The sequence below is a fragment of the Danio rerio genome, chromosome 10, assembly GCF_049306965.1.
Source record: "Danio rerio strain Tuebingen ecotype United States chromosome 10, GRCz12tu, whole genome shotgun sequence".
Lineage (NCBI taxonomy): Eukaryota > Metazoa > Chordata > Actinopteri > Cypriniformes > Danionidae > Danio > Danio rerio.
The window spans coordinates 18,287,351-18,550,000 of record NC_133185.1 but is presented as its reverse complement, the minus strand read 5'-3'; the positions used below and the strand labels follow the sequence as shown (position 1 = coordinate 18,550,000).

At 36.1% G+C, this 262,650-nt stretch overlaps 8 protein-coding genes across 19 annotated transcripts in view; 2 read left to right on the top strand and 6 right to left on the bottom strand.

Annotated features, from left to right (window-relative positions):
* slc12a2 (solute carrier family 12 member 2) overlaps positions 1 to 42,729 on the bottom strand; it is an 86,121-nt gene extending 43,392 nt beyond the window's left edge. For 2 of the 4 annotated variants that reach the window (XM_021479152.2, XM_073913742.1), the window contains exons 1-4: positions 41,862 to 42,729; positions 5,356 to 5,475; positions 4,076 to 4,151; positions 3,681 to 3,776 (exon numbers count right to left, since the gene is read on the bottom strand). In XM_021479152.2, the coding sequence (XP_021334827.1) occupies positions 3,681 to 3,776; positions 4,076 to 4,151; positions 5,356 to 5,475; positions 41,862 to 42,383 (814 nt within the window). In that variant the 5' untranslated portion in view covers positions 42,384 to 42,729. 4 annotated transcript variants of the gene reach the window in all.
* Positions 42,730 to 69,879: 27,150 nt separating this feature from the next.
* On the bottom strand, positions 69,880 to 79,514 carry ctxn3 (cortexin 3). 5 transcript variants are annotated; one of them, XM_073914538.1, is made up of 3 exons: positions 79,277 to 79,514; positions 74,011 to 76,035; positions 69,880 to 70,532 (listed from the first exon to the last, which is right to left on the bottom strand). In XM_073914538.1, exons 1-2 carry the CDS (start codon positions 79,308 to 79,310, stop codon positions 75,692 to 75,694), a joined length of 378 nt encoding a protein of 125 aa, XP_073770639.1. In that variant the 5' UTR covers positions 79,311 to 79,514; the 3' UTR covers positions 69,880 to 70,532; positions 74,011 to 75,691. The 5 variants fall into 5 exon arrangements, with proteins under 5 accessions (XP_073770639.1, XP_002663549.1, XP_073770640.1 ...); XM_002663503.7 differs by having other exon boundaries at positions 69,880 to 70,661; positions 73,928 to 76,020; XM_073914539.1 differs by having other exon boundaries at positions 69,880 to 70,646; positions 73,942 to 76,020.
* Positions 79,515 to 81,613: 2,099 nt separating this feature from the next.
* Positions 81,614 to 102,773, bottom strand: prrc1 (proline-rich coiled-coil 1). Of its 2 annotated transcripts, none has more exons than NM_001007060.2 (9): positions 102,696 to 102,772; positions 99,689 to 99,791; positions 94,710 to 95,099; positions 91,555 to 91,697; positions 91,374 to 91,476; positions 89,723 to 89,886; positions 89,207 to 89,310; positions 86,341 to 86,443; positions 81,614 to 82,846 (listed from the first exon to the last, which is right to left on the bottom strand). In NM_001007060.2, exons 2-9 carry the CDS (start codon positions 99,777 to 99,779, stop codon positions 82,637 to 82,639), a joined length of 1,308 nt encoding a protein of 435 aa, NP_001007061.2. In that variant the 5' UTR covers positions 99,780 to 99,791; positions 102,696 to 102,772; the 3' UTR covers positions 81,614 to 82,636. The 2 variants fall into 2 exon arrangements, with proteins under 2 accessions (NP_001007061.2, XP_005155630.1); XM_005155573.5 differs by having other exon boundaries at positions 81,699 to 82,846; positions 99,689 to 99,786; positions 102,696 to 102,773.
* A 3,167-nt stretch (positions 102,774 to 105,940) lies between these two features.
* megf10 (multiple EGF-like-domains 10) lies at positions 105,941 to 198,407 on the bottom strand. The gene is made up of 25 exons (NM_001423788.1): positions 198,275 to 198,407; positions 175,583 to 175,701; positions 173,393 to 173,494; positions 172,627 to 172,727; positions 167,814 to 167,906; positions 159,100 to 159,346; positions 158,845 to 158,965; positions 158,534 to 158,670; positions 150,080 to 150,292; positions 141,517 to 141,691; positions 141,302 to 141,422; positions 139,569 to 139,732; positions 138,170 to 138,272; positions 126,860 to 127,006; positions 126,614 to 126,748; positions 125,846 to 125,974; positions 121,519 to 121,647; positions 121,279 to 121,407; positions 121,041 to 121,169; positions 118,385 to 118,612; positions 118,099 to 118,214; positions 116,575 to 116,698; positions 115,518 to 115,562; positions 112,378 to 112,584; positions 105,941 to 107,464 (listed from the first exon to the last, which is right to left on the bottom strand). The coding sequence occupies exons 2-25, from the start codon at positions 175,687 to 175,689 to the stop codon at positions 107,304 to 107,306; spliced, it is 3,363 nt and encodes a 1,120-aa protein (NP_001410717.1). The 5' UTR covers positions 175,690 to 175,701; positions 198,275 to 198,407; the 3' UTR covers positions 105,941 to 107,303.
* A 2,763-nt stretch (positions 198,408 to 201,170) lies between these two features.
* Positions 201,171 to 206,312, top strand: si:dkey-184a18.5. The gene is made up of 4 exons (NM_001386319.1): positions 201,171 to 201,215; positions 203,193 to 203,287; positions 205,989 to 206,045; positions 206,129 to 206,312. Exons 2-4 carry the CDS (start codon positions 203,195 to 203,197, stop codon positions 206,291 to 206,293), a joined length of 315 nt encoding a protein of 104 aa, NP_001373248.1. The 5' UTR covers positions 201,171 to 201,215; positions 203,193 to 203,194; the 3' UTR covers positions 206,294 to 206,312.
* A 5,216-nt stretch (positions 206,313 to 211,528) lies between these two features.
* lmnb1 (lamin B1) lies at positions 211,529 to 232,188 on the bottom strand. Of its 3 annotated transcripts, none has more exons than XM_005155556.5 (12): positions 232,149 to 232,188; positions 231,503 to 231,871; positions 228,840 to 228,996; positions 227,735 to 227,860; positions 224,971 to 225,141; positions 224,689 to 224,814; positions 220,633 to 220,853; positions 218,768 to 218,993; positions 217,423 to 217,527; positions 217,158 to 217,277; positions 215,847 to 215,957; positions 211,529 to 212,639 (listed from the first exon to the last, which is right to left on the bottom strand). In XM_005155556.5, the coding sequence occupies exons 2-12, from the start codon at positions 231,862 to 231,864 to the stop codon at positions 212,598 to 212,600; spliced, it is 1,767 nt and encodes a 588-aa protein (XP_005155613.1). In that variant the 5' UTR covers positions 231,865 to 231,871; positions 232,149 to 232,188; the 3' UTR covers positions 211,529 to 212,597.
* A 1,050-nt stretch (positions 232,189 to 233,238) lies between these two features.
* On the bottom strand, positions 233,239 to 239,118 carry phax (phosphorylated adaptor for RNA export). Its single transcript, NM_001003995.1, is given in 5 exon segments — positions 233,239 to 233,861; positions 234,847 to 234,930; positions 235,582 to 235,702; positions 236,703 to 237,289; positions 239,022 to 239,118. Coding segments are annotated over 5 exon segments (1,140 nt in total). The 5' UTR covers positions 239,100 to 239,118; the 3' UTR covers positions 233,239 to 233,591.
* Positions 239,119 to 240,408: 1,290 nt separating this feature from the next.
* Positions 240,409 to 261,597, top strand: aldh7a1 (aldehyde dehydrogenase 7 family, member A1). Of its 2 annotated transcripts, none has more exons than NM_212724.2 (18): positions 240,409 to 240,644; positions 244,030 to 244,083; positions 244,184 to 244,249; positions 248,329 to 248,409; positions 248,488 to 248,611; positions 248,704 to 248,836; positions 248,934 to 248,978; positions 250,746 to 250,823; positions 250,987 to 251,084; positions 252,333 to 252,374; positions 252,894 to 252,988; positions 253,091 to 253,175; positions 256,237 to 256,343; positions 258,098 to 258,214; positions 258,301 to 258,398; positions 258,512 to 258,585; positions 261,171 to 261,246; positions 261,361 to 261,597. In NM_212724.2, the coding sequence occupies exons 1-18, from the start codon at positions 240,450 to 240,452 to the stop codon at positions 261,413 to 261,415; spliced, it is 1,623 nt and encodes a 540-aa protein (NP_997889.2). In that variant the 5' UTR covers positions 240,409 to 240,449; the 3' UTR covers positions 261,416 to 261,597. The 2 variants fall into 2 exon arrangements, with proteins under 2 accessions (NP_997889.2, XP_073769628.1); XM_073913527.1 differs by having other exon boundaries at positions 240,428 to 240,644; positions 248,934 to 249,564; positions 250,362 to 250,823; positions 261,361 to 261,596.
* The last annotated feature ends 1,053 nt before the right edge of the window (positions 261,598 to 262,650 follow it).

Here is a 262,650-nt window from a genome sequence, read left to right as displayed (position 1 = left end):
ATATATGTATATATATATGTATATATATATATATATATATATATATATATATGTATATATATATATATATATATATATATGTATATATATATGTATGTATATATATATATATGTATATATATATATATATATATATATATATATATATATATATATGTATATATATATATATATATATATATATATATATATATATATATATATATATATATATATGTATATATATGTATATATATGTATATATATGTATATATATATGTATATGTGTATATATATATATATATATATATATATATATATATATATATATATATATATATGTATATGTATGTGTATATATATATATATATATATATATATATATATGTATATGTATGTGTATATATATATATATATATATATATATATATATATATATATATATATATATATATATATATATATATATATATATATATATATATATATATATATTTCTCTAGCACTTGACAAAGGACAGCTTCCAGAATCTCTCCCAGTTCAATGCTGGATTTGACTAAAAACTCCTCAAAGTTCCAATCATAATAGAAGAAGCTGTGGAATGTGAGCCACAACCTGAAAGTTAAGTTTGTTAAAATTGATTTATTACATGCATAGTTTCTAGCATTAACAGTATGTTGTAGCAAGGATGTAAACAAGGATATAAACAATGGGAAATGCTGTTTGGCACCGTTAACAATTTATCTACAAAACACCAAACACTCACAATCTTCTTCTATATGAAAGACACTTGTCAAATTATAATTTAGAGAGCAGACATGAGGCTCAGCTGAGTTTTCTGTCTGATTCAGGCTCGGATCCTGCTCACAGCTACTCTGACTGACAGCATTTACACAATGACAAATCGCATGCTAGTAGAGGTGGAGCGCTTCCTGAGACGTGGAATGGATCTGCAAATTACAGCACATTATGTTAGCTGACAAATCAGAGTGTCTTGAGGGCGGGCCTTTGGAGGAACTAGGAAATATGATTTTGTATTTTTCATGTTAGCCGAGTAGCTGTATATAATTAAAGTAAGATATAGGAAAAAATAACAGGATTTTTTTAAACAAAGGAAGCATGAGAACACATTGCTTTGCATACCATAAACGCAACCAAGCTTTAAAAACAGTCTGGACCACCCCTTTAATGTTACCAAGTATGTATAACTCCATACATTTGTATGTCGTTTTATCCATGGAACTTTATTCAAGGGCTTTATCGTACAGGATATAAACTGCCATAGCAGTGTTTTACCTTCCATTGCTCTACGAAAGCATTATTTCAATGGAAAGTTCACCTAAATACTAAAATTCTGTCATCATTTACTCAGCCTTCACTTGTTCCAAGACTGTTTTGAGTTTCTTCCTTTTGTTGAAGAAAGCTGGAAACCAGTAACAATAAGGCCAGGACACAGCAAGCCAATGCCAAACAACTAGTGAAATACAAAACTGTGTGTTGTCACCAGATTCAACACGCTAAATTGAGTCAACAAGCTCCTACGTTACTCTAAGAAGTGCCGATGTATGTAACACAGCAAACCAAGTATCCTGGGTTGCCTTTCCCAAACAACAATATAACTTGTGGCTAAAATATCATAGTATGATGCATCATTTGGCAAAAGAACAATGTAGCGATGACCATAGTTTCTCTGTAGCAGATCCATCGCTAGAACCACGTTAGTTATAATGTAAAACATAATGGTGTCTCAACGGGATGGAGTAACAACTTCTTTAGAGAAAATCCCCTTAACTCTTTTGTGCAAAATGTTTTACATGCACACACATTTTTTTAAAATCTGATATTAGTTTTAGTAAAAGCGTGCACTCATTTTTTCATATTAATTGAAATTTATGCAAACAGCACATATATATGTTTCCTTTATAAATATTATTGGGAATATTCTATATTCTACTCTAAAACATAAAACCACTTACGGAAGGCTAACAAGTCTTCTAATCTCATATATAAATAATCAAATTAATGGTTTTAAAATGTAGTAGGCTATTTATTAAGAAATAAAAAAGCAATTTCTTACTTAAAAATAAATATATAATTTCTTTAATTTTCAAGTAGTCTAATGTTTTTTTATGGCAACTTGTACAACTTTGACCCTTTCAAACCACTGCAGAAATGTTCAAGCATGCCCAATGGAGTACATACAATACATTTCTTTATAAACAGCCTAGGCTACTATAAATTAAAATCATGGAGATTCCGCTTTCCATAGGCCACGTAACTCTTTTGTCATGAGTCACAGCTGCGTTCACAATGGCATAAATTATTTCAAAGTGCATTACGAAGGGGGCGCAATTGTCAATATGAAGATTGCTCAAAATTAACTGTAAAAAATTTGAAGAGCAAATTACACATAAAAAGTAGACATTGATTATTTTTTTGGAACGTTGTAAATGAATAGGGCTTAGGGAGGCTAACTAGTAATAAAACACAGCCAGGAACTATGCTTCAACCTACAGCTCTAGTCGCTTAGTTGCAAGTGTACAAGGTTGCAATGCAGTTTGCAAATATTCGCTGGAATGATCAACGAACTATGTTTGCAACGACGAAACTTGCGACTTTGTTGGCTAACGATGGTTTTCAGAAAAGCACCCCTGACCAATGAAGCCCAATGGCTCACCGTCGGTTTGGTGTGTCCCTGCCCATAGACTTCCATTGCATTTCATGCTACTATAAAAAAACAGCCAGTGGTCAGAAACTTTCTTCAAAATATCTTTATATAAGTTTTAGTAAAAACTTACACTCATTTTCCATAATAATTTAAATATATGTAAACGGCACACATTTTTGTTTACTTTACACATATTTTTAAGAATAATCCATGTTCTATTCTTAAATAAAAAACAATACCTTACTTAATAATAAAAAATATTATATTGTTATTACATTATACACATGTAAAAAGATTAAGCAGTCTATTGTTTTTTGTCAACTTTGACACATTTAAACCACTGCAGAAATGTTCTAGCGTACAGACCCAATATACATAAACCTTTCTACTATAGGCTGCTATAAATGAAAACTATTGGAGACGTAACTTAAATTCCGCTTTCCATAGACCACCTATAGCTTTCGTTATGAGGTACAGCTGTGTTCAAAATAGCATAAATGATTTCAAAATGCACTACAAAGTTTGCAATGACGAAACTTGCAACCTCGTTGGCTAACAATGTTTTTTGCAAACGCACCCCTGACTAATAAAGCCCAACAGCTCACTGTTGGTTTGGTGTGTCCCGGCCACTTTATTTATGTTTAATGAAATAAAGAAACTCAAACTGGTTTCGTAGAGGTGAAGGGGGAGTACATTTTTTATTTTTTGGGTGAACTATTCCTTTAAGCCAGAGGTCACCAAACTTGTTCCTGGAGGGCCAGTGTCCTGCAGATTTTAGCTCTAACCCTAATCCAAACACACCTGAACAAGCTAATCAAGGTTTTGGGTATACTTGAAACATCCAGGCAGGTGTGTTGGAGGCAAGTTGGAGCTAAACCCTGCAGGGACACCGGCCCTCCAGGACTGAGATTGGTGATCCCTGCTTTAAGCCATTTGGCTTTAAGGCATTTGGAATGCAGTGAAATTTTAAATAGAAGCAAGTACATATACAAAACAAAACCACCCCCCCAAAATGTGATAATTATTTTTTTACCTCCTCGTACAAAGCCATTAGTTGCAATCGCAGAAGTCGAGCAGCCTGTGATGGTTGTCACAACAGTTGCCATAATAACAATGATACAGGAATATGCTGTGGAAATAAAAATGTGAGATGACAAAATGTGAGAAGTTAACATCAACCGACATCATGAAGGACAGCACTAAACTCTAGCCATTCGCGGATGGCAAAAATCCAATATACATTTCCAGTGTTATTCTACAGTATTGAAGCGGTCACTGAGGTCCTGCTAAATGACAGTTGACTGCTTATAGCGCCTCACAGCAACATTCAGCATGTGCATGACAAATGACTGCAGCTCGATGGAAAACACAAGAGTTTGCTTGTGAATTGAAGTGCTAATTCACACGGCCGACCAAGGTCAAACCTACCAATTCCAGCCTGGCCCACGATCCATGTCATTCGAATGAAGAGCATCACACCCCATATGTTTAACATGCAGCGCACCTGCACAGAGGAAGGATGCAGTTTAGACTCATGCTGACAAAAACATCAAGGACCAAAGCCGTTTCTCAAACCTAGCCACTGCTCAATGCCGACATCACCGGCACCAATGACCACTGGACAGGAACCAATCAGTGTTTGAAGAAATGCAGCGAATTAAAATGGCATCATGTCCATTACAACAGAAAAGAATTACCATTGTTAATGTAACACCCTTATAAGAGAAATAAACCAGCTCAGAGTTCCAGAGGCTTTAAATAAGAAAAAAAATATTTTTGTTTAACTTTTTTGAGCTGTAAAAAAATCTAAACACTTTCTTTGACAAAGCTACAACCTCTGGGTGAACTTGTGTTTTTTATTACTGCTGTAATTCCTGTGGGTGAGCTGCCAAAAGTTGATTGGTTTACCAGCTTTAGGTGGTAGTAACTTTACACAGAACTTTACACAATAAGTACTTCTTAACCAAGTAATTTTTCACACTGTTCTCATTTGAACAACATACATTGCCTTCTTGCAATATTAAACAGTGTGTATTGTAAGCTTTATTAACCAGCCTAAAATCTGATTTAGTTTTTTTTTTTAACAGAGAACAGTTTAAAAAAAATTCTGAAAGTAATGGACATGGCTGGAATTGGCTGCTGACTTGAAACACATTTGAACACATAATGGTTTCAAACTTTGATTGAATTCCTGTCATGGTTTGAAAGACACTTTGTATGAAAATGAATTTTCACTTCGACACTATGAGAAGCTGTTTGGTGTCAAATGTTAAGACTGGGAAGGTGAAAATGAGGACAATTTTAAGGACGAGGAAGGCCTGTCAAAATATTGACCAAGAGACAAGAAGCAGAGCTGATCTGCGAACCGTAAAGCTTTTACAGGATTCAAATAACAAAGGGCGGAGGAGTCAGTACTGACCAAAGCCACAGCTTGTTGAGAGCATTAGCATATTAAACATTACAACGGCACAACAATTTAACATTCAGCCTCTAATACGAGTCTCAACAGGCAGCAGACATAGCAAACTAATACGAAGATCAATTATCACCCGTAGCAGAAAAGTATCACTCATTGTCCACATTATATTCATTCCCATGTTTGAATTGGTGTAGCAGCCACACAAATGACACTCCATTCAGAGTTTCAAACAGAACTTCGACTGCACCATGGTTTGGCTTGGTTAACACATTTTATGGCAAGTTCTTACCAGCACGCCCTTGATCCATCCGAACTTCACCACTCCTTTAGACTCTGATACATCTTTAGCTGCAGACTCCTCGGCAGGGGTCAACTCCTCGCCGTTAGCAAACCCATCCTCAAATGGCTCCTGCAAATCAGATAAATACATATTAATTAAGGGTGTGATAATACACAGAAGTCATGGTTTGATAATGGTTTAGATAAGTACAACAGAAACAAGCAACATCCCCGGTGCTTGATTTTGTTTATTTTAAAACTTGCAAAAGTGTTATCACAATCAGATACAGAATTTAAAAATATATTATTAGGAGACTAAATGGTAAACTTTCAAAGATTAAGCCCAGAAACTGAAATCTCTTTTAATGAAAATGCTACCACAGGAGGTCTATCCATCTGTTGTTTGTAACAGCGGGTGCAGTGGACAACTCGTGTTCAATCACTGCTTATGTGCGTGAGATTGTTTTCTATGAAAACATGCGCTTGACAGATATTCGTTACCATTATACAGTCACATCTTTTGAAGAGCATCGCACATGAGTGCCATGTTTTGTTGACATCATCTTAAAAAGAATCAACTTAAAAGAACTGTAACTTTTACATGGAGTGCCACTCATAAATATGAGTTCCAAAGCAGTGGACCAATCAGAACAACTTTGAGGCAGGGCAAGCATTTCAAGCCATTTTTTATAAGCATTTCCTCGCAAAGATGCTTTCTGTGTGAATGGCTCTGAAGTTGTTGTGGTCTTTTTCTTCCTAACTCCAGTGACTGGCATTTATAGGCTGATTGCATGGTTTCCGCTACATTAATTCTTTCATGGTGGGGGACCACACCAAAATTCACCCTACCACAGCTATACAGGTTCTCATTTACAGGTTCTTGTTTTTTTAATAGCGGGTTATAAATCGCACCAAAACGTATTAAAAGGTAAGTGAATTATAACAGCGCAAACCTTTCAGTAACCGTAGTAGTTCTGTGTGTTATTTGTTTAACCCTTTAAGGTGACATGTTGACTGACAGGTGCATGATGCATGAGGCAAATGCATTAAATAGCTTACACACTGCTTAATACACTCAAAATGTAGAGCAATACACAAATATCTTTACAAATGAAAAATAATTAAAATATTAAGGATATATATATATATATAGGATATAAATATAAAGGATAAAAATATTACAAAACATACTATTTTCTAGCCTACATAAATTTAAAAACCACTGCCTTCATGCCTTCTTCACTTCGAGAGGCTTTTTCAGTTTATTCATAACAATTTGCTTTTTTTGTAATGTTATTATTATTAGCGGTATTATTTAGTATATCCATATTTATATTTGTTTTATTAAAAACAAACTTAGACTTGCCCACCTGTCACGTTTCAGACCACATGGGGCACAGCATGTGTATTTGGATAGAACTCATTTATTCGTTTGCTGGAGATTAGAACTGAATTTAGAAATAGTTTTGAAACAAATCTTTGCTCTTAATAAACGAAATTAATTATTTATAGGCTAATTGATGTCTGTGCGTACAAGGTTTCCCTATCCACAAGAGCGAAAGTGAAAGTAGATTATGAGATGCCTTATCTCTCATTCTCACGCTGCAGATGTTCTGTTTTAATGTTTTCTTGCTAGCGAAACACTCAGTTTGTCCACTTACAAAGTCGTCATGTAAATAGCAAATGCGCTATGGCGCGACGCAACTGGCTCTTTAAGAGGATGGGAGATGAGACTGATTGTTTTATTCTCAAAACACACCTACAACTTATTTAAAAAAATAAGCTCAACCCTTTTAGATTATGCGCCACACGCAAAACAGATTTTTCCGTCCTTAAATTAGCAAAAGGGAATTCTGACACGCCCTGAAAGCGTTTGCGCCCTGCGCTTTGCACTTTGTGCATGGACCGTCAAAATAGAGCCCCTAATGTTTCATGCAATATCTACATATGTGTGGTAAAAAACATGTAAAAACTTATTATTAAACACGCAACAATCGATTTAGTTTCAGCTTATATTTATATCTATGTAAAATTGATTTAGATAATGCTTACACCGCACTAATAATTTGAGACTATGTGACTGGCCAAGGACAAAAAGTAGTAAAGACAACAAATCTATACAAATCTACTTGTTTTCCATGACTTTTGCAAAACTTTTTGGGTTTTTCTGATTTTCCAAAACTTTTCCAGGCCTAGAAAACGCCATGTTAAAATTCCATGACTTTTCAGGTTTTCCATGACCGTATGAACCCTGCTTGTTACATATACGCACTAAATCGCACTTCAGCAGTGTATATTTTATTATTTATATATTTTATATTTTATCTATTTATTATTATTTATTAAAAGCGCACAAGAAGATCTGCGCTTGAGCAGCGTATATTTGAGGGCATGCAAAAAGTTTTGTGCAAGAACAGAGGAAATTGGCTAGCAAGCAAATGCTTGTATTACATAAATGCGATCGATCTCGACTTGTAATTTTGCGCTAATGGCATTTGTCATTGAAATAATACCACAGGTAGTTGGTACATCTATATACAAGGCCTGCCGCCACAGCTGGAAAGAATCCTAGAAAAAACACTGGACTGTATTTATTTGAGTACATGAACTGAACTGTGATGGCCGTACCATGACTGTTCTAGATGAATACACCCATAACAGTGATACATTTGCTTGTGAAGACCAAGGTCATCAACAATTTGTTTCAAATTGTAAAAGTGAGATTAAAAGGTTTTAAAGTACTGTAACATTTTAGTACCAGAATCAGAAGGGCTAATGCTGTAGATACGATGAGAGATTTGACACCAACATGATGCAAAGGCAGAACTAATGCAACTTGAAGACTTCATAAACCTTTAAAATGCATTTTAAACCACACAGTTAGTTTAGTGTTTTTTAAAGGTCGAACACAGGAAGTGCCCCTCCTTCATAGAAACAATGCCATGACGAAGGCAGCAGCCCCATTACAGCTCCTGGGATATAAATGACCCTGCCTGGACATCCACACAGAGGGGAAGAGACATTACAATGACAATGTGTCAAGTTTATAACATCCTGTCCTAGTACACAGAGCTAACAAATATAAAGCTTTGGTTTTGACTGCGGAAAAAAAATACTGTGGTTCGATGCAAATGCAGATGCCGGGGGCCGTATTGATGGTGGTTACAAGCGGTTCAATATGAGTGTAACATGTTGAGGACAAAAGTACAAGGAGAATCTCTTATATCCTCAGCAATGACCTCTGAAAAATGATCAGATGTGGCAGTCAGGCCTCTCTTCACTCCACACCCACATATTTCTTGAGGGTATTTATTCCCGCTAAACTGGCACGTGAAGCTTACGTCCTCTTATGTGTCCTTGACCAAATGAGTGAGTGTTGACGGGATTCATATTGGTGACATTGAGTGGCGTTTATTGATGGCCCATAGCTTTAGGACATACTGTATTGCACGTTTAATGAACTTGCAGGACTTTACTAATATTCTGAAAGTCCACATGTAGTGGCCACAACATTTGCGATGAAAGATAACAATATCAATTAGAAATGATTAGCTATCACTTATACACACATTTTATTTGAGTTTATTAAAACTTTTCCTAAGCACAGTATTAGTGAGACGAAGAGGAAGAATGTCTGTCAAAAATCATTTAATAATGACATGATCAAACAAACTTTGTTTCTAGTTTGCTAAACAAGTTTTAGTGTTTTCTGCTCCTATTATCATTTGTTATTGCATAATAAAAGCTAAAAAAAAAAGTAAAAATATATTTGCTACTTTTTTTTTTTTTTTTACATCTTCTCTCTTTCTTAACATAGCACAATATAAGACAAAGCAAAGTTTATTTTCAACTACTTATCTATAAATGCAGGTACAAACTAAGCTGAGTAAACCATTTAATAAAGGTTTAATGAACATAAAATTGATCACAGACTCAGAACCATCCATGAATATCCATTAATATCTATTTGAATAATGGCTCTATTTTTAACTAATTTTCTCCTAGATAAGAAATTCTTTTCTGTAATAGTTTTTTCCAAAACTGTACAGCAAAAACAGAATCAGTGATGCAAGTTTAGCTATATTAGGGTATATGCAGGAATCCTAAAAGGTCATTTCAATAGCTTTTTAAAGATCTTCTTCTATTTGAAGACCTCATTGCCACTTCCAAGTTCTAATCAGTATTAAACCTTTAACTTAATAAACAGTTGTTAATAAAAATATGTAGTTAAATAAATCAATGGGGCGCAACCATGCAAAACAACTCAGATAAGCTCAGAAGAAACAAAGCTTGAAAAAATTATATGGTTGTTTTCAGTGACAGGCTTCCGCCACTGTTTAAACTCATCTTTCCCCAACCAGCAGTACGCAAACTTACATTTTATCATTTGTCTGTTTTGCTCTATGGTTGCTACATTTAGAGACCGTGACATCACCTGGATGGAGGAGCTTGGCCGGACGCGACCCGGTCCAAACCAAACGCATGGATAAAGCACACCATTGTTAATATAAGGAGGAAAATTGATGCTTTATTGGAGTCAAACACTTTGGAAAATGCTTGAACTAAATTTAAGACTTCATAAAAAGCATTTAAGACTTTTTTTAAATAACTTTTAAGGGCCTTAATTTTCTCATAATATAACTTTTAATACTTTTTGAGACCCCGCAGACACCCTGTATATGTACCATTTAAACAACATCATCAAACAGTGGGGTTGTTTAGGTCAGTTCAATTAGTTTAGAAGTTCATTTGACAGAATCAAGTTAAATTAAAACACAATACACACAATGTGAATAATAACTTAAGCTGCATCTCAAATGGCACACTATACACTATGCACTCATACACCATGTACTTAGGTAATTACACACTCAACTGCATAGTATATGTATATAGTGTCGTCCCAAATGTAACACGTTTTTTTTTTTTTACCAAGCGGAAATGCAAACCGTTTCCCTGATGACATCTGACGGTTGCCAAATCAGTGAAATAAAGGATCAAACTATCAAATAATACCTGCCATGAATATAGCCGCATTCACCATCGGGAGGCACTATAATCACTCTTGTAGGAAGATTTTGCTTTCACCATTCAAAATAAATAAAGTTTTCCAACATGTGTACCCGATAGCTCCGCCCCTTCTGCTACATGAGCAAACCTGCGGTCGTTGAGTGCGTGAAGTGTCCATCATTACACGCTTTTTTTTACTGGCTAAATGAGTGCATCATCCGGGTAACGGAAGTGCACTTATTACTGAGTTTTCAGTGTGAACACACTACTTACACTATTTATACTACAAAACGGCATAGAATAGTGCATAGGTATGCGATTTGGGATGCAGCTTTAGTCTTTGGAAAGAATTCATAGTTTTATACTGATTGTGATGCATTTGTAGGCCAGTGAATTCACGTAGATTATAATAAACATTAATATAATAAATATACAAACAAAATAAAAAATAGACACGAATTAAGGAAAAAAAACTGTGCTTTACGGTTTTCTGGAGTGTCTAACAAGTATTGAGGATCAGAAATTAAAAGATCAAATGTAAAATAACACTAAAACCTTTCATCAAAGTTGTACTTTTTAACAACATCCATTCATGTCTAAGGACAATTTAGAAAAAATTTGTTATCCACTTTAAATGTTTACTACTATGGTCTTCTTTATAGAAATAATGTAATGTAATTATTTTTTTTGTTAAAAGCTACACATTTGACCATTTCTAGTGCCCAAATAGTTTAAATTTGCTTGAAGTCTTACATAGTGACATGCAGTGTTTTCTGGTTCCAGAATTTAACTCAGCATTGCAAATCCGGTGATGCGACTACTGCAAATTCGCACATTGCAATATAGATGTTGAAACAAAATATTGTGCAGCCCTAATCAAGACTACTCTGAAAAATGAACTTAAACTCTACAGAATCTGAATTAATCCTTATTATTTTAGAAAATTTTGAAAGTTTTTTTTTTTTTTTAATGATTTGTATAATTTCCTGATGAAGGGCAAGGAGGAAGTCAAAGCACTCATTAGTTGATTATTATATCTGACTCTGAACAGAAGGTATGCATCAATTATACAGAAGCATGGTACTCGTGGCATGTGGCAAGGGCACGGTGACACTTTAGCCATCCATCAACAAGCGCGTTGTGTCCAGCAGCAGCGACATAGGGTTTTATATGGTGATACGGGCAGGAAATTAAACGGCTGCTTTGTTTGAGCTTTAGAGCTTTTCAACAGCTCGTCATGAATCAGCAAGGCTCAGTAAGGGGGTGCATGAAAGCCTAGACAGCAAGCACACACACACAAGCCATGCCCTCTAAGAAAACATACCCACTCAATTAGCTTTTAAACATCTCAATATAGAATGATTTATCCATGTGCTGAACTCTACAGATTATTCTTTTTATTTACATTTATGCTGTTAAGATCAACCTGTGCAACAATAATAATAATAATAATAATAATAATAATAATAATATCAGTTGGCGTTTCTGTGTGGAATTTGCATGTTCTCCCTGCGTTCGCGTGGGTTTCCTCCGGGTGTTCCGGTTTCCCCCACAGTCCAAAGACATGCGGTACAGGTGAATTGGGTAGGCTAAATTGTCCGTAGTGTATGAGTGTGTGTGTGTGAATGTGTGTGTGGATGTTTCACAGATATGGGTTGCGGCTGGAAGGGCATCTGCTGCGTTAAAAACTTGCTGGATAAATTGGCGGTTCATTCCACTGTGGCGACCCCAGATTAATAAAAGGACTAAGCTGAAAAAAATGAATTAATGAATAATAATAATAAAAAATAATAATAATTTATTCTATAAAGCATGTAGGGCTAAAAAATTACATCACAATGAAAATAAAAACCGCAATTCAGCAAAAGCTGCAGTTCTCATACACATCTCATCAGGGAAACACAAGGAAATCTCCTCCAAAAAGGTCAGAGGGCACCTCTCATGCAGAAACTAAAAATACACTACAAAGAAGAGACACAGGAAGAGGATTTAACTGCTTTTATTCATCAACGTGACTAATAAACGCATGACACTGGAATCATTTCACAGATTGATTTCAAACTCTTGACTGAAGTTATGAGGTGACTTGTTATTAAGTGTGGCATATTCCCATGTTTTCAGATTGATCTGCAACATACTGCCCAAGTTCATTAATGGCTGGAACCAGATGCGCATCAATGTGAGGCGACAACACGATTGAGTACAGTCGGTGCTATAGTTGTTTGAGGTTGGCTTGGTTTGTTTGTATCTGCTTTAAGAAGCAAGTAAACAGCTGTCAAATATGAGAATGCTTATCTTTGATTTTAGGATTGTGATTAATAAATGATTTATCATTGAGTAACTTGCCAGTGAACTATGACTGTGTGTAGTAAACTCGGGAGTAAACTTCAGAACCTGCATTCCGATGGAGCCGAATACACATCCAGCTTTCCTGACACATCGCGAATAAAATAAAAAAAAGACCTTTGAATAATCATGCAGCCTTAGAAGTATGTTTTTAAAAAAAATAGTGCAGTCTTTTGATGAAATTCTCAATGATTATTTATTTGGCTGACACAGAGTTTGCTGACATCACTATGTATTGGCTCCATTGTGGCTGTGGTGTCTGCACACTGGCACAAAACTAAAACAACAGGGAACACATACACCGCTCATTACTACAGCTCACAGTCACACATTATACCACCACACAAACATCTCTTCCTTCTGCCTGTGCAATGTGATAAAAAGCCAAAAGCAACCCCAGATCTACTTAAACACAGAAGCCCAAATCAGTCTTAGGGCCAATCCCAATTCCACCCCTTAGCCCTTCCCCTTTCCCTCTTTTTGCGCGTTCCCGTTAAGGGGTAGGGGTGTCCCAATTCTCTTTAGCTTGAGGGCGTAGGGCTAAGGGCAAGGGGCAGATACCCCTTCGAACAAAGATTTTTCAGGACCACACTCAAAACCAACGGTAAGAAAATTTCTCAAAATAAACCACAACAACGGCACTGGGAAGTAAGGAGTATTAGTATTAATATTTTTTGTCATTATGACAAATTTGCAGCAAACAAATATATGTTTTAACATATTCATAACCGTGTTTGTGTTTTACCTTCATGCTTAAAAAAAAAAAATTCTAAAATAAAAAAATGCTACATTTTTCGATCTATAATGCATAATTATAACTCCTGTATAGCAGTCCCGCAAAATTTTGACACCCAATGACGCTCGAATCCCCTGTCAGAAAAGTCTAGGTGGCTGGGAATGGGCTTTTTACTGTGTCTGCTATAATGTTAATGTTGTTTTGGTGTGATAACATAGATGAATATGGCCACGGTGTAAATGCGCAGTATAGTTACGATCTTGATGCCACATTAGATCATTATGATAACAAAATATATGCCTGCAGTGATTTCCTGAGGAAAAGTACCAAAAAATAACACAACTGGAATAAAACAGCAGTCGCGATCGTCTGATCTTATATGAAGCAAGATATCATTATGACATGTGATGATGTATGCAGGTGCTGTAGTGCTGTCCCAATTCTTAGTTTTGAAGTCCTTCCTCTTAACACTCGGTTGGGCCAAGGTGAAGGGGTAGGGGTACAAAATTTGAATTGGGATTGGGCCTTAGGAAAAGGGTAGATGGCATTTATATTTATATTATATTATTCAGTCTTATGCAGAGTTCAGACTGTACGATTTTCAAAGTAGTCACAGATGTTTTCACACTGCATGACTTTACAGTAGAAAGAATCACTGACAACGGTCTTGGTCCAAAAACTACGTTGCTCACAACCAAATACATGCGAGAATTGACATGGAAACAACAAGAAGTAACGTAGTATATCTTTCGTTATAAACTACATAATGAGAAAGAAGCCTTTAGTGGGGTAGAAAATGTACTTATTTTGCTCACCTGAGTTTTAAAGAATTAGCCATTTCTCCTTAACTTTCTTTTTCAACCCCGGTTTTTATGATATGTCAAACAGACACAGGTGCTCCTGCCAAATTTACTCCAGTTTTAACTCCATTTCTTGGGTCCAAATAGACTTTTAACTTCTCCCCCAAGCTCCCGCTGGCCTGCAGGTACCCATAGTAGATGCTGCTTGCTTATTGGATGTATGTCACCGACTCGGTCCCAGTCATTCCCCTCGCTGGCCAGCAGAGGCCGCCATCCCCGGACTTCATTAGCATTACATCATCCACCTAGACTGATTGTGCACACACCTGATCTGAATCCAGTTAACGACCTACGCTCCCTATATAAGCCACACTCAAACACAAGTTCATTGCGAAGTCTTGTTCAGCCACGGCCAAAATTTCTGAGGGTTATTCCCTGCATGATCTTCTGTGCATTACCCCTGATCTTCTGTGCATTACCCCGGACTACATTAACTGACTCTGAGTTGCCTTCTGCCTGCCCTCGACCCACGTTTGTTATACGAACTCTGAACCATGCTGCCTGCCATCGACCCACGCTTGTTATACGGACTCTGAACCATGCAGCCTGCCTCTGATCCATGCCTGGTAAATCACTCTGTGTCTGTCAGCCGCCAGCCCCCGATCTATATTGAATGTTGTTGATGTGAGTTCGCACTTTAGTGCGTGTTGTATGTTTGTGTTTGAACTGTCTATTAAATACTGCAAAATGGATCCCTCCGTGTCAGTCTCCTCGTTACACTGTAAGTGATCGCTGATGTTATTTTCAGTCAAAATGTTGATGTTATTTTCACACGGCATGATTTGAATCATCAGTGAATCTCTACAGATCGTATCTTTGATAGTTCACACTGTGTGATTGATCTCTTTAAAAGAACAACTCAAAGTGAAATTTAATTACTTTGGATTGTCACCTAATAAGATTTAGTTGGAAAAATGCTTTTTCGTAACAAATTTCACTTGTTATAATTTGTATCTTTATCTTGATGTGTTTTTGTTGGTCAATTATCTACAAAATAAACAAAAAGAATGAATAAACTTTAGGTGAAGTGGGGTGCAAATAATACTTTTTAGCCTTAAGGGAATTATGAATTACATTCAAGCAGACCTACTATAACATAAAATATAGTATTTCTGACTATTTTCTTTTATAATTTGAGTTATGAATTACAGTATCGCAATACAACTTGGTACTCGTGATACTTCAGCTGTTATAGTATCATAAGTATTAATGGTATCGTGACAACCATATACTTTACATTTCTAGACCAATTAACACTGGTCACACTTTACAATAAGGTTCATTAGTTAATGTTAATTAATGCATTTACTAACATGAACTATGAACAATACATTTACTACAATATTTGTTCATGTTAGTTAACGTTAGTTAATGAAAATACAGTTGTTCATTGTTAGTTCATGTTAACTCAGTGCATTACTAATGTTAACAAGCATGGACTTGGATGTTAATAATGCATTAGTAAATGTTCAATTATGATTAATAAATGCTTTACAAGTGTTGTTTATGTTAGTAAATGCATTAACTAATAAACATCATTGTAAAGTGTTACCTTAACACTTATGACAGTGATTTTCTCACTCAAATAAAACTACTACTTTAACAAAGGCACATCTTTGTACGCCAAACCTACAGCTCTTGATAAGTCACTCCAGCTTGCCTATTCACACTGAGCATTGGAGTATACTGATTTCTGCAGTCTCTGGTCTCTACGGCACCAAGCTCTTATGGGGCCAGATAAGCTCTGATGAAACTGTTACAAGCTGTTCTTCCAAAAACTCATGCCATGGACATGAACAGCATATTGCAATCAAATTTGCTCAAAAGCTCCAGAGATTTCAGTAATGTCTCTATAATATATATATAATATATAGTATTTATAATTCTTCAATAAGGAGCCTTACTTTCAAGGTCACTACCTTCTATATCAACCTTATACTAATATTTGATTTGATATTATTTTACTTGTTTATTTTTCTTCAAGCTTTTTCTTCTTTCTTTTTGTATGTTTTTGTTAACCATCAAGGTAACTTAAAGAACTAACATAAAGATTTGTAACAGTGTACTGTATTGTATGCAATGTGTTCTAAAGTAAAACTAAAGTAAAAAAAAGTGTTGTTTGGAGGAATACTAATCTGTAAAAAGTAAATAACATAATTAACATGGGTAAACAGAAGCCAAATTTGACCCATGCGACTCCTAATGCATCATGGAAAACAATCCCACCACAGATTCAATTAGAACATGGTGAATGGGCCACTTTGTTGCCCATTTGTTCACAGCACAAAAATTGCACATTTAGTTTTGGCGTGACATGGAAATGAGCAAGAACCCACTCTAAACAGGAAGTGAGCACTTTGGTCACCCCCCGAAGGAGCGAAGCTGCCGTTAGGGATCTGGCAAACAGAAGAGTTCAGGTTCTACAGAGGAACAGAGCAAGAATTGTGCTCAGACAGAAACCTTGTTAGCAGCCTCTGCGAATACACAAATACGTCACACAAGCGTACAACACCTGCAGTAAATGTTCAGAATCAAGTTAAAGTCACATGAAAAGGACAACAGCAGCAGCACACTCTTAGATCTGCCACATCTGTAAGCGTTGAGAAACATGTCGACTTCCTGTGCATGTTTATTTACCAAGCAACTACCACATATTTTCTTGGAGGCGGTAAAACATAGGCCTTGATGCTTGTGTGACATTACTGTAGTAGTTCACAGCAGAACATCTGGTTGTTCGGTTCTTGAGCGTCTCTTAATTGTTATCAGCTGACATTTTCACTGACTGTAAATCATTGAAGATGACTTCAGTTTAACATCAATTTACTCTCACGCCACACACAAAAAAAAACCTTGAAGCACCAGTCTGTACAGTATTTAATATGGTTAAAATTTTTACAGTTAAGATAAACTAGTATATGCTCTGATGAAATTCTTCAGCTACTGACGGAACTAATCAGCCAAACAAAGTGCTCCTTAAGTTCCTTATTTGTACGCTGCATTAGATAAATGCATCGGCTAAAAATACGTGAAATGGTTTTAGTGGCCACAGCTTCCATCTAAACCAATAACTTGAGTTTAATGGAGAACTTCAGGGCTTTAAAACCATTGCTATTGACAGGAGAAAAGACATCACAGCACATTCCATCACATATTGTGTCCTTCCAGTGTCGTCCTCCAGTTTTTGCACAGGTTTCGTCTTTGTCCTTAGTGGTCCTGAACAAATTCTCTGGTTTCCATTGACACAGCTGTATTGATGTTGCAGCTGAAAATTTATGTAATTAGGCCTTGGAACGTGACTTCATCACAGTGTTTGCAGAGCTTCGCTTTGGGTGCTCTTTTTCGAGACTTGAGCGAACAGTTCATGTGGCACCGCATATTATTTGAGTTAATTATGAATCACTTTAAGGATATTGTCTGAAACAGGTTTTCCTGTACAGACATCTTTATGATCCGTCCATGCCTGATGACCAATAATTTGACTAGAAATTGCAACAGCTATGGGAAAGAAAGAAAGTACAAAAAAAAACATTTAGAAAAACTTGAGGGATAAGTTGGTAAAACCGAAAAGAGAGGCCATGGCAAAAGTAGAGACCCAGAATTGTTTTTCCACCATTTAGAGGTTTTATACTAATGTATATTAAAATTTTTGATTTAAAACAATTTAATAATTACAAAACTAAAATGAAATGACAAATTATTTAATAAGAAAGTACACACTTGCTAGATTGTAATGTGTGAGCTGTGGAGTGTGCTAAATCTGAAAAAAAAAAAACAGTATTTTTTTTTTGCTTATTCTTGCAATAATAAAAAGTATATAGAACAATCCATTTTCTGATATCATTAATATTTTAATAAATTTAATAGGTAGAACTGTCCAATATATGAACAAAAGCAAGTGAAGCATCAATGTTTGATTGAAAAAAACATTTTGAACTGTTATAAAAATCTTTATTAAAATAATTTATAAAATATTATTAGTTTCAAAAATTAGGAAGTTTTCAGAACTGTCTATATTGTGATGCGTTTCTTTTGACTGCCCTCTGTCATTTAAAAAAATCTCATCAGTGAACGCATCAAGTATAAAAGCCTCGTTCGTCAGTCAGCAGAGGTCCGCAATGCAGCATCAGGCAAAAGTATAAATCAGCCTTTAAGAAACGACAAAAATGGGATAGGAAAATTTAGAGTTTACTGTTGATTTGAAATGCTTATTTCATTTAGATTGAAATATGAGCAGATTTCAGAATTTAGATGAAGCTTTTGTCTTGCAAATAAAATAACAGATTTGGTGTCTTTTCTCAAAATTTGCAGCAATATTTGCTAAACATCTGTCTCTATAGACAGATAATTGGGAGATTTAGAGCAATACATTATATGCATTCTAGTCTGTACTAGTCATTTATACTATTACAAAAATAGAATTCCTTTGCATACAAATTTCAATATGGTGTAGTATATAGTGTACTGTATAAAATGAAGTAAAACAGAGCTACTTTTTGTTTTGTATTCTCACTAAAAATCAGATGGGCCATTAAAAATCTGATGTACATGGTAAAAAAAATCTGAGCAGACTTTAAACAAAATATATAACTATATTATAACTATATAATGGCAAGGAAATAATATAAAAACTAGTAATATAAAATATCAACAAAAAAAAATGTAAAATATCAATAGTATTGTCAAAACCTGCTTAAATAAATTTAGTGTTTGAATGTATAACCTGCTTTTTGTATTTGTTTTGTATTTGTTATCTATCCAGTTTATTCCCTTTAATTTCCATTAAGTCCCATATATTCCAATCAACTTCCATTGAAAGTTTCCAGCTTTGAAAGTTTCCAGCTTTGAAAATTTCCAGAATTTGGCAACCCTAGTAAAAACATACTAAAAAATAAAAAATTCAAAAGCCTAATTTCATGAAATGCAAACACTGAAAAAAATGATTATTCATAGCACAGAGAGTGATGGTTAAAGTCTTTCCACCTTTACAGTGGCTGGATGTATAAATGTGAATGGAAGAGTTCAGTGCTATGAGAGGTGAGCTCATCTCATTCAACAAAGCAGCTCATTGTTGCTGGATCTACTCAGGCCCGATCACAACTGTAACTGAAAACGATTGAAAAGCCCCCTGCAAACCCACAGCGCACATTTCAGCTCATTCAGCACGCCGCATTAAGCACCAGGGCCATCTCTCCTAGTATTCATTCATGAGAGACGGGGAAAAAAAAGCATTATATTTCAGTAAGAGATATCTTAAAAGCCAGATGGAATCATAGGTTCAAAGAGAATGTTGCATATTTAGGAGGGCTGGGAAGAAGCTTTACAATGACAAAAATGACTTTAAAAAAATGTAACACACTAACTGTAAAGTTATTAAAAGCATTGTTATGACAATGAACTTTTGTATAGTCACTTAATTTGTGAATATGTGTATTAGCCAAAGTATAGCAACATATTGAGTGATAAGTGTGAAATGTTCAGTACACCTTCCAGACAAATCCAATGTTCACAAAGAAAAAAATGACTCAATATAAAAGCCTCATCAATCTCAGATTTGATTTTTTTTAAACATTTAGCCGATCTCCAGAATTACAATCCTTACAAAAGATCCATGTATAAAGGATCTACCGTTTCGACTCAAACAAATATAATGAAAAAAAAAATTAATGTGCCATCTTAGTTTGGAGAATGCATTCTGCTTTTTTATAAATTATAAATCTAAAACATTCAAGTAATGTAGAGTCAGAGTAATGCAATAGTATATTTAAATAGGGCTGCATGATATTGGAAAAATTACACATTGTGATATTTTTTTCTGCAATATATATATATATATATATATATATATATATATATATATATATATATATATATATATATATATATATATATATATATATATATATATATATACATACATACATACCTATATATACCTTGCTGAACAAGATAAAAAAAAAAAATATATATATATATATATATATATATATATATATATATATATATATATATATATATATATATATATATATATATATATATATATATATATATATATATATATATATATATTTATCTTGTTTAGCAAGGAATTAATCTTGCTGCTCTTATAACCTAAATGCAGTGAACATCTACTGTTTTGGTTTGGTACAAATTTACGTCTAGCTTGCATAATTTCACAAAGCTAAAGTTAGATCATTATGTTATTACTAAGGATCATTTCAAAATGTAATCCAAATTTAAATCACTACCAACCCAAGTTAATGTTTACATTTTTGTGTGAATTGTTATTACGGCGCATTGGTTGTTAGTGGTTATCAATCACTGCAGTTTCAGCCTGCGATAAAGCAAATAAACAACTAGTTCATATAGTCATTATTTTTAAAATAGCCAATCTGTCTTGAAAAAAAAAATCTACAATTAAAATCGGCCATGAAAAACTTAAATTAGTGCGTGACTATAAAATAAAAGAGCAGTCAGGGGCTTGGATATGCAGTTTGAGAAATGTGTGCTTTGCTTGACAAATGTACATTTCACATTCCAGTCGTTGAGTGCTTTACCTTCTTAATGCTCTACAAAGGCATCATTTATGCCGTTTGGAATGCAGAACATCAATGAAGCTCCGTTGTTGACAGACAGCTGCTTTCAAACGCTCACATGCAGTTCATGTGTTCGTTCTGAAGGACATTTCTGGCATGCGACGGTGCAGAACTCCATGTTATCAGTCAAATGATCTTGCCTGTCAAAATATTTGAACGCTGTGAACGTTTTTAAATTAATGTATGCAGCCATTTAAACCTTGATAGGACAAAACATCTCATATGTTAACATCCGAGCATTAGTATGAATGCAAAGTATTAGGCCTGCCACTGTGCATGGAACAGCTAAAATGTGTGCAGCAAAAACAAAAAGAAAAAAACAACACATGCATTTGTCTGGAAACTTTCAGACAGTTAAAGCGCTCTTAGATGCAAGATGCACTTTTTGTTTATTGCTTTTAACGCATCTTGCTGATCCCCTCGACTTAGATTTGCTTCAGTATTTTTGAAGTGCCTCTTATTCATACAATTTAAATATGGGAAGATTTTAAAAATGTACTTTTGCAAATAATTTTATGAAATGAACAAATAATAAAATTCAATCAAGCATTTCAAGGTGCCTAAAAATGCTCTCCAGGACATAGACTATATCTAGGAGCTAAGCAGAAAAAATGCCAAACGAAAGTACCCATTTAATTAACAAAAATGAATGCTCTTAGGAAAACTTTAGTCCAATTCAACCATAAGGATGCATTCATTCACAAAATAAGCAGGTATTCGTCTTCCACAAGCCTATAATTTCAGCAAAATCCCTCATTTACATATTTCTGTTCAAAATAATATATTGATAATTTGTTTAATGACAAGGTTATTATTCTAACCTTGTTGATAACCTTATTATTCAAGCTTATTAGTAACAAAAACTAACGAAAAAAAAAAACGAAAACTAGAATTGAAAAACATTTTTGTTAACTAAAACAAATATGTTTTTTTTTTTTTTTTTTTTTTACAGAACTAACTGAAATGAACTAAATTATTATAATTATAGGAAAAACATACCTTGTTTTCATCAATGTGATTGTATTAAATACAGGCTTGTAGAAGTAAATCCTTATATCCGAATCCGAATAAAGCGCGGGAGTGGCCGGTAACTCTGGTGTAATTTTAACAGGAGTGGGCGGTCCCACAATATCACTCCCGAGCAAGCAAGCGCATATGGCGTGTGTGTGTGTGTGTGTGTGTGTGTGTGTGTGTGTGTGTGCATGCGAGCATGTGTATGTGTTTGTTTAGTGCTGTCTATGTTTGTTTATGTGTGTGAATAAGAGACAGTGTGTCCGTTTGTGTTTATACAGACAGCTTGTTATAGCCACCCGAAAGCATCGTCAATATACCGTGATGCACCGAGATGTCGAATTGAACTGAACCGTTGGCATGATAATCTTAACCGAACCGAACCGTGAGACTAGTTTAGGTTCACACATCTACCAAGTACTCTGTATCATTACTGTGATATTAAATGACTGCACTGTGCACAGGAACAGAAGCATTTTATGCGCAAGTGTGCATTATGATAAAGGAATGATGGTGCATGTGGATGCTGCCGCAGAGACGCATGCACGGGGTAGGTGTGATGGGACGGCTGCAGTGCATTTGGAGCAGTCAGATGAAGACATTGAGTTGACAGACGTGTGACCTCACTGATGATGTCGCCTACAGAAACTCTATGACAGCCGTTAGACAGCCACCAGCAGCACACATGACAGCCACCATACTGCAGCGCTCAGAGCCACAGCAAACATACTCAAGTGCTCACAGGCCATGCTAAACTCACACGCTCATCTAGCATCTAGGGACATCCTACAAGTGTAGGTTTTACTGATGCACTGATATTGACAGTATATAATATTATCACCACCAGCTTGGTGTGGGTGGATGCGAGTGAGCTATCTGCCCATAACTGCTCCTGATTTCTGTTGTCGATGATGTAATATATAGCCTAAGTACGGCTGGGCGATTTGGCAAAAAAAAAAAAATCTAGGTTTTTTTTATAAAGTTTGACCGATTCACGATTTCGATTTTTTTTTATTGTGTCACTAGTCTTCTCAAAACATTACAACAACATGACTGAAGTAACATTCTCATTAAAATTAACTTAAACCAACTGGTTAAGGAACATTGTAGTTTTAATGGCCATATCATACAAAAATCGGTCAAGGTGTAAATAAATGTAAAACAAATTCACGAGTTAAATAGCGTTGCTGAAGATTTGAATAAGAAATATTTGTGTAAATATTGCAGTTGCAGGAATACAGAGGTATTTTTTGCATGTTTTGCTGAGCCTAGGAAAGATTGGCTGTCAGCTCGGCTTTGGTTTTGTCTTCTTCTGATTGAGTGACAGGTTGTATTGTTGCTGCCTTTTCTTAAAAAGATACAGTGGAACCAAAGGACTGAACATGGAAACTGTAAAGCCTAATTTAACCCAATGTGTGAAGTTGTGGACGTATAGCAGGAGCAAATACAAGCACCAGATGTGTGTCTAATATAAAATAATATATTTAATCTATTTTTCTTTTTCCCCCTTTTAAATACCGATCATTTGATGCGCTTTGCTCAACTCTCTGTATTATGCTGCCTGATCTGTCTGGTTTTCAACCAGGTCCGCTAAATGACGTCATGGGGGCGGGTACTTTCATTTTCACTGCTACAGTCCCTCACCTCTGCTCATGTTCAAACCAAAAGATCGTCACGGTTTTTCACATGGCAGGCTTTTACGTCCTTCAAGCATGTTGAGATCGAGTTTATCGACTTGATGAGGGAATATGTCTTGACAATCCACACAGACGTGCAACAAGTAAAATCCTACATGACTTCACGCTTTAACAAGCAGTCAAGCAGGTCGCACACTAGAAGTGCCGCAACACGGCGCGCAAATGACAGTTTAAACTATCACACACCAAACGAGCACATTCACATGATATTTAACATGAAACTAATCAGATGGCGCTCTGTGGCGCGGCTGAAATATGACCTGCGTCCTGAATTGTGGTGCTGCGCAGCGCATCGCAGAGAGGCACTTCTGGTGTGCTTCCTGCTTCATACAGAGTGGACCAAAGCGCATTGGTTCCATTATAATGTATTATATATATATATATATATATTTATTTAAAAATCGCGATTTCTTGATTTGATTCAAAATGAAATCGTCTGGAAACGTAAAATCGAATTAATTGAAAAAAAAAAAAAAAAAAAAAAAAAAATCGGAAAAATCGCCCAGCCCTAAGCCTAAGTAATAAAAAAAAAAAAAAAAAATATATATATATATATATATATATATATATATATATATATATATATATATATATATATATATATATATATAAATAATTATTATTATTAATACTGGACAAACTGGCACACAGAGATTCCTTTAGAGTTATTTTGTGAGACTAATGTATATGAAAACACAGATCATCTTATTGGTGAAAAGGAGACCTTGGGCATTAAGAGGCTATGATGGACAGAGTCCAGTAGGGAACTTTGGCCCGGAAACCGAGGTTACACTCCTACACTTTTCAAAGGATATCCTGTTTTTTTTTTAATGACCACAGAGAGAGAGATAGAACCTTGGTTTATAGTCTCATACAAAAGATGGAGCTCATAGCATCCCCTTCACTATAATGGGGCATTGGGACCCACACAGACCACAGGGTGAGTGCCCAGTGCTGGCCTCACTAACACTTCTTACAGCAGCAACCTCGTTTTCCCATGTGGTCTTCTATTCTGGAACTAACCATGAGAAGCCCTGCTTAGCTTCAGCGGGTGGCCATGTGAGAGCTGCAGTGAGCAAAGTAGTTCATCACTAATTAAAGTTAGTGATAATTATTAAAAGTTTATCGCTGTCCTTTCAAGAAAAGTTACAAAAAGAGCTGTGTGATATGACATGATGTATTAACGTACAATACCACTTACTGAACAGTGTACATGCATTTAGTGACTTATAACTAGTCTCAGATGTTATGCAAAGCACTGTCCACAGATCTGTGGATATACATCATGCATTTGGCACAATTTTCTGGACTGTCCTCTGATTGGTTTAAACATACAGGACTTCCGGCAGTTGAATGTTCAGCAGTGTAAGCCAACCTGCCTGCAAACAAGTCTGTTTTAATCTAAAAGCCGTCATGTTTACATCAGTAACAATGCTCATTAACAGATGTTTATTAAACACATGAATCTTAAAACTATGCAAAAAAATCATGTCTAACATTTTTAAAAGATGTTCAAGAGTTTAGCTTGAGAAAGTACAATGGAATCTATAAGAAATAGCTTAGCTAGTATTTCAACTGGATATAGACCTTTGTCATAATTTTGAAGATTTTCCTAAAGAATTTAGATTATTTGTGCATTCAAAGCAGCATCAGTCTGAGGTCGGGCTACACGAGACTACCTCATTACAAGCATACACATGTCCACTGTAGCATTATAAACAAACATCGAAGATGTCACAATGTTACACTAACAAACTAATCTTTTAAATAGACTTTGTGCTTTTTCAGGGTAGCACGGAATAAACTTGTAATTAGTCTTTCCCTAATTTTGTATTCTGACAAACAAATTCCGACTTACCATAAAGGTAAGGACTGTCTCGATTCAAAATAGGAGTACTACATACACAGGTAAATAATGAATGGTGCTAAACTAAGATAAATAAGGGGGGGGGGGGGGGGGTCCAATTATTGTACTCTCACTAGGAAACATGGCTAATCAAATGTTCCATGAGGTGTGCATGCTAATGATCCTATGATCATATCTATAATCCTGGACCAGGCCATATCCTAAGCTGATGCTACAACAGTCATGGAGGAGTGGAGAGCATGAGATTGATTCCTGAAAGACCAGAGTTGCAGACGAGTCTTCACATTGATCCCAGAGCCCAGCTTGAACACCCACCGGTAGACTACTCAAACCTGCAGTTTTTCACAATGGATGTCCAATGTTCTCCAGCCTCCGGCACCTAGACTGCAGCCACAAGAAGTTTGGCCAGGGGAAAACAGGTAGTGCCCAAGTTTTTTTTTCCTTCACTTTTATCGATAGGGTAAAGTTTGGTCTTCGCCACTGGCTTGCTTGGTTTGGGACTTGTGGAGCTGCGCATCGATGGATTTTCTTTTTAGTGTTCGCACGTCCAGCAGTGAATATTAAACCACACTGAACTGAACTGAACTAAACTTTAACTCTAAAAACTGGACTGACACAGTTTCAGTTTACTTGAACTTAAACGTTAGTCTGCTTGGACACAATCTTCATTGTATTGTGCTTTATAAATAAACATGAATTGAATACGGAGTAACATTAGAGCCTGTGCTTTGTTTAGATTTGGTCTATTTTTAGCAAGAATAAAATGGCCTTGGTCAATTTAAGCTAGCTTTTCATGCATGTCAAAGACTTTATGAGCACTACACTTGTTCAGAACTTCAGAGTTCCACCTTTTGCCTTTCATTATCAAGTAATAATCAAAAACTAATTTATTAATTTTGTTTTTGGCTTAGTCCCTTTTTTAACCAGGGGTCACCACAGCGGAATGAATCACCAACTTATCCAGCATGTTTTACGCAGTGGATGCCCTTCCAGCTACAACTAAACACTGGAAAACTCCCAAACACTCTTGCATTCACACACATACACTACAGCCAGTTTAGCTTATTCAATTCTTCTACACCACATGCTCTGGACTGTGGGGAAAACCGAAGCACCCGAATAAAACCCGAAGGAACATGCTTCCCTTTAAAATATAATGACTGAAAAAGTCACGGTGGCACCAATATGCTTTAATAGGCAATTAAACACTAATGTTCATGTTAAAGATTAAAATCCCCATTTAATGTAAGTTGATGCTCAAAATGAAAGTTGTTGTAATTACATTGATTAACCAAAATTGTCAAATCAAAAATGCGTCAAACTAATGCTTCAAAAATTATATCTAGTAATAAAACATTTTATGAGCACGTTATTAATCATTAATAAAGTGTTAATAGAAAATGGCTAAATAAATAAATAAATAAATAAATAAATAAATAAATAAAATATGATGTGTTATTATTATACAAGATTAGGTTAGACATACATTTAGCTTATCCAATTCACCTAGCACATGTCTTTGGATAGTGGGGGAAACCGGAGCACCCAGAGGAAATGCACGTGAACACAGGGAGAACATGCAAACTCCACACAGAAATGCCAACTGACCCAGCCAGGGCTCGAACCAGCAACCTTCTTGCTGCAAGTCGATAGTGCTACCCACTGCACCACCGTGAGGCATATTCAAAAATGCAAAATCAATTTTTATCTGTATCCCAATGCATCTAAGAATGCATAAGAATAATTTATTTGTTACTTTTTATTAGGGCTGTGCAATTAATTGAAAATCCGGTTTCGATTTCGATTACGGCCTCTAACGATTATGAAAAACCATTAATCGAGATAAATGATTATTTCATCATATACTGCCTCCTTTCCAGTTGACCGTGAAAGTGACTGAAAGCATGTGCTGTAATGTAACTTTCGCAGCACGGGATGCGCATCATTCATATTTATAAAAGTGCAAAAGTGCATGTGCTGTTGTGTGTGAGCACTGCGCTTAACCTCGGACAGGTAGTGTGTGTGTATGTGCGCACGCCCCTTGCTTAGCCTCGGACAGCAGAGCACACGCACATCTAACGCCATCTTAATGCGAGCACTTTAATGGTCAAAGACATGCGCGCACGGTGTTTAGTGATTATTCATATTAATCCTCATTTGTGTAATAAACAAACAAGTTGAGAATGAAGACATATGAAAGTAAAACCATATCGGAGCCGCACTATTCTTAAAGTGACAGAGTGCGATATACCTGCTGCTGTTTATATTATTAATCAAACAACAAGAATCCCCTCACTGCTCTTGACTGAAGGACTTTTGTAGTTAAAGTTTTTTCTTACAGTGAAGATGCTTAAAGCACAGTTTAAACATAACAGTTTTAATAGCTCATTTCTAATAACTGATTTCTTTTTGTCTTTGCTATGATGACAGCACATAATATTTTACTAGATATTTTTCTAGATACTAGTATTCAGCTTAAAGTGACATTTAAAGGCTTAATTAGAGTAAATAGGCAAGCCATTATGTAACAGTAGCTTATTCTGCAGACAATCAAAAATATATATTGCTTAAGGGGCTAATAATATTGAGCTATTACAATAGGTTTCAAAATATTTAAACCTGATTTTTTTCTAGCTAAAATAAAACAAATAAGCCTTTCTCCAGAAGAAAAAATATTATAGGAAATACTGTAAAAAATTCCTCTGTTAAGTGTAATTTGGGAAATATTTGTATATAAAAATCAATTCACAGAAGGGCGAATAATTTTGACTAATAATCGTTTTGAATAATCGTGATTACAATTATGACCAAAATAATCGTGATTATGATTTTTCCCTTAATCGAGCAGTCCTACTTTTTATTGTACTCATTTAATCTACTGCTACCTGTACTTGCTCACCTAAATATTGAACTTAGGTGTGATAAAGGTAATGCGTGTGTCCACCGAGACACTGCCTTCATTACGCATCATCGCTCAGGAGATGAGAATCACTATGGAGACGCTACAGGAGGTATCTGGGGACGAGTGCTCTTGCATCTGTTGTTCCTGGCCTGTCCCAGTATGCTCATCTCATCTAGTGCCATGCACTACTGACACCAGGACAACTAGTACGTCACATGTGCTGAGATCACATCACAATCACTAAATAAATCAAGCTGATATTCATTAAGTACCACTTATGTTCTTTGGGCTTGTTGTTTTGGCATGGCTCGCAAACGATGTCACTTCGTGGAATTAGTATAGAAGCCAGGACACTCTGATCTTATTGCCCTAAATACAGCATTTTGACATGTTTGGACTTATTTTGCCTTTGTTCTTGTTTGCTCCTCTTCCAGAGAAGATCACAACAGAGATAGACCCAAGTGGATGAGTCAAAACTTGCTTCAATCAAATTTTATCACACCACACATACAGAAGATAGATGCAGCTCTCATACAAATTTAAATGTCACCAATATGCTCAGTGTGTTTGCCTTTATATAACTGCATCTTCGAATTCTGAGGGTGTGGATCTCAGAACTGAGGCCGATACCATATGAATCGATGTATAGCTAAAAGATTCAAAATACACACGAAGAAGATGCTGATATGATTCAGTGCATCATGATGCAGGGTTATCTTAATTCAATTCAACACAATGTGATTTGGAATACAATGTAAAGAAAATATTTTTGGCTTATTTTTTTCAGACAGTAAAATCATAAATCAACAATGTCTCTATTGAAAGCTGTCTGTTTAGTGTGCATGCATCAATCAGTGCTTGTTCACTTGCCCACTGCTTACAGCAAATTGGTATGTTTGGATGACTTCATAACATTTACAACTGAAAAATATACCTGTGCCATGTCAGTTATTCATGGTGAAAAACACAACATCTTAAATACCTTATAAACACAAATATTTACACTATTTGCAATGCTGGATTGACTGATCAAAGATTGACATTAAGGTCTTTAATCCCCACTTTCCCCTTAGGTCTTCATAAAGTTGAGACGTTGTATGTGATGACAGGTTTGAAAACCCAAGAAGAGGAAAAATCTATTTACATATAAAATATTGATCACAGATAACCAATCATGATCTAAACAATATATACAAGTAAAAATGTAAAAATGCTACAGCAGCTTTCTGTTAACCTGGTTAACAGTAAGTTTCCTTAATACAGCGCTCATTAAACTTTAAAATCTCTGGTAGCCCTTCAGGCAGGGAGTCTTTAGTTTTTGTTATTAACAATTTCCCAGGCAAATTTCAGAATGGAAAACAAAATACAACGATGCAAAGAATTAACATTTTACCCTATCAACAAACCCAACCCAAACTAATCTCTAACTACGAATTTAAGGTCCCGATATTGTGTGTGTGTGTGTATATATATATATATATATATATATATATATATATATATATATATATATATATATATATATATATATATATATATATATATATATATATATATATATATATATATATACACATATACATATACATACATGCATATACACACACACACACACAATAAAAACAAAACTTTGATATTTGCTGTAGGCTTTCTATCTATTTCTTTAATAACCAATACTTTGATTTTATTTAATTTAGTGCATTTTTATTTTTGGGTAAGTAATCCCTTTAAATGTAAGTGAAAAAAATAAAGAGGACATTTCCTTTTTAAAGCTGACTGACAGTTGTTTATTGATCCTGTTGAATAACAGCGAAAAGTAGACTGATAACATTAACTTGTGTATTCTAACTTTAACCACGTGTGTCTGATCTGCACGCTCTCCAGCACACGCTTTCCACAGAGACTCGCACACTTACATAATTTTGAAATGAACATTTTTTGTTACGCTTGTTAGTCATTCAGACTGTATCTTGATCTTAATATTGAATAATTGCATGAAGATATAATTTTAATTTTTAATAGCTTAGACAGGCCTAACTTGATGTGAATCTGTTGAACCCAAACCTAAAGACAGACATGTCCTTTTAAACTGTACAATTCTGAGGTAAGATAATAATGTCCTAAAAATACCTAATTTTAATGTTTATCCATTTTTAATTGTCCCTAAACAAATGTCTACTTTTTTTTAATACTTTGTTGAAGTCCTTATTTGGAGCTGGCATGCAATAGCTAACGGAACAAATCAGGATGTTCTGCTTATGCTGCTGTTATAGACACGTTAAAGGGATTTTAAATATAAGCATTAGCATTAACATTTGAGAACTTAGCTTAGGCTATTTCTGAATCTTTGTGCGTGAAATCTCTGAGTGAGTGACGAGTGATTGTGTGCTTCAGTGCCACGTATTTCAGTACAGAATGAGCGATTAAACTGACAGAAACACTTGTGGTTTATGTTTAGTTATGTCCATTATGATTAACACTAAATGTTACTGAAATATGGTAGTTTACCGTAAAAATTCAAAATTACCTTTAGGAGTATTTACTATATATTTAACGGTGAAACATTGGCAACTACAATAGTGGTTTTGCATACCATCATTTTAATGGATTTTTTTTTTTACAGAGTATCAAAGCCCAATTCCTGGAGGGCTGCAGATCTGCACAGTTTTGCTCCAATTCTAATAAAACAATCAAAATGTTTGAGTTTAAATGCATTATCTTTCAAATCCATTTCTTTTTGACTCTTATTTTAATATATTCAACTCTTTAATAAATGTTTTTTAAAATGCATCAAAAATCATTGGCTAAGTATTAGGGTGTATCGGATCACAGTTCAAATTCCGTATTGCTTAGAATAATCGTAAATTAGTAACAAATCGCAGAAAGATCACCTCTTGCATTATTCAAATCACTTGTATGAAAGCATCTTGGCTTCCCTTTAAAATATAATGACTGAAAAAGTCACGGTGGCACCAATATGCTTTAATAGGCAATTAAACACTAATGTTCATGTTAAAGATTAAAATCCCCATTTAATGTAAGTTGATGCTCAAAATGAAAGTTGTTGTAATTACATTGATTAACCAAAATTGTCAAATCAAAAATGCGTCAAACTAATGCTTCAAAAATTATATCTAGTAATAAAACATTTTATGAGCACGTTATTAATCATTAATAAAGTGTTAATAGAAAATGGCTAAATAAATAAATAAATAAATAAATAAATAAATAAAATATGATGTGTTATTATTATACAAGATTAGGTTAGACATACATTTAGCTTATCCAATTCACCTAGCACATGTCTTTGGATAGTGGGGGAAACCGGAGCACCCAGAGGAAATGCACGTGAACACAGGGAGAACATGCAAACTCCAAACAGAAATGCCAACTGACCCAGCTAGGGCTCGAACCAGCAACATTCTTGTTGTGACGCAACATCGCTACCCACTGTGGCACCGTGCAGCCCTCTCTAAAGATGTTAGGTGACCATGGATTGCATTTAACATAACAGTTTAATTCATTAGGGCTGCCACAATTCATATACGAGTCAGTGCTTATAATTAGTTAACATCGATATTACTACTTAATGTATCACTTTATATTTTTTTTATCTTCTAAACTTTATTTTCACCCTTTGAATAAAACACCAACGGTTTCCTCCACATCACTAGCATGAGCAATGTGCATAGCATCATTCAAACTATCCTCAGTCACCTAACTGGCATCAGAAATACTCACAATATCACAGCAGCAAAAGCATGATGCATGGGCTATTATGGATTATGGATCACCAGAGAAAGCAAATCAACTGCAGGTGTTTTTGTCTAGTAAATTCTCAAACATTTCATGTCATTTAAATTTCAAAATACTTTAAAGATAAGTTAAGTTGATGGTGTGCTGTCTTTTCAAGTGAATGAGTGTTTGAATAAGAAAACACTAACTTAGGCAATCCACAGCTCTGCACATTTTATATTATTCTTCTATCACTACAGACATTTGTTCTAATTCGACATCAAGTGCCCTACTGGACTCATGCGTTTCAATCAAACTGCATTTTGGGGTGCGCCACACCAAGCCAATAGTCAGCAATTGGGCTCTGTCAGTCCACTGGTTAGTGTTGATCCAGCTGGTTAGGGCGTTTACAGCAAACGCGAGCGTTTTGTGCACTTCTTATGTGCTCTGCGCACTTTGCGTTCTAACCGCCTGCTACCCCTCACATTTTTGCCGTTGCCCGATGTGGCTCGCAGTTAAAAAATAAAAATAAAAGGTCAACAGAGTGGAAGATGCACATTACATCAGTGTTGTCTGTTTCATTCTCCAATAAGCAGAGGCGGGGTTTCCGTTGAGGTGTCTACAGTGTTTGTGTTGTCAAGACAACTACAGAGACTTTTGAAGATGGAGGAAACTTGTGGTTCCCGTTTTGAGTTATCCGGAGCTGTATGACTTCACAAACATTGAATTTCACATTCATTCATTAGGCTTAGTCCCTTTATTAATTCGGGTCGACACAGCGGAATGAACCACCAACTTATCCAGCAAGTTTTTACGCAGCAGATGGCCTTCCAGCCCCAACCCATCTCTGGGAAACATCCACACAAACATTCACACACACACACTCATACACTATGGACAATTTAGCCTACCCAATTCAAGGAAACCCACGCTAAGGCAGGGAGAACATTCAAACTCCACACAGAAACGCCAACTGAGCCGAGGCTCGAACCAGCGACCTTCTTGCTGTGAAGTGACAGCACTACCTACTGCGCCACTGCCCTTGAATTTCACAATATTATTAAAGATTAAAATTAATATCAACAGTAACACATGCTCACAATGCGTAGCTGATTCAGTCGTTGCCTAGCAACATAAAAAGCACACCTCACTTCTTTTTTCTTGTCAACAAAAAAGGCAGTGTTGTGCGCCTCACGTTTTTGGACGGAAAAATCGCGTTCTGTGTGATCGGCTCCTTAGTTTGGCATGTTCCACACTTTGCTTCTCATCGGGTTAACCTTGGAGGTCATTTGCCCGATTCAGAGTGTAGATTCAAAACTGGATTAGGTCTGACTGGTTGCTCAGCAAGTTGAGTTGAGTGTGGCATAGTTAGGTTTCAGTTTTGATCCAGAATTTATTCATTCATTTATAAAAATGTGCAATTCTTAGTGGTTAGGGATAACACTAAATCACCTGATTCAGAGAAAGGCTTCATTGCAGGAGCAGACATGTTTAGCTCCTCTGGCTGCAGTTGACTTTGTAACTTGAGATCCTGTGAGTCCTTCCACATGTGGCTACTTTCACCTTTCAGCCGAATCGGTGGCAGTTTAAAAGATATTTCACCTACATTTTACCTTTTTGTTGAAAAAAAAAATAAATTAAGATTTTTTATTAAAATATCCTAAAACAGACAAATTATCTTAAAAAATGTGCAGACTTGTGTAAATAAATTCCAATTCAAATCTAGAGAAATAAGCAGTTTTAAATATTGACATACACCATGTCCTATGTGGCCAATAGTATTGATCTCACACATGCTCCATTTCTGGTTTGGTTTTACTGAAATCAGGGAAACAGCAAAAAGCTTTAATTTGTGTTATTAATCATGTATTCCTTAGTTTATATATTTCATATGTTTTAAACAGCACTGCTGCCTTCCCACATGATCACACGTGGACGAACCAGAAGTGGTAGGCTTGGTCATAATGAAAGCTCAGTTGCTTTTCGTGCCACATCTTTCACTTCAATGTCTTCCAGTATTATATACACTGCCTCATACTACTATGATCATAAGCTTTGAATGCTTTAGCTCTTAAGAATACTTTTCTGCAGGAGTCCTGAAGGACGTAAAGAAGAAAGACCATGACTCCCATGATTCCATGCTCATGGTGTCATCAATCTAAGCCTTTGTTTGTTGTGAATACTCAACCTCAAGTATAAAATTTGCATATGGTGTCTTTCAAGTGAAAACTGCAGAAAGCAGGTTGTTGTTGACTATTTTGTCTCAACACTGAGGGAGACCTGAGGGAAAGGAGATTAAAGTTCTTAAATGTCAATCATGGAGAGATGCTTTCTAATAAAAAAATATCAGAATTTAATTTGAAGGGATGCATCCGTCCAAAATGTTAAAGTTGCTATGACTAAATTTGTACCAGCCATACAACATTGGTCGTTTTGCGTGATGGCTTGTTACGTAATTCCAGTTTATGCCAAATCTCACATGAATCTTTTTCCCCTGGCTACACTGGACTGGTTTAGTTCAGATTTACTTATGCATTTCTGCTTGAACAATCTGTAAATAAATCAGAGCTGACAGAACTTCTTTCTTACAGATCAATATTATCCACTATGCCCATCAGGCTTCAGTCACACTATGCAGGCACTTTCACGGTTTCTCTCTACAGAGCCAAAATACAGGAATAATTTAGTGTACGTGACATAACGTATTGCTCCAATTAAAGACTGAAACTGTTAAAGCAACTGGAAAACCAAATGTTGAGTGTCAAAGTGTCTGTTTGACAGCCATAAAAGTCTCACTGGCCCAAACATCAATATCTGTTTAAATTCACTGCCAGCAGCCAGTAAAAGACTTTCCATTCAGTCATGGATTTGTTGTACAGTACCGTGCTGTGTGTGACTCCAATAGAAAAAAAAAGCTTTGATCTGAAAGACTTTTACATGACTTTAATAGTGTTAGTCTTATGTAACATCAGAACAGTCCTTATTTTCATATAGAATCTGATCAATCGTGTTGGTTTGACAAGTAAAGCAATACCATCATCCACTTTATATGAGCCCAGCTCTGATTGTCTCGACTGGATTAGGGACAATTAATTGACAACCAATAATGTACAACCAGAGGAAAACAGCTTACCAAAATTCCACAGCTTAACTCTATTCCCAACAATACAAACAGCTGAACAGATTTATTTATAGCAGCGGAAAACACTAGACTATAGCAGTGTTGACTTACTGACAGCCGCCACACACACACACACACACACACACACACGCACGCACACACGCACGCACACACGCACACACTGCAATTAAAAGCGCTTCAAAAGTGATGGCCAAATTCTGCTTACAAGGTCATGCCAAAGTACAACACGTTCTTTTCCCACTCCTTTTACCTAACAGTGAATGAAAAACACAATGAATGTAATGAGTTCAAAAATTTGATCATTCAAAGCACTTCCAGACACATTTTAAGACACATTCCAGACATGACATGGCCAAGTGTTAATTGATAGGGTTGTTCAAGCCACTTGTTAATTTGACTCCTCCCAAAAATGTTTAAAGAAAAAAGGTGTGAAGGCAACGGCTGCAATCAGATATCAAAGTGATAATGCACCACAGAGCTTCAGTTCACAGAAGCACTTCTGCACACATGCATTGCAAACTGCTGCTAATGAAATTGATGGGTCGTCACACAGTCATCGTCATTAAGAATGGTGAGCATTACATTCTAGCAGCATTGCTGACTGAAATTTGCATAATCAAATAGCAATTCATTTCAGAAGTACAGCACACCTCTCTATATAACTCATGATATGAGAGATAACTTGTGAAGGGACACTCAAAATTTTGTATTCAGTGCTTGAGACTTCTTCAGATAACCAAGAGCATTAGTGCGAAGAATGCAGAGTTCACAAACAGAACTTATTAAATCAGTTATTTCAGTGCTCTCGAAAACATCTGTGATTTGCTTTAGAAGGCATCTCACTTACTTTGTTCTGTCTCATGATTACAATTACTACTGCAAAGAAAAACAAGCGCAGGTTTCAGATCTCAAATCCAATCAAACTCAACATATCTTTTCCTCCAGACTGTTGCACATCCACTACATTTCATATACACAACAGTCTAGTACATGGGTTTTCAAACTTTTTAATCTTAGGGACCCCCAGATCATTCCTTGCAGGGGACCCCTTTGCCTAAAGTTTAAAGGCACTTGAGTATTTAATGCATAAGTTTGTTAACTACAATTCTGTATAACGTAAAGGAATTAAAATTTCATATTTCACAGGCATGCAAAATGGTATTGTTTTTAAAACTATTTATTTTATTAATTGGCAACTCACTATAGCCAAAAATGATTCTTAAAATTTTTTTATTCTGTAAAAAAACAAAAAAAACAACAACGAAATATTTACATTAACTGAACAAGATAGCTTTTCTAAATAAGGTACTAGTAGATGAAAAAGTTAAACCTGGACATTTGTAACATTTGTAGTTTCTGTAGTTTTTTTTCCCTGTCTTGCATTTATAGAAAACTGCAAAATATTTGCATTGCACTTATGCCCACTCTTGTTCTGTTAACTCCAGACACTGTCTCATTCAGTTTAAAAATATACACCGGCTTCATTATACCAAGACAAAATTGCATAAACTTTTTTTCTGATACCTCTCCCTTTTGTGATAAATGCAAGACGGACTTACCCACTCCCTTACATAGTTATGCTCTGTGTACTAAATTGCTCGCATTTTAGGCTGAAATATTTAAAACTCTATCTAAAATTTTACATTGTGAATTAGTTTTCGACCCACTTTTGATCATATTCGGAATTTCAGACAAAACTAGATCACTCCAGGATTCTCAAACAACTGTTGTCTTTCAGCCTTATTGTGGCAAAGAAGCTGGTGCTAAATTTGCACATTTGGAAGGATCAGATTTCTTATGGCAAAGAAATTGAAAATATTTTACAAGATTTGGTCTCTTCTCCTCTATCTTGAAAGCATAGGAAAAAAACCCAGATGGTGAAGGTCACACCAACAGTACTGCATAAGCTTTAGTCCCAGGGTGGGGTGGGTTTGAGGGCTTAGATTTTTTTTTTTGTTTTGTTTTGTTTTTTGTTTTGTTTTTTGAAAAGTGCATTCTGGGTTTATCCGAATTACTTTATTATTCCATTTTATTATTATGATTGTTTTTTATTTTTTATGTGTGTGATATTTAATTAGTTTATTTCTTTTTTGTAAAAAAAAAAAGTTAAGGTGTTGTAATATTTGCTGTAATGCTGTGCAATGCAATGCGATGAATATCTCAATAAAACTTTTAAAACATACATTGCACTTATGCGTATGTTTACTGTGTAGTCTGACAAAGGCACACAATCTACCTTTCATGCCGCTTCCTCTCCAAATAACTCTTTGACGAGGACTTTGTTAGCTGGTAATAACAATTCTTTGCAAACTGTGTGTGGCTTCTTAAGGCTGGCTTATACTTCTGTGTCAAATGCACGCGTATGCTACGCCGTTGACGCATAGCCCTACGCCGTGGCCATCGCTGACGTGCACCTCTCAAAAAATGTAACTACACGTCGCAACGACGCGTAGCGCAAGCTCTGTGATTGGTCGGCTTGGTAGCGCTGACCAGTCTGGGTGGGACTGAGAGCCGCGCGAATGGAGCGATTGTTAACAAGTGTGGAGTCCTGTGAAGGAGCTCCGGAGGGAAAGTTTTGTTTTGTGTTTACCTCATAGTTAAAGTTGTTGCATGTACGCCAATTCCTGCCTCAAAATGAGAGAGTTTGAGCCACTTGTACATTCAGGAAGTGTTCAAGAAAAGCAAAACACCATCTAAGAAACTCGACACAGAGGAACATTTACACCTCACTGCCAACTAGCGTTTCGGAAGTGTTAATGCAGAGCAACAGAGACAGCGCGCAGAAGTATAAATGCACAGCTACGCGCATTGCATGCGCCGTGGGTTACGCCGGTCCCTTGACGCAGAAGTATAAACCAGGCTTTAGCACGTGCAATGCGGAGTAATGCCAAATATGATGCTTTTTAACACCTCTCAGGGACTAATGCTTGCTGCCAAAAAAATTCTAGCCTGCGCGGCCAAACACAAGTCCTTATGTTTGAAATAGTCAGTAGATTGTTCTGCCTCATTGGGATGTTGCTGCTGTAGATGACGCTTGAGCTTGGATGGTTTAATGCATTTGTTTGAGAGAATCTCCTAACAAAGAACACACTGGGGTCTTTATAGACTCCCTGCTTTAACATGTAGGTAAAACCAATCGCAATGCAAGATTTGTCATACTTTCTGGTTTTTGCCTTAACGCTCGCCAAGTTTGCATGAACTGCTTGCAGGAGCGGGATTCTTTTAAAATCTCTCCATCATCTGTACTGCACTTACAGCTGCTAATTGCTCCATTCAGCTGAATGCAAATCCTTAAAGAGCGCAATGGATTTTGGGATAAACACATTACAATGAAGTATCCACTTATACAAATCATAAAACTATACATATATTAATAATTTATAGTCATTAATAATTTTAGGATTGGAAAAAAATATCTTGTAAATCATTTTATGTTTCTGCCAAGTTTTCCCCGGACCCCCCTAGCGCTCTCTTGCTCCCACCAGGGGTCCGCAGACCTTTGAAAACCCCTGGTCTAGTACTTACCACCTATCTGCTTCTCATCTGCTTACATAACTAAGAAAATCATTCAGTGGCTCTAAATGAGTCCTTAACTCAGAGAAGCTCAGTTTGGCACAGGTATGAAGCTCAAATGAGTGGAAACTACTGTTAAAACATTTGTGCGTCATATACTTTGACTCAAAGATGCTTTTCTAAAACTTGGCATCAGAGTTTGTAACAAATACACCTAACTTCAGAATCTGCCAAGTCATAATCGCCAGTGTCGTCAAAGACCCTAGTCCCTAGAGAGTATGTTTTAGAAATGTGTGAGCACAGTGAACGACGCAACATCTGCTGCTCACTACAGCCTGTTTTTATACAGTCTTAACCCTGTTATGGCAAACTAATCGCTGCACAAACAAAGCAGTTTATCTGTATTATCAGCAGGCCTTTTCTTTGCATAAGAGAAACTAAGACTAGCAGCAACAGATATGCACACTCTTAGCGCATCTGACTTGAGTGTAAGAATGTAAACAGCTTGGCCTTGTGTTTTCTCAACAGTGAACTACATGTACAACGATACAATGAAGAGTTTGATCTTCAGATAACAATTCCCATCGTCGCTGTACTCCCATGCACAACAGTCACTGCGTGCACAGGTCAAAGGTCACAATGGTCTATGTTGACTCTGTAAAGTGTAATAAAGCATCACCAGCAAATCAAACATTTAATATGAAACCAATGTTTACTACTTGGCTCATCGGATAACCTGACGGTATGAGTCTTACCGCCTGACCCTCATTCCTGACGTGATTCAATATCTAAAATCAACAAATTTAATGTGTCTTTTGTACTAAACCACTAAATTAGCATTAACTAGCATGTGTCACTAACCCATTCAATTGGTGTTCTCTTCAGAATACATGTACATTGTATGCTTGTTCAGTACATAACTCAAATTACAGTGACTCTTGTAATTTTTTCCCTAAATTACTGTTCATTTTCTTGTCGGCTTAGTCCCTTTATTAATCCGGGGTCGCCACAGCGGAATGAACCGCCAACTTATCCAGCAAGTTTTTACGCAGCAGATGCCCTTCCAGCCGCAACCTATCTCTGGGAAACATCCACACACACACACACTTATACACTATGGACAATTTAGCTTACCCAATTCACCTGTACCGTATGTCTTTGGACTGGGGGGGAAACCAGCGACCCAGCGACCTTCTTGCTGTGAGGCGACAGCACTACCTACTGCGCCACTGCCTCACCACTGTTCACCCACTTAACTTTAATGTATGTTCAGTACCAACTCATTAGTCCATCTCTTGAATGCATTTTCAGCACTAACCCACTAAATTGGCATCCTTTGATTGTGTCTACTAGGAATGGGATGATAACTGTTTTCAAGGTATACCGCGGTTTGAAAAAGTCAAGGTTTTAAAAGGTTTTAGGTTTTTTCCTAAGGTTTGTGTTAGATTTTTTTTATTACTTTTTTTTGTGTTTTTAGGACAACAGTATCTCCAGCAAAAAAGATATCCAAAGATGCCATTTTAAATTCTAAAATAAAATCTGTTTTTGACAAATGAAAACAGCAGAAGTGAATAATTCATTTGAATTATTTAGCCTGACATGTTTACTGTCTGTTTCAAACTATTTTAAATGTTTCTTAAAATAAAATATATTGTGTGTAAAAGAGAAAAAAATTGAGTTTTTACCCAGACATTGAAAAAGAATATATTTTATTCAAAATTACTAAATGTATTCAATAATAACTTACTAGTGTCCAGCATGTATGGTTTGTACAAACCCACTCAACAAGTGTCTAGCATGCTTGTTTATTATTAGAGCATTAAAACAGCACTTGGAGTGTAAGGCTAGGCTATTTGAGCTCAAAAAATCAAATGAAAGCACATCTCTGTATTTTGGTCTGAATTGCAGTATGCAGAATATATCTCTGAATTTTCCGTGCTTGAATAAAGAAAATCAATATTTCTTTTACATTTTTACATCCTCTAAAAGGCTGTCAAATCTAACATAGTGAAATCTAAAAACAAACAAAAAAGCTTTTTGAAGCTAGAATTAAATGAATAAAATAGTTTTGATTACCCCATTACAACAATCTCTTCATATTTACTTATCGGTCATGACTTTACCGATGACTTTTTTTGTTGTTGACCTTTTCAGAACTTTTAAAAATTGTGAAAACACCTGTGATGTTTAAGTTACACATCAATTCTCAAACACATGAAACCAAGTAGTCTGTCAAAGCATTTGATGCTTCAAACTATACTTCTTAACTATTATTATTTAGTAGTATATAGTTTGAATCATGTTCAGGATGATTAACAGGCTGAATAATGCACTTTCCTAGCAGCAGCTACTCTGTATCTTCCTCTATTTTTCAGAATTACTTGTATAATTCTATCTTCTTTTTTTACATTAATGGTATTGGCCCATACCATATTATTCTTTAGAAAAAGATATCAATAAGCTTTACAACTTCAATATACTGCCAAGCCCTACTGAAGTGTTTGACTAGTAATAACCAAAAGATCCAGGGTTTGATGCGTGTTGAGTACAACTACCCACTAAACCAGCATCTGGCATGCATGTTCAGTTGGAACTAGTGTTTGATGTGTGTTCAGCATGAACCCAATAAACCAGTCTCAGGGATCCATGTTCAATACTAACCTAGCTTGGCCTTTTAATTATGAACCACTAAACTTGTCTCTAGCATGTGGGTTTAATTCCAACACACCAAACCAGTGCCACGCTAGTTTAGTATGTTGCTACTGAACACAAATCCTTAAAGTGTGTCTAGTACTAACTTACTAAACCAGTGACTGGCATATGTGTTCATTACTGACTCATTAAAATAACTTATGTCTGTGTGTTAAGTAGTAACTTAAACAACTGTTTAATTATGTGTTCAAGTTCAATACAAACGCACTGCACTAGATTCCAGCATGCATGTTCAGAATTAACTCACTAATGTATATCATCTCTGTACATCAGTGTTATTGTTCTTCTGCATAAGGTTAAGTGTTCAGTATTAACTTTCTAAACTCCAATGTCGGTCTAAGGGGTTATAACCCATTAAACTAGTGAGTGGTTCGTGTGCGGGGCTGTACCTTGTCCAGCTCGTCGTGCAGTTCTGAGAGGGTGGGTCTAATGAGTTTCTCGCCCAGCGGAGCGGCGGTCTGCCGGTAGAAGTCGATCTTGGGCACGGCGTCGATGGTGTTGTGTCCGAACGTACGGAGGTAGTAGGTGTTGGTGTGTGTATCGTAGTGATGGTGCTGCTGGCCGCCGGTGGAGGAGTGCAAACTGCCCTCGCTCATCACCGTGTCCCCGTTCTGCGCGGTTTCCGCCGGCGCGGCGTCCGGACTTGAGGCCGCAAAGTTCACAACCCGAAACCGGCCCTTGGCTTCCTCGCCGCCAGATACTGAATCCCGGAGCCCATCGGGCGGCGGCTCGGCAACGTACTCGGGTGGGGATGAGTCGAAGCCGACAGTGGTTTCACCGTCCCCTGCGGACTCTGTCACCAGATCCACCTGGAAGCGGCTCTGGCTCGGAGTCGGACCGGCGGGTTTAAGCGCATCAGGTTCGGGCGCAGAGAGATAATCGCCCGCGGAGATTGGAGGTGACGCCGACATGGTGAGTCAAAAAACCCTTCCCAAAGCTGATACTGTCCGATAAAAGTGCAAACGAGCCAATGGATGTGACCCAGCGTAGTCACTGATGCTGCAGGAAGACTAAAACAACGCGCCGCGCTTCCCTCTGAACCCGCAGCGCGACGCGCACATGCGGATGCAAATGGAGAACAGCAGCACGTCCAGTCAACAACTCCTGACAAGTTACACACGCTCAGTGAAACATCCAACGCACAGCCCGGTGTGTGCTCTCGCAAGGACTCTACAGACCCAGATAGTCTCTATGAATCGAGCTTTCCTTGGCTAAATTGCGCCGTGATGCTGCGCGACCTTGCCGCAACTCCTCCTCTCGTGCCCGCCAGTCTTGCTGCTTTATACGCGCACTGCAGCAGGACAGCGATGCTGGGTGACATCGCGAGAGGAAAGGCACTCGCGAGATTTGATCGCCCCATCTCTCGAGTTCAGGGGCGGAGGCTACAGCAGCCCGATCACACAGAGGCAAATGAGAAGTTGAGTCACGAACAGATTGTCATTGTTATGTGACATTATAATAAATACATCTATATTAAATGAATGTGTGCTAGTTGTCACAGTCTTTAATTGTACAAATAAGGCAATACAATAACTAATATCAAAGGTTGCTTCTGTCTGTGATCTAAAAAAAAAACCAAAAAAAAAAAAAAAAAAAATATATATATATATATATATATATATATATATATATATATATATATATATATATATATATATATATATATATACATCCACCGATTTTTCTTTCCAAATTCAAATAAATTATAACATTAAATGGAAATAAATAAAAAATATATTTTTTATTTAACGGCATTTTGTAAAGTCATTATTTCAAAAGACATAGCAAACATATTGAAGTTTGCTGAGTGATTAAATTCCAAGCAATCTCCCAAAAGAACGATTGTTTGGTGCAACGAAGTCTTTTATCCACAGGTGTCTATAAAAAAATGCCTGTTTTGTTTTCTATTGGCGCAAACATCAAGACATCCTTTTCCCTAACCTTGTTGTCAAACTGAACAGAGCGCCCCCAGTGTCCCAATAGACGAAATAGGGATCAGTAGCCCTACTTACCCTAATAATACATTTTATATATAATAAAATTATATAAAACTTTTTACATTTAACAAATGTATAAAACTATATTAATTTTTTACTCAAGCGATTCAATAGTGTTTATATGCTTAATTATCTAATAACTATTTAATTAATTATATATATATTTAATTTAATAAATATAATTTATATATATTATACTGTGTATATATAAAACAGCTTTGACAGTTTAGTAAAAGATAATAGTTTATGATCAGATAATCAGTTAAGATAATCAGTTTAAACCTATATATATTGTTTAAATGATTTACTAGGCTAATTTATTTTAATGTGACACATTATTGTTTGCTTTTCATAGTTTACAACAAATTGATTTTAACTAAGTATGATAAGATTAAGATCCTGAATTTGTTTATTACACTTATTCCTACAATTAGACAGTCTGTTGTTTTCTTTGTTTATGTGGAGACACGAATAAAGTCATAAGTGTCTTTAATCCATAATTTTTTATTTACATAGTTCAGAAACTACAGAGATGTTAAAATGATATATTAATAATGACCATATTTATAATAATATTAATTAAAATAACCATATTTTTGAAATTCAATAGGTGGCCATAATTCTAAAGTGAGTTAGTTATCATAAATGGTTTGGCCAATATGGTTTGCCCTGCTAGATTGTGTGTGCCTTAAACGTGTGTGGTTCTGTGGTTCTGCAGCTGGATATATCTACTACCTACTGATCCGTAAACTTTATTGGAACAAACAACATATCTCATTGAACTAATAATTAACTCTTAAACTCTTCATGAATCTTAATGTCTGAAGTCGGTATCATCAAATCTGTAAACTGTAGCCTATGCTCAGGAGAGCTATTTTAATATTTTGTTTATTGGCATTTATAACTACAAATTTATTTTAAAGAAGTTAAACATGGACATAGCAGACAGTAGACACATGTGCGAAAGGCCGCCACCAGTTTAGTGGATACAAATGGTATACAAACAGATGCAAATGTTATACAAACAGGAAAAATGCACACAAAATTTCAGAACAAACAGAACAAATGTCTGTGTTTATTCTCACTTTCCTTTTCACCTAGCACGACTTGAAATGTTTTATGGAAATTGTTTGAAAAATTTTCTGAAATAATGTGCAAATATCAGGCCTCTTTCTTTCTTCACTTCACAAAGTTCATTCATTCATTTTCTTTTCTGCTTAGTCCCTTTATACTCAGGGGTCGTCACAGCGGAATGAACCACCACCTTATGTGCATGTTTTTAATGAAGCGGATGCCCTTCCAGCCACAACCCCCCCCACACACACACACACACAAACACACACTACAGCCTTACACTATTTACACTATTTACCTTACCCAATTCACCTATATTGCTTGTCTTTGGAGTTGTGGGGGAAACCAATCATGCAAACTTTACACAGAAATGGCAACTGACTTGAACCAGCGACATTCTTGCTGTGAGGCGACAGCACAACCCACTGCGCCACCACGCTGCCCACACAACAAAGTTTTCTCTATATTTAAGCTGTCATATCTTTTCTTTTCTGTCCAGGTGATTCCCCGCTGCCTTTGTAATATTCAGGTCTGGACTATGTCAAGACCATTTCATGACTGTTTCTGTTTTATCAGCTGTAAAAAAAAATGTATGATGGCCTAAAATATTTTCTAATTTCCCCAATAGTCCAAATACACATGTTAAATGAGAACTAGACAAACTAAAATTAGGAATGAGTTTTTTCTAACATTGTCGGTTCATGTGTTAGTACATTCTCATGTCTGGGTTGTTGCAGGAAGGCCTCCACCGGTAAAACATTTAGAGTAATTGACGGTTCATTGTGCTGTGGTGACCCCTGATTAAGCAGGGAATAGGCAGAAGTAAGTTAAGTGAGTATAGATGCAAATATTTGAATGCATATAATGACCCCGTTGCCCTGGTTTCCAAATTACCCAGATATCAATCTAGTAGAGCATACAATACATCTGGAAAGTATTCATAGCGCTTCACTTTTTTCCACATTTCTTAATGTCATAGCCTTATTCCAACATTTACTTGCTCAAAATTCTACACAAAGTACCCCATAATGATATTGTAATTATTTTTTTTAAATCGCATGTACATATGCAACTTTGGCAGCAATTACAGCCTCAAGTCTTTTTGAATATGAGGCCACAAGCTTGGCACCCGTCTTTGGGAATTTTTGCTCATTCCTCTTAGCAGTACCTCCCAAACTCTATCAGGTTGGATGGGAAGTGACGGTGTACAGTCATTTTCAGATCTCTCCAGAGATGTTCAATAGGATTTAGTTCTGGGCTCCGGCTGGGCCACTCAAGGACATTCACAGAGTTGTTGTGAAGCCACTCCATTGCTATTTTGGTGGATGTGTTTTGGGTCATTGTTCTGCTGAAAGATGAACCGTCGACCCAGTCTGAGGTCAAGAGCACGCTGAAGCAGGTTTTCATTCAGGATGTCTCTGTACATTGCTGCATTCATCTTTCCCTCTATCCTGACTAGTCTTCCAGTTCCTGCTGCTGAAAAACATCCCCACAGCATGATGCTGCCACCAAAATGCTTCACTGTAGGGATGGTATTAACATGGTGATGAGTGATGCCTGGTTTTCTCTAAACATAATGCCTGGCATTCACTCCGAAGAGTTCAATTTTAGTGTCATCAGACCAGAGAATATTGTTTCTTATGGTCTGAGAGTCCTTCAGATGCCTTTTGGCAAATTCCAGGTGGGGAGTGGCTTCTGACGAAGGAAAGGACGAGAAACAGAGAGTTTTGGCAACAGAGAGAGAGAGAGAGAGAAGGATGCTTCTCTTAGCATACATTTCAGTTATTTGAGTTATCTGAGAAGACATAGGAAGGATGTTCAGAAAAAAATAAGTAAATAAAATCCCATAGTATTTTTGTCTTGTTTTCCAGTAGAGTCCTAACTTTCCTAAATTACATGAATGTGATATTTAGTCTTGTACCTGAAACATTGGTTTTGGTTTCGATAACTGCATGTGCCAGTTGCATGAACTGCAGCAGTCTGAAAAGTGTGTTCTTCCCCATCTATAACTTCTTTCTGGTTACTGTTTTTTAATTGTTTTTCCTTAGTAGCAAAAAACAGATGTAGTCTTGTTTTTTGGTTGTTCTTTTGGGACTCCTGCCAAATGTTAGTGGATTGTCTGGGCATATTATAGATGTTTTTGCTGCATCCTTAGCCAGCATATTCTCCTGCAGTGGAAATAAAATGACTGCTTTTAAGATGTAACAGACTTTTTATATTTGGAAAATATTATACATCAAGATCTGAGATTGGAAACCCATCATAACTTTTCTAAATATGTCTGTTCTTAATCATCAAGTTGTCATTATGATTGTAGTTAGAATTTCAACACATCTGTGAGGGCACCAAAGTACTTTTGTTTTTATGGTTTTATTTGTTGAATTATTACATTCTCATTATATTATTATTATTATATTATTATTAATAATGGTTTAATTACTTGATATATGACTCGATTTCTAAACTTTGTTGATCATGGATGCATTATTTGATTCACATATTCTGTCTTAATGTATTTATCTATGTATTTAATCAATTTAGGTAATTGCTGATTAATTATTTGTTTAGTTTTTCCTAATTATTACTTTTATTTTTTCTAATCTGTTTTTAGATGTTTTGTAACCAAATTTTTTCCCCACTGTTCTGTACTTTTTTTTAATAGTGTAAACAGTTTTAGCAAAAACTTTAAAAAGACCACAACTGACCAAGTTGTGTGTTTCATTTAGAATATCTTAAAGAAAGATTAATGAATGAATGAATGAATGAATGAATGAATGAATGAATGAATGAATGAATGAATGAATGAATGAATGAGAAAAAGAAGACTGATGACCTTTTGGCTTTCTTCTAGTTAGTCAAAGTGGGTCTACGGTCTAGTTTTCTGTCAATGAAACAGCAGAACTGTTATACATTTTTTTCTGAGCAATACAAAGCAGTGTTTCTGTCACTGAATCAGCTGCTTTAAATTAATGGGTTAGCACTCACACACACACAAACACACACTAGTCTTAGTTCTTATGTAGTCTCGGTTTAAGTTGCTCTAACCACTAGCTCTCTCATCTAATGATGACTGTTTACTGCTGCTATATGAGTTTCTGTGCACTGTAAACCCTGATAAATTCAGATTTCTCAAAACAAATGACTACTCAAACCTTTTTTTTAAGTTAAAAGAACTTTTTTTATTTTGTTCTACAAAAACATGTTTGTGACGAGTGGGGCGGCACACAGGTGTCTATCATTAAGGGAAGTTCACCCTAAACAGAAAATTACCCCATAATTTACTCGCCCTTAAGCCATCCTCAGTGTAAATGACTTTCTTCTGTCAGATGAAAACAGTCAGAATCATTATCTCTTATCCTGGCTCTCCCATGCTGTATAATGGTGTTGGTTAGTGACCCTATTTAAAGCTTCCAAAACCCCATAGGCTGCAAGGAAGTAAGTCTTATGAAGCAGATCACTGTGTTTTTGTAATACAAATATAGATTTAATAAAAATAATTTAAATTGGGGTGACGCAGTGGCGCAGTAGGTAGTGTTGTCGCATCACAGCAAGAAGGTCGCTGGGTCCCTGCTTCTATTCTCGGCTCAGTTACCATTTCTGTGTGGAGTTTGCATGTTCTCTTTGCGTTCGCGTGGGTTTAATCCAGAAATAGAGGCTCATAGGAACCATCTACCACACAGTTTGTTTACCACAGAAGATGCTGGTGAACAAGAAAACCAGTTGACTTGTCGTTAGTTTATAATAATAAACAAAAAATTACACTTACTCTTCTAGTTTGAACATGTCTAACATCAAGCATCTTAAGTCGAGTAAGAGGTTTGCAACCACCAGATGTTAGTGATATAGTGAGTTTATAATTTAAATATTTTTGTTGCAAAAACACATTGATACAATTCATAAGACATGCGTTAACCTCCTCGCGGCGTATATGCTAGTTTTACATACATTTTTTTGGAAGCTTTAAAAAAAGGGCCACTACCCAACAACATTACACTAAAAGAAATATGTTTGCTGTTTGTAAATCTACTTATTTAAAATAAAATAAAAACATTAAAAGTTTAACTTAATTCCTTCATGTTTTCCCAACAGAAATTGATTGTGTGTAACACAGCCTCTTTTACAGTCTATGCTGCATGGTAAAGCGAGGCTAGAAATGAAAACTACTCCAACTGTGTTAGTCTGACAGAAGTCATATACACAGAGGATGGTTTGGGGTTTGGGGACTAAATTATGGTGCAATTTTCCTTTTTGGGTGAACTAATGTCCCTTTATTAATCTGGGGTCGCCACAGCGGAATGAACCACCAACTTCCAGCTGCAACCCATCTCTGGGAAACATCCACACACACTCATTCACACTCATACACTACAGACAATTTAGCCTACCCAATTCACCTGAACCGCATGTCTTTGGACTGTGGGGGAAACCAAAGCACCCGGAGGAAACCCACGCGAACGCAGGGAGAACATGCAAACTCCACACAGAAACGCCAACTGACCCAGCCGAGGCTCTAACCAGCAACCCAGCGACCTTCTTGCTGTGAGGCGACAGCGCAACCTACTGGTCCCACAATGTTGACTAAAATTTATCTTACATTGATTAAACAAATTTTTGCAATTTATTAGCATAAACATCACATAAACTACTACCTTTATGATTAAATTCAGTAGCAACTTTAAGCCTATTCTCAACCCAACCACAGCTCTTCTTTTCACCACAATGGAACACCCAAAAAATTACATAAAACATAACAGAAACTTCAGTAAATGCCAAAATTACAAACACATTTATGTCTCTCTATATGCCAATCTTGCAAAAGCAAACACAGTCACTTTTATTTTGAATTCTTTGATATCATAGTCAGGAACAAAGCATTTCAATCTGAATCATGGTAAATCACAAAGAGCAATAAATCTGCTTCTAGTCTGTCAGTTTAAGTTCATTCAATTATTAATCTGGGGTCCTCCTAGCAGAGTGAACCGCCAACTTATCCAGCCTATGTTTTAAGCAGCGGCTGCTCTTCCAGCTGCAACCCATCACTGAGAAACATACATACACATTCACACTCATACATCACAGACAATTTTAGCTTACCGAATTCACCTATGCCACATGTTTTTGGACTTGTTGGAGGAAACCCACTTGAACACGGGGAGAACATGCAAACTCCACATAGAAATGCCAACTGACCCAGCTGAGGCTCGAACCAGCGATCTTTTTGCTGTAAGGCGATTATGCTACCCACTGCGCCAATGTGCAGCCCGGTTTTATTTCACCTTACTAAAATAAAAGTTTAAGTTTACACTAGAGTGAAATTAACTCAATTAATTGAATTTAATGATTACACTGTTCAGTTTTACAGTGTGTTTATGTAGGATATCATTCATTCATTCATTCATTTTCTTCTAGACTTAGTCCCTTTATTAATCCGGGGTAACCACAGGGGAATGAACCACCAACTTATTCAGACCTTCTTTCTGTGAGGCGACAGCACTACCTACACCGCGCCACCTTAAGATGTCGTTCATTTTTTTTTTTATGTCACATCTTTTTTTCAACTGTCACGTGTTTGATATATAAATACTCTATTGTGCAGGATTTGCCTTGTCTTGTGATTTTGTTTATTAAAACCTCCCATTGAGCTTCTCTGACAGTTAAAGTATCTGCTTTGGATGAAGCAGTCAGGATCGCCCTCGGGCCTTCAACACTTCCTGTTAGACTTTTTCCCCCTTGTGTTGATGTCTCCTCAGACTTCTGTTTGGATGTGTTGTAGATCAACCCCTGTCTCGTGGCACAGAGTGTCATGTTTGTTGATGCAGGTTATCTGTGCGCAGCTTAATTTTGTGCATGCCGTGAAATGCAAAAAGATCCACTTTGTCTCCGGTAGTTGATTACGGCAGCAGTTTTCATCCCTGAGATTTGTGTGTCTCTATTATCCAGCCCACCTGAATCGACTCATCTGCTCCATTAGCCGAGTGTGTCAGATAACACAGACATTCAGAATGTGCAGAGCTGTGGGTCCTGCATCGACAGCCACTCGTCTGCAGGACCGATGTGTTCTGCAAATGCAAGCACTTAAAAGGGTTTTCACTTATCATTCAGGAACTCATGTTAACAGTGAGCGGTTATAGAAAACTTTCCAGTGTAAGTTATTGAAGATGACATCATTTTGCGATAAAATATAATGTGTTGAACATGTTTCACAAAGAGATCAGAATGTATTTTGTGCATTTTTTTTAATCAGTTATCGTGATTAAGGATCATAATTATTCAATTGTGTTATTTACAATATTATAAAGGGACTACTGTAGTTAATTTTAATGGGAAGTTCATTTTAAATTTGTCCCTTTATTAATCTGGGGTCGCCACAGCGGAGTGAACTGCCAACTTCCAGGTGCAATCCATCTCTGGGAAACATCCAAACACACTCATACACTACTGACAATTTACCTGTACCTCATGTCTTTGCACTGCAGGGAAAATCGGAGCACCCGTAGGAAACCCACACGAACGGAAGGAGAACATGCAAACTCCACACAGAAATGCCAAATGGAGTTTTGTTCTCCCTGCTTTCGCTTGGGTTTCCTCCAGATGCTGGGTGGGTTGCAGATGGAAGAGCATCCACTGTGTAAAAACATGTGCTGGATAAGTTGCCGGTTCATTCCGCTATGGTGACTCTGAATGAATGAATGAAGTTGGCGGTTCATTCCGCTGTGGCGACCCCTGATAATTAAAGAGAGTACGCTGAAGGAAAATGAATAAATAAATATATGTTTTGTACAAATACTAAATAATAAAAAATACATAAACATGCCATAAATCCAACATTTTAAATTAAAGTTCTGTGCTTGCAGTCTTCATATTTATATTATATTTAAAATAAAAGCCTGAAACAACCGAGCCTCCATCCCCCAAATCCCAGTTTAACCCCTAATTACGAACGATTACACAACAGCAAAAAAATGAACAGGATGCTTTTTTTTTACTAAAGTTTTCAGAAGGCTCCTCACAAGCACCCGCTTTCATACCCATTATTATAACTATTGGTTGCAATGACTGCTAATTAACAATTATAGTTCCAATTACATACAGTAAGTAGCGTATCTAAAGTGGACTAAACATAGTTACCAAAGCGTTTTGTGTGTGTGTGTGTGTGTGTGTGTGTGTGTGTGTGTGTGTGTGTGTGTGTGTGTGTGTGTGTGTGTGTGTGTGTGTGTGTGTGTGTGTGTGTGTGTGTGTGTGTGTGTGTGTGTAAATTTGCATTTGCAAAAATTAACATCTGCTTCATTTAAATCCAAATGTATACCCAGTGATTGGAAGCAGCTAGTTAAAAGTAGCTAGCTTAGCTAGATTTTTCAGTAACTTGACAGAAGCTCAGCTACTTATGATACAATGTAACTTTTCCAGTAGCTAGCAATTTTGTGTGCTTAATCTAAGTTAATTATTTTAGTGTTTCAATGCTACATTTGTTGTAGATTTGTACTTTTCCTCTTGACAGTCTAAAAACAATATTGAAATTTGAAAACAAGAATGAAACTTGTTGACAATTGAATTGCGTTGCAATCTTTCAAGTATCAAATATTTTGCTTAAAATTAAAGTTTATTTGTGTTTTTCTGACTAGCAACTTTTAGTAAGTAACTTGTAGTTAGCCACGTTTTTACAAGTGCAGTTAGACAGTAGCTAAGCTACTTTTTCAAAACAATAGGCAATCAAGCTACCTCAACAATGTGTTTTTTTTTTTTCTGTATTCATTTTTGGATAGACTCAAAGACTCGGGTTGCTCATATGACATAGACACTTTCATGAGTATTGTCAATAGTATGTCATTCAAATAAATTAATTACTAAATCTTTGCATAATTCCTTGAATAAAATTTATATTTAATATGTTGAGTTATGACCAGTCTTGGGGTAATATATTAATATTACTTTTCTAAAAGTAACAAGTAAAATAAGGAACTACCTTTTAAAAAATTAAGCAATCCTATTTGAGTTTTTTTGTTTGTTTTTTTTTTAATGTAAATCAAGTTACTTTTTAGATTAATTAATTTGCTTTTTAAAAAGAATTAGCTGTATTAAAATTACTGAAATCACGTTGTGGCTTCCCAGGGGACTAAGTCCAAAAGAAAATGAATGAATGAAATCATGTTGATCAAACTTAATGAGAGAATGAGATCCCCATTGTAACATACAGAAACCAAGATGGCAAAGCCTTACATTTCTGTGATAGAAGTATTCTCATTATTTTGAACACTTGGAAGAAAAGAAGATTGTCTATATGGACAGTGATTTTACATAAGACAAAAATAAAAAAGTTGCAAACTCATTGCTTTCAACTTTCATTAATCTGTATATACAGTATGTATAGCATTAGAAAGTTCTCAGAAGGTAACATAATGTAAGGTAACATTTTTTTATGTTATAAATGTTATCAAAAAAGTGAAGGTGAAGGTTATACAGTGTGCCATTAAATGCAAAGCTGCTCTATTTAAAAAACACCCTGCAAGTTCTTAAAAAGATCAAGCCAATGAAAAAGTAACTTAAAAATAACTCAAAAGTAACGTAACACATTACTGTCTATAAAAAGTAACTTCTTTCAAAAGTAACTGTCATAAGTTTTTTTCAGTTTAATAGAAAAACTGGAGTAAAAGTTGTTCTAAATCCATTCCTATTCCTTGTGATGTCTTCTTTCATGTTGACAAACCCAAGTCATCAAGACATCAAAAACATTTGTTTTAATGGAGCTCCCTGCTGTTCGTTTTTTCTCTCTGTGTGTGGCAACGCATTTCAAATTGTTACAGTAAATACAAGTTTAGCAAGGCAGGATGGATACACGGTCTGACCTAAAGTGCTCTATGAAGCACAACAGCAGTGGGCTGGAATTTACAAGGTCTCTCGTTGATGGCCTGCTGTTAAAGTTAACATTCAAATGCAAATGCTGGCAGGGGTTTAAATGTAATCAATAAAACTGTTGGACTGTGGTGATTTGGAAAAGGTTACCCTTGGCATGAACTTTTCTATACTGTAAGATAAACTGAAGACTTTGCCAATTTGGACAATTCTTACATTAAATACTTCACAAAAAACATTTGTTTTTGAAGAGTTGTATTTGTTTATTTGTTGTTTTAGTGTTTTATCAGGAAATATCAGATTGTAAAAAATGCAGGGTTCCACACAATTCCTTTATGTTGTCCCAACACAAATCGATTAGGATAACAGAAGTGTTTTTACAAACTTAAGTGGATAAGTGAATAAGTGGTTTGAACAAGCAACAAAAGTCATTGTTTTGAGAGCAGTTTTAATTATTTCCACTCCTTTTGTATTGTTTTACTCTAAAACTGTAAAAGTTCTTCCAGTCTTCTGTCACTGTCCAAAGTCCATGTTTCTTTCAATTATGATGTACTAAAACTGACATGTTGTCATATGAACCATATTGTCATATCACGTCAGTTATATTGCTTCGCTGCAATTTACACATCCTCTCCTGTGACCTCATGATTGTTATGTCTAATTAAGTGTCCATAAGATTTAGCACTACCTAATCTGCTGTTGTGGTTCAACAGAGCAGATGAGTGCTGGATAATGAGAAAAACAGGGGATGATGGCAATAAAAGACAAAACCCCTTCTAAATTGTTTCTCATAGGGCAACATTAACAGGGGTTAAAGTCTATGATTTGTATTATCGCCTGAATCCAGAATGTCTTTGTTTTTGCTCACCACCGCATAAAAATTTCTGGGTCAGATTATCTACTGTTTTTGAAAAACACAGAGGTCATATGACAGTTGCTAAATCTACATCACTGCATCAATAAAAAGGGATCAGTCTTAAAGTTAACCAAATCCTGTTTGACCACTGTCACGTGCAGGCCATGTGCAGAGTTCAAAGTTATATATATATAGTGCTCCAGTGCTCCAGTTTCCTCCCTGTCCGATAGGTGAAGTGGATGCACCAAATGTTCCATTGTGTATGAGTGTGTATGGGTGTTTCCCAGTACTGGGTTGCAGCTGGAAGGGCATGAAGCCTAAAACATATGTTGAAGTCATTGGCCGTTCATTCCATTGTGGCATCCCCTGATAAATAAGGGACTAAGCCAAAGGAAAATGAATAAATGAATGTACAATTCGGCACAATTTATATACACTACCTGACAAAAGTCTTGTCACCTATCCAAGTTGTAGGAACAATAAATAATAACTTGACTTCTAGTTGATCATTCGGAATCAGAAGTGACTTATATGAAAGGTAAAGCCCTCTAGATTACACTTATTTTACCAAAATGAAATGGTATCATGTCTTGATTATTATTTAATTAGGACAGTAAGGTCTGACTTTGCTTAGACAAAAGTCCTGTCATTTAACAGAAATAATGTACATCAGTGGTTCTCAACTGGTTTGGCCATGGGACCCACATTTTGGTCATCAAGCCACAACCCAAATTTTTAGGAAGTATAATATAATTGTCGGAATTATAATTCATTTGTATTCATTTGTTAACATACACAAGTAGTTACAGATAAACCATAAGAAAATCACCAAGACTTACAAATAAACATTTTACTGCTGTCATTTAACAAAATTTATCAAATTATAAAAATGTTAGAGTAAAAACTTCAAATACTGTAAACAGTGGTTAGGGTAAGGAAAAGTTAAGTTACCATTAACTAAACTGAACTGTTAATAAAACAATACACTGATCCGGTTGAACAGAACAAACCAGTTAATTAAAGTAAAATAATTAAAATAATCATAACCATTTTTATAATAATCACCTGTTATTTGCTCTTCTGCTTTTGTGTGGGCTTTCTTGGACTTTGCTACACGGTGAGCACAGTAAGATGTCTGTACTTGTTTTGAACATGAAGATGTTCGGCACTTTTGTGATGCCCTCAGCAATTGAAGTCGTCTTTGAAAATAGCCCACAGGTTTGTCCTTGCAACTGGGATGTTTGGTTTCTAAATGTTGTTTAAATTTAGAAGGTTTCATGCTTTCTTGTGATAGCACCTCACTACATATTACACATTGAGGCTTTAAGCCTTTTTTTTTCGTCAATATATGTAAATCCACACTTTACATATTCGGAGTCGTACTTGCGCTGAAATTTCACGTGGTTGCATGGGCATTTCCGATATAAGCAAAATAAGTTAAACTTTTGTTGTTGTTTTTTATCACACACTCCGCGACCCACTGAAAATGTTTGCGACCCACCAGTTGAAAAATACTGATGTACATTACAGATAATAAAGTAATGGTGTAGTGAGGAAAGAATTAATATAGTGTATGACATAGTGTAATTTGGCAATATAAGCACAGCAAGAGCAAGGCTACAGCATCATTTTTCGCTTCATAGCCTTCATAGCCTTCTGAGAGAGTTGATGAGGCTTCCTCCTGATCTACAGCGATTTCGAGTGAACGAGAGCGGTCTCACCGGTCAAGAGTGTGGTACACGCGGCGGCAGACGGTCGAGATTGATTATCCGGCACCTCCACCTGTTGGGCCCTTAGATCAACTGGGAAAAGAGCAAACTTGCCCCCGTGCAGAGGATCTCTTTTCTCAGGCTGGAGCTAGACTCGGTCACCATGACACCGCGCCTCTCTGTAGAGCGCGCTCAACTAATGCTGAACTGTCTAAGAGAGTTCAACAGCAAAGTTGTGTTCCCACTGAAATTTTTTCAGAGGCTCCTGGGGCATATGGCATCTGGAGCCGCTGTCACGCCGCTCGGATTACTCCATATAAGACCATTTCAGCACTGGCTTTATGATCGAGTCCCCAGATGCGTATGGCACACAGGCACACATTGAGTCACTGTTACTGCGATGTGTCGCCGCACTCTCAGCCCTTGGAACGACCCCTCATTCCTACAGGCCGGATTACCTCTAGCACAGGCATCCAGTTATGTTGTCGCTTTGACAGATACTTCCGAAACGGGCTGGGGGGCCGTGTGATGCGAACATGCAGCTGTGGAAAGTAACCCTGTTGCATTGGCATATCAATCGCCTAGAGCTGTTGGCAGTGTTTTTACGGGTGTTCGAGTGACAGCATATGCTGGTCAGGACGGACAGCACTGCAGCAGTGACGTATATCAACCGCATGGGGGGTATCCGCTCTCGCCGCATGTCTCAGCTTGCCCGCCATGTGCTCCTCTGGAGTCATACGCGGCTGAATTCGCTTCGAGCCATTCATATTCTAGGCAAGCTCAATCGTGCAGCCGACTCGCTCTCACGGCAGCCTTACGTTCAGGAGAATGGAGACTCCACCCTGAGTCTGTTCAGCTGATAGGGGCGCGATTCGCTGAAGCCCGGATCGATCTGTTTGCTTTCTCCGGAATGCACATTGTCAGTTATTTTTTTCTCTGACTGAGGGCTCTCTCTGCACGGATGCACTGGCCCACAGCAGGCCTCGGGGCATGCACAAATATGCGTTTTTCCCAGTGAGCCTGCTTGTGCAGTTAGTGTGCAAGGTCAGGGAGGACGAGAAGCAGATCTTGTTAGTTGCGCCCCTCTGGCCCAACCGGACCTGGATGTCAGAACTCTCCCTCCTCGAAACGGCCCTCCCCTAGTAGATCTCTTTGAGAGAGGACCCACTGTCTCAGGGACAGGGCATCATCTGGCACCCTCGCCCAGATCTTTGGAACCTCCACATGTGGTCCTTAGACATGAGGAAGACTTAGGTAACCTACCGACTGCGATGGTTAGTACCATCACTCAGGCTAAAGCCCCCTTGACGAGGTGCGCCTACACCCTGAAGTGGAGTCTATTCACTGAATGGTGCGTCTCTCGCAGAGAATTCGGGCCGGCCTACTCTAACATTTGTCTGAGACCCCACCCTAGATATGTGCCCAAGGTTCCTACCACACCGTTTATATACCAGGTTGTGAGCCTGCATGCTCTGCCCCTGGAGGAGGCAGACCCAGCTCTTTTATTACTTTGTCCAGTTCGTGCTTTGCGAATTTATCTGGACTGCACTCAGAGCTTTAGATCATCTGGGCAGCTCTTCGTTTGTTATGGTGGTCGGCAGAAGGGAAGTGCCGTATCTAAACAGAGGTTGGCCCACTGGATAGTGGATGCCATCTCCCTTGCTAACCAAAGCAAGGGCAAGCCGTATCTTCCAGGCATTTGTGCACATTCCACTCGGAGCATGGCATCCTCTTGGGCACTTAATACAATTCCAAAGTTTTACAATCTGCGAGTAGAGCTGGTTTCCTCAAGGGTATTAGGTAACCCTTGGTTATTGAGGAAACAATCAGAGTTTATTCACTCTGTCAGTAAAGTTCCTCGCTTAAATAAACCCTCCAGAGATTCCTGCAAGGCCCCCAGCACTGACTCAGCTGAGGAGTCACTTGCTGGCCCGTTACGTTGTAGGTCTGCCCGCTGGTCAGCCCGCATTTTGAGCATAGGTGCCTGCTATGGGCGACCCCCACTAGGCGATCCCATATGCCTATTCAGCCACGGTGCAGTCCCCTTCACAGGCAAACCCATGTTTTTTCTCACCTTTAACCATCTTACATACACATGTCTACTCCCCCTTCTCGGGGCTAGTCCATGTGCTCTTTTGCCACCATATCTTCCCACTTGGGCAACAGGTGGCCGCCGCAGCATCCTCCCTGTCAGGACTTCATGCTTTCCCAACATTCTGTCGTATTTAAATTCATAGAAATTATCTAGACGCTTTGCGGCTGCCGAAAAAAGTAAGGGCCAGAAAATACATTGGAAGACTGCGCCTCTAGGTGATGCAGGTGCGCTCACACTTGCCTGGCAACTCTCTCATCAGGGAAGAGGTAAGGTAAGGTTCAATCATTATGGCGTTTTTCAGACATTTCCCCATAGGGGATTCTGCACAATACCATTGAAGTTCCCTATACAAAGGGGAACGCTCTTGAGTACCCGCGCGACAACACAGCTGATCAGAACGCGCGTGACAAGACCACTCTTCAGTACGCGCGCAACAACAACAACGCCCCCACCCCCTAACCCCACCCCCGCTCTTCAAAAAATTTATCCTGCACATGCCCTTTGGACAGTCTCTGCACGGGCCTGGTTGGGTTTAGGGTTGGAGTAGAGGTAGGCGTTTATAAAATACAATAAATGGGAAATTTAATAAATAATATAAATAATTCTCGTAAACTTCCGACTGCAACTGTGTGCAATCTACCGACAACCGTCTTAAGTTTTGTAGCTGAACTTCAGCAGTTAATAATGACGTTACATACAGTAAGAACACAGGGGAGCAGGAACGTTTGAGAATGCATCTTGAGAAACAGCTTTGGTCTTCAGGCTGTTAATGATCGGCACTTTGGTCTGTGGTTGAATCTTTGGCATGCTGTCAGTTCAGGATACATTTCATACGAAGGTTGGGTGTGCTGGGGTTTTTCTTCTACACCTGGGAATTTGTTAATTATATGTCACAGGTGACACTCTAATTTTTGTGATTGAGTGAATTCTTTAAAGATGCGACTTTTGTCCAAGCAAAGTCTGACCTGTCTGTCCTAATGAAATAATTACAATTTCATGTTGGTCAAGTGAAAGTAATCTAGAGGGCTTTGCCTTTTAGATAGCCACTTCTGATTCCATATGATCAACTTGAAGTCCTTTTGTTCATACAACTTGGATAGGTGACAAGACTTTTGTCAGGTAGTGTAGTTAAAGCACCCTATATATTTATAAACCAAGACGAATGGGAGAACAGGGATAGTTGTAGCATTGTTCAGTTGTAACATTTCTGTTAGTTAGTTAGTACTTGTTATTACCTGATTGACTTCATTCTCAGTTCAGTCTTTGCTCCAGGTGAAAACATCCTGTGGGAGACAGCAAATGTTACAAGGGTAAAACTAATCTTGATCTTTTTTTTTTGTGATGACACTGCAAAAAGTTAAAACTGTGAACATTAAACTGTGTTAATTGTGTGTCTGTGTAGATCTTTATAATGGAAATGGTTTATGTTTTAGCTATTAGCTGTGAAGAGAACCAATTCATGTCGTCATGTTGGTTGTAACTTCAGTACTCTGGATTAGTTATAACATCATAAAACATGTTACATCCAACCACAAGCAAATTTAGCTATATGCTTTAATTCTATAATGCCTATGTCTTGGAAGAGAAAGACCTTAAAACCACTAAAAGAAAGCAGGGTTAAGTGTTTGACTTTGGGCCCACAAAGCCTGTAATCCACAACTGCAGTATGTGTCACTGCTGCACATGCACACAGGCGCACACACATGTTAAATGTAAGATTAGCTCTGTCCCAATAGTCAATATATTGTCTCATAATTTTATTGGACATGATCTTTTGGTGGTGAAATATATATTGGCCATAAATAAAAACCAATGTCAGCAACATTTTAGCTGATTATGCAGCCTGTTTATCCCTATACTATAAATTGTTATAGCATATTTTCATGTGGATGACTAAAAAATGAGAAAATAGATCCAGTAAAGGATGCGGCCTGTTGAGGCATCTGTGCATTTGTGTGACACTTTAAAATCTTAAATGACTTTGTTTAACATTCATTCAGTTTTTTTCGGCTTAGTCCCTCTCTTTGTTAAACATGTTCATTTTTCAAGTTCTTTTTACCTTGCACTTTTTTTGCATTTACATTTTATCATTTAACAGACACATTTAACCAAAAAGACTTGCAATTTAATAAAGAGAGGCAGTGTCCACATGAAGTGCTAATTATGCAAAGAAACTGCATTAGATAAATTTATTTTATTTATTTTGATATATTCTATTTCTATTCTTTTAATATATGTATACAATTAAAGAAACTCAAAGTTATTGTAATAAATGTATGTGCTTCTTGATATAATTACATGCTCAACTGCAGTTTTCAATCAGTTGAATGGTTGGAATGCAACAAAGAGTTGAGTATATGATCAATAGGATTGTACCAAACAAACTCTTTAGACCAATGATTAAAGACAACGCTTCATCATCTGTTTGTTTGGTTGTATATAAGCTGCTCTTGAAGCACTGGCCTTTAAGCAACCAGAGTGGAACCTCTTGTTTCTTTTGGACTGTTTCCTTGCTGCAAGAACATTCATCTTTGAAAATGAATCTTGCTGGGTGTTTGTTAAGCCCACTTACCTGTGTGAAGCACCCTTCATAAATGCATTGTGTATTATTATGATTTTTTTTTTGTAAGAACGTGTCTGGAGCAAAACTGGTGCAAGTATCATAATCCTGACCTGACAGTCTTGTCAGTCCTGTCAGTGTTTGATGTTTCCCTGTTTGTCCTGTGCTTGTTTACATGGCTTACCGTAATTCGTGTTGGCCACGTGCTCCTCTTCTGTTGTCTCATTGTTTTCAGTTACCACACCCTCTTATTAAGGCTACGGTCACACTTGACTTTTCTCCCCGTAGACTTCCATTCATGCGCACGCGAATGCGTCAGATTGAATCCAGGGTCATGCGTTAAGTTTTGCAGGTTGCTGCGGTGCAAAGTTCAAGCTTGGTGAACTCTGACCAGCAAAATCGCATCACTCGAATGCGTGAGACCAATCGGGGATCAAAACATGACCTCTCTGGACAGAAATTTAAAACATGGAGCAATCGCTCGCTTTTTTATGCCTAATAATCTTGTTTAATCCCGCCCCTTTTCGCAGCTTCGCATGACAGAATTTCACATTATCAAACTCTAGTGTGACCGCAGCTTTAGACCTGGTTATCCTGATTGTTTTCACCGGTCTCTCGTGTGCTTTGTTCGATATATTGAGCTGTGTGTTCTCATTTCTTTGTTAGTTTATTCCATGTGAGTTTGGTCTTGGCTTATCTTGTATTCTTACCTTGTGTTTTGTCTTGCCTTTTATTCCAGTGTGTTTGTTTGCTATTACTTTATTTTGTAATGTAATGTGTATTTAGCACATTTATTGTGTATGGCCATACACCCAAAGCACTTCACAATCATGAGGGGAGTCCACACCACCACCAGTGTGCAGCATTCACTTGGATGATGCCACAGGACAATGGTGCCAGTGCGCTCACCACACACACCATTGGTGAAGTGAAGAGACGATTTGTTTGTTCATAGTGTTTACTTTTGTGTTCTAATCTTTTGCTTTTATCTTTATCATTTTTGTTCAGCATTTTTCAGTCCCAGTCCTGTTTTAGTAGTCGGTTTATTAGCAGTCTTTTTTGATTGCTTAACTTCTCTTTTTTTTCTTTCGTTTTTTAATCCTCTCTAAGATTCTACAAGTCTTTTTCAGTTTTTATTATTTTATTGCATAATTATTGCCATTGTCATACTTTTCCAATCCTATCTGGTGTCCTGACTGCCCTGGCCTGCCAGTCTGTAGTTTACACTGCTTTCTCAGTATCTAGCTGTGGTTTTGTCCACTGTTGCTCTTACAATTGGCTAGCTGTCGATTCTAAAGCCATCCTGTCCCTACCACTGGTTTCCCTGTGTTATTGCCAATACCGTTTGGATTGTCATCCCCTTGTGCATGATTCTGTCAATAAACACCTTTGTTTATTGCTGCAACTGGGTCCGCTTTCTTGCAAACCATCTGTGACCGCAAGTCTCTGATAAAGTGTCAGAGATGAAAGAGTGTGTTTTTACAGGTGGTTTGTCGAGCTCATTCAGCTGTGTGAGGCACAGGGGTTGTCGTGTGGTGAGGTAGGGGAGAGAAAAGGGGGTCTTATTTGTTCATAGGGCTTCAGGTGATTACAAGAGTTTGGTTTGTAGTTGTCATTTTGAATGATACTATTCATTTCCCTCATTTGCCTTAGCAGAATGAATTGCCAACTGCCTTACAGCTGCAACCCAGCACTGAGAAATGCCCGTATACTTATACACTATGGCCAATTTTAGTTAATCCAATTTGCCTGTCCTGCATGTCTCCCCCACTTGACTGTGGGGGAAGCCAGAGAACCCATAGGAAACCCACATATGCAAAGGAAGAAAATTCAAACTTCACACAAAAATGTCAACAGGCTCGATTTCGACTTAAACCAGTGACCTTTTTGCTGTAAGGTGACAGTGCTAACCACTGAGCCATCATACCGCCTCTGAATGATGCAATTGGTAATCAGTGTGGGAATGGGTAGTTCGACTACCGTCGTGAAACTTGCAATGAAAAGGTTTTGGAAAGTGACTTGTAGCCTAACTGTTTTGTAGGTGATGGATTTTCATCCAAGCTGAGATACTCTGATATCTTCGAGATCCTTGCAACTGCCATTGTGTCATCTGGATGAAATGAAAGATAGGGCTGTGTGTCATCAACATAAGTGAAACCATTTGATTAGATGACATTTCCCAGGGATGTGGTGTAAACAGAAAGGAGACCAAGATCTCTGAGGAACCTCTGAACAGCTCATGAGCTTTGAAGTGGGGTTCCAGTAAGGCCCATTCATGAGGGAATGTAGAATTTGTGAGAAACATTTATTATTAATGATTTGTTTGTTTAATAACTAATAACGAATACAATAATTACATTAAATATTCTTGAGTATAAAATATTATGTGTTTTTTGATAGTGTACTTGTTTGATGTTGTCATTCTGGCATTATTCATTCATTCATTTTCATTCATTCATCTTGTCAGCTTAATCCCTTAATTAATCTGGGGTCACCACAGCTGAATGAACCGCCAACTTATCCAGCACGTTTTTTTATGCAGCGCATGCCCTTCCAGCCGCTACTCATCTCTGAAAAACATCCACAAACACTCATAAACTACAGACAGTTTAGCCTACCCAATTCACCTGTACCACAGGTCTTTGGACCACCCGTAGGAAACCCATGTGAACACAGGGAGAACATGCAAACTCCACACAGAAACGCCAAATGAGCCGAAGATCGAACCAGCGACCTTCTTGCTGTGAGGCAACAGCACTATCTACTGCGCCACTGCTTCGCCCCATTCTGGCATTATATAATAGTAAAATGGTCTTGACCATATTATCAATAATGATATTGCGACATGGTGGCTCAGTGGTTAGCACTGTCGCCTCACAGCAAGAAGTTGGCATTTATGTGTGGAATTTGCATGTTATCCCCGTGCTGGCGTGGGTTTCCTCCGGTTGCTTCATTTTGCCCCATAAGTCCAATGTGGTATATAGGTGAATTGGGTAGGCTAAACTGTCCATATGTATGTGTGTGAGTTAGTGTGTATGGGTGTTTCCCATTGATGGGTTGCAGCTGGAAGGGCATTTGCTGCGTAAAACATATGTTTCACATACATAATATATGTTTAACATATGTTTTACATACATATCGCCGTGTTGCGAAGTTTTTTACTCATCATAGCAAACATGCTGCTGATAATGTGACAATAAAAGTGATTTAATTTGATATGCTGGATAAGTTGGTAATTCATTCTACTGTGGCAACATTAGATTAATAAAGGGACTAAGCCGAAAATAAATGAATGAATGAATGAACTAAAATTGGCCATAGTGTATGTGTGTAAATGAGCATGTATAGAGGTTTCCCTGTACTGGGTTGCAGCTGGAAGGCATCTGCTGTGGTGACCCTTGATGAATAATGAGACTAAGCAGAAGGAACATTTATGGAAATAAGTTTTATTTATTTTTTTTTTAGAAATGGTTTGACGTGATCATAACTGTTGATTTTGCTTTGTCATTTTAGATAATAACTTGGTGCTTATTGGAGATGAAGTCAGTGTTGTCATGGAGGGCTGGTGCTGCCCTCTTGTGGTTTGTAGATGCCATGCACAGTTGAATACAGACAACCAGAAACCATTTCATTAAAATAATAACAATAATAATCTAATGCAGACAAGCACTATACAGGTCATGCCTGCCCAGCATGGCAAGTTGACAAATATTAGCGAATGGCAGTGCAATGGACCCTTTTATCATTTCAAAGAAGTTGAGTAACTAAAGCTCTACAGGGAAAAATACAAATCTACGGTAGGTATATGTAGTATATTAGATTTATATAGTTGCTTTTCACACACACGCAATAACAAAACAGAAAACGATAATGAAACAGATTATGAATAGGATCACATAACAGACCAGATAGCATACGAATGTGGGCCACTTTAGGCAGTTATGTGGCACTGGTGGTATTCCTTCAGCCCAAACAAAATGAATGTGAGCCTGAAGTGGCCCACCTGTGTAGTGGCAAAGAGGGGCTAAAGATTGAAATTCATATATGGGCCATTTAAGTCAAAGATTTGGCACTTATGTAAAAATGTAATCTGAATGTGAGCCTAATGTGGCCCATGTGGAAAATGATCAACTTGGCCCAAATGATAGACAAATGTGGGCCACAGTTGGTAAAAATGTGGCATAGTCATTTAAGGGTAATCTGGGTCTAAACCTAACGTGGCTCACACGTTAAATGATAGACATTTAACACACGTTAACACACATTTAACACACGTTAAATGATAGACATAGTCAAATGATAGACAAATGTGGGCCACAGTTGGTAAAAATGTGGCATAGTCATTTAAGGGTAATCTGGGTCTAAACCTAACGTGGCTCACACGTCTAGGTGCAAATGTGGCCCAGTAATTCTAAGACATATGTGGGCAACTTTTGGCAAATATTTGGCACAGTTAGCTCTGGCGAATGTGGCTGTGAGGCTAAAGCGGCCCAGAGAACATATGGCAAATGTGGCCTAGTTATTTTTAAAACATATGTGGGCAACTTTTGGCAAATATTTGGCACAATTAGCTCTGGCGAATGTGGCTGTGAGGCTAAAGCGGCCCAGAGAACATATGGCAAATGTGGCCCAGTTATTTCAAAACATATGTGGGCCACTTTTGGCAAATATTCGGCAAAGTAAACTCTGGCTAATGCAGCCTATAGTGGTCCAGATATGATTTGGCAAATGTAGCCCCGTTATCCTAAAACAAATGTGGGCCAGTTTTGGCAAATATTTGGCAAAATTAGCTCTGGCTAATGTGGCTGTTTTTCCAGAGATGGGTTGCAGCTGGAAGGTCATCCGCTGCGTAAAAACTTGCTGGATAAGTTGGCGGTTCATTCCGCTGTGGTGACCTAGGATTTATAAAGGGACAAAGCTGACAAGAAAATGAATGAATGAATAATGTGGCTGTGAACCTAAAGCGGCCCAGAGAAAGATTTGGCAAATGTGGTCCAGTTATCTTAAAACATATGTGGGCCACATAGGCTAAAGTCACCATCATGGAGAAAAATCTTTGCTTTAGTTGGGCTCATAGCCTTGAACCTCTTAAAATAAATGTATTTGGACTGCTTTTAAGAACTTTGCTTGAAAAGTTTATTCATTACAGCAAACAAGCCAAGTAAATAAAAATAAATGAATAAAGTGAGGCACAACCTGTGATGAAATAATATAATTCACTGATGTTAACCAATGTTTAATCCATTATTAAATGTGATGTAATAACATGCTTGTACATGCCACAGAATTATGAATGTTTATAAGCTAAAACATTTCTATGGTCCAACTTCTGCTCACAGAGACATCAGAAATCAACGTATGAACCTCAACAACAGTGACAATTAACAAAATGAACAAAACTCACAAACAGGAGACTAAAAGTGACAAAATCAACAACGTCAACATAAACAGCAGAATCAAAAACAGATAATAAAAACTGGAGCATCAATAAGCAATATAATATATTTAAACTGGAATGCATGCTGGGATTTTTGTACTTTGCCACACCCGGCAAGTGTAAGGTGTAGGCCAGATCTGGGCCAGAATAGGGTCAGTTCGGGTTCATTTGGTTGAATTCTGGCTGACATGTGGTTTTGCTTTGGCTGAATTGTGGCCAAAATCTGGCAAACAGGAGTGGACCGCCCAAGTGGCATTATTCCATGCGGTATGTGGGCAGGATGTAAGTGTCTTGTGTGGGCCGGATTTGAGCCACAAGAATTTTGCAGCTGGGGGTAATGTTAATAACTGTGGAAATATTTTATAATAGTGTTTAAGATTTGTTCTGGCCCCGCAGTGCCATTGTCCTTTAGTAGTACCTAAAAGGTGCATATTATTACCTAAATGCACCTAAAAAGTACCTTTAATGTATCATTATGAACCCTTCAGGTACAAATATGCACCATTTGAAAAGGTACTGCCCCAGTGACAGCTCCTGTACCTTTATTTCTGAGAATGTGATATTTCTACATAGCATTAAAAGTAACCAACATAGTAGAACAAATTGGTTTTTCACAAAACTAAGCTTGCAAAAATACAAGCAGGAACCAGAGGTTGCATTTCATTAACTGCACTCTGGATTTTGCACGAGTAAACAAGTTCAATCGTTTTAATCAGCGTCCTGTTATCACTCTATTCATTACAAAAAGAAATCATGGGAATTTTGTATCATTTTTGATAAATACATTTACATCCTTTTGGAGCTTGAAGCATTTAGACTCCTACTCTTACAGTAATGCAAGGATAAAGACAGCTGAATGATTTTCAAATTATCTGCTTGTGGCTGAATGTGTTCAAACTGCCTCAAAAGTTCACCTTTCACATGTTAAAATGTTCATCAGAAATGCCCAACCAAGGCCCCTGGGCCAAAGTTGTCCCATGGTATAACTTTGATTTGGCCCGCAATCCCAGTTGAGAAGAAGAGGAGAATGATGGGAATGGTTTTGAGGGTCACCTCAAATTTAATGTAACCCTTTGTTTGTTTGGTATATTGTTAAAAGCAAAGTGAAATGTTTGAATTAAATGGTGTAAATTAATCAGATTTTGTTTAAATGTACATACTGTCATCTGACAATGCAGAGAATTTGGTAAACAAATCAAGTCAAAGGCAGATTCTGCTAGACTAGTGTATTCAGCGTTGAACTCCACTGTTTTATGAATGTGATTGTTTATGTTTTATTGCCATAAGTTATTATTTAAAAAAATTATACTGCATTAGATAAAAATATTACAAAATAAAATATGAAATTACCCATGGCTACTTGAATGCAATACAGTTTGGTATATTTACCTTCAGTCCACGGCACTCAATGATATTTTGTTTTTGGCCCTTCATACGAAAAATGTGGCCACCCTTGATGTTAATTAATAATGTACAAATTCATTAAATGCAGCTTAAATGACCTTAAATGTTGTATTCATAAAGAAAGTTTGTTTCACAGAATTAGACTGCAAAAGGTGAGGTGGATTAAAATACCAGCAGTAAAAAGAAATGCAAGTCTACTTTTAATCTGATTGAGCAAAATGTAAATACCAAATAAAAACAAAGCCAGTAAGCAGGTTTGTGTGTCATTATTTTAATGGACTGGGCCCCACAAGCCTACAGAGGATAAAAGATTTGGAGAATGGATAAATGTTTTGTTTCTTGTGTGAGTATGTAGGCCTAGTAATTTATGTGGTGTACAAGAAAATTTGCATAATGACATGGTTATGACAATGTTAAGTTGGTTTATAAGGACATGCCTTGTGTTCTCGTAAATCAAAACACTTAAAAAATCAAATCTCTTACCATTCAAATTTTAGGTTTCGATGTTTATGGTATGGTGAGGCAATGTAATAAGCTTTTTGCCTATATGGAGAAATTTATTATTTGCCATAAACCGAATATACAAATGCGTGCTTGTGCAGATTTTGCCGCTTTCAGGAGCTACTCTTCCATACTCTTTAATAGGTCTTCATGCAACTTAATTTTTATTGAGTAATTAAATAATTTTTTGACAATTAAATTACCCAATAAACGCACATACATAAACACAGAGAGAGAGAGCGCGTATATATAATATATTATAAAATATTATTTATATTTTTGTTTAACCCCTTTACTGCATGGCGTAACCATATGGCTACATGATATTTATGTTAATTTCCCTGCCACTGTTTCTTTAAGACCAACATATATTTTCTTTTATTGGAAAGAGAAGACCTTGGAGTAGCCAATGATGTGCTTTGGTTAAGTCACATGACATCCAGTGTTTTTCTGTAGCACGTTTTCTGACAGACCCATGTTTATTGTGAGTAGTTGCTGAATGCAAATGTAAATGTCAATAAAAACAAAGGATCAAATTATGTCAGATGCACAAAAAATTCTGAAACATCTCCTCCAGTAAGGTGTGATGACATTCACAACTCAATTTTATTTAGATCAAATTAGTTTTGAATCTATCAAATGTGTGTTACCAAATGGTGGTGGAATAGAGAAACATGCAATATTGCAATGGGTTAGCTAGCTACCAAAGTCAGCTGTAAACTTTTAAGTTGTAACAATAACAACATAAAAGCCAGTAATATAATGTTGATTAGTCATATGGTAATGGCATTTGCATTATGGATACAATCTAGTTTTATTGGCAATACTACTTTTGATTAGATATCGATACAGAGAACACTGTATTAGCGAGCACCACCATGTTCTAGGGTAAGTGCAACAAGAAAAGAATAGGACTGGCTCTTCCTGCAGATGAAAATGAGGATGAAATGGGTTTTAGTGACCATGAGAATGATGTAAACTGGACATTTGATAGAGACAGTTCAGGTAAGTTAGCTCAGATGCAGATAAGACAGGCGTTGTAAAGTATATAGTATAATATAAACATTAGCTAGTAGCTACATTATTCTGATGCATCTGGATATACTAGACTTGTAATTTATTTGTAATAATATTTACTGGAGGAAGAAAAAATTACATTTATTGTATGTTGTATAAATGATAATACAATATTGTGATTGTTCTCAATAATTTTCAGCAAAAAAGAATAGAATTAATGAAAGCTGTTGGAGTTGTGGTATAAGGTGTTATTTATAAGTTCTGTGTTAAAGCTCATAATGCTCCAACACCAATTAAATTATTTCAAACAAAACAATTATTAATTACGGACAGTTTTACATTTGAAATTTCAAAGTTAGATCCACTGTTGGACGTTGTTGCCATATGGCATAATATCATAAAGTACCTTAAAAAAATTTTTTTCCTATTTTTTTTAACAGCACTTCAAGTTAAGCCATTTTAAGAAAAGAAAAACAGTCAAAAAAAATTTTTTTTATAGATTTATTATTATGCGTACGGTATAGGGTTAACTATTATATGAATATATCTTTTTTTATCACCACTACTACTATTTACTGTGTTTAATGTGTTTTTTATTTTATATGTATGTTCTTTTATTTTATGTAAACTTTATTAATGCTTTGGCAATACATTTGTAACATTTGTCATGCCAATAAAGCAATTATTGAAATAATAATGAGAGAGAGAGAGAGAGAGAGAGAGAGAGAGAGAGAGAGAGAGAGAGAGAGAGAGATGGGTAGTAACAGATCATATCTGGAATACATAATAGGATTCCAAAAGTCAAGTACTTGTAAATAAACTACTACAGTAACTGATCAGCAACTGATTGATAATCTACCCAGCTTTTAATGTACAGATGATGACACAAGAAAGCAGAAAAATGACATTTATACTGCTTTAGAAATGTTTTATTATTCATCTCTCTAACATAAATGAGGCTGTGACACCATGAAAACAAAGCCTCATAATTCTATCATTTGTGTTCTACCTTTGTGTTTCAAAGATGTAGCTCTACAGCACAGACATGAATTTCGTATAACAGTATGAAGGTCTAAATACAAATTGTCATTGAATTGAGGCTCCACATACTGCAATGCTCAACACATTAAACACACAGAGAGGGCTGTTTAGTGCTTTGTTTCATCTAAAGAGCAGCAGCACCTAATGGTTAATCAATAAAAACCGTCTGTTCGCTCCAACCCCAATATTTAGTGTTTCTTCAGAGCACATACACAAGTGAGCATGTGAATAATCTTTAAATCTTTGTCGTGGCACATACAATAAAACATCTTTACTAAGTCCTCCTTACTAAGTAAGCTTGCTGGCTCTTTCACAGTGACAGCAGGTACAGATGAATTAGTGCAACGAAAATCATCAGAATCGTCAATGAGATAAAACTCGACAGAGCAAGGAAGCATTTGCATCACACCACCAAAAACACTTTCATCCTGATCATCTCTTAAGACCATGGATTTTCAAGGTAAGCGTTTGACTCAAAGGGTCAGATGAGTTGGTCAGCTTCACATTATGACGGTTCTCCTGATGGCAGCTTATGAAGGTAAATCAGTTGCGTAACTCGAGAGCTTGCAAATGTAAATGTGAGCACTTGTGATAATAATATTTGTATGTGTAGGTTGAAATGTACACTTACAGCTCTGATGTGAACAGCTGCATCCCTCGATTTGCACACACACACAACAATCCACACACTTGTGTTTTAAATTGGAAGTTGCAGATTAATAGTTGTGTATTTGTAAAATGTCATTTACAAATACAAAATGACAGACACACGTGTGCACGGCAAATTTGATTGCATCTTATCTCTACAACCACAGGTCGGCACTCACAACCTCTCAGTTTCGTCAGTACAACTACAAATCTCCCGCGCTCTGACTTTTGCTACACATCTCCCGCGATCTCTGTAGCAGAACTCATCTGTGCACTTGCAATTGCAGAGGCGTGAGCAGCGCGGGGCGGGGGAGGGGCGGGGCAGGTGTAAAGCTGTTTGATTGGCTGATGCCTGACCAATGAACAATGCCAGCAGCCAACAGGACTGAGGTGCAAAAGAATCATTTCCCACGATTATTTCATTAGTTAGGGTTTATTTAAACTCTTTTCTGAAGAGATTCTTGTTAAAAATCATAAATTCTGTGGAAATGTACATACCAGTAAAAGAGCAGCAAAGCCAGTTTATTGGCTAGAGCCAGCCAATGAGATGGGGCGTTTCTGTTTGTCAGGACACAGGGCAGCTCACGTTGTTGGAGGCCTCGAGCAATCAGAGGGTAAGTTATGATTTTTAATAGTTATCTATATGTTCAATACTGTTAGCTAAGCTAAGGACTGTGCTAGGTGCTTCTCTAGTTTGTTTTTTTTATATAACAATTATGAGTTATGTAGGAATTGCTTTCTATCATGTTATATCGTTCTAAAGATACGATTCAACCCACGTGAAATAAGTTGTAATAGTATTTATAGTAAATAATATTACGTTTTTGAACCATACTAACTATAATAAACTGTATTATACTGTATATACTGCAGTATCTACAACTTTGTTAATGAATGCAACAGCACACTGTAGTATTAACTAGCATGAACTTTAATAAATGAAAGTATATTTACACACACATTAATAGCAATTAAAAATAACACTAGGCGTTTCAGTTTCTCACTGATTATACTGGTTTTTGTTATAATAACCTGCATCATGGCTATCTATCTATCTATTTACATGTTTGTGTACAGTGTGTCCTTTATATCACTTTTTTAATTATGAAAGTTACTAACTATAGGTTATTTCTCAGTTTCCTGTAAGGATGGAGTGACAGGAGAGATCAGGATGTTTCAAGTCGATGAGGAACTCAGAGAAGCTGCATAGCTTGAATAGGATGTTATTTATGCTAAAGATGACATGATGATCCAGCTCATCTACAAACACTTCCAAATGATTCAGATCATTCAAGAGGAAGCCGACTTTATTTTCTCTTTTTTCTTGCCAAGATGACTACAGATTTGAACAAAACACACACTCACCCACAAACACAACTTTTATTTTGATAATTGTTTAATGTAGTATTTTTACACTTTACTGTAAAGTAGGGCTGTCAAACTTAGTTCCTGGAGGGCCGTAACCCTGCACGTTTTTAGTTTCAACCCTGCTTCAACACACTTAAGTGAAAGTTTCAAACAAACCTGAAGGACTCAGTTAGTTTGATCAGGTGTGTTTAATTAGGGTTAGAACTAAACTTTGCAAAGCTGCAGCCCTCCAGGAACTGAGTTTGACACCTGTGCTGTAAGGGAAATGTTTAACATTAATTTGTGAAATAAAATTTACAGTGCAAATAAGTGCAGTGCAAATGTCTAGTTACTTGTATTGAAATATTTCAGGGTTTTTCCTTGTTCATAATGAGATGGAGGTGGTAAATCCAACTTCATCATTACCCATCAAATGTTATCTCCTCTTTAATCCTTTGCTCAAACCTTTACTAATGGTCAGAAAGCAAGCCATTGTGTAAAGCTGGTTGATGCTCGCTGTAATAGAGAGAGATGATGACTGTTCAGCTTATGTTGCTTAACCCTGCAGATGAGATGCTCAAAGTGGACCCTCAGCCGAGCGATGAACACTGTCTCCCTCACCTAGTTGCTCTTCCTTTAAACACACATATCATGTTGAAGGATGCAAGTTGTGGACCTAAATCAGATGTAATGGATGTAGATGTATAAATCAGAAAGAAATGAAACTGCTTTAAAATGTATTAGGTTTTACATATAAATATGTGTTCTTAACAGATTTGTTTCAACTTGATATTTGCATAATAAATGACATTAGAATGTTTAGTTTTAAACAGATAGCTATATTTCAATCTTATCAAATTTAAGCTATATATATATATATATATATATATATATATATATATATATATATATATATATATATATATATATATATATATATATACTTCAATTTATTAAAGTTCATGCTAGTTAATATTACAGTGTGCTGTTGCATTCATTAACAAAGTTGTAGATACTGCAGTATATACAGTATAATACAGTTTACTATAGTTAGTATGGTTCAAAAACGTAATATTATTTACTATAAATACTATTACAACTTATTTCATGTGGGTTGAATTGTATCTTTAGAACGATATAACATGATAGAAAGCAACTCCTACATAACTCATAACTGTTTTCTTATATAAAAAAACAAACTAGAGAAGCACCTAGCACAGTCCTTAGCTTAGCTAACAGTATTGAACATATAGATAATTATTAAAAATCATAACTTACCCTCTGATTGCTCGAGGCCTCCAACAACGTGAGCTGCCCTGTGTCCTGACAAACAGAAACGCCCCATCTCATTGGCTGGCTCTAGCCAATAAACTGGCTTTGCTGCTCTTTTACTGGTATGTACATTTCCACAGAATTTATGATTTTTAACAAGAATCTCTTCAGAAAAGAGTTTAAATAAACCCTAAATAATAAAATAATCGTGGGAAATGATTCTTTTGCACCTCAGTCCTGTTGGCTGCTGGCATTGTTCATTGGTCAGGCATCAGCCAATCAAACAGCTTTACACCTGCCCCGCCCCTCCCCCGCCCCGCGCTGCTCACGCCTCTGCAATTGCAAGTGCACAGATGAGTTCTGCTACAGAGATCGCGGGAGATGTGTAGCAAAAGTCAGAGCGCGGGAGATTTGTAGTTGTACTGACGAAACTGAGAGGTTGTGAGTGCCGACCTGTGGTTGTAGAGATAAGATGCAATCAAATTTGCCGTGCACACGTGTGTCTGTCATTTTGTATTTGTAAATGACATTTTACAAATACACAACTATTAATCTGCAACTTCCAATTTAAAACACAAGTGTGTGGATTGTTGTGTGTGTGTGCAAATCGAGGGATGCAGCTGTTCACATCAGAGCTGTAAGTGTACATTTCAACCTACACATACAAATATTATTATCACAAGTGCTCACATTTACATTTGCAAGCTCTCGAGTTACGCAACAGATTTACCTTCATAGCAGCTTCACATGTTAAGGCTTACGAAACTACAGCCTATGAAAATACAGGTAGAGATGTGGTCAAAGACCATAGTATTTATTGTGCTAAGGCTAACAAATCCTGCAATCCCTACTATGAATAATAGTTCAAATGTACAGAATCTGTGAAGTGCACACAATGATTTAACAACTTATCTAATAGCCTATCCTAACTCTCTATTAACATCACCCAAAGATTTCTAAAAAGGCCCAGAATGTGACCAGAAGCACTGCAGTAGGTTGCAATGAAACATGTAAACTTTGACAGTGGCCGATTACAGTGCACATTTTAAGGCTACTTCGACAAAAGCGTCATAAGTGTTTATGAAGTGCTTATAAATTTCGAAAAGAGAGATTTGTACTTGGCAGTTAACGACAGCACGGATATGAGAAGACAAGGGTTGTATTTAGAGAATATAAAGAGGGCTACCCTGTGTCCCAGCGCCAATAGGAGCTTGAGATTCATTTGATCTGTAATAAAGCACTGCGCAATCATTTTCTGAATCACTCATTTGTATATGTGAATGGCAGTGATCGCAGTGTGTGTGCATGTAAATGATCATTATTACACAGCTGTAATACTTGACTCTAATTGGTCAGTCGTGACATTCCAAGCGATGTTATTCTAAGATAACAACCGATGAACCAAAAAACACAGGCTCATCCGGTTACTAGGAATCATCTTGGCCAGGGCTGGAGTGGGACTCCTTTTCAGGCCTGGAGTTTCAAGCCTCAGACCGGCCCACCTCAGTTCACGACTGACTATATTAAAATAAGGTCATTTCCTATTATATAACAGCTTCTTTAGAACTTCAAATGTTCAACAAACTTAACAGTATTATATGTCTTATCAATAAAAATAACATAGTAAGACAAGGATCAATCTCGGGCTGGCAGCATCATAATCTAACGTGCTAACCACTGGACCACAGCAGTTGTATAATGAGAAGTGACTCATCTGAGTTATGTCATCATAAACCTGCTGGCTGGTTATATATAAAAAGAGCAGAGCTGCGATAAAATTATGAATAAGAAGACTGTGGTCAAGTAAATAAATAAATGAATTTAAAAAGTGTGACTGCTGAGAGCAACAGATTCTGGAGCTAGGGACACCGGCCCTCATGCCCAAAAAATGGACCGGCCCACCAGGAATTCTCCCGGTCCTCCCGATTAGCCAATCCGGGCCTGATCTTGGCTGTCAGTGAATGCATTCACATAAATATGTATGACTGTCTGTCAGTGTGGCACCATCTTGTGGCTGAATAATATGTAGATTAGTGTATGCTCCATTCAGCCGTTTTCATTCCTGTCAGCTTTGCCTTTCATTAAGATTTAATAAACTATTATGGCTCAAAACAATGTTTTGTTTCCAAGGTTTACATTTTGTGACAAGTAGCCATGTACTTAGCCAGATAAAGTACATCCGGACTTTTATTTCACAGACTAAAACCTGTCATGCTTTATTCTGTGATAAAAACCGCCTGGATGTTCTTTATCCCTTACTTAAAAGTCTGTGTTCGTACAAAAAATGGCTGTTCTGTTTGTATGTAATCTACAGTGTTATGTGTTTGCGGATCACTTTGGGATGTTTGGCAATCAACTGAAATGATTGTTTGCCTTCATTACAGCATGTAAATGCATGAGTTGTCTGTCCTCTATGCCAGGGTGTTATCAAACTGGCCCTTCTCAAGGCCATCCAGACCATCTGCCCACGTGGAGGTGGGCATGCTGCGGTAGGGGTCCAGCAGAATGCGGAAGCAGCGCACGATCAGCATGCAGAGGAAGACAAAGAGGAAGATGACGAAGGCAAAAGTGGTCTTCTGCTCCAGAGTCATGTTGGCGCCCGCCACAGGACCCCCCGTCTGAAGGGAGGAGGTGAACGGCTCTGCCTCCATTAGCCAGGAGATCTGCAGCGGCTCGTCCCACAGCAGACGCTCACGCATCCTCATGCGCAGGGGCCCCACATCCTCCACATGGACCTCATCTACACAAACACAGACTAAATCATCAAATATTTGAGGTAAGTTTCTTTTTTACATCCCAAAGAGTATCAGTGGGGTTGAGATCAAGTGAAATCTTTGCTTATTTGAGGCTGATGATTATATATTAAATGATAGACCCTTACTGTAAGTATATCTTTTTTTGGCAGTAAATTAGAGATTAACACATGACAAAACTACATACACAGGCAGTGCCTGCATCTTCAGCATTGACTGAGAGAGTTTTTTTTTTATTTCAGATTAGGTATACTATAAAAACTTAAGAACCATATTGCTTATAAACATGTTTTCTGTCATGCCCATTGTTTAATGATTGTAAATTCAAATCAAATACCCCCAAACTTCACATACTAATTTGATGTCTACTTTAAACGGTTTCTGCAGGTTTCAGCAAGTTAAATTCAAGACTTTTTAAGACCATTATGAATGAAATTTTAGACTCATACAGGGCTAAACGCTGAGTTTTTCGAATGGTCCAGTTGGAAAACATTTCTATTTGCCCTATCAAACTTTTTTTAGAATTTAATAAACATAATAATACAGTAATAATATTTTAATAATTAATATATATATATATATTTTAGATAATTCTGAGCAAAATATTTGAAATGTTGTCAAAACAAGGAAGCTCTAGTTGTATACATACACGTTTTAAAAAAATGTTTCAATAGTTTTCAAAACATTTTATTTGCCCTATCAAACTTTTTTTTTAATTTAATAAATAAAATAATACAATAAAAATAATTTAATAATATATATATATAACTTAATTCTGAGCAAAATATTTGAAATGTTGTCAAAACAAGGAAGCTCTAGTTGTATACATACACGTTTAAAAAAATGTTTTAATGGTTTTAAAAAATTTAATAAACTAAATGTATGCAGCAATCTGTCCAGATCAGCTTCCTCCGCAATAAATGCATAGAAAACTTTTAAACAAACGTCATTGTAAAGAAAGAAATTAAATCATTATATTGAAGTTAGAATGTGGTAGAGTTAAAAGTACATACTTGAATAAAAAGTTAAAAGTTATTTTTTTTATTTATTGGATGGGTTTTGGCCAGATTGCGTAGCTATACATGTACAAAGGAAAATTAAGACCTGTTAAAAAAAGATTTAGGACCTACAATACAATATTTCAGTAAATTTAAGACTTTTTAGGGCCTAAAATTTAGCTTTTGAGATTTAAGACTTTTTAAGACCCAGCGGACATCCGGTAAAAAAAAAAAAACATAACATGGGGCCATCTGGTGGTAATGTTTGGCACTGCGCAGCTTTTTTTTTGAGAATATTCATCTAAATTGAACTATAATTTGTTTCAATTATTAGCTTTGACTTTCTTTCTATCAATTCTAAGATTTTTCATTTGTAAAATACATGTTTAATGTAATATAATGAAATATGCATTCATTGTTTTATTTTTACATACACTAAAAGGCACATAACTTTTGCTTTATTAAACATGTTGAGCTTTTCACTTCATGAGCTACAATCTGACATCTGCCTGTTCAAATAAGGCCAAGCTTACATATTTGCCCCAAAGCATTGAAGATTGACAATCATTGAATTTCAATGTCATTTTCACATCTAAGTTCAAAATCAAAAGGTTGGGGCAAAGGTGATAATGAGCTTTAAATAAAGCTCTGTATACTGTTATTAATCTAGTTTTATGTTTTACATCTCGTGTTGAAAACAGCAGGACACACAGAAAAGGAAAGAAATGCATGACACTCAACAAAACAGCCAAAGATAAGCCACTGGAAATGTGATGCTGTAACAAGGAAGCATTTAATCATGAAAACACCAAAGTTTTTAATGTATAAGAGAATGTTTCACAGTACAATCCATAGGATCTTAAAATAATAGTTCACCTAAAAAATGAAAATTCTGTCATTATTTACTCAACCTTTACTTGTTTTAAACCGTTAAGTGTTTCTTCTTATAAACACACAATAATACCATGGATGTCAATGGTTACAGGTCTTCAGCTCTCTTTAAAAATCTTCTCCAACGGAAGAAAAAAAAACTCATAATGGTTTGAAATCACCCAAAGGTGAGTAAATAGTGAGTAAATTTTCCCTTTTGGATGAACTATCCCTTTTAGCACACGGGAATCAGTATGTACTGCAGTTATCCATCACATACAACACTAACCATGTGCAGAAGCTTCTGACATTCATTTCATCCAGCTGCTGAAAATTCAGCGGCTGAACTCTCGATTAACACAATTTTTAGTAGCCTATAAGTGAAATGAAGAATGTTATGATTGTGTGATGATGTTTAAGCAATGGATTGATGCTTCCATTAGGAAGGGGTGAATGAATGCAGATCTTGCTGCAGTATAGAGAGGCAGGGGTGAGAAAGAGAGATGTAGTGTTTCACATAGGAGTAACTGCACTAATAATGACACATGAATAGTTCATTTCACATGAATGTCTTCTATACACATTATAAATCAATTCATATAAGTCAGCATAGGCAAACTGAACACACAAACTTATGTTCACCTTTTGAGATTTTGTGCAGTTTTTATTATGATTTCAGTCGCTGTCAAGTTTGTGACAACTTTTGATGGCTATTTAATGGTTAATTATTGTTTTTTTTTTATTATGCAAAATTTCTAGAATGGATTTTGGTTATTTTATTTCCCAATTAACCACAGCAAAACGAATAAGCTTTAGTCTTAATAGCCTACACCAATGGCATCACTGTAAAAGCTGCTGCATGAGGACGACAATGCCTAAACTCATGCAAAGAAAATCTAATTACCTTACGAAATATCCATTAGCCTCAATTATTTGTTCTACCTATATATCACCCACGTTTAATTTTAAGAGCATATCTGATGAACGGTGATTCTTTGAGAATTGGAATCTGGAAAGACACCAACAAAATTAGGTATATACAGGAGACATGAACTTAAGAGTGTGGGTGAGGCGACACCCTTTTTACTGCAGTCAGATGGTGTAAACGTGAACTACTGTGCTTTCCAGCAGTACACACGCTGTCATATAGAAAAGACAGTGTTTATGAAAATACGAGCGTAATTGATAGTCAAGACTCAACGAATCAGTGAATCTTGGCAATGCGGCATCTGTTCGTGTCATATTGTTCAACAAGTGAAATGACAAGAGTCAATGACAAGAAACAGTGGCTAATCGGATGGAATTAAAAGAAAAAAAATCATGAAATAACCGTGATCGGATTGTGAATGTATTCTATGATGTATATGACTCGCACCTTTGTTACCCAGCTGTGAGAATGTGGGATCCATTGCCACAGTTACGGTTAAATCCAGCGGAATTCTCCCATTCTAGCGTCACATCCACATCAGTCCACAGACCGCGGACAGGCAGCTGACACCGACAGACACACTGTTATCAGTTTAAAATAATGTTAGAAGAAAAACGCTTCCGCTTTATTGCAGAAGCGTGAACGCGACGCTGCGGCGCACACGGTCGCGCCTCAGCTCTGCTCTGCTGTGAGTGCGTGCGCGAGTGAAGCTTTGGCACAGTGATGATTCTGAATTGATTCATTTGAATCATTTGTGTTAAAATGTAGCCTTTCTGTAGGCTTTTATACTATTTAACTCATTTCCCATTTCATTTTATCCAACCTTTTTGCGACACCACCAAACGTGAGGGAGGAATTGAATCAGCTATTTAATAAATCATATTGATGTACGAAACTGCTCAAAAGCAGCGATTCTATGACAGTTACAAACATTTCAAAATTGCTTATAGAGCAAGTCATTTAAATTAAATTAATTAGCTCACAGTGCTATTTTATTAGATTCGGTATATATAATACTATGTTTACAAAGAGCTGCAATGAGGATTTAGTGAACTTATCATACAGAAGGCTATGTGTTCTATCAACATTAAAATGGACTTTTATCATATTAGAAGGGTCAATCAATCAATCTTTATTTCAAGTGTTCCCACTTAGATTTTGGCAGTTATAGCAGGTTTGGCATGCTGTCCTGGTAGAGAACCCTGAGCTCGGAGATATTTGAGCCCAGTCCGCCCTGTCTAGAAGCATATCAGGGGATCCGAGATCAGGTAGGTCTTGATCACTCCCCCTTTAAAAGGGGAGAAAAAGGAGGAGATGGGGTGGAAGGGGGGATTCTTCCAAAAAGAAGATAAAGCAATAAGGAGAAAGTGATCCATTTATATTAAGCTAGGATCATTCTGATTGGATTAATACTGATTATGGATATATATATATATATATATATATATATATATATATATATATATATATATATATATATAGAGATATATAGATATATAGATATAGATATATATATAGGCTATATATATAACAAGTACTATGGAAGTCAATGATTACAGATTTCCAGCTTTCTTCAAAAAGGCAAACCGATTTGGAACAAGTAAACGAGTAAGTAATGACAAGTTTCATTTTTAAAAAAAAAGGTGAACTATGCCAAAAATATTTAAACAAATTTGTTCATTTTAAAGAGAGATGCTTATAGTCTAATCCTAATCAATGATTTCTGCTTAACGTGTTTGATAAGAGTCCTGACCTGAACATGTTTACATGCCAATATCCAGATACAGTTATAGCGCCACCTGCTGGCAACAGAAAATTATTTATAACTCAGCCAAACAAAGTCCGATCTACCTGAAGATTCACAGGTTAGATGAGATGTCTCTCCTGAAGACATCTATATGCCAACATTGAGTCAGTCATAGCGCCACCTGCTGACAGAAGGTAGTTTGGCTTACAACTCAACCACACAACGTCCGATCTGCCTGAAAATTCACATGGTTGATAATATTTCTTTACTGAAGGCATCTACATGGCAATCTTGAGTCACAGTTATAGCGCCACCTGCTGACAGGAGGAAATTTGGCATAAATCTGTGATTTACTCAAGTTCGTTATATATATATCGGCTTTAATTATTGTTGTTCGCTCTTCTGTCATTCTGAGGCCACAGGGCGGCAGTGAGCCCGGGTGCGAGGTCCCTATCATCGCTGCTTGTAGCTTTAATTGTTTTATATGTTTCTGTAATGTGACAATATGTGTTGACTCTAAACAATAGGGATTTTCGATTCTTTTAGGCTATATCAATGCAGTTTTCAGTGGGATCTATTGCTTAAAGATATTATTAACTAATTGTGATTTATAAACATGAATAAAGGACAAAATAGGGCTCAAACTTTATTCAACACACCTCTGAAAGTTTTTAGTATATCTAGAAAGAGCTTGATTTGATGGTTCAGGTGTGTTTAATTGGAGTTGGAACTAAAATGTGCAGGACACCGGCCCTCTAGAACAGAGTTTGGACACCCCTGGAACAGGGCAACACAGTAACTCAGTGGTTAGCACTGTCGCCTCACAACAAGAAGTTTGCTGGTTCGAGTCCTGGCTGGGTCAGTTGGCATTTCTGTGTGGAGTTTGCATGTTCTCCCAGTGTTTGCATGGGTTTCCTCCGGGTGCTCTGGTTTCCCCTAAAGACGATGTTTCCCAGTAATGGGTTGCATCCACTGTGTAAAACATTTGCTGGATAAGTTGGCGGTTCATTCCGCCGTGGCGAATAAAAGGACTAAGCTAAAGTAAAATTTTAATGCATGAAATGACAAAATAAGCATACACCAATAAAAAAGGAAATTTAAAAAAAGGAAAATAGAACATGATGCTTTACAAAATGTTTTACTCATCTGCTGGTCAAAGGCACATCTGTAAAATGCCATGAAATAAAATCATCCACAGTTGTTCTAGAAATATAAACATATAAACAGTTTAAAGGCAGTTTACACTTTTCAATAACTCCTTCAGTCCATGACAGCTTTGGCTTTGACAGCAATCATTTAGTATATATGTTCATGTGCTACACAACAGCTGTCAACTCAGAGGTCATGCTCAGGTGTGCCCTGCGTCACTCTGAGTGAATCATCGGAAACACCTATCCATAGAACATATATAGTCAGGTTTTTTTAACGTAACAACATTTAAAGAAGTTGGTTTGTTTACATATGCAGCAAAGCTGGTGATTCTCTTAATCTGAAAGCAGTAAACATTAGCTAACATAGACCTGCTGTAGGTATAAAAGAAACAAACGTGCAGACACACTTCTGTAACGGCAGTTCAGCTAAAGAGAAATGCTACAAAATGAACTCCAAACCGTAACATCAAAACAATATATTCACAATGTTAAGAATTTTAGCTATCCTTAAAATCCTCCATGTATTTGATTGTAAACTTAAACGAAAGTGTTATACATTGGCATACAGAAAGTCATCATTTCCTTGGTGAGATATGAATATTCTAAAGGATGTCACTCTGTATGAAATTAGATCATGACGCACAACACGCGTTTCATATTCAACTATTTACATCAGATTGGGATATTGTGGTCAATTTTTAATACCAATCCAACTCGAATGCAATCAATGGAAAAAATATTCAATCAATAATTTAAAAGTTAGATTACAGTTATACTGCCCTGTAACTGGTTTATTTCAGACCTGAAGCCAAAACTCATGATGACACATGAAAAAAAGACACAGAACACCTCGAGCTGGAAGTGTGACGTTGTAAGAATCTGTGGTCTGTAATTAATGGCATTCGTCATTCACACTGTCCTGGAGGGCAAACGTAGTTTGTACATGCCAGCCAGAGCTTTGGCGGCTGAGTAGATCATCTGTCGGCGAGACATTCCCGTGAAGGCCTGATGCCAATCTGTGCGGCTGACATTGGGCACATTTCTCTCCAGAACTTCCCCAACAGTCACTAGAAGACCAGACCAGCGGAGGTTGTAATCTGGAGGAGTCAGTGACTGCGCCTGCAGGAAAACAACAAAAGAAAGTTTAAAGCGTGCTTCACAAGCCAATCTACTACACATATTTCACTTCCATGTTATATACTGCTTAAGAACTAAATTATGAAACATTATGCAGTTTGATAGGTAGTAATAGCAACCCGTGCCCTGGAATGTAAGTGGGGAGAAAAAAGAAAAATAAATAAATTAGAGGTCTTTAGAATTACAAAGACGGTATGTCCAGCTATAGGAGGGCTCCTAAATCTGCCAGGGCTGATCACCTCCGTAAACTGATAAAAAAATAATCATAACAATTCTAGATTTTTATTTAACACCATGGCTAAATTAACAAATAATCGGTCATCTTTGGAACTAAGTGTCCCACCGCAACTTGGTAGTGATGACTTTCTGAAATTTTCAGTGATAAAATAGAAGGCTTCAGACAGAAAATAGAAGATGTTAAACTTTCTGCACCGGCTTATCCTTCAGATCCAGTAAATATTCCACTGAATCAAAATAACCTACAGTACTTCAAACTCATAGAACAGGAAGAGCTAGATAAAATTATAAATAGCCCTAAATCAGCTACATGTATGTTAGACCCAATTCCAACAAAATTACTGAAAGAACTGCCACCTGTATTAGGAGAAACCTTAAGCCTAATATTAAGAAACCACAACTGGACCCCAGCAACCTAGCTAATTATAGGCCTATTTTAATTGTCCACTCATTTCTAAAATATTAGAAAAAGTCGCTTCTGCGCAATTATGCTCCTTTCTGCAAACGAACAATGTTTTTAAACTGTTTCAGTAAAGTTTCATTTCTCATCACAGCACATAAACCGCACTAGTGAAAATAGCCAATGATTTACTCTTAGCTGCTAACCGAGGGTGCATCTCGTTATTAGTTTTACTGGATATTTGTGCTACATTTGACAACGTTGACCACAATATCCTTACAGACCGCTTAAATTTTGCAGGTGTCCTGGGACAAGCTATACAATAGTTTAAGTCATACTCAGCTGACCGTTAGCAGTTTGTAAATATTAATGTAAAGCAGCCTTCACAAGTCAGCCCAGTAAAGTATGGAGTGCCTCAAGGATCAGTCTTAGGCTCTTTGCTGTTTACAATACACAGAAGACATGGGATCAGATTTCACGGCTATGCAGATGATACTCAATTATTTATTTAAACTAAACCTGATGAGATGTCTGAACTGTCTAAGCTAACCGAGTGTATTAGAGATGTTAAAGACTGGATGACCAACAATTTTCTTCTCTTAAACTCAAGAAAAGACAGAATTATTACTCATTGGGCCTAAATCCTGTACACAGCAGATCTCACAACTCGACCTGCAATTATCGAGTTGTGAGAAATATTATTAGTATTATTAGGGATACAAAGTTAACGTTAGCTCTACAATAAATAATATATATAATTCTTTCATCTAAGAAATATTGCCAAGTTATGAAGTATGCTATCCATCTCAGATGCAGAAAAGCTAGTTCATGGCAACTGAGCCGAGGTTCGAACCAGCGACCCAGCGACCTTCTTGCTATAAGGCGACAGCACTACCTACTGAGCCACTGCCCCGCCTCTAAAAAATATAATTACTGTAAAATAAAAATATTGCTGAATAACAGGAGTGTCACAATTTATCATAAAATAGGATAAAACCGCAACAATATGATAATTTAACAATATATTATGATCAAATATTTCAATGTTATTAAGCGATGCTACAATAGTTGTATATGAGATAAGCCTGCGAATATAACTTTTTATTTGATAAAGCTTCATTTGTGTATCTTGAAATTAATAAAGTTATTTTTTCCCTCTTTAGAACATGATCGAGCCTTTAATTGTCATTTATAAGGCATTTGCGAAGCATTGAAAGTCCTCACTTTAGATCAGGTAGAAGCAATTGCTGATGAGAGATCACCAGCACGAAACCAGGAGCTTTTATTAATTATCACAGTTGACCACTTCCAGTTCTTCAGGTCATCTATCATGCTAAATACATTTTAGGGTTCTTCTATAATGTTGCTCTGAGCAATCTGATAAAACGCATGACATATTAAAGCATCTTTGGTGTTTGGTGACACTACTGGCATGGGTCATGATGAAGTACGTCAAAGTTTTATTCATACCACTCACATACATTCTATAAAAACATACTTTACTTATTGTCATGAAGCACATTAAAACTTAATTTTGCTAACTACTCAAGTATTGAGTAGGTATTGAGTTGGGAATTTCAGATGCAGCCAATGACCAGTAGTTAGTATTGGTTATTTATTTATTTATTTGGTTAACATTCCTTGTAATATTTGGCAAAATGCAAGAACACACATCAGCAAAATATATAACACTGACTGTTCTTGTGGTTTTTGGATATCGGGACTTTAACAGTAGCTGTTAACATCCCTACTTATTTTGCAAAGCCAATGAGAATGCTTGCTTAACATTTAAGTACTCTAGTTTAATGTAAGCTCGTTCACATTTAAGTTTAGTCTGTATCCATGTATGAATTTTTTTATAACTCCATTTCATAAATATTGAGCTATATCAAGTCTGCATAATTAAGAGCGTGGCCAATTGAGTGACAGCTAGGTCTCGCTGGTCGCAGTCGCTTCACCTCAGCTGATTCCGGCTGATTAGCTGCTGAACTCGGCATATTCATCGTATTTTTGCGTTGTTTTATGTGGCTTTACAGAGTCAGTTGCTTTTTGAGCATGCTATGGCATGCTGTGTGCACTTATTTGTGCCCACAAACCATTCATGTGGCCTTCGTTTCCCAGGTTAGTAAAATTTTATGCCTATATACCATATCTACAAATGTATTTGTTTTATTTGAGATCATTTATCATTTACATTTTTCTTTAGAATTTGAATGCACTCCAGAATCTGATATATTGATTAGCTGTAGGCTCTAGAACAGTCGTCTGAAATGTTGTCATACAGTGTTATGCTTAGATTTCATAAATAGCCTTGCATTTACTAACACAGACTATATTTTAAGTGTTTGGAAGTTTTCCTATTGAAAAACATCATAAGAACAATGTTTAGTGGCTCAATGTACTACGACAGTGTTTTTAAAAGACTAAACACTTTATTGATATAGTGTACAACCAATTACATGGGATCAGAAAACAAGTTTCTACCAAAGAAAAGTAAAATGCTAGCAGGCATCTGTTACTACACTCACGCTCCGCCTCTTTGCCTATGTTTGGTTTCCCCTGGTCGGTTTGCGTGTGCAAACAAAATGGCGATGGTTGGCCACGCCTACTTGTAGCTTCTTTTGCATTCTTTAGAAACCTATATGGGTAAGTCACGGATACTACGTCCATTTCTATTACAGTCTATGCTTCTTGCACAATCACGTTATGTGCACTTTGGGGAAATGCACATGGAGTGTTTGTAACAATTTTAAGAGCCAAGGTGCATCATTATCGGGAAACCCAGCCTGAACAGTATTCATAAGAAAATGAGTGTGTTGCAGCAGATATGATGTTTTACCTGCTGTACATGCTCAAGGGCCACAGGTGTAGCCTGGGTGAATGTCTCAATGTGAATCCCATATCCAGGATCATCCAAGATCAGACAACCTATATCAAACCACCTGGTGGAAAACATGCATGGTTATTTTCTATACTTTGAAAGCACTATGATATGATATTCCTCAACATGAAGCACAGCTGTCATCTGCGTGTCTTTGCCTACTTTCTACATATACCCTTTTTCAGTTTTATTTACCATTAAGTTTTTTTCATAAGATGATCAATGTGAATGCTTCATTATGTATTGCGTAACAAACTAAGCTATAGATGATCTGTGCTTCTTTTGTTTAAGTAGCAAAAAATATGACATTCATTTTAACACCACAAGTTTCTATTACAAAAGTTACATAAAAGACAAACCAAATATATTTAACATTTAGTTAAGCATAAGTGTCTCGATAAAGGTCAAATGCAGGAATCAAATATTGCCCATTAAGGCAGACATACACACAGAAAATTCTGATGGTGGGAAAATGTTCATGCAGACATCATGAGTGAAAATTTTAAGACCTAGCAAATTCCGAAGCAGTAGAGATGAAATTCCATGCAAACATGGACAGAGGAAACATTGTTTTCTTTGCTCTCATTTGCTTTCATTGATTATGACGGTATTGTGATTACTACTCTAAAATATGTTATTTTTTTCAGTGGACACATTACATTTTATTTTAAGAAGCATATGAAATATTTTGGAACAGTAAACTTATCAGGCTATTTAATTAAAATAAATCATAGACCTATCATTCATTAAAAAAACACAGATTTGATAGATCAGAACTTGAAAAAACGTCTTTGAATATTACTCTTTTCTTTGAATATACAGTAAGCCACTGCACTGTTCAGGTCTATAGTGTGTTTGGATGTTTAGAAATGGAATAACAGAAATTTTTTGTGGTTTTAAATCCTACACTTTTCCAAACTGCAGTCAAAGCTTGAAACTGTTTATCGTCCCATGCCTACACCTGATCTTCAAGTCAGTGTGAATTATTAAGCAAAGTGTGTTGTAAACTATCATCTCGGACACCTCATACAGGGCTTGCTGTTTGGTGACTTTATCCTCCTGATAGGCGAACACACACCTTTTGACTTCAAGCGGACTGATCACATAGTTTAAAATGTAAAAAACATGAACAAGAGCTCACAAGCTACTTGGCTGTGCTTGTAAATTCCTCTATCAAAGTACGAGCCATGACCATGATCGATGGTTTAAGTGCAACTTCTTCCGATAGACAAAAATAAAAACAATTGCGTACAAGCTTGTACGGCAGCAAAAAATAAAAATAATAAACATCGCACCATGATTACGAATGGGTAAGGTTTTAACGGTAGAACTACTTTTATCGATACCACTTATCGGTTCGGGACTTTAACAGTTATCTGTACTTTATGTAGCATTTATGTACAAAACTAAAAACTAATTGAACAGAATTAACAATCCTTTTTTTAATTATTATGTTTTTAATGTAAAACAAAACCAATAACTGTAAATTAACCAATAACTGTAATTTTTTTTTTCCTGTAAAAGAATGTACAATGGTTTGAGGGACAATGACTCTCAGTTGTTCATAATTTCTTAATATGCATAGTTTATTATTAGGCTATTCATAGGCTATATTTGTAAATACAGCTGATGTAAAAACATTTCTAATGTTTAAGATTTATTTAGGCTACTGCAGAAAAAATGCTGTTTTCATTGTAACCGAATGTGTGTGTTTATTTAACTGTTAACGTGATTGACTGCTGGGATAATGATGTGGATGATGTAACGGTGTAACGTTACGGTTACTAGCTAGGCAGTCAAAAACTTTTGTTACTTTTCATTGCAGTCAATGCACTTTAAAAAGATATTTTCACTTAGCCAGCTTCCACTTATACAAGAAAAACAACTTGCTGCAGTATTGTTGCAACGTGCATTGTCGTTGTCCATTCAGGAAATGCAGCCCGTTTGGTTCACTCTGCAAGCTAGGTGTGTGCGTTTGGCACAAGTCTCCACTAAGTGCGTGCGCACAGCTTAGAACTCTAAAGGCTTTTATACTTGACGCGCTTGTCAGAAAACACAAGCATTTCTCATGCGAGATGGCAATTGAGCAAATGAATTTCAAATATTGCAAATTAGAAAAGGTCGGTCAGTTATATCACGCTACTGTAAGTAATGTTTATTCAGCAATAATTCTCCAGTACTGATAGCAAAACTGTTAACGTCAGATCTTTTCGATACCTCTGCCTTTTATGATGTAGCACCGATACCGATAAAGTACCAAGTTTCGGTACCCATCCCTAACCATGATCCAGCTTTCATATTCCCATGCTTCTTGAAAATACTTCAGGCATTTGGATTTAAGGCCTGGAAAGTGCTTAAAAACAAACACAGGTCCTTGAAAGTTCTTGAATTTGAAATCAAATTAGTTTATGGTGTTATTTCTATGATTGTACTCAATTGTCAAAAACAGAACAAAAAAAAACTGACAAACTCTTAAATTAAAAATCTTAAATTTAAATCTTGTACAAAAACACTGACAGTTAATGCACATATTATCAATATTTCAGAAACCACATTTAAATATTACCAGTATTGAATATTTAACATATTTTATTAAAGTTCTTTGAACATTTTTGAAAATGACATTTGTAACAAATATAATGTGTAAGTGAAACAGTCAGTACCTTAAGGAAATACACATGCTGGGTGCGAATTACAAAAGTGCTTGATTTAAAGCTAATGGTGCTTTAAGAATGTCTGTTCAAGAAAGTTTGGGAACCGTGGTTTAAAGTGATGTTTTTACATTTGTGCATTTCAAGTTTTGTCTCAAATTGACTTTTCTTACTTGTCTGGAAAGAGTTCAGCGATGAAGTTTTCCACAGAGACCACAGGCTGCTTCTCATGAATAACAGCAGCACGGCGAAGACTGTCAATGCGCTCCTGAGCTCCCTAAGACACCCATGCAAACTTCAGATTAATATATGTGCTTATATATCATTAGTTGCATGACTAAGTTTCCTACAGTTGTAAACATTTAGACGTTGATAGACACTTTAAGAGGAGAATCTTCCCAAAACTGAAAATTCAGTTATCACTTTGTCACAAACCTGTTTGATTTTCTTTCTTTGGCTGAAAGCAAAAGAAGACATTTCCAAGAAAGCTGGAAACATGAAACCATTGACTTCTATAGTATTTTTTTTCCTACTATGGAGATAAGCGGTTACAGGATTTTGGCTTTCTTCAAAATAACTTTTTTTCATGTTTAACAGGATAAAGAAACCTATAAAGGTTTGGGACCACTTTAGGGTGAGTACATTTTAAGATTTGGGTGAATTATCCTTTAAAAAAGAAGAATATTTACCTTGACCCCTGCAGCATATCCCACTGGCTGTGGGGCAATGTTGGACTGACCGGCTTCTCCTGTCACCATGGCCAAACCAAACACCTCCTGAAATGCATCCCGTACCGCTGCCACCTTCACTTCCTTATCTGACGTCACAACAATGTCCACATCTCCTCCAGATTCTTACAAACACAAACCATTAAATAATGACATATAAACAAGAAGTGCATTTTCAACATCCTGTTCCTACAGCATTTCTCAACTTAGCGATGTAAACATACTCCGAACAGAAGAACCATAGAAATGAAATGCTTTAAGTTTTGTTTTGTTTTTTGCAAATATAGCGGTGGACAGATTTTTGAGATCAAATAAAAAAAAGTGGGGAGCCATTATCGGCATTAACATGCTGCGTTAACGTGAGACTCTTATTGCACGATTGAAAAAATATATATCGCCGTTAATCTATTCTCAAAGTTGGGTTGAGCGCTGGATCTATTCTATGCAAGGTATGATGACTTTCACCTTGATATTTTAGCGCGGATGTATACGTAACCAGTGAGCCATCTGACAAAAAAAAAGTGCACTTCTGAATCAAATCAGCAAGATGCCCTTCTGGATCTTACTTCGAAGACACTACTTACTACATTTACATAGACATCAGTAATGTAGTCTTTTGCCCTAATAGCCAATAATATAATTAAGGGTTTTACATGAAGTGCTTTCATGTAAAAGTTTCCTGTAATTTTGGGTGACTTTAACTGCAGTTTGGCAGTTTCACCTTCACTCACGAACATTTCATTCATGCCCCCGTGACAAACTGGGGTATTAGACGCAAATAAGGAGTAAGGACTGGTGAGAGACTTATGGAAATTAATAACACATGGCGAATGGAAAGAAAAAAAACTTCCGCATTTTGCTTTGTGTGTGTGTGTGTGTGTGTGTGTGTGTGTGTGTGTGTGTGTGTGTGTGTGTGTGTGTGTGTGTGTGTGTGTGTGTGGTCCTTTACTGACAGCCATGTGTGTGGATCTTGTCGGAAAATTTGGCTAAAAGTCCAACATGACGGTAATCGTTTGATCGTGGTGTTTACTTCAATAATGCCACTAATATATGCATACTCCACATCTTAGTTCCATTTCTGTTTGGTTCAGTTATGACTTTAGTCGGATTTAGGTAATCAAAAATAACGGTTTCGAGCTTATGTAGACCTACAGTTCAAAATTGATGTTTAACCGAATAAACAGTTTGTAAACACAAGTACATCTTATTGAACATCATTTATTTTCATCACCAATTATCATAGTAGAACAGTCTCTCAAGCAGTTTGTGATGCATTTTGGAAACAGGAGATGAGCCCCTGGTCTAATGCGCCACCTGGCTTGAGAAACCCATTCTCAAAGACTTACTTTTAGTCAATATTTGGGTAGCACACATAATCTGAATGCCTTCGTCAGAATTCAAATGAACAATTTTAATCTGGATTAATTCCTAGATTACAGTGCGATTAATCTAGATTAAAAAATACATCTATGCCCACATATAATAAAAACTTAAGTAAAATTCACATAAAATCAAACTGAATTTGTCATTAAACCATCTTCGTAAATAAAATAAAATAAAATTCTCTTTTTATCAACAATATAAATCTAAACACCAACATATCATTACTCACTGATATAAGGTGCCATCCCAGGATCCAACGTGGTGATCATGGACTCCACAGAGTGTTTGGTTTTATCCAAGACGGTCTTGACCATTGGGTTTCCAGCAACACCCTGTGATTAAAACACATCTGGATCAGGACATGTTAAGCACACGTATACCTAGCCTTAAGTATACACGTGTGCAGTTACCTTGATGAAGCCCCATAATCCACCAGGTGCGTTGCTGTCCGGAGTGACTCTGGGATCTTCAACATCCTCAGGAAATGTAATGGGTGAGCTGACATCTAACCCTCCAGACACTGGCTGCTGCATCATGGGATTAGTAACAATCCCTGTAAAAACATTTTCTCATCAGCATTGATAATATGGGGAGAAGCAGTGGCGCAGTAGGTAGTGCTGTCGCCTCACAGCAAGAAGGTCGCTGGTTCGAGCCTCGGCTCAGTTACCATTTCTGTGTGGAGTTTGCATGTTCTGCCTGTGTTCGCCTGGGTTTCCTCCGGGTGCTCCGGTTTCCCCCACAGTGCAAAGACATGCGGTACAGGTGAATTGGGTAGGCTGAATTGTCCGTAGTGTACGAGTGTGTGTGAGAACGTGTGAGTGGATGTTTCCCAGAGATGGGTTGTGGCCGGAAGGGCATCCGCTGTGTAAAAACTTGCTGGATAAGTTGGCGGTTCATTCCGCTGTGGTGACCCCGAATTAATAAAGGGATTAATCTGACAAGAAAATGAATTAATGAATGAATGATTGATAATATGATATTTAATTCCTATAATGAAGCTAAGGGGTTAGATCTGGGCCCGAAATCATCCGTCATGTCCTTATGTAGTGTAATATTTTAAAATAATTTAGAAGTGGCAGTCTTTAGTGATTATCTAGTATATCCGTTTAACCTCAAAATGTTCAATTATGTATCAACAAGTTTACATCCCGTGTTCACTCAACAGCTAAAAAATAATGCAGGTTAGCTTACTCATTTCTGCTTTCTTCCCACTTAATAACTGAAAGTCTGTTGTAGTCTATAAAGGATGAGGAAGGTCTCAGATTTCATCAAAAATAACTTAACCTATTTAAGCGCACCGGCACTATAGTTGCCGAAGTTCATAGTTGCCCTTTTCCTTTTATAAGTAATTATCTACAAGTTGTATGTTTAATTTCTCAATGTCAAGCAAGAAAACAACCAAATAAAAGATTTTAAGAAAAAAAAAATAATTGATTTAATTTCTGTCACATAACTTCCTACAACTTCCTACCCCTTATTCCAGGAGGCAAAATGGATGCAAGCCCTCCCAAATAAAGCCAATTTTCATCATACTAAAATGTTTTTTTGTTCACAAATGTACAGTTGAAGTCAGAATTATTAGCCCCCCTGAATTATTGGCACCCCTGTTTATTTTTTCCCCAATTTCTGTTTAATGAAGGGAAGATTTTTTCAGCACATTTCTAAGCATAATAGTTTTAAAAACTTATTTCTAATAACTGATTTATTTTATCTCTGCCATGATGACAGTAAATAATATTTTACTTAATATTTTTCAAGACACTTCTATACAGCTTAAAGTGACATTTAAAGGTTTAACTAGCTTAAAGGGGCTAATAATTTTGTCTCAAAAATTGTTTTAAAAAAATTCAAAACTGCTTTTATTCTAGCCGAAATAAAACAAATAAGACGTTCTCCAGAAGAAAAAATATTATCAGACATATTGTAAAAATTTCCTTGCTCTGTCAAACATCATTTGGGAAATATTAAAAAGAAAAAAAAAATCAAAAGGGGGGTAATATTTCTGACTTTAACTGTGTATCAATATAATCATAAAGGTCTCTAGAGTTGTCCAAATAAAGAAAATCCTTCAAGAGATCTAAAGTTTTTGTATACTTTGTCAAATGTTTAATTGGCAACTACAGCTGCCGGTGGGGAAATACCTTGGTCGCGCTTGATCAAATCTATTCTTAAAATGTCTTAAAATTATGTGTGGGAATTCAGGTTGGATTTTGTGTAATTTATTATTTTCTAATGCATCCCACTCGTTTAAAATGTAAATGTTGATAAAAGGTCTCATCTCTGAAAGAGGAATTTGGCATTTGTTCACTACTTGCTTCAAAGCATCTTTAGCAGCTGCATCAGCTCGCTCATTTCCTGAAAGCCAGACAAACCCAGCAAAAACTGATGCGATTTGTAATTGAAAATTAGAGATTTCTTTTGTTGGGCATTTTCTATATACTCTAATGATAAAAGTAAAGCGCGGGCTTCAACCCGCCACATCTGAAATCTACCCGCATTTGAATTATTAGACCGCTTGTTTATTTTTTTCCCCGATTTCTGTTTAACCACGAGAAGATTTTTTTCAACATTTCTAAACATAATAGTTTTAATAACTAATTTCTAATTTCTGATTTATTTTATCTTTGCCATGATGACAGTACATAATATTTGATTAGATATTTTTTAAGACACTTCTATACAGCTTAAAGTGACATTTAAAGGCTTAACTAGGTTAATTAGGTTAACTAGGCAGGTTAAAGTAATTAGGAAAGTTATTGTATGATAATGGTTTGTGCTGTTGACAGTCGGGAAAAAATATAGCTTAAAGGGGCTTATAATTTTGTCCCTAAAATGGTGTTTAAAGAATGAAAAACTGCTTTTATTCTAGCCGAAATATAACAAATAAAACTTTTTGTCAGAAAAAAAAAAAAAAAATTTTTTTTTTGAAAAAATATTGTCAGACATATTGTGAAACTTTCCTTGCTCTGTTAAATATCATTTGGAAAATATTTTAAATTAATAAAATATTTAAAATTTAAATTAAATAAAAAAAATCAAAGGGGGCAAATAATTCTGACTTCAGCTGTATATGTAACTCTTTAATTGATCTTTTTGACACACTTTAAGACAAATAGATGAATTCTTTGTGATAGATCATTTTCAGGGGGTTCATATCAAATGGTTGTCTAATTTTAATAATAATAAATGTGTTTATGAACATAAATTGATCTGTTGAAAGCAGATGTTTTGAGTTAGAATGCTAAATGTTCTCCTCCTATTCAAATTTTACACTGAAGGGTTCTTGCCACATAATTGCTCCCCATTCAAATACAATTTTCTTGAAAAAAAAAATCAAAAACCTGGAGAAAATATAAGCAAAACATGCTCATGTAGGACGCTACTAACAAGGCTACATGCATGAAAACATTTTTAAAAACTTGAGCACAAATGGATTAATCTGTGTTTTGAATATAAATGATCGTCTCAGCGTTTAGAACAACATGAGTGTGATTAATTAATAACATCATTTTCACTTTTGGGTGAACTAACACCAAGCGAGCATTTTTTAAACGTTGAGTGTTACCTGGCATAGGTGAGGCACTGGAGAAACTGGGCATCAATGGCGTCTGAGGTGTGCGCCCTGCATGGCCACGGGTGATGTCATATCCTCCGCTAACAGAGAAGCCAGTGGTGGGAGGGCCCATTGGAGGGGCAGAGAGAACCGGGCCCAGAGGGGGACCGGTGCTGAGTGGAGGACCGGCAGCTGGAGAGGCAAATGAAGCACTAGGGATGCCATATGGACCACTCAGACCCAGCGGAGATGATATTGAGCTGAGAGGGAGAGGAGGAACAGAAGACTGCATGGGTGGCAGCGTGGAAGTTAAAGCCACTGAGGGAACAGGGCTGGAAAAATCTCCTGGGGTAAAAGCAGAGATGCCAGAAGGACTAGGGACAGTTTGAGGACGAGTGGCACCTAAAAACAAGAAAAGTGAGATGCATGTGTAAGAGGCCATATTATCATATGCATTTGTTTATATGACAAAACTGACTCAAGAAGGTCCATACTGACTCCAAAGGCAGATACTGATAAGATCGGGGCCTGATATGTGGACTTTGGGGGTTTTATGATGTGGTCACATGTTGATTGGTCAGTTTGAATGTCTCAGCATTTGGCCTTTAGTCACATGGTCAAGAAAGATACAAAATAGGTGTAAAACTATGCTCTTTTCCCTTTTCCTGGCCTGCTTCTCTCCTGCTCTGCTCCTCTCCTCCTCTGGAGTCTATCTTCTCTGACTCTACTGCAGTCAGGCTAACTTCTGGGCCTGCTCTCTTTGTCTCTCTCTCCCTCCCCCTGCGTCTCTTCGTCTACCTCTGGTAACTCTAATTTTACATTTAAGCTGGGTACTATTAATATCATATGTTTTATCGCTTCATATTTTATCATTTTATGCAGTTATTTTAAACTTAATTCAGTTGTAACCATCCAGAATTATTGACATTAAATCATCTCATTTTCAAGTATTTGTGAAATACTTTTGATTTAACATCAACATTTAATTGTTCCATATTGCAATACAATACAATCACATAATATCAACGCTCTCCCACATTTTAAGCTATTAATACTGCCCTTCATTATTTCCATTTATGGTCTAAAATTGCAGAAAAATGGTTTGACCAGAAATGTAGTTTTTTACCATGCTGATAACTTTGTCGCCCGGCAGAACTACATTTTGAACCGCTGTGGTTAAAACCAATTCTTAAACATGCATGAGACAGGGATGTGACAAAAAGCAGTGTGATCCCATGGGAATAATAAGACACTTGTGCTGTATATTAATGAAACAGTTAATAGCCTAATATTGCATCTTAGGCCCTGTTTACACTAATGCGTTTTAGTTTTAAAATGCATAAGTTTCACTAAGGCCCTGTTTACACTAATGCGTTTTCGTTTTAAAACGCATAAGTTTTGCTACGGTTACGCCATCCGTCCACACTACGCTGGAGTTTTCAGGCGCCGAAAACGAAGCGTTTTGGAAACCCTGGAGAGCCCGTTTTCATTCTGAAACGCTGCTGCTCCGTCTCAGTGTGGATGGGGAAAAACGGAGACATCTGAAAACAGAGGCGGGGCTGCCGAGATTCGCTAACTGATTGGGGCTTTTGTGTCATTGCGTATCCTTCTCTTATTTGTCAAGCTCCTATCACATGACTATAACACATGGCTTTAATGCTACCGGAAGACTTCAGACCAGCCTTCACTGTAAACAACAACATGGATTGGACACAGAAATGGGAGCACTGTTTGCACTGTTGTCTGTTTTAGGCGCCATTGTACACTTATTTATTTGTTACATTTAGTAACAACTCGACCTCATCGTCTGTCCACAAAAATACCTCTCTTGCTTTTTTTCCATTGCGTTTATTGTTTAACCGGTGTTTGTTGACTAACAATAACCAAATGCCAAGCGAGACACATGCTTCCTGTTTATACTAGAATGCGCATGTCCAGAGTGCGCGAATGGTCATGTGATACATGTTTTTGGTGGTGTGGTGTGGACGGAGATATGTTCAGAAACACTAGGTGAAACGATAGTGTGGACGCGGATCGTTCTTATCTAAAACGCCGTTTTAAAACTAAAACACACTAGTGTAAACGGGGCCTTAGTCTTGGTAGATGGCACATAAATATGTTGCAAAAAAAATAAAACTATGTATTCTTGGGTTGTATCTTCTTGACAAATCTAAAGTTATACATAGTTTTCCAAAAACCTAAAATAACTTTTTTTTAAATCTATATTATGTAAAGACACATTTCCAAGTTTGCTTGAGGTTTTTGGGGTGAACGCCATGCCAGCTTCTATAGATGATTTAATGGCAATAAAAAGTATAGTGGAGGTTTATTCCGGATAATTTATTTTTGCTGAAAACTGTACAACTGTATTTGGATTAACATTGTTAAAAATGGTTTCAAAAGAATAAACTAAATTAAATAAATTTCTCATAGAATTAAAAACAACACAATCCAACTGAACTTTCTTCATAAGTGCTTTAACAAATATAAGATGTAAGAGGATATTTGATAAGAGGATAATCGATCTAATTTTTTCAGGACACTTTTTCAGTTACGTTCCCAATGTGTCACATGACCCCGCTCTCTTAACTTAGCAGCCACATCTGATCTCTGGTCAACGAGGACGATGGAGTCATTCTTGAGCCTTACTTTGCACTACATTGACGATGATCGAAAGCTGCACCAGAGATGCCTGTAGATGGCATATAAAACTTGTCCTTGAACTACAGGAGCAAAAAAAAAGTTTAAATAAATAAAATAATCATTCATTAATTAAAAGTAATTAAAAGTATTAAAAATTAAGTAAAAATGTTCAATCAATCAAGATTTAGATTTTAGACCCTATGAGAGGATCTTCTCCATGTATTAAAAATATGTATGTCATCCTGCAGTGACAGATTCTACAAGGGGTAAAAACAATCTGATCCTACCTGTTGGAAAACGTGTAGAAGTTTCTTTTACCAACATTAGGGCTAATTTCATGAAGTTTGTTTTGGGGTTTTTTCAATGCAGATCTCATTCTCTTTACTTATTTTTTATTAATCTATCAACAAATTGTTGGTTTCAGATGCGAAGGAGGTTTTTTAGATGCGAAGGAGGAAATAAACTGTGATTTCCAAGACAGTTTATTTCCCGAATTGTAATTCCCATCAGGGCAATAATGCAATTTGACTTCCAGTAAGTTCTGCTTAGGAGGGCGCCATGGTGGCGCAGTGGGTAGCACGATTGCTTCAAAGCAAAAAGGCCAACGGTTTGAGTCCAAGCTGGGTCAGTTGGCATTTCTGTGTGGAGTTTGCATGTTCTTCCTGTGTTCTGGTGGTTTTCCTCTGGGTGCTCTGGTTTTCCCCACAGTCCAAAGACATGCGGTATAGATGAACTGAACGAGCTCAATTGGCCATAGTGTATGGGTGTTTCCCAGTGTTGGGTTGCGGCTGGAAGGGCACCCGCTGCGTAAAACATCTATGCTGAATAAGTTTGCGGTTCATTCCGTTGTGGCGACCCCTGATTAATAAAGGGACTAAGCTGAAATGAAAATGAATAAATGAATGAAGTTCTGCTTCGGGGTGGGGTGGTGGCACAGTGGGTAGCACTGTCGCCTCACAGCGAGAATATCACTGGTTCAAGCTTTGGCTGGGTCAGTTGTCATTTCTGTGCGGAGTTTGCATGTTCTCCCCGTATTCATGTGGGTTTCCTTCGGGTGCTCCGGTTTTCACCACAAGTCCAAAGACATGCTATAGGTGAATTGAGTAAGCTAAACTGTCCATAGTGTATATGTGAATGAGAGTGTATGGGTGTTTCCCAGTGATGGGTTGCAGTTGGAAGGGCATCTGCTGCAAAAAACATATGCTGGAAAAGTTGGCGGTTCATTCCGCTGATGCGACCCCTGATTAATAAAAGAACTAAGCTAAAAGAAAATAATTGAATGAATGTTCTGCTTATCTTAAAACATTATATTAAATCTCTAAATATTGCAAACATTTTTACATGTTCAAATCTAACCTTACCCCATCATCACATGTAGATTGATAATGTCACTGCAGCAGGAATAAATTTTTTGCAATTATAATAGATTTAAAAAGAAGATGCACTAAAATACGTTTTAGCAAATATTTAAGTCTTCTCCACTGAGAGGTTTGAAAGTGTTAGGTGCACAGAAATATACACACGTTTGTCAGATGTAAACAAATACATCAAAGAATATCAAGTTATTTTTGAATATGATTGTGTTGGTTTTCCTTTTAATCAGATTATTTCAGGTATATACCCATTCCATGCTGACTGAAACTTCATCTACCCAAGCCAAATGAGACTGATCTAGGAAGAAGTTTCAGTCCGAGTCAATCATTTGATTACCAATAAATTACTAAGAAGTAAACAACATAATTTTCAACATAATTTTCTGTAAATATTACATATTGTTTATCTACGATTGCACTTTAGAACTTATACCTATATCCTGCACTTGCTGCTATTGCATTGCTGGTTAGACCTCAACTATATTTAGTTGCCTTGTACTTGCAAGCTGAAGTTGTTTTGAATAATGTATTGAACATATTGAATAGACTGTACCAAGATTTGTATTAAGTTTATTTATCTGTTACTACTATTGTATTTTAATGTATTTTGTAATATTGTATAACCTTTGTTTTAACCTCTTTGACAATGTTTAAAATTAAAATTGTTAAAAAATGAATAAATAAAAAATAAATAATAACCTGAGTCCCTGACCAAAAAATATCTTATGGCTATATGAAGTGCACGTCTCTCTTAACTAGGTCAGAATTTTCCTAGATGTCTGCTTACATTGATAATTGAGTATGACTCCCACGTTTGAATCAAACTACATTTGTGCAACCATGTCATGATGTCCATGTTTAAACGTTATACATTCAAAGCTTCCATTAAGTGAGTTTGTGTGCATAATCAAAGATGAGCCACTGCCTTCACTGACAGTAAATACACAGAAAACAGCATAGCGCATTGGGCATTACCGCTGGTGAGTGGTGGAGGACTGGCAACCACTGTAGATGGAGGTGGAGGGGTAGCGGGTGGTGTGCTCTCTATACCACTCTCTTCCATCATCTTCACTCTGTTCTGCGGGTAATGAAGATGTTAAAACATCAAGAAGCTGCACAGTTTAAATAAGATGCTATAAGAGTGCTGCAATCTATTCATAAACTTAACAGTGTTAATAAATATGACAAGTAAAAATACAGCATAATGAACATACAAATCATCATTTGATTAAACTGAATAATCCAAATGATATTGTTTCTTAGTACTTCAATCTATTCACTCAGTAAAACAGCTAAACATTTCTAAATTAATATAAATTTACTTGGGAAGACGTTTTCAAAATAAAGTATGCACAAGTTGTGCACAATTAAAGTAAATGCATGTAGAAGCATTGTCATAGTCCCTCAAGCGTGTCCTGGGTCTTCCCCGAGGCCTCCTCCCGGTGGGACATGCCTGGAACACCTCCCTAGGTAGGCGTCCATGAGGCATCCGAAACAGATGCTTGAGCCACCTCAGCTGACTTCTCTCTATGTCTCCCGGGTGTCAGAGCTCCTTACCCTATCCATAAGGGTGCGCCCTGCCACCCTGCGAAGGAAACTCATTTATATCTGAGATCTTGTCCTTTCGGTCATGACCCAAAGCTTATGACCCTAGGTGAGAGTAGGAATGTAGATTGACTGGTAAATCAAGAGCTTTGCCTTTTGGCTAAACTCCTTCTTTAGCACAAACGACCGGTACATCGACCGAATTACTGCTGCCACTGTACTGATCCGCCTGTCAATTTCACGCTCCATCCTTCCCGAACAAAACCCCAAAATACTTGAACTCCTCCACCTGGGCTACCGTTCCACCTCCCGCACAAGCTCTGGCTCCTTCCCTTCCAGAGAGCTGACATTCTATGTCCCAAGAGCCAGTTTCTGTGCCTGACGATCGTGTTGTCGTGGTCCTAACCTTCGACCATCACCTGTTCCACAATGCACCGGCCCCTTACGGCTCCCCCTGCAGGTGGTGAGCCTGCAAAAGGATGGTCCAATGTTGCACCTTCGGGCTAAGCCTAGCTGGGTTCCGTAGGAAAAAAAGCAGCCACTAGTCGCTCTCATATGAGCCCCAACCTCAAGCCTGGCTCCAAGGTGGGGCGCTGGCTGCGCCACACTGGGCGACGTCACTGTCAATGATGTTTTTGTACTCATAAGGTGTTTTTGAACCAAACTTAGACTGACCTGTCACCTAAAACCTTTTTGCATTGGGTAACCCTACCAGGGGGGCGAAGCAATGGTGCAGTAGGAAGTGAGGTCGCCTCAATTCAATTCAATTCAATTCAGCTTTATTTGTATAGCGCTTTTACAATGTAGATTGTGTCAAAGCAGCTTCACATAAATGGTCATAGTAACTGGAACAGTGTGGTTCAGTAACTGGAACAGTGTGGTTCAGGTTTTAGTGTTTAAGTTCAGTTCAGTTCAGTTTAGCTCAGTTCAGTGTGATTTAATCATTACTGAGAGTTCAAACACTGAAGAGCCAATTCATCGATGCGTAGCTCTACCAATCCTGAACCTTGCGAGGCAGTGGCGACAGCGGAGAGGGAAAAAAAACTTCACCTGATGGGAGTGAAGAAAAAAAACCTTGAGAGAACCAGACTCAGTTGGGCATGACCATTTTAATTTCTCCGCTGGCCAAAAGTCTTGTGCAGAACTTCATTCGCCGTGGTTTAGGCTGGAAGATGGCAAGAAGGTCTCTGGTTCGAGCCTTGACTCAGTTGGCGTTTCTGTGTGGAGTTTGCATGTTCTCCCTGCGTTCGCGTGGGTTTCCTCCGGGTGCTCCGGTTTCCACTACAGTCCAAAGACATGTGGTACAGGTGAAGTGGGTAAGCTAAATTGTCCGTAGTGTATAAGTGTGTGTGGATGTTTCCCAGAGATGGGTTGCAGGCTGGAAGGGCATCCGCTGCGTACAAACTTGCTGGAAAAGGTGGCGGTTCATTCTGTTGTGGCGATCCCGGATTAATAAAGGGATTAAGCCGACAAGAATATGAATGAATGAATGAATGAATGAATGAATGAAACCCTACCAGGGGCATTTAGCCCCGACAACATAGCTCTTAGGATCACTCAGGCACTCCACCACGATATGCTGTTCATGGCACATATTGTTATTGTTAAAATAAATCTGTTAATTTTGATGCATTTTCCAGAAAACAATATGCATTGTTACTTTGTTTCTCAAGTAAAGTTATCTTAACTTGATTGAAACTCAATTGTTTTGTTTTTACGTTTTCACAGGAAAACAATTAGGCGAGGAACACAGCCACATGAAACCTTTCCCTGAGATATGTACTAAAACATAACCACATCACAGTTAAAGTGTAAACCAGCAGTAGTCAAACACTGCACAGAAACTCATCCCTGCCATTAGCAGTTTCCTGTCTAATGAGGACATCCGGAACTGTACGTTCATAACAAATATCAAGACATTTGCTCCCTAAGGTATTTAAATGAATTTGTTATGATTGACGATGTCATTTAATTAAATTCATTATATAAATATGACTACTAATAAATTATTGAAAGGACTAAAAGCGTTGTAGTTTTCATAATGTTAGTATTAATGTCTAAAAATCTTCTTAAAATATAAATCATCAATTATTAAGCTGGTAATGCACCAAATTGTATTATGGAAGTAACGTTCAAACTCAAGAGTACGCGTTGAGACGACATCATAAACTCAGTTGATCACTCACTGATTTATAAGAAAATGATTACTGTACAGACATATTCAGTGGTTCACATTAGGAGCGCAAATTACTCCACGTCACATTTAACTTGTATTACTTACAATCTTTAATTCACTGGTTTCTCATTCAAGATCTAATGTATTGAAGTAGTAGTGATCAGCTCAGATATCTAATGTCTTTGTTATTCTAGCTTTTAGCAGCAACATTTCATGCAGACAACACAATTTAATCTATTATTGAAGAAGAATCATAGTTACCTGATGCGATCAAAACCGAGTATAATGTTGAAACGGGAGCAGCTGAAGTGCGAAATACAGTGGACACGGCGGCGCTCTGATGACGTCACGCAGTGCCACGTCTGAAGCTGAGACGTGCGATTCAACAAAACAGTTTAGAGTTTTTATAATGTAGCAGCAAATAATTTAGAAGCTGTTAAGAAGTTGTAGAAACACCACACAAAACGGTTAAACAAAAAAAAAGCAAAACAAAATGGTAACATCGGAAGTCACAAAGACTGACTCGTTTTAGCGAATCGGCTCTTTTGAATCATTCATTTTGACTGAATTTTTTTCCAAACTGTTCTTCTCACACTAGAGCAGTGGTAGGGAACCTATGGCTCTGGAGCCACATGTGGCCCTTTGACCTCAAATGGCTCTGCAGCGAGCACCACTTGAAAGTATGTGGCTCTCCAGCTGTTTTCCTTCAATAATATTTTATCGTTTAAAAAATTATAATCATCACTAGAAATCAGTTTCCCATCGAAAATACAATTACAATTCCCTCTTTATTGTATTTTTACAGCAAAATAATAAGAACTCTGTTAACAATAAAAGGACGGGCTTCATTCATGGACTTGCTCAACATGTGATGCTTCACATTTGTTTATTTTTGAGTTGTGCATGGACATACACGACTTTGTTTGGACAAAAAGATTTTGTTTAAACCTGTGTTATTTATAGTAGTAACCAGTGGTGTAAAGTAAGTAATTACAAATACTTAAATTGCTGTAATTAATTACTTTTCTCAGGAATTGTAATTTACAGAGTAGTTTTAAAAATGTGTACTTTTTTCCTCTTACTTGACTACATTTTTAGTGCTGTATCAGTACTTTTACTTCACTACTTTCCTTCAACCTGCAGTCACTACTTTATTTCTTCTTTGTCTATGAGGATTAGAAAAATCAGTCCTGTAATTCCTGTCCAATCAAATCACACATAAAAGGTAAATCGCCTCATGATGAACTACCTCAAGACATGGGCGATTTATAAATGCAGCAAACTGTTTGGAAGCATTAAAATTGGCCAAGAAGATTTTCAAAATCAATATCAGTATTTGACGTCAATAGGATGTTGGTTTAAGATGTTGGCTCGACATTGGTTTTTGGTCACTTTCTAACACGACCTAAAATCAACCAAATATCAACGACATTTAATGTTAGACATCAAAATAACGTTTTCCTTAGATGCTGGCTAGACATTGAATTTTGGTCACTTGATCTTACAACCTAAATTTAACCTAATATTAACGTCCTATGATGTTGTGTGCCTGCTGGGCAATAACTAAATGCACTACAGAATGTTACGTTTACACATACACACATCCACAAGTTACATGTAAATGCATCAGCTTTTCACAGCATAATACTCACTACTCTTGAGTAAAAGTTCTACTTTTTACTCATACTTTGAGTAAAATTTACAACAAATACTTTTACTCCACTTGCACTACATTTTTAGGCAAGTAATGGTACTTTTACTTGAGTAAGATTTTTCAGTACTCTTTCCACCACTGGTAGTAACACAGTAGCAAATGCATTTTTAAAGAGGTATTTTGAGATAAACATACATCCAAATGGCTCTTTATTAAAAAAAGGTTCCTGACCCCTGCAGTAAAGAAATAGCGTGTAAAGTTGACGTTTTACCATGCACACAAGCAATTTTCTGTTTCATTGTGTTATGACAGAAATGAACGAATATATTTACTACATTGTCCTTAAAGGCATAGTTCACCCAAAACTAGAAATTTACTTAGTATTACTCAACCAACCTCAAGTCCAAACATGAGTTTCTTGTTTTTATTATGAGGTACTAATGCATCAAATAAACTCTTTAAAGAAAACTTTTCAGATGGTCATGGTGGAAAAGCTCTTCTTGTTTATTGAACTCTCTATAAATAGGAAACTATGGCATCCTAAAATAATTTCTTAAATTCTTGGGAGGAATGGTTCTATGACAGGGGTGGGCAAACTCGGTCCTGGAGGGCCGGTGTCCTGCGTAGTTTAGCTGCAACACTAATCAAACACACCTGAACATGCTAATCAGAGTCTTCAAGATCTCTAGAAATCTATAAGCAGGTGTGTGTGATTAGAGTAGGAGCTAAACTGTGCAGGACACCGGCCCTCCAGGACCGAGTTTGCCCACCCCTGTTCTATGAAGAAACTTTACCGTTCAATACTTTTGCATTTAAAATAGATTCCATTTTTAAAGGTAGTTTAGATTTTTAATATAGTAAACTCAAGGGGGAAAAATATATTTAAACTTTTAACTGAAATGTTCTTTGAATAACAAGGTCTATATTGAAAGTTTTTTTTTTACCTTGTTTGATGCATTAGAACAATGGTGTCCAAACTCAGTTCCGGAGGGCTGGTGTCCTGCATATTTTCCCACATAGCAAAATTTCTCTAGCCCAGTTCTGGCCCACACAATCAGGTTTTGCTTGGCCCACATGCCACAGTGAATTACGGTACATGATTGGACCAAATCTGGCTTCCAGACAAGGGCCAAACACAGACCATATCTGGGCCAAGTCTCAGCCAAGTTAATAACTCATAACCAGGCCTGAACTGGGCCAGATAGGTTGGTGTGTCGTGATTGCAATGAAATTGATAAATCCATGAAGCGTTGCGCTTTAGGCACACTATGGGCATTCTTTTTCTCAAAGTGACCTGATTGGTAGAATTTTTTTTTACTCAAAAAGTATTTTAATGTATTTTAAATGTGGGTCAAGACTGGCCAAACTCACGTTGCCCACATAACAATTTTTAAAATCTGGGCCAAATACTACGTTTTACATCTGGCCCAAATCTTGTGTGCCGCCTTAAAGACGGTGCCACCTCTGCCAAACCCGGGCTATGTTTGGCCCACATGCTGTATGCCAGTGCCGGATGAATGCCTGCTGTCCCAGCTCTATGCCAAATCTGAGCCAGAATTCTTTGCTACTATTTCCAACCCTAATTAAACACACCTGAACCAGCGAACCAAGCTCTGTCTAGGTATACCAGACTTCCAGGCAGGTGTTTTGGAGAAAGTTAGAGCTAACCTGCATGACACCGCACCTCCCAGAACCGAGTTTGAACACCGCTGCATTAGAACCTTCATTTATTATTTTTTTTTAATCGAAATAATTGTGTGAATAACAGCATTAAAAGTTCTTAGGGTAAAGGGTAGACAGAGAAGAAATGCATTTTTCATCCTTTATTTAAAGAGATGACACTTTGCACAACTTTTTAGATTTTTTTTTTACATTTATTAAAAAAAATCATAAGAAAAGCAAAACAAAGATACAGTTTTAAGATATATACATAAAACACTCATACACACTTGGCTGCTTTTGGATCAGCATTATTAATTACTTCATTGTGTGGAATTCATTCATTCATTTATTTTCTTTTTGGCTTATTCCCTTTATTACTCTGGGGTCGCCACAGTGAAATGAACCGCAAACTTATCCAGCATTTGTTTTATGCAGCAAATGCTCTTCCAGCTGCAACCCATCACTGGGAAACATCCATACACACTCATACACTACGGACGATTTAGCTTACCCAATTCACCTGTACCACATGTCTTTGGACTTGTGGGGGAAACCGGAGCACCCGGAGGAAACCCACGCAAACACAGGGAGAACAAGCAAACTCCACAGAGAAACGCCAACTGAGCCAGCCACCTTCTTGCTGTGAGGGGATTGTGCTACCCACTGCGCTACCCACATGCTGCCCCATTGTGTGGAATATTTAGAGTAAAATAATAATAGTAATAATAATAATAATAATAAAAATAAAAAATCTATGGAAAACATATTATAGGTCCAGTCAGTTGGACGGGATGACTCTTCGCTGTATGTCCTGCTTTAAACAATACTAGTCAAGTTACAAAGGAATTTATGAGAATGTAAATTTGAAAGAATTGGTACTATGTACAGTTTTATACAATTAAAGTTCAGGCTCAGAGTGCTTTAAGACATATGAATGTATGTCGTAAATACTCCAGATTTATTTATATCAAACTGACCCATCTCGTCGTCATCTTAAAGATGTTTTTCTTTGCAAAAGTCCAGCTTTAGCTTACTAAAAACTAGAAAGTACTACACATTATAAAGTATCTGCCCTTCGTTTCAATGTAAAAATGATGTTAATGTTGACATACGTGACTGTAAACTATATTTATGGGTGACTGTCAATATAAATACAACACTAATGATGCTTTATAAGGGCATGTCAACCTTTGGTAAACCTGAAATGTTTTCGGACAATCTGATTGCAATAAACAGTACTAATATTCGAAATATTATAAGGAAGAAAAAACAACAGAAATTGAAATCTGACATACTTGATCAGAAACACGGAGGATTGTCTGGGATTTGTGTGATGTGTTATTATAAAAGAATGGAATGATATGCTTGAATGAATTACAATTATTAGCGTCCTCCTCTAAAACAATCGTTCTCTTGTTCCTCACAGAATACTGGGTAAGACTATGGCATTTTGAATATGTAAGCCAGACGTGATTAAGAACTTTTATAATGTTGAATGACATTCAAGACAGCAATAAACACAGTAATGGTCCATTAATGAAGTTTGCGAGTGTTTATTTGCTGTCCTCTGTGGGTGATGGGCTGCTGTCTCTTGTAGGCAGTAGGTCATAATGACATGGAATGTGACTATTCTTTGGTAAGTCATATGGATCTTGACAGAATGGCCCGTTGCAGTTGTTGTTTGTAAGTGCCTGGACAGAACTGATGGTTGGCTCTAGAAAGAGAAAGAATACAAAAATGTCATCATTTTTAATAACAATAAAAGGCTCATGTGCATTATATATATATATATATATATATATATATATATATATATATATATATATATATATATATATATATATATAGCAATATCACACGAGTAGCAGAGCGATATAGGTGTATATCGGCACTGGTGGGAGGCGTGCATTGGCACAAGACCGCATGCCAAGTGCCTTAGTGCCCCCACCAGTGCCGATAAACAGCCATATCGCACTGCTACGAGTGTGATATTGAATTTATACAACAGTTGAAAGGTATAATCGTGGATATAAAAACAAAATTAAACATGGAGAGTCTCAAAAAAGCCTTTTGTATAAGGAACTACTTTCTTCCGCGTTGGATTCAAATCATGAGCTGACAGTTAAACAGCTGAGCTTTTTGCTTGCTGTATATGGGCGGAGTAATACACAAAGGGTAAAGAGGCTGTACGGGTGCTGATATTACTCAAATATATCACGGCTAGCAGCCAATCAGATTCGAGAACCAAACAAAACTGTTGTATAAATAAATAGCCACAATTCAGAATTGGGCTTACACACTCATACACCACAGACAATTTCGTTTATTCAGTTCACCTATCTACTGCATGTTTTTGGACTGTGGGGGAAACCAGAGCACATGAAGGAAACCCACACAAACAAGGGGGGAACATGCAGGACATGAACCAGCGAATTTAATAACTCCTATAGTATAGAAACAAGTAAAGTGTGAGTAAATAGTGAGTACATTTTAATTTTTAAGTTAACTGTCCTTTTAAGGCCTGTGACTGTATGAACATTTCAATATTTCAAATTTTAAAACCTCCGGTCACATTTTTTGTGTGACTTTAATAAAGGTTAAATAAAATACAATGAAGACTATGCAGTGTTGATTATTCAATATCTGGACCGGAATAGTGAATATCTGAAAACTATAATTTATTTTTATCTTTATTAAATTTTGTTATGGGCAAGGCAGTGGCGCAGTAGGTAGTGCTGTCGCCTCACAGCAAAAAGGTCGCTGGGTTGCTTGTTCGAACTTCGGTTCAGTCGGCATTTCTGTGTGGAGTTTGCATGTTTTTCCTGCTTTCGCGTGGGTTTCCTCCGGGTGCTCCGGTTTCCCCCACAGTCCAAAGACATGCGGTACAGGTGAATTGGGTAGGCTAAATTGTCCATAGTGTATGAGTGTGTGTGTGAATGTGTGTGTGGATGTTTCCCAGAGATGGGTTGCGGCTGGAAGGGCATCCGCTGCGTAAAAACTTGCTGGATAAGTTGGTGGTTCATTCCGCTGTGGCGACCCCGGATTAATAAAGGGACTAAGCTGACAAGAAAATGAATGAATGAATATATTTTGTTATCTATCTATGGTTGTAATTTATTTGTTTTATATATATATATATATATATATATATATATATATATATATATATATATATATATATATATATATATATATATATATATATAAAATACCCCCAATCAATCTAAATAAACCTGTTAAATCATCTGGTGAAATTGTATTCACATTGTAATATATGTCACAGAAACACAAAATATCATAGTGTTAGATTTTTCCAATATTGTGCAGCTCTAGTTTAAGTATACAGATAATTTTTAAACTAACCTCCATCACTTTTCCAAAACCTTGGGAGTTTTTCTGTTTTTCCAAAACTTTTCCAGGCCTGGAAAATGCTATGTCTAAATTCCATGACTATTCCAGGTTTTCCATGACCGTATGAACCCTGACTGCAATTCCCCTACAATGCAATGCCAAAAATAGATGAGGGCATTTAAAAAACTACTAAATTACTGACAAGTTTATGGACTTTACTGCAAATAATGGTGCAAATTCCATTTGAATTCTCATTTAAATACTCTCCTCCAGGCATGTAGCCAACAATGATGCACACAGTTATCGCACAGTAAAAGTTTGTTCTTTCATCGATTTTAAAATAATAAATAAAATAAATTCTAAAATAAATAAATTGTGATGTAATTTTTATAATATGTCTGATTTACAGTTGCAGTCAGAATTATTTATCCTGCTGAATTATTAGCCCCCCTGTTTATTTTTCCCCAATTTCTCTTTTCAACACATTTCTACGCCTAATAGTTTTAATTACCCATCTCTAATGACTGATTTATTTTATCTTTGACGTGATGGCAGTAAATAATATTTGACTAGATATTTTTCAAGACACTTTTATACAGCTTAAAGTGACATTTAAAGGCTTAACTAGGTTAATTGGGTTAACTAGGCAGGTTAGGGGAATTAGGCAAGTTATTGTATAGCTGGTTTGTTCTGTAGACTCGAAAAAAAATGCCTAAAGGGGCCAATAATTTTGTCCTTAAATGGTGTTATAAAATTAAAAACTGCTTTTATTCTAGCTGAAATAAAACAAATCAGACTTTATCCATAAGAAAAAATATTATCAGACATACTGTGAGAATTTCCTTACTCTGTTAAACATCATTTGGGAAATATTTAAAAAAGAAAAAAATTTAAAGGGGAGGCTAATAATTCTAACTTCAACTGTACATGTGTGTTCTAGTCTGTACTTGTGCAGCTCTGTGTTAGAAAATCTTTGGAGCAGCAATGATTTTAAGTAAAACTCTACAACATCTTACAAAACTCTTCATATTTACCAAAAAGAGGCTTTTAAATTCTGAGCCCTGGCATCTCTGGCTAATTCTGTAACTACGGATCAAAGCAGGTAAGAAAATTTCTTATGCTTGCCAAGGCAAATATATATTTTACTTTCTAAAAAATAAATACAAAATTATTTTATGCTTTCATTGTTATATTGAAATAAACAACAGACAGCACTTAAATTCTGCAGATGCCAACTCTGTTTGCACCTATACAGTTCCTTATTTATCAGGGGTTGATGAACCAAAAACTATTCCGGCATATGTTTTACACAGCGGATGCCCGTCCAGCCTAAACCCAGTATTGGGAAACACCCAAACACTCACACACATCCATACACTATGGCCAGTTTAGTTAATTTAATTCACTTAAACCACAGGTTTTTGGATTGTGGGGGAAACCAGAGCACCCGGAGGAAACCCACACAAACATGGAAAGAACATGCAATCTCCACACAGAAATGCCAACTGACCCGGGCGCACTCGAATCAGAGACCATCTTGTTGTGAGGCAACAGTACTAACCATTGAGCCACTGTTCGCCCCTGTTGGTGATTAATAAAAAGGTAACTGATGTCAAATAGTTCACTTAAAAATTTAAATTCTGTCATCATTTACTACTCTTTTACTCGTTTCAAAACTAAACCAAAAAAATAAATATATATATTTTGAACATTTTCAGTATTTATATTCGTTAACTTCCATAGAATTAGTTTTTCCTATCATTGAAATCAAGGGTTGCAGGTTTTCATCTTTCTTTAAAATATCTTATTTTGTGTTTAACTGAAGACAGAAATGCATAAAGATTTAGAAGTACTCGAGGGTGAGAAAATTAGACATTTTTCATTTTGGGGTGAACTATCCCTTGCTAAAGCTAAAGGAAATTAATTGTCTGTTAGAGGGTTGTGGTTTGAATCGGAGAAAGAAATGTCAACGAAGAGGGGTTTTGTTGGATTAAATGCTAAAAGAGCACAAAAAATGCACATCAATAAAAATTAACATTAAAAATATATACTGTATATTGCATAAAAAAATACAATCAATTTTGATTGCATGGTGACTTTAATGTAAAGCCTGTGGCAAATGGACCAAAGTGCGGGTTGATAGAAAAGACAGCTGCAGCAGCAATGATTATAATGTACATGAATATTCCCAAGCCAACATGACATAAACACAACAGCTGCTCTCAAGAGAAACAGGCTTCACTTATCACAGCTCATAAAGCAAAAGCACTTAGTCATGATAACTAACTAGTTCCCTGATGGCCAAAACATATGATGTGATGCCTTCAGATTTGTAGGGACACACCACACCTGTTACTGTTCTTTTAGAGTCAATGTCCCATAATCCCATTAAGAAAATGTTATTAGTCTATCCAGCAGCATGGGAGGATGGAACAATATTTGGTCAAGATAACTATTTAAAAATATGGAATCTGGATTAAAAAAAGTAAATACTAGGAAAAGTTTTTTTTTTAGCCTCATATATTACTAATCAAAAATTGAGGTTTGATATACAGTTGAAGTCCCCCTGAATTATAAGCCCCTCTGTTTATTTTTTCCCCCAATTTCTCTTTAATGGAGAGCAGATTTTTTCAAGACATTTCTAAACATAATAGTTTTAATAACTCATTTCTAATAACTGATTTATTTATTTTATCTCATGATGACAGTAAATAATATTAGACTACATTTTTTTCAAGACACTTCTATACAGCTTAAAGTGAGTCTAATATTTTTTTCTTCCGAAGAAAGACTTATTTGTTTTATTTTAGCTAAAATGAAATCAGTTTTTAATAAAAAAAAAAAAGTCAAAATTATTAGCCCATTTAAGCAAATTTTTTCGATAGTCTACAAAACAAACCATAGTTCTACAATTACTTGCCTAATTACCCTAACCTGCCTAGTTCACCTAATTAACCCAGTTAAGCCTTTAAATGTCACTTTAAGCCGTATAGAAGTGTCTTGAAAAACATCTTGTCAAATATTATTTACTGACATCATGGTAACGATAAAATAATTCAGTTATTAGAAATAAGTTATTCAAACTATTATTTTTAGAAATTTGTTAAAAAAACTTCTTTCTATTAAACAGAAATTAGGGGAAAAGATTATACCCATGCAACATAACTTGTTTTGTGCATCAGGATCGCAAAAGAACAACTTTAAATAGTTATGAGAAAATTATAGCAGTTTAAACCATTATAATTACCAATAAACCAATAAATCTTGTCAGCTTACCAACTTCATAGACATTTTTGTTGGCAGGGCTGGAGGAATGTATCTCAGCATATGGTGAATCTCTGTGAGCAGGAGACTTCATTTCCACATAACCACATTCAGTGCTCTTGGTCAACAGCAGGGGAGGGTCTTTGATGGTGGCGTATGGGTTCTCTGAACTATTCAGAGAGCAGGAACTGGCATGATAGGGCAAACTCTTCACAAGATCTACAGAGATAAAAACAAAACCATTCATGAAACTTTTTAAAGGAGACAGTCCACTCAAAATCAACACTGTCCTCATTTACTCAACCTATATTCAAGAAATATATTACTTCCTTTCTTTTGTACCTTTTCCAAAGGTACACATTTGTCCTTGAAGGGTTGATATTGGTACCTCAAAAGTATATGTTAGTACCTACAAATTTTAAAAGGAACACTTTGGTACTTTTTAAGGACTGATATGTACCCTTGAGGTATTAATATGGACCTTTTAGGTACAAATTTGTACCTTTTGAAAAGGTACCACCCCAGTGACAGCTTGCGTACCTTTATTTCTAAGAGTGTATTTACAACAGTATGTCAATGAATGCAACAGCATACTGTAGTAATACTGTACTGTTGGATACTTTAGTTATTACTACAGTAAACTGTGATGTGTTACAGTTTAATATACCCACTGATCTATATAGAATTCTTATTATTGAACAGTGACGCCCCATTCACACATGAAGTTGGGACTGACGCGATCATCATAGCAGCGTTAGCCAATGAAATTAGTCGGCAATAGGCCACAGTCTGAGCTGGTGTATTTGCATAAAGCGATCTGATTGGCTGATGCTTCCGTCGCTGCTTGAAAAGTGGAGCAAGTCCCATCTTTTGCAGCGAACAACGCCTCTGAAGCGGCACCAAAGGATCCACAATGCAGTTTGGCAACGCCTGACTTCACTTTTTCAAAGTGAATGGGAAGCATTGACGCCCTGTGTGAATGGAGCGTGAATATACCGTACAGTTGAAGTCAGAATATAACAATGGTTTGCTCTGTAGACTTGAAAAAATATGCTTTAAGGGGCTAATAATTTTGACCTTAAAAGGGCTTTTCCAATATTTAAAACTGTTTTTATTCTAGCCAAAATATGGCAAATAAGACTTTCTCCAGAAGAAAATATATGATCAAAAACAAGTACAAGTAAAACAAGTGTTATAGTATTCTTTTATGTTGGTAATATGTTACAATAACAGTTCATACCAAATGATGTTTAACATTTTAACTAAATGTTTTTTATTATAAACGAATGGTGAATTAGGGCTTTGTAATAATCAAAAACTATCCTTAATTAATTACAACATGAGTCATATTGTCACAAGTTTGTTGTGTCTGTGATGTGTTTGTGTAGTTGTTGATGTGCCATGTGCTTCTGTTTAGGTCATGTGTTTCCTTTGTTCTGTTTTCCCACCGTTTTTTAATGTTTAATAGTTACATCTATTAGTAGTGTTAGTTATATATTTAATAGTCACACCCCTGTATGCATTCAGTTTATTCATGTCTTGAGTATTTATACCCCTAAGTTCAGTTTATTCTTTGTTCTGGTGTTGTATTGTCACCAACTCCTTGTCCTGACTGTTTTGATGTTCTAGTGCCTTTTGTGAGTGCTTTTGTAAATAAATACATGTTTTTGATAATTCCTGAGATCTCTGCGTTTGTGAGTGAGCCCATCGTAATATACGAGCCCATCTATATACTTGTTTTCCCCATATTGTGTGTAATGGACATAATGTTTTTTTCAACACATTTCTAAACATAATGGTTTTAATAATTAATGATTTTTATGATTGATTTATTTTCTTTGCCATGATACACATAATTGCTTACTAGATATTTTTCAAGATACTAGTATGCAGTGCAATTTAAAGGCTTATCTAGATTAATTAGGTTAAGTGGGCAAATTAGAGTAATTGGGCAAGTTACTGTATAACGATGATTTGTTCTGTAGACTTAAAAAAAATATAATGCTTAAGAGGGCTAATAATATTGATCTTAAATCGTTTTTTTGTTAATTAAAAACTGCTTTTACTCTAGCTAAAAAAAAAAAAACCAAACGATTTTCTCTAGAAGAAAAAATATAATAGAAAATATTGTGAATGAATTTCACAGTCCTGAGTTGCAGCAAGAAGGTGCATCTGCTGCATAAAACATACAGTATGCTGGAGAAATTGGTGGTTCATTCTGCTGTGGCGACCCCTTATAAATAAGGGACTAAGGGCCTATTCACACTATGCCATCCATACCGTACTCAGGCCCATTTCCCAGATCGTTTGAGAAGTGTTAGTGCGCTGAATCGGGCTCAAGCACGGTTCACTTGGCCGGCCCTGGCCCGGTTGGAAGAGGTGGGCCTGAGCGCGGTTCACTTAGGCTTTGGCGCTTCTCACTGAACAGCACAGCAGCGATGATGTAAGCGTGCCGAGGCCCGATTGTGGTGTGAGTGCGGGCCGTCGGGGGAGACAGGAGGGGGACAAGCGTGCTTTGGCCCGGTTCGAGGCAACTTTACCTAGTGTTAGTACAGCCTAAGTCGAATGAAAATTAATGAATACAGTGAAATATTCCTTGCTCTGTTTAACATCATCTGGCAAATATTTGAAAAAAGCGCTAATAATTTGACCAGCTGTATATAAACTTGCTCTATGAAGAATATAGGCACCAAGGTACAATAATAAACACCTGTTTTGCATCATTTAAATATTTCTCTTCAAATCTATCCAGTGGTTTCTGTGGCCTGGGCTTCAAGGCACTGTTTCATTGTATTCAAAATTGAAGTATCACATTAACGTATTCATAAAGCAGACATAAATAAATAAATACTTTCCAAATTAAAAAAAATACTATTCTGTGGTTTAGTGTGTCAGTTCATAATGAAGTAACATTTAGTTTAAACATCAGTACATCATTATTTATGTCCTGACATTGTAACGTGTTACCAAAAAATGACATTTGAAATGTAAAAAAGCATCAGACCCCATTAACCCTATTGAAAACAATCTTTCAAATCACATTTTCCATGGTAAAAAATGCATTCATGTTTGGATCAAGACAAAAGAGATTAAATGATGACATAATTCCTTCCATCTGCTAAAGACTCTTTCCTTGCTAAATGATCTTTTACCTCGAAGCGACTTTCCCATGTAGCGCCTGTCAACTCCATAAGCTCCTAATGAGAAAAATCAAGACAGAAGAAGTCAAAGGCTTGTTACTCAACTCAAAGTTGTAAATGGAACAAATAAAGGAAAACATTTATCTGTTTAAACATGCTGGTGCTGTGTGTGAAATGTTACAGTAAAGATTCTAATGTGTGTAGACTGAGGTTAGGAACAATGTTGATTAATTACTAATTACTTAAACTTGTATTTAAATTACTTTTCTAATTACTTGGTCTTAAAAGTCATTTAATAACACAATAAGTACTTAATACTTCTTAAAATCACTATCGATTTCAACTAACATACAACAGAAAGTCGTTTAACTACATTTAAAATAATATAATTGTTATATGTATCAAAACATGAAATGGTCCAAAGCAATATCTTATTTTATACGTGCCATGTTGTCATCAACTTCATACTCAGTTCATTGTTTGAATTCATTCATTCATTCATTCATTCATTCATTCATTCATTCATTCATTCATTCATTCATTCATTCATTCATTCATTCATTTATTAATTCATTCACTTATTCACTCATTCATTCATGCATTCATTCATTCATTCATTCAATCACGCATTTATTCACGCATTAATTCATTCATTCATTCTTTCATTCACTTATTAATTAATTAATTCATTCATTCATTCATTCACTTATTAATCCATTCACTCATTCATTCATTCATTTATTTATTAATACATTCATTCATTCATCCATTCATCCATTCACTTATTAATTGATTGATTCATTCATTCACTTATTCATTCATTCATTCAGCCGCAACCAATTACCGGGAAAGAATTAATTAACTTGATAAATGTAACTCTCCTTAGCTAAAAATATAATTGTTCTGAAATATATATTTGTCAAACAAAATAATACAATTAATCTGCTTCTAGATCTAAACTGTTGAATTTATGTACAGTATTCTTTCTGCAAACATTGTTCTGTTAAGCATTATCATGTGAAATGTTTCACTGTAGTATTGGTTGTGATTAGGTTGCTGGAGGTCACACCGAGTTCACTAAAGGATCCGCCTTGCTTCCAGTCAGCTGGTAGAGTTCCTGTGTGATCCAGCAGGGAAAGCCGCTTCCTCGGCTCAGTGTTCTTCAGGTTCACAAACAACTGGTTGTTGTTCATCTGTCAGGCAGAAGAAAATTATAATTATAGCAAGTGCCTTTCTACGACATTCCACATAGCTCCTCAACTCCAGAAATCTACAGAGAAGGTAATTTGGATTAATTTAGGAATTTGCAATTGGTTTCTTAAAAATGGCAGGTTTTAAGGCAGAAACAGTTCATTCATTCATTTTCTTTTCGGTTTAGTCCATTTATTAATCCAGGGTTGCCACAGCGAAATAAACTGCCAATTTATCCAGCATGTTTTTATGCAGCCGATGCCCTTCCAGCCGCAACCCATCTCTGGAGGAAACCCATGCAAACGCAGGGAGAACATGCAAACTCCACACAGAAACACCAACTGATCCAGCCAAGGCTCGAACCAGCGACCTACTTGCTGTGAGGCGGCAGCACTACCTACTGCGCCACTGCGTCGCAGAAACAGTTTAGTTTCACTAAACTAAAATCTGTTTCTAACAACACACAGGCAGGGTAATCCAAGTAAATGCTTTATTCTAAAGCAGTATTTAGTAAAATATAAATCCCCCTCCATATTTATTAGTCCTGTGTTCCCAGAACTATTCAACAATTAGCGGTCTACAATTCAGATATTTTTGATCATCTTTTTTGCCCTGTTTTAGCCTTCCAGTTTTTAGGTACTGATATGTACCATTGAGGTATTAATATGGACCTTTTAGGTACAAATTTGTTTCTTTTGAAAAGGTATACCCCCAGCGACAGCTCATGTGCCTTTATTTCTAAGAGTGTTGTGTTATACTAGAGCAGGGGTGTCCAAACATTTTGGGCTGAGGGCCAGATGCAAAAAAAAACAAACAAAAAAAAACGTTGTCCCGGGCCAAATTTTACATACTTCACAGACACGCATATATATATATACACTTCATAACTAGCCAGTGTAGAATTGTTGTTGAGCTGATAGGGCAGCTGCTAATTGTTTTACTTATTGATTTCGTTCGGCACCAGTGTAAGAGCTGAAGGCCTGATGTTTTGTTTCATAATGTCTTTTAATATCAAATTCCTTCATTACTGCAACTGATTCCCGGCAAATTAAACAGATACATTTCCCGCTGACCTCTGTGAAGAAATATTCTTTTCCCCAACGTGACTGAAACTTCCTTCACTTACTGTTGATTTTTCTTTCTCTTGTTTTTGCCATGGCTTGCCAAAATGTGAATCAAAATGTTATCAATTGTGTTTCCTTCAGTTTCGTCGGTTCGTTCATACCAAGATCTGCTGCTTAATTGAAGGCATGTGATAGGGACACTCGGTGGTTATTTATTGAATTATGTTCATTTTTGTATAGCGGGCCAGATTCTGTTAATATTTATAAAAAGCCTTGCGGGCCGCCACAAAACTGATTGCGGGCCGTAGTTTGGACACCCCTGTACTAGAGTTACCCACCTTTCCATAGGGTATGTTATTGATGTGAGGTGGGCTGCTGCATTGGGTCAGCGTGTGGTAGCTGGGGTTGGAGAAATAGTTACTGTTGGGAAGGACCTCTGTTTGTGGGAGTGACTCTAGGAAATAAAATGAAAAAAAAAAATCACAAACAGACACAGTTACTTCTGAAACTACCCTGTTCTGCCATAGGAGTCACCCTGACTTACACAGTTAATTATGAAAATAATGAGACATGTATAGCTATTGTAATGAATAGAGGTATTATCACAACAATTTGGACACTGACCTGCAATGGCGTAATCAGTGTTGGCCCTCATAGTAGGTGTATACGTGACCGAAGGCATCGAGGATTCTTTGCCTTTCTGTTTTTTGCGGTAAATGATGAACAGAAGGAGGAGGATGAGCACAAGAAGTACAAGGATGATGATTCCTGTGATTGCGCCAATTTGATATGAATCCATAGGCAGAGCTGCGCTTGTCAAACTATTGGGACTTTCTGCAATATTCCCTCCAGCTGAGAAACACATAAAACAGCAGCATCACAGTCAAAGATAAGAAACAATTTCTTGCATTTACAAAACACCTCATTGTGCGTGACTGATGCAGATGGCTCCTATTGTAATCAGTGTAGCTACATTGGAAGCATCTTGTATCAGTCCCATTTTATTTTAAGGTACAATTCTCGCAATTATTGCCATCAACTATGACTTTCTCATCAAAAAACTCATCAAAAAATTTGGTGCTTATTAATAGTAAATGTAGTATATGGGTTTACCCTACACTCTCAGAAATAAAGGTACAAGAGCTGTCACATCTCTAGGGTACATATTAATACCTAGAAAGTACACATCTTAAAATGTTTAGGTACAAATACAATTTTTTTAGTTATACTGTAAAAAAATGTATGTTATTTTACAGGTAATTGTCTGTATTTTTTTTTTACAGAATTTTGCTGTTTTTTCATTATACAGTGAAATAACTGTTGTTTTACAGAGACTGTATGTTCTATAATAAAATATTCTAATATTAAATTAACAATTATTGCATGTAATTTGGTATTACGTTATTTTTTCAGCTTTTTAAAGGAAATTTAATGTATTTTTAGAGTGTAACACGTAATTTTACGTTAATATTTACAGATTATTTCTGTAAAAATAAAGAAACAAAAATTCAATCAAATTTGTTTTTAGTGAATATAGTAAACATATGAAGTTTAACACGAGGTTAATTAAGTCAAATAATAGTCTATTGTTTGTAGGCGGCATATAATGCATGTACTGTAAACTAGGAAATGTTTATAATCTAATATTGTTGCTATGCAAACGGATGATTGTGAACCAGTGATTTAGCAGCTGCAGATCACTGGAAAACTACACACGCTACTTTAACAAACTATAACTCTCAGCATGCACCTCGCACACCCGGCTTCCTAATTCTGACTGATTACACACACATTGAGAAGATTGTTATGGCTTGATTTCAATGACTATAAACTCAGCAGACACAGACACATCGTTTCTGGGTCTTAAACTGTTTAGTAAGCATTACGATGTGGTTTCCCTACCCTTGCCGTGTTTGACCCCTTTTCTTTGTTATTTTGTTTGCCGCCTTTATGATTGGAATTATCTGAGCACCTGTTTGTTCCTGTTTCAGCCTTTAATTGCAAGATGATTCTGTTAATAAACTGCTATTTGATCCTCAACTTTGTTGTGCAGGCGTCCTCACATGACCAAATGTGTTATTTGAAAAAAGAAATAAAACATTAGGTAGATAACAGTTTTGTACTTTTTAAAGAAAATTGTTTTGGAGTTTAACCAACATATCTTTAAAATATTTGATAAACCATATTATACTCAATCGTTATATTTGCATATATATGTGTTTTATGACAACAGCAATTAATTGTACCTAAACTTTTTTCAATCATTCTTTAAAAGTTTTTTTTTTCCAGTTTTAAAGGTATGTTAAAAGTGCAACATTTTATGGAATATTTAAAGATTTCATGCATAATTACATTAAAGTAATAACCTGTATAATTGCAATAAAAATCCTTATAATCACATTAATTATCTGTATAATTACATTAATAAATTATATATTTAAAGTAACTATTTGTAAAATAACAGTAATAATCTGTGTAATTGCAGTAATAATTAGTTAAATGGCAGTAATAACTTGTAATAATGGAACAAGAAATTACAGTTTTTTTGCAGATTATCAAAATTTTTTTATTCTGACAGTTTTTACGGTAATTTTAAAATTACTTTTTTTACAGTTTATCTAAAAATTTTTATTCTGACAGTTTTTTACGGTAATTTTAAAATTACTTTTTTACAGTTTATCTAAAATTTTTTATTCTGAAAGTTTTTTACGGTAATTTTAAAAATACTGTTTTTTTTACAGATTATCAACATTTTTTTTATTCTGTCAGTTTTTTACGGTAATTTTAAAATTACTGTTTTTTTTACAGATTATCTATTTTTTTATTCTGACAGTTTTTTTTAAATTACTGTTTTTTACAGATTATCTACATTTTTTATTCTGAGTTTTTTTATGGTAACTTAAAATTTTCAGTTTTTTTTACAGATTATTGACATTTTTTATTCTGAGTTTTTTTCACGGTAATTTTAAAATAACTGTTTTTCATGAGTTTTTTTTACAGTGTACCAATATGGACCCTTCAATTACAAATGTGTATCTTTTAAAAAGGTACCACCCCAGTGACAGCTTTTGTACCTTTATCACTGTAAAAAGTGATTAGTTACTTTAAAAAAGTGAGTTAACCCCTCGCTTTAAAAGCAACTAGTTGAATTTTCTTTTAAAAAAACTTAAACTTAAATTAACTTTTACAATTATGCAGGTAGTTTGTTTAAATACTAATTATAAAGCAACAACTTCTTTCTTCTAAAGTTGATTGATTGTAAATGCTCTGTTAACATTACCCTGATCACATCGTGTGCCTTTCCAGCCCGGGTTGCAGTAACATGTGCCAGTCATGTGATCACAGGTGGAGTTATTGAGACAATCACAAACTTGCCGGCAGCCATATCCATATGAACCCGCAGGACATTCTGAAAGCGAGTAGAAATTATGCTGGATCAGATACAGACACTTACAGTACATACCTAGTAAATTATCAAATAATAGAACTACTGTTTAAAAGCTCTTTTCCATACTGACTCGTTTCACAGTGACGTCCCATGAAGCCTGTACGGCATGTGCACTGACCCGAGATGTGATTGCAGTCTGCACCATTCTCACATTGACATGCCTGCACACAATCCTTACCATAGAAACCCAATGGACATCCTGCAGGACAAGAAGACAGGAAATGCCATGACCAAATGTTATCGACCTTCCTAACCAATTACAGCTGCTAGTAATTGAAAGGGAATCATTGCAAAAGAACTTGGTACTTACTTTGTGTGCAGTAGAGACCTGTCCAGCCGGCCGTACATTTACACTCGCCGTCATAAGCACTGCAGAATGCTCCATTGTGACAGTTGCAAGTGTGAATGCAGTTGGGACCCCACTGACCCGGAGGACATGCTATGGGTAAGCACAAATAATAAACTTGGCATTACTGGTAAAAAGCCTGGCATGTTTAAGATGTTCAAATCCCAAAGTGTTTTGGTTAAAGATACAGTAAAAAAAGTTGTCAATAAAATAATACAAATATCGTGATATAATATTACAATTTGTGACCCTGGATAATAAAAGTCATAAGTGTTCATTTTTGGAAACTGGGATTTATACAACATCCAAAAGCTGTATAAATAAAGATAAATTTCTGAAACAGAAGGAGACAAATTTGTCCTAATTTTTCCATAAACAAATGGTTTTTGCTTCAGCTTATTACAGACATTTTGAACATGGCCGCATTAAGTAAGGTGAGAGTCTAGACTGATTCACAAATATCGATACAGTATGTAGATACAATGAAAAGTGTTTTATTTGAGAAAGGGATGGCATTGGATATGGATAATTTTCACCTAGATGAGTAATAGTACATACAATCTGTTTTCTTAACGTTAATAGTCAAATCATTGTCTTGCAGCCATTGATGTAAGATCTGTATTTAATTTATTATTAATTGAGTCTGTACTTGATCCAGACACAAAAAGCACAGTATCATCAGCGCTCAATAAAGAATCTGAATCTGATTACCTGAGGGAGGTCATTGATATGCATCAGGAAAGGTAAACGTCCCAAAATACTACCCTGTGAACACCCTTAGAACAACCTAGTGCCTGTGATGTTGTTGTACCAATTTTAACAACCTGGGATCTATTGGATAAATATGATAAAAACATATCTATTGCAGGAGAAGAGAGGTTAAAAGAAATACATTTGTTTAAAAGAATAGTATGATTAACTGTATCAAAGGCTTTTCTATAGTCTATGTAAACAGCTCAGGTGACATGACCTTTATTTAGAGATTATTTTGCTTCATTAATTATTGAATAATTTTTTATCATCAATAAATATTTCTTGTTATTTTTAATAATAGGGAATAAAATGATTAATTAATTAAGGAATCCTGTGGCGCAGTGGCGCAGTAGGTAGTGCTGTCGCCTCACAGCAAGAAGGTCGCTGGTTCGAGCCTCGGCTCAGTTGGCGTTTCTGTGTGGAGTTTGCATGAACTCCCTGCCTTTGGGTGGGTTTCCTCCGGGTGCTCTGATTTCCCCCACAGTCCAAAGACATGCGGTACAGGTGAATTGGGTAGGCTAAATTGTCTGTAGTGTATGAGTGTGTGTGTGAATGTGTGTGTGGATGTTTCCCAGAGATGGGTTGTGGCTGGAAGGGCATCCGCTGCATAAAACTTGCTGGATAAGTTGGCGGTTCATTCCGCTGTGGCGACCCCGGATAAATAAAGGTACTAAGCTGACAAGAAAATGAATGAATGAATGAATGTATCACATTTGTTGATCAAGCTTATTTTTTATTGATTGATAGATATTGTTTATTAAGGGCATCTGCTGCGTAAAGCATGTGCTGGATAAGTTGGCAGTTCATTCCACTGTGGCGACCCTAGATTAATAAAGGAACTAAGCCGAAAAGAAATGAACGAATGAATAAATGAGATATTGTTTGGATTCTAAGAGTGACGGGCTGTTTTAACAAAAAAAAAATGACCAAAGATACCCTGTTTTTAACATAAAATATACAGTGAATTTTTAAAAACATATAAAGAGTTCAGATGCAAAAACCTCTAAATGCCATCTGAATTTTTCTCCAAGCTACTATGTATAAGTTGAGTAATTTCCCTTTTATGTCAATTAATATGCTATTTTCAATGCCTTTAATGTGAAATTAGTGAACATAAATATAGGAGTCTCGGAAAAAAATGCTAATTTTAGAAGAAAATTTCAGATGGCACTAAGAGGTTTTTGCATCTGAACTCTTTATATGTAGTTACAAACACCTAATTTACAAGAAAAAGTGTCAAGCCACCCAATTCGCAAGCTGATTATAACATTAGCAGTGCATCTGCGTTTTATTAACATTACTTACGATCATTTATTTATTAACATTACTTACATACGATCGACAGGGGGCGCTAGAGACCATGGATACTAATGAAATTAAAATCACACGAAGGGGATGAAGAGCGCTTAGCAATAGACAGCAAACGTTCAAAAACTGAGTGACTTCCATAAGTTGAATAAATGAAAGAAAATCTCCTAATGGGACAAAGAAAATTGTCTCTAATTTACAAAGCACTAGTTATAGTGCATGTCTTCAGTAAGATAATACTCGCATATCAAATTAATTATTTGAAAAGTGCTCACTCGACTGCTTTATTAAACACCTCAGCTATCATTTGTGAACATCTGTGTTCAAATCACAAAAGCAGATCAGATCAGATCAGACTAGTGAACAGCTGCAACGAATTCGCTTTGAAAAGATCTGAGGACATGCCACAACCACAGCCCATGTCCTTCCAAACCAACCTGACCCAGCGATTCAACACTGACAGCTGCAGAGCTGTGGTTGATATGAGAGAAAGTGTCTAGACAGCCACAATCTCTTAAATAGTAAGTAAGGCCAACAAGTAAATCCCCTGATAGCCATAAACCTAGAGAAACAATTTAGTTTAGTGTCAATTTAGATTGAACCATGAAACTACAAAACATGCAAATCAAACATTAATATTTGTTTAAAGCGGAATCTGACAGAGCAAGAGTATAAAGAATTTGAAATAAATAAAAAAAGGAAATAAGTTTTGATGCCAGTATTTGTTCAGAATCCAGAAATTACTCAGGTGCAACCACAAATGTGCACTGTAAAAAAAAAATCTGTTTTCAGTATTTTGTAATTTTTTTTTTAATGTTACCATTTATTTACGCATTTTAATAGCACTATGAGACCTTGATCTTTCTTCCAACATTTTTTAGTGTGGAAAAGTTTATTAACAGTTTTAATAGTTTAAAGCGATATATGTAGTCTCGGTTGATGTTGTATATTATAAGACAAAAACCTTGTAATAAACTGCTATTACATTTTCTGTTATATCACAGATATTTCTCTATATGGTATTTCTTATAAACTATATTATTTCAAACAAATAAAATGTCAATAAAAGATGTAAATTGTTAATTAACCAATATTTTTTTCAGTATATGGATAAATCACTTACATGGGATCATTTATATTAACTCGGTCTGTGAAAACCCCCCAAAGGCTTTATGTTTTTGCATTTGATAGCAAAATTATGTATTTTTTATCAGTCCATATTTAAGAGTGTCATCAAGTATGGTTTACCCACATGGTACAGTAACCTGTAAATTTTAAATCTAAACATTTTTATTTTGTTCAAACCAACAGGAACTTATAGGTCTAAAAGAATAAACCAACACTCTATACCATACCAGACACTGGTACAGTTCATTTACAGTGCAGTTTTAAATATTTCAGTATTACTGACAACCAAAATTGCCAGGAATACTGTACATTTTACAGCATTTTTTTGCAGTGCATGTTATGATCTCTAACCCTCTGACAGAAAACATAGAGTCCAATCCCAATCAGACTGTTAAACATTAATCAGGCATGTCTATATACAGTTGAAGTCAGTTACTTTCCCCCCTGTTAATTTTTTTCTACAATTTCTGTTTAACAGAGAAGATTTCTTCAACAAATTTATAAACATAATAATTTTAATAACTAATTTATAATAACTGATTTATTTTATCTTTGCCATGATGACAGTGAATACTATTTTAATAGATATTTTTAAAGACACTTCTATACAGCTTAAAGTGGCATTTAAAGGCTTAACTAGGTTAATTAGGTTAACTAGGCAGGTTAGGGTAATTAGGCAAGTAATTGTATTACGAAGGTTTATTCTGTAGACTATCGAAAAAAGGGGCTAATATTTTAGACCCTAAATTGTTTTTTTTTTTATTTAAAACTGCTTTTATTCTAGCCGAAATAAAACAGATATTATCAGACATACGGTGATAATTTGCTTGCTCTGTTAAACATCATTTGGGAAACATTTATAATAAAAAACAAAATTCAAAGGGGGGCTAATAATTCTGGCTTCAACTGTATTTGTTTTCTTTTTTTTTTCTCTTTGTTTTTTTTATTATTATTTATTATATATGACTATGCAGAAAAGCTACTGTATGCACCCACTAAAATTCCTCCTTAGAGGACAATAAAGTATCCAACAAAACAAAAACTGATCACTTGGTTGAAAGGGTAGTGTGGTATACGGTATGGTAAGGTATATGATACTAACGCTGTGAGCAGTCACTGCCAATCCAGCCGGGATAGCACTGACATGAGCCGTCCATGGGGCTACAAGTGCCATTATTAGTGCAGGTGCAGCTCCCTCCACAGTTCTTGCCAAACTTGCCACTGGGACACACTGAAGATAAACAGACAAACAAAGAGTATGAAAACTACAGTCCAGTGACATAATCAGGACTACTACAAGGTACTGGAAAAATAAAAATGAAAAATGTCCAAAAAATGAGAAAATAAACGCCATGCAAAAGACAAACTTCACAGTTATTCTTTTCACTGCGACAGAAGGCCCTGATATACATCAGAAAGAACTGGCGCTATGTCACTTGAAACAACATTAGAGTTTCAGGGGTTTGAGTCAGCATGCCAGAAGAGTTCACTTTGTCTGGTAAACACCTTTAATAATTAGACAAAAGTTGGTAAAACAATCTTATTTATCTCCTATGTTCAAGCCAATGAAGTCAAACATCCACAAGCAAAATATATTCTGCAAAGGCTAAATTGCTGCTTAACAGTCAGATTGAAAGTGTACTTTATTTTTAATTAAAAGCAACACAGTCATTTTATTTTAAAACTGCTTGCATTACAGCAATTTAAAGAGCTAAACATATCAACATCATGTGCTATTTTAACTGCTGTTTTCTCATCGCTGAAATTTTTGTTGTTCTTGTTCTAAACAAAAACTTTGCTGTGAGTATATGAGGGCTTGAATATTGTATGCAAGTACACTGAGGTAATGAATATGAGGGACTTTTCTTGCCTTCGTTGCAGAGTGCCCCTTTAAAACCAGGTAGACATTCACACTGGCCGGTCACATGGTGACAGGGGCCATTGCTGTGGACACAGTGTGGACATGCCTGGCTACAGCGGTGGCCAAAGACACCCGGAGAACAGACTGGGAAGACATCAAGAGAACACCAGGAGTAAAGGAGAAATGAGAAAACAGACATGTCGTCAAAAGAGACAGACATATGAACACAAACACACAATCTGTTTGACTACTCACTGTGTTGGCAGGTGGTTCCTCTGAATCCAGGTGCACACTCGCATGCACCTTCATCAGGTGAGCAAGACGCACTGTTTTTACAGTTACAGGACAGAGAGCAGTTTGGCCCCCAGCGGCCCTCAGCACACACACTGTCACAATGAATGCCTGAGAAGTACAAAAATGCAAAGGAAATTCTCATGAAAAACCTTTTATTGACATCAATCACTGCTTTAGAAAACGCTTAAACTAAATGTTTTAACAGTCAAGACATGTTAATGGAATAGCTCACCTAAAAATGTAAATTCTATCATCATTTACTCATTTCGTAACGTTGAACACAAAATAAGGTAACTATTGACTTCTATAGTATTTGATTTTTTTCTCCTGTGGAGGTCAATTCCTCAATATGTGTTATTTATCTGTAAGACATTTAAAATTAAATCGATTCTTTTCTGTTTCAACTTGACTCTTTCATCATAAATCAGTTCAGGGCACACTTATTTACACACACAAATAACAAGCACCACTGATTTAAATTGGAATACATTTAAAACATCTTTCAAGAGTTCACACTTAGCTGATGATTGATTGTAAAGCTTGCTGTCCCGGGAGAGAGCCCTGAGCTCATAAGATCCTCGAGCCTGGGGCTCCCTCCCGTTTGCAAGGCGAGAGGGGAGTTTGAGCTCAGGTAGATCTCGAGAACTCCCCTGCTGTAGTGGCTAATGAACAGATAGTGATTGCTCTTAAGAGATAACTACTTACTAGGAGCATGTCCATGGTGCCGATTTAGTTTAGTCAATTAACTTAAGTTTCATGTTTTTGGATGGTGGTAGGAAACCGGGGGAAACTTACGTGAGCCCAGGGAGAATGTGTAAACTCGGCACAGAAACGTCTTCTGGCTTGGTAAGGACTAGAACCAGTGATGTTCTTGCTGTGAGGCAACAGTGCTAACCACTGGGCCACCGTGCCACCCATCACCCATTTGAGCTGATTATTTATTGCAAAAAGTAGACCAAAGTATGCAAATCCAATAGGGTATATGCAGAAGGACTTTTCATTTTCAGTAACCCAGGTCAAGCACTTCCAGTGAACTGTATGGCGTTAATAAATCACAACGTTTAGGCTCTGTTTTCTTTAAAAACCAATCATCTTTACTGCTTGATTGCTGTAAAATATCTAGTGGCTCTCAGATTGTAAGAAGCACTGCATTAAATTACAATGTTCCATGCCATGTCTTTAAAATATAAACATTTATTTTACTCCAGTATTTTCTACTGCTGCTCCTGACGGCGCCTGGGTTTAAACGGCTTTTCATCTCATTTTACGCTTCAACAACTGAATGCTTAACCTCTTAAGGTCCAAGCTGTTTTTTTTTTACATGCATTTTTTATTTCTCTATGCTATTTGGGCTTTTTGGAACCTAATTAGAATAAAACCTAAGTATCATCCTTTGATATGATGTACTTTTAGAGAAAAATTATTTCCGTATATGTGGACTCGTGTACCGGATGTCCATAAAACACAATAAAGTCACCTTTCTGTAATAGAATGAAAAGCTATATTATTATTATTATTATTATTATTTCCTTTTTTTAGCCAGGAAATCACATTGAGACAGTACTGTCTCTTCTTCCAGTGAGACCTGGCCAAGATGGCAGGCAGCACATGAAGTTTTACATAAAAATCACAAAAACAATACCACAAAATTACAAAATCACCATTCATAAAAACATCAGATCTTAAAAAACAATTACTAGTATCTTCTGAGATGTTGTACGGAAGATGTTTAAAAGTACTCAGAGTCAGAAGTGTTTTAAGATTGAGCTGATTTTGCAGATCATTCTAAGCCCTGGGAGCATAAAAGGAAAAAGCACGTTTGCCAAGTTCTAACAATACCCTTTGGACTGTTAAACGAACACAAGAACCAGATCTAGTGTGTTGGTTATTTATGTGAAATATTAACAAATTAGAAAGATAGGATGGTCACTTACCTAAGAGAGCCTTTAAAATAAAATAAATAAGTACAGATGTAATTTTCTCCTTTGATATAAAGATATTTTATTTCTGATTTAAACACAGCAGTTTTTTTCCTGACTGTTTTTAATGCAATAATAACGCATACACATATTTTTTGACATGTTCTGACTATCAGTACAAACAACATTTTTTGCCCATTTTAGACAGTTAAAATAGTGTTTGGGACATTTCATATGCTGCAAAACAGTTGCAGGATGTCTGTAACAAAATATAAAACATAAGACATAAAAGCTAAAATATGCTCTCTATATAATTGATTTTATTTTAATTACATTGCAACATCCATGCTGTAAAAGCAGTGGTGGGAAGCGTACTGAAAAAGCATACTTAAGTAAAAGTACCATTACTTGCCTTAAAAATGTAGTGTGAGTAGAGTAAAAGTACCTGTTGTAAATATTACTCAAAGTAGGAGAAAAAAGTAGCCCTTTTTAAAGTACTCATGAGTAGTGAGTAGTGAGTATTAGGCTGTTAAAAGTTAAAGCATTGTAATTTGTGGATGTGTGTGTGTAAACGTAACATTCTGTAGTGCATTTAGTTATTGCCCAGCAGGCACACAATGTCATAAAACGTTAATATTAGGTTAGATTTAGGTTGTGATGTCAGGTGACCAAAATTCAATGTCTAGTCAGCGTCTAAGGACAACATTATTTTGATGTCCGATAATGATGTCTAATGACTTTGATATTTGGTTGATTTGAGGTTGTTAGAAAGAGACCAAAATCCAACGTCGAGCCAACATCTTAAATCAACATCATATATGTCAAATATATATGACGTCAAATACTGACATTTATTCATCAGGTATGGCAACCAAAATTCAACATCTGATAGATGTCATAGTGGTAACGCCGACACAACGTCAAGCTGTAACATCATTAGACGTTGATTTTGGATTGGTTTTAGGTTGGACATTGCACATTGACATCAGGCTGACGTTGAGTTCTGATGTAAACCCGATTTTCATTTCCAAACAAAATGCAGCGTCTCCACAACATTAGGGTACAATTTCAATCTGACGGCATGTTGACGTCTTGTGTCTGCTGGGTGTTAAAGGCCATTTCGGTCATCATACAGTAAATATCCATCATCTTCTCATCAGTGACAAGCATTTAAACCAGGGGTGCCCATACTCGGTCCTGGAGGGCCGGTGTCCTGCAAAGTTTAGTTCCAATCCTAATTAGACACACATCGACTAGCTAATCAATCTCATACCAGGCTTTCTAGAAACATCCGTGCAGGTGTGTTGAGGCAAGGCAGAGCTAAAATCTGCAGGACATCGGCCCTCCAGGACTGTGTTTGGGCATCCCTGATCTAAACAGTCTCTGGGTCAATGCGTGTAAAGATTTTGAACATCTTCTTGGACACTTTTAATGCTTCCAAACAGTTTGCTGCAATGTAAAGTGCACATGTCTTGAGGTAGTTCATTATGATGCAGTTTACCTTCCATGTGTGAGTTGATTGGACAGAAATTACAGGATTGATTTTTCTAATCCCCATAAACAAGAAAAAAATAAAGTAGTGACTGCAGGTTGAAGGAAAGTAGTGGAGTAAAAGTACAGATACAGCACTAAAAATGTACTCAAAGGAAAGTAAAAGTACACATTTTTAAAACTACTCAGTAAATTACAATTTCTGAGAAAAACTACTCAATTACAGTAACCTGAGTATTTGTAATTAATTACGTTAAACCACTGTGTAAAAGGAACCATATAAAATTGAAAATCATCACATTTATCTTGCCCAAAACACTAGCTGTGCATATACCCTATCAGATTCCCTTCTGCATTAAAGAGCTTGAACAACAATGCCAGACTGCAATGCATTTTTATAATAGAATTGATTACAATAAACATGATTTTGATGTAGAAGCTAATGTAGTTTTCTTAGTGTGAATAGGCTTTAACCTACTGACCAGCAGTGACAATTTAACAAATTCTGCTGTCGAAAACAAATTATTAAACACATCTCTTCCTGTGTGTCTGTAGCTCAGTCAATGTGCTGCACAGTGGGTGAAGTAGCTCCATGGGAGAGCGCTGAGCAAAAGCAAGCACAAAAGCTCTTTTGAGAGCGAGTGCGCGTTGCTAAGTGATGAGAGAACGCTGGAGATTATTCTAGTGCAGCAGCCCTGAGGAAAGGCTGCTGATAGCATCAGTATGCTGCCGGTGTCGAGCACAACCCAGAGGAATGTGTGGGAGAGCATATACTAGCGTGCACCCAATTCTGCTTGCTCCTCATGAGGATTCAGGCATCACTGAATTCTTACTAATTAAATCATTCAAAACTTGTATGGAAGATCGAAATATAGTAGTTCCAACTCTAGAAATCCTGAATCAATGTGTGTCTCCATGGACCAACTGCTGATACATTTAATAATATTTCACTTCAATATTTCCTAGTACTTTTGAGAGATTTTATGTGTATACTCTGGGCCCAGAATTAACACATACAAGCACCAAATGCGAGAAAACTCACTGGTGATTGTATAAATAGTGTTAGGTGTCAGTTGAAGATGACTTTTTTGCTCTTACAATGCCTAAGAACACAATATAATTTAGTGTGATTGTGATATCACAGACTCCATTTTATTTATATGAATATGTATTATTGTGTATCTGTTATAATTGACTTAGGGCAACTTTGATTGTAGTACGTTGCTATATAAATGAAGAATGATATAAAAATATTTGTGATTGATTGATTTAAATATGTCAACTGATTCAGACTACTGTGATTTTTTTATATAATCGATCACTAATAACCCATCACAATCAATACTAAGAAATTGGACTTTTTACCCACTATTATTCTTCAATAAATTCTGTAGACTATGATTATCTATATTTAAGGTTTTAAAATAGGGATTTGGTACCCAAACTAACATCTTGGCAAGCTTCCTGTAAATAGAGCGGGGGAACTATGACTTAAATTTGTATGCAAAAACCCAGAAGTGAGTTAGCATTTTAGCAGTTCAGATTCTCTCGTCCCAAACTCAATGGGTTTTTCAATGGGATTTTGTTTAAATCACTTAAATAAGGTTTGTGGCTAATACAAACTCAAACTCAAGATACTTTCATGTCTTACTCTACAACATAAAACACATCAGTTAAATTACACTCCTGATATTTTAGATCGGTTGTGCCTCTTTAAAAAGACGGTTGCTATCAAGTTAGCTATGGGATAGCTAAGGCAGTGTCGGAGACATTGGCTGTTTCTCAATATGCGTTCTTCAGCAGTCTCGTGTTCTCGTGAAACATCATCATCAGCTGCCTAAGTTCAGTTCCAATACTCAAGACCGCAAGTACGGAGAATGCGTGAAACTTCCCGCATGTGTTCTTGATATCGAGGACGCAACGATGCAAACTTGAGCACCGAACTCGCTCTGGAAGTCCCAGAAGTCATTGCAACTGGAGGTGGGAAGCGCAGCATTTTATTTAGATTTATTATTAAAGTTCAGAGATATCACTTATTTACCTCAGGAGTTTCCCTGAATGAAACGGTGAATATAAACATTACCATGGACACCTTAATAAAGGAATAAACATATTAAGGGTGTTTGTTTGCTGAATTTCTTATTAAAATCTGTTTTATTTATATTGTGCAGAGTATATTTATAATGTTTTTATGCAAAGTATATATTTTGAAAAGGGGAAAAACAATAAATTGTTGTATGAATGCTGTAATGTTTAAATAATTTACCATTTAAAACGCGTGAAGGTCATGTGACCATCAGGAAGAACGCAGCATCTCCTGAGTTCGTTCTTCCGAGGACACCTGGTGAGACCGGTCTCCACAAGAACGCAAGTCTGTTCTCTACGTTCTTGGAATTGAGAAACAGCCAATATGTCAGGGGTGTCCAAACTCAGTCCTGGAGAGCCGGTGTCCTGTTGAGTTTAGCTCCAACTTGCTTCAACACACCTGCCAGGAAGTTTCTAGTATATTTAGTAGAGCTTGATTAGCTGGTTCAGGTGTCTTTGATTAGGGTTGGAGCTAAACTCTCCAGGACCGAGTTTGGACACCCTTGTTATATGGCATTGAGCAGATCTGGTCTGGAATGCAGCCCGCGTGGGCATTTAAGTATTTTTAAAAATAGTATTTTTTAGTTTGTTGTATTTTCCTATTAGGGAATTCATATTGAGTTTAGATAATGCTTTCACTTGTAAAAATTGTAAAGACAAATTGATTTGTTGATCATTTATTTAATTAAACGATATTATGAAGATAATGCTTACCAGTGCAGCCTGTCTCTTTCCTGCGCTCAGTAATGTTAACGTGTGAATAAATGTGCAAAAAAAAAAATACAGACATATTAACTGTCATTTTAACATCATCAATTGATTTTTCATCATTTTTTTCTTCACATTTAACTCTGTCATAACTGCAATATTTACTCTCCTTAAAATGTATAGCAAATGTGACTATGGCCTGCTTTTGGCTGACAAAAAAATAATATTGAATGTTGTTCTCTATCTATGATGGGATTTGCAGACATCTGATAAATCTGCCCTTCACGACTCATTTCTGTTGTTTGTTAACTTACTAAGGTAAGCAGGCTGTGTGCATGCAAGCGATACACTTATTGAAATATGTCTTATCATAATAGTAAATAGGCACATTTATACATACAGTTTTAAACTTTTACAACAAGCGTAAAGCAAAACAAAATGTATTTCCCATGCACATAAAAAGCATGTAAGTCTATCTGTTTTTGCGCATTTATTGGTTTATATATAGCGTGGATTATAATATAATAAACCGAGAGAGTAAAACTTTGTCACGGACCATATTTCTAAAAATAAGTTTGAAGAGTTGTCTGTAGCAGGGTAGTGCTGACATCACAGGCGAGCGCCCTGAAGGCACTGTAGTCCGTTTATAGCATTAACTAGTTACAGTTTATATGGAGGAGTTCCCAAACTTTTAACCCGCGACCCCCAAAATAATAATGCCAGTGATTCATGACCCCCCCTGTTTCATGGAGGTGGTTATAATCATGCAAATCTTGCATAGGCCTATATAAACACCAGCATATTGACAACACAAAAAAGTGCAACTGTCTAACAACCATATCATTTTCATAGTCATTTATCAATTTGTCTAATATTAACCTCACCTAATGAGACTGGTTGACACAATATTTTCAGCACAAGTCTATTCTTGGTTTAATTTTGTAGACTGACGCTTCTTTGGAGATCATCCTCAATGTTCAGTTGTGACCTGTATTTATTTTTTTTATGGATTTAATTACCATAAAGATGTCAGAAAGTTTAAGCTTGTGGTATAAAATCAATCTGCTGCAGCTAACGCTATTGCTGTGTTATTAATCCAAAAATAATTAAAAGACTGATGGCTTTTCATTTGCATGGTGTTGTTTTTTTCATGAAACTATTAACTACTATTTTTGTCTTTAATGGTTAAAATGGTTAAAATGTGGTAATTCTTATTGTTTAATAAAATTTATTAGACTTTTGGAAATCACCAAGGGACCCCTTGTCAATGTCTAGCGATCCCCACTTTGGGAACCACTGACCTAATGTTAGCTTTTCAGTTCTTGCAATTTAAGATCTAAAAATGTTAAAAGTTATGTTTTCATGTGAGGATAATCCGATTGGACTAAACGTGTAAGTGTAATGAACAGTGTTTGAACACAGAGCTTATTATTTGCAATCTTTGAAAAGCCTATGGGAAAATCTTATGGGGATTTTATCCAGGGAACTAATTTTATGCTAGCAGCTGATTAGCCTACAAAGTGTTGTCACAGTTCCTGCACTCTATAATCTTAGGGGTAAAAAACAAAGGTTGTTTTATGTCAGTTTTCATGTTGTATTCAAAATGAATACATATTTGATGATATTAAATATGATTTGAAGTATCTCTTAAAGTTATACCGAACATATACCGAAGTTTGTAACTAGAATTAAAAAAAAAATTTGCAAAACATTTCTGCCACAATAAAACCAATCATTTTTACAGTAACACTTTACAATAAGGGTGTAATACTTAATGTTAGCTAATCATTAGTTAACATAAGGTAACAGTGAACAACACATCGGTTAAGTATTACTTAATCTTTTGTAATGAGTCAATCATAAATCAATGTGTTATATACTACATTAATTAAGCCTAATTAGTTCATGTTTACTTACACAATCACTAATTTATTCATGGGTTACATAACATGACCTAAAAATGAACAACATGTTTATTCAGCAACACTATAATTAAACTAAACATATATTAATGTGCTATTTAATGCATTAGTTATCTTTGTTATCACTTTACTAACATTACCAAAGCATTAGTTAAGGCAGGGGTGTCCTGGAGGGCCAGTGTCCTGGAGAGTTTAGCTCCAACCCTAATCAAACACACCTGAACAAGCTAATCAAGCTCTTACTAGGTATACTAGAAATCTCCAGGCAGGTGTGTTGAAGCAAGTTGGAGCTAAAGTCAGCAGGACACCGGCCCTCCAGGTCCGACTTTGGACAACCCTGAGTTAAGGGAATTAGAAACCTTGTGAAGTGTACAATGTATTGCAACATTATCTAATGTGTTACTAATATTTGTTCATGTTAAAAAATGCACTAACTAATAAAATATAAGTTAACATTAATATATGTTTAGTTTAAGTGAAGTTTAGTTTTAAACTAATTTCGAGAGGAGCATGTGCTCATGATTTACCCAGCTGGTCCACATTAACTAATTATGATCCTCCAATCAAAGGATCCCAAACCACTATATATATCCTCATTTCCTTTCTACAACTATCTTCGTCTGGAAGAAACCCCCCCCCCCCTCCTCCCCTTCTTCCTCCTTTATCCAGAATGGGCGGCACGGTGGCCCAGTGACTAGCACTGTTGCCTCACAGCAAGAATACCAATGGTGTTGGGTCCTCGCTGAGCCATCTGGTATTTCTGTGTGGAGTTTGCATGTTCTCCCCGTGTCCGCGTGGGTTTCCCCCGGGTTCCCCGGTTTCCTCCCACCATCCAAATGTGCTCTATATTATAGATAAAACAAGCCTAAACCTTTTTCATAATGTCCTACTCTCAGGAAGTTCGCCTTGGCCTCAGCAGCGGGGGAGTTTGAGATAGACCTGAGCTCAATCTCCACTCGCCCTGCAAAAGGGGGGGAGCCCTGGGCTCGAGGATCCCTTGAGCTCAGGGCTCTCTCCCGGGACAGCATGCCAAACAAGCTATGTATAAATCATGAGCTAAGTGTGAACTCTTGAAATGCTGTTAATGTAAAAGGTGCATTAAAATATGAGTAGGTTAACATTAATAAAGATCATGTAGTGTTTAATAAAGTCATTGTTCACCATTAAATCATGTTAACTTACATATTACATAACACGTTAATATACTGTATGTGTAGTTACCATTAACAAAGATTAAGTAATGCTTAATAGATGTGTTGTTAACTGTGAAGACAAAACAAATTAATTTTTTGATACACCAAAACAGTGTAAGAATGTGACAATGATAGTGAAAAATGCTGCAACTTGTCCATGACTAAAAATTGCTGTAATAAAAAATATTAGATGCTTTAATGCTGGTTTGTTTACAAAATGCCACAGGAGTTTTATTAAAAATTGAAGTTTTTTTCATATACATTTTTTTCTTTTTTAATTAGTTTTAGGTATGTCAACACCATATATTCCTAGCCATTCATATTTTTTATGTAGCGTTATTTTTTTTTAAACTACCACAAAATAATGTCCATGTCATAAAAATATTATACATCCATTTTTTTCACCAGCATCAGTTCTAACCATGATTACAAAACCTTCATTAATTTACAGAACTGTAAACCTTAAATGCTGATTTGTTTACAAAATGTCAGTGGCTGCAACTACAGCTCAAAAACGTCCATTGTTATGAAATGTCTTCCAAGCAATGAAATGACTTAAGCATCATATATTTATAAGCCAAATTGTGCGAAAACATGTGCTAACTCAAACTTTGTCTGTAACCTTCCAGACAAAATAAAATCAGCGTTTTCCTGAAGTGAAAACAAAAGTAAGTTGTCCAGAGGCGTCTAAACTACTACATCAAAATCAAGCTCAAGAAATCAAGCATTATAAAGCAGAAAAAGATACATTATCATCAGGGCTTTCATTAACTTTTTTGATCACCAGCCACTGTGGCTTGTAGATTTCCAACATTACTAGCCACTTTCCATTTTCACTAGCAACAATTTTGTTGTTTGGAAAATATATTTTATATAAATAAATGTAACTTTGACATGCTAAAATGACTTTATTTAGATGTTGTGTTGTCCACATGCCTCCTCATTTATTTCACAGTTTGTGTGTGTTGTGTATGAGCTTGCTCACTGTGCATGAGCAAATGGGTTGTCGCATTGCAATTGGTTTTTATTTCACATGACTTTTTAGGACTCAGAATAAAGGTTTTACCAAATTCATCTCCATCCACATTAAAAAGAAATAATTATTTCTTAGCCACATATTTAAATTTTTCAAAACAAGCAAATATATAGCTGTATACATGCACTTTTTATTCAACAAAACTTTTTTATTATTTTTTTTAATTAACATTTAAAAAGATCTATTGTCAAGCATCTAAAATATGCACAGTAATCTGTCCTGGCTAAAGGTCTCAGATCAGTAGTTACTACACACAAATGGGGAGTTAATCTCATATTAAAGAAATGTTATCGTAAAGGATGATAATTAAACTATATTAACAAAAATAACTGTAAGCAAAAGAAAGCAGGTAAAAACAAATCACGAGTAATAATGAAAGGATGATCACGTGCCTGAGAATAATTAAAATGAAAGCAGTGACTGCTGCTGTTGCTTACAAATTTATATATTTTTCAATCTTGAGCTCTTAAAAGCAGCAGGACTGTGGGTACACGAGCATCGTTTTTATCAAGTCTTTTTCAAAGAGAACCAATCGCAAGTGAACGGAAAAAATCGCAAGTAAACAGTAGTGTGCGCGCTTTTTAACAGTCGCGTGCATCACATCACCTGTGTGCGCGCGAGTAATCATCCTCTCGCCTGCTTTGTATCGCGCGAACAGTTACTGTTTTCAGTCGTGCTGCTTCTCTAGTCTAAGATCACATTTGCATGCATATTGGGCCATCCTTATTGTTGAACTGCTTTAAGAAAACTACAATGTAAAAATTATTTCCAATCTGCCAAAGTGGCTAGTGGAGGCGTCTGTCTAACCCGCCAAAGCTGAAATCAACCCGCATTTGGCGGGTGTTAATGTAAAGCCCTGATTATCATGAAACAATCCAGCTCAAATAGCAAACACATCCAGATTTGTTTGTGTTTACCTGTCCAGCCTGCTAGACAGCGGCAGTGTCCAGTTGAGGGGTGACACCCATCTGCATGACTGCAGTCACAACGCTCACGGCAATCCAATCCATATGTCCCGTCCTGCACCCAACAAAGTAGGGATTTTCACAAGATTTGAACAATAAACATTCAAATTAATTGCATATTAAAAGAAACTTTAATTCATTTGAAACTGGTTAGGCAAACTATTATTATTATCAATATGTTCATTAGGCTGAAGTAATGAGATGATCATAAAATGAGGAGTGAATGTCAAAAACACAGAAAATAATTGGGATATAATACACTACCACATTGCAAAAATTAATTGACAGTCGTAATTTGTGATTCACAGGCGTTTTCCTTTCAAGAGTTTACACTTAGCTGATGATTTATAAAAGCATTTTTGGCATGCTGTCCCGGGAGAGAGCCCCGAGCTCAAGGGATCCTCGAGCCCGGGCTTCCTCCCGTTGGCAGAGCAAGAGGGGAGACTGAGCTCGGTGGATCTCAGAACTCCCCGACTGCGGTAGCTAAGGGAACAGAGGGGTTAGACAAATGCTTGATTGTTATACATGTTGAATGTCTTTGGATGGTGGGAGGAAACCGAAGAACCCGGGGGAAACCCACGTGAACATGGGGAGAACATACAAACTCCTCACAGAAACACCCACCGGCCCTAAGGGACCAGGGCCGGCAGTGTTCTTGCTGTGGGGCTCGCAGTGCTAACCACTGGGCCGCCGTGCCGCCCAATCAGAGGTAAAGGAGGAGAATAGGGGAGGAGGGGGGTTTCTTCCAAACGAAGATAAAATGAGCTGATACTGTGGTTATTTATAGTAGCTTAGGGCTCATATGATTGGAAGATAGTGATTAGCAAATACGGGACCGGCCGTGATAAATCATAAGCACGTGATCCTCTCGAAATTAGCTTATGAATAAACTTCACTTAACTTTAAAACTACATTATGGCACTATGATCTCTGCTCTTCCAGTTACAATGTAAAGATTTAGACTTAAATTCAATTCAATTGAGTGCAATTCAGGTTTATTTGTATATCACCTTTTCACAATAACCATTGTTCCAAATCAGGTTTACAAAGTGTGTACATTATGACATTTCAATCAAAATAAGAAAATGTTAAGCTGGACAGTACAGCTGGCAAGTGTATACAGTATATACAGAGCTAATCTGCAAATACAATATAATGAACTTATGTAACACACCCATGAATCACAGAGTCTTCAGTCAATTAACTGATATTTTACAGTGATTTCTAAATTATTAAGTCCAAATATTGTGCAGTCTTTTGAAATGATTTGAACTTATTTTCGCATTCTAAGGTTTTCTATTTCTCAATGAGGGTCAGATTGAAAAATGTATGATGTTACAGATGATCTGACCTGACAATGTTGATCACATCTGTCTCCTCTCCAGCCTGGAGTACATGTGCATTTGCCATCAAGAGCATTGCATGCGCCTCCATTACCACACACACATGACAGGTTACAGCCCAAACCCCACGTTCCACTGGGGCAGTTAATTGAGCAGTCCACCCCATGCCACCCTGACAGAGTTGCAATGACGACAAGGAGAAAGTATAGAGTTAAGAAATGACATAGACTATTAATAAATATTTCTAACAATAATTAACAGTAAAACTCTATTCTTGACTTACAAACATATTTAAAATGTGCTTAATATTTATACTTTCATACTTAGTTAATGATTTATTTTTCATTACTAAATTAAGTATCGCATTATTTACAAACCATTTGTATATAAGAGTAGTTGAGTGTTTTTAGGATCATTCAGAATTAGTTAGTAAATGATTAATAAACTATTAAAATCAACATTTATATTTCTTATTATTCAAGCATATATTAATGGTTACTATATATGTTAATAAATGTTTTATTACCTCAACTTCATCTAGTTTTGTGACCTAATCTAAAGTGAGGACTATTCATGCTTTATAAATCCTTTATAAATGACAAATAAAGGCTCAGTTAAATTCTAAACAGGAAGAATGACTTTATTCGTTCCTATACACAAATGAAACTGGTTATGGAAAATAAATCTTTGCAACCTCATCTAAAATAAAATCACTGTAGAGTTTTAACAATGCATCTTATTATATTGTTAAATTATTATATTATTGTTGTTGTTTTATCCAGTTTTATGTTGTATTTTGACACTCCTGTTATTTGGCAATGTTTAAACTTTACAGTAATTTTACATTTTAGAAAAGATAGCACAGATTATTGTTCATTTGATTCAGAGCCTTTAATTGTCATTTATAATGGATTTATAAAGCATAAATAGTCCTCACTTTAGATAAAGTCACAAAACTGCATGAAGTTGAGTTAATAAAGCATTTATTAACATATTTGTTAACTATTTGTATATGCCTGCATAATAAGATAAATAAATGTTGATTTTAATAGTTTAGTAATCATTTACTAACTCATTCTGAATGATCCTAAAAACCCTCAACTACTCTTAAATACAAATGGTTTGTAAATAATGCAATATTTAATTTAGTAATAAAAAATAAATCATTTACTAAGTATGAAAATACAATTAATAAACACATTATATAGGTGCTTATAAGTCAAGAATGCAGCATTTGTAGCTGCAGTTATAAACTGCTTACTAACGTTTATAAATGTAGAGTTAATGCTTAACAAATAATGAATTCACTAGATGCCAATGCTTGGTAAATGATACATAGTGTGTAGATATTATAAAGTGTTACCATGAAACCTTACACTTTAAGCTGAATACTAGTATCTTGAAAAATATCTAGTAAAATATTATGTAATGTCATTATAGCAAAGATAAAAAAAAATCAGTCATAAAAAAATGTATTATTAAAACTATTATGTTTAGTAATGAAATATTTCCTTTAAACCAAAATTGGAGGACAATATATAGGGAGGCTATTATATCATTAAAGTTAATATTTCTGACTTCAACTGTAGGAGATCCCCTGTCCACTGAAACCATTTTTGCAGTGATTTTGCTCCAATCCAGTAAAACTTGAACTGAATTAGAAAGTTACATGTGGGGATCAGGGCTGGAGCTAAACTCTGCAGGAACGTGGATCCTAAAGATGAGAACTGAAGAGCATTACCTGCTTGACAAGAACATGATCCATCGATGGGTGAACAAATGGCTCCATTTTTACAAGAACACAGAGAAGTACAGTTGATGCCATATGTACCCGGAGGGCAGGCTATGGCACAGTCTGAGCCCTGTGATCAAAATCACACATCAGTGTTTGAATCCGACGCACACACACACATACACTTACACATAGAAAAGACATCCTCTTTTATGATGATGTACCTTATATCCCGGTGCACAGATACATTCCCCGCTCACACTGTGGCAGTCGGCTCCATTCTGGCAGCGACAGACCTCCTGACAGGCCTCCCCATAGAAACCAGGAGCACATGTCTCATTACAGTACAACCCCGACCAGCCCGACTGGCAGGAACACTCACCTGACATTGGGTGACAACTGAGAGAAAAAGAGAGACTTCACATTATTTAGGTAAAGAACATGTAAACAACAATCTACCATCTAAATCACACTGTGTAGGGCTGGCTGGTTCACATTTTTTATTAATTTGGATGTGCATTTTATTATTTATATTTTTCTTGAAACGGGAAATCCTGATTTTAAATTAAAAATATTAGACACATTATTATTGCAACAGACAGCAACTGTTTGAAAATGTTTTTGGAGAGGTTGGATGTTAAAGAAAATTTTCTCAAATGCAAAAATCCATTGTAAAACATGTGAGTTAACTACATGTTGTGTGTTTGCGTGATGGTCTGCATTAATTATTGTTGTTATTACTGTTAATAATTCTGCTGGTGGTGAATTTGCTTGACCTTTTGAATTGACTGATGCAATGTTAAAATTGGTTGTTTTCTTTATTCATTCGGCAGTGTTTAATGTTTAATTCAAATGGCAGAATATTAACTTTTTTTCTTTGAAATTTTCTGCAAAGATATTAAAATAGAGCATTTTTTACATTTATTTACAACATTTATGTTTGACATGCAAACCAGGAGGCGAAGCAGTGGCGCAGTAGGTAGTGCTGTCGCCTCACAGCAAGATGGTCGCTGGGTCGCTGTTTCAAGCCTCGGCTCAGTTGGCGTTTCTGTGTGGAGTTTGCATGTTCTCCCTGCGTTCGCGTGGGTTTCCTCTAGGTGCTCCGGTTTCCCCCACAGTACAAAGACATGCGGTACAGGTGAATTGGGTAGGCTAAATTGTCCGTAGTGTATGAGTGTGTGTGTGTGAATGTGTGTGTTGAATCGCAGAGATTGGTTGCGGCTGGAAGGGCATTCGCTGCGTAAAAAATGTGCTGGATAAGTTGCCGGTTCATTCCGCTGTGGCGAATAATAAAGATACTAAGCCGATAAGAAAATGAATGAATGAATGAATGAATGAATGAATGCAAACCAAGAATACAACGATCCTTAACCAGGGATGAGTTTCCCAAATAACAATGTAACTCGTGGCTGAACTATCACAGTATGATGCATCATTTGGGAAATAACGATGTAGTGATGAGTGTTTCCCCAAAATCATAGTTTTTCTGTCACAAATCCATCGTTTGAATCGTTAGATCCATGTTAGTTATAACGTAAAACAATCACAAAGATGCTCTGAACAGGGTGGTAACAACTTCTTTAGAGAAGAACCCCATCATTTCTTTGTGCAAATTATATTGTTTACACGCACACACTTTTAAAAGAACATCCAATATTTGTTTTGGTAAAAACATTTTCCATATTAATTGAAATAAATGTAAATGGCACATATAGAGCCCGTGTTCCTCTACAAATATTATTGAGAACATTCCACATTCTAATCTAACATAAAATCACTTACAAAAGCACATATTACATACAATACATATTCTAATCTCATGTAAAAATCGTATAAATAAACAAATAACAAGGCTATTTATTAAGAAATAAAATGTAACATTTATTATTTATTAATAAATGAAAAAAAATCCTACTTTGATGATGAAAATATTAATAATGATATTATTATTATTATTATTTTATCTTCGCCATGATGACAGTAAATAATATTTGACTAGATATTTTTCAAGACACTTCTATACAGCTTAAAGTGACATTTAAAGGCTTAACTAGGGTAATTAAGTTACCTTGGCAGGTTAGGGGAATTAAGCAAGTTTGTATAACGATGGTTTGTTCTGTATATCGGAAAAAATATAGCTTAAAGGGGCTAATAATTTTGATTTTAAAATGTTTATTAAAAAATTCAAAACTGCTTTTATTTTAGCTCAAATAAAACAAATAAGACTTTCTCCAAAAGAATAAATATTATCAGACACACTGTCAAAATTTCCTTGCTCTGTTAAACATCATTTGGGAAAAAATTTAAAAAGAAAAAGAAATTCAAAGGGGGACTAATAATTCTGACTTCAACTGTATATTATATATCATTTTATACTGATTTTCTTTATGTTTAGGAAAAAAAGCTCTTAATAAAAAACTTGTAAGCTCTTAATAAAACCACTTGACAGGGGTTGGTGTTAATAACTATTAAATGTCAGACATAATGAGACAATAAAGTCCATTACCTGTGGACAGAGCAGCTGTAAAGAGCCTTTTTGAGTTACTACCGCAGCTGCCATCACATGTGACACATGGGGTTTGTCAGCTGTGCACGTCTGTCTGAACTAAACAATGAGCAACTGTGTGTGTGTGTGTGTGTGTGTGTGTGTGTGTTCCCCTGTCTAAACACACAGCCCCTTAAAAAACAACAACAAGATGCACACATTAACCCCCAGTGGTCTACATTAGGAAACCAGATTCGGTGGCAAACCAGGTATAAGTCTGAGGTTAGCTTGACTGAGCACACCTTTTTTGTGTTTTATCAACATTCATTGTTAGCATGCTACACAGCTGACATGTTTCAGAGCAGGTATTTTAGAGTGCAAAACAGAACTGTACCAAATTAACAGTGTCATATGTCTAACCAAATACTTCAAACCCTGTATCTCTTGCTCCAAATTAAATCAGTTCATTTAACAAAAGATATCAGAGCTTACATTTGTATTTATGCAACATATTTGGAAAATATTTGAAAAAGAATAAACTATTTCACAGAAGGGATAATAATTTTGCCTTTAACTGTATGTAATATGTAATGCATATACAGTGCTCGGCATAATTAAGTACACCCCATTTTGAAAATGATTAATTTTTTGTATTTAATATTGTATTTTATATGTAATTTGCATTTAATATTTTTCAATAACATATACATTTGGGTGTACTAGTTTTTGGACCAATATCAAAAGTTATTTTGTTAGATAAGCTCCAGATTTGGCTTCAGTACTGACTAATCTAAAGCATATGCACAAATATAATATTGCATAGCTTCCTATTATAAATATGAATTTAAATGATAGATTTGTGAGGGGTGTTCTTATATGTGCTAAGCGCTGTATGTATTTGTGATGCATAACAAACAAGCAATAAAATACAAAATAATTTATTTGATTAATTAAATAATTTAATGTTAAAACAAAGTGTATGATGTTAAATATTTCAAACAGCTTAGAGAAATGTCCAAATATGTATAATGTTCAATGGACATTAATAAAATGAAACAACATACTTCTTAGACTGGTAGTTGTTAAAATGTGTAACTAAATATTTGATCATACCAAACTGTGTTGTATTTTTAAACAATTTTCATTTTCTTCTAAAACACTTTTGCTAGGTAAAACATGTGCTTAAAGGGAATGTGGAAATTACTTAATTAGTGTTTGGACTTGCGCAGTTACTGTTGAAAAATTTATTAAGATTTTTTTTAAATATAAAATATTGTTACAACAACTGCCTTTTTTGGGGGGTGTTTTTTCTAAATAATGCTAACATAAGTTCCATGACACTCAATCCTTTTTTAAGACTGAAGTTGTTTTTTTAATTGCTTAAAACCCATTTTACAGCCATATATATTTACAGTTGTGGACAAAAGTATTAGAACACTAGGATTTTTTCATTCATTCATTCAAATTCTATCGCTTTTACAGGGCCGGGTCTTAGGAGAAAACCCCAGACTTCCCTCTCCTCAGACACTTCCTTCAGCTTATCCAGGGGGGGATCCCGAGGCGTTTCAAGGCCAGCTGAGAGATAAAGTTCCTCCAGTGTGTCCTGGGTTTCCTGGCCTCCTCCCGGTGGATAAGGCTTGGAACACCTCCCTAGGTAGGTGTCCAGGAGGCATCTCAAACAGATGCCCGAGCCACCTCAACTGGCTTTTCTCGATGTGAAGGACCAGCGGCTCTACTTCGAGCTCCTCCCGGGTGACAGAGCTGCTCACTCTATCCATTAGGGTGCGCCCTGCCACCTTGCCACTTTGCGAAGGAATCTTATTTCAACCGCTTGTATCTGAGATCTTGTCCTTTCGGTCATGAGCTTTGGGTGAGAGTAGGAATGTAGATTGACCGTTAAATTGAGAGCTTTGCTTTTCGGCTCAGCTACTTCTTCACTACAACGGATCGGTACATCAACCGCATTACTGCTGCAGGTGCACCAATCCGCCTGTCAATCTTACGTTCCATCCCTCCCTCACTCGTGAACAAAACCCCAAGATACTTGAACTCCTCTACCTGGGGTAAGGAAGTTTCTCCAATATGGAGATGGCAAACCACCTTTTTCTGGTGGAGCACCATGACCTTGGACTTGGTTCCCATCCCAACCGCATCACACTAGGCAGAAAACTGCCCAAGTGTTTGCTTAAGTTCCATGTTCGATGAAGCCAAAAGAACAATATCGTCTGCGAATAACAGAGATTAAATCCTGTTGTCCTCGAACCGGCTGTGCATTTAAATTCTTTCCATAAAACTTATGAACAGAATTGGTGACAAAGGGCAGCCCTGCTGGAGTCTAACATGCACTTGAAACAAGTCATTGCCGGCAATGCGAACCAGATTCCTACTCTGTTCATACAGCGATGAGACAGCCCTTAACATAGCGCCTCTTACCCCATACTCCCAGAGCACCCTCCGCAGAATGCCACGAGGGACACGGTCGAATGCCTTCTCCAAGTCCACAAAACACACGTGGACAGGTTGTGCATCCATGAACCCTCAAGCACCCTGGTGAGGGTATATAGCTGGTCTAATGTACCACAGCCTGGACGAAAACCGCATTGTTCCTCCTGGATCCTAGGTTCATCCTAAGACTTTCAACAGCTAAAAATGGTTTCAAGTCAGCTATTTCTGTCTTTTGCTTAGCCGTAATAATTAAGTGGGATTTTTTATGCAAAAGGTAGGTTTCTTTGAGTATTAAAAAATATTAAAAAAAAACTAAATACTGTAGGTTACTGTATATAGTATTATTAGCTCTCCTGCTAATTTTTTGATCAAATATTTCCCTCACACAGTCTCCATTTTATCAGTTTGGCTGGAATTAACGCAGTTTTTGGCTACGATTGGCTACAGAACAAACCATTGTTGTCAAATAAATCTAATGAACCTAACTTGCCTACAAAAGTAAACCAGCCAAGCCTCTAAATTGCACTATAAGCTGAATATCTTGCAAAATAAGCAGTCAAATATTATGTACTGTTATCATGGCAAAGACAAATAATATTAGTTATTACAAATTAATTATTAAAACCATTGTTTAAAAACGTGTTCTTTTCTTTTTCCAACTTCAATTTGTTGTAAATTCATGATTTCTTTTATTAGATTCATGTTTTTCTTTTATTCTTCTGCAGATACGTACATGAATTATGTTCACAAAGTAAATCTAATCTTTGTTTGATTCACTGTTTGCTGCAGAAAGCCTTGTCAAAAGCCTGTCACAGTTTAAAGAAAAGATTTATCATTTTGTGTCATTTCAGTTGCCTTTTTTGAAGAATCTATCCAGAGTTCTTTAACATCATTTGCACCATTTGATGAAAAATATTTAGTAGACAGTGAGCACAGAGCTTATCTAATTTCTTTATGTAATGCAAACAACAAAAAATAAATCATTATATGTTGTACAGTTTTAGAATAATCACTCAATTCTAATCTGCCCATATTGCACTAGACGAGATGGTTGTCACTGACTATTAGGCCCAATCCCAATTCCACCCCTTAGCTCTTTCCCTTACCCCTACCCCTCGTTTTGCGCGTACTGGTGAGGGGGTAGTGGTGTCCCAATTCTCTTTAGCTTGAAGGCATAGGGCTAAGGGCAAGGGGTATACACCCCTTCAAACGAAGACTTTTTAGGACCACACTTGAAACCAAGGGGTAGAAAAAATTCCCAGAATACTCAAGCAACAGCTGCACCCGGAAGTAAGGAGATCCACAAATTCGTATTTTTTGTCATTACAATGAATTTTTACAATAAACAAACACATGTTTTAATATATTCATAACAGCGTTCATGTTTTACCGTCATGCTTTTTAAAAAAAACTAAAATAAAAAACGCTAAATTTCGCGATCTATAATCCCTAATCATAACTCCTGTACAGGTGTCCCACAACTTTCTGACACTCGATGACACTGGAATAACCTATCAGAAAAGTTTAGTGGCTGTCAATGAGCTTTTTTTACACTGTGTGCTATAATGTTAATGCTGTTTTTGTGTGTTTACATTGATGAGTATGGCCACTGTGTAAATGCACAGTACAGTTACGATCTTATTGCCACATTAGATCGCTATGATAACATTATATATGCCTTCAGTGATTTTCTGAAGATAAATACCAAAAAATTACACAACTGGAATAACTACAGCAGTCGCCATCATCTGATCTCATATGAAGCAATAGATCCCAAGGACATATGATGACGTGTGCAGGCACTCTAGTGTTGTCCCAATTCTTAGGGGTACATTTTGAAGCCCTTCCCCTTAACCCTCGGTTGTAAGGCCCAAGGGGAAGGGCAAGGAGTAGGGGTACAAAAAAAGAATTGGAATTGGGCCTAAGACTAGATTAGATTTAACTTTATTGTCTTTAAACATGTCAAAGGCAACAAAATGTAGTTTAGTTTTGTTCTGCTGCTTTCTCCAGCCTCCAGCGCCTAGACTGCAGCTCTGCACAAGAAGCTTGGTAAGAGGTGAAATGGTCATGCCCAACTGAGCCTGGTTTCTCTCTTGGTACTAAACTTGGTACTAAACTTGGTAAAGTGGCACAGTAGGTAGTGCTGTCGCCTCACAACCAGAAGGTCGATGGGTCGCTGGTTTGAACCTCGGCTCAGTTGGCATTTCTGTGTGGAGTTGCCTTTGTCTCCTTGCCTTCGCGTGGGTTTCCTCCGGGTGCTCCGGTTTCCCCCACAGTCCAAAGACATGTGGTACAGGTGAATTGGGTAGACTAAATTGTCCGTAGTGTATGAGTGTGTGTGTGTGTGTGAATGTGTGTGTTAATGTTTCCCAGAGATGGGTTGCGGCTGGAAGGGCATCCGCTTTGTAAAAACTTGCTGGATAAGTTGGCGGTTCATTCCGCTGTGGCGACCCCGGATTAATAAAGGGACTAAGCCGACAAGAAAATAAATGAATGAATGAAAGTTTAGTTTCCTGCCACTGTTGCCACTGGCTTGCTTGGTTTGGAACTTGTGGAGCTGCACATCAATAAATTTGTTCTTCTGTTTTTGGACTTTCAGCAGTGAAATTTAAACTAAACTGAACTTCAACTGTGAAAACTGGACTGACAATTTCAATATACTAGAACTTCTATGTTACGCTGCTTTGACACAATCTACATTGTAAAAGCGCTATACAAATATAGATTATTGCATTAAACTAAGTTTCATTCTTATGCCACAAGCCTCATAGACGGCAGCCTTCAAATTGAAAGCAACCAATAAACTCTGAATCAAACTCTGGATTTCACAGGCATTGGTTTGTTTTATTTTGCTAACCCTTAAAGACTGAAACAGCCGCTCGTGGCTAAAAAGTGTGCAAAGTGCTGGTCTTGCTGTTTTCAAAGGACGCAAATGACGGTGCGGCTTTTTGTCTGCAACGCAAAAGTTGAGAAGCAGCAGGGTCAACACCATATACTGGCACATAAAACCTAAGGATGGAATCTAGTTTAGTTATGTAACTATTTATAGTATAGTAAATATTTATATCTAAGTTTTTACTGAGGATTTGCACCATTTTTATTTGGACTTTGACGCATTATTTATTATTTATTATTTTTTATTTGTTTATTATGTGTGTTGGTGTTGTTTATGGTAACTGAAAATATATTATTTGGAAAAAGTCAAACTTGCTTCAGTGTTCTGTTATTTTGTAACAATCTTTCTGTTTAGTTCATTCCCAGAACTTTTGGGCAAATACATTTTCAGTAAATAAATGCACTAGTTTTTTCCCACTGAAAAACGCCTTAGAATAACATTGAAATAAATTGCTATAACTTGCTCAGGGAAAGGTGGATGTAGACAAAATGTATTTTGAAAGTATAAAACATCATAGCATGTATTTCTAAACAAAAAAAAAAACCTTCATGAGGTTTTGTTTGTAATAACTAGAAAATGCCAGTTTTTTTAAAAAAATGTTTTTTTTATTTTCTGTCTGTTCATATGTTTTTGGAATAAAAATATTTTAGACTGGACCTTTAAATGATACAGATTGAAGCTTGTCTAGGTTGTCCTGTTTAAAATAATTTATGACACTTGAGGCTGACTGCTAAAATAACAATAAAACCGGTTTAAAAAATAATAATAATATAGGCCCATTAGGTGCCCACAAAATACTTTTAGGTCTTTAAGGGTTCATTCCAAACTTGCCCTACAATCAAATTCACTAAATAGAGCACAAACTTAAAGATTCCTGTCATTAAACAAAAAAATTTTGACCTGTGTCATGCGCCATGTAAGTACTGAAAAGATGAAAACATATTTGCAGTGTTTGTCTCACCTGCGTGTGTTGTTGGTGTTACATGGGCACTTCCTGTCACACTTAAGGCCATATTGACCATCCGGACAAATGCGCTCCTCACAGCTTTCTCCGGTGTATCCCTGCTCGCACAAACATGCTCCACTCACATGATAGCACTGAGCGCCATTTACACAGCGACATGCCTGGCTGCAGCCGATACCATATGTGCCAACCTGGCACTGATCTTGGCACCTGTCAACATATGTCAATCACAACATGTTAATTATCCAAGTCTCTGATTTTAATAAGGTGTTTGCTCTCTGTTAACATGACTGAAATTGAAACTAATGAAACGAAGGATTGTTTTTAATTTAAATTAATCTAGTATAACTTCTAAATTTATGTTAGTTGATGATAAGAATATGTGTTATATCCCTCTACAGGATTTGTCATTCTGATGATGATTGCATGTTTATTTGACACAGAAATGTAGTTTTGAAAGATGAACTAAGGATTTTGAGCAAGAGACAAGTAATCCTGTTTTGCAGGTAATCCATGGTGTTTTGCGATTTGTACACAATGTTTTGAGAAATTGAGTTCTGTTTTGCACATTTTGAGAAATGTACCGACCGAGAAAAACTGCAATGCATAAGAGTAAATGAAGAATTCAGATTTTAAAAACTGTTATTTCAGTTTTGCAGGCAATTAAAAGAACCTAACCTACAGTATAGCTTAGTCATAAAAGTGAAATTACTTAAAGGGGTGGTCCAGAAAGTAATAAAAAAAAAAAAAAAAAACGGAAATCACATTATTTTTTCATAAATCTTACTTAGACGCATGTAACACAAGAAGCGCATGTGCACGGGACTGATGTTTCTTTTTCTTTGATGCTCGAATTAAGTTATTTTCTTAATATACAGTGACACTGTTGACAGAAGAATGAAGCATAAGATGTGGACTGCGACCTGTGTGAGCCTTGACTGATTTTTCTGCAGCTACAAGAGTTAGGCAAGCTCTTCTCTATTTTTTTTATCTCAATGCGTTACACAACGTCTTTTACACATATCTGGAATATGCCTGTGTAAGTAATATGAATCGTTTACATATCTTTTGCGACTTCATTATCTGAGATGTAGAACACAGGAAAAGCCACCTATAGAGAGACATGCACAGTCGCACACGCATAGAGAGACATGCTGGTGAAGAGTGTGTGTGTGTGTGTGTGTTTACAGCGGATTGACTGATAAATATGAATTTGTAGCTAAATAGTTAGCAGTGCCAAACAGCATTTCCCATTGTTTACATCTTTGCAACAGCATACCATTAACGCTAGTCACTGTACATGTCATGTTCAATTTTAACAAATAAAAACACAGGTTGTGGCTTAGAGTTCACAGCTTCTTCTTGTTGTAGCTGCTCCTTTCTTCGAGGAGATTTTAACCAAATCCAGCAGTGAACTGGGAGAGATTTTGAAAGCTGTGTTTTGTCAAATCATGCTTGCTATGTGTTTTATAATTCTCTGGAACATAATTAATATTGAACTGTGAGCACTTCTGTCTTTGTGTCGTGTCATTTGGAAGCCTAAATACAGAAACAGAAGAAGCTCTGTGGAAACAGCAGCGTTTGGACGCCATTTTAGCTCTCTCTGCTGTAACATTACAACGCCTCTTTCCACACCCCTTAGCTGCACAGTGTGTGCGCGCGGTAAAAGTACCTTTGTGATCTCACTGGCTCGGAAGTATTTTTTGTAGTTCTTAAAGTTCGTTCATTGTAGGCTTTGCTAAGCGAACTTTGTAAAAACCAAGGTCTGGATGTTGTTTATGTTTACACAGCTACATTACACATCAACTAAAGTTTAAAATATGAAATCATAGGTGGACCACCCCTTTAACCTAAACACAGTAATCTCTCATGAAATGGTAATTTTAGACGCAAATTTTAGATGGCACTTTTTGCATCTGAACCCTGAAATTTAATGCAATTTTTGACTGTGTTTTTGTAGTTGAATCATTTCTTATTGCTACTTTAATTGTCTCAATGCATCAAGTTCAGTATTTTTCTGTAAGTAGCAAGCAATGGGAGCACCAAATGATAGCTGAAAGAAACGCTACGGCACATGCACACATGAAAGAGTGTAAGATAACTGATTGTATTGCACGCTGTGATATTTCAGAGAAACCTCACTCAACACCACTAATGTCACATATCTCCATTCAGTGATTACAAATCTTACAAACCATTTATCACAAACCTCTGAGTTACTCCCAGAGTCCTCCCAGATGCAGAGTAAACTGAATATGTCAACTGGAAAGTTTCAAAAAACAATTTTGGTAACACTTTAGAATAATTATCCGTTATAACTAGTTAATACATAATTAATAAGCTGTTAGTTAATGGGTTATAAAAGACTTGTTAAATAATAGGTTATAGTTCATTTATAACTGTGCCTTATAGATAACCAATAGACAACTGGTATTATTAGATAGTAAACAAACTATGAACAACTGATCTGTAAAGTGTGAGTTGATAAATTAGTCAAGTGCTTATGTATGTTATTGGGACAATATTCTAAAGCTGCAACTATTCCTCATTTACTAACAGTTAATAAATGAAGAGTAGTTGCAACTTTAGAATAACGTCCCAATAACATATATAAAGTACTAACTGATACTTAACAAGTCTTTATTAAGCAATTCACTAAAAGCTTGTTCATAATTGTAACGAGGAGTCTGACACAGAGGGATCCATTTGCAGTATATTTATTAAGCACAGTTTAATAACAAGCACACAGTATGCACTAGTGTGTGAACTCACATCAAATGCAGTAATACAAGGGCGATAGGCTGGTGGCTGGCAATCAAGGATCGTAATGGCAGGCATGGGTCAGAGGCAGGCGGCGTGGATCTAAGTCGATATGCAAGGCAGAGTTCAAGGCAGGCGGCAGGCAAGGCAAGGTCAAGGGACAGTCCGGGTTATAATGAGGAGATCAGGCAAGGATATGGAACGCTCAGAAATGTCAGCAAGGCAGAACAAGACTTCGCACTGGAGTGAGTGTTTGGGCTGCTTATATGTGTGTGTGTGGGTGATCAGTGTGATGTGCATCAGGTGTGTTGCAATCAGTGTCTGAGGATGATGTAATGCTAATAGTCCGGCAATGACAACCTCTGCTGGCCAGCAAGGGGAATGACTGGGACCGAGTCGGTGACAATGATCTATTACTAATTTATTACGTACAGTTATAAATCATTAAAATACAGTTAACAAGTCGTTTATAACTTGTTAATTAACAGCTTGTGAGTTATATATTGGCTACCTATAAGGCACAGTTATAAATAATTAACAACTATAAGAAACCTTTTGATGTCTTTGACAATTCAAACATGAGCCGAAAACAGAGACAATTGACTTCACAACTCAGCAGGTAGGAATGCGGGAAAGAACCAGCTCCCCCTACATTTACATTTGAATCCCCTGAAACTCAACTTCAACCACCCCAGCTCACACAGAAGGGTCATTTTAAAGTCTGAATGTTCAAAATTAACCCAAGTGACTTTCTTTATCATGTTATATATCATTTGAAATGTCTTGGTCCAATGGTACAATGGTCTCATTCCCTCAGAAATAGACATAATCAAAACAATGAATATATAACTTCAGGTATCTTTTGAACCACTGTGAAGGGTGTGCCTTTTCTATAGGCAGAAACTCTTCCACTAAATGCAAATGCCCTTTGTTATTTACACACCCCTTTCCTTGGGGGGATTCTTTGATTACTTAAGGGAGGTTTGAAAAATGTTCGGCGCGATTCTGCTTACCCAGATCAGCCCTTAACATGGAGCCTACACTCCATGTTATGTAGATGTTTAAGTCAGGTATGCATCTTTTAATCTTGGATTTATCTTTGAGAATTTCATGTCTTATATTAATCGTTTATAAATTAACTAAATGAATTGGCACAATACACATTTACCTGATAAATAAATTGTTATGTTTTGAATTATTCAAACAGAGTTTGTGTTATTACCCGTAGTAGATTACAGTAATTCCATAACACCACAAGCTCCTGTACAGGTTAGTAACGGACTACAACACGGTAAACGGAGCAGCGTGGCACGCTATACGATGTCTTTAGCGATCCGACTAACACATTTGCATTAATTCATGATACTTAGACTGTAAAAGGTTATCTAAGGGGATAGATCTTCATCTGTTAAACTTATAATACTACTTAGATAGTATAGTGATTACTCAAAGTTACAAATATTTTAAGTACGACTGGTCTGCTTAATTCTATAGTAATGATCATTATATGACTAAATAGCTCTGTTTGATTTAGGAGATAGCAGCTCTATGGGGACCGCATAAAAAATATCCTAATCTGAGTAAGTAGGGTTCTGCCTTTTTAGGATAGCGGTCAATTGCCACTGTTTAGTGACCAAGATTGACACGCTTGTGCTTAAGAAATTGTATACTCGGCCGGTAGAAGATTCAGGATGTTGTAGGAATCCGAATGAACGGGAATAACATAAAATGATGAACCGAAGAGAATATTCAATCATAATCTAAAATGATGTTGAAGGAAACAAAATAATCTTATCAATGTTTTATAATTGGAGTCAGATAAAACGAGGATAAATATATTAATATTCTAAACCACCTCATACTAAAATTGAAGTCAGAAATGAGTTAAGTTTAAAGTAAATCAACATTGTGCACTGGAAAGACCGAACAGGTATTGAACCTTCATCCACCAGTGGACACCGTCATTGGACCAACTGTCTGGACCTTACACAACCTATTAACTTTTGTTTAACAAGTCATTTATAACCCATTAATTAACAGTTTATTAATGGACTATTAACTAGTTATAACGGATAGTTATTTTAAAGTGTTACCCCCTTGCAATTGCTTTTGAGTTTCTCTTTTAAAATGTGATTAAAGGGGTTATTCATTACATAAGCAGCAGCAAAAGAATCTAAAGAATGTAACATCTGCTTTGTGTTGTGTTGTCTGCGCTCATAATGAAGCTTCTATCAGTCCCTGAGGAGCAGAGTTTAGTAATAGAACAATTTCAACATGTCGCAAGGTCATGCTTATCTACACTTGTAGCTGATGTGTTCAACAATCAGAAAACATCCTGAATCCAAATCTGTGCATGAGAGAGATGCTAATCAGAGACTGATTTTCTGTTCAGTATCCCACTAATAACCTCTCGCATGCAGAGCCTGGCACTCTCTTTGAATCTCAACCACTTAAACACACACACACACATGCACACACACATAAGCGGGCTCCTCCCTGCGGCTGTTAAGCGATCATTCTGCAGCCGCTAGGGTGTGGTGAAATCAGGGTAAACCGGAGGTAACAGTGACGTCTGGTGAAACCAAAGCACTTATTAAGTCATAAAAATGCACTTGCGTTTCTATTTCTGCAGTTTAAATACATGCTGCATGCTCACTCATACTGTAATTACACATTCTGCTGCTGCTGGATGAGAAACAACTGCTGCATTGATTTATCTGCATGCATATGATTAAATGCCATTCTGACAATGTCAGTGACACTGACTATAGAGCATAAGGGGAATCAGCACACTCAGCTGTATTTCTAATGTTTTTAAGGTATCCTGTGTGATGTTTGTTCACTGTGATAAATAGTCTGATGAATAATGGCATTATAATGTAATCTTACAGCATAAACAAACTCTCCCACCCCACAATTTCAATACCATAGCAAACCTAATCCAGTGGAAACTTTAGACATTCTGTATTACAATCATAAACTACAAAAGACTACAAAACTTTAGGTCGACTTATTGTTTATGTCTGTTTGACATTTTTCAGGTAGATGAATTCAAGTAAGAAATGTCACAGATATACATACTATATTTGTATATACTACAGATATATATCTTAAGCAAATTTACTACGGAAGAGAATGTTGTTCACAGGTTTAACATCTGCAGAAATTACAGCAATACAGAACTGGTTTACACTGCACGAGTCTAAGTGTAAAAAAACAAGGATTGCAAGGATTGTATAATGTTTATCTTTTCTATATATTTTTTTAATGCTTTATTAATTATTTATTATTGCCTCACAGCAAGAAGGTCGCTGGTTTGAGTTCCTGCTGGTTCTCCATGTGTTCGCGTAGGTTTTCTCCGGGTGCTCTGGTTTCCAAAGTCCAAAGACATGCAGTATAGGTGAATTGAATGACCTAAACTGGCCGTAGTGTATAAGTTTGTGTGAATGTGTGTTTATGGGTGTTTCCCAGTACTGGGTTGAAGCTGGTAGGGCATCCGCTGCGTAAAACATATTTTTCACAGACTTTTCTCGGGGGATCGGTAAGTGAAGAGCGGGTGCTCCCTATGGCCATTAGACTGGGGATAAAGGGGTGGACTCACCCGTCACCTTAGCTGAGGTCACTGAGGTAGTTTGCAAGCTCTGGATGGATGAGATTCAACCTGTGTATCTTAGGTCTCTGAATGTTGTAGGGCTGTCTTGGCTGTCACGTCTCTGCAATATTGCATGGAGGTTGGGGACAGTAGCTCTGGACTGGGCAACTGGGGTGATGGTTCCCATTTTTAAGAAGGGGGACCGGAGGGTGTGCTCCGACTATAGAGGGATCACACTCCTCAGCTTCCCAGGGAATGTCTATGCCTGGTTACTGGAGAAGAGGATCCGGCCAGTGGTTGAACCTAGTATCCAGGAGGAACAACGCAGTTTTTGTCCAAGCTGTGGTACAGTGGACCAGCTTTATACCCTCACCAGAGTGCTCGAGGGATCATAGGAGTATGCCCAACCTGTTTACATGTGTTTTGTGTCCCTCATGGCATTCTGTGGGGGGTGCTTTGGGAGTACGGGGTTAGAGGCCATCTCGTCCCTGTATGAACAGAGTAGGAGTCTGGTTTGCATTGCTGGCAATTAGTCAGACTTGTTTTCTGTGAATGTTGGACACCAGCAGGGCTGCCCTTTGTCACCAATTCTGTTCATAATCTTTATGGACAGAATTTTAAGGCGTAGTCTTGGGCTGGAGGAAATCTGGTTCGGAGACCTCAGGAATTTATCTCTGTTATTCGCAGATGATGTTGTTCTGTTGGCTTCATCGAACATGGACCTTCAGCATGCACTGGGGCAGTTTGCTGCCGAGTGTGATATGGTTGAGATGAGAATCAGCACCTCCAAGTCTGGGGCCATGATGCTCCACCGGAAAAAGGTGGTTTGCCATCTCCAGGTTGGAGAAATGTCCTTACCCCAGGTGGAGAAGTTCAAGTATCTTGGAGTTTTGTTTATGAGTGAGGGAAGGACGGAACGTGAGATTGACGGACGGATTTGTTGCAGCGGCAGCAGTAATGGGGTCAATGTACCAGTCTGTTGTGGTGAAGAAGAAGCTGAGCCGAAAGGCAAAGCTCTTGATTTAACGGTCAATCTACATTCCTATTCTCACCTATGGTCATAAGCTTTGGGACAAGATCTCGGATACAAGTGGCCGAAATGAGTTTCCTTTGCAGGGTGGCAGGATCCTTATGGACAGGGTGAGGAGCTCTGTCACCCAGGAGGAGTTTGGAGAAGAGCCACTGCTCTTCCACAATGAGAGAAGTCAGCTGAGGTGGCTCGGGCATTTGTTTCGGATATCTCTGGACGCCTACCTAAAGAGGTATTCCAGGCATGTCCCACCGGGAGGAACCATTGGGCAAGACCCAGGACAGGTTGAAAGGACTATGTCACTCTGGCTGGCCTTGGAACACCTCGGGATTCCCCCGAAGGAGCTGGAGGAACCGTCTGGGGTAAGGGAAGTCTGGCGTTCTCTCATAAGACTGCTGCTCCTGCGACCCGGCCCCGGAAAAGCGGTAGAAATTGAATGCAAGAATGAATGAATGAATGATTAATTGTAATGTTGTTCCAGGACCAACATACTGTAGATGTAAATCCAGGATTATGTCCTACTAGGTGAAATCCGGTTGGTGGTTTAACTATATGATGGCTGAAATGGCCTTAAATAATAACTAAATGCACTACAGAATGTTGTGTTTATACAATCATCCACAAATCACATCAAAAGGAATCAGCTTTTTACAATATGGTACTGACTACTCATACTCATACTTTAAATAATATTTAAAACAGATACTTTTACACCACTTGCACTACATTTTAGAACAAGTAAGGGTACTTTTTTCCTTGTATGATTTTTCAGTACTTTTTCCACCACTGGCTATACTGCATGTCTTTGAACTGTGGGGGAAACCAGAGCACCCAGAGGAAACCGACACAAACACAGGGAAAACATGCAAACTCCACATGGAACTGCCACCTGGCCAAGCCTTGACTCGTACCAGCAACCTTTGTGCTGTGAGGTGACACTGAGCCACAATACTGCTCAGCAAAAAATAAAAAATAAATGTATTTCTTTTTTTAACTATTAAAGCAGCTTATTTTTGTAGCTTATTTCATTCTGTTCAACAGTTGCATTAGGGCTACATCTTGTACTGACCTCTCTCCTGTGTATCCTGAACTGCACACACACTGTCCTGTGGATGGCGAACAGATTCCTCCATTATGACACTGACACTCCTGTGAGCAGTTCTTACCAAAGCGTCCCGTCGGACAGGGTTGTCCACACACCATTCCCTGAAAGTAACATCAATACACTGACATAATGGATAATGGAATGTTTCCTCCAATGCAAAGACATTTCATAATGACTGCAATAATAGTGCCAAACATGATGAAACTATATAACTTATAAATTTCAGTTTTAATATTTACGAGAGCCACATTCAGAACTGTAACAGCCAGGCGTACCATCCAACCAGCAGGACAGGAACATTCTCCAGTCACATGATGACACACACCACCGTTCTGACAGGGACAACGCTCCTCACATTGCTGTCCATGTTTTCCCGGAGGGCACAAGTCCTCACAGCTGCACAGAGACACCAAAACATTTATGCATTTACCAGTCTAACTTAAATTAAAGGTATCGGTTTAGTTCCCATGGCCACGGTATTTCCAACACCATCTTCTATTGTTTGCAAAAAAAAATGCAGGTAAACTTACAATGCTCCTGTGTATCCTGGACTGCACACGCATTCGCCTGTGATGTGGTGGCATGTAGCATTATTCTGGCACAGACATTTCTGTTGGCAATTGTTGCCATAAGTGGAATGGTCACAGAGGTCTTCACATCGCCAGCCATGGTACCCGGGTGCACATATGCACGCTCCAGTGATGGGGTTACACAGCGCCTCGTTCTTACACTGACACCGGCTACTGCAGTGTGGGCCCCAGTGATCACGGTCACACGCTGCACAAAGACACAAAGCTGATTTTCACTTCTATGACAAAAGTCTGTACGCCATAGTGATTAGTCAGTGCTTTACCATGATTTTCCAATTGTAATAATACACACAGCACGATGAGCACAGTTTTCATGCCTGAAGCAGGTTGTAAGACATGAGATATCACAAATATTTGATGTCTTCGACAATTCAAACATGACCCAAAAACAGAGACAATCGACTCCACAACCCAGCAGGTGGGAATGGGGGAAAAACCAGCTCCCCTCCATTCCTCCTTTTACATTTGAAAAATTTCTGAACTTACACAGAATGGTCATTTCAAAGTCTGTCTGTTCCAAATCAACCCAAGTGACTTTATCAATCATGTTTGATATCATTTGAAATGTCTCAGTGCGACTGGTACAATGGTCTCATTCCCTCAGAAATAGACATAATCAAAACAATAAATATATAACTTCAGGTATCTTTTCTTCAGGCAGAAACTCTTTCACTAAATGCAAATGCCTTTTTGTTATTCACACACCCCTTTCCTTGGAGGGAATTATTGGATTTGTTACTTGAGGGAAGGTTTCTAAAATGTTCGGCGCAATTCTGTTATCCAGATCAGCCCGTAACATGGAACTTCATGTTCTACGCTATGTATATGTTGAAGTCAGGTATGCATCTTTTAATCTTGGATTTATCTTTGAGAATTTGATTTCTTATATTAATCGTTTATGAATTGACTGAATGAATTGGCATAATACACATTTACCCGGCTAATAAATTATGTTTTGAATTATTCAAACAGAGTTTGTGTTATTATCTCTAGTACATTGCATTAAGTCCATAACACCACAAGCCTCTGTACAGGTTAGTAACGGACTTAAAGACGGTAGACGGAGCATCGTGGCATGCTATACGATGTTCTTAGAGCTCCGACTAACACATTGGCATTAATTCATGTACTGTATACTTAGACTGTAAAAGATTATCTAAGGGGATAGATCTTCATCTGTTAAACTGTTAAACTTATAATACTATTTGGATAGTATAAAGATTACTAGGGAATCTGCGAACGTTTTTGCTATTTTTGCGGAGTGTTTGGGTAAAAGTCTGCAGATTTCTGCGGAATTATTTTGGGAGTATCATAACCAAAACTTTAATATATGAAATAAAAAAGAATATTTTTGAACTTTTATTTAATGTTTAAAATGCAAATCCAATTAGATTCACTTTATTTGGTAAAGCAAGTCTCTAATATAACATATCTACTAAAAGAGTATTATCGACTAAAAGATAATACTGTACAAACAGCATTGTACATAAATCAGATGAACATTTTCACATTAAGTACGACTGGTCTGCTTAATTCTACAGTAATGATCATTATATGACTAAATAGCTCTGTTTGATTTAGGAGATAGCAGCTCTATGGGGACCGCATAAAAAATATGCTAATCTGAGTAAGTAGGGTTCTGCATTTTTAGGATATCGGTCAATCGCCACTGTTTAGTGACCAAGACTGACACGCTTGTGCTTAAGAAATTGTATAGTCGGCCGGTAGAAGATTCAGGATGTTATAGGAATCCGAATGAACGGGAATAACATAAAATACTGAACTGAAGAGAATATTCAATCATAATCTAAAATAATGTTAAAGGAAACAAAATAATCTTATCAATGTTTATAATTGGAGTCAGATAAAACGAGGATAAATATATTAATATTCTAAACCACCTCATACTAAAATTGGAGTCAGATATGAGTTAAGTTTAAAGTAAATCAACATTGTGCACTGGAAAGACCTGGACACTGGACACCTACATTGGACTAACTGGCTTGACCATAAAAGGTTTTGACCTTTTATATACAGAGCGTATAATCAAGCTGGAAAGGTAATTGGTGTTTCATTCACATCTGAGGTGGCCCTGAACAAGGCAAGTGTATGCTCACAAGTGTGTGCACTTGTATGGGCTAATTGAAAAAGACTAATTTTGAGTATGGGTAAAACCATACTTGATCCACCAATTACTATGGCATCTGTTTTATGCAGCGAATGCCCTTCCAGCCGCAACCCAGCACTGGGAAACCCTCTCATTCACACACACACACACACACACACACACTCATTCATTCATTCATTCATTTTCTTGTCGGCTTAATCCCTTTTTTAATCTGGGGTCGCCACAGTGGATTGAACCGCCAACTTATCCAGCACTTTTTAAGCAGCCCTTCCAGCCACTACTTTTATTTCTTTCTATAGCTGGTAGTCTCAGACACCTCAAATGTGTCAAATTTGTATATTTTATATATTTATATATAGCCTTTATATACAGTTGAAGTCAGAATTATTAGCCCCGTTTATTTTTTTTTCCCAATTTCTGTTAAACGGATAGCATATTTTTTCAACACATTTTTAATCTCAATAGTTTTAATAGCTCATTTCTAATAACTGATTTATTTTATCTTTGCCATGATGAGAGTAAATAATATTTGACTCTATATATTTTAAAGACTCTTCTATACAGCTTAAAGTGACATTTAAAGGCTTAACTTAGGTTAACTAGGCAGGTTGGGGTAATTAGACAAGTTTTTGTATAACGATGGTTTGTTCTGTAGACTATCAAAATAAAATATAGCTTAAAAGGGGCTAATCATTTTAACCTTAAAATGGTTTATAAAATTTAAATAAACTGCTTTCATTCTAGCTGAAATGAAACAAATAAGACTTTTTTCCAGAAGAAAAAAATATTATCAAACATACTGTGAAAATTTCCTTGCTCTGTTAAACATAATTTAGGAAATATTTAAAAAAAGAATAAAAGAAAAAAATTCAGTTGGGGGCCAATAATTAGACATAATAATAAGACAGACAGTGTGACCAACAGTATTTATTAATAATCTGTTAGTTGATCAATCGGTCTTGTGCATATTTTACAAGCCTGCTTGCAACACTAAATATGAATTATGTAACACTGAAGAAAAAAAACTAAAAAGACCATTCGGTTTTGCAAAAAAAAAACAGAAGCAAGCAAATCTCATCCTGAATGTAGCCAATTATAAACAGCTCAAATCAAATCTTACACTTTCAGTTCCATTTAATCACTAAAATATGACAGCCTTTACATCTCACTTTCACACTGTCGTCAATGAGGCACTTTCGTCTGTAGTTCAGTGACCCTCTTGCTCCACCAACAGCATTAGGAAAATATGAAGCATGGAAGTTCATAATCCCACAGCTGTGTATTAGTGCTCAGAGAAATGGCTGAACAACTGTTTTCAAAGAATAACTTTTCCACAACTGGCTTTTGCAAATCTCACTATACTCTACACACTAGACTTTTCCGATCATTCTAAAGCTTGAGATTAAACATGACTGTGATTCTAATAAAAAAAATACTTACATCTGTTGTCTCTAAATGACTTTTCAGCCTTAACACATTGTTGAAGCTGCAGTATAAACATTTACAGCTACAAATACGTTTTCCACTTTTAGAATGACACACTGAAACATTTAAAAGATAAACATTATTATATTTTTATAGTTTAAAAAGCAAAATATTTACAAATATTTGAAATCATGACAATTCTTTTGTAGATAAACTTTTTTACTTTTCATTCATTAATTTTCCTTCAACTTAGTCCCTTATTTATCAGGTGTAGATACGGTGGAATCAACCACCTTTATAATACTATAAAAAATGTATTTATGTTTAAGATGTTTTAACATTGCCCAGAAACTTAAACATAACCGTTTTGCAATTAAAATACTTGGAACTTAGTACAGAAGGAAGTGTAATTGTTTCATATTAACCCTCGATCCTGCCATGTTCCTTAAACATCTTAAAACATTTTCTTAAACATTTTCTCTGTGATTCTGTACCGTTGTTGCACAACTTTGACCTGAGGCAATGAAAAAAATTGGGGATGGTAACTGTCCAAAAAAAAATCTATATACTAAAAATCAATCCCAAATGAACCTGAAAATAATGTATTTTTTTATCATTCATCATCAAAACGTGTACTGTAAACAGAGACAGTAAGTAAATAAATAAACTGCATTAAACAATTGTTATTGTAAACATAATTCCACTGATATTACAACAACGATGTCAGAAATGCAGTTTCAGTTTTCATAAGGATTAATTAGTAAAGTCTGTAAAGTTGCTCATAAATTATTATTATCGATACGGTGTGTTTAGATGCTGTTAATACATCAATGTTGTACGCAAAATGTAAGTGTATACGCATTGTAAATCATTATTTACAGTGCTTAGCATAACTGAGTACACCCCATTTTAAAAATGAATATTTTTATCCATTTCTAGAGTTCACACTTAGCTGATGATTGATAATAAAGCTAGTTTGGCGTGCTGTCCCGGGAGAGAGCCCTGAGCTTATAAGATCCTCGAGCCCTGGGCTCCCTCCCGGTGAAAGCCAAGAGGGGAGTTTGAGCTCAGGTAGATCTCGATGACTCCCCTCTTGCTTGTTGTAGCTAAGTGTCAGATATGGATGCTGAAAGGTGTACTCAGAGTTTGGCTAAAGTATTTGGATTAATTGTTTAGAGTGCTTGTTTTTGAACTGTGGGAGGAAACCGGAGTACCCGGGGAAAACCCACGCGACCACGGGGAGAACAAGCAAACTCCGCACAGAAATGCCGTCTGATTTGAAAAGGAATTAAACCAGGGGCATTCTTGCTGTGAGGCAACAGCGCTAATCGCTGGCCACCGTGACACACGTTTGAAAGGAGGGAAAGTAGGGTTGGGTGGGGGGGTTTCTTCAAGACGAAGATATTGAGATGAGAAAAGTCTGGTTATTTATAGTGAGTTAAGGATCGTCATTAGCTAAAGTTGGAACAGCTGTGAACAATCATAAGCACGTGATCCTTTCGAAAAATTTGTTTATAAACTTTACTTCTCAGTGAATCTAGGCAATAAAATTTGGTGCATTTAAATAAAACAAATTTATTAAACATATTTATTTATTCACATAATATTTAAGTCACCAAACATATTTAAAAATGGAAAGATAATACAGTTAAATGCAAACAAAAAATTGCAAAAAAAATTACAACCTAGTGGCACAGTAGGTAGTGCTGTCGCCTCACAGCAAGAAAGTCGCTGGATTGCAGGTTCGAGCCTGTATATCGGCACTTGTTGTACAGTACACAGCAGATCTCGCAACTCAATCTACAATTAGAGGTATACAAAGTTAGCTTTAGCTCTACTATAAAAGATCTGGGTGTCATATTAGACAGCAATCTAACTTTTGAAAACCATATATCCCATGTCAAAAAACTGCCTTCTTTCATCTGAGAAATATCGCTAAATTACCAAATATGCTATCCATCTCAGATGCAGAAAAGCTAGTCCATGCTTTTATGACTTCGAGGCTGGATTACTGTAATGCTCTATTTGCTGGCTGCCCAGCATCCTCTATTAACAAACTTCAATTAGTACAAAATGCAGCAGCCAGAGTTCTGACCAGGTCTAGTAAATATGATCATATAACTTCAATTTTATCCTCCTTACACTGGCTGCCTGTTAAGTTTCGTATTGAATTTAAAATATTACTTCTCACCTATAAAGCTCTAAATAATCTAGCTCCTGTTTATCTAACCAACCTTCTGTCTCGCTACAAACCAACTCGCTCTTTAAGATCTCAAAATTAAGGGCTTCTGGTAGTACCTAGAATAGCAAATTGAGTAAAGGAGGTCGAGCCTTCTCTTTCATGGCTCCTACACTCTGGAATAGCCTTCCTGATAACGTCCGAGGCTCAGACACACTCTCGCAGTACAAAACTAGATTAAAGACCTATCTGTTTAGTAAAGCATACACTCAATGCATCACCTAGCGGGTTCCACACAGGCTTCTGCATCTTGCTTATATACACTATGAACAGCAGCTACGCTAATTATTCTCTTTATCCTCTATTTTCACCTGGGGATACTCATCCCTAGGTCCTCAGATTATGCAGAGTCACTGATTGGATCCAAGACCAGCGACGAGATGATCCCAAGGTTTCCATATCCAGGACCAGGCCATATCCTGAGCTGCTGCTACGCTGATGGTCATGGGGAGTGGAGAACATGAGTCTGATTCCAGTGATGCTCCAGGGACAGACGAGTCTTCACTGAGCCCATCTTCCAGCCTCCACCGCGGTGACTGAAGCTCTGCACATGACTTTTGGCCAGCGGAGAAATTAAAATGGTCGTGCCCAGCTGAGTCTGGTTCTCTCAAGGTTTTATTCTTCTTCACTCTCCTATCAGGTGAAGTTTTTTTTTCCCTCTCCGCTGTCGCCACTGGCTTGTATGGTTCAGGATTGGTAGAGCTACGCATCGATGAATTTGAATTTGAACTCTCTGTAATGTGATTTTAAAATCACACTGAACTGAGCTAACCTGAACTGAACTGTACTTAAACACTAAAAACTGAACTACACTGTTCCAGTTACTATGACCATTTATGTGAAGCTGCTTTGACACAATCTACATTGTAAAAGCGCTATACAAATAAAGCTGAATTGAATTGAATTGAATTGAATTGAATTGAATTGAATTGAATTGGTTGGGGAACTAACCACCAGTGCTGATATACAGCCATATCGCACTGCTACTCGTGTGATATTGCTTATATATATATATGTATATATATATATATATATATATATATATATATATATATATATATATATATATATATATATATATATATATATATATATATATATATATATATATATATACACACTTACAGTATATCAATGCTTTACATGACCCAGTTGAACAAGCAGACCTAAAGGATTTTGATTATGTATGGCTTTTTTATTTACTCAAAGTAAAAAAATGTAATAAATGTGTAAACTAAACATGCCACAGCAGTCAGTATATAGCAAATACTGTTGGATTAAAGCTTCACTTACCAAAAGTGTAAGGTTTTTTTATTTATCGGTTGACAATATCAAGCATATCAGGGGCAATTTTGTACAGCTAAAAATAATAGGAAGCAAATGGGTCGTTTACGATTAAAAAAAAGATTGATAAAGAAGGCTTAAAAAGTTAAAAACAAAAAGCACTTTTTACTTGTGAATAAAGGATTTGTGGCCAGTAACATTTGAGAATGTTGTGATATTGTGCTGCCCTGGCCTAGATCTGACATCACATGAGCTGAGCCCTGAGGTCATTTCCTGTCTTTCTGGCCAATCATTCCTTTCACTTTGTTTTGCTCTTTGCGGTTTAAGAAAGGCCTTTATTCTCTCAGCCTCAATTCATTGCAGGGTGTTTTGTTGGCATCTTGTGGCCCGGAAAGGCCAGATACAATGAGTCTTCAGAGGGAATTAAAGTCATATCACAGCTGACTGAAACCATACTGCCAATCCTTGTTAATGTACCACTGTAATAAAACCAGAACTAAGATTTGCTATGGTCAACTAATCACGACCAGCCAAGCGTGTTTAGGGCCTGAGGCATGCAAAGACCCGGACCAAACAATAAGAGTTGAAACTCAAGACTCCTGATAGTCTGTCTGCCCATATCGTTCTCCTTTTTTGAAGCTAATTTTGAACTGTGTGTCATGTCTATTTTTCTCATTTCTCTATGACCCTATTATTCAGATACACATCATTTTTGATCTTTCTGATACATTCAGTTAAAGCCAGAATTATTAGTCTCTCTTTGAAATTTTTTTTCTTTTTTAAATATTTGCCAAATTATGTTTAAGAGAGCAAGGAGATTGTCACAGTATGTCTGATAATATTTTTTTTTTCTGGAGAACGTCTTATTTGTTTTATTTCAGCTTGATTAAAAGCAGTTTTAAATTTTTTTTAAAACATTTTAAAGTAAAAATTTTTAGCCCCTTTAAGCTCTATTTTTTCCGATTGTCTACAGAACAAACTATCGTTATACAATGACTTGCCTAATTAACCTAATTAACCTAGTTAAAAGCAGCTTTTAATTTTTTTAAACAGCATTTTGAGGACAAAATTATTAGCCCCTTTAAGCTATTTTTTTCGACTGTCTGCAGAACAAACCATCGTTATACAATAACTTGCCTAATTACCCTAACCTTCCTGGTTAACCTAATTAACCTAGTTAAGCCTTTAAATGTCACTTTAAGCTGTATAGAAGAATGTCTTGAAAAATATCTAGTTTCCCCCACAGTCCAAAGACACTTGGTATAGGTGAATTGAGTAAACCTAATTGGCTGTGAAATTATCTATTACTTAGTTTATTCTATTTGCTATGAGACCAAAAAATGTGTGAAAATGCTGATTATTGAGATTGTGATTACACTTGCTGATTTTGATGAAGTAACAGAGTATCTATATCTGATTTTTTTTCAAAGTTCACATAAAATTTTGAATGGCTTTTGTCACTCGATTAGATTCATGTTTAAAGACTCTAAAAATGGAGTTCAGATTAATTATACAAGAGACAAAAAGAGAGTGTATGTGAGAGAGAAAGAGATAGGCAGGCACAGCTGCAGAACTTACCGCTGGAGCAGTCAGCCCCTCCCCAGCCCGGCTCACACTGACAGGTGTTGGGGGCCACGCAGCGGCCATGCACACATTTCTCAGCACAGTGGGCTACAGCGAAAACAAGAGAGAGTAAGGTCAGGTTTCAGTCCTTCAATGAGGAGACAAGCAAACAAACACAAGCAGAAACCACATAAAACCCATGAGATACAGTACAAAGAGACGATGAGTCTAGGAAACCCTGTCTCTTCTGGAAACTCACTGGCCACAAATCCTGTGCTCTATAAGTGTACCTCAAACATCAGATAATCTTATAACTGGTTGTGATTGTCACATATACAGTTAAAGTCAGAATTATTAGCCCCCTGTTTATTTTTTTCCCCAATTTCTGTTTAACAGAGATTATTTCAACACATTTCTAAACATCAGAGTTTTAATAACTCATTTCTAATAACTGATTTATTTTATCTTTGATATGATGGCAGTAAATAACATTTTACTAGATATTTTTCAAGACATTTCTATACAGCTTAAAGTGACATTTAAAGGCTTGACTAGGTTAATAAGGTTAACTAGGCAGGTTAGGGTAATTAGGCAAATTATTGTATAACGATTATAAATAAAATAAAAATTAGCTTAAAGGGGCTAAAATTTTGACCTTAAAAGGCCTTTTAAAAAAATTAAAACTGCTTTTATTCTAGCCGAAATAAAACAAATAAGACTTTCACCAGAAGAAAAAATATTATCAGACATACTGTGAAAATTTCCCTGCTCTGTTATAAACATTGTTTGGGAAATATTTAAAAAAGAGAATAAAAATCAAAGGGAGGCTAATAATTCTGGCTTCAACTGTGTGTCTTTTGTGTGGTGAGATTAATCAGACATTATCACATTATAAGCCTCAGTGCAAAGAACTTTCAAGAGAATGTTAACATTATTCACCAGATACACTCATATCAGTGTGCCAGAATTATCGTGATGGTGAAGTTATCTATCATGGTAGAAAGTTAATGTATCCTCGAGTTTAGGAGCATGTGATTACAGTCACATTACTGCAAACATACAAAAGAGTCTTTCAGGCTCAAAAATGTCTTTTTGAGTTGTTATCTATCTATCTATCTATCTATCTATCTATCTATCTATCTATCTATCTATCTATCTATCCATCCATCCATCCATCCATCCATCCATCCATCTATCATCTATCTATCTATCTATCTATCTATCTATCTATCTATCTATCTATCTATCTATCTATCTATCTATCTATCTATCCATCCATCCTTCCATCCATCCATCCATCCATCCATGTCTTCAAAATTGATTCATATATGAACAATGAATGAACATTTCTCCCAACACTATTTACATTTGCACAACAGTAAATGCATTTCTCAAAACAATTAGCACAAACTGCAAAACCTAGTTGATAACCTGCAAAAGCGTGTCACTTGCTCAAAATGGATAGCTCATTCCTCAAAATGCAAGTATTCATGTCAATCAAGTGTCAGTGTCATCAAGATGAAAAGTCCTGACACCATTGTTTATGAACAGGATAGTCAAATGGCTGTCAAGTTTTCATTATGACAGTTTACTCTGTATGTTTGTTCCAATGCGAAATAAGTCCGATTTTGGTGACACTTTTTGAAAATTCTCAAGACAGCACTCAATACTATTTGCTCAGCCTTTTGAAAACTAAAGTAAAGTTAGACATCACTGCATTTATTGAGTTATCTGAGTAAAATACACTGAATATGTATGTTTCACATTTTACTGCATTTGCTCTTTACAATCGTAATTTATTCACAGCAATGTGCAAAAGAATAAACACACCCTTATTTACAACAAACATAAACTTCCATTGAGTAGAACTGTGCACAACTGTAAACAATATTGCAGTACATATTGGAACTGAACCTACAACATACAGAGGTCTGTAAATCATTGATGAAATTGTTCAATTCAAACAAGAAATTTAGGAAAATAATATTTAAATTTTTTATAAAATTAGCTAGACAGTTTTTGACAACTAGTTCAACATTTTTGTATGTAATGACTCAAGTAATGAAATGAAGACTAATAGTTTTATATGGAATGACTATTCAGCATTCACAAGTTTAGTTAATTTTGACGTGACATAAGCAAATGATAATGTTATAAAACAACAGGGAGATATATGAAAGCAATTGATGCATGTCCAAAAGCATTTGCAATTTGTTGGAAGGAATGAGAAACTGCTACTACTCTGTAAAAAATAATTCCGTAAAATTTAAGGTAAAAAAACGACAGCTGTGGTTGCCAGTACTTTACCGTTAAAAATACGGTACAAACCGTAAAAGTAATTTTTCATTTTTACGGTAAATTACCGTATTTTATTCATTTATAGAAGTAAAATGCCTGTATTTTGAACGATCAACATTTACACATCTTTTGTTAAACAGTTAGACACGTTAGCACACCCACATGCAGGTGGTGATGAGGAAGTTACATATTGAGCCAATGCTCATTACAATCAACTTTTCCCACAAGCAGAAAAGAGTATCAGCATATAGAAGGTGCTCAGTGTCATTCACACAGCTACTAAACACCAGTATGGTAACACGCATAAAATAAAATTCAAGAAATAAACATTGTTTACCAACATTAGATGTACCATAAATCTCTAATGTTCATAACTGATGCGGAAACAACTAAAAAGATCCATAATAATGTCAACCAAATGCATAAAAAGTGATGTGCCATGCAGGGAAATCTGGGAAAGTCAATTTACGGTTATTCGCCGTATATATAAAGGAAAGATACCGTTAACCAGGTTAGGGATTTGTACTGTAGCATTTTTACAGTTTTTTACAGTTGAAATCACAGCCATTTTTTACAATGTATGATGTGCACAAATGACTAACTGTTGTGCAAATGTAAATAGTGTTGTGAGAAATGCACCAAAGCGACTGAGAAAAACTGTAATTCTGGACATTTTATTATTCCCTGAATATCAAAATCAACTGTAGGTGCTAGATCTTACTCATATCTGGCACCTAAACTCTGAAACAGCCTTCCTAGCACAGTTCGGGAAGCAGACACACTCTGTCAGTTTAAAACTAGATTACAGTTTTTTTTGTTTGCTTTGACCTGGTTAAAGAAACTAGGTTCCACTTCATTTTCATCATCACTATCCCATCAGAGCAGAAGACAGGTCTTGCAAATTTGTAAACCCTTTCTTATTGGGTTGACACATTTCCCCACCATTTTTCAAAACAGTTAACACGGATGTCATTCAAGCAGTCCAAACTCCATTGTTTTAGCTATGGTAACCAAACAGAAACCATCAATTCCTAACCATTTGAAACTACCAAGATCATTAGGAATTCATTGAAGCACTGGTTTGGCACTCCTTCACAGAAATCTTTAATTAGTAATCAGTCTGCAAACATTAAAAACGGTGGAAGGTCTGTGTTGTTCTGTGCCAGCATGGATGGAGGAGGTTAACAGTGGCTATGTCCTATACTCCCAATAGATTTGACTGTATACTGGTGTACATGTGTTTTCTCTAATTTCCAGTATTGTATTACTTTTGTCTGTTTTGTTTTTTTAGAGTATTTCTGTTTTCAGCCAGAGTTTGAATTCAATATAAATTTAATCAAAGCATTTGTTTTTCTGGATCCAATTCTTTGCAAAAAGGCAAATCTGACAGCCCAAATAGAAAGACAACAAATTTCATTGGCAATAGGCTACAATGGCAAGCAATGGTGTACTGATTCACACTGAGCTCTGTATTTTGTGTTTTTGTTGTCCATTGGGTAGTGATTAATCGAAAGAGCTCATATACTTGTTTGCAAGTTGTGTTGTTTGACGGTAAAACTGGCTTTCGTTGCATATTTTAAATGTTTTGACACTGTTTGTGCAAGCAAAATGTGTCATTTTGACCATGAGTGCTGCTGTTTAGGCCTGTGTGTTAACTGTTTTGAAAATGTGGAGTTTGAGTTGACGGCTGCATCAAAGCAATCAAGAAAAACTGTAAGAACACATCTCTTTGCATTAGCATACACATAAAACACAAATGCTTTTGAAATCCAAATCCTCCAAAGAATTTTTAATCTGCATCATTTAGGGCAACCGGAGCTAGGAACACTTCCCAAAAGACATTGTATTTTGAAAAGCATCTGCACTTATGTTAGTTTGTTTTTATTATTCCTGGGGTTTCCATAATCCTGGACCAGGCCGTATCCTGAGCAGCTGCTGTGGTGGTCATGGATTAGTGGAGAGCATGAGATTGATTCCGGTAAGGCCCCAGTGACAGGCGAGTCTTAGCATTGATCCAGAAAAGCCAGCTTGTAAACCAGCCGGTGACCTCTCCTCCTGCAGCTTCTCCACGATAGATGTCCAGGTTTCTCCAGCCTCCGGCACCTAGACTGAAGCTCTGCAAGTTTGGCCATAGAAGAAATGGTTGTGCCCAGCTGAGCCTGGTTTCTCTCAAGTTTTTTTTTTCCCTTCACTTTCATCAATTGGTGAAGTTTTTTCCTCGCCGCTGTCATCACTGGCTTGCATAGTACGGGACTTGTGGAGTGTCGCATCGATGGATTTGCTCTTCAGTGTTTGGACTTTCAACAGTGAAAATTAAACCACACTGAATTAAACTAAACTAAACTTCAACTCTGAAAACTGGACTGACACTTCTATGTGAAGCTGCTTTGACACAATCTACATTGTAAAAGCGCTACAGAAACAAAAATGAATTGAATTAAATTGAAATAATTGGAAAAAGGGACAATGGGTAGAGCTGGCCCAAAAAAAGATTAAGAAGAGTCTGTACAGGTAACAGAGTTATACTCACGAACGCATATATCTCCACTCTCATAGAAACCTGGGCAGCACTGAGACTTGCGTCGATGCATTGTCTTCTCACCCCTGCGATAGGCCGTTCTGTAGCTTACTCTAAAATAAAGGAAAACATCATTACTGATTTAAAAACAGCATTTATCCACAGGACATTCTATTATACAGGTGTTCTATTATACTGATATATACAGCTGAATTATTAGCCCTCCTTTGATTTGTTTTCGGTTTTTTAAATATTTCCCAAATGATGTTTAACAGAGCAAGGAAATTTTCACAGTATGTCTGATAATGTTTTTTTCTTCTGGAGAAAGTCTTAGTTGTTTTATTTCAGCTAGAATGAAAGCAGTTATTAATTTTTTTAACACCCTTTTAAGGTCAAAATTATTAGCCCCTTTCAGCTAATTTTTTTTTCTTCGATAGTCTACAGAACAAACCATCGTTATACAATAACTTGCCTAATTACCCTAACCTGCCTAGTTAACCTAATTAACCTAGTAAAGCCTTTTAAAGTCACTTTAAGCTGTATAGAAGTGTCTTGAAAAAAATCTAGTCAAATATTATTTACAGTCATCATGGCAAAGATAAAATACATTAGTTATTAGAGATGAGTTATTAAAACTATTATGTTTAGAAATGTGTTGGAAAAAAAACTTCTCTCTGTTAAACAGAAATTGGGGGGGGAAATAAACAGGGGGGCTAATAATTCTGACTTTAACTGTATATAAACAACATCTACAGCAAGTGTTGTAAACCCCACACACCTGTGCTGAGTGCATTTGAACCAGTTGAGGATGTCCGTGCAGCTGGTGTAGTAGATTTGATCAAACGGATGAGCGTACGTCTCCTGCACGGTCACTGAGTAACTGAAGAAGACACACATACACACACATACACACACACACACACATGAAAGCTGCATCTCTAATATGTCTGTGTGGTCTCATTACTTAGCCAACACTAATAGCTAATGAGAACAGCAGTTCTGTGCAGTTATCTGTGTATAAAAAAAGGATGCTGCTGACAAACTACAGACATAGTGTCACATGGTCGTCGTGTGTGGGCTACCACTGCTATGAAATGCATGGGGAAAATAAATCAATAGAGTAAACTGTTTACTCTCAACCAGCTCTAATGTAGATCTTAAGACACCTGTCCGTGGATTTTTGTGTGCTGTATTTTAGATATTCAGATACGCATCGACTCCACAAATTCCTGCTCCTACAATAAAACAGTAAAGAGCATCAAAAAGCTCTTTGTTTGTTTGGGAACAGTTGTGCCTGTTGGCTGTTTTTATTGCCATTTAGGCGACATTCAATAGTAAAAAGAACTTTACTCTTCTATAAATAAGAAATATCAGTAAAAATAACTGTCACACTGTACAATAAGGTTTATTAGTTAATGTTAATTAATGCATTTACTAACATGAACAAACAATGAATAATACATTTAGTACTGTATTTGTTCATGTTAGTTAACGTTAGTTAATGAAAATACAGTACTTTATTGTTAGTTCATGTTAACTCATGGTGCATTAACTAATGTTAACAAGCACGGACTTGGATGTTATTAGTGCATTAGTAAATGTTCAATTATGATTAATAAATGCTGTACATGTGTTGTTCATGATCAGTTCATGTTAGTAAATGCATTAACTAATGAATCTTATTGTAAAGTGTTAACAAAATAACAACAGTTGGATCCAATATTTTTTTCAGTAGTGCTTTGACGTAAAGACAGGCTTTTCAAGCAAGTTTTTCTCATGGTGTTCATCTATCTGAGTGCTATTAAGAAATTTTAAAAATGTTCATATATTTTTTTTCCATGGCAGTTTAAGTACAGCAAATAACCCAGGATGCTGTGAACGTTCCTGAGAAATCTTGGACAAATACATTAGACTCATTTGGCCGTACGGTCACACATTCTCTGGTTTAGGAAACTCTTCCACAGCACACAGCTGTTCCCACACATTACGAGTGAAAGTGAATCTAGCTGGGAAGAAAACTCCATCTTTGTTCTTTTCAATCGCCTTTAATGGATTTCCGAGCTTTTCCCTAATTTGGCCACAGACATCTACTGCCTGTTAACACTGAGTGCGCAAGTGAATGCGAGCCTGTAGATGTATTTGGTCCTCTAAGCTGAAGGAAATCACCTTCTTGAGCAGGTGATTTTCATTGCAATGGTCTTTATAAATATTTTTGTGATAACATTACACCATAGTGAAACCTAACCTAGTTTTTATATGTTTTTTTCAAAGACATGTTAACAGACTGCCTAAAAAAATGGGTGTTCAGTTCTTTTACTCATGCATTGTCATAATGCAAACAAGTGTGTTATAGTGATTTGAAAATCAGTGTGTGTAATGTTTTGCAAAGAATGTGAAGCTGACAATGTGCTTACAGTCATGCAGATCTAGCCATGTGTTTGGTTCAAGTAATGTAATGTAGAGTAATGTTTTGCTAGTTGTGGGAAAAGTTTAATTTTAGTGTGTAAGCAATCATAAAAAAAAACTGCAAGTAGTCACAATATAATTATACATTAACATATTATGAGTTCATGATGGTTAAATTAAGCATAAACTAATGTGGTAATTAAAACATTAATTAACAAACAATCATGTACTAGCAAGTAATTAGGGTAGCCATTATTTACACATGAACTCATGTGACTCATAAAGCTAGTTTATGATTAGCGCATGCATAAACTCATGCTTCATAGTAAAGTAATGTTTAGTTGACATATTAACACATCATTATTCATGTACTGTTTTTGTATAGTTGTGTAAATTGCTTCCTTGTCCTCATTTGTAAGTTGCTTTGGATAAAAGCGTCTGCTAAATGACTAAATGTAAATGTAAAGTGTTACAATTAATTGTAACGACAAAAACTTCTAGGTAACTGCAAAAAAGACAGTGTTTGTGTTTGTGTGTGTGTGCGTGCGTGTGTGTTTCTTACCTTTCCCAGTGACTGCAGACATTAGGGTCATCCAGGTTGAGTGATGATGTCAGAGCAACCAAACAGCATGACACAGCCAATAGAAGAGGACCACAGGATGACATCATTTCAGGAAACACCTTCACACAAACCCAAAAATACATACAATATAACTTTTTTAATGTAGTCTGTGGCCAGTCTGTGGATACTATTGTCCTGCACAAGAATATTATGGTTATTATCCATAATATCATATCATATATCCATACTATTAATGATCTTCATTATTGACATTCTGTGTAGCATCTATCAAAACGCTACATCAAGTCATTCAGCAGTACTTCAAAATTCGATAATTGTGATAGGTGGGATGTTCCAATATTGCTTTTTTTTTTAAGTATAATATTGGAAACTCTTTAAACTGGTCTAGTTAATGTATAAATAAGCTGATCAATGCTACTAAAATGAGTACACTCTAAAAACGTTGACTTATTCATTTACTGCAATGATTGAGTTAAAAATATTTGGTGCTTTATTGGGCTATTTTTAACCTTTATTGGGTTATTTATAAGGCTGCAACTAACGATTATTTTAATAATCGATTTATCTGTCAATAATTTTTTCTATTAATCGGATTTTAAAAAAAGCTAGGAAAAGCATTTATTTTCAACCCTTTATTCAAAAAAGCTCATCCCTGAGCTGTAAGAAAAGTTTTCTGCAGTGCAGCTATACATGACAACAGATGAAAAATGAAAGATCCAAAGAAGGTGAGTGAATAAAAATGTGTCTTTAGTCTTGCAATGCAAAGTAACTCTACTACCACTGCTTTACTGCTGTTATTAACCCTTTCACTGTTGAGTTTAAAAGATTCTATCTAGCCTGGGAGTCAGTTTTTTAGAACATTCACACTTAATGTTTCCGTGGTGACGCATCACGTTTGTCCCGTGATACACCGCAGCCACAACAGTGATGTATGACAGATGTATCCCTTTAATTTAGTTTTTTTCTGTTTTAATTAAACATATTCACATGCTTGCTCATCATGTCATCAACAACCTGATATTCCAATTCACTAAATGTGTAAGTGATCGTGATCTATAACGTGAGATAGACGTCTCCATGTTTACTTGCGGCCACTGCCTCATTCATAAAAAGCAAAACATGCAGGATTCAGCAGGTACATTCATAAGTTACTCCCAAAATACATGCAAGTAAGTGGCTGGTGAACTTAGAGAAGCGTATATTCAACTTTATAGTTACTTTACTATGCGTAATGTGTATCTGATATGAATAAAACACATCAGCAAATTATATTTGAATGGATTGTTAGACTTCCATGTGTGTTTTACAACTTTAAATGTATTGTTTTACTAGTACTTGTGTGTATTTACATATCTAAAACATAAATTGAGTATTAGGTGGTTAAAACGCTGCATAATTGTGACACGTCAGTTGAGTTGGTTTTGTTTTCGGAAAAAAAAAAACGAAAAAAAGAAGCACTTTTCCGATGGTCCCTTACTGAGAGCTTGGTTCAGCGTGACCCCTCTCTGCCTCAGCGCAAATTGCGACTGCTTAAGTGGAGCAGGGCTTGTAATATCGAGCGAAAAAAAAGAAAAAGGCAGCGGTGGAACATAACCTGCTTTGTCTTTTTAAAGGAAACACAGTTTAGCTCTTTTTAGGGAAGAGGTTTTTTGAATGAATGTCGTCTGCCACTGAGTGTGTCAGGAATACCGAAAACAAACCAACTTAACCCCGCTGTCTTTTTCTGACTTAGTGCCAGACACAACCAGCACCAGGGACTTTACGGTTCTCACTTCAAAACGAAACAAAAGTAGGATTCTCAAGTGATTCTTCCGCATCATCCCTGTCACAACAAATCGATAATGAAATTCGTTGCCAACGCTTTTAGTAATCGATTTTCATCGATTAAATCGATTTAAAAATAAAATATGGCATGAAATAAAAATAAAATATTTATGATATATTTATGTAAACGTCAATAAAAACACAAAAAGAAAATATTTATAATATGGCAACATATCATAAAGTACCTTAAAAAAATAACATTTTCCATTTTCTTACAGCACTTCAAGATAAGTTATTTCAAGAAAAGAAAAACAGTCAAATATTATTTTTTATAGATTAATCATAATGCGTGCAGTAGAGGATTAGTTCAATATCTTGTCCTTGTGTCTTTATTGTATTGTTAAAGCACATAACAAATTTTTCAACGCAATCTTGTGGCAATTCGTAAGTTATTGATTTAGTGGCTTATTTGTATGAATTCATACGATCGAATTCATACAATTTAGTACAATTAGCTCATTACCCAATGACGGTTGGGGTTAGGGGTCGGGTGCCACGGCTTCTTTTTAAAAACCGTACATTTTCGTACGACTGAACTCGAATTCATACGAATTAGCCACTAAACTGACAAAACGTAAAATACTTACGTTTACTCATGAGATCAGGCTGCATTTTTCATTGTTTTAGTTTGTATTGTTTGTTTTGTGTTTGATAAATGTAATGTCTTCATCTCCTTTAGAAATATATAATATATTTATTAGGAAAAATAAATACTTTTTTACTGTCTGTTTGTATATTGAACTAACTAATTATTGTTAGTTCATATTGTATATTGAACTAATTTTGCTATTTAAACCTGTTAAAAGAGAACTTCTTCAACTCACTCAAATCACTTTGATTGTCACATCATCAGCAGTATGTGTGCTATGATAAGTAAAAAGCTTAGGTTATTGCTCCAGACAGTGCAAAAACAATGACATACTCCAAAACAATATACTATTAACAGTAAATGCCAAGTTCTTGTACTTGTAAAATCATTTACTAAGTAAAGTTTGTTTATAAACTAATTTCGAGAGGATCACGTGCTTATGATTTATCACGGCCGGTCTCGTATTAGCTAATCATTATCTTCCAATCATATGAGCCCTAAGCTACTATAAAGAACCACAGTTTTCAGTCCACATTATCTTCGTTTGGAAGAAACCCCCCTTCCTCCCCAATTCTCCTCCTTGACATTGATTGGGCGGCACGGTGGCCCAGTGGTTAGCACTGAGAGCCTCACAGCAAGAACACCACCGGCCTAATTTCGCCTAGCTGGTGGGAGTTTCTGTGAGGAGTTCGTATGTTCTCCCCATGTTCGCATGGGTTTTTCCCCGGGCTCTCCGGTTTCCTCCCACCATCTAAAGACATACATCCTGCTTAAGAACCAAGCACGCTTTAGCCCCCTTCTAAGATTTTCCCTTAGCTATCGCAGTCGGGGAGTTCTGAGATCCACCAAGCTCAGGCTCCCCTCTAGCTCTGCGAACGGGGGAGAGCCCCGGGCTCGAGGATCCCTTGAGCTTGGGGCCCTCTCCCAGGACAGCATGCCAAACAAGCTTTGATAGATCATTTGCTAAGTGTGAATTCTTGAACTATTTTAATCTTTTTCATATACTGTAACTACAGCTACACTTTTTAGAAGGCTGTTTAAGAGTTAGAATGATACTGCAAAACACTGCTAGCAACATATAATACCTTAGCTTCCCTCCATTTTTAAAAATGTGCATAAAACAAAGCAAATCATTTGGTTTAAAACGTATGTGCAATGGACAGTCTCCTATAGTTTAGAGTGTCGTGCTGAACTCTTCAAAATATCCTGCTGACTGCTTTATAGACATCAATGTCTTGGTGTCACTCTGACTGACGAAGATTGAATCATGTATCTTGTTGTGTGTGATCAACAGTTGCATCACAATATAGATACTTTAGAAATTAGAAAGGAATAAAACCGATTTTACACATCAGAGGTACTTTTTAGCTTTAGCATTTAACAATGTGTGTCAAAGCAAAGCAAATGTTTTCACATTTGGGGGATTTGATGATTTAACAACAAGCTTCCTGAAGATACAATATAAGTACAAATCACACACTCCTTTACAACTCAGTTATTGTGTGCATATATAATCCACAAATACCATCCAGATGGGCATACTCTGCATTTCACAACAAATTTGTGGACCGTGAGAGATTTGGGAGAGTTCTGTTATCACCCTGCAGAGATGCAAAGCTGTGAGAAATCACATGTGCACACAAACACATCATTTCCCATGGTAGCCCTGAAAGAAAGCTCAGTAATGGACATCCTGGTCTTGTAGTAGCTGCTTTTAGGAGGATCGGCTGCCAGCAGTGACATTTGTAGCTATTAAACAGATCTGAACTAAACTGAATTGAACTTCTATAGTGATATTTATACTAAACTAAACTGAAGTTTAAATAGATTTATATTGAAATGTTTTCTAAAATATAAATATTTACACCAGGATTCCACCACTACTCTCCTACCTGTCTGACTTGTTGGAATGCTCCACAATCTGAAATATTGTCATGGCTTTTTATTGATGGCTGTGTCTAATCTTTGGCACAAGTTTTATTGTAAAAAAAAAAAAAAAAAAAGTGCAATAGAAATAATAATTTAATTACATTGAATTGAATTGAACTGAATTGGTTAAAGACTAGTTTGATCATTAAGTTGTTACTGTGGTGTTTAAAATAGTGTTGGTGTGTTGATTATTTAGTGCAGGGGTCAACAATCTGGGTCCTGAAGGGCCGGTGTCCCTGCAGGGTTTAGCTCCAACCTTCTCTATACACCTGCCTGGATGTTTCAATTATAGACTGACTTCATGCGGCTGCCATTTTCTAAAGCGAAATCGAGGCTGCGGTGGAAAGAAACCAGGAAGTATGATTGGGAGTTACATTGGAATGTTCTGTAACTGGCTATATATCCTATCAGCGAAGATAAAGTGACACAAACTTATCATTTCTCTGCCTTCCGGGTGACCCGAAGGTCCGTTCTGAATGAATGGTGAAAATAAAAAGGGATATTAGAGCTCATTTTCAGCTAAGTTAAGGGAAATGGCACTAGTTAGCTAACGTTTTCCTTTCCAAACACACGTTTTAGATGCCATTCATCAAACTGGAGTTAATGAACTGATTCTTTCACTATATTAGACTTGTCACGATACTGAATTAAAAGAAAAACGGCAATTTCGCTCTAAGATTTAAGGCAATGTTGATGGCTTTCTTAAAACAGCGCTGATTTGCCATTGTGTTCACGTGTTCAAGAGAAATGATTGTGATTGGCCGAGAAGGTCATCAGTTCACCCACCACTGTATACTGACACAAACACAGACGAGCCGAGCGATCTGAAGTAAATATTTCAACCCAGGCTCATTCTGAAAACGTAGTCCAGCGGACGTTTCTGGAGAACGCAAAATACATCCCGGAAGGTACGTATTTGTGCAGTTTTTGCGAATCCGTGAGAGGCCGCTGTGTGTGCTTTTTCGTACCTCGAACGTCTCTCGCGAGTTCCGTTCGCGCCCGCGCTCTTCTCGCGTCAACCCACCAGAGGCCGCTGTCTGACTGACCGAATGATTGACTGCGCGACCAGCCAATCGGCTGACCCACTCTCCTCCTTCCCATTAACCCAACCAGTTTTACCGATTGACCCTCCCACCCGCTCACTTCCCTAAACCCGAGCAACAATTTAGAAAAGCTGTCTAGAAAAAGAAAAACCCTCGTCTGTTTTTCGGATTTTACAGCGTTCTCACCCTGTTATGAACTCGTTCACTTTATTTTTTGGATTCTGTTTTTGTCTTAGCTGGTTTTTGGAACTGCTCTTCCCTGGACTTGAACTCGGACGCCTTTGTCAACTCCTCCTCTCTGCATATGAAGTCCACCGCCGCACACAATGAGCTGACCGGACAAACTGACTGCAGCGGGAAAGCACACGGAGGTAAGCGGTCAGCCAGCAAGTGAGAAAGGGAACGGCGTCACACTGCATGGTAGCGTTCGCTTTAAAAAATAGAATGCAGCCATACGTACCTCCCTGGACGTATTTCGCGGTCTCCAGAAACGTCCGCTGGACTACGTTTTCAGAATGAGCCTGGGTTGCAATATTTATATTATTTATCCATATTTAAGTAATGTTTACACCATTTCTGCATTTTGAAATCTTGAAATGAAATGTTTACAGTGCTGGTCCTATACTTCCGGGTTTCTTCCCACCGCAGCCTCGCTTTGGTTCTTTAAAATGGCGGCCACATGAAATAAGCATATACCTTGTAAGACCTTGATTAACTTGTTCAGGTGTGTTTGATTAGGGTTGGAGCTAAAATATGCAGGACACCGGCCCTCCAGGAACAAGTTTGTTGACCAGTGATTTAGTGTTTCACTAAAAGAGGATTCAAATAATGTGGTGTGTTTGCTGACAGCAGCACATTCATGAGAAACCTCCACAGAGTCGATTTTGGGGTTTAAAAAATATAATACATCTGAGACCAACAGTTTATACCAGGCACTAAATGTTGGCTATTAATGGAGTTTGCTCAAGACAGTTGAAGAACAGCACAGAAACGAGACACCTGTCTGTTAGAGAGCCTGTGACTGCATTTGAAACAGCAGGGGAGAACATTAGGCCATCCCTGGAGTTTTACAGTAGTTTATACCACCTACTGGCTACACATCAATCTCTCTAAGATTACCAGTGAAGAAAGCGATGAATGGGGGACACAGTTTCAAGTAGCTCACCCACAGAGATCATAATGTTTGTATACCACTTTTAAACAAAGCAGTGTATCAGTAATAGAAGATTCATATTTGTGAGCATTCAAATGACAAAAGTTTTGTTGTCTTGGTGTCTGTAATAACATTCCAGCAGCATAGTGTACTGTACTGTAACTGTAAGGAGGGTGTACATTGACCTAAAAGCGGTGCTCTCTGAAAGCATGGCTCATTAATGGTGTTTGCAGGAGGCTAATGGAAGTACCAGTGCTGTCAAACATCAGTTTCACTGGGCTAATGCAACACAGCTGCACTCACAAAACTCTCAACAACTGTTGAAGTACACAAACAAGAGCGTTGCTGTGGTTTGAGACGGCCATATGCAACAGGCGCCTGAGGGGGGATTCCGAAAGCTTTGAAAGCTGCTTAACTAAAATTCTGTCCATTTAGGTGAACACTTCATAGTCATTTCACCATAAAAGCCATCAAGAATGAAATTACTAAACAATATACCGTAACATTTTATAGATACATGATATTTGTAGGGGCGAAGCAGTGGCGCAGTAGGTAGTGCTGTCGCCTCACAGCAAGAAGGTCGCTGGTTCAAGCCTCGGCACAGTTGGTGTTTCGGTGTGGAGTTTGCATGTTCTCCCTGTGTTCGCATGTGTTTCCTCCGGGTGCTCCAGTTTCCCCCACAGTCCAAAGACATGTGGTACAGGTGAATTGGGTAGGCTAAATTGTCCGTAGTGTATGAGTGTGAATGTGTGTGTGGATGTTTCCCAGAGATTGGTTGTGGCTGGAAAGGCATCTGCTAAGCCGACAAGAAAATTAATGAATAATATTTGTATTTTTTTCAACATTTAAAAAAAAAATTCATTTAAATCTTTAATTAAAAAATACACACAGAGAACACTTCAAATATCAGGTTGAAGCACTTAATTTATGATATGAAAAATCAGCTAGCACAACTTCCCTGTTGAAACTGAGGGGGAAAGATTATTTAGAAAAAAAAAGATTATTATAAATAAATCCCTCTCTGCCATGTACTCAGAGGAAACCAGAATTTTAAATATGAATATCATCATGATGCTCATTTCTGATCTGAGCTCAATTATAGCTTGCAAACTCAGGAAGCAACATGTGGAAGTTTCAACCAACCAAAGTCTAATCAGACATAGGCTCATCATACACAGTGTTTGTCAGTGGTATTGGTTGGTACTTGCAATTTCAGAAAACTGGGTAACTTTTCAAAGTGACTCAGTTAGGCTTTTTTGTTAGAAAGTAAAAATTAAGAAGAATTAAGCTTATTTTAAATGTTTTTAAAAAATGTAATACCTTTTTTGGTAACACTTTATAATATCTACACACTATGAATCATTTATTAAGCATTAGCAAATAGTGAATTCATTATATGTTAAGCATTAACTCTACACAATAGTAGTAAAGCAGTTTATAAATATAGCTACAAATGCTGTACTCTTGACTTACAAGCACATATATAATGTGCTTAATAATTGTATTTTCATACTTTGTTAATGATTATTTTTTCATTAACTAAAGTATTGTAGTTATTTAAGCCTAGTTGGTGCTATTTAAAGATAATTAAAAATGCATAAGTAAATGATTATGATCTAATAAAATAAACATTTACATATCTTTTATTCAGGTATATACTGATAGTTAATTTGTTTGTTAATAAATGCTTTATTAACTCAACTTCATCCAGTTTTGTGACCTAATCTAAAGTGAGGATTATTTATAGTTAATAAATCCCTTATAAATGACAATTAACTTCTAAATATTATATTCTAAAAAGGAAAAAAAAGAAGAAATTAAATGACTTTAATTGTTTCTATTCATTGTAAGATACACAAATAAAACTGTATCAAATTAAAAATAAATCTTTGCAATCTTAACTAAAATAAAATTGGTTGCAGCAAGAACAAGTGAAACAGCCAATCGGAGAAGGGAGTAGGCGGAGCAAGCACAGAAGTGGACTATAGGTGAGAGGAAGAAACACATGACGAGACACAAAAATAAACAATAAAATAACCAAATAAGTGCTGGCATGTGTTCGATGAAAAATACAGACTGTGGAATGTATTGTTAACAGACATATTCTGTAGATTGAATTTATGAATGTAAAATGATAAAAACAGTAGATTACTGGCAACCATAGCTGCCAGTATTTTTCATAAAAACATCAATGAAAGAAAAAACAGCAAAAGTTTTTTTGTGTCACCATTGATGAGGATAGTAGCATCTGTGTTCAAGTCCAAGATGAACAAAGAGTATCTGATGTTGTGCTGGATCTTCTTTTGTTTAAAGGTAACTGTATAGTTACTAATGCACTGAAAATCTGTTTGTTAATTGCAATCACACATGAACACATTAACGCATCTAATGACTTTACATTTTTGTGCACTAAGCTACGATTTTGTGAATTGAACATTGTATCAGTTCATGAAATACAGTTCTTTTCCATAAATTTAAACAGTTCTATAAAATTTCCGTTTTTTTTACGGAAAAATTCTCGCAACACTTTCATAGATGTTCTATAAACTCTGAGAGAGTGTTCATTTTAACTTCAAGGAAGTTAAATCTACTATCTAAAATTTGCAGTGTGTCACATTACTGTACAGTTTAAACTTCGCTAAATAACATTAAAATGTTGTATTATAATATATGGTTAATTATAATATTGTTGTTGTTTTATCCTATTTGATATAATTCTATTTATTTCTAATTGTATTCTGACACTCCTGTTATTTGGCAATGTTTAAAGTTTACAGTAATTAAATTTTCTAGATAAGATTGTTAACATTTACTGTTCATTTGATACTGAGCCTTTAATTATTGTCATTTATAATGGATTTGCAAAGCATAAACAGTCCTCACTTTAGATTAGGTAACAAAACTGCATGAAGTTGAGTTAATAAAGCATTTATTAACAGAAATTAGTATAAGAGTGAATAATAATAATACATAATTGTTGATTTGAATAGTTTATTAATCATTTACTAACTTATTCTGAATGATTCTAAAAGCCACCAACTACTCTTAAATACAAATGGTTTGTAAATAATGCTATACTGAATTTAGTAATGAACAATTTGTAAGTAACAAAGTATGAAAATACAATTATTAAGGACATTTTAAATGTGCTTAAAAGTCAAGAATAGAGCATTTAGAGCTGTTTACAAACTTCTTATTAATGTCTATTAATGCTTAACTGATAATGAGTTCACTATTTGCTATAGTGCTTAATAAATAAATTATAATATTAAATATTATAATACATAATAAAGTGTAACCAATGTTTTTTGGAATAAATGTTTTAAAATAATGCCTTGGGTTCTGGTTCAGAGACCACAGGATTTCATTTCTGTTATTCGCAGATGATGTTGTTCTGTTGGCTTCATCGAACATGGACCTTCAGCATGCACTGGGGCGGTTTGCTGCCGGGTGTGATGCAGCTGGGATGAGAATCAGCACCTCCAAGTCTGAGGCCATGGGGCTCCACCGGAAAAAGATGGTTTGCCATCTCCTGGTTGGAGGAAAGTCCTTAACCCAGGTGGAGGAGTTCAAGTATCTTGGGGTTTTGTTCACAAGTGAGGGAAGGATGGAACGTGAGATTGACAGGGGGATTGGTGCAGCGGCTGCGCTAGCAGTAATCCGGTCGATGCACCAGTCCATTGTGGTAAAGAAGGAGCTGAGCCAAAAGGCAAAGCTCACGATTTACAGATCAATCTACATTCCTACTCTCACCTATGGTCATGAGCTTTGGGCCATGACCGAAAAAGCGGCTGAAATTAGTTTTCTTCGTAGGGTGGCAGGGTGCACCCTTATAGACAGGGTGAGGAGCTCTTGTCACCCGGGAGGGGCTTGGAGTAGAGCCACTGCTCCTCCACATCGAGAGAAGTCAGCTGAGGTAGCTCGCCTGGGAATCCCTCAGGACCCCCCGGAGGAGCTGGAAGAAGTGTCTGGAGAGAGGAAAGTCTGGGGTTCTCTCTTAAGACTGCTGCCCCAGCTACCCGGCCCCGGATAAGCAGATGAAAATGATGATGAAAATAAATTAGAAGTAGCCAACTTATAGTTAAACTAAAATCAAATTTCTTGTCATCACTTATTCACCCTTCACTTGTTCAAAACCTCTTTGAGTTATGTTGAACACTAAAAAGGACATTTTGAAAAACTCTGGTTGCTGAGACTCATTGACATCAATAGTCATTTTCTAAATGAAATAGTCACTATGGAAGTCAGAGGGTTCCTGCAATCTTCAGATAATCTACTTTTGTTTTCAACAGAAAAAAATCTCATAAAGATTTAAAACCACAAAAATGATAAGGCAATTTTCTTTTTTTTTGGGGGGGTAAACTTATCCATTAGTTTTCCTTCAAGTTAGTCCCTGATTTACCAGGGGTCAATACAGCGGAACAAACCGGCAACATCTTTGGCATATGTTTTACGCAGCAGATGCTCTTCCAGCTGCAACCCAGCACTGGGAAACACCAAAACTCTCACTTATTCACACAGACATTTATACACCATGACCAAATTAGTTAATCCAATTCACCAACACTACATGTCTTTGGACTGTGGTGAAAAACCGGAGCACTCGGAGGAAACCCACGAGAAATTTTTGGGTGAGCTATCCCTTTAAAATTTGGATTTTAATTTGTAACACATAACATACACATAAAAATGAATGTAGTATTCCACATGGTATCAAAAAATTATCACTGCAGACATTTAAAGAATGTTTTGAATATCAATAATATGTCCCTAGAACATAATAAAAATGTCTAATTACATTAATTTCAGTGTTTAAGACACTTCAGTTATTGAATGCTACTGTGAACCAAGATCTCACTGAACCTTTACAACAGTTCAGATATTCATTTTGGTGTTTGATGACTCCGCAACATTTTAGTTCAATGCGGTCTTGCAGTCAGTAAAGTCATTGAGTATTGAATGTGTGACACTACTCAGGGGGCTCATGAATGACTCCATGTGAAGTGTGTTGTCTAAACTGTCTCTTGCTAAGTTGATGGAAACAGGTGTTAAGAGCCACGTTGCGAGACGCCCTCAGTGACCGCAGAAATCTCATTCATTCACAGATTCATTCATCTGGAGCAGCACGTTCAGGAATTAATCCAGTATTTGAATATACCAAAGTGTACAGATGTTACTGCTGTGAGCTAAATTTGATATTATGAGCAAACGTTTTGTCCATCATCTGATTAGCTCTGCACATTAAGCCCTGGGGTGATGTGGGTGAAGTGGGGGAGCTTGTGGCAGGAAATGAGTGTTGTGTCTACCAGTTTCATACATGTGTAGTGCCACTTTAGAGCCCTCAAACACTCGAGGGAGAAATATAACAGCCGCCTCTTTATCTGTGAGGATAAAGAGGATGACTCATTTGAAGCTCTGTATCTGGTTTGTGGAAGATGTGGAAATATGCATGCCAATATAACCAATAACACATGATGAATGCCTCTCTTAAAAAAAACATCTTTATAGTTTGTTTAGATTTTTTTAAGTTGACCAATACACTTGATCTTAAATGACATGTGAGAGGATTTTAATGCACAGCATGAAAGTAGCTAAGCTGTAGCTAAGCCGTGGAGAAGTTATTTCACCGCAGTTTTACAATCACTGTTGCCACAAATTTCAGAACCCTGAATTTTCAAAACTCTACACAAAATTCACAACCATTGCCAAAATTCATTACAACTTTTTCTGACTGCACAATTTTAAAATTAAGGCGCATTTTGTCAAAACACAACACACAATTTACACATCCGCACACACAAACAGCAGAACACATCAGAACTTTTGCAAAAAAAACACTTCATTTAAAACTTTTACAGTAAAACTGTACAGAACACACACGACTTATTCGATATAAATCTGTTTGCTTCATTTACACACTCTGCTGTGATCAATCTTAAACACTCGTATCATTTTACAGTTTTTTTCAATAGTTTACACACAATTTTGAAAACCGGGTTCTTTTTTTTTTCAAAATATAACCACAGTTATTCAAACACCACACTCAATTTGCAAAATTCCTAGATTGTTTGCAAAATGACACACTTCAGTCAAAACATACTCTTAATTCTAATAGTTGAAAAAATGGCAATATTTTGACATGCACTGTTAACCCTTACTGTAGATTATGCAGTAAATAACTGTAAAATAGCCAGTGTTTAGCTTTAATGCAAGGAAACAGTATTTTACTGTAAAATGAGCAGGATTTGTATAAAATTCTGTAGTGCAAAGAATAAATTACAGTAATTCACTCTATGTACCCATTACAGATATTTACTGCGATAATAAATGGTAAATTACTGTTTAACCATTACTGACCCATCTACTCTGATGTTTTGTGTTGCTATTTATATTATAAAAATGTGTGTTTTCCTTGGTTCCTTTTATGTTTTTAACATTGAGTATCAGGAGTCAACCAATGCCACAGAGCTTATTAAAAGGTAAATATAAGATATGGATGAGATGCATTTAAAGGCGAAAATATTAACACAGAGCAAAGAAATTGTCACAATAATTATTATAACTTTGTTTACTTTTCCTAAAATTAATCTAATTTGCCTAGTTTGATCTATAGTTAAGCTTTTAAATTGCACTTTCAACTGAATATTAGTATTTTGCTAAATTACTAGTAAAAATGTGTTATTTAAAAAAAAGATATCTTAAACAGCATGTACATGTTTGCAGAGACTTAATGAATTTGTCTGGAAAACTTCAAATAAAGTTAAGCATTAACAGTATAGTTTAAATGCTTTCCTAAATAAATGTATAAATCATGTTATTTGTTGTGTTTTTTATTATTACTACAGACTTGGACAACATGAGGATCAGATTATTTAAATATTATTTATATATATATATATATATATATTTTTTTTTTTTTTTTGCTATGGATGAAGTTTGTATATTTTTATTGTTTTTATTTAACGATATGTGCATAATTGTGATAAATGTAGGCAGTTGCTTTGAAAATATGCTATGTACCAGGTGTGTCAAACTCCTGAAGGGCCGCAGCCTAATAGAATTTAGTTCCAGCCAACACACTACTTTTAGATTTAGTTTAATCAGGTGTGTTTAATTAGGGTTAAAGCTTAACTGCACTGTTACCCTGTAGATTATGCAGTAAATAACTGTAAAATAGCCAGTGTTTTGCTGTAATGAAAGGAAACAGTATTTTACTGCAAAAGTATAGACTTTGTATGAAATTGTGTAGTGCAAAGAATGAATTCAGTAAATTAATTTATGTACACATTACAGGTAGTAACTGTGACAGGCACGTGCACACATAGGGCTCAACCTGTGCAGTGCACATGCCCCCTTTAGTCTTGGATAAAAAATGCCCTTCCAAAATGATCAAAAGTGCCCCCGCGACACATACCGCCCTTCAGTAGGCGCTCGACATGCCTTTTGGACATGTCTTTTTGTCTTTTGGACAGTCTCTGCATGGGCCTGAACTGTGACAATAAATGGCAAATTACTGTTTAACCATTACTGTCACATCTAATCTGATAATCTGATTTATGTTGCTATTTATAGAGACGTGCATTTTGAAGGCAGAAACAATGATTTAGGCATCACCACACTCCCACAGGCTGTCTTATTCTAAACACAAAGGTGTTAGAAAAAGTTTCAGAAAATGCTGGCCCTTTAAGGGAGTCAGGTGTTTGATTTGTTTACTGCTGAGTGTGCTCTATTCTCTGTCCATCAATTCAGATAGAGTCTGATGTGCTTTAGGCTTTAAATAAGAATCTACGATGAGTAAGTAAAATGTGTTCAAATGTTTTTGAGAGTTTTTAAAATAAGGCTGCGTTTTAAGTTATATTGTTGTTGTCTTGAATTGTATACTTGAATCTACATTGTTAGCTAGTTAGCCTCTCCTCTCATATAGCTTCTTACACTACCTTTGTTTAGGTATATTTATTTATTAGATATTGCATATTGCCATAATGTACAGATGCTAACAGTTTTATGTATCTTTCTGGCAACTAAGCAGTTTTTATGCACCATTAAATTCCATCATCTCAGTAAGGTAACATGTGCACAGAAATCATCACAGGGAATCACAAAAAATATGATACACATAGCCATCCACACACAAAAGCTCCACTGTCAAGTCCCAGGTTGTGAGTTTGTTGCTAAGTATTTTTCAGAGCTGTGTTTCCACCTATGAATTTATATTAGAAACAATAGAAACGTTTGTGGTCATGATATTTTTTTAAGTAATTAATAATTATAACAATAAAAGATTGGATCTTTTGGATTTTTGGTGTTGCCGACTTTATTTTTTGGTTTTTATAATTATTTTAAACTTTTTATTGAGAATTGACACAGTATGTGCCTGTGTTTGACAAACATGTTTCTATCTATATCTAGAGTATGTGTGTGTTTGTGTGTGTGTGTGTGTGTGTGTGTGTGTGTTTGTGTGTGTGTGTGTGTGTGTGTGTGTGTGTGTGCGTGCGTGCGTGCGTGCGTGCGTGCGTGCGTGCGTGCGTGTGTGTGTGTGTGTGTTAGCTCCCACCCTGCTTCAACATTACCTGTAGATTTCTAACAAGCCTTAATTAGTTTGATCAGGTGTGTTCAATTAGAGTTACAGCTTAAAGTCCCAGTCACACTGCACTTTTCTTCCTACAGACTTCCATTTTTACGCATGTGAATTCTGCAGACTTAGAATGCAAGCTCATGCGACAAATATCACAGTTTGCAGCATTGGAAAGTTCAAGCTTGGACCAGCGAAATCACATGTGATTGCTTGAGACCAATCAAAGATCAAAACATGACCTCACTGGACAGAAATTTAAACTATGGACCAGTCGCTTGCTTTTTCAATCTCTAATTATTTTGTTTGATCCTACACCTTTTCGCAGTGCCGTATGACAGAATTTCGCTTGCTCAAACGTTAGTGTGACCGCAGCCTTACTGTGCAGACCTGTGGCTCTCAGTAATATGTAAGACGATATTTATATCTGCTGATTTTTTAATTTTGTTATACATTTTCTGTTGTATATTTGTTAGCTGCCAAAATAATAAAATACATTTGTCTGAATTTTTATGCCTTCTATTTTTAATAACAGGTAAGAATACTAATTAATTTTAGTAACACTATGACATACTATTAATGTGTATGCAGTATAATGCTGTGAGTTGTAACACTACAGTACAGTAATTAACTGTACACAGTTTCCAGTTAGTTACCACTGCTGCTCTATTACAGTAATTAACAGGCAACACTGTTCCCAGCTACTCACTGTAATGGTTCGGTTACAGTAAATAACTGGCAACACTGTTGCCAGCTACTCACTGTAATGGTTCGGGTAGAGTAAATAACTGGCAAAACTGTTGCCAGCTACTCACTGTATTGGTTCAGTTACAGTAAATAACTGGCAACACTATTGCCAGTTACTTACTGTAACCAAACTTTTACAGTGAGTAGCTGGCAAGTGTTGCCAGTATTCTACTGTAAAAAAAGCCCGGTAAGGGCTAACAGTGTAGTCTTCAGCATTAATGTGCATAAATACACAGTCTTTGATTTTATTTATTCAATGTAGTTTTGAGAGCTGAGGTGCATGTTTTTCTCAGATTTTCTCAGACACATGAAGGTAAGTGTGCAAAGGTAACTCTAACACACTTATAGATATACACATACACACTTTAATTTGCTGTTATACTAAATACTACATAAAAAAACATAAACTAAGCTTTTTTTGCACAGGCTTATGTAACCCCGCCTGTCCTACACCACCCAACCAGCTCTGAGCAGGGATCAAACCGGCGACCTTCCACATAGGAGTCGATTGCTCTAACAAGGAGGCTAAAGACCATGGCCTCTAGCATCTGTCGCTAGAGCACATTTAAAGGTCAGAGGAGTGAGGTTTACCTGCACAGCACCTACTGGCTGGCCTCCATTACACTCACCTCCCTAAACCTCACTCCCATCCGGGTCACGGCACCAATGTAACCCCGCCAGTCCTACCCCCACCCAACCCGCTCCAAGCTGGTATTAAACTGGTGACCTTTCGCATGGGAGTCGGCCTACATAACACTCATCTAAAGAGTTAATGGTGCCAACTGATGATCAACAGTAAAAATGACAAATTTGACCTCTTTCCAACAGGGAAAACCACCAACAATGAAAAGTGCATGATTATATGGTGTCCTGGCTTTGCAATCAAAAAATGTGGTTATAATGAAAGTCAATGGGGCAAAAACTGTTACAAACAGTAAATTAAAGAGAAAAAATGTAAATCTCATGCTGCACAAAAAACTAACAATGCATCACAGGCAATGTTGTTACTAATCTTTTACATGTCCAAGACTGTGATAAATGGTTTAAATAAATCCAATCCACGATTACTTTTTATATTGAAAATACGTTTTTGTTTTTTTTCTCAAATAAGTGACACCATCTGTGAACATGGCAAATAAAGAGTTAAAATCCTGTCAATTTTCTTAAACATTTTGTAATTTTGATCAGGACTGAGGTTGATTAACAGATTTATGCAAAAAAAAAAAAAAAAACATTTATCTGATGCATTTTTGTGGAGTTTATTTATAAACTAATTTCGAGAGGATCACGTGCTTATGATTGCTTGCAGCCGGCCCCACATTATTCAATTTATAATTCACCAATCAGACGACTCCTAAGCCATTATAAGTACCCCAAGTTCCATATGACAGCCATCTTTGTTTTGAAGAATTCCCCCTTCCACCCTACTCCTCCTCCTTTCCTAGAGGGGTGGCACGGTGGCCCAGTGGTTAGCACTGTAGCCTCACAGCAAGAACGTCACTGGTTCTAGTCCTTTCCAAGCCAGCCGATGTTTCTGTGCGGAGTTCACATATTCTCCCCATGCTCACATGGGTTTCCCCCGGATTCCCCGGTTTTCTTCCACCGTCAAAAAGCATAACACTGAAATAAATTAACTAATACAAATCGGCACCATGGACATGCTCCTAGTAAGTCGTTATCTCTTAAGAGCAATCACTATCTGTTCATTAGCTACTACAGCAGGGGAGTTCTCGAGATCTACTCCCCTCTCGCCTTGCAAATGGGATCGAGAGGATCTTGTGAGCTCAGGGCTCTCTCCCAGGACAGCATGCCAAACAAGCTTTATAATCAATCATCAGCTAAGTACGAACTCTTAAAAGAGCAGTTTAATTTAGTGGATGTTTTCATCTCGAACATAACGAAAGGGTAGTAAAATTGAATTTAGCGCACAAGGGTAAAATAAAAATCAATTTCTGCTACTGTATATGCCTCGTTTTCAAAAGAAGACGTAACCTTTATACCTAGTGTCTCAGGCACACTTAAAGTTTACGTGAATTGTGTACAGTTTATTTTGCTGAAACATTGTTATTCTTTAGAGGAACATTTCATCTGTGCAAATTAAAAAATGAAAAATAAAAAAGTGTTTGCTTTGCTAATCATTAATTAAAGTCTCACCACAGCCACAATATTCTTACACATGTCCCCCCACAGTCCAAACCAGCCTGATCTCACGAGAAAACGTAAGTATTTTATGTTTTGCCAGTTTAGTGGCTAATTCGTAAGAGTTTGTACGAGTTCAGTCGTACGAAATGGTACGATTTTAAAAAGGAGGCGTGGCACCTAACCCCACCCCTAACCCCAACCGTCATTGGGGGATGAGCAAATCGTACTAAATTGTACGAATTAGATTGTACGAATTCATACGAATTAGCCACTAAATGAAAAAGTTACGAATTGCCGTAAGATTGTGTTGACATGCACTATAGGTGAATTGAATAAACTAAACTGGCCATGGTGTATGTGTGGGAATGAGTGTGTATTTATGTTTCCCAGTACTGGGTTGCAGCTGGAAGAGTATCCGCTGTTTAAAACATATGCTGGATAAGTTGGCGGTTCATTCCCCTGTGGTAAGCCCTGATAAATAAAGGGACTTAGCTGAAGAAAAATGAATTAATTAATTTTCTGAAAGCACAGATGAAGCTCTTTAGTTTCATATTCCACATAAATAGACACAAATTTATGTATAAACACAAAGTTCACGTAAATATGTAGGTTGTGTATGTTTAATAGATACATGTTTACTTTGATCTGTGTATTAAACGACAGCTGCATACAGTACATTCTGCTGTCTATGCTATTATAATCAATCCAATTACAAAAGAAAAACAGATTTTTTTCATTGCTCATGACTGGATCTACTGTAAAAAGATTATTAAGAATACATTACATGAATGCTGTGTTTTTTACTTACAGTTGAACTCAAAATTATTAGCCCCCCTGTTTATTTTTCCCAATTTCTATTTAACACAGGGAGATTTTTTCAACACATTTCTAAACATAATAGTTTTAATAACTCATCTCTAATAACTGATTTATTTTTATCTTTGCCATGATGACAGTAAATAATAATTGACTAGGTATTTTTCAAGACACTTCTATACAGCTTAAAGTGACATTTAAAGGCTTAACTAGGTTAATTAGGTTAACTAGGCAGGTTAGGGTAATTAGGCAAGTTATTGTATAACGATGGTTTGTTCTGTAGACTTTTGAAAAAAATATATAACTTAAAGGGGCTAATAATTTTGACCTTAAAATGGTTTATAAAAATGTAAATAAACTGCTTTCATTCTAGCCGAAATAATACAAATAAGACTTTCTCCAGAAGAAAAAATATTATCAGACATACTGTGGGAATTTCCCTGCTCTGTTAAACATCATTTGTGAAATATTTTAAAAAGGAAAAAAATTCAAAGGGGGGCTAATAATTTAGGCTTTTTTTACATTATAGGCTGACAGTAAACATACTGTTGACATACAGTAATATTAAAATACCAAGTAAAACAAAATGTCCCCTTTAACACCTTTATTGAGTAAAGATTGAGATAATGAAAATTATGCAGATAGATCTACCTTTTACTCCCCTGTTTTTCTTGCTTGAAGGGATACCCCAGGATATATATATATATATATATATATATATATATATATATATATATATATATATATATATATAAAAACCAGAGATATATACTACATATACTTTTACTAAGTGCAAGAAAGACCATAACAATAAATTGGATGAAGCCACACCCTCCAACAATAGTAAAGTGGATAGAAAAACTTGCTTGTATATATAGAATGGAGTATATGACTGCTCAACTTCAATTAAAACTGGATATTTTTAAGCAAAGATGAGCACCTGTTATGTTGTATCTGAATAGGACATAGTATTTCTAGCTCCTTTTTTTAACTGAAAATATTGTATGTTGGTTTATTTATTTTATTTTTTTGTAATTTATTTTTATTTACATCTGCGGATAGTGTCGTTTTTTTTTTTTTTTCTTTTAATAATTGCTGCTGTCACTGAATTTTTTTGTTCTGTAAAATGTTTTAATTTATAAAAAATAAAGTAAAAAAAAAGTAAAGTAAAGTAAAGTAAAGTAAAAAAACACTTTTATTAAATTTTAAATAAATTTTAATTAATAATCACTGGGAAAACCCTGGAGTGTTATTGCATTGTTGAATGTTCAAAAGCCTTGACGTATGACGTAAAAAAAATTATATTGTAATCAATGTCAATGAAGTTACCATATCAGGAACGTATGGTACTTTAATGCAGGTTTTAATGCATACCTATCAGACAAATCATGGTTTTAACACGTTATAGAATTGTTTTTTTTTTATGATTATTTATTTATTGCAGAACAAAGCCAGCATACAAAGCTAGCAACAACTATATATAAGCCAGGGTTTGCATTAAATGAAAATAGAAATGAAAAATAGAAATGAAAAATAATAATAATAGTAAAATAAAGACAATAAAATAATAAATGAATACCAATCCACAGAAAAAGAAATACTCTGGGGTGAGAATTAGCTACTTATAATATAAGAAGTTTTCTTAATACAATCAGACCATGCTTTGATTGTATGGGGTTTAGCTCTGTTAATTCTTGCAGTAGAACGTTCTAACAGCGCAAGATTTTTTAGTTCAATAAGCCACATTTTATCCGCTGGGAATGAGGGTCCATGCCATATTTAAAATGTAACCTTCTTGGCTGCAGTTAGTGCAGTAAGAAGTATCCTGCGTTGGGAAGTGTTTAGGTTTAGATCAGGGGTTCTCAAACCTTTTTCATCAAGCACCACCTCAGAAAAAATTGTCTCTCCAAGTACCACCATAATGAGCAGTATTGAAATAGAGTAGCGTAGTAGCCCCATTAAGCAGCTACAGCTCTGCCCAGTTTAAAAATGTGGCAGATTAATTTCTATTATTACGAATATTTATTATTGTCAGCCACTTAAACATTATAAATAGTCTGAACATTAACACTGCACTGTGCTTATATGTTAAAAAAAAAAACTCAAAATGTCAATATTTAAATAAAATTTTGCTTTTAAAAGTTAAAAATGGTTTCCCAGTGATGGGTTGCGGCTTGAAGGGCATCCGCTGCATAAAAACTTGCTGGATAAGTTGGCGGTTCATTCTGCTGTGGCGATCCCGGATTAATAAAGGGACTAAGCCGACAAGAAAATGAATGAAGAATGAAGTTAAAAATGGTAGGTTACTGTTCTTAAAAAGTAAAAAAAAAAAAAACATTGCTGTACTTAAACACCTGGAAATATTTCCTGGACCTAAGAAATATATGTCATCATATTTATATATAAATCATATGATAAATTTTGAAATATATGTAACATGTACATACATGTATGACATAATTGATTCCTCCACGTACCACTAGTGGTTTATGTACCACAGTTTGAGAACCACTGGTTTAGATCATAATCATCATTCAATAAACGATACGCTATAGTATTGTTTAGGTTTTGAATGGTAACAAATTCAACGGATGAAGTTAATTTAAAGACTGACACTAAGATCTGCGAAGAAGTAAGAATTACATTATATCACAAATGCATAAAGTTGAATGATATCAAATCAATGGGGTTTAAGAATCGAGAACTCATGTTTGTATGTCACTGACATCACAGTTTTTTTTCCTCAAACTGTCCAGTTAACACACACTCACACGTGTCCCTGTCAATCAAAGCATTGTACGATTCGGCAGAAAACAAAACATGTTTATATTTATTCTTTTTCTCAGTCTCCACTGAACACAACAAAACAGCAACAAAAAAGTATCAATCTTTTTATGAAATGTAATCTTGTTTTAATCTTACTAAACGTAATCTTGTCTCAGTTCCCCACGGTGACATTTAAGCATTGCTGGAAATTTTTTATGTAAAATTCAGATCAATTATTAAGAGTCTTCCAAAATAGTGTGTGTGTGGACGAAGAGATCAACATACAGCCACGCAGCTCAAGTAAACTTTCTCAGCAACTTATTTTTGTCTCCCAGAAACATTGGTCAATGGAAAACCCTGTAATTATGATGGGAATAATGCTGTTTTTATTGCAAGCAGATGCAGCACCAGCCTGCTTGCCTTAACAAACCCATGTATGATAATCATATGATCACAATCAAAGTCATTTGTCACACAAAAGACACCCTAAGATTGAGTCAGCAGATTCAACTGAATTTCCGCACAGTAAACATCCCTCAAAATTACCAGGTGACCCAGCCATTGCAGTACAGAAATGCCATATATAATGCTGTCCTGAGTTTGAGATGATTCTGTTTCAGAAATGACACAAACTTAGAGGAGGACTACAATCAATTGTGAGCCTGTGAAGCAGTTTAAGAAACTACACCTTAAATGATTCAATGAAGAATGAATGTGAGTCACCTGAGCGTAAACTGAGGAACAAAACACAGACACACTTAGTAGGGGCCACTTTCACTCACTCCTTTTTTTCTCAGGGTACACAAAACTTTCAGAAGCAAATCTGAAATAAACAAACCAACCATACAGAAGCAAAAGCATAATTAATGAATAATACACGTTATAAAATAAACAAATAAATGTTATAATCTCTTAGCGACGTTGATGTGATCAACACTTCATTAACGAGACATATAGGCTCAGCCTTTCCCAATATTCTTGCTTATCATGAATATCTTATTGAAATGCTTTAGATGTACAGAGTATAAAATCTAAGTTGTTCGTTTGTCATAGCCTATAATGTAAAGTGATTCACAAAAAGAAAACTCACCAATTTTAAACAAAAGTTTTCGTTCGGTCCAAACACATGGGGTCCGCTTAAATGAACGCCAAATTAGCTCAAATATTTTCACAGAAGCGCACAAAGAATAGAGTGATGAACACAGACGCGCTTGCGCTCCTTCAACTTCACATGAGACGCGACGCGACAGAAACGCATCTCGACGATGACGCCACACGACAGCAGCCAATAGGAGCAGGTGCAATGTGTTGAGTGAAAGTTTTTTTTTTTTTTTTTTTGCAACAACAACCGGCATGTAGTTTCATTTAACAACAAAAGCACTTCACATTCTTTAACAAGAAGGATTACACGAGAAAATTAAAAAAAGAAATTAAAAGAAAAAGAAAAAGGAGGAGAGGTAATGATCAATTTACATACAAATATGTCATACATATATTTTAAAATAGTGTTATTAATAGAATTTATTGAATGCACTTTCAATACAGAAAACTCATGTATATAAACATTTTATTTAAAAAAATAATGGAGGAGCCTATATAAATCATTTTAATTGCTTTATTTTTTTTAAGACACTAAAATTAATTTGACAAAAATTTCTAGCACAATGAAAAGAGGTTTGCTTTGTGCCAACTTGCATTTGTGAAAATGAAATTTACATAGTAATAGAACAAAGTTTATGATAAAACCAGTATCTTTTAAAGAGCAGTCCTATTACATATTAATTCAAAATCATGTTTATAAGATAAGGAGGGAAAGTGAAATATCATGAGCAATGAATGCTTCCACATTAATCCTAAAATGTTGAATACATTGGCAGGACCTAAATAAATGTGGAATAGGTTCCTTAAAGCATTTACAAAAACTTTTGTAGGGTAAAATCTATGAATTAATTTAAATGATATTATATTTATTTAGCCTTATTTGTAAGGAAAACAAATCGAGGTAATGGCCATACTTGAGTCTAGTTTACATTATTAAATATATTGGTCCGGTAAAAAACAAACAAACAAACAAAAAAACATAAAGAATAGAAGTATTCTCTTTTAAGATTAAAGATGTAATTTTGTGATTATTATGCTTAAATTCAGAAAAAAAAAACATAAAGCCGACTGAGGTCTCAGATCTAGATAGACAAAATGATACTGATACACAGCATATGTAACAGCATGTATTGCCCCAGTAAACACTTTAAAATTCCCGTACTGTAATTTGTATCTTCTAATAAAGTCTGTAAATGTAAATAATGTACCTTCATTATTAAATAACTGACTAACTAATATCAGCCCTTTGATAAATACATTTGGGAAAAAATAGTGATTAGAATAAGATAACTATGAGGGGAGCAGTTGTTTATAAATACACATCCATATAGTAAACACTTGTTGGTGAGGTTTAGAGTTTGATGGAAGAGAAAATTGTAAGAAGAACTGAAATCACATGTACTTTTATTATAATTATTTTAATTCAAAGATATTTCACACTCAACTACGAATGAAAGATTCTAAACAATTGCCCACTGGTAGTAATTCACATTTATTAATGTTAAGGCAAAGACCTGAGACTTTAGAAAAGGGTTTAAGAGTCTCTTTGGCTGTGGCAACCTGTGAAGCATCCTTTAAAAACAAAACAGTTTGATCTACTAACTGGCTTATTACCACTTTAGTTTTTTTCAAAAGATACTCGTTTTAACATGCTTTCTCTAATATGGATATTAAGAAGTTCTGTAGCTATCAAAAAAGATACAGGGAAAATTGGCATCCCTTATAGTATAATTTTGATGTAGAAAATGTAGGAACCCAGTATTAGTTATCCGGTTGCTCCCAAACCAAACTGGAAAACTGTATTAATACAGTAGCTATATATATATATATATAATCATGGACGTTCTGTTTTATTTCACTACCATTAAAAGCATTACAAGCAATTTAACCATTAAAGCCAGTACATTTTAATAGTTTCTAGTGTGTTTTGTGTGCTGTTTCATTGGGATAATTTTAACATGTTACCAAGATAAGGCAAAATTCAATTTAATTAGAGTTTCAATTATAGCAATATAATTTTCAATATAACCATTAAAAACCCATTACAAATTATATGAAGCTTTTTGTTTTAGCAGGGTGGGATGTCTTGATGTAAACTTAAAAAGTATTGTGCTGTTTGCTCAAACTGCTTTATTAAATTTAAAATGAGCAGAAACAGAGGCCTTTTTACAGTGTAGACTACCTGAAAATTTATTTAAAAAACACATTTATACCATATTTTGTTCTTTCAAAAAGTAACTTTTAAAAACAGAATTAATTCAGCTGCTCCTAACTACAATAATTATACTTGATTTTAGAAACTGCTGGCACACTGCTTTTGAGTGCTTTTAAATCTGTGATGTGGCGCCATCTAGAGCTCAATTTAGTAGGGAGTTTAATTCTGCACCATGGGGAACCGCATGACAGGGATTTTAACCTGGCGAAATCGCGTGCAAATGTATGTATTTGTTGCTTTATTATTTCTTTATTCGTTTATTTTCTTATTTGTTTTATTGCAAGGTGTTTTCGCTGTGCAAAACAAGATCATTATGCAAGTTTAACAAATGCATTTATCAAACATACTACATACATAAATACATACTAGATAAAAAAGTGTATATATATATATATATATATATATATATATATATATATATATATATATATATATATATATATATATATATACATACATACATACATACACACACACACACACACACACATTTAATAATATACATTTTAAAAAATTCAAATTTAAAAATAAATAATAAATTTATACATTTTATAAATGTAAATAAATACATTTATTTATTTATTTTTAATCTAGTATGTATAAACACAATCTACGGCTCAATGCCCAATCAAAAATCTGTAGTCAGCAGGAAGTCCCTCCGTGCACGTCTACTTCCTTCCTTAGAGCAGCTTCCGTCGCGCATTATTGACCATTGGTAAGAGTTTTTGCTCAGTAGAATGTGTTGTACTCAACTGATCTATATAAGAGAATAATATAGATCAGTGGTTGTACTCTATTGATATAAGTAATAATCTTACAGAAACTCTGAAAATATCGATGTATAAAGACGATTGACAAACGTTGTTTATTTAACCTACATTTACGATTCACAGTCATTGGTTGTGGCTCAAATATTGAGCTCCAGTATCCAGTAAGTGACATTTAGTGGCATCATAGGTAGGCAATGTGCATAATGTGTGGGTATAATTTTGAATTGTAAGATGCGATGCTGGTTTAACTTAACCTTTATGTTGATCCTGGATCATTGCTGTTCCAAAATATAACCCATAATTACTCAGTACCCTTTAACCTATCCCTGACTAAATTATTCAAAACATAAGAAAGGGTTTAAAGCCGCTTAACAATGGCGTAGAAGCTTTCCCTATCTGTAAACTAAACTTAACTTAAACTAACTAAATTTATCCCTTAAATCTTATTGGCTGATTGCATGTTATTTCAATCACATTAACTATATGCTTGTAGCAAAATAATAAAAGTCAAGCTCATACTACATATATATGCCAATCACATTTTATTGAGTTTGTTAAAACAGGCACAGATGACTATAAAACAATTGTAATGAAACTTACAAAACTGTAAAAGGCAACACTAGTTGATCTGTTTTTACAGAACAAACACAAGCTCCATACCTCCATATCATACCAACCTGATGTGTAAGAACAAGTTTGAATTGGAATGGCGTGAGGATGAGTAAAATTATGACTGAATTTTATAAATCTGACATTATTTATTCACCCTTAACTTGTTAAAAACATATTTGAGTTTCTTCTGTTGAACACAAACTCATTGGCTCATTGACTTTCATTGTATTTATTTTCCTACTATGGAAGTTACAATGGGTCCCATTTTTCAAAGACTTTGTGTGTTCAACAGAACAAAGTAATTCATAGGTTTAAAATCACATGAGGACTCAGAGGGTTGTTTTAAAATATATGTTGAGGCGAAAAATGAGCTGCAATTCATAAATGCAGTAGGAGGATTGTTCATCGTTAGTTCAGGTAAACTCTACTGTGGTTAACAAATGAAAGATTATTGTACTGTTTTACCCAGAATTATAATGCCTTGATTTTTTTTTTACTTTTCATAAATCCTTGTGAAATGTTTGGATAACTTAATAAAATGACCTAAATATAAACACACAGTTGAAGTCAGAATTATTAGCCCCCTGTTTATTTTTCCCCTCTTTTTCTGTTTAAAGTAAAGAAGATTTTTTTGCAACACATTTCTAAACATAATAGTTTTAATTACTCATCTCTAATAACTGATTTATTTTATCTTTGCCATGATGACAGTAAATAATATTTGACTAGATATTTTTCAAGACACTTCTATACAGCTTAAAGTGACATTTAAAGGTTTGACTAGGTTAATTAGGTTAACTAGGCAGGTTAGGGTAATTAGGCAAGTTATTGTATAACGATGGTTTGTTCTGTAGACTATCAAAAAATATATAGCTTAAAGGAGCTAATAATTTTGACCTTGAAATGTGTTTTTTAAAAAAAATTAAAAACTACTTTTATTCTACCTGAAATAAAGCAAATAAAACTTTCTACAGAAAAAAATATCAGACATACTGTGAAAATTTCCTTGCTCTGTTAAACATAATTTGGGAAATATTTAAAAAAAACAAACCAAAATTCTAAGGAGGGCTAATAATTCTGACTTCAACTGGATACAATCTTTGGAAATAGGCCAAGGGAAAAGCACTCTTATGTGTGCACACCAAAGAGCTACCTGGTAGCATTTGACAAATATAAACTGGTTGTCACTGTAACAACATTTATTATTATTTTTTTTTCATACCTGCAAATGCCCAATACACGTTAGGTATGAGTAATAATTTTTGAAAATTCGCAGTGATGAGCATGTCATTACTGTATGTCTTTCACAGGCATGTTGCTCTCCCAGAAGCTCTTTGTGGCTGGCAGTCTCATCAGACAACATTGCACCAGGACACAGTTGCCTGTCCTCACACTCTTCACAAAGGTACATTTGATGTCAGTTACATTACATCTATCCAAAATACTCAAACCCAAAAATAAAAACATACTTACTTTGGAAAAACTCGCTTAATTTTAGCATATTATTTCTGAAAACAAGTCGATATGTTTTGCTTGATTATAAAATGCTTCCTGATTTAAGAGTTGTTAGATATTTGGACTAGAAGCAAGACAAAACATCAGTAAGAAAAGTAATGGAAATTTTTAAAGTATTACAATTTCTTGTTTAGTTATGAAATTAATTATCATACATATACTTCTGCTCTGATGCGTTTTTTTTTAAATACGTCTCATCTGCTCACTAGGCCTGCATTTATTTGATCTGAAGTACAGCATATTTTTACTATTTAAAATGTTTTAGAATGTATATAATTCCTGTGGTAATTTTGGCATCATTACTCCAGTCACATGATCCTTTAGAAAAAAAAAAAAATGTATATATATATATATATATATTTATATCTTAAATATATCTGTCGCCACTGGCTTGCATGGTTCAGGATCTGAAAAGCTACTCATCGATGAATTTGCTCTTTAGTGTTTGGACTCTAAATAATGACTTCAAACCACACTGAACTGAGCTAAACTGAACTGAACTTAAACACTAAAAACTGAACTACCCTGATCCAGTTACTATGACCATTTATGTGAAGCTGCTTTGACACAATCTACATTGTAAAAGTGCTATACAAATAAATCTGAATTGAATATATATATATGTATATGTATATATATATATATATATATATATATATATATATATATATATATATATATATATATATATATATATATATATATATATATATGGGCAAAGCACTGGCACAGTAGGTAGTGCTGTCGCCTCACAGCAAGAAAGTCGCTGGTTCGAGCCTCGGCTCAGTTGGCGTTTCTGTGTGGAGTTTGCATGTTCTCCATGCGTTCGCGTGGGTTTCCTCCGGGTGCTCCGGTTTCCCCCACAGTCCAAAGACATGTGGTACAGGTGAATTGGGTAGGCTAAATGTCCGTAGTGTATGAGTGTGTGTGAATGTGTGTATGGATGTTTCCCAGAGATGGGTTGCGGCTAGATGGGCATCCGCTGCGTAAAAATAAGTTGGCGGTTCATTCTGCTGTGGTGACCCCGGATTAATAAAGGGACTAAGCCGACAAGAAAATAAATGAATGAATAATATATTTATAATATTTTATACCTTTAATATTATAATATTCTGATTTGCTGCTCCAAAGAAAAAAAAGTTTATGTATAGTATAATATTTATTATAAATAGATACATATATTTTATGGTATAAAATAAATAATATAATGTATAATATAATAATATAGTGTATAAAATATGGGGCGAGGCAGTGGCGCAGTAGGTAGTGCTGTCGCCTCACAGCAAGAAGGTCACTGGGTCGCTGGTTCGAATCTCGGCTGCATATCATATGCATCCGTTGTGTAAAAACTTGCTGGATAAGTTGGTGGTTCATTCCGCTGTGGCGACCCCGGATTAATAAAGGGACTAAGCCGACAAGAAAATGAATGAATGTATAAAATAATATAATAATGGTATAAAATAAATGATATGATATATAAAATAATAATATAATGTATAAAATATAATGTATAAAATAATATAATAATGGAATAAAATAATTAATATATCAAATTAAAAAATGTAACGGCCTCCTCACTGGCCTTCCCAAAAAGTTGCAGCTTATCCAGAACGCTGCAGCCAGAATTCTGACCAGAACCAGGAAATCAGAGCACATCACACCTGTCCTCAGGTCTTTATACTGGTTCCCAGTCACATCCAGAATACATTTTAAAGTATTATTACTGGTCTATAAATCACTAAATTGCCTTGGACCTAAATACATTACAGATATGCTGACTGAATACAAACCAAATAGATCCCACAGATCTTTAGGGCCAAATAAACTAAAAATTCCAAGAGTTCAGTCAAAGCAGGGTGAATTGGCTTTCAGCTACTACGCCGCTCGCTGCTGGAATCAGCTTCCAGAAATGATCAGATGTGCTCCAACATTAGGCACATTCAAATTAATCACACTATTATGTCTTTTTCTTCTTTTTCATTCTTTTATAACATATTTTAACACATTTTAATCTGTTTTGAATCTTTTTTATTGTTTGTTCTTTTTTATTTTCTTATACTTGTCTTTATGTAAAGCACTTTGAATTGCCACCGTGTATGAAATGTGCTATATAAATAAACTTGCCTTGCCTATAATGTTTTCAGCTGTTTTTGATGGAAAGAATATTCAGTTGAATGGCATTTACCTAAAAATGAAATTGTTCGTGACATTATAAGGACCATGTGACTGGTGAAAACATGCTACAAATTTAGCTTTGAAATCACGGGACTAAATTAAATTTCAAACCGTAAACATATTGCAGATTTACTGGTCAAATAAGGGCAGTCTTGGCGATCAGAAGTAGTTTTTCTTTGAAATAAAATTTTTCTAAAACTTCTATAATTAAAAAAAATAAGAATTCTCTACAGGGTTTCACTGTTTTTGAAGTAGCATAGCCAACACGGAGTATGACATTTTGAATACAGCTCGTGAAGATGTTTATCACGGTTCCTAATGTCAAGTGCATTACAGGTAGCATTGATGCACATATGCTTAAATTGAGCATACAAAATGAGTTAATGTCATTGTCACATCATTCTGCCTGTTTGCAGGACCCATGCCCTCTGTGCGATGAAGCAAAAGCAGAACTTGAACCATATAAACACAGGGTAAGCAGTCAGTTCACACACACTAATCTCATATTCATTTGATTATTTCTTTAATTAGTGTCTCCTTTTATTTTCCATTTCAGTTTGAGCTGCAGGAGGTTGATATCACCCTTCCAGAGAATAGAGTCTGGTTTGACAGATACAGATTTGACATTCCTGTCTTTCATTTAAATGGACAGTTTTTGATGATGCACCGTGTGAACTCAACTCTCCTTGAAAAACATCTAAGTAAAGCAATTGAACAATAATACTCAAGAGATGTTATGCAGCGTAGTCTTCATTTCATTAAGGATCTATTTAACAATAGTTGTACCCCAGTTATCATTTTCACAGATTTTCAAGAGTTCACACTTAGCTGATGATTGATTATAAGCAAGTTTAGCATGCTGTGCCGGGAGAGAGCTCCCTCCCATTTGCAGGGCGAGTGGGGAGCCTTGGCCTGAGGTAGATCTCGACAACTCCCCCCTTGATAAGAGCTAATGACTTAAATTACAGGTGTCAAACTCAGTTCCAAAAGGGCCGCAGCTCTGCACAGTTTAGTTCCTACCCTAATTAAACACACCTGATCAAACTAGTTGAGTCCTTCAGGCTTGTTTGAAACCTACAGGTAAGTGCGTTGGAGCAGGGTTGGAACTAAACTGTGCAGGGCTTTGGCCCTCCAGGAATTGAGTTTGACACCCCTGATTTAAATGAATGCTATGGAGAGATATGCTGCAGGATGAGAGACTGACTGTAGTGCTAAATTTAGATTGATCAATTCACTTGTAGTGCATGTTTTTGGAATGTGGGAGGAAACCAGAGGACCCGGGGAAAACCCACGCGAGCACGGGAAGAACATGCAAACTACGCACAGAAACGACCGCCGGCCTGTTAAAGGACTAGAACCGGTGATGTTTTTGCTGTGAGGCAACAGTGCTAACCACTGGGCCGCCTTATGAAGGGGAAAGGTGAAGAGGTAGGGGTGGAAGGGGGGATTCTTCAAATCGAAGATGACTAGTGAAAAACCCTGGCTCTTTATAGTGGGTTAGAAATGGCCTGATTGGTGGATCAAACGTGTTGAGAAGTTGTTCCTAAACAGCAAACTCAGTGTCACACCCCTGCTCCGATTATGGTACACCATTTATATGGTACTGACCATTTCTTAGTGTCTTTTTGTGCTCAGCTTGCAGTTTTTAAATTGCAGTCACCCCGGACAATCAAATTTAGAAACGTTAAGAACATTGATTTATTACATTTTTCAGATGTACTTAATAGTTTTGCATACAATGTGGACTCATCTTCTGCTGATGCTCTGGTGTCTATTTACAATAATGGACTATCTGAAATTTTGGACACTTTTGCACCTTTACAAACCCGGACGGTCTCTCTTTCTGTTTCTGCTCCTTGGTTTACTTCTGATCTGCATCAACTCAAAACTAAAGGTCGCAGGTTGGAACGGTTGTATAAGAAGTCTGGGTTAACTGTCCACAAACAAATGTTTACAGAACATGCTCATCATTATAAGGAAGCATTACTTAAAGCAAAATCTGACTATTATGCTAACAGAATAGAATCTAGTCAGGGTAACTCTAGATTACTCTTCTCTGTAGTTAAAAAATCATTAAGTTTTCCTGACACATCACTTTCTTCTTCAACTGAGTTATGTAACAGCTTCCTGTCTTTTTTTGAAACAAAAATTAAGGACATTCATCATCAATTACATACAAATAGTTCAGCCCCTGACTTCAGTCAAAATGTTTCTGAAATCATCACACATTTCTCTTTTGATACTTTTACCTTACCATCTACCGCTGAAATAGTTGGTCATATACAGAAATCTAAAACTACCAACTGCCTGCTTGATCCACTTCCTACATGCTTAGTTAAGACCTGTCTTCCATCATTGTCCACACTGATTACTAACATTATTCACAAATCACTGGATTCTGGATCTGTCCCATCTTTACTTAAAACTGCTGTAATCACCCCAGTACTAAAAAAACCTGGAGCTGATTCATCCAATTTGGCCAACTATAGACCAATTTCCAATTTGCCATTTGTCTCAAAAATACTGGAAAAATGTGTTGCGTCTCAACTCCATAAATATCTTGCTAATAACAATTTGTTTGAGCTCTTCCAGTCTGGTTTTCGTCCCAACCACAGTACTGAGACTGCTCTTGTCAGGATTACTAATGATTTACTACTGGCAGCAGACTCTGGTTTACTGTCAATTCTTATTCTCCTGGACTTGAGTGCAGCCTTTGACACGGTTTTGCACAAGGTTCTTTTGAATAGGCTTGCCTCACTAGGGATCTCTGGCACCCCTCTTTTATGGTTGAAGTCATATCTTGAAGATCGTACTCAGTTTGTTCAAATTAAAGATTTTAAGTCAAGATCGCAGATTGTCACTACTGGTGTCCCACAGGGTTCTGTACTGGGTCCACTCCTGTTTATCATATATCTACTGCCTCTTGGTCACATTTTCAGAAAATACAACATACAATTTCACTGTTATGCTGACGACACTCAACTCTACCTGTCCACCAAGCCCTCCTGTTCTTTTCCTCCTCCTGCTTTGAGCAGATGTTTAGCTGAAATAAAAATCTGGCTTTCAGCTAACTTTTTAAAATTAAACAGCAACAAAAGCTGATAATTTCACTATAGACATTGATAACAGTACAATTTTTCCCTCCATGCAGGTAAAGAGTTTGGGTGTCATCTTGGATAGCACACTCTCATTTGAAGGTCACATTAATAATATTACACGTACTGCATATTTCCACCTGCGTAATATCACTCGTCTCCGCCCTTCTCTCACAACTAATAACACAGCCATTCTTATCCACGCATTAGTTACTTCACGTCTTGACTACTGTAATGCACTTCTTTCTGGACTTCCTTCCAAACTTCTCCATAAACTCCAACTGGTTCAGAACCATGCAGCTCGTGTCATCTCTAGGACCCCATCTCACGAGCACGTCACACCACTCCTCTATCAGCTTCATTGGCTTCCAGTAAAGTATCGAATTGATTTTAAAATATTACTTCTAACTTTTAAGGCACTTCATAATCTCGCACTTCAATATCTCACTGAACTTCTCCATATCTACACCCCTTCTCGTACCCTTAGGTCAGCTAACAACTTCACTCTGGCACCACCTCGCACTCGACTGAGCAAAATGGGAGACAGATCTTTTAGCTCTATGGCTCCTAGGCTATGGAACTCACTTCCAGTAGATCTTAGGAGCAGTGATAGTCTTCACAATTTTAAATCACGGCTAAAGACCCATCTTTTTAAGCAGGCTTTTACTTAACCATTTTTTTTATCATGTTCTTTTATATTCGCTATTGTGTTTTAACTTGTTTGGTCAATGATTGTTTTTAGTAATGTTTAAGTTGTTTAGCATGTCTGCTGATGCTTACTGTAAGGCGACCTTGGGTGTCCAGAAAGGCGCCATTTACAAATAAAATGAATTATTATTATTATTATTATTACACTCCAATCTTCTAATTCAATCTTTGGCCAATCAGGAGTGCCTCAAGGGCTTTATTAACTGCACCTGTGTACAAATCCTTGTCAATGCTAATAAATACAACTAAAGTTCAAATGGAGTGACTAGACTGGACCTCTGTTCTAACCGACAGCACCACTGGCTTCAAGCTAGCTACCTAAACAATCACTCCTAATCTCCTTTTTAATACATGTTAATGCAGAACCAGCCATGTTCAATCATAATCACGTGGTCCTCTCGAAATTAGTTTATGAATAAACTTTACTTAAAATAGCCTACTTTTGGCTCTTTGGAGGCTTTACAGTTTGGTATCTAGGACTTGGAATAAAACTGTTCTTGTTTATAATGTTGTGTTCAAGATTTGTATTATAATCGACAACAGATTATGCATGATCAACATATTGTAATGTCACCCATTGTGAAAACACTGATAGTTAAAGGTCAAAGTGGATGACTTTAGTATTTTGTTATTAGTTATCATACAATGGTATAACATTGAGTTTAACGGTCTACCATGATATTCATTCATGGCTTTATGATAGCCTTACAGGAACATAAAGGGTTAGTTCACTCAAAAACAGAAACTCTTGTTTTTAATTATTCACTAATGCTATTCCAATCCCAAAACTTTTGTTCATCTTAAATAAGTACATTTTAGATTAAATTGGAGAGCCCTCATCCAGAAACGGAAGCAAAAACATTGTCAAAACATTACATGTGAGTTCAGTGGTTCAACTGCAATCATACAAAGCTCCAAGAAAACTTTTGGGAAGCACTTTGCTTGTCAGTGTTTTCTCTACCTCATTTGGTCGGCAGGGTGCATGTCTACTTTGGCAGTATGATGTATTACCAGTCTGCTGTGCAACACCCAAGTATTGTATTGCCGTAGTAAATAAGCACCATGATGTGAGGTATTCAATGTATTTTGACTAACAAAGTCGTTTTTACTGCTGTTTTGAAGCTTGATTTGATTAGGTTTAGTTGAACCACTGAAGTCGGATATGTTTTGGGTTTACCATTCTGGACTTTGAATGTCTCAGGGCCAATTCTGTTTATGTGAATCTGGAAATCTGCAGATAAAACAAAAAAGAAAATCTGGAATATGAGGCTTAAAAAATAAATAAATACAGTCTGAAAAATATAATAAATACTGAGCCAGGCTCCTGCAGAGTTTACCTCCAATTTGTTTCAACACACCTGCCAGGAAGTTTTTAGTACACTAGTTAAGAGCTCGACCAACTGGTTCAGGCGTGTTTAATTGGGGGTTTGCAGGACACTGGCACTCCATGACCAAGTTTGGGCACCCCTGCTATAAATGAAGGGTTTAGCAATGAACATATGAATCAAATTAAGTTATTTACAACAAAGTAGAGAATCATTGAATATGAACTTAACTTCTGATGAACTTTGCTTTAATAAAACCTATTATTTTTACTCGTACCATAAATTGTTTATTGCCAAAAAATATTCCTGTGCTACAGGGAACGTTGACTGTTTATATGGTCCAGGGTTACATATGAAGGATGAGGGAGAGCTCTCAGATTTAAATCCAACATATCTTAATTTGTATTCCAAAAGATGAATAAAGGTCTCTGGATTGAACAACATGATTACATCATTGAATGCAATTAATAACAGAGTTTTCATATTGGGGTTCTTTAAGACAAAGACGAGGCTATTTCCTGTTTCTATTTATTTATACATTTAACCTAGTCAAATCAAGCAGCTATTCAAGGAACTACTTTTTTTAAATCATATTTTGCCAATATAAATATATAATGTAAATAAATATAAAATGGTTAAATCAAATTGGCTGCCTATTCTATTCTGTAAAAAAATAATAGTTAAAAAAAATAATAATAATAATAAAAGTTAAGCAGGCAGTTTGTATTCACCAACAAACAAAACTCAGTTTTAATCAATTAAAATCCAACCCAAAAAAACGTTCAACAACTATGTGAAATTAAACAAAGAAAGCGAATAACCCCAGAATACATTCAATCAGCGCTTTATTTAATCATTTGAAAAACAAAGACTGCAGCAAAATTAAAAGCATGCAAGTGACAATTCCTAAAATAAAATGTTAATTAAAAATGTATACATAAGGCTAGTGTTTGTTAGACAGTACATACAAAAGCAGTACAAAATACAATTTCAGCATTTCAGCCCTGACAATGATCTGTAAAAAAATACAGTACTGAAACTTGAGGTTTAAGAGCTTTCACGCCGTAATCACTCGGAACAATCAACTGATCATATTAGCAGGCAATATTTTTTAATGCCTGCTGATATGATGTCTTAATTATCACAGTCCTCATTGGAGCAGATGTGCCGAATCACTGTGGCAATCTACAGTGAAAGAGAGATGCCTTTCAGACCCAAAACTGAAACTCTTCGGCAGGAATGACTACGGTTTGAGACTTGCCTGGTACATCAAATCCAATAAATACCAGTATACCTCACATACAGAAACAATTCACTGATTCAGCATAGGAGGATTAAGTAGTAAATTGTCACTTCTCAAACATAATGGGTTTACAAAACTTGGCAAAACAAAATTTTCCAGGCGAACACCAAGTATGACCATTGAAATTGATCATTTGACTAGTTAGTCAAGTCTCTGGCCATCAATCATGTGCTGCTTAAGAGACGTTTTAGGCCTGTGATCATGTAGTGAATTACCTTTAAACAGCTGCTTTTAAATACAATAACAAAAATTAAACTACCATGCAAATGTGTCTATCTGTATTAACTTTTCTAAAAACTATTAGCCATTATAAAAACTCTATAGAAAGACCTAAATGCCATCTTATAAAATGAATATAAACATGATTTAAAAGAAAAAAAAATTTGTCACAGGATCTGACGTGTATGGGTCTAAAAGCAACCTCAGTCGAAACTCACACACAAAAAAAGAAAAACATTTGGTTCATTATACTTAAGTGGATAAACATTCACAGAAAAAACAAACTGAGGTGAAAAAGGTAAATGAAAGCTAAGAGAACTCAGAAAACACCACATGGGAAGCTTTAAACTGGCAGCTGTGCTGGCTGTAATGAGATCACATGATCAAACATCCTCTCTTAGCAGCGCGTGGATCTCCCTGTGAAAACAAATAGGTTTATACCTTCAGCTTACACACAAATGCAGTGCATGCATAGTATTCACAGCTCTTTACTCTTCACATTTTGTTATAAATGGAGGCTACGGAGCTGATACAGGGTTTCTACAGATATCACAATGTCAAATTTAAGAATTTTTAAGACCTTTAATTATTAAATTTAAGACCCATATCACAATATTAAAAACACGCATACAAAGTGAAAATGAAGACAACATTACTGGTAAAATAAATGTATTCAAATTGAACAGAACTTAAGTTAGATGCACCATTGATCTACAGAAAAAACAAACAAACAAACAAACATTAAGGCTGATTTATACTTTTGCCTGGCGCCGCATCGCAGATCTCATGAAACGGACGAGGCTGTTATACTCTGCATTCGCCATTGAGATATTCTTTTAAATGACAGGGGCGGTCAAAAAAAAAAAAAAAACGCACCGTAAAATCAGACGGATAAACAGAAGTAGAAAGTTTCTAAAACTACGTCATATCATTTGTATCATTCAAGATTTTTAATCTAATTGTTTTTTTTATTATTTTTATAATTTATTATAATGATTTTAAAGATTTTTATTTGATTCATCGCTTGCTTTTGTTCATATCTAGGACAGTTCTACCCGTTAAAGTTAAATATTAAATGGCAACAGAACATGGGTTGCTCTACAATTATGTTTTTTATTATGGCAAGAATAAAATAAAAAAATAAAAAAGTACACTAACTAAAAATACTGACTTTTTTATTTTTATTTTGCCCAGTCAACAATTTAAAAAGTGAAAATTTAGATTTGTATTTTAAATCTTTTTTTGTAATTGTAAGTATGCATCTCATATTGTTATATGAATATTATTGTATGTAAATGTTCCTGTCTATTGGCCGATTGTGATGATTGACTGCAGGTGCTGTGTAAAGCTTTCTCACTATTTCTTGTGTTCTCCCATTTGTAATGCTTTACCTGATGAAGACCATGTCGGTCGAAATGTGACATTAAAGACTTTTTTGAGAGCTAAAGTGGCAGTGTGCTGATTTTCTTTGGATCTTTTGCATCTGCCTCAAAGACTTTCTCTCACTCAACAATTTACACATTACTGTCTGGCTAGTTTGTCCTCTATTTATATGCTAAAAAGGCAATAATGGTATTATATTCCTTTCCAGTTATCAAAGACATAATTTGTTACTTATAGTTTTGTAACTATTAAATTGCTTTAAATTAAAAATTGTAATATATACATCAGTGTAAAACCTATGAATAGTGGAAAAACATATTCTGTAATATTAAACCACCTGGGTCTCCACTTTTGCATGGCCTCTATTTTTGTTTTAACAAACTTATACCTCCAGTTTTTCCAAACTTTTCCAAAAACTTTCCCCTTTCCCATGGCTGTTGCTATTTCTAGCCAAGTGTTATTGGTCATCTGCATTCTTTCACTTACGTCGCATTTCACAACTGCGTCCCTTCATCAGTAGCAAGGATGCTGAGACTGTCATCCATGCATTTGTCTCCTCACGCATCGACTACTGTAATGCTCTTTTTATTGGCCTGCCTGCTAGCCTCATCTGTAGATTACAGTATATTCAAAACTCTGCAGCTAGAATAATCACTCATACCAACCGTTCGGCTCACATAACCCCAATCTTGTATGATCTTCATTGGCTCCCGGTTGCATACCGGATTAAATTCAAAATTCTCCTCCTTGCATTTAGATCCTTAAATAACCTTGCACCCTCCTATCTCTGCAACATGTTTGTCCCCTACACCCCAACTCGCTCTTTACGGTCTGCTGACTCTGGCCTTCTTGCTGTCCCTCGGTATCGCCTCTCTTCAATGGGGGGCAGATCATTTAGTGTTATTGCACCCAAACTCTGGAACTCTCTACCACACTCACTCCGCTCTGCTAATAATATCTCTGAATTCAAATCCTTACTTAAGACTCACTTATTTTCTGAATGCTTCGCATCTGATCTGCCAAACTGACCACTTAATCTGATCCACCACTATCCTGCTCATATGTCTCTTAGGTCTTGTTTGTGTTATTTAAGTTTGTTATATTTGACCTCATGTATGTTTGTTTATCTTTTTGTTGCATTCTTTGTAAAGTGTCCTTGAACTCTGGAAAGGCGCTATATAAATAAAAATTATTATTATTATTATTATTATTATCTGGTTCTCCCTATGATAACACATGGACAAATCATAAAGATGTCTATACAGTACAGTCTTCAAAGCGTTTCATATTCAACTCAAATCAAATGTGGCGCCGCGCGAACTGTTCATCAGAGTCTCAAAAAATTGTGCGCTCCGCCAGCCGAAATCATGTTGTGCACACCCAAAGCGAACCTCCGCAAAACACATCGATGACATCACTTTCGCCACGTGCACTGAGTTCAATAACAGAAAGCTGATTGGCTATTGCATGTTGGTCTCATTTGTAGTTGTAATGCCGCAAATTACAATTGGACGAGTGAAATAAAGAACTACAACACCACAAAAACCAAGCAACAATAACAAAAAAAAGAATTTAAATGAGCATTAGATGTAGCGTTACATGGACATCGGAAAAATAGGACCTGTGCAAAAATATAAAACAGCAAATTTAAGATATTTTAAGAAATTCAAAAAATTAAATTTTTATTTTTATTTTTATTTGAGACTTTAAGACCCCGCAGTAGGCTTGGGCGGTAATACGGTATTACAGATCGACGCTGTCTGAGCATGCACAGTAATACCGGATACCTGGGTAAAATAGGGAGGAGGTTTGACGGTATTAAAATTTGGATACCGCCCAAGCTTACCCCACAGAAACCCTGTCATAGGTGTAGGATTACTGCTGGTATTCTGTACCCATCCCAGATCTGTGCTTTAATACAATACTGTCAAACAATTCCCATTCCTAAAATTACAAATCCTTTAGAATCAACTGAATTTACCAGAGGTAAATGATCAAATCACGTTGTTCAATGAACATGGGGAAAGGACAAATGCTTTATTATTATAAATTTGGAACGAGGACAAACTGTTCATATTTGTCCAGGAAATAATGAGTTAATACATTTTGGAAGACATTTGTATCATAACTAAATGTGAAAAACAGGAAGTGCTGTGAAAACTTTGGATTCACTGTGCATTTAATGACTAATAGGCTTGATGCATGCAATGGATAAAGCTGATGTGTGCTTTGATCTCAGACCTGCTGGTGATAGAAATGCTCCTCAATGACTTCAGCTTCCTTTTCTTCCTCCTCATCGTCGTCTTCATCTTCCACTGCAGTCTTGAATACTGTGCTTCTCACAGCTACTTCCTGTAATGACAGTGATGCTTCAAACCACCAATTTTTTGCCCTCTACTGATGAACACAGATAAACATGTTTTCATTCAAAGATGCTACTTGAATGTATGCGCAAAGCTGGAATATTGCATATAAGCCATGTGAATAAAGCAGCGTTTCCATCCAAGTAGTTAAAGAGAACAAAATCGTCACTTCCTGATAAACTGGCACCAAATCTCAAAAGCAACAATAGAATTTGCTGCGGTAGAAAAAGCTGGGTCAATCCTTTCTTTATTTAATAAATTACTTGCGCCTCAGAAGACGATGTTGACACGCAACACGTGGAGAGATGCTCTTGAGAGTTCTAGAGGTAATTAATAATATACCAACACCAAACCTGAAATGGTTAAAGCATTTTAGAATGACCAAAAAAACATTTTAGATGTTTTACAATGCGGTTGGCCTGCTGGCTTATCCATTCACACACATTTTTATCATCACATGATCTCTCTTAGCAAAATTACATGACTTTAAGGGGCATACTGAAATTTGTTTGGCAAAAGTGTTTCCATTGTAGTTTATGCGCATCTTATCAAATAAAAGTTTATCCTACTCACTTATGTGCATTTTTAAAACTTATGCACTTCTTGCCATTTCCAACAAGTTTTTTTTTATTTTTTATGCGCATATCCAAAATGAGCATAAAAATAGGTGGATGCAAATGTAGCTAATGACACTAAAGATTTAAGTGTCCAGCTTAGAAATAAGCTGGACACTTTTTTGTGGGTGGCACAGTGTGTAGCACAATTGCCTCACAGCAAGAAAGTCGCTGGTTCGAGCCTTGCCTGGGTCAGTTGGCATTTGTGTAGTGTGTACATGTTCTCAGTGTCCACATGGGTTTCCTCCGGGTGCTCCGGTTTCCCGCACAATTCCAAAGACATGTGGTACAGGTGAATTGGGTAAGCTAAAACTGTCTGAAGCGCATGTCTGTGATTGGGTGCATATGGATGTTTTTCTAGTGATGGGTTGCAGCTGGAAGGACATGCGCTGCGTAAAACAAATGCTGGAAAAATCGATGGTTCATTCCGCTGTGGTTACCCCGATTAAAAGGGACTAAGCCAAAAAGGAAATGAATTAATGTTTGTTTTTTGTTTTTAATATAAGAAGCTCTAATTTTCCAACAACTACATCCATGCGTTTCCACGCTGTTAGTGAATGACAGTGCCATCTTACCTCTCCTGCTGGGCTCAAAAGAGCCACTTTTATGTTCTCCCCAGTCCCCCATGAAGGCTGGTTCTTCCATATCAGGTCAGCAGGAGGGTTGGAGCTTATGCCTGCATTAGATGCCCAGATCTGAAAAATGAAAAGCACACAGAAAAAAAAACAGATGAAAAAAAAAGAAGACCAGACGGCACCCTGTGAATACACATGCTGATTTTAACCTAATTTCGCAGAGTATTTGGTTCAACTACAAAAGTGTATAAAGATATTTGTGTACCGTCACTTTCTGTCCAGCCTTCAGATTGTATTTTGCAGTGAATTTATATGTTGCAGTAACTTCTCCAATAGTCCTGGTCAGCTGAAATCCTGCCATCGGCTGGTCCTGATACACATGTACATAAAAAAAAACATAGCAAATAAAATAAATTACAAACAAAATTGTCAAGTTCAATCCAATTGTTATTATAAAATGCACATTTAAACCTCATTCCTTCATGTCGGAAAATATATTCATCAAGTCTGATTTATACCTCTACATCGAGTAATTACAAGGTATGCACCATAGGGTATGGTAGTGTTGTCACAATACTGAAATTAATACCAATCAGTGCTGAAATTTTAAAAACGTCCATTTCTCGTTAACATTTGAGCGCATTAATCAACACCGCTGATCTGCCATTGTGTTCACGTGCTCCACGGAAATGACTGTGATTGGCAGTAAAGGTTATTAGTTCACTGAACTTCACTGATGTTTGCGGAGTTTAAATACAGATACAGGGACATTGAAGCTTTTTAAAGCACCGAAGATCAGCTGGTCTGTCTAGAAGTGGACATACGATGTCATACGAATCTGCTCTGATTGTTGGGGAAAAAGTAATATTACAATTTTACATCTACCCTATCTCTTTAAAAAAAAAAAAAAGTAAAAAAAAATGCAAATTAAAACATAACATAAAACATTTATATTCACATTGCCTCTTTAAAAAGTAACTAACAAATTCAGTTACGTTTTATTTTTTTTTTTAAGTGATTATAGATTGTAATGCATTACTTTTTCCCCCAACACAGCATGAATCAACCGATCTTTGTGGCTTCTGGGTCCACACACTGTCCTCACCACTAATATAGTCGCAAAAGCATGCTTTTTTTTTTGGTCTTTCTGAATTTACATTAAGTGTTTGTTGAAACACTGACAACAATGTGCATTTTTATCTCAACTGTGCTTTAGCGCTTCACTTGCCATGCGAACACTCAGAAACTCAACACACCGACACGTGAGGAAACGTGGTGTCAACAACAGATTTACATACTAAGAGGTGATTGGACAGGTCCAATAATGTAAAAGGTAATCAAAAGTATACAAAGGTGGAACGTTTTTGCTTTTGCTGGAAGTTGTTTAATCAACAAACCAACATTAATTACACATATTCTGAACACAGGATGCACCAAACTGTGGGAGAACAACGGGACAATATTTTTTTACCTAGATCCCTTTACTAAAATAGAGCAAATCACAACTATTTTTAATGCACTGTTAAAGTAATAACACTGCAGCCAGGCAAGTATCCACGTTTTAAATATCATTAACTAGTTAGTGTGCAACAATGGTTAGACAGATGCACCTGCTCAGAGTTGTTGTGCAAGCGGATGAACTTCCCATCTACATCCAGCTCATCGATGGAGACGTTTCCAGTGGCAGATGCAGAATGAGCGATACTGACACTGCTGCTTGCCTCCGACTCCTCCACATCCACACGCTTTCTCTTGCCACGGGTAGTACGAACACTGCGACTGGAGGATGCTCGTGACACAGTCACACGAGATGAAGGACTTGGAGACAGTTTCAACCTGACAGAAAAGGCAGGGTGCTAGGGTGAACTCACGATCAGCAGTTCAATTTCAATATTCACATTTATAAAAAAAACAATCCACAAAGTAAACTGGAATTTTTGTCTAGATAAAAAAAAACCCAAAGATTGTCAACTATCATTTGGTGGGTAAATCCAGTGTTTGAGTATTAGTGTATCCTTTAGCATGGCACACAGAAAATCACGTGTTAATAGTTTAGTTTAGACTTCTAATGTTTTAAATCAGGGGTCACCAACCCCGTTCTGGGAGAGATGCCTTCCTGTAGATTTCAGCTACTTTAACTCTGATCAAACACACCTGAATCAATTAATTATGACCTGAAGCAGCACTTAATAACTACAGATAGATGTGTTTGATCAGGGTTGCATCTGAAATCTGCGGGAAGGTAGCTCTCCAGGAACAGGTTTGGTAGCCCCTGTTCTAAACCAACCATAAAACCAAAAACTGCTTGTAACAATTCCATCCTGCAGGAAAAATTCTATATGGCTGCAGGAAAAATGTTCTGGCATTGCAGGCTTTGGGGTACACAAACCAAGTCCGATTTCATCCTCCAATTGGGGAAGGTGGGATTAGCTATGGTATACGGTTTTATGACAGTAAAACAGTGCCTCAATGTTAATATAAATTGGCATCACGCAGTTTGTATGCATTCCCTAATTACAACAACCATGACGGAGAAGAACAGATTGTAAACATTTTCCAGTATCATTGATCCATTCAGTGTCAAAAAAAAAAAAAAGTGATGTAGAGAGTATGTGCATCTACTTAATGAAAACAAAGAATGATGGTGAGTTTGCTAGAACCAGAGAAGTTTACAATAGGCTATAGAACCAGTGAAGCTTATTAAATTTAAAAAAAAAAAAATCAAATAGGCTAATAGTTTAAAGGTGCCCAATAAAAAAAAAAATCTGGGTAGATCTAGGTATAGTCGAATAAGAGATCAATAAATGGAAATGGCTGTACCGCGAGCCTCGGACACCATTGTTTCCTTGTTCTCATGTAAATTGCATCAGTTTAATTAAAAAATTTTGCGACCAAAATTTTTTTTATTTTTTTTTTTAATTCAAGGTCTTACCAGTGCAACCAGCCATTCAAGGGTATACAAAGAGCAAGCAATGTAGGTAGTATGTGCATCTACTTAATGAAAACAAAGAATGATGGCGAGTTTGCCGGAACCAGTGAAGTTTACAATAGGCTATAGAACCATTGAAGCTTATCAAATAAAAAAATAAATAAATAAATAAAAAATAATAATAAAAAAAATTAAATCAAACGGGCTAATATTTTAAAGTTGCCCAATAAAGAAAATCTGGGTTTATCTAGGTATATTCGAATAAGAGATCAATATATGGAAATGGTTGTACCGTGAGCCTCAGGCAACATTGTTTCCTTGTTCATGTAAATTCCATAAAGTTTAATTTTTCATTGGTGTGACTTTTTTAAATTAAATGCAGCATTTTGATTGCTGGAATTTTGGAATTGGATTTTTTGATAGCTTGGAAACTAACGTTAAAACAACAAATAAGATATAATATCACAAATAGCTCACTCGAACCTGGGGCCCTTTGGTCAAAAATCAAAACATACTTTTGCATAAACATTAAATTGCTTAATTTACCTTTCTTCTTCTCCCTCCAGAAGCTTTCTGTAAGCATTGATCTCCATGTCCAGCGCTAGTTTGACGTCCAGCAGTTGCTCATACTCATCCAGCTGCTGCTGCATCTTGGCTCTGATCTCAGCAATCTCGCGCTCTTTCTCTGCCAGCAACCTACGGCTTAAATCTTTCTCATGGCTAAGAGCCCCCTCCAGTTCATTAATGCGATCCTGCCAGGCACGAGCCTGATAAAAGAAACAAAATGGCAAGATAATATTACTGCACATATAGACCTTTTTCTTAGAACCCAAACTTACCTATTATGCTTTGCGCGAATGAATGAGGATTATTCCACCTTCTGGTCGGCATGTGATGCCTATAAAGTCACATTTGGACAGTTTTGAAAAGATAGTTTTAATCTAATTTACTTGCTTTTGAGATTTTGAACTACTATAATTGTTGATTAGCAGCGCCTCCTGGACTGTTTATTTTAAAAAACATCTAATGAGATGGAAAATAAACACTGAGACTCATTTACCCTTATTGTCAGACGGCATCTTGTGCCGTTTAAATAGAGCGCCATCACTAAAGTCAACATATTCCCTTTTCTTCAAAATATATAACTAGGGATGCTCAAAATAATCGATTAACCGTTAACCGAAAGGGTGCGTTTGTGACCGATTAATGCTATCAGTTAAACAATAAAAATTATTATTTTATATATTTTTAATTTGACTGCATAAGGGGCCGATTGAATGCGCCTTTGCGTTAAGAGGGGCATCTTTTGCACGAGGCTCATTCCAGAGCAGCAGTTTGTGTTGTCAAGACAACTACAGAGAGCTTTTAAAGAGCTTGGTTTCCGCTACATTCATTCTTCCATGGCAGGGAACAAAATGCATCCCGCCGCAGGCTACATTACCCATTCAAATCATTCAGTTATTGTTGTTGTTGTTTTTAATAGCGAATTATAAATCGCACCAAAACGTATTAAAAGGTAAGTGGATTATAACAGCGAAAACTTTTCTGTAACCGTATAGTGCTGTGCGCTATTGTTTAATCCTTTGGGGTTACGTGCTAACTGACTGACTGACAGGTGCGCGATGCGTGAGCCCAGCAAACACGCAGAAGCTTTCAGTTAAGATGAACACAGTTTCTATAGTTATACTTTATTTAAAGATAAAGTATGACTCTGTATATCTCTGTAATCACTCTATCTTGTTGGAGTTTATAGCAGTTTCACTTTACTTCAAGACAAATTATTGCCGCTCTGAAGGTCTAATCGCTGTTTTAAGTTATCCAGAGCTGGATGAATGTACAAATGCTGAATATCACAATATTATTAAATATTACAATTGTAACAACAGACAGCAACACTTTTGCACAATCGATACCCAGCTGATTCAGTCGATTCATAAGAGGGCCGCGCTTTCTTCTCTTCTTTTTTCCTTGTCAACAAAGGCAGTGAGGTGCGCCTCGCGTTTTTGGAATGAAAAAAGCACGTTAGCTGTGGTCGGCCACTTGTTTAACTGCAAGACATACTTAACTTTGGGGGACGATAACGTATAACCCGTGGCTACAGACACATTTGCCAAAGAAGCAAAATGGAAGAAGAATATTGCTGTTTAAAACAGACGTGTTGATGCCAAAAAAAGCTTATTTTACAGCTTATAAAGCACGTATGCACATTAATGCAATATCATATTTAAACAACAAAACTGTTTACAAAAAGTCAACATATATGCGCGTGTTGTCTTTTCATCACGCATCGCGCACTTGAACCACGAGGGAAAGGAAACCATCAGGACATTTTCTTTAAAATAATGATTTCTATTAAAAAATGTAAAAAGGTTTTGTGATTATAATAATAACAGCGGGGCATTAAATAAATGCATATTTTCCGTGGAGTGGACAATTTGAGGAAGTCTGCTATTTTAATTTGATGGAAGAAAAAAAACATGATTGGGAAAAAAAACAGCCTATGCCGGTTATTAAAAAGAATCAGTCAGTATTTTCGTTTTGTAATATAAATTAATTATTTAAGTGAAAATAATTTAGGGCAGTCTTATTTATTTTATTTAGTTTATTCTGTTCTTCTGTGCTAAACACTGCAGGTGCGTGAAAATGCTCTGTTGTAGTGTTCTGTTATTAATATGCTAGCATATAAAAAATAAATCAGTATTTTAAAATGCAATATTTAATTTGTCGGACACAAAATAGTCACATCAATTTGTTTAATATAAAATTAATAGTAATCTGACCAGTTAACCGTTAATAACCGATTAATGAGCGGCGGTTGTCGGTTAGCAAAATTAACCGAAATTAGCATCCCTATATATAACTAACCCAAACAAAATGTAATTCACCAATATGTTTGACATGCATACATAGCCTCTTACTAACTCATTAAGTGACAAAATGAAAATAAAGTTGCATTTTAAAATGACAGAAAACACACATACCGTAGTAAAAAAATACTCCACCAACTAACTAAAACAAACATAGCTGCTCCCAATTTGAATCGACGTACAAATCAGCCACACTAGTGTCAGTAACATAGTTTTATTGGTGATTTTTGGAAATTGCATGGCTTACATACCTCTTAAGTTTCATGCCAGTAATATGGGTTGCTCTTAATAATGCGATTTATTGTGCAATAAATGAAAATAAGAACTTTTTGATGCAGTGATGTAATGCAACATTTTTTTTTTAAATGAAGAAATTAAATAAAAAAAAAACAAATCTGCCCTGTCGGAGGTAGGGCTTAGGCTGTGTCTCCACCATAGACTAAGACACAGAGAGTGAGAAGACAGACTACGCCAGTTCAATAGAAGGCGTAGACAACTGTTTGTGTATTTGACAGTTCTTGCACAACTGATCATGTGCTGTCTGAGGACACTGTGCGAGTGAGGGAGTGCTTCAACCAGTGATTCTCTGTGGTTCTCTTATTGCAAATCGAACTGTGAAAAAGTATATTTTAAGAATAGAAAAAAATTATAAAAAGTTTAATATTGACTATGGTACTATTTATTTACATTTATTATTTTATATTTGTTTAGGATATGTTTTCACATTCTGATTCCAATGCCTGATTATTAAAGTGATAAAAAGACATTATTTTAAATATTCTTAAGCATAAAATAGTCTACATTATATGAAAGAGCGTACTTACATTAAATATTGTCATACTGGGATTATATATATTGAATAGCATAAAATACAATAATATTGTTTATCAAAATACTTTTTGGGTCGATATATTGTACAACAAAAATTAGATAGCGATACACCTGTAGACAATCTATTTTTATTTTAACGTATGATCTGAAAATAAAGTAACATTTTGTGGTAAAATCATTATGAATTCAAACAATTTAGACTTTAAGCTTTAAAAGTCAGCATAAGAGTTAAGCATTTATGATACTAATGTGAAGTAATAAATAATTTGCCATTTGCCTAAGCAACTTTTGTCATTTTATTTTTTATTGTTGAATCTGACAGCTTTGAACAGGATGTAATCAAAGTAGGCATGTTCAAAATTTCTGGCTTGAAAAAAAAAATCCCTTTCTCCTATAAAATGGCTTGTTTTTGTTTTGTTTTTTCAAGCTAGTGCATAATTGCTGCACAAATGGATATTTAAAAATACACTACTATCATAATTAGTAATGTTTGTGCAGTTTCATTTCAGAGCTTAAGAATGCATGACTACAGGAAAATGATGTTCTTGTTTTACTAAAAACAATAGCTAAACAAACATCCACTCAATGTTTTATTAAAAGTATATTATTTTAAAAAATCATTGCTACATCACACCGTGTGTGCATGAGTATACTTTAACAGGGTTTCAAGTAAAGCATGAGTAACAATTCAGATATCTCATTACTCAAGTGTCCCTTCCTATTTAATTAAAACAACTGTGCTTAGAGCTGATAAAAACAAATAAAAACACTATAAAGTGTGATATCCAATGACTAACAATGAACAACAACATTTAGATTTCACTTATTTTTAACAGTGTGGGGAATGTTAATGTAAAAGTGTGTTCATCTAACTGGTGTACACTGATAACAGACAGTAAAATACCTCTTTCTGCAGATTTGCAAGTTGACCTGCCAAACTCTCAACTCTCAGTGTAGACTCTCGAAGCTCCTCACGGGCCATACTAGCTGAAGAGCTGTTCATCTCAGATGACAAACGAATGTTCTCCAGCTAAAACAAACATAGAAATCTTCGAGAAATGCTAAGAGGAACTAAATAAACTTTCAGAGGAAGTTATGCAGGAAGTTCTTTACATAGAGAGCTGAGATGTGCAAATCTTTCATAAGCCATCTGACTGAATGTGATATTGTTAACGTGTGTGGTTACCTTGGACACGTATGTCTGCTCCATCTCCTCCTTATAAAGTTTGACTTGCTCATCATGCTGCTGTCTCATGTCAGTCAGAGCCTGAGCCAGTTTAAACTCATACTCCATCTGACGACCTGAATCCACCTCGACAAGACGGGTCTCATGTCTACGACGTGTATCTTTGATTTCCTGTCAACAATAAAACAGTTCAGTGCACTTCAGTAGGCAATATTCTTTTTAGGGATGTTAACAGTTTTTTTTAAAGTATTGAGTTTTTTTAAAGTATTGAGACAATCAGCAACTAGTATGACAGAGATGAAATGGATTAATCAATATTTACTAAATAACGAAAGAGAAAGTGCGCAAGAATATTAGTGCAAAAATCACAAAATTCACAGTGGTCAAAAACAGGAAGTCAACCTTTCATAAGTTTATTAATAAACAAACAAAAACATATTACAAATTACAATTGCCATTTTCAGTTTCTGTTCAACAAGTAAAATAAAGCAAGCCTATATATTTAGTCAGATTAAACTTAGTAAGGATGCTCATTTCGGTTAATTTTGACAACCTGCAACCACAGCTCGTTAACCGAATATTAACCGTTAACAGATTCATATTAAAATATTATACAATAAAAAAATATTGACGTGCCTATGTTGTGTGACGCATTAAATATTGCATTTTAAAATACTTGTTTATTTTACCATGCAAACAGCATAAAGAACATAACAGAGCATATCCACGAACCTGCTGTGTTTTCAGCAGCATAGAAAAACAGAATAAAACAAATAGGCCTGCTCTAGATATTTTTTACTTAAATGACAAAGTTAGATAACAAGATGAAAACACTGACTGAATCCTTTTTTAGAACCGGCATATGCTGTTTGTCCGATAATGTTTTTTTCTTCCGTCAAATAAAAAAAATAGGCCACCTCAAATAGATTGCTCCAAGGAAAATATGCATTTAATTAATGCCCCGCTGTTAGTATTATATTCCAAAACCTCTGTCAACATTTTTAATAAAGTCATTAGTTTAAAAAGATTATGTCTTTATGATTTATTTCCTCGGTCTCACTCGCGGTTCATGTGCGCGCGCTGTGTGTAATGTAAGACAATGAGCCTTAAGGCTCCATGTTGACTTTTTGTAAAGTATAGACTACTACATAGCATATAACAATTTTGTTGTTTACATATGATATTGCATTAATTTGCATAGATGTTTTATAAGCCACTGTAGCAGGCTAAAAGCTGTGGATTGCATCTGTTGTGTAAGGCAAGTTTAATCTGCATTAATATCTTACTTGGCAATTTTCAGCATATATGCCTATTTTAATAAAGTGTTATGCTAATATCACTGCACAGGCAATATATTTAAATACACTGAAAATTACTCTCATAGCTTAATATTTTTTTGAGGATGTTTTCTGGTATTCTTCTGCACATTTCAGGAATCTTGCGGTCTATGGTGAATGAGGGAGCCAGGGCTGGGCGAAATGACAAATACAACTTTACTTCAAAAACTTTGCTAGCTGTCATTTAATGATCAAATTTAATCGATCTAGTTACAACTACATACAGTAATTTAATAATAATAATAATAATAATAATAACCATCATGTAAACCATTTCACCAAATTACAATTAAAGTAAAACAATTGTTTAAAGCGGGACATTTTTCCAAGATTATTTATTTCCCGGTTATTTATTCTTGTTTATTTTAACATGAACATAAATGTAAAAATTATTCTTATTTAGCGTTTTATCAGTTCATATTAAATTACTCATGCTGGGCTAGTGGGTTACATTTTATTGCTTTTAATTGAGTTGCTGCACTAAGCAAGTTTTTCAATGTTGATATTTACAGTACTGAACATCTTTGCGACTGGGTCATGTAATTTATCTGGAAACAGCAACATTGAATTCCAACATGAGATTGGTAGCGGTACATTTACAAGGAGTTTCATCATAGCAGCCAATGAAATGAGACCGCTATTGGCTACTCTCTGAGCTGGGGTATTTGCATAAAGTGTTCTAATTGGCTCATGCTTCCATTGGTGCTTGAAAAGTTGAGAATTTCTTAACTTCTGCAGTAAGTGGAGCAGTGCCATCCACAATTCAGTTTGCCATTGCTTGACGTCATCCATTTAAAGTGAATTGGAAGCATTTATGCTGATCACCATATGACTCAGACATACAGTTCCTTTCATATGCATGTCTGGTCCATTAATCGTCTTATCAATTACTTCTCATCGCAAAAAATACAAAGTGTGAACCCTGCAAACAATGCAATTTCTTTTTGCATCTTCATATTTCCCCTAAAAAGTCTAAATGCTTTTATGCACTAATAAAGCGACCATAACGTTAAACACTGTGGTCTAGCTATTTTTTTTTTTGTGGTGTAGGTTGTTGAAGCCTAATAAATCAAATAGGAGATAAAGATGGAAATTATTAAAATGATTTTTAAAATCAATTAAAATACACAAATAAGATTTATTTTGATTGCATATAAAATTTACATCCATTTGGATTACATACAATTAAATGAATACAATTTGTGATAGATATTAGTTAAACAAATGAAACAAAAAAAAAAAAACATATTTGTGAATAATATTAATCCAATGTGTTTTAAATTAAGAACAAGCATTTAAAACACATTCTTCTCCCATTCTTGATTCTTTTTTTTTTTTTTAATCAAATATTTGGTGTGTAAGCCTTTTCAGGCATTGGTTTGTTTTATAAACACTTGTTTAGTTTCAGAGTTCTGAATGGGACTAACCTCTTCAAACATGTTTTTCCTAAATTCAAGTTCCTCCATAAGGCTCTGACAGCGGTTCTCCAGATCCACACGCAGCAGGGTCTCATCTGACAGCTGCTTCTTAGCGGAGATCAACCCTCCTTCCAACTTAATGACACAAACACTTAAATCACAAACTGCATCACTATTTTGCTAATGGAAATATGCAAGTCATAAACTCATTTCAAAATTGAGGAACAAAGCAAGTTAATGATTTATATTAACAGAAATATAATTTCTATATCTTGTGATCCACCTTTGAGCACATTAGAATATTTTTGTATATTAACGTTTGGATTTATTTACAGTAATCAAACAACAACATCATGGACTACTAGCAAAATGGCTTGATTATGGTCACAATTTAAGTAAATGCATAACTCGCTGGCTAAGTTTCCATCCACTTATTTTATAAACCTTTTGAAATGTTTTCTTAAAAAAAAAACCTGATGAAATGGCCAGGATGCACATAAATAAATAAATAAATAAATATTTAAATAATGCTGCCCAAACAGTCCATAGGCATTGTCTTTCCAGGCACAAGTCATTTATTATAAAAAAAAAAAGAGAGAAAAAAGAAATTCTGCTTTTCTTTTTGATATTTGGTGGCAGTTTATCAGAAAGTGACTATTCAGTTCTCTTTGACACATTGGATGAGAATGCTGCTTTATTTGCAAATAAACCAATATTATAGTTTCAATGTAATTTAATTAACTTTAAATTTCAGGATGGAAACAGCTACTAAGCCAAGAATGTCATCAGTCATTCTTAACCATCTGAACTTATTTTGCATCCTTAATCATAACTAAACCCAACTACTACCTTGCTAAATAATAATAATAATAATAATAATAATAATGATAAGCAGCTGATTAGTAGTTATTTGTGCAAAGTTAATAGTTTGCTAACAGCGTGACTTAAAATAAAGTGTGACCATTTGTGTGTGTGTGTGTGTTATGTAATTTGATTCATATTTGAAGGATATTTAGGAGAATGTGAATAAAAAACAATGTTTTTTTCCCCAAGTTTTGTTTGAATCATTTTGGACCTACGCCTGCTGTTTCAGTCCAATCAGACTGTCACATACCTCCTGGACACGGATCTGCAGATCAGATAGAGTGTTTTCCAGAGTCTTCCTTTCAGAGACGGCTGTGTTTAGTGCAGCTTCTTTAGCGTTCAACAGGGCTTCAACATCTTTTAGTCGGTTCTGAGAGCTGGTGAGGTCAGCATCTTTCTTGGCATATCTGTGACAACAGATCATAATCATAAGCTGGACAACCGGTACTCGTTTTATATCAACTGACAGAGAATGCTGTATATATTTTACTATGCTTTGCAGAGATCTACTTTATGTTACCACACATCATGGCTGTATTCAGCCAATTATACAGCCCTGAACATAATGTAAGAGACCATTACAATTTATTATCCTTCACTGTATTTTTCATATTTAGAGATTCATGTCGAGTAAAATTCATTTGAGTTTTACTTTAGAAACCACCTAGGTCTTTAAGATTTAAATAAGGAATAATATCATATAGCGCATTTATTTGCAGAAAATGACAATGGGTAAAGTACTCAATGTTTTCGGACCTTAAATACTAGAATAAATATGCATACTTTATATAAATAAATATTTAATCATGTTAAAATAATATATATTTTATATTGACCTACTATCACTTTCTGCAAATGCACGCTGTCATTTTAAATTTAGAAGACATATTTGTAAGTGGCTTAAAAATATATATATACCCAAATCAAATTAACATTTTACTTGAAACATCCAAAAAGTTTACCAAGAATAGCCACATTTCAACCATCCATTCAGGTTCTCGAGTGTGCCCCTTCAAGACCAATAACTTTAGTTTAAAAGGGGGTTAACTACTTCTTGAGTGCATCAAAGAACTTCTTGATATCGATATGAAGCATTACTCCGGTTTTTAATCTAGGGTCTACCACATTGCACTGGCAGAAAGCATAACAGTACAAGGGAAGATGGAGGAGGAACTGAAATCTCTTTAGATTTCTTAGTTTAAGTAAATTAAATAGATAAATGCATTTTCTTTTGTAAAAAAATCATTGTGCATACTTTTGGACTAAAAGCCCTATAAGGGTGTATTGTGCAGTTTGATAATTAACACAGATGCAACTGAATAAAGATGTCATATTTGTGGAAAAAAACAACAACATAAATATTAGTTTAACATGACTGAAGTTGCACGGACTGCACTCTTAAAACCAGAAATCTATTCAATTAATATTTTTACACTAAAACATCAATGCAGGAGTCTCTAATCCAGAAACAGAAAACCAATTTTCCCATCTCTATTGTCATCATGCTTGTTTCTACTTTCCAGTCCTGCTAATATAATTTTGGGGATGAACCTGGCTTCATGGCTTGAGGTTGGAGGTTTGAGCCAGGCTGGTCTGTTGATGGTTTGGTCTTGAACTAACTTAACTTGATCATGATTAGGAAGCTAATAATCAAGATACTTTCAAGTTTATTATTCGTGCTTCTGTAATCTCCAAAGCTCTTTCTCTTGAGGTGAACTTAAAATCTGCAGAATGCTGCTGGAATGTGTGGAATGTCTCACACACAGCCGAGACTGGCTAGAAGACATGATCGGTCCAACCATAAGCTTTTTCTTTCTAATTTTGAATGGAAGGTTTATTTAATCTTAAAAAAAAACAGTCATCTACAGACCCTTATATCACCACAAGCAAAAGTCTTTCCTTTCATTTTTAGAATAACAAATACATTTTCTTTTCATGAAATCTAAAGAGATTTTGTATATTCAAGAGGTGAATGAATCAAGGTTCAATCAAAAAAGTATTTGGAAGAGAAGTTATTGCTTAACATGACAAATCATTTTCATTCACGTCTGCATTGGCTAATCAAGCTCTTTCTAGGTATACTAGAAGCTTTCAAGCATGCATGTTGAAGGAAGATGGAGCTAAACTACGCAGGACACTGGCGCTCCAGGATCAAAACAGAGTTTGGGCACCCCTGGTGTAAAATCACTGATCAAACTTCTACATGAATTCAGAAGATGACTTGTTGGGTTTTGAGACAGTGGGTTCGGAAAGACATGTCAACTCTCATTTTCAGAATGACTTATTCTGACTTTAACTGACTCTATAACAGAATATCAAAACATTTGTTACTCACATTAGAAGACATACAAAGAGCCGATTCACACTGAAACTCTAAAGCAGCTGCTGAACATTCACATCTTCCAGCTGCTCTACACCAATAAGACTGTTCAGTGTAAAGCACTGAAACAACACTAACGACTGCTGCTCCTGTCAATCAAGCAACAAATGCAGGTCACAACTCTGATGAATAAATTAGTCTAAAATGTGCAATACGGTCTCCCAATGTGCATGGCAATAAAACTGGTTAGTGTGAGACCAATTCATCACACATCTACTCAAATCCCTAGTTAGAAAAGGACAGCTGACAGGTCCTATATGATGGCAAGCTTTGGGCTAACAACTGAGATTTCCAATGTAGAAAGCTGAAAAACTCTAAACAAAAAACTCTAAAAGGCCAGGAATGGGGTATACATTTTTTATTTAAGTGATCAAATTAAAAAAATTATTCTCTCAACTAATGGTAACACATAGCCAGTTGTTATGCATGTAGCAGTGATAGGTCAGCGGAAGCTGCTTGTAATAGTTTCTAAATAATTCTAAAAATCTGCTCTGGATAAAAAAAAAAAAACTTTATATTTTTAAATTACTCACGTGTGCTGTAGCTGCTCTTGCTCGCTTTTAATCTTGCCCAGTTCAATCTGCAATCGTGCGCGCTCCCGTGCCGTGTCATCAAGCGCCTTCCGTGCGTCCGCCAGCTCGGTTTCGTAGAGTGTTCTGAGCCCCGTGAGCTCGCGGTTCCGCACATCCTCTCGTTCTCTGATCTGTATTTGCAGGACGCTGTTCTCGGACTCCAGACTACGGACTGTGTCGATGTAGGCGGCAAGCCGGTCATTGAGCTGCTGCAGCTCCTCTTTCTCTTGCAGCCTGGAGATCCGCGCGGGGCTCAGTGGAGTGCTGCTGGTGCCGCGGGACAACGACTGCTGCCCGGCCGGAGTACACGCCGCGCTCGCCATTCTTCAGCTGAATTATGAGTAAAACAAGATTCACTGTGAATTATAAATGTCTGGTCATTCTTCGACTAAATAACCACCAGATGAGGATTTAACGTGAATAGCAAACATCTAATCAAATGAATCAACGCTAATGACTACGAATACGACAAAAACGATTTACCTTGTGGTAAAGTATAAAAACAAAACACCTAACAAAGTGTAACCCTAAAAGTGATCTTCTAGACACTACTGTATCCTACATTAGTATTAATGTGAAATATAAAATAAATGTTTAGGTGTCTTACTGTGAGTCCAGTGGCATGAAAGAATGAACTGAACTAATATGGCCGCTCATCAGAACCACGCTGACATGTGACCACATACGCTCAATCAGCAACCTCCACGTCATCAGACGGTCAACGGTGCAGTTGAGACAAAATTCAAACAGCACACAAATACGCGCTGAAAGTATCATTTAATATGCACGTGCCCTTCGCTCTTGTTATAATGAATATAAACAAAGTAACAATCCAATGTAGTCAGACTACATTTTACGCGATGATTTTGGTCGATAACTGTAATCAACAACAAAACAGAATTGAGATGTTAGAAAAGAAGAAAAAAAAAATAACGATTTTTTTTCCAACACATTTTTCCAAACATAATTGTTTTAATAACTCATCTCTAATAACTGATTAATTTTATTTTTGCCATAATGACAGTAAATATTAGATATTTTTCTTTAGCTTAAATTTCTATACAGCTTAAAGTGACATTTAAAGGCTTAACTAAGTTAATTAGGTTAACTCGACAGGTTAGGGTAATTAGGCAAGTTATTATAAAACGATGGTTTGTTCTGTAGACTATCGGGATAAAATCAGCTTGAAGGGGCTAATAATTTTGACCTTAAAATGGCTTTTTAAAATATTTAAACTGATGTTATTCTGGCCGAAATTAAATAAATACTCTCCAGAAAAAAAAATATCTGACATACTGTGAAAATTTCCTTGCTCTGCTAAACATTATTTGGGAAATATTTAAATATATATATATATATAGAGAGAGAGAGAGAGAGAGAGAGAGAGAGAGATGTGTGTGTGTGTGTGCGCGCGCGCGCGCATGTAGAAACTGGAAACAAGAATAACTACAAAAATAAATGTATCACAATACGCATCGCTTGCCTTCGTGTATAAACTGAAACATCAGTTTAATAAATCAAAACAGATGTGCAACATACGACTACAACTAAACTTAAACTAAATTAAAACCAATTTAAACCATTACTGACATTAACTAGTACAATTAAAATTAAAGCATGTACCACATTACTGTAACTGTACAGCATTCACAACGTAACATGTTTCTCGGCATATTAAGTATTCAACTGAAAGTGCATTCATACTTGAACATTTATTTATTGTTATCCAAGAATGTAATGTGTCAAAAGCTTGCAAAGTATTCAGAGAGGGAAAAAATTACAATGGGTCAACATCAAACCAGCCAAGACTTCCTGTAGAAAAGCTGTACAACATTTGGCTGCTTCTGATAGTATTTTAAAGAGCTAGCGTTCAACACTCAGTAGAAAACTTAAAAGTGCTATACATAAACATTAGAACATCATCAAAACAACATCAGTCTTTCTTGACCACTCTTACTAATTCAGGACAAATCCCAAAAGATTTTTCAGCTAGATGGTCCAAATTATCCCAGAACGGACAATAAAGTACAACACTCTGAAGCACAGCAATTTAGAAAACTTCTAGATCATTTGAGTTGTACACTACAGGGTTGTCCTCTGTTCCTAATGCATGTTCTGATGGGGCTTCAGGGGCCTCTTCTAGGGAAACCAGAGCCTCCTCAGTGTCACTAGCAAATGTTTCTCTTGAGATGTCATCTTGTTCCTGTAGATTGAGTGTGCCGATGGCTTGCTTCATCTTCTTTGCTACTATTTGCCTCCGTCGCTTCTTCGCAGCCTTTTTGCTGTTGCATTCTTTCTGGTTCTCTTCATGAAAAATCTCCTGGATTAAGGGAACATTCAGTTAAACTTAGCTTTTTTTAATTGTCTATGAAAGAAAAAACAGCAACCCAACACTGGGAATCACCCATACATTCAAACCCATCTTGCTGTGGGGTAGCAGTGCCAACCACAGAGCCATTTTCAGCTCTTTCAGCAAATAGTATACTCTTACGCCCCATTCACATGGAGCTTCAGCGTCAACGCTTGACTAAAGGCATGTCTCTAGTTGGGGCTGAAGCGATTGTCATAGCAGCATCAGCCAATGAAATTCAGTCAGCAATAGGCCACTGTCTAGCTGGTGTATTTGCATACAGCGATCTGATTGGCTAACGCTTCCATCGGCTCTTGAAAAGTTGAGCTAGTCCCAACTTCTGCAGCGAGCGAGGCTTCTGAAGCGGCGCCAACCGATCCACAATGCAGTTTGGCAAGGCCTGACGTCACCCATTTAAAGTGAATGGGAAGCGTTGACGCTGACGCCCCGTGTGAGTGGGGCGTTATGGTGTAGAGCCACAATATTACCAAAACACTCCAAAAGTCTCCATTTTTTTTGTGAAAAATGGGTAACAAGTAGCATAGCAAAACATTGATCATAAACCCTGCCAAATCACACTTTGGCATCCACTTTGACTAATATTATTACTGTATATTAGTGTTTGCAAAATATGGTAGGTCATTTGTGTGGGAATTACTATTTTACAAAATTACAGACATGGTCAAATTGCATGAGATTAAAATCACAGATGACCTCTGCAATTTCTACAAATGACTCAAAGGTCATCAGGTAATACTAAACCCATGCAAACAGAATTTCTGAGATCTATTTGAAATTATGAGACGTATGGATGTTTATGTTTTGTGTGTGGATGATTGTGTATTGGCACTGTTATTAAATACATTTTTGTATTAAATTTAAATTGTTTTGCTAAACGTTGATGAAATAAAGCTACTTTATATTTCACCAACTAAACACTTCAGTGACTACATACCTTTACTTGCCCATGAGAAATGCTTGGTGTATTCTTCAGCAGGTTAAGATACACCCCACCTGGTGTCCGCCTCCTACTGCCATCCTGCAGAAAATGGGGTTACTAAAACTCACATTGTTATATATAATCACTCACATACACCTTTATGTCCTTTATCATTCTGAATGAACTTTAAATAAAACATAGTAACAACTAAATAGCCCAAATAAAGTACTTTCTGATATTATACTGCTTAATAGGGTTGGGAGATGTTGAGCATTTTGGCATTGTACGATGTCTAATGTGAAACATCGCAATGGACGATGACATCGCCGTCGTAGGCAGGGGGAAGTGGTTGTTGTTTTTAAATATCAATTAATTCATAACGAATTAATTAATTGTAGCCTACCGTTTTCACTATCTGACCCACTATCTGTTTTATATTTGTGTTTGTGTGTATGCACACAGATAATTTAAATGGCAACCCAATAATTGGTATACAAACAATAACAATATAATGAATCAGCAAACAAAAAAATACATTCATATTTAAACACATGACTGAAACTATTTTCATGTGTTATCAAACTATTAATAACAAAACTAAGCTCTGAAAAGGAATTATTTATTTAATTATTAATTTTTTTAAAAAATGGAACTAGCTCTGAACATGCAATTGTTAGTTCCAAAATCCATCCATATGGACTGCTTGTGTCTGAAGTATGTGTGTAAATTGTGACTTGTTTTTATACATACCACAGTGTAAAGACCTCCACTTTGTTCAATTGTTGCAGTCTCAGACAGCAGCTCGATGGCTTTCTTATTTCCTATAACTCTGACCACACGTTCTATTAGATCTTTCTTGGGCTCCATGAGTCTTTAACAGATCAAACAAATGCATTATTACAGAAAAGCTGTAGATACGTTTCACATACACATACCCTGTAAATAAGACAAATCTCATATCACAATATAAAAGTAATCTCATTTCTTGATTACGAGATATCGATCGATATATTTATATATATATATATATATATATATATATATATATATATATATATAAAGTCAGAACAATTAGCCCCCCTTGGATTTTTTTTCTTTATTAAATATTTCCCAAACAATGTTTAACAGAGCTAGGGAATTTTTACAGCATGTCTGAATGTTTTTTCTTCGGGAGTAGGTCTTATTTGTTTTATATCGGCTAGGATAAAAGCAGTTTTAATTAAAAAAAAAAAAAAAACATTTTAAGGACAAAATTATTAGCCACTTTAAGCTACTTTTTTTTTTTTTACTTGCCTAATTACCCTAACCTGCCTAGTTAACATAATTAACATAGTTAAGCCTTTAATTGTCACTTTAAGCTGTATAGAAGTGTCTTGAAAAATATCTAGTCAAATATTATTTACTGTCATCATGGCAAAGATAAAATAAATCAGTTATTAGAGTTAAATTATTAAAACTATTATGTTTAGAAATTACTTGGAAAAAATCTGCTTAATAATTTAGGGGGGCTAATAATTCTGACCTCAACTGTGTGTGTGTGTGTACACTCAGAAATGTACACATTCATATGTGACAATATTACTCATTTTATTTAGAACTTCAGGGCAAATGTTTGATTAAAAATGTAGAAATATAAAATAAATATTAATAAAATGCCTTTCAAAAGCTGATAATTTTGCATCTAACATATATAAAAATAAATCACCAAATAAAATGCAAACATTGTACTTTCACTATTGCAACTCTAACAAAGCTGTTATTCATGTACTAGTAATGACATATTTAATTGCGTTCATCTAAATTCTGAAATATATATTTTTTGTATCAGACCAATATGTGCATCAGACTGCACATTTCTGAAGTTCTCTGACCTGTGTGCGATTTCATCGATCACTCTCTCTTCAGGGTCATCTTCTTTGATCTCATATCGACCCTTCAAGTCCATCTCAGCCCTGGGGCCGAGTCTTTCCTTGGCTGGCCGCTTTCTTTTCAGATGGCTACTGTCTTTTTGGTCTTGTCCTCCCTGCTGCATGTATCCCTCCAGCTCACTGTCCAAAGTGCTCTTCAACCCTTCCTCCTCCTCATCACGCTCTTTTGCCATCATCTTGCGAGCAAAGACATAATTATAAGTCTCGCTCTGGCGACTGCTCATGCTGACAGCACCTTCCATTCCCATGATGCCTAGCTCTGCTGCAACAGCTTCCTGACTTTGCTCCTGAACCACAGAACCCCAGATGTTGTTGACTTTGCGAGCAAAGGGGTTTGTTGCAGTTCTTGCATTAGGCTTGGCCTGAAGAGGAGCTGGTATACTGGAACATTTTAGTCGTTTTCTTTTCCACAGAATGGCCTCATCTTCAGAGTCAGAGTTGCTGTCACTAGACTCCATGTTCTTTAAGTTGCGGTATTCTGTGATGGGTGCACCACCTAAAGAAGATCCTCTGCTCTGAAAAGATGACACCTGCAACATCAAATATAATAACTGAATGGTGTAACTATGATAGCTGGTTATGAAATTATTAATAAGCAGTGGTGTAAAGTAACTAATTACAAATACTTACATTATTGTAAACGAGTAGTTTTTCTCAGGAATTGTAATTTAGTAAGTAGTTTTAAAAATGTGTACTTTTACTCTCCTTTGAGTACATTTTTAGTGCAGTAATCAGTACTTTTACTCCACTACTTTTCTTCAACCTTAAGTAACTACTTTATTTTTTCTTGTCTATGGGGATTAGAAAAGTCAGTCCTTTAATTCCTGTCCAATCAAATCTCGCATACTCAAAATAGGGTTGATCAAAAGAAATATATTAATGCAATTCAATTACATAATATATGAATTGATGTTTACTTTAAACTTATTATAAATATATAAATTACAATAAATTAAAATATTTTTTTTGTCAAATAATTTTGTGGCTAAAAAGTATCTTTCAGGCACCGTTTTGGCTCCTGTACCATTTTAAAAGTATCGATTTAGCACTGGTATTGAAATAACCCCAAACGATACTCAACCCTACCTCAAAACATGTGCGCTTTGCAGCAAACTGTTTGGAAGCAATAAAAGTGTACAAGATGTCCAAAATCTTAACATGTATTGACCAAGAGACTGATAAGATGCAGGTCACTGATGAGAAGATGACAGATGTTTACTGTATGATGATCGAAATGGCCTTAAACATCCAGCAGGCACAAGATGTCAACATGTCAGTATGAAGTTGTACCCCAGTGTCATGGGGATGTTGCATTTTGTTTTTCCATGAAAATCATGAAAGTGTCGGCATGTGCTGCCAAAATGACGTTGGATGTTTGCTTGACATTGGATTTTAGTCACTTTCCAACACAACCTAAAGTCAACCAAATATCCACGTCTTTTGATGTTGTTTTTGAACAAATAACGTTGTCCTTAGATGCTGGCTAGACAATCTAACCTAATGTTAATGTCTTATGATGTTGTGTGCCTGCTGGGCAATAACTCGATGCACTACAGAATGTTACGTTTACACACATGCACAAAGTACATGTAAACGCATCAGTTTTTAAAAGCGTAATACTCACTACTCTCGAGTACTTTTGAAAGGGCTACTTTTTACTCATACTTTGAGTAAAATTTACAACAGATACTTTTACTCTACTTACTACACTACATTTTTAAGAAAGTAATGGTACTTTTACTTGAGTATGATTTTTCAGTACTCTTTTCACCACTGATAATAAGCTAAACAATTCACATTATAAATGGATTTGGCACCACTTTGAATCTAAAACATTTATGAAGCAGATCAAAATGAACACAGAAGTTGACCCAAATATTTTGTCAGCATGGGAAAAAAACAAAGCGTTTGGAATATTCAATATTGCATGTACTTTTCAAATGCTTAATGGTCCAGTCCAATTACATTAGGTGACTGGACCTAAAGAACTGTTGACACGTTTGAAATCATTAAAGGTAAAATGCAAAAGTTGGAAATGGTAATCATCAACAACTGACCTAATAAAAGGGCTCATTTGAATTCACGGTGGTTGTGATTTTATTACAGGTCAAAATCTAAAACGTCAGCGGATAATCGACACCAATTTAAAATGCCGAAGATACAGCACAGATCTCTGGTTTGCACAGATATCTAAATGCATAGTCAATTAATCGCCATCAGCACAACAACAACGTGTTGAGCCGAATGAACAGCACAATGTACCTGCACTCGCTCCGCAGCAACATCCCGCATTTCCGACTCTTGATCAGAACTAATCTCTCCATCCTCAAGATCCGCCATTGTGTCTCTATCACCCGCCGTTTCCCAGCCGGAAGACGCGCAGATGCATACACTTGAGCGCGTGCACTCATTGGCCGCTTTTTGAGTAGTGTTGAGTTCGGAGGGCACGGCATCGGAAATAGTGCAGGTTTAGCGTCATCTGCGGCCAACTAACGTTATTAGTATAACTTTATCAGAAGATAAATATACATAAATAAGTTGTGTGACAGTGTAACATAGCATGACTAAAATATTACACAGGTACTATACCTGCAATATATTTAATAATCAAATTAAAACAGACATTTTACTACAATGTTATTTTATAACACTGAGCCTGAAAGTCGTTTACACCTATTTTGCACTTGTACATTTTCTGCTGATTTTTGAAAACGGGTTTCAGGGTTGATTCTTGATTTATTTAACAAAATAATTATTTTGACTAATGCATGTTTCTTTTTTATTTTATTTTTTGAATTGTACAACTGGCTATGATACACTCGATAATGCTTTGAAGTTGATAATTTTTCTTGGAAAGTTTCACATACACAAGGCAAAAGTAATGTCTATTACTCCCTTCTTTAATTTTTTTCTGTAAAGATTTGAAAATATTATGTAAGTCTTTGACCTCAATCACAAGAAGGCTATAAAAACCTCTCTAATAATAAAAAAAAATTGTACAATCTGATAATTTAAATATGATGGATCCCCTCATATATATAATGTTTTTATTATTTTTATGTATGTTCTGCATTACTAAGTTTTGTATGACTGTTGCATATGTTATCATATAATCCTGTATGCTTCAATAAAAAATAAATAAAAATAAAAATAAAATAACATGACAAGAAAACATCCGTTGTTACTCTATCGCGTTTTTTATCCAAACCATAGACACGTGACATTTTGATATGAATAACTATTAGCACATGTTAAAGAAAATATGAAACCAATAAGATCACAAAGGACTAACTGGTTGTGGACAAAAAACAAACCGGAATATAGTGAAAAAAACAGGGAGTGAATCATTTAAAGCACTGTTAAATTAACTTAATCTCTCTATTTTTGCATTTTTTTTTAGTGGATCTGTGATTTAAACGAATGCATGATGTATAACGTTATTCATCGGGAACGGGAAAAAAGCAGTCAAAAATTGATAAAATTAGAAAGAAAGAAAAAATTAGGTTTCAATGTATTTATGGAAGAATTTGCCACTAGGTGGTGCAGTTTTAGCATCCAACCAGCAGTAGAAAAAAGGACCTGCTTTCAAGCTGAAGGGGTGAGTCGCAGTTTGACCAATAAGAATTCCCGTATACACGTGATCGCGGACGTACACGAGTGTAGCTCTTATCCACTGTTCCTCGGTTCATGATGCAGCGCGTGCTGACGCTGAGACTTGCGCGACTTTTTACTCAGAGGCATAAACTGTTGCCGAGTGTCCGAACCGCAGCACCGAATATGTCGACTCTGCTTATTAACCAACCAGAGTACAACTGGTTGAAAGAGTTAGGACTTAAAGAGGACAATGACGGTGTTTACAACGGTTCTTGGGGAGGACAGGGAGAGGTAAGAGGATCTCACATTCATGACCTGCTCTAAATATAGTAAAATCAAGCCAGTCTTCTTTCTTCCTGAAATACATTTTCAAATTCACTAGTAATAATTTGTGGGCAGGCAATTCATGAAAACCTAACCCATATGCATGCAAGTTATCGCAGCTGGAATGTGTCAGTGGTCAAGGCTATTGGTTGAAGTTTGTGAAGTTGGGTTACTACAGATTAACTCCTGTGAGGTTCAAAGGGTTGAAAAGAGCCGGGCTGTTCAGGCTGTTATTTGTAACATAAATGAAACATCAACTCAAGAGATTGATTTTAAAAGAAGTGAATGAAACATTTATTCTACCTTCAATATCCACCAGATCAAGAACTTGGTGTAATATAACACAGTGGTTTCCAAACTTTTTTTCTGTATGCACCCCTTTTTAATTTTTGACACCTGTCAAGCACCCATTTCTCCGGTTAAACTCCACATTTTTAACTACAATAACTAAATACACATATTTTTCTGTATTTGTGGTTTAAATAAAACTAATAAAACATGTGAATTTAATGGACAAGCTTTTATAAAGTTGACAATTTTCACAGCATCATTAAGTACAGACAGAAGTTCTGCATGTTTTTCATCCCTAGAGCTTCTTGGTGGATGCTGCAGTGTACCCAGAAAACAGATGGTGCAACTTTTCAAATGAAAGCTACTGCTCTTTTGTGCCTCCTTTTTTCTGCAGTTTCTCCAAATTTCCTTGAAAAAAAAACTTACAGGCATGTTTTGTAAGTGCTGGACCATATAAAAGGGCTTAAGACTGCTACATTTACATTTGCTATTAGCTAAAACCTCACCACAGACTACACACTGCGAATTTGATTTTTTTTGCATCTGCAATTCATGTTAACCCAAAACCAATGCAACTGTTGCTATGTTTGCCTTTCTTACTTGACATTTTTTCACTCTCTAGTGTTGGCTTAATTCTCTTCATCAGTACATCTCTGCTGGATTTTTCTGTTTCCGCCTCGTTCATAATCCTCCGAGTCCATATATTCAAGGCCGCTGCACATCTCCATAGAAGAGGCCGTTGTAGATGGTTCATCTCTTTTGTCACTTGACTTCTTTAAAGTGCCTGTTTTTAACCAGGTGTCCATTTCGATTAATAAAGTAAATGAAAAAAAAAATGACGAACATACTATCACTTAGTGCCTAATTTGAAAGGCTGGGGCTATTGTGACACAGACGTGAAACTGCGAGATGAGCAAGTATGCGTAGGTTGTAAATGACAATTTGTAATGTAATTTTTTTTCTCTCTCAGTGAATTTCTTTTCTCTCAAAATCTGACATGTAAAGTTTACCCAAGATAAATGCATAAAAATAATAAAAGATAACATTTTCCGCCATTACAAACATTTTCTAGCGCACCCCTGCTGGTCAGACTGACGTACCCCTAGGGGTGCATGCACCCTAGTTTGAGAGCCGCTGATATAGAACAATGTATTTTTAGTTTGTTTACTCCTTTTGAGACTGACAAACAGCTTATAGGACAATGTAAAGTGTCAGTGTACAAGTGGCCGTGGGTTTTGAGTCCTTATCAGTCTAATGGACTGGGAATTCTAAATTATTCTGGACTCAGGATGTTCTTCAATATATTGTGGGTGGTGTGCTTGATGATGTTGTAAGCCCGTTTTCTGCAGATATTTTTCACTGTAGATGTCCTGCATTGAAGAAAGGTTTTATACAAATATAATCTTTGTCTAAAATTTCACCCCATTTCTGCTGCTGTATACCTACATCTTTACAACTTTACAGTTGAACCAGAATTGGAATTTCTGTAATGCTTTTGTTTAATGATTTGAGTCTTTCTATGACTGTACTGCCATATCAAAAAATGTTTATTTTATTAAAGCATCAAGGATGAACAAACTCTAAATGTAACATTAAACACCAGATTGCAAAGAACAATTATAAAGAACAAACAGTACTTAGAGAGCATTACAGTTTTTTAGTTGACAACATTTAAAGAAAATGTTAGGGAAAATCTGTACAGTAAAGTTATTAGCCCTCTTGTGGAAAAAAATATTCTTTTTCAAATATTTTTCAAGTGCTGTTTATCTTTGAGAAGATTACTTTACTGACAAACCTGGCCCTCTTGACCACATCCTGGACAGACCATCAGCATTGGTATAGAAAGCTACGGCCCAATGTTTCACCTCGAAATAGAAGTCCTAGAGAGCGAGGAACCGCTGTGTGACCCTGCCATTTGTGTCCTTGGCTCGGGACATTTATTGCTGAGGCTCTTGATCTGTAACAAAGGAAAAACCTTCTTCCCAGCAGGTAATAGCGCAGCTCCAAGAATGCCCAATTGATGGCCAGAGCTTTCTTCTCTTCAGCTGCGTGCCTGGATACAGGTGGAGACAGCTTCTGGCTGATGTATACGACTGGGTGCTCCTCCCATAATCTGTGAGAGTACTGTACCCAGGCAGATGTCAGAAGCATCGGTCTGCAGGATAAAGGGGCAGCTGATATCTGGGGCATGAAGAACAGGGGAAGATGACAGCACCAGTTCCAATTCAATTTCACCTGCCGCCTTTTCTTGGTCAGGTCATTTTATTTGTCAGCGGGCTGGTTATAAAAAAAAATGGGTGTGAAGCACAGGCAATAGCCAGCTAACCCCAGAAAGGCTCAAGGCCTCGTTGCCTGCTGAACCGAGCTGTCACATCCTGGTGATCTTCTCATCAATAGCCAGCCAGCACACCTCAGGCAACCGGTAGGGATAGTGCTGCACGATTTTGTTAGGGAGCATCCTGATTTTGTGCTGTAATGGCATGGGTCCACCAAGACTGCTCCGTAAACACATCGTAGAACTGGCTGACTAAGGTGGCCAGTTCGCTCTTCTGACCTGCTGACAGCTGTTCTACAAGATAGACAGTGAGACTGGCATCATGAGAAAAAGCAGCAAGCTGGTTTAAGGCGACTGAGATGACTGATCTACCATGACAAGGACCTGTTCATGCCCTGGGTGAATTTCGACAGAGGCCCTACTAGGTACATCCTAAATTGCTGAAGGGCACCACAATGATCGGAAGAAAAATGAGCAGGCTGGGAGGAGGTTGAAGTGGTTATGTGTGCTGACAGATATCGCAGGCTTGACAATATCGCTTAACATCTGCCTTCAGTGGAAACAGTGGCTAATTCGCTGTGTAGTGTTAATGGCTCTCAAAAGTTCTGCCAACAGTGTTCAACTACAGTGACTGTTTTGGCTCGCGGGACTACTACCAGCAATTTTTCTTATACCGACTGTTTTCTGTAATTAGGAGATTATAAAAATCTTCTAAAACTGTTTTATTTTCTTGTTTGTGCAGGATGCTGATTAATTCATTATATATATATATATGTTTTTATACAGGTGGTCACTTCATATTGTCCAGCAAACAATGAGCCCATTGCCAGAGTGCGTCAGGTAAAAATTGTTTTTATTCAATGAAATGGAACCCAATAAATAAATGAACACAATTTAAAATGCATTAATCCATCTCTCAATAAATCTTATCTTTTAACAGGCAACCATAGCAGAATATGAGGAAACCATACAGAAAGCACTGGACGCATGGAAAGTGTGGGCAGATGTAAGCTTTCATATTATAATGTAGTGCATAAGGATGGGTTATATCAGCAACTTAATAATAACTTAATATATAATTAGAATGAGCAAATACTATATGCAAATTGTGGTTTATACTAAGCACATTAAATGTACAGTTGATGTCAGTTGTGCCGCTAGGGATTTTTCCCTTTTCTCCTTGTCTGGGCGCCAATGTGGAATCACAGAGGTGTCTTTAACCAGTACAGTCAAAGGATCAAAAGCCTGAGTATTGAGCTGGAGCAGCTCGTATATTTGAGGCTCTGCCTTTGCCACCATGTGATCATTTTTATATATTTTCTTAACCGGTCTTGCTGGCACAGCAACAATCCACTAGTGCTTTGGATCATTTCTGGCAGTCGTACAGAATTCACAGAACCACAGTTAAATATATAACTAGTGTTCACCTTTATTTGTTGACAAAAATGTAAAAAAAAAAAAAAATAAATAAATCTTGTTATCTTTTTGTCAATCAAAATTTTTTTAAGGGGTTCTTGGGTTCTTAATTTCTCCACAATCATAGAAGCATCAGCAATTTCAGCAGTATCTTATACAACGGGAAAAAACAGCATATGCACAGCTTTAATTAGCTTTTCTTTAGTTTTCATCTTCAAAGCCCTTGCATGGCTAATTCACTGAGATACAGTATTTGCTTTGCTTTTTCCAAACTTTTGTCCAAATCTTGTCCATTTTTCAATGGTTGAAAAATCTGACGCCTTCAGATACAGCTGATGAATGCGTGAAGAACAAATACTACTGAAACATAAATAGATCATTTCAATTTGTCAAATTAATTGCATAGAATGTTGTTCTATAGTTAGACAGGAAAGGACTGTATTATATGAGGCTTTTTTTACTTAGCTTTTCTCAAGGTGTGTCAGTCAAAACAATGTGTCAAATCAGCTTTATTTAAGGGAGTTTAATTTCTGTGTCAAGATGTACACAACACAGCTGCGCACAGGATGTGCAGGATACTTATTCTTCAGTGTAGTGTGTATCCATACTCAGAAATTAGATTTTAGGCAGAAAAAATACCATTTCAATTCTAAATTATTATTGCAATGACATTCACATTTATAAACAGAGTACAGTTTACACCATCACTGGTTAAATGTTAAATCAAATGAAGAAATCAAACACAAAGAATGAATGTGTATTGCTACCACAATCTACGTTACAATGCTACCACCTAGTGGTTATATTAAGCAACCTCGTTCACACACTAAACTGTAAATTAGATGAATTTAATATAAAAATAGATATGCTAAATAAATAATGGCTTTGTTTCTAATTAGACAGTAAGATATAGGAGAATGCAAAAATAACAAACTACCACAGCCTATGCAAATGTACGCATACACATATTCACATACTGTATACTGTACACATACTGTACTCACATGAATATTAAATCATTTGAGGACAGAACAATATGCACCTCTATAAAGAACAGTTTGACTGGAAGTTATTTAATTAATAATTATTAATTAACTGGATTGTAATATTTATGCTTTGTTTATTCTCCACCAATAAACAGTGTAGCAGATTAATAGTACTGTAAATTAACTTTTCACAAATATCCATATTAATAATTTGTAACAAGTTCTCGCATATCTACACCATTATTACTGTAATAAATTAGCTCAAGGTTATTCTTCCTGCGCCTTTTCCACCTTTATAATGTTGCGAGTTATGATTTAGATTACAGTGCTCTCGTATCTTCTGCACCATCATATATATAGTGGATTAGCTTAACGGGAGGGAGATTTATTTGAACGGGGCTTCAAATGAATCGACTCTTTAGATCCGAACAAACAAATCGTCCAGCGATGCCATCAAAATAAAAACCCATTAAGTTTGAGCAGGGTAACAAGATCGAAGTTTAAGACATTAGATTCATAAATGGACACAGGCACCTTTCTTTATACAAATTTAAACTTTATTGACTAATCTAACAGAAACTAACCCCTAAACCAAACACACATTCACACAAGTGTAGAGGAGAATAAAGAAGGTAAAGTAAGAGGTTGAGAGGATGTAATGATGGGAAAACCTCAGAGTTTTTAAGAGCAAACCAAGCAAACCAAACATAATCAAATTCACCCTTCTATTGTCTCTTTAAGGTTGAATTTAGTTCACACCAGTTTAGATGTTGGAAGAAAGTGGATACTTGCGGTCTCTCTATGTAATGTAAAGAAGCTCGCGTTGTTGAGCATGTGGTTCGGCTGGTTGTTCCTTATACCTCGCGAGGCTTGAAGTGGGGTGGAGTCGGTAGTTTCAAGTTGAAGCAGCAAAGAGGCTAGTCGTGAGGACTATTGGTTTGCAATGCACTAAACTTAACTAGACTCTAGATGGAAAATAAAGAAAAGAAGGTATCGGGGATGTGAAATGTCCGAGCTGTGCGATTAACCCTTTCCGTCTGGGTCTCCGCCTGCTTTCTTGGAGGTTTCTCTGCTTAGGTCTCGTTCTTAGGTCGTTGCAGTTGAAAAGATTTCAGAAAAAAAAATGTTGCGGGTTTAGAGCATGGTTCAAGAGAGTTGTGGTTAAAAGAAAGTTGCGGTTCAAAGTAAGTTTCAGAGCAGAGAACTGGGTTCAAGAGCAGCTTCAGAGCAAGAGCGACAGGCGTAGCTTTGGTCCCAAGCTTTATAGGGCGGGTTCGGATCCACCCTCCATGAAAAGTTGACCAAATAGAAACTAACCTCCTTGAATCATGGGTTTATGGCTCTTTGTTCAAGGCAGAGGAATTTGCATAGGCAAATTTTATGCAAATTGAGGCAGAAATGTTCAAGTCTTTTAAAATGTTAACATGTTGCACTTGTATTAACATAAAATGTCAACAATCAATTAGTACAGCAAGTAAGCTTTACGACAAAACTAAATATGAACCCTTTATGCGCTAGTTCGCTAGAGTTTTACATTTTATGCAGAGGTCTTAAAACCAAAATATCGATACAGGAGCAAGGGAAATGTTGCAAAATACATGATTACACATAAAAAGAGAGTAAAGTTTACATAAAACATCAGTCTTAAGCAAGGAGCTTAAAGAAGTCCTGAACCGTTCTTTGTTCAGTGCTGCATGGCACATTCCTTTTGGGTCGTAAATACCTTGGAATCAGGTTTTGAGTCTTCCCTTGGCTCAGTTGTTGAATAAAAAGCTAAATAATTTTGTGTCTGGTTGGCCATATTTGTTACAGGATAAACAAATAACTTGCACACCTGAACGCTGTAGTCACTCTTGTTTTTTTTTATTTTGAGAAAATCATGCTACATATTAAAACTTTCCAGTGACGACTTATGTTGTCAGCTTTTACTTACTTGAACAAGAAGGAAGCATGTAAAAAGCTTACACATATAGTAATGGTTTGTTGAATCACCTTTAGCTTTATTTTTATTAACAGCACATATTTGCTGTGGCACCTAACCAACTTAGCAGCATCCCCAGATCATAGCACTGTCCTAACAGGCTTGTATAATATACTAATTTTTATGCTCTCTAGCAAACGAAGCTTTGCTTTTTGATTGGCCTCACCTATAAGTGTGTAACGGAATGAAATGTCTGTCATTTATTTCATTATTTCATTGATAACAAAAAGTTGACACACATTTCATTTCATTACTTCAAGTAAAATAATGAAAAGTTACAAGTGTTTTTCTAAGGCTACACAGCTGTTTAGTCCCAGTCCCTTGGGTTCCCATTTCATTGTGTGTAGAAATACTTCTACGTTCACTATTAAAGATGGCTGTAAAGCTTCTTTTTTATCATTCATTCTGGTTCATTCTGCTGTGGTGACCCCTGAAAAATCAGGGACTAATCTGAAGGAAAATTAATGTATGAAACTAATTAACATTTGCTCTATGTTTTGTTTTGACATGATTGTTAAAAAAGACAAGAAGATACTCTGTGTCAGTTAGGATTCTGTTACTTTCTGAAACATAATCATCTATGCAGTAATTACCTAATGGAGGCTCTTACCTATTTGCTTAGTTAAATTCAGGTGGTTACATTCTTTTTTTTGGACTGTGTATATGCAAAAACAATGCTGACTAATGCTATGTGTTATTTAGGTACCTGCTCCAAAGAGAGGGGAAATTGTTCGACAGATTGGAGAGGCTTTAAGGAGGAAGATCAAAGCTCTCGGCAGCTTAGTAAGTTTGCATTACAGTAATTGTATTCACAGGATTGAGGAAAAGTGCAGAAGTTTTACAGGAGTTTGCTATGCGTAGGTGTCTCTAGAGATGGGCAAGATCTATGTGGAGGGTGTTGGTGAGGTGCAGGAGTATGTGGATGTGTGTGACTATGCTGTAGGACTGTCCCGTATGATTGGAGGTCCCATTTTGCCATCTGAAAGTGAGCGTACTTTGTTACACTTTCAGAAAAATATGACTGTGGTTGTATTGAGACAAACTTGGAAACTGAGTGTTGTTTACCTGTGATCTAAGGGCCAGGTCATGTGCTGATCGAGCAGTGGAATCCTGTTGGCTTGGTAGGAATCATCACAGCCTTTAACTTTCCTGTGGCTGTATATGGCTGGAACAATGCCATTGCTCTCATCTGTGGAAATGCCTGTCTTTGGTTAGACTTGACTTTTCTCATCGAGCATCAGCTGCATCCAGGATGAGTATTAATGGCATTTGACGTGCAGTTAATAATTTTGCCATTTTCTTGACAGGAAAGGAGCTCCGACCACACCCCTTACAAGTGTTGCGGTTACCAAGTACGTTCTTTCATAAATTACATGTATTCTCACTTTATTCTTTAAAATTTAAGACAAATATTATGTAAAAATTACATCACAAACTACTTAATTATTCTAAGTTATTTTTTACGTCCATCATTCTGCATAAACAAGCTAGCTAAATAACTTGGACTCAAAATAATCTTCCATCATGTTAATTTATTTGAGAAGTAACTTTGTATTGTAGGAGCTCCTGTTGAGTTCTGACAAAGCCCCACACATTAATAGTCTTTTCTGATCCTTCCTTTAACAAACGGCCGAAGAATCTCCTGTTGTAAGTGTGTTGATTCACAAGGCTGGGGCTATAATGCTGAGGTATTACTGCAAAAATAAACCTCAACCACTGACTCTTCACAGTTTCATCTTTGGGTAGAGAAAATAACACTAACTTTGCCCTTACACTTCCAATTATATCCAGCTAAGCACAGCGTATACACGACTTGATTCAACCGGGGTCTGCTACAGTGTTTGTCTTCCTATTTTTCTTTGCTACTGTGATTGTGGGCGGGGCCACAGGTTTCAATTTTCCCAGGTTTGTGCACGCAAGAATTGAGCGGGGCTTATGGCGAGTTCAGACTGCATGATTTTCAAAGTAGTCGTGTCACAGACGTTTTCACACTGCTTGACTATCTGGGCTTGCGTTTCGTCGCTGCTTTGTTTACACTGCAAGATGGTTCGGCGACATGGACATTCACATTGCATGACTTTACTATAGGGAGAATCGCCGACAACTTCGTCCAAACTACGTCTCACAGCCAAAAACATGTAGTATATCTTTTGTTATTAACTACATAATGAGAAAGAAGCCTTTAATGGGGTAGAACATGTACATGTTTGCTCACCTGGGTTTAAAGGGAATTAGCCATTTCTCCTCAACGTTGATAATAAACTAATTTCTTTCTGTATGAAATATCAAACAGACACGGTTGCTCCTAAGTCCTGTCAAAACTTCACTAGTTTTCCCTCCATTTCGTGGGTCCAAATAAACCGAAAAAGAGCGCTTTTAACTTCTCCCCCAGCCTACCGCTGGCCTGCAGCAGGTATACACACACGCACACACAAGTGAAAGCTGCTCTCTCATTGGCTGTAGGCGATCGCTGATGTTATTTTCAGTCAAACTCAATTCACACGGCATGATTTGAATCGCCGACAGCTCCAGATATTTAGCATGCCAACTATCTCACAGGCGACTCATCGGCGATTCTCTCAGATCGCATCTTTGATCGTTCATACTGTGTGATTGTCACTCACGTGCACGAGCAGCGATTTGCCTGTGATTTCAGGCATTTGTCGGCGATTTCTCAAAACCTGTCGGCAAACCAAAATCGGGGCTAAAATCACGCAGTCTGAACTAGGCATTAGTTTCTTATTGCATCATGCCAAAACGGCTAAAGATTCATTATCAAGACGATTCCTTTGAAGCACTATTAGTCGACTCTTTTATAAATTAATTAATAGTTTTCAATACTGTGCACTTTCAGATTTAAGCCCTAGCTGGATACTTCACTTCACTTAGAGCTGTGTTACATACTACATGGAAGGGCATTAAAAAAAACATAATAGGGGCTCTTTAAGTATTGTAGAATGCATTTAAAAAAAACTTTTGTCTGAGAATTTATGTATCTACTTTTATTTATTAATCGCTCAAAATGATCTATAGCTAAGCTGGTGTGTTTTTGACTTTTAGGTTTGTATTGTTTTCTGTTATATACTTGACCTTTTTAAATCTCTCATATTCTATTGTAGGATTGTAGCTGAAGTTTTGGAGCAGAATCATCTTCCTGGTGCAATCTGTTCTATGACATGTGGTGGCGCTGACATTGGGTATTTGACAAATATATGAAATTGAGCACTAAAGCATTTGTAGTCTTATGAGTGTTAGTACTCTTTTTGGCAGTTCACAGGTGCATTATAAACGTTTAGACTGCCACCTACTAAACTTGTACTGTACAGAGAAAATTGTTTAGTTGGTTATGCGTGTTTGCAGCATGGCCATGGCTAAAGACGAGCGAGTGGGTCTTCTGTCCTTCACGGGTAGCACTCATGTGGGCAAACAAGTGGCAATGATGGTACAAGAACGGTTTGGTGAGTTTTATGCATTACAATAGAATTTAATCGCAGTCTGTCATAATGTTTTGATGGCAAACCCAAATCCTCTTTATTGACTGAAAATGAAACAGCATCTTTATATTAGCATTGCTACAATATGTCTCATGCTACCAAACCCACTAAGTTAACACAATAGTGAGTATATATTAAGATATTACCTGCTTTGATATTATTGCATGTGCTGATTTAGTGTATTTTTGATATTTACACAAAAATGACAAAATCATTAGTTATTAGTTTTTATAGCTCAAATTGAAAATGCATAGAGTGAGAACTAAAAACAACACATGTTAGATATTTTTGCTTGCTGCATGTGTGTTCTGTGCACCTTGCATTGTAGAGAGCTGTGAATTAAAAGCTTCTGTCACCGTCAAAACAAACAATCACTTTTAATCATAAGCCTGTCTCACTGCAGGCATTCTCCCGTTGAAACACAAAGTATGATTGTACTGATTCATGTAATTTCCTGTTGTCACACAAAACTGCACACAATACCAACACAAAATTGAACCGTTTTTACCAACACAAAATTTACATTTAATTTATGATTTTATTCTCAAGCCAAGTTAATTTAATTTATTTTACAATTTAAATAGTTTAAGGGCACCACTTTACCCCTTTTATAAGATGTAAGATTTGGTGTTTCCAGTTGTGTCTGTATAGTTTTAGCCTAAAAGACTCATCACATTATTTATTATAAAATGCAGAATATGCCCATTTTGAAGTTTGAGGACAGTGTAGCTGTTTTGGTAGCCTGTGGCTTAAAATGCATCTGAGCTTGTTCTCTCTGCCCACCGTCCCATGTGCCTGTCTGCTTTTCTGTGTCAAATAAACAGCAGTCAGTGATTGAGCCAGACACAGATAAAGCTGAAATACAGCTGATTAGTCAAAAATCCAATGTAAGTTTATTTGATGTCTTTGTGTAGTCTATTTAACCTTTTCTAAAACGATGTGTCACACACAAATGCCATTTGCAGTATCGATATGTGCGTGTTTACTGACACCATTTTAGAGATTAAGAATTACATAATTATTGTATAATTACATATCACTTAAACATCCTCACCAATTAATGCACAGACTCACACAGTCTGTTTGAAACAAACAGCTAAGATAAATAAATGAATTCAACTAACTATTTGGCGTCAAGACATCTTTAGAATATGTTTTAGTTTCTGCTTTGACATGATGTGATTCTTGGAGTGAATATTTTGATTTTTACAGGTCGTCAGCTACTGGAGTTAGGAGGAAATAACGCCATCATAGGTTTGTTGCAAATATTTTTCATCATTTATAATTTAGTGAATTTTGGTGAACATCACGTATTTTCCTCATTAACACAAAAACAATTACATGGACAAAGCCAAGTAACCAGCATAGAGACCTCATAAGAACTGAACTCCAGGTGATTGGTACTCCAGCCAGAATTTCAAGCATTCTAGATGTTTTTTTCTGTTCAGAGAGAAATAAATTAGTTAAAACAAATCTTGCTCAAATAATTTATTGTTTGTGTAGTTCAATGAAAGAACAACCTAGTTGCTATTCATTGAGTTTTACTCAATATATATATATATATTTTTTTATTTACAAATCTGTTTTATTTAGTAGAAATAACATGTCCCACCTGGTAAATTGTTATGACTCAGAGCATTTCATCAAATCAGTTTTGGAATTTCAAATACTTAAATATGTGTTTATGAAATAGACAAAGAAAACTAAGTAGGGTGACTACCTATTTATTTGTCTGCTAGTATAGTAAAGTAATTGCACAATATTTTGTTCCAGTATTTGAGGATGCTGATCTTAGCTTGGTTGTACCGTCTGCTGTCTTTGCATCTGTGGGAACGGCTGGTCAGCGATGTACTACTACCAGACGACTGGTTAGTATATTGTACTAAGCATAATCATATTAACCAAACCCATTACTCCTCCTTTGCATTAATCTGTCTGCCTGATGTTGCTCTGTTGTACTTCTGAATTAGATGCTGCATGAAAGCATACATGATGAGGTTGTGGAGAGAATCGCTAAAGCTTACAAGCAGATTCGCATTGGTGACCCCTGGGACCGTAAGTTCAGTACAGAATTATGGGTGGCATTTGTATTTGGCATATATTTTTAGTTACAGTATTGTTCAATATAATAGCAGTACAACGTGACTAACCCATATAATCCAGGTTTTTAGTATATTTTCTTTATTGATACATGGCAAACAAGTTACCAGCAGGTGCAGTAGATTATTAAAAAACAAACAAGACCCAGCATTCATGACATGCAAGATTTTAAGGCCGTGCAATTGGTCAATTAGTTGAAAGGGGTGTGTTAAAAAAGAAGCAGTGTGGCATTCAATCAGCGGGGTCATCAATTTTGTAAAAAAAAAAAAAAAAAAAAAGGGGGGGTGAATCAGGTGGCCCCTTTTAAGGATGAAGCCTGGACTTGTTAAACGTGCATTTGAAAGCCTGAAGCTGGATTTATACTTTCGCCGCATCGCACACCTCCGCTGACTGCGCACACACCTCACGAAACGGACAAGGCTTTTATGGTTGCCACGCTCACTGTTGTGATGTTCTTTATAAACGACAGGGGGTGGTCAAAAGAAACTGACTGTAAAATAAGACGGATGAACAAAGTGGTAGGAAATTTCTGGAAGTTCATCATATATGATTACTATCAATCACCATTTTTAAACTAATTGTTTTTATTATTTTTATAAATTATTTTAATTATTATAAAGATTTGTATGACCATTCAAGAATTTTTTTTTTTTTTTTTATCAAACTTTGATGCCTCACTTGCTTTTGTTCATATCTCGGACAGTTGTACCTAACATAATTAAAATATTAATGATAAGAGAACATGAGTTGCTCTTGAAATGTATTTTTATTATGTCAAGAATAAAAGCAAAGAAAAAATACACTTACTAAAAAAATAAAGATTTATTTTTATTTAGCCCGCTTCACAACTCACACATTACTGGCGTTTCTTTCTTTTACTTATTCTAAAAAAGCTATAATGGTCCAACATTCCTGAAAATGTTCTCCAATAAAGCCCAGAAAAACAGAGCATCAGTATGTTGTAAACCGATAGGTTTAAATATTCCTTTCCAGTTATTATAGAAATATTTTGTTCCTTGATTTATAGTTTTGTAACTATTCAATTGTTTTAAATTCAAAATTTTAATATTTACATCAGTGTCAAACCTATAAATGGTGGAAACATATTTCTGTAATTGTGTACCTGGGTCTCCACTTTTGCCATGTCCACTTTTGGTTTTAACAATTGTATGCCTCAGGTTTTACCAGACCTTTTTACAAAAACTTTCCTCCTTTCCCGCGGCTGTTGCAATTTCTAGCCAAGAATTATTGGTCATCTGGCTTACGGATCATAAAGATGTCTGTACAGTTGTACCTGTTTCAGACAAAATCTCTTCAAAGTGATTCATATTAAACTTAAGCCGCCGAAATCATGTCGCTCATTCCCTAAATTCCGTAATGACTTCACATTCGCCACGTGCACTCAAGCGTACTTGCAGACATGTCGAGTATAAACCATGGGTCGTTCAAGACATTGTTCGAAAAATCTGTGTACTTTGATTAAAAAGTTGATTGGAGAGGGGAAAACTTATAAAGGGGTGCAAAAAATGAGCCAGTGATCACCTCCAGGATGATAAAAGACTTTCTGTACTTTGACAGTTAGAAACGTCTTTGTGAAGCTAATCTATTTTCAAGAATCATCTGCAAGTTCCTCTGTTTAAAAAAAAAGGCATGTACAGAAGAGGTTACAATTTGCAGAAGAACACATCAACTGGCCTAAAGAGAAACGGAGAAACATTTTGTGGACTGATGAGGGTAAAATTGTCCTTTATTGAGCCCAGGGGCCACAGACAATTTGTGAGTCGACCACCAAAATCTGAATTTAAGCCATAGTACACAGTGAAACAGTGAAGCATGGTGGTGCAAGCATCATGCTATGGGCATGTATCTCCTACTATAGTGTTGGGCCTATAGTGTATCGCATTCCAGGGATCATGGATTTAGTTTAGATATGCCAAAATACTTGAAGAGGACATGCTCTTAAAATGGTTGTTTCAACAAGACAGTGATCCCAAACACACTAGTAAACGAGCAAAGTCTTGGTTCCAAACTAACAAAATTGTTGTTATGGAGTGGCTATCCCAATCTCCAGACTGTAATCTAATGGAGAACCTGTGGGGTGACATCAAAAATGCTGTTTCTGAAGCAAAACCAACAAATTTAAATGAATTGTAGAGTGCTGTTAAAGAATCGTGGAGTGGAATAACAGCTGAAAGGTGCCACAAGTGGGTTGACTCCATTCCACACAGATGTGAAGCAGTTATAAAAAGTGTGGTCATACAACTTATTATTAGTTTAGTGATTCACAAGATTGCAAAATCCTAAAGACACTAATATTTGTACAATTTTACAATGCTATTTTTTGTAAACACAACACTTTCAACTAATTGCCCAATTGCACATCCTTAAGAGCTTGCATATCATGAATGCTGGGTCCTGTTTGTTTTCTGATAATCTACTGCACCTACTGGTAACTTGTTTGCCATGTATCAATAGAAAAAAAAAAAACAATCCTAAAAACCTGGATTATTCTGGCTAGTCACGTTGTATTGCTATTATTTTGAACAATACTGTATATAACCTTTTCCCAATAAAAGTCAAATATATTTTTCCTAATTCGTGTAATTTTAATATTATTACATTTTAATTACAAATGATGGTTCCTGAAGCTGTGCTGTAGTCAGATTTCACATTTAGAAAAGCTTTAGGTTATGATTTGGTATGCATGCACATTTTAACAAATGTAAAGGCCTTCCTGGTTTCTGTATGTATGCTATATAATATATTAGGTTTGACACGTGTTAAAATGCTTTTTAAATGCTTATTTTGGTTTACTTGTTGTGTTTTAGTGTATATAATTCAAGATGTTTTTTTTATATGATAAATCTCAACCATTTAAATAAATATTCATTTATTTAATATGTGATTTTTAAATGAGCAGCTGTTGCCTGAATGCTCAGTTAGTGAATGATATCAAATGTTTTATATGACCATTTCAAATCTGGATGTGCATTAATTCTTTTGCATTTTATAACAGCAAACACTCTTTATGGACCTCTGCACACCAAACAGGCTGTTCAGCAGTATCTGGCAGCCATAGAGCAGGCAAAACAGCAGGGTGGGACTCTTGTGTGTGGAGGAAAGGTATTGCTTTTCATCTCTCAGAATGGCAGCAGTGTGATTACAGCAGAAATATAGTTACACTTACTACCCTACATTTATGATCATGATGTTCCTCAAGGTCTGTGGTTTTTAATAAAGATGTGGAAGAAAGTTCGTAATTTAGCCCTTTAATGATATTTATATTTAATGACATTCAGTCGTTTTTTTAAGGTCTTTAGCAAAAGTTGTTTTCCAGAATAACAAAGTTTGTTTATCCCCTCCTTGGGAAAATTACAAAAAGCATGTTGTCCTTAAAAAGCACTGCTGGAAGGTAAAACTACATGAGGAGCCGTTACAGCTTTACTCACAGGGTTCTTATGGGTCAGGGACCCATAAGAAAGTCAAAGAATTTAAATAATTTTTGTCGAGGTCATGGAGTACCAGAGATTTTTGATTATAACTTAAAATTTAGATATCTATCTGTCTGTCTGTCTGTCTGTCTGTCTATCTATCTAATCACCTTGAAATTATGAGGTTCTATCTGCGTTCTGAATGATTTTGAGATAATGAGCTTTAAAGTTTTTGCATTCCATAGCAAACAGTGGTTGTGTATATGTTATAATTCTAAGGTGATTTTATATATATATATATATATATATATATATATATATATATATATATATATATATATATATATATATATATATATATATATATATATATATATATATATATATATACCTTTTTACCCAGCTGTTGTGATTAGGCTATGTTTCAGCTCTGTTTTATTCCTTTCATGCTCATCCACTTGCAGCCATTCAAGTCCAGTGTAGTCATCAGACTGTACCTGTTAACTTAGCTACTAATTTTAACAGGATAGTATAAATTCTTTCTGCAGGTATGCAAACAATCTCAAATTGAGGTAAATTATGTTGTTTTCATATTGGCTATTTATTCAAGCTAAAAAAAAACATATTATTATATTATTATAAATACATGAGCACAAAGCAGCCTTCTTTAAGTTCATTAGATATTAAGATTTTTAGTCATGGAAAAGTCAAGGAATTTGGTATTTAGCTCAAAGGGGGAACCCTGAACTCAACCATTCACAAAGTGAACCCCCTGCACAAATTTGTGTGTGTATTTGCTGATCTGCATATCAAATTCTGAGAGCATTTAAACAAATATACTTATATAAATAATATCTTAGAATCAAACAATATATTATAGAATAAATATTTATAGAAATAGTAAGGTAATATATTTAAACCCATGCAAATTCTAGCAAAATTTATTTTTGGTTTCTCTTAATCCCCCCCTGGATTAGTTCCAGGCTTTAGTGCTGGCTAATCTAATGTAAATGCACAAGTACAGCATACATGACTATTAATATGTATATGAATTTTTTAAATTCTGTTTGTAATTGTTACAGCAGCTTAACGGATCAAGTTTTAAAATGAAACTGCTTCAAACTTATGATTCAGTGATTGAAGTACAGTTCACAAGACACATTAGAAAATATTAAAGAGTTTTAATTTGTGCACTTTGCATGATTAAATTTTAATAAATGAAGTGTGTAGAACATTAATTAATCGCTAGAAAGTAGTTCATAGTTAATTAGAAAAAAGTAATATTTAAAATGTTATTTGACACATAAATTGCATTGCTGTAAAGTTGACTGTTCTCCCAGTTTAACAACTTATACTTTTATTTCTTTGGGAAGAAGTGTCATGCAAATTTTAACATCATGGTCTGGATGAGGCATTTATTTTGAGCTCTGAAATTTTATTTGACAGATCATGGATCGGCCGGGTAACTATGTGGAACCCACTATTATCACTGGACTACCGCACAATGCTTCTATAGTTCACACTGAGACCTTTGTGCCCATCCTTTATGTGCTGAAATTTAAGGTGGGCTTCTTTACTATGTTGTATTTTGCTAACTTTATCAAATGATTAGTATTTTGCTTGAAATAGTGTTTTCTCTCTGGGTTCAGACAGAGGAAGAGGCATTTTCCTGGAATAACGAAGTTAAACAAGGGCTCTCCAGCAGTATCTTTACTAAAGACATGGGAAGAGTGTTCCGCTGGTTAGGGTATGTGTGCAAAGGCACTTTCTGGATTTGAAGTCACTTGACACAGGTCTTGCTTGATAAACCAAATTGTTTTACTATTGAAAACTCTTTAGTAACACTTATCTGTTGTATAGTCCTAAAGGCTCCGACTGTGGCATTGTGAACGTTAACATTCCTACTAGCGGTGCTGAGATTGGAGGAGCGTTTGGTGCGTATATTATACACCACACCATTCTAAAATTAACTAACTAAACTTACATTGAACTTTTTTCAGTGATAAGCCTTATTGTTGCTAGTCCTAAAGCCACCTTCAATAATTGGTAACTTCCACCAATTGGAAATATGCTTTTCAGCAATTATGACTTTTTAGTTGCAAAACGCATTGAAATACTAAATGATCTTTAGATGAAGCTTTACAGAAGTTACCAAAAATTTTGTTGAACATTCTTTTTATAGATTTGTGTATTTAAGTTAAAATACCTGGGGCCTGTTTCAGTAAGAAGGTTCAACCTACTTGAAGTTTAAACTTGAACTCAGAGTTTTTAATCTCTCGGTAAGTCAACTCAGAGTTTCCAGTTTCAGCACAGCTAATCTGAGTTTGGTCAATCAACTTTGAGTAGACTAACTCAGAGTTAAGCGCGCACACCACAACTATAAAAAGGCATTATCAATGGAGCACAAATATTACGAGTCACCATGGCAACATCTGAAAAAAAAGAGATCAGCATTTCTTTCTCCAGCTGAACTTGATGTGCTCATGCTAAGTTATAGCAAATATGAGCATATATTTAAAAAAGCTACACTACCGCATCAATGAAAGAGACAGTTAGCGTGGGAAACAGCTGCTCAAGTTAATGCATAACTAAAATAAGTAATGTAAAATGTGACATTTGTTGACTTTTCACTTGAAAAAGAGGAAATTAGCCGTAATTTTGAAGTTATTTCAGATCTAATTGCACTAAAACACATCAAATAGGCTACTACATATTTTCAACAACTAACTTGACAAAACAAGAATGCAGAGAACCTTAGCTTAATGTTCAGTGGAAATGTTTAATTTAAGGTTCTTCATTTTACACACGTTGATCAACTTTAGAAATTTTGTGCTAAACTGAGTTTATAATAGATGTAAAAGTGCACTTGTTTGTCTGCCTTTATTATTGATTAAGTGGTAGAGGTTAATGTGACGTTTAAAATGTAAGCAGAACTAAAAAATAGTTTTTAGAATGTGTAATAATCCAATGTTTCCTAGAGATGGGTTGTAGCTGTAAGGGCATCCGCTGCGTAAAAACTTGCTGGATAAGTTGGCCGTTGATTCTACTGTGGCGACTGCGGATTAATAAAGGGACTAAGCCGACAAGAAAATGAATGAATGAATAATAATCCCATTAATCTAGTTACAGTATATGTCCCTGTCGAAGGTCTTATATTTATTTATTATTAAATGGACTAGCCATTATCCTACGTGACTTTATTATTTGTGTGACTGAAATGTAGGCATTAGCTATGTTTCCATCCAAAAATGCTAATTAAATTTATGTGCAAAACTGGAATATTGCATAATAGACATGCGAATAAAGCAGCATTTCCATCAAACGAGTCAAAGAGAACCAAATCGTCACTTCAGTTTAACTGGCACTAAATATCAAGAGTAAAACCAGAATTTTCTGTGGTAGGAGAAGTTATGGTAATCTTTTTTTATTTAATAAATGACTTTTACCTCAGAAGACGATGCCAACACACAATGAACATGGAGTGCATGGTGGCACTTGGAGCCATCAGACGTGGAGAACAAACGCTCTTGACGCACTCCAGACGCTCTAGAGGTCATTAATAATATAGCAACATTAATACTAAAATAGTTAAGGCGTTTAGAAAGTCCAAAACAACATTTCAGATGGTTTACAGTGTGCTCAGCCTGCTGGTTTGTCCATTAACACACATTTTCATCATCATATGATCTCTTAAAACAAACATTTTTTAATACACATACTGGAATTTGATCAGTAAAAGTGTTTCCATCATAGATTATGCACATCTTTTCTTATAGAATAAAAAGTTTATCCTACTCCATTTTTTTGTGCCTATTTTCAAAAGTTATGTGCGTCTCGACATTTCAATCAACCGATTTAAAAAAAAAAAAGATTTTTTTAATGCTCATATCCAAAGTGCACATATAAATATGTGGGTGAAATACCGCTTTATCGTTAAAAAAGGGGAGGAGACTGAGAGAAACTCAAGTTTAGAGAATAAAACCTGCTCCTGACCAGGTTAGAGTAACCATGGTTAAAGTTAACTCTCTTTCAGAAACAGGCTTGACTTACTCTGCTTTCTCGAGTTTGACAAACCTGCCATTTTGAATCGGAAAAACCAGAGTTTCTCTCATTTCAGGGATAATATACTTAGTTGTCACTTAATCTCCTTTCTGAAACGAGGCCCTGTGGTAATGTGTTTATAGGCTTCCCACTTGAGGGTAAAACTTTAAAGTTCATTTATACAAATTTGTACAAAGGGCTTATGTAGCAAGTGATATTAAAAGACCAAATTCAATACACCCTTTAGTGATGGTGTAATGTTTTAAGCATTGAGTTCTCATACATCACACGATCAGGACAAAGATTTGTTGATCAATATCTGCTCACACTGTAGTGTAACCACTTTTAACCGAAGGAATGACATTCAGGTATACATTTCATCACGTTGATTCCCCTCGCCCGCACACCCCCATGTTCTTGCTGGAGGCTATACATTCTTTATGAAAATCATCAACTTTTCTTGCGTGTGTTTGGACAGGAGGTGAGAAACACACAGGAGGTGGGCGCGAGTCGGGCAGCGATTCTTGGAAGCAGTACATGAGAAGGTCCACATGGTAAGTGCAAGTCTACATTGCTATCAAACTGTACAGCATGCTTTAAATAACAATATAGTTTATCACAAAACAACAGATGTATCGACTTCCCGTGTTCTTGCTCTCTTTTTGCAGCACCATCAACTACAGCAAAGATCTGCCATTGGCCCAGGGGATCAAGTTTGAATGAATCATGATGTTGCCTAGTTAGTGGTGTAAAATAGCATTCATGATAGACACAACCCTGTGTTCATGTTTGTTTCATATAAATCTGTTTGTACTCCCACAGTCCACTGATCATTGCAACCCTTGTTTTGTAGCACTTAATGCTTGAAGATTTGATGATGTTAATTAAACTATGAATTAATTAAGCCAGTGTTTGTTAACCTTTTGTTAACAGTTGTGTACTAGGTATACTACTTACCTTCAACCTGCAGTCACTACTTTATTTTTTTCTTGTCTATGGGGATTAGAAAAATCAGTCCTGTGAATTATTCCTGTCCAATCAAATCACACATAGAAGGTAAATCACATCATAATGAACTCCCTCAACACATGTGCACTTTATAATTGCAGCAAACTGTTTGGAAGCATTAAAAGTGTCCAAGAAGATGTCCAAAATCCTCACATGCATTAACCCAGAGACTGTTTAGATGCAGTTCACTGATGAGATGACGGATGTTTAAGGTATGATGACCAAAATGGCCTTCAACACTCAACAGGCGCAAGATGTCAACATGACACCAGATTGAAGTTGTACCTTAACGTCGTGTGGACGTTGCATTTTGTTTGGAAATGAAAATCAGGTTGACATCAATGTCAAAATCAACCAAATATCAATGTCTAATGTTACAGCTTGATGTTGTGTGGACATGATCACTATGACATCTATCAGATGTTGGATTTTGGTTACTTTCTAGCCCAACCTAAAAATCAACCAAATATTGACGTCATTTGACATTATTGGACATCAAAAAAATTGCCCTTAGATGCTGGCTAGACATTGAATTTTGGTCACCTGACATAACAACCTAAATCTAACCTAATATAAGTATCTTATGACATTATGTGTCTGCTGGACAATAACTGAATGCACTACAGAATGTTACGTTTACACACATCCACAAATTACTTGTAAATGCATCAGCTTTTCACAGTGTAATACTCTGAGTACTTTGAAAAGGTCTTTTGAATATTACTCAATATTCATGAGTAGTATTTACTACAGATACTTTCTCTACTTGCACTACATTTTTAAGCAAGTAATGGTACTTTAAGTAAGATTTTTCAGTATTCTTTCCACCACTGGTGATGATCCTACTGAAGTCACAGTTCAATATGCACCTCGATTTTGGGGTCACGGTTGATACAGGTATGGTATAATATGAAAAGTAACACATCCTCTGTGCTTGCTTTTCTGTTAGT

Bases quoted from the DNA above. Each gene is read 5' to 3' on its own strand.
- prrc1 (XM_005155573.5), bottom strand. From the start codon at position 99,779: ATGATGGAAGAGAGTGGTATAGAGAGCACACCACCCGCTACCCCTCCA. The intron at 89,887-91,373 runs GTGAGTAATGAT...TGTGTTTGTAAG, and splicing joins TGGGATGGCACCTTATATCA to AATCTGGAGGAGATGTGGAC. The intron at 89,311-89,722 runs GTAAATATTCTT...TGGGTGTCTTAG, and splicing joins GATATGCTGCAGGGGTCAAG to GGAGCTCAGGAGCGCATTGA.
- ctxn3 (XM_073914538.1), bottom strand. From the start codon at position 79,310: ATGGATCCCACATTCTCACAGCTGGGTAACAAAG. The intron at 76,036-79,276 runs GTGCGAGTCATA...TTGATGATTTAG, and splicing joins CTCACAGCTGGGTAACAAAG to TCTGTGTTTGTGTAGATGAG.
- aldh7a1 (NM_212724.2), top strand. From the start codon at position 240,450: ATGCAGCGCGTGCTGACGCTGAGACTTGCGCGACTTTTTACTCAGAGG. The intron at 248,612-248,703 runs GTGAGCGTACTT...CTGTGATCTAAG, and splicing joins TCCCATTTTGCCATCTGAAA to GGCCAGGTCATGTGCTGATC. The intron at 251,085-252,332 runs GTGAGTTTTATG...TGATTTTTACAG, and splicing joins GATGGTACAAGAACGGTTTG to GTCGTCAGCTACTGGAGTTA.
- megf10 (NM_001423788.1), bottom strand. From the start codon at position 175,689: ATGATGTCATCCTGTGGTCCTCTTCTATTGGCTGTGTCATGCTGTTTG. The intron at 158,966-159,099 runs GTAAGTTTACCT...GTCTCTGTGCAG, and splicing joins CCAGGATACACAGGAGCATT to CTGTGAGGACTTGTGCCCTC. The intron at 118,215-118,384 runs GTCAGTGTCCAA...TTTATTTCCTAG, and splicing joins CACTGATTACGCCATTGCAG to AGTCACTCCCACAAACAGAG.
- lmnb1 (XM_005155556.5), bottom strand. From the start codon at position 231,864: ATGGCGAGCGCGGCGTGTACTCCGGCCGGGCAGCAGTCGTTGTCCCGC. The intron at 218,994-220,632 runs GTAAATTAAGCA...CTTTTCTGTCAG, and splicing joins CTGGAGGGAGAAGAAGAAAG to GTTGAAACTGTCTCCAAGTC. The intron at 217,278-217,422 runs GTACACAAATAT...TTCATTTTTCAG, and splicing joins AGGCTGGACAGAAAGTGACG to ATCTGGGCATCTAATGCAGG.
- si:dkey-184a18.5 (NM_001386319.1), top strand. From the start codon at position 203,195: ATGTTGCTCTCCCAGAAGCTCTTTGTGGCTGGCAGTCTCATCAGACAA. The intron at 203,288-205,988 runs GTACATTTGATG...GCCTGTTTGCAG, and splicing joins TCCTCACACTCTTCACAAAG to GACCCATGCCCTCTGTGCGA. The intron at 206,046-206,128 runs GTAAGCAGTCAG...TTTCCATTTCAG, and splicing joins TTGAACCATATAAACACAGG to TTTGAGCTGCAGGAGGTTGA.